Below are 286,394 nucleotides of genomic sequence, written 5' to 3'. Positions count from 1 at the left end.
AGTGGGGGACGCCTGTCTCAAGGTCATAGAACCACCTGTTTCAGCTGAGTCTGTCAGTGTTAATCATCTTAGACACGGTGTAAGCTAGAACAGTGGTTTTCTGCCTCCCTCCCTCCCGCCTTCCTCGTCTAATTTGGGCAGGGTTAGGAATAATGAATGTGATCTATTATTTCCTTGAGGGTAAAACCCTGTCTTAGTCATAACTGATGCTCAGTAAATGTGTTGAGTGTGGGGAAATTCAGGTACTGCTTCAGCTCAGTTTGTCTCTGCTCTGAGGATGCTAACCCTGTCTCTTCCTCTGGCTAGATCACTGTAAACACTGATGATATTGATCTGGCTGGGGATATCATCCAGTCAATGGCGTCGTTTTTTGCTATTGAAGACCTTCAGGTAGAAGCGGATTTCCCTGTCTACTTTGAGGAATTACGAAAGGTGCTATTTAAGGTGAGGGCGCCCAGTGGTTGTGTTTGTAAGAACATGGTGGTTTAATAATGTCTGAAGTGTTTCTCCTAGGACAGCGGTCAGCAAACTCATTTGTCAACAGAGCCAAATAGCAACCGTACAACCATTGAAATTTCTTTTGAGAGCCAAAATTTTAAACTTAAACTATACAGGTAGGCACATTGTTGTTGATTTCATTAGGGTACTCCTAAGCTGGCCTTTGCTAAAATCACTCAAGGGGCCCCAGAGCTGCGGCTTGCCGCCACTTTCCTAGGAGAGGGATGTACTACAGCTGTACGTAGTTCTGTGGCAGTCATGGTTTAAAGAATTTTGCAAGTTTTTAAAATCAAAATTGAACCGGTATCGGAGAGTTCAGTAGTTAAAAGGATTTCTTCTATAACAGGGAGTAGTTAGCTCTTGACCACCCTGCTTTCTTTGTTTGATTTAGGGGAATACTTTTTAAAATACACATCAGCAGTTTCCTTTGCTAACTCTTCATCTTACCTATTGTATCTAGTTTGCTCTTTGGTTTAGTGCTTTCCAACAAATTCAAAAGAAAAAGGGAAAATAACGATTGTGATTGGCCCTGAATTGTAACCACATTTCCACCCCAAATCTCTGAAATGTGTATGTTGCTAGGGCTTCCCTGCGACAACATGGAAAGGACCCCCAGGGAATGTCATCTCGAGTGCTGGAGGCAGCACAGACTAGTCACTGGCGGGAAGAGGACACAGTGAGGGTCACGGCGGTCCAAGTTGGCAGGGGAAAGGCGAGGGCCTTGCTGTAGATATGGTCGACAGCGTCTCCTCAGTCGGTCTGGTTTCTAGGAAGCCTGGGAGGTCTTTCTCATTCCTGCGTGTTCACGGTCTGCAGGTGGATGAGTATCACTCGGTTCACCAGAAGCTCAGTGCTGACATGGCTGACAATTCTAACCTGATCCGAAGTGTGCTGGTCCGAGCTGAGGATGCTCGTCTGATGAGGGACATGTGAGTCTTCACCGTGACCGGGATGGGCGCAGGTGGGACGTGCCAGTAACAGGGAATAGCAGCTCTCAGACGCTACTAGTAGGAGCGTGGTTGGTACAAGGACTCTGGAACATAACTTGGCATTATCAGTAGAGTTGAAAATGGGCATACCCTCTGATCCAGTAGTGCTCCTGCTTTGTAACCTAGAGAAACTGGTGTGCATGTAAACCAGGTACTTGTATTTGTACAGGAATGTTCATAAAGGCATTTCTTGTAAGACTCCCAAAGTGGGAACAGTCCAAACTAGCATCAACAGTATGATGGATAAATTATGATTTATCTATATAATGAGAATGTATGCATCTCAAAGACATGTACCAACATGGACAGATCTTACAAGCATAATGGAGATCAAAAGAAGTAAGACTCAAAAGAAGATGTGCAAAGTGCATTTCTATATAGCTTGAAAACAGACAAAGCTAAACTGTATTACCTGACCAGGTGGTGGCGCAGTGGATAGAGCGTCGGACTGGGATGCAGAGGACCCAGGTTCGAGACCCCAAGGTCGCCAGCTTGAGCACAGGTTCATCTGGTTTGAGCAAGGCTCACCAGCTTGAGTCCAAGGTTGCTGGCTTGAGCAAGGGGTCACTCGCTCTGCTGTAGCCTTTCTGGTCAAGGCACATATGAGAAAGCAATCAATGACCAACTAAGGTGCTGCAACGAAGAATTGATGCTTATCATCCCTCTCCCTTCCTGTCTGTCTGTCCCTCTCTCTGTCTCTGTCACCAAAAAACACCCCCCCAAAATTACACTGTGTCATTTGGGAAGCACACATAGATGGTGAAAATATAAAGAAAGGCAGGGGAGAGATGATGGTGTAAGATAGTATCATCTCCTAGCGGAGGAGGGCTGGTGTTCAGGAAGGACACGCAAGGGAACTTCCGGGATGCTGGTGCTGTCCTTGGTCCTGGCCTGGCTAACAAACATTGGTTCCAGGAACTCTTGAATATGTTCTACATTTTACAATAAAAAGGTGAAAACAGATATGGGTGGGTCTAGGACATTTATGTTCATCTGAAACCGGAAGGTAGGCTATCAGCTCATGTGTCCGCACCCCCAGCACTGGGGGCACTTGATAATTCTTGGCTCCTACATCAAACGAACCATGGACCAATAACAAAGGCAGACCACTTGTCTTCCATTTATTTGGAAGATCTAGATTATTTTGCTAGGGACTTAGCGATGTTTTCAAAGAAAACTTTAGTAGTTACCCTGTTTTAATGACAGTACAGGTAAGAATTTGGTGTCTTTATGTGTCTAAGAAGTTTGCAAGTTTTTTCATTTAAGCCTGCCATATTGAGATACAAAGATGTTCAATTTCTACTGATTTACACAGGAAAACAATGAAGAGTCGCTACATGGAGCTCTATGATCTTAACAAAGATTTGCTAAATGAATATAAAATTCGCTGTAACAATCACACAGAGCTACTGGAAAACCTCAAAGCAGTCAATCAAGCAATTCAAAGAGCAGGTCGTCTGCGTGGTGAGTCTCTTTTTGTAGCTTCGTTATTATAATGTGATTTTTGGGGCGAGACCATTGAAGATGGTGGTAGCTTCAAGAATTCATACTGGGGCCCATAGCTTTAGAGATACTTTTTTTTTTTTTTTTTTTTTTACAGAGACAGAGTCAGAGAGAGGGATAGACAGGGACAGACAGACAGGAACGGAGAGAAATGAGAAGCATCAATCATTAGTTTTTCTTTGGGACACCTTAGTGTTCATTGATTGCTTTCTCATATGTGCCTTGACTGTGGGCCTTCAGCAGACCGAGTAACCCCTTGTTTGAGCCAGCGACCTTGGATCCAAGCTGGTGAGCTTTGCTCAAACCAGATGAGCCCACGCTTAAGCTGGCGACCTCGGGGTCTCAAACCTGGGTCCTCCACATCCCAGTCCAACACTCTATCCCCTGCGCCACTGCCTAGTCAAGCTAAAGATACTTTTAACAGGCAAGTTGGCACCAGTCCCTGAGTTTAAGTCAGCCTGTTGTTTGGTGTCCAGATTTTAGAGGGAAAGAAACCTTTCAGCTCCTTTTCTTAGATCTTGCTGCATCCTCCAAAGAAAAACCTAGTGGCATGTACCCAAGAGGAAGGTCTTAAATACCCTTATTTAAAAAAACAGGTGGGGGAGACTGAAAACTAATGAGGTATGTGTCCAACTTAAAACTGAGGAAAAGAACAGTAAAGTGATCCAAAGGAAGGAGAAATATAGTTGGAGATTTATACTTAAAATCTGCTGTTTTGATCTCCTTTTGGACATAATCTTTGGTAGGGGAATATGAGCTTTGATCCTTTTCTATAAAACTAACTTCTGACTTCTAGGTCTGACATGGTCTCTAGGTTTGGTTTGTGATAAATTTCCTCACAAAGGTAGCTCTTAGGGACAGTCAGGTAAGTCAGTTGAATTTGCATGACCTGTAACTCTCCTACCCTAATTTTATGCTGTTTTAAAGCTGGTCTCTGATTTATAATCACTTTTCATAAGCATTCAGAGTGTACTGATTTGATGTTTCTTCTTGCATAGTTGGAAAACCAAAGAACCAGGTGATCACTGCTTGTCGGGACGCCATTCGGAACAACAACATCAACACGCTGTTCAGAATCATGCGGGTGGGGACCGCGTCTTCATAGCAGAGGGGAGACTGGGTAACGGAGTTTCTAGGCAGTGTCTTTCCCTGAAAATCCAGGCTGGTGGGCTTTGGGTCACATCCCGGTGAACCCAGGGTGCTGAGAACGAACACAGCCCGGGTGAGATGTACAAATGGAAGACGAAGCATTGCATTCGAAAAGTGTCTTCACTTTCTATTTTCTATTTCTATTAAATTTGTAATTTTAAAATAGGTTATGTATTCTTTACATTAAAATGTAAAAGTGTTGCACTTTGTGTTGACTGATTTTAAAATCACCACTGTATCAGAATTGCATTTTTAGGGACCCTAACAGAATCATCTCATCAGGGGTCATTCAGCCAAGACTTCCTAATTAGACCTAAAAATTCATGGGCAAGGCTTAGAGGGGTCAGCCTGCAGCAAGGTACTTTAAATACTCTTGACTTAAAGGCTGTCCGTTTATTTTCACATTAATTTGATCCTGTTGGTATTGGCATCTCTGGGCTCAGAGACAGAGTATGTTCTACCACGGCCCACAGCTTGGCTGTAAGTCGTGTGGAGGTTTGAAACCAGGCAGTCGTGGCCCTTTCTGCTATTCTGAACTGTTCCCAAGCAAGCAAGGCTGGATGAGATGAAAGTGATCATAAGACACTCAGTTACCTTCTTAGAAGTCATCATGTCAGCTTAGGAATGAGAAAACTGGTTATGTTACTTCCCTATTTTCCTATCCTGATAGAATCTGAGTGCCTTCTAGAAGCTACACTGTAAGCTCTATTTTGTTGCTGAATTTGGTTGAAGCTTTTGTGTGTGTGTGTATTTTTTCTGAAGTGAGAAGCAGGGAGGCAGAGAGACAGACACCCGCATGTGCCCGACTGGGATTCACCCGGCATGCCCAGCAGGGGGCGATGCTCTGCCCATCTGGGTCGTTGCTCCGTTGCAACCGGAACCATTCTAGCGCCTGAGGTGGAGGCCATGGAGCCATCCTCAGTACCCGGGCCAACATTGCTCCAGTGGAGCCTTGGCTGCGGGAGAGGAAGAGAGAGAGAGAGAGAAAGGAGAGGAAGAAGGGTGAAGAAGCAGATGGGTGCTTCTTCCTGTGTGCCTTGGCTGGGAATCGAACCCAGGACTTCCATACACCGGGCCGATGCTCTACTGCTGAGCCAACTGGCCAGGGCTGGTTGAAACTTTAAGTGAACCCTCGGCCTTCATGTCAAAGCTGATCTTGAGGATTCTGATATCTGGGAAGAAGCTTCTGAATCAGTTTTTGAGCATCCCCTTTAAAATGTCATCACTGCCTGACCGAGCGGTGGCGCAGTGGATAGAGCGTCGGACTGGGATACAGAGGACCCAGGTTCGAGACCCCAAGGTTGCCAGCTTGAGCGTGGGCTCATCTGGTTTGAGCAAAGCTCACCAGCTTGGACCCAAGGTTGCTGGCTCGAGCAAGGGGTTACTTGGTCTGCTGAAGGCCCGCGGTCAAGGCACATATGAGAAAGCAATCATTGAACAACTACGGTGTTGCAATGAAAAACTGATGATTGATGCTTCTCATCTCTCTCCGTTCCTGTCTGTCCCTCTCTGTCTCTGTAAAAAAAAAAAAAAAAGTCACCACTACCAGGAATGCAATATTTTATGGAGAACAGTTATTATTATTTCCCTCCATGCCTGCCTATCCACACACATCAAGGCTCTGCTGAAATGTCCCCTTCTCAGACCTTTCCCGTACCTATCCCTTAGCCCTTAGCCCTCGTTACACCCTGTGTTTATATAAACCTTCATCCCCCAGTCCGTGAGAGCAGGGCCCGCATCCTGGTCAGCCTTCCCTCCCCACGGTGCTGAGCGAGGGCCTTCTGCACAGACGGCACCTGCTGCTCTCTGGGGGCTGGCTGTCCTCAGCCGGCCTGTCAGCAGCTTTAGAAATCAAAGAACTAGCAACTTCACAACTATTACGTAACCTTGAAAGTATTTTACAAGAATGATTCTCAATATTAAAGTTTCAAATTTTATAATTAGCAGTTGCAAATCTACCAAAGCAGAGTCCTGTGATCATAGAACTAAATTATCTCCAACTTCACTTTGAAAGTAAAGTACACGATGACAGCCATGCAGCCTGGCGTTCCGCGTTAGCCCAGTTCCCATCTGGCCCCTGCCCACACGGTGCTCCGGCTGCTGCGTTCTCGTGCTGTCATATGGCCCAGAAATCTGCTCTTCCCAATATGAGAACACATGGGCGGCTCCAAAGTAGTTTTCAAAACTGTCCACATGGACGGACTCTGTGTCGATCAGAGAAAGAAGCCTGTTTCTGTAGGGCCCAAGGGTCGCTGGCTTGAGCCCAAGGTCGCTGGCTTGAGCCCAAGGTCGCTGGCCTGAGCCCAAGGTCGCTGGCTTGAGCAAGGGGTCACTCGCTCTGCTGTAGCCCCCCCCCCAGTCAAGGCACATATGAGAAAGCAATCAAGGAACAACTAAGGTGCCCCAACGAAGAATTGATGCTTCTCGTCTCTCTCCTTTCCTGTCTCTCTGTCCCTATCTGTCCCTCTCTCTGTCTCTGTAAAAAAAAAAAAAAAAAGGGAGGTTCACTATGAAGAGTTGAGAGAGAAGATGCCATGCTATGCAGGTGAACGCCATAGCTTTTATCTGAAAGTATAGAAAGGATGCCTGTGTTTAATTCCTCTTTTGCCACCTAGCTGTCAACCCCGGCTCAGGCCCTAAGAATTGAGATGAAGAGTGAAGCACTGAGGAGAGGCAGCTTCATAATCACAGGGTACCTTTAGCGCAGAGTGGCCTTTAGGCTACAGCGTCCTTCTGTCTACGCGGCGCTGCTGTGGACGACGTAACTCACAGCAAGGGCGGCGTCTGGCTCTCGGGACTCCCTCCCCTCGGACAATGACACCCTTTTTTGTGGCACGTAGAGACTCTGCTGTGTCGACAGACCACAGACACATTGAGATGAAAGAGAGACTCCTAAGCACATTTTACCACTTGTGCAGTGTGCTAAGATTTAGACCCAGCACTCCAGGACTGGAATGCGTGGGTGGCCTCTTGGATATTACTTGGAGCCACGAGTCTCAAACTCCTTCCCAAGCTTGGCGCACATGACGGTTTCACCTGCCCGGAACTTTCCCCTGGGCCGTCCTGGAGTTGTGCCACTGACATGTGGTAACTTGAGCCTCAACCCCCTCTCTCTCCCACTCAGGAAAACACATCAGAAGTAAGTGAATGGAAGCAATACACTTTGGGATGACTTTCAGTCCGCGGGGACTTACAGGACAAGCTTTGAAATGTAAACCTTCAGTAACAGGAGTTGCCATCCCACCCGAGCGTCATGAATCCAGGGTTAAAAAATTGTGGTCTACGAATTGCACACGTGTGAAATCTTCCATCGGTGTGTGGGTGTGGGAAGATAATAGAACTAGTTACAGGTATTTCTTTTTATCTTGTCCTTTAAAAAAATCACTGATTGTTTTATAACAATACTAAATATTAGTACATGTGTAAAATTTATAGATAAATATCCATATAATGGGCACAGGCGCTAACACGTTTTCTGCTGACTGGGGTGCGAAATGAAAAAATCTCTGAAACCATCAACCTGAAAGAAAGTGACACCCATTTCCTTCATTTAAATGCAGACAACAGAAAAGAGCGAGTCCACGAGTCCACTGTGCGGGAGCCGCAGGGGAACGAAGCCCGAGGGGGAGTGGGATGGGCCGGCAAGAACAGGATGTAAATTAAGGTTCTGTAACTTTCTAAACCCGTGTGACCAGGACGGAAAGAATCTGCAATCATCTGAGCATAAAGAAAAAAATCACTGGACACATGGATGAATCTTGAAGGTTTTACGTGAGTGAAATAAACCGGTCACAAAAGGACAAATACTGTACGATTCCACTTACATGAGGAAGATGAGTGGTCAGGTTCAGACAGAAAGCAGAATGGTGGCGCTGGGGGAGGGGATGGAGAGTTATATTTGATGGGGACGGGGTTTCAGTCTGGGAGGAAGAAAAGTTCTGGAGATGATGGTGGTGATGGTTGCCCAGCAATGTGAACGTGCATAATGCCAGTGAACGGTACACTAAAAATGGTTAAAACGGTAAATCTTGTCACATGTGTTTACCACGAAAAAATTCCACATTTTTAAATCACTGAAGAAGTCAATACGAATAACAAAGAACTACATGTTAAAGAAAAAGACAGAAACTATTTTCTATCAGAGATAAAAACATGTCTATCGCCAAGCTCAAGGTCTAGGCCGAGGACGATCACTGTGAGTCCCATTAAGGGACAACCACGCGGCTGGAAGCACGGTGTCACACAGTCACCTGTGGTTCTCCTCTGCCCGAGGCCTCGCTCGCCCGGACTCTGCAGCGCTGCCGGGGGGTCTCTCCCAGCTGTGCCAGCCCTGTCACTCATAGTAGACAAATGAGAAGTCCCAGAAACCTGTTCTGTTGGGGAAGGTTTTCTTTTGTTCTAGGCTTCGGTGGTTAATATGCTTGACAAATTTAAGAGTCTCTCTGTCTCTGTAGACCAACGCCAAAGAATTGTTTTCTGGATTCACTGTTAGCAGCTGAAACAGGCAAATACAAAGATATATCAGAACACAGAGCTTCTTCTCAACAACCATTCATCACTGAACAGATGGCTTCCGTATCAAATATTTAAGACCTGGGGGGGAGGGGAGAGGGAGGAGCCTTTCCTAGGAAGCCCTAGTCCTGCTCTGGCTGTCAAGACATTTGCCACCAGACCCTGTTTAAACTCAAACCCAGAGAGGTTTTATCAAATGCATTTATTACACAGAAAGGTGAAGGGAAATGTACCACGTGGCTCTGAATTTATCTGGAATTTCTCAGGGTAGACTAAATAAATGCTTAGTGATTATCCTTTAGCATCTCGACTCCAGGCTGAGTACTTTGTTCTAGAAGTTAGCCCACGGCTAGACAGACCAACATGGATTTATTGGTTAAAGACATTGGTGGTAGAAAGTCATCAAAATTGGGGTTTTGGCCTGACCAGGTGATGGCGCAGTAGATAGAGCATCGGACTGGGGCGCGGAGGACCCAGGTTCGAGACCCTGAGGTCACCAGCTTGAGCGTGGGCTCATCTGGTTTGAGCAGAAAGCTCACCGGCTTGGACCCAAGGTCGCTGGCTCAAGCAAGGGGTCACTCAGTCTGCTGAAGGCCCGCGGTCAAGGCACATATGAGAAAGCAATCAATGAACAACTAAGGTGTTGCAACAAAAAACTGATGATTGAAGCTTCTTATCTCTCTCTGTTCCTGTCTGTCTGTCCCTATCTTTCTCTCTGACTGTCTCTGTTAAAAAAAAAAAATTGGGGTTTTGAAGAATGAAAGGGTCCTCGAGAACTAAAAAGGTAGTCAGTAGCTCACCTCCTCATCTTCACCTTTGGCGATGTAGGAAGTGAAGCCACCGAACTCCGGCTCCCAGCCTTGAGGGGGAAACACACAGCCTTCAGAGAGGCCTCACTGCGAGACCACGGGTCCCGTGCTGGGGAAACCGGGATCTGGAAGTGCAGCTGTAACCCTGTGACTACGCTATGACCGAGGGGCCTGGATCCACCACTCGGTCAACATGAAAGAGGAACGCAAAGCTAAGGATTAAATGTAAAATTTAAGGACAGTTACATAAGCTGTAGATCGGGGAGGGGGAGTTCTTGGAGGGAAATGATGGTTTGGTCTATCTCCCTTCCCTAGTCACAAATATAAATCCTGCTTTAATTTGGGACCTGGAGATTCACTACCCCTGTGATCCCTTCCAACACCGAGCTCCTGGGCCCTGAGAGCCTGGACAAGGCCAGTACAGTACTTGTGAACTGGTTCGGCGGGAGGAGGGCCCGCAGGGGAGACGCCCCTTCAGGAAACAAGTCCCCGCTGCCCACCCTCCCTCCTACCTTCGCAGCCACAGTAAAGAAGTAAGTCCAGGGCAAACTCAGTCTTGCTGTTGTCATGGATTAAAGTGTAGTGGCCAGTCTTCCACCGCCTCAGTTCCCCCTGGCACGTGGGAACACTTGATTCTAAGAAAAAAACAACAGAAGGCCAGAAAAATATTAAAATAATCTTGATACCACTGTTAGATTGCAAGGGAATGATAATTATGTTTTCCAAACATTCTGAAATTGACATGATTTTTTTTTTTTTTTTTTTTTTACAGAACTTAAAATTGTCAGGTCTGGAGATCTTACTGAATGTGCCTAGTTATATATGTTGGCTTTTTTTTTAAAGCTTTATAGCTTTTCTTTAAGATGGTAAACTTTGTGAATTGTGACTTTTCTCATTTACCTCTGCATGCCCCACCTGCTCAGGCCAGGGCCTTGCGCATAGTAGGTGCTCAAGAACAAAATAAATTAGCATCTTTTGGTTGCTCATATAAATTTTCTTCCAACTTGCAGATTCCCATAAAAATGAAACCAAACAGGAATAGAAGTGGAGAAATGTTTTGGTTTTCTTTTTTTTTTTTTTTTTTTACAGAGGCAGAGATAGACAGGGACAGACAGACAGGAACAGAGAGAGATGAGAAGCATCAATCATCAGTTTCTCGTTGTGACTTCTTAGTTGTTCATTGATTGCTTTCTCACATGTGCCTTGACCGCGCTTCAGCAGACCGAGAAACCCCCTGCTGGAGCCAGCGACCTTGGGTCCAAGCTGGTGAGCTCTTTGCTCAAGCCAGATGAGCCCACGCTCAAGCTGGCGACCTCGGGGTCTCGAACCTGGGTCCTTCCGCATCCCAGTCCGACGCTCTATCCACTGCACCACCACCTGGTCAGGCTGGTTTTCTAAATGTCTGTGGTGACCCAAGTGATAGGTCAGTCAGTATGGCAGACGACAGAATCCGGGTTATACTGCTTGTGGCTAGCATCCGACCCTGCTGGTCTTATTTCCACGGCATCCACCTCCCTTATCTTTGTTCTTCTAACTGCACGGGGTCCTTCTCAAGAAATCAGAGTGGAAGCCGGGACAGTGAAACGGACAAGAGAAACTGGGAACAGACTTCCTAATCTCAGTTTGTACCTACTCCATTAAGGGGCCAACATCCCCACAGAATTATTAAAAGTAGAGGAAAGAAAAATAAATTTGTATTTTTCTTTCCTCTACTTTTAATAATTCCCTTCTCCCTATCTGTCCCAATTCCAGCAAGTTTTTCCTAGTTTGTTCACCTTCCTCTCCTTAGTGTTCCTGTGTTTTAGTGTAATTTGAGGCAAAGCCACTCATGTTCCTCTCCACCATTTGTCCAGATACAATGTGCTAGCTGTTCCTCCTGCCTGAATGCTCTCCCGCAGACCCTGCTGACACTCAAGATCTGAGCCAGTCTGACAGCTCCTCCAACAGGCTTTCCCATACGGCCTTACATAATCTATGAGGCCACTCAGCCATCCCTCCGCACGTAACCCTACTAAAACGACCTGCAGAACACGTGTTGTTATTTGAGGTTTTCTAGTTGTCGGTGTATAACAGGTGTCCCCAAACTTTTTACACAGGAGGCCAGTTCACTGTCCCTCAGACTGTTGGAGGTCCGGACTATAAGAAAAACTATGAACAAATCCCTATGCACACTGCACATACCTTATTTTAAAGTAAAAAACCAAAATGGGAACAAATACAATATTTAAAATAAAGAACAAGTAAATTTAAATCAACAAACTGACCAGTATTTCAATGGGAACTATGGGCCTGCTTTTGGCTAATGAGATGGTTAATGTCTGGTTCCATATTTGTCACTGCTAGCCGTAACAAGTGATATGATGCGCTTCCGGAGCCTTGACGCATGCGTCCCGCGTCACCGGAAGTAGTACTGTACGTGAGTGACGCAGCGCTTTGCAGTCTCACTGACCACCAATGAAAGAGGTGCCCCTTCCGGAAGTGCGGCGGGGGCCGGATAAATGGCCTCAGGGGGCTGCATGCGGCCCATGGGCCGTAGTTTGGGGACCCCTGGTGTATACATTTAATCTCCATCCTCTCCTTTCAGAAAGTCAGCTCCAGGACAGCAGGGACCTCGTCTGCTCTGTTTTCCAACTCCTGAAACAGGACCAGCATACTGTAGATGCTCAAGAAATATTTGTCGAATAAATGATCGAATGGTGAATGCTTAACGGAAAACCGGACCGGTCATAGCAACGGCGTACCTTTCTTGGCTTCGTTTCCCTCTGGCTCTGGCTCTGTCTGTCCGTTGCTCTGTTGGCTGCTGCTTCCCATGGCCGCCTGGCTCTTCCCTGGCTCCGAGGAGCTAGAGCTTGTCCCTTCCTCAGTGCTATCGGGAGCAGAGGCTGCTTCTCCCTCTTTAGTGTCCTCCACCTCATCTTCTGAAGGGGCCAAGAAGTGAAGTTTCAGGCCCGTGAAGTTGGACAGCAGCAAGAACATGGCCTCGGAGCGAAACAATGCCATGCAGTCCTTCAGGATGCCGGGAAGCGTGCTCTCCTCAGCTTTCTCATAAAACCTGAAAAGCAGGAGAGTCGGTTTTCGCCAAAGCCACCGGTGGAAAATTACTCCCGGAACGAAAGCCGATTGTTCGCTTTGTCCCTCTCTCCCTGATTCCTGGCATCGTTCACTGAAGCACAAGCTGTTACATGCGGGACTCTGTTTGGGCCTGCTGTTGGATGTTCCTGGGAACCCAACGTCATTAGGGCAAATGTCCTATTTTTGGTGGTGAGTCTTGCAGACAGAAAGGCAGGTGCCAAATGCAGAAGCGAGGGGTCCTACCTTTTGTTAGGGGGGCCTCGGCCGCTCCATTTCACGCCTCCATTCTCCAAAGCCTCACAGACCTCCACAAACTTCTCAGGCTGGAAAGGGAGCATAGAGAGAAGCAGCTGGCTAAGTTTCCCTGTGACTTCACCCTGATCCTGCAGGTGGGGTCACAGCTCCGTGGAACCATCTGGCTGATTCTGAAAGGGGTCAGCGGACTCTCACCCCTTTCATTCAATGTTCCCCGGTCCTGGTACGGAGCGAAGATGGGATAACCCATCAGCGTGCTTCAGCAAGAGACCCAAGTGTCAATTTCGGCCGTTTCCTTAAGTAGTTGTTTATTTTATATCAAATTGATCAACCTTTCATATTTCTTCATTTATAAAATGAGGCCCATAATACAGACTCCTTAATTCATAAGATGTGAGGGGGAAAAATTAAACTGCTGGATAGTCAATGTCATTACAGTGAGAATCTGTAAAACACCATGATTTCTCTAGGCCTCACCTCATTCCCTTCATGGGATCAATATTCTAAATTTAAAACATCAGGTTCAGTACAAGCTGATTAACCTCCTGAAATATTCTCCACAGGAAGCTTTCTATGTACTTGTTTAATGCAGTTTCCCATGGAGTGTTCTGAAGACAGTAGGCCTATCAGCTGTAAGTAGGAAAAGGATCCCAAAGTGTGGTTTAGCTAAGCTGAACTGAATAGAGTTGAACAAGCTTATTTTTTACGAAGTTCTCAAATTCCTCAATATGCTAATGTCAGCTATAAAATTCCGAGAGAGAAAGAGACAGTGTGTACTGTCTCCAACCTTTCTGCTACGGAGGAACAGCTCTCGGGACTGGTCCGCGGGTGTGATCTCGGCGGGGACGCAGCACACCGGTGTGTATGGTCTTCTCGCCCTCACAGCTCTTTAAGATGGACAAGGCTGGCTCAGAGCTCAGAGCTCGTTAGTGATTTGGTCAGGCTAGTGAATCAGAGCCAGGGCATGAATACAATGTCTCTGACTTCTGATCCAGTTCTCTGCCCTCTATAAAATGCTGCTTCATCACTGTCAAAAGTCCATTAATAGGTGCTGATAGATTAGTAATCAATCTACCGCTAAAAGTAAGAGTATCCACTATAGCAGGGGTCCCCAAACTTTTTACACAGGGGGCCAGTTCACTGTCCCTCAGACCGTTGGAGGGCCAGACTATAAAAAAAAATATGAACAAATCCCTATGCACTCTGCACATATCTTATTTTAAAGTAAAAAAACAAAACGGGAACAAATACAATATTTAAAATAAAGAACAAGTAAATTTAAATCAACAAACTGACCAGTATTTCAATGGGAACTAGGCTCCTCTCACTGACCACCAATGAAAGAGGTGCCTCTTCTGGAAGTGCGGTGGGGGCCGCATGCGGCCCGCGGGCCGTAGTTTGGGGACCCCTGCACTATAGCCATCAAATAGGAAGGGAACTACACACAACTCCCTCTCAGTGTCAAAGCTTCCTTCTCTTTCTCTGGGTGTGTGCGTGTGTACCATTAACATTCTAGAGAACCGGGGAATACCCAACGACTCCTAACCCCCAAAGCATTTCTGTATTTTATTTGAAGGAGAGGATGATATAAATATTCTAACCAGGAACAAAACAAAAAAAACAACACAAACTCTCTTGGTGATGCCTGTTCACCCACCCAAGATGCACGACTACACGCCAAACAAGAGACCCAGGGCAGGCGCGGACCTACCTTAAGGAACTCCTTTAGGAGAATTTCAGACTGTTCTTCAAACTCATCTTGAATTTGAATTTGGTAATCCATGTCCAGATAAGTGGGGTTGATCCATTCATACAGAATTTCATGCTTACAGAGAAGCAGCAGAGGCAAAGGGTGAGTTAATAATTCCTACTGCTTTTGTTCTTACATCATTTCAGTCGTAAAATACCAAATGCAAATCTTCAACTTACAATGGCCTCCTCCTTACACATAAAGTGCTAGAAAGCTGCCTGAGGACATGATCACAGCGTATCTGAGAGAAGCTGAAGGCCCAGTTCAAAGTCTAGTTTCCTTATCAGGAACAGCCACTTACAAAACCACAGAAACCAAGGACATGCTACAGCTGCTAAGATAAGAATCCCGGCCGCAGGAATCTGTCCTTACGTCCTGTGGGATATGAGGACTCCGAGGTACGACAGGTTCGAAGTAATTGGGAGGCCTGGTCAGTGAAGGACCGTGAAACCAGCCACTTATAGACAAGCGCGACTTTTCTTCGGACAGGACTTCAGACACCTGAAAGGACAAGACCCAGAGGACGAGGAGGGGGGTTACCAGCCCAGGCATGCTAACTTCCGGAGTCTCCACATCAGGTGTGAAAACAACCTGGCCAGGTAAGTCCAACAGGAAGCTGTCACATTTAGATAATCGGTGACTAAAAGGCATGATCCTTAGTGCTCTACATAGTTGTGGATAACAATCTTTACCTGGTGAAAGGACACAGGAGACACTTCAAAGAAAACCAGTGTGTTCCATGACGGCGTCAGAGACTTGACAATCTGCTGCGGCTGAAAGTGCTCTGCACCAGGAGAGAAGGCCCGTAAATAGGATTCCATTCCCACTCGCTTCCAGGCCACCCGTTTCACCCTGACAATCCCCTGGTTTCTAAGGGTGTCAGATGTACCAGCTGTTTCGCTCACACTGGCTAGTTCTGCAGCTGACTGAACCTGTTCTTCCTTACACCATCCATCTATTTGAGGGCCGAGTCTCCTGGAGTCCTCTGGCTGGCGTCACTCATGACAACACCCCGACTTCCTGTCAGTGAACTGGTCCTGGCAGAGTCACCGCCACGGGCAGCTTTCTGTGCTCTCTACTACCCTTGCACGGTCTGTAAGGAGAAGCCAGGTCCGACTGCTCCTCACCTAACCCATCTCCGGAGGAAGGACTGTCCCAGGACAACTCAGAGAGGTGGCTGTCAGGACCGTGGGAAGTCCACCTGCCGCAGTCACTGCGACCACGGCTTCCGTCTCCTCTGAGGAGCACAGGCACTGCGCACGAGGACTGGAGGGCTGGGCGTCTTACCGTCCACGTCGTACAGGTCCAGGGTGCCGCCCCAGCGCCTGTCCCAGGGCGGGACCAGGTAGAGGATGAAGGCCACGCGGCGGCCCTCCAGCTCGTCGTCGTGGCAGAGCAGCGCGTCTGCAAGGTGAACGCAGAGCGTCAGGTCCCTGCGCCGCCGAGGTGCCGTCGAGGCGCAGCCGGGACCTGGCCCTGCCTTCGCGTCTGTCCCGCTGACAGTCGTCTGTCGTGTCAGCTTCAAAACGACACTTCTTTCTCCTCTTTCATAGTTATAGAAATAAAACTGCCAACTCTAAAAACACTGAAGAGCACATGTGTGGTCAGACCCAGAGATAATCACTAACAATATATATTTTTTAATTTTTTTAAAAATTTTATTTATTCATTTTTAGAGAGGAGAGAGAGCGAGGGAGAGAGAGAGAGACAGAGAGAGAGAGAAGGGGGGAGGAGCTGGAAGCATCAACTCCCATATGTGCCTTGACCAGGCAAGCCCAGGGTTTCGAACCGGTGAGTGACCTCAGCATTTCCAGGTCGACGCTTTATCCACTGCGCCACCACAGGTCAGGCTATCACTAACAATATTTTTACATATTTCTTCCAATATTTTTTCTACATGCGTGTATTTGCTTTAAAAAAAAAAGGTATCCTCCAATGGTTGTTTTATGGCCTGCTTTTTTTTTATTTTTCCATGGCAAGTGTCTTTCCATAGCAACATCCATACTTGTCATCTCTGTTAATGGCTGCATCATGCTTCTACTGTATGGATTATGAATCACCTCCGTTCCCCCTGAATCAGCCTTCTATTATATGTTAATTAAGTTGTTTCCATGTCTGCTCCATGAAGAAAGAATATTTTAATGGATATTATTGCACAAAGATCTTTTTGTACTTGTTCTCCTTAATTTCTGGAGTGAAACTTCTAAAACCCATGAGGTGGGGCTGAGTGAGGTCGGACAGTGCGGGGTGGGAAGGGAGGGGCGCTACAGTGAACTGGGAGCACTCACACACGCAGGGATTGTTTCCATAAATAAATATATTGAAGATAATGGAACCGGGCTTCTCACTGTTGAAGAAGGGAATCACAAATACGGGAAGGGAGAACCCGAGAGTGAACCTATGGTGTTGAGCTGGAACTGGAGGAATCAACGTGAACTCAGTTTCATACACACACATATCTACATAGATATTCATATAGACATCTAGGTGTACATTACAGATATAAAAATACACACAGATGTAAATGCACATGTATGCATGCATATGTGCACATACTTGCATACAGATATTCGCTACCTCCTTCCACTGAAAGGGTCTTGGAGCAGTGACACCCTAATGGCAGAAACACCTACAGTCCAGACCTTGATTCTGAAGTCTCATTCTTCACTAAAAGGAACCAGGGTTCTTTGGAAGAAGAGCCGACTCCAAGTGTAGAGCATGGGAAATGTAAGATTAACCTGGAACTCTTGTTAGGCCAGAAAGTAAGATACATATGAATTATAGGGACATACCTAAAGGACACAGAAGTCAGTTTAAAGGGCTGCTCTTGATTAAATCAGGGACAACATGAGCATCCGTATGATAGTAACTGATAATAGCCCATTATATAAACAGCAATCCATAAATCCACACTGACATAAATAAATGAAAAATTAATAAATGGGGAGAGGGCCTGACCAGGCAGTGGCGCAGTGGATAGAGCATGGGACTGGGATGCGGAGGACCCAGGTTCAAGACCCCAAGGTCGCTAGCTTGAGCGCGGGCTTATCTGGTTTGAGCAAGAAGCCCACCAGCTTGAACCCAAGGTCGCTGGCTTGAGGAAGGGGTTACTCGGTCTGCTGTAGCCCCCCAGTCAAGGCACATATGAGAAAGCAATCAATGAACAACTAAAGTGTCATAACAACAACAAAAAAACCCTGATGATTGATGCTTCTCATCTCTCTCCGTTCCTGTCTGTCTGTCCCTATCTATCCCTCTTTCTCTGACTCTCTCTGTCTCGGTAAAAAATAAATAAATAAATAAAATAAATGGGGAGAGGAAAAGGTTGTTATTACAGAAGAATGACAACTAATAAATGTAAAAATTATTTTATTGCAAAAATCACCATTTGGCAACCTGAATAGCAAGACTTTAACAAGAAACATCAGTGGATGCTAAAACAACTGAATCAAAATTTGATGAAAAAAATGGGAAACTTATATAACCTTAAAGCATCTCCCTCAAAGGAGTTAACTTACAGGTAGAAAAAGGACAAAGTTTACAGTAGAAAAACTTGACATCAGCCTTAATGAAGGAATCAAAGTCATTAACATACAGAAAGTGTGCACGCCTTGATAGGAGACAGTGAAAAAAGCACAAATATTCTGTGATATTCCTGCCAAAGAGGAATGACTTGAATCTAATCATGAGGATACACCTGACAAACCCAAACTGAGGGAAGTGTTACAAAATAACTCCTCTGTAACCCGGCAGCAGTCAAGATCACAAAGGCCCAGGAGAGACTGGGGGACTGCCCCAGAGCAGGGAGACTACAGAGACCTCACAGGTGCATGTCCCGCTGGGGAACTGCCCCAGAGCGAGGGAGACTACAGAGACCTCACAAGTGCATGCCCCGCTGGGGAACTGCCCAGAGAGAGGGAGACTACAGAGACATCACAAGTGCATGTCCCACTGGGGAACTGCCCCAGAGCGAGGGAGACTACAGAGACCACACAGATGCATGTCCCGCTGGGGAACTGCCCCGGAGCGAGGGAGACTACAGAGACCTCACAAGTGCATGCCCTGCTGGGGAACTGCCCCGGAGCGGAGCGAGGGAGACTACAGAGACCTCACAAGTGCATGCCCTGCTGAGGAACTGCCCCGGAGCAGGAAGACTACAGAGACATCACAAGTACATGCCCCGCTGGGGAACTGCCCCGGAGCAGGGAGACTACAGAGACCTCACAGTGCATGCCCTGCTGGGGAACTGCCCCGGAGCAGGGAGACTACAGAGACCTCACAGTGCATGTCCCACTGGGGAACTGCCCCAGAGCGAGGGAGACTACAGAGACCTCACAGGTGCATGCCCTGCTGGGGAACTGCCCCAGAGCGAGGGAGACTACAGAGACCTCACAAGTGCATGCCCCGCTGGGGAACTGCCCCGGAGCAGGGAGACTACAGAGACCTCACAAGTGCATGTCCTGCTGGGGAACTGCCCCAGAGCGAGGGAGACTACAGAGACATCACAAGTGCATGTCCCACTGGGGAACTGCCCCGGAGCAGGGAGACTACAGAGACATCACAAGTGCATGCCCCGCTGGGGAACTGCCCCGGAGCGAGGGAGACTACAGAGACATCACAAGTGCATGCCCCGCTGGGGAACTGCCCAGAGAGAGGGAGACTACAGAGACCTCACAAGTGCATGCCCCGCTGAGGAACTGCCCCGGAGCAGGGAGACTACAGAGACCTCACAAGTGCATGTCCTGCTGGGGAACTGCCCCAGAGGGAGACCACAGAGACATCACAAGTGCATGCCCCGCTGGGGAACTGCCCAAAAGACAGGGAGACTACAGAGACATCACAAGTGCATGCCCCGCTGGGGAACTGCCCCAGAGCAGGGAGACTACAGAGACCTCACAAGTGCATGCCCCGCTGGGGAACTGCCCCGGAGCAGGGAGACTACAGAGACATCACAAGTGCATGCCCCGCTGGGGAACTGCCCCAGAGCAGGGAGACCACAGAGACATCACAAGTGCATGCCCCGCTGGGGAACTGCCCCAGAGTGAGGGAGACTGCAGAGACACCACAAGTGCATGCCCCGCTGGGGAACTGCCCCAGAGCGAGGGAGACTACAGAGACACCACAAGTGCATGCCCCACGGGGGAACTGCCCCGGAGCAGGGAGACTGCAGAGACCTCACAAGTGCATGCCCCGCTGGGGAACTGCCCCGGAGCAGGGAGACTACAGAGACATCACAGGTGCATGCCCCGTGCAACCCGGGTGGATCCTTTTCCTACAAAGGATCAAATAACGGAAGTGAATGGAGCCTGAGGATTAGACAGGTAAAATGTAGCAGTCTTCATTTTCTGACTTTGATGGTTTATTACTATCATGTAGGAGGATATCCTTGTTGTAAGAATTGCTGATGTTATTCAAGCGTCATAACCTTAACCTACTTTCAATAAAATAGGAAGAGTGATTTGTCTCATAAGGGGCCACTTTTTTCTAAGTTTGAAATGACTTTGAATTAAAGAGAAAAAATAAAGTTAAAAGGGGCATATAACATGACTCTTCATGTGTGTCACTGGAGTTATCCTCAAGAAGTTGCTACCAGGTTAAACTTCCAGGGCAGGTGTTAAACTCAAATCAAAAACATAATACTTTTCCTTCCAGGCGAATTACCAGACGTGTGTTCCAGAGGACCTGGATGTGCTCAGGAAGGGAGCCAGGAGGATGCACCCCACACTGGCGATGATGGGCACCCCTGAAGGGAAGGGGGGCACAGAGCAGGGGGAGAGGACTGTCAAGGTTTACACTGTTTATTTCTATATTTTTGAATTGCTTTTCCTTAAGAGTACATTTACTTATTACCTTCAAAATTAAAAAAAAAAAAAAATGACATTAAGGAGACATTTGTTCCCTATAAAGTCTAACTGGACAGGTGATAATGTCACCATGCATTTCCCAACATTGTGTGGAAAGTTGCTATGTATGTGCATTATCAGCATTTTTCTGAAAATACGGCCCACAGCTTTCATCATATTCCCAAAGAGAACCACTGCATTATGCCTTCCAGTGCGGTGGGCATTTCTGTACATGAGCTGGGCGAGAACTTCCTTATTAATATCTTAATGCTATATAGGGACACAGTCTAGGATTTTGATACACTATTTTTCTTTCTCTTTTTAAAGATTTTATTTTGGCCCTGGCCGGTTGGCTCAGTGGTAGAGCGTTGACCTGGCGTGCAGGAGTCCCAGGTTCGATTCCCGGCCAGGGCACACAGGAGAAGCGCCCATCTGCTTCTCTACCCCTCTCCCTCTCCTTCCTTTCTGCCCCCCCCCCGCCCCTGCAGCCAAGGCTCCATTGGAGCAAAGTTGGCCCGGGCGCTGAGGATGGCTCTATGGCCTCTGCCTCAGGTGCTAGAATGGCTCTGGTTGCAACAGAGCAATGCCCCAGATGGGCAGAGCATCGCCCCCTGGTGGGCATGCCGGGTGGATCCCGGTCGGGCACGCATGTGGGAGTCTGTCTGACTGCCTCCCCATTTCCAACTTCAGAAAAATTAAAAAGAAAAAAAAAAAAGATCTTATTTATTCATTTCGGGTGTGGCAGAAAGAGAGAGAAAGAGAGAGAGAGAAGGGGGGGGAGAAGCAGGAAGCATCAACTCCCATAAGTCCCTTGACCAGGCAAGCCCGGGGGTTTTGAACTTGCGAACTCAACATTCCAGGTTGACATTTTCTCCACTGTGCCACCATAGGTCAGGCGACACTACCTTTCTACCATTGTTTAGTTAAAGCCTTTAAATCCTACAGACATCAGGGCTTTGTCTTTCTTACCTGAGAATTCATATTTAGCACAGGACATGTCAATGGTTGACTCCAGGTCAATCTTGGAAATGTCAGAAAGCCAAGCCCGGAAATCTTCAAAGAGAATTTTCCTAGAAATGTAAAGAAGATAATGTGTCATGCCATAGCACGGGCTGCATTTGCGTATATGCCACAGCTGCTTTTCCCGGGAGGTGGCGGTTCATTAGAGAGATCCACACCCAAGAGTGTTCCTCACTTTAAACTTGCATAGTTTAGGACTAATACTCTCAGAGCACATTCTTAATTATTTTCTCAGGGTAAATTTTTATAAGTGGAATTATACTACAGAAAGATAAGCCTACTTTTAAGGGTATTGACACATCTTTCAAAATCATCTTCTAAGAAGGATTGCAGCGGTGTATAAAGGTATCTATATTTCTGTCAACACTAGAGATTTTGTTTTCAGTATTTGCCAATCTACTATGTAAAGTATGGTATGTTCAGGGTTAATTTGTTTCGTGGATTACTAACAAAGTTGAACATTTTATCACTGAGAATTTGGGCTCTGGAATCAGACAGACTTGGGTTGTATCTTAGCTCCCTTGATTTGAACCGAGGTGACCTTGAAGAGGTTACTTAATTTCTCAGAGTCTGTTTCCTCCTCTACAAGATGGGGCAATAATGTCAACAGAGATCGTATGACATAACATTTAAATCACTTACCAGTCAGCCTGGCACATATTAGGGACCAACAAATATGATTTCTTGTTTACCTTAAAGCACAGATGTGAGGCTCTTTTCTCTTCTTCAGATCATCAGACTTGATCATGCAAAGAGAAAACAAAAGGATTTCCCTCACACATCAGACACACAGAGGAGAGCAGTTTAGCGAGCACTCTGGCCGTCTAGCATGGTGGCTAAGAGCCTAGACTCAGAAGCCAAAGCGCTTAGGTGTGATGCACGGCCCCTCTGTCCGGCCGCTCTGTGACTCGGGCAAGTTACTCAGCTTCTCTGTGCCTTCCTCAGTCAACATATACTTAGATAGTTATTACAGTGGAGCTTACATTCTTGCTGGGGGAGACAGACAATAAACATAAAAAGTCTATTATTAGTGTAAAAGAAGACGGCAGATGCACAGGAAATGCCCAGCAGGCTACGAGGGGCCAGAAGTCCTGAGAGTGAGGAAGGGTTGACAATGGGAAATAAGGCAGCCAGGTTAGACTTCTCTGAGGGGAAGCAAAGACGTGAAGGAGACTGTGAAGTGTGAGGAAGGCGTATCTAGGCACAGAGGATTCAAGATTCTGAGCGTAGGCAGGCCAGGCTGATGCCAGAAACCGCAGGGAGACCGTGTGGCTGGAGCAGTGAGTAGGGGGAGAGCAGTAGGCGACAAGGCCCAAGAGGCAATGGGGGCCATAGAGCCATTCTTAGAGAGGTGGGTTTTACTTAATGAAACCAGAACCGTGGGAGTTTTTGAGCAAAGGAATAACATGATCTTATTTACATATTTTCAAACTGAGATAAAATTTACATAACAAAAATAATTTTAACACACTGCAATGGAGAGCACACTGCAAAACATAAACAAAGACATGAACTAAAAAATTTACATGGTTATTATCTTTCAATGGACAACCCTCTTCAGCATACCACTCCCCAGAACGTACTTAACCTCTTTGTTTACAATGTATTTATTTACTGGCTTACTATATTGCTTGACTGTCACCATCACTATCGCCTCTATTATTGTAGTCTTGAGTCTTACAGGGCAGGACCCGGCAGACTGCCATGTAATAATTACAGCACTTAACACAGAGTTAACACTCAGTAAGCTTATGTTAAGTGAACGAGTGCTTTTAACCAGTGGTCCCCAACCCCTGGGCCGCGGAATGGTACCGGTCCGCAGAGAAAGAATAAATAACTTACATTATTTCCGTTTTATTTATATTTAAGTCTGAACGATGTTTTATTTTTTAAAAATGATCAGATTCCCTCTGTTACATCCGTCTAAGACTCACTCTTGAGGCTTGTCTTGGTCATGTGATACATTTATCCGTTCCACCCTAAAGGCCAGTCCGTGGCCCAAAAAAGATTGGGGACCACTGCTTTTAACCACATCAATGCAAGAACTCTCTGAGGTAAACCCAATCTAAAACCTCAAGTCTAAAGGTATTGCATGATTTTACAGATAATAAACTTTTGAAGCAGAACTAATGGAAAGGGGCATAAATACCTGCTGGAATTTATATAAATCATTATACTTTTCATGGAAGTCCAAATTCAAAAGCTCCTTCTGAAGGCCTTCCAGGAAGTTTTGGCTTGGGATGAAGTTTGGGATTACGCAGTGAAGAAAGGGCTCCATGTCCATGACAATGGCTTCTGTTGGAAAGAAAACATTATGTCCTTTATGTTTCCTTTTGTATTTTTGACCCCTGAGTAGCACAGTACAGAGAATACAAAAGGGGATGGTCATGAATTTTCAGGAACCTTGCACCCAGAGTCTAACATTTGGGATAAGAATTACAAGCTTTCCCTTTTTTCTTTACCCACTCCTTACTACTTTTTAAAGATACTGTGCTTAAAATATTAGGCCTTAAAATGAATACAGGTGATATCACTGAGGTAAGGTTCCTGCTCTTTGAGAGGGGGGTGAGGGATTAGTTTAATGTGTACTTTTTGAATCCAATGTTTTTTAGAGTCATATTTTCCCCCCCAAGCTTAAAATGAGAGTAACAAGCCTGACCAGGTGGTGGCGCAGTGGATAGAGCGTCGGACTGGGATGCAGAGGACTCAGGTTCGAAACCCCGAGGTCACCAGCTTGAGTAAGGGCTCATCTGGTTTGAGCAAGGCTCAATCCAAGGTCACTGGCTTGAGCAAGGGGTCACTCAGTCTGCTGTAGCCCTCAGGTCAAGGCACATATGAGAAAGCAATCAAAGAGCAACTAAGGTGCTGCAACAAAGAATTGATGTTTCTCATCTCTCTCCCTTCCTGTCTGTCTGTCCCTATCTGTCCCTCTCTCTGTTATAAAAAAAAAAAAAAAAAAAAAAGAGAGAGAGAGGAACAAATTCAAACTAAGAATAGCAATACTGGCTGGCAACAGTGATCATAGCATACATACTTTATTATTATATATTAGTTCAGGCATAATCCCTTCTAACTCCTTGACTTCTACTCTAACATTTTACCCACTGCCTCTGGTGGGTTAGATTAGGCAACCCCTCTAATAATCACCACCACCACCACCACGGCCACCTACCAAGTGGTGTTACCTGCGTTACCGCATTTAGTCTTCTCCACAACTCTAAAGTAGACATTATCACTCTCTCCATCCTACCGGTGAGGGAACTGAGAAGTCCTCGAGCGAGCATAAGGAGCCTGCACTTGAAACACTGAGCTATCCCTCTTTCTCTTTTTAATTTTCAGCGATGTCATTATCCGGGTATCGTTAACAGGAGTTGGCCTTGACCCAGGCCCAGCACGCCAACCAGCTACGGCTGCCGTTCTCCCATCAGTGTAACACGTGCCTAGGCACAGGGCAACCTAGGCAGCTGCCTACCACTGGGGGCTACCACTTTCTCCGTGCATTCAGAGCCCCGGCCGCTCGCCTCTTCAGAGCACTGCTCTGAAACAAAACTCACAGCAAACTTTAGAGGGGACAGCGCGACGCGCTACTGATATGTGAAGGCTGGAATTGCTTGTGTAGCTTCCTTTCTGGGGCAACACGTTTCCTTTCCTAGGTCATGTCCGTAGTTGAACCACAGGCACGTAAAAAAAAAAAAAAAAACACACGCTCAGGTGCCAGCTGCCTAAGAGCTCACAACAAATGCTCTGGCTATATACTATCGTGGGCCACCGAGCATTACCGTCAGAGGAAACAAGCACTTTAAGCCATTCAAATATGTGTCCAAATGTTTATCGGTCCTTACGCAGGGAAACCTTTATGGATGCATACATGCATTAGCTTAATGATCTCACTCGACATCTTTCCGAGGTAAATCCTATCAGCTCTCCCACTTTACGTAGGAAGGAACTTTAACTTTTACAAAGTTAAACCCATTGACAAGGATGTGTAACCACTGGGGAAGATTCCAAATCAGTCACCGTTTCTTCCAGAATTCAACCATGAACTTTCACGCCCTCTATGTTCCGGAACTCTCGGGCCTACATTTCTTCCTCTTCTCGGGTTTCTAAACCCGGACTGGACTTGGAATGAGAGCGGGCAGCAGGCCAGGCAGAAGGGTCGGAGGTGGGCGAAGTCACGCTCTCTCCAAGGGCGTCTACACCCGAGTGCCAGGACTTTCGGAGGCCCCCACACCCCGTGCGGTGGCAGCGCCTTCACAGCACCCGGTTACCGTGATTGAACGGCGTCCTGCTGCTCCAGGCCTCAGCCACCTGCTTTTTCAAGATTTCCTCCGTGACAGCCTCCGAAAACTCCACCATCACCTCCTTCTTTTTCTTTTTCCCGGTCTGGCTCGGGTTGGGCTCAGCGGGCCGTTTCCCATTCATCTCTTCTTAAGATACAGACCCATGCGACGCTGAACAGGAGGCTCTTTTCCTACCGAGACTACAATTCCCAGAAGGTACTCTTTCCCAGCGCCATCCAATAGAAAGTACCAAAGTAAGGGGAGGCGGGACCCGTAGCTAATTTACCAATGGAAACTCCAGATATTGAGGCCATCCCAGCCACCGGCCCAATGGTACACGGCCTCGCTGACCACCGCCTCTTTACTTCCTGCCGCCCGAGGCTCCAGAGGCACTTCCGGCGTGCGAACACCTCTTGCGATCTCCTATTAATGGCGGGCGGCGGCTGTTGAGTGGGACGCAGACAACTGCTGCCCGCATCGGGAAAGTCTCCCTGCCTCTCCCCCTTTTCGTTCGCCGCCAGTGCTCGCCAGCATGTCGGTGGTGCCGCCCAATCGCTCGCAAACTGGCTGGCCCCGGGGGGTCAACCAGTTCGGCAACAAGTACATACAGCAGACCAAGCCCCTCACCTTGGAGCGCACCATCAACCTGTAAGTGTGGCTTGGCCTTCCCGCGCTGCCTCCGCGGGCTGATCCTTTTAATGAGAGTTGGAAGAGCTTCCGATCTTCTCTTTCCGGCGCGCCCCGGCCCTGGCAGGCTCCACGCCTCCCCACCGCCCCCACTCCCCCTCGCTAGTGCGCGCCTTTCCAGCTCCCATGGGCCCCTTCTTGTCCTCCAGTGCCAAGGGGTTAGAGTCCTACTCGAGAGGGTTTTCCTTTTCCGGAAAGGAGGCTGGTTCCCATGCCCCTGTATTTAATCATAGAAGAGTTCTATATAGTTTACTTTGAGTTCATTCTTTCCTCCATCTCCCTAGAGATAACCACAAAACGTGGTGTTTATCTTTCTAACTGTAAGCTTTCGAGACCTAGCGATACCACGCATCCTTAGTTTCTTTCCTCTTAACTGCTCTGTGGCATTTCAGCTCAGGAATATACATTTTATTCGTGTGATTAAGGTTATCCGGCCTGCCCTGCATATTTTATTCACCAGTCCTGTTCCGCAGCGAGAGCATCCAGGCACCCAGTAGGGCCCCACTTGGGAGGGTAGATGCTGTTACGATTGGGCTTTCAGACCGTGGAGCGTCTGTAATGTAGCCCCTGGTAACCCACTGTGGCTGCGTTTTGCTATCAACACCTTTCTGTTCAAGCACTTAACGCCATTGCAGTTCGAAGTCACTCTGGCAAGTCATTCCTCTGTAATTGGCAGGAAATTGGCATTTGGGCTGTGTCTAGCCCAAGATTAACTGTCATTGTGATCTTTCATCGTTCCTGAGAGTTTGTGTGGCAGAGATGCTGGCCCGAATGGAAGAACGTGGCCACTTGTGGTCAGTGTTGAAAAGATGCAATGGACCCGGGGTGTTTTTCTCTGTTTTGTATTCAAATGAATGAATTTTCTCCCCTCAAAAGCGATTTGAAATTGAAAAGGTGGTTATTGTTTTATTTGGCAAAACAGCTGCTGGCTTGGAAATTTAGATAATAGAATGTTGGGTTTGTGAAATCTGAAGTCAGTAGACAGGTGTATATCACAAGTGAATAGCTATTTCATTAAGAACATTTTAACTTCATATCACTTAAAAAAAATCCTCGTAAGATTTCCATGAAGAGGGAAAGAAAGGCAAATGTTTCCCTTTTAAGAAAATGTGAAGGCACAGCTTCTGGATCACTTTTAGTGGTGATTAGAACTAGGACTCAGTTTTCCCTTGATTGCCTTGATTATTGTATCAATTTGCACTAAGTCATTATGTAGCATTGGTGAATGTTACATCCTGGCGAGATAGGCCGCAGCAGACACAAAGTGAATTTGAATCAGTTTTATTGCAGACCTGCACAGGGACTGCAGGCAACCCATGCAAGGGAGCACTGCAGCCCCCCAAACCTGCGCAGGGACTGCAGCTAACCCAAACCTGCACAGGGACTGCAGGCAACCCACGCCTCCGAAGAGACTGGAGCACTGCAGCCCCCCAAACCTGCGCAGCCAACAAACTGCGCAGGGACTGCAGCCCCCCAAACCTGCATAAGGACTGCAGCTAACCCACGCCTCCGAAGAGACTGGAGCACTGCAGCCAACCAAACCTGCGCAGCCAACAAACTGCGCAGGGACTGCAGCCCCCCAAACCTGCACAGGGACTGCAGCCCCGAGCTTCTAAAATAGCTCCTTTTTATAGGGTGGCTATCTAGGATGAGCAAGCATCATACAGAAGCTGATGTGGCTATTAGTCATTGGCTAGGGAGGTCGTGCGCAGTTACAGGGGGGGTATTACTCAGTGGAGAATTTCAAACATAAACTTCTGATAAGGGTCTCTGCCTCAATACAGGATGTTGCTGAACTCTTTGTTCTCAGTGTCACAGGGACCTTGTACACTCTTGGCAGCCCCAGCATGTCAGTACTCCCTGAATCTAACAGTGAACATGTTTTAATCTTTGCTTCTTTAAAGTTATGGGTTTACAGTACTTTTTCTCCTATATAAATACAGCATTAACAAATAATTATTGTAGTGTATACTCATTTCACATATGTAATGATCTAAATTGAAAATAAATCCTTGCCCACTATAATTTCTTTTAGGAAATACTGCATAAATGCCTACTTTGTACCAGGCACTGGGCATAATGCTGAGTATACAGCAATGGGGAATAGATGTCCCTGTGTTGTAAAGCTCACAGTGTGTTGGAGAAAATATGTGTGTATCTGGGCTGGCACTTTTTCACAGCTGAAAATGACATTTCATCTTGATTGCATCTCTTTATTTATTTTTTACAGGGACAGAGAGAGTCAGAGAGAGGGATAGATAGGGACAGACAGGCAGGAACGGAGAGAGATGAGAAGCATCAATCATCAGTTTTTCGTTGCGACACCTTAGTTGTTCATTGATTGCTTTCTCATATGTGCCTTGACTGTGGGCCTTCAGCAGACCGAGTAACCCCTTGCTCGAGCCATCGACCTTGGCTCCAAGCTGGTGAGCTTTTTGCTCAAATCAGATGAGCTCGCGCTGGCGACCTCGGGGTCTTGAACCTGGGTCCTCTGCATCTCAGTCGGATGCTCTGTGCACTGCGCCACCGCCTGGCCAGGCTGCATCTCCTTCTTGATGTGGGAGCCAGCTCTTGCAGTAGAGATGTGTTCTACAGTAGTTATACTTAATTCTTTATAACCCAGTTTATGAGAACTAAATGTTTATGTATATCAAGCATTTAAAAAAATTGCTTGGCACATAGTGCTGCGGGAGACACTGCCGCTAATGATGATCATGTTAGATTCAGCCTTGGGACTACTGGGGATGTTCTTTTAAAAAATCTTTAAAACACCCTGGAAATGGTCTATTTTAGAGCTGCTTAATTTATGCTTAGAATTTGGCTTTCTGGAATTAGCTTTTTAAGTTTTGGCAACCTTGATTTGTTCCCCTTTCAAGAATAGCAAAGTAGATTAGTTATGTGGTTACTGACATACTGTCAAGGCATTTTTATAGGATAGTAGATACGTTGGGGATAGGCAATATGGACAAAGCATTCTTCTTACTCAAAGGCTTTTATAATCAAAGGCTTCTTATTGTAAGTCTTATGATTGAAGAGTTACAAGGTGATATGTGTGATAAAAATATAAATATGGTATTTTTAACTATTCTTAAGGGAATATATGATTTTTTCCTAGACAAGATGAAAACTGTCTTCAACAATATGAGCCTTATTTTGAATTCCTGATAAAGGAAGAGAGACTGTTCAGATTGGGTATGGTGGGCAGAGGTTTGAATGAGAGGGAAGAACAAGGATAATGAATGAAAAAATTCAGAAGACTAAAAAGGTTTTAGAGGGGAAAGGAACATTCGTCTGAAAAGGAAAGATAGTTGACTAGGAGAAATAGAAAAAACAGGACAGATGATGGACGTGGTGGCTCAACTTGTAAAAAGAGAGATTAGCCATTAATATCCATAATTAATCAAGTTTCAGATTAGCAGTCAGAGGAGCCCAAAGGGACATTAGCCAGCTTGCCAGTATTATTATACAGCCATGATCTAAAACCAGAGTATTATCAGATGTCCACACAACCACCTTTCTAACCATTTAAGGGCCTTAAGGATAGTGTTACGTCTATGCTTGAAAGTCAGCGTGCAGTAACAGGCTGGATCCAGTGGAGGCGCTGGCCTTGGAGTCCCAGGACCTGGATTCTAGTCTCTGGTGTCTTGTTAACTAGTTGTGTAACTCTGGACAGATCCTCTGTTTCTTGGTACAGTATCTACACTTTTTACCATTTTTCTTTTATTTTGTATAGGTGGTTGGTATCTCTGATGGTGAATTACGGTCAGTTCTCAAGTATAACGTTTGTCTTTGGATCACAGGTACCCTCTTACCAATTATACTTTTGGTACAAAAGAGCCCCTTTATGAGAAGGACAGCTCGGTTGCAGCCAGATTTCAGCGGATGAGGGAGGAGTTTGATAAAATCGGAATGCGGAGGACTGTAGAAGGGGTCCTGATCGTCCACGAGCACCGGCTGCCGCACGTGTTACTGCTACAGCTGGGGACCACTTTCTTCAAACTGTAAGTGTCGCCGGAAGTTAACAGCAAGACAGCTTTGAAGAGGATTGCTGTTTTTTATACAGCTTTGGAGTATAGTTTTCACTCTTAGACCTTTATCTTGACAAATGTGGCTGTTCATGGAGTCTTTAAAAAGAGTAAATCACAACTTTTCTTCAGGGCAGTGCTCATTTACTCACTAACTAGAAATTTGCATGTTTCTGTATATTGTTAATGCTAATGACTGAGCTTGATAAGGAGCCCTGTTAAACAAATTGGTCCAAGTTCAATGACTGGATATCATTGTAGCATTACTAAGAACAATTGGTACTATGTTTTAGTATGAATGGTGTTTATTCTTAAAATGGCTAACATTTTTATAGATTATTTTTTAGTTGTACCATTTAAGCTCATAAAATTTTTTTTTGTTTTATAAAAATTTTGTTTATTGATTTTGAGAGAGAGGAGAGGGGTGGGCGGAGAAGCAGGAAGCATCAACTTATAGTAGTTGCTGCCTGTATGTGCCTCAACCAGGCATGCGCAGGCTCTTGAACCAGCGACCTCAGCGTTAAGAGTTCGAGTTTATGCAATGCACCACCACAGGTCAGGCTCGTAAATTCCTTGATACACATTTAGTTTACAACTGTTTGACCAGATTGTACCAAAAGAGAGATTTCAAATATTTAGGTTGGCGTTCTGGAAAAATGCCCCATTCTTCAGACTTAAATGTGGTTCATTACTGTGGACATTTCTAGACTTCACTGTTGTTAGATAGCTGTACGAGAAGAGAGCTGGGGTTGGGCTGGTGGTCAGCAATTGTGTAATGTGTATACCATGGTACATGTTTGGTTTAAAATTTGGGTTGGTGTAATGTTAGTCTGGCGAATTAACATGAATTCAGCTATTTGTAGCACTTTCTTTCCCCTCCCTTTGATTATGTGTTATTCAGTTACTTGATAGAAATAACTCTTGTCTTCTTCCTGTTATCCTAAAATTATAATGAGTTGAAAGCTGAAATTCTTAACCTTTATGCAGACCTGGTGGTGAACTTAACCCAGGAGAAGATGAAGTTGAAGGACTAAAACGCTTAATGACAGAGGTATTTTTCTATTTAGCCACTTTGATGGTTTTATATTGCCTTTGTTAGTAACCACCCACTTACTGGTTAATAAGGCTCTTTATGTCTGTGAAACGGATAAGCTTATTTTGAATATGTACTTTTCAGTAAGTAAAACTTAAACCCCAGAGTGTTAGCATGTACAATATTTATTTTCCCCAAGTTGACATTACTTTATCTTTTTTTCCTTGAAATGCTTATGTAATAACAATAGCTAATAAAAGCTGGCATTTATTGGGCACATACTGTGCTAGGCAGTAAGTGTTTTACGTGCAGTAACTTTTTTCGTTACCACCACAGGCCTAGGAAGTCGGGATTATTATCAGTTCCATTTTACTGATCAGAAACCTGGGGCACAGAGAGTTCAAATAACTTACTTTTATTTTTTTGTTGTATTTATTCTGGTGACATTGATTAATATTATACAGGTTTCAGGTGTACAGTTCTGTAATTCATCACTTGTATATTGTACTGTGTGTTCACCACCCCAAGTCAGCCAAGAGTACCGTTTGTAAAAGTCATTATCAAAAAAAAAAAAAAAAAAGTCATTATCATGTCTGCCTCTGAACTTTTGAGGCCAAATGCATAGATGCTGGAGATTTGGGGATTATAGGCTGTTTGTTATTAATTTTTTTTTTTTTTTTAGCATGCAGCATGGCCCCTCTTCCCCCCTTTAGTTACAAAACTGACAAATATTCTGTGCAAAAGCCTTGGCAAATACATAAATGTGGAAAGAGAAACAAACTAAAATAACCTGTAATTCTACCGTTTTACCAGTTTGACCAATTGGCCTTTCTAGTAATTTTTCTTTTGTGACAGAGAGAGGGACAGATAGGGACAGACAGGAAGGGAGAGAGATGAGAAGCACCAATTCTTCGTTGTGGCACCTTAGTTGTTCATTGATTGCTTTCTCATATGTGCCTTGACCGTGGGCCTTCAGCAGACTGAGTAACCCCTTGCTCAAGCCAGTGACCTTGGGCTTAAGCTGGTGAGCTTTTGCTCAAACCAGATGAGCCCGCACTCAAGCCGGCAACCTCAGGGTTTCGAACCTGGGTCCTTCACATTCCAGTCTGACACTCTATCCACTTGCGCCACTGCCTGGTCAGGCTAAAATAAACTATTTAAAAACAGAAGAATGCTTTTAAAAATAGAGGCAAATATCAGGGAAAAACTGCCAAGAGTTTGAAGTTACTGCCAGTGGCAGTGGTAGAAGTGGGACAGAGAACCGCTCTTTCTCATTGTGAACCTTGTAGAGCCTTATCTGACTAAAATGTAAAGTACAGCTTTGATGGAAGTAACAAGTTGAATATTATGCAGCATCATAAAAAGTATAATTGTGAATTTTGTACACATTTCTATAACTTGGTCAGGTGGATGACTTATAGAAGTTATAACTGATTCTTTTTTTTTTTTTTACAGAGACAGAAAAAGAGAGAGAGGGATAGACAGGGACAGAGAGACAGGAACGGAGAGATGAGAAGTACCAATCATTAGTTTTCCGTTGCACATTGTGACACCTTAGTTGTTCATTGATTGCCTTTACATATGTGCTTTGACCGCGGGCCTTCAGCAGACCGAGTAACCCCTTGCTCGAGCCAGCGACCTTGGGTCCAAGCTGGCGAGCTTTTGCTCAAACCATATGAGCCTGTGCTCAAGCTGGCGACCGACCTCGGGGTCTGGAACCTGGGTCCTTCGCATCCCAGTCCAACGCTCTATTCGTTGCGCCACTGCCTGGTCAGGCATATAATTGATTCTGTAAGAACTATAGTATATCTTTGGATGCTGTAAGTCAGTGATTTTCAACCTTTTTTGAGCCACGGCACATTTTTTACATTTACAAAATCCTGGGGCACACCACCTAACAAAATGACACAAAATGACACTCTAACACAGTACATATTATACATATAGTTAATAATATAGTTTCTAAATGTATTTATACTCACTTAGTGTGAAACCTGGGCCTGTTTCGATGAACACAAAAGGGATATCCTGGCAGGAATGGTAGAAAGACACACACGAAGCTCTTCCTCAACAGTTCTCAGTCTCTCTCTGTTTTTAGTTTTTATCGCAGTCAAGCTTGAGAAGCTCAGCTCACATAGATATGTAGTTGAAAACAGGAGCAATGTCAAAATAGCTTTGTTGGCCAGAATGGGGAACTCCTTGGCAACAGATAACCAAAAACTGTCCAAAGGAAGATCAGCAAACTTTAGCTTTAAAGTTAGATAACATTGTGATGCATTGTATATCACCCTCTGCGGGGGCCTCTTTTAAAAAGAAAAAGGTCAAATATCTATATACACCATCAGGATAGACATAACCGGTTGAGGCTGAGGCTTCATCTAGTGGTGGCAACATTTACCTCCAGTCCTGACCAGGATTAGAAATCGGGACCATGGGGAGGAGTAGCAGCTTCAACTACTCGCCACGGCCACACAATGACAAGTGCGCGGCAGCCCAAGCGGGGACCTTCCTGGGTGTGGATGAGAGGCGGCCTACTATTGGTTCATCGCTAGTGGTCGGGATGAATCCTAGAAGGTGATTGGTCAGTGAGCGTTCCCTGTGCCTTCACTCTTCCTGTCGCTGATAGCTGGAGGGATTGTGAGGGGAATGTTTATGTTCGGATGGAGGCGGCTGGCGGTGGGCCGGATAAATAGCCTCCGTGGGCCGTATCCGGCACGCTGGCCGTAGTTTGGGGACCCATGTTTAATTTTCCCACGGCACACCTGACCATGTCTCACGGCACACTGGTTGAAAAACACGGCTGTAGGTAATTGATTGTCTTTGGTTATTATGTATGGGTAGGGTATAACATTCGTAGGTCCTTTCTGGCTATGTTGACACTAGGTTGCCAGTTTTGGATTAATAGGGTATGTCTTGGGCAGAGTGACACATAATAATAAATTACAGGAAGTCCCTATGGAAAACATGTCTGTATTATTAGTGCTGTCAAAAAACATATCTTCATGAAGAAGGGTGTTATAGTGTCTATATTTCATTGTTTGCTGGCTGTATCATTTCTTTTTGACAGATACTAGGCCGTCAAGATGGAGTCCTACAAGACTGGGTCATTGATGACTGCATTGGCAACTGGTGGAGACCAAATTTTGAACCTCCTCAGGTCAGTGTTCAGTTATATTTGCTGGGCATTTGGGGAAGTAGGAAACTGATTTAACTGCAGCCATTTAAAAAGGCCACAGGAGAATTTGACTTGACATTTCCTTTTTACCCTCCTTAATGTAGATAAAAAAATGAAAAAGCCAAGCATTTTTTTTTTTTTTTTTTTTTGTATTTTTCTGAAGCTGGAAACGGGGAGAGACAGTCAGAGAGACTCCCACATGCGCCTGACCGGGATCCACCCGGCACGCCCACCAGGGGGCGATGCTCTGCCCCTCCAGGGCGTCGCTCTGTTGCAACCAGAGCCACTCTAGCGCCTGGGGCAGAGGCCAAGGAGCCATCCCCAGCGCCCGGGCCTTCTTTGCTCCAATGGAGCCTCGCTGCAGGAGGGGAAGAGAGAGACAGAGAGGAAGGAGAGGGGGACGGGTGGAGAAGCAGATGGGCGCTTCTCCTGTGTGCCCTGGCTGGGAATCGAGCATTTTTTCTTTTAAAGGAAAATTTCAAATATATACAAAAGTAGAGAAAACAGTAAAAGTAATTATATCCTATTACCTGTCCTCCACCTTCAGCGGTTAGCAGCTTGTGGTCAGACGTTGTCACCCTCGTTCCCCCACTGCCACATTCCCCCTGCACTCACCTTCAGTTATTTTGGAGTGAATCCTTGATACGATTTTAATCATAAATATTCCAGTGTGCATCTCCAAAATGTAAGGATCTTAAAAAAAATCCAAAAAGCCACAGCACTACCATTATCATAATTAAAATAATTTCATAGTGTCATAAACCTGTAGTCACTGTTCACATATCCCTTATAGTTTAAAATTTTATTGTTATTTTTTTTGTTTGTTTGTTTTGTTTGTTTTTTTCTGAAGTTGGAAACGGAGGCAGTCAGACAGACTCCTGCATGCGCCTGTCCGGGATCCACCCGGCACGCCTACCAGGGGGCGATGCTCTGCCCATCTTGGGCTTCGCTCTGCTGCAACCAGAGCCATTCTAGCTCCTGAGGCAGAGGCCACAGAGCCATCCTCAGCGCCTCGGGCCAACTTTTCTCCATTGGAGCCTTGGCTGCGGGAGGGGAAGAGAGAGACAGAGAGGAAGGAGAGGGGGAGGGGTGGAGAAGCAGATGGGCGCTTCTCCTGTGTGCCCTGGCCGGGAATCGAACCCGGAACTCCTGTATGCCAGGCCTACACTCTACCACTGAGCCAACCGGCCAGGGCCGTTATTTTGTTTTATAATTTATTTCAAATAGGATAGTCTCTCCTATTGGCTAGAGACTGGCTCAGTGGCCGATTGGCTCAGTGGATAGAGTGTCGGCCCGGTATGTGGATGTCCCAGATTCAATCCCCAATCAGGGCACACAGGAGAAGTTGATTCGAGCATCGGCCTCAGACCTAGGTTGCCGGATAGGATAGAGCCCAGTTGGGATGCATGCAGGGGTCTGTCTCTCTCTCTCTCCTCCTTTCACTTAAACAAAACAAAACAGAAAAATTTATGAATTAATATCAGACTTCATTCATTGTGTTATAAATTTCTCAAGCTGTAAATCCTGTGTCTACCTATTTGTCTTGAATGGTTGAATAGTTTGCTGTTTGTTGTTTTGTTATTTTTTAAAGCTTTCTTAATTAGTACATCTGTTAGGTACCAGATTCTGGTAAAGAAGAGACTAGAAAAGATTCTACTTCCGTCAGCAGTTTGCACCGTGTTGGGGAAAAAATATGTAAAGAAATAAATGAAGCTATAGGATGCATGTTAAAATAAAATTATGTTGGGGTTATGAGGAATTTGGTCTCAGAGGATTGATATTTGGGCTTAATGTCTGGAACGGGAAGCTGATAAATAGAGGCACGAGGGACAGAGGGTGTCTTGGCAACAACACATTATTCTCTTGCTGTTTCAGTATCCATATATTCCAGCACATATTACAAAGCCGAAGGAACATAAGAAGTTGTTTCTGGTTCAACTTCAAGAGAAAGGTAAGTTATTTTGTTTTCGAATGCAGCCATCTAAAAACTTCGGTAGAATAGTTTCTAGAATAACTTTATTTGTCTTTTCTCCAAGTTCCTTGAATTTTTGGATTTATTGTAATATTAAAAACATATACTATGTTTATATAGAATTACCTAGTTTTTCTCATAACTGTGCCAGTCATACTAGTGTGGGGGAAGTAAGTTTAGAGCCTAAAATGCCAGATTCTTTTTAATTACTGTTTAGCTGCTGGTATTAATTTTACATTGGGGTACACTGAAAATTGTAGGGGACAGCTGAATTAAATTTTTTTATAGCATCTTTAGGCCATATTCCATTTCTTATAATATTCTTCAAGTAGAATCCAAAATAATGACAAATTACTTCTTTCCTTCCCCACGGGCCGGACCTTAGAAGGTGCTCTGGGTTGTTAACAGCACAGATCTCTTCAGAGAGTCAGTTTCAAACTTTCACTAGGAACTTGACTTGAAAGACAGAACCGAAATATATTAATGAGAATTCTCTTTTTTCACAAACATTTCTGTAAAATTGGTGATTACCTTGCAAATGAAGTAGAAGCAGTGATTATATAAGAAATTAGAGAAAATGAATACTGCATTGTTTTTTTCTTTGTAGCCTTGTTTGCAGTCCCTAAAAATTACAAGCTGGTAGCTGCGCCGTTGTTTGAATTGTATGACAACGCCCCTGGATACGGACCCATCATTTCTAGTCTCCCTCAGCTCTTGAGCAGGTATGGAATGTCCAACACTTTGTGGGTGGCTCACCGAAACGGCCACATTGAAAATCCTCTGAGCCACTTGGGTGGACAGTTCACGGAGTTTGGTCTTTAAGGAAGTTAAGACAGTGGATGGAGTGAAGTCATGGATTAAACACAGCTCACTAAAAGTGTCCCCGACTTGCGGCCCGACCATCTGATACTTGTGTAGCTACTCTTCCGCAGATTTGATACTCTCTACAGTTCTGTTGGAAGTCTTAATTCAAAGAAGAGATGGTAAACTAGTCATCAGCAGTGTACAATAAACAGGAAGGGAATTATCTACATTAAAATGTGGAGATTGAATCTTTTGGTGTAATATGTTCTCTTTCCTTTCTGGAACCTACTGTATTCATAGGGCCAAATTGGGGCATGTGGTGAATAAGACTGGAATTTTTACATGGAGTTTGATAGATCCTTTTAAAGCAGATGATGAGAAATACATTGTTTTAAGTTGACTCACATTGGGTCATCTACTTAGAGACAGCCTAGCTAGGAACCGCAGACTAGCACGGTGGTTAGGAAGACAGGTGCTGCAGTCAATGTCTGGATTGGATCCCCGTCTTCAGAACTGCCTGCAGTTACACCTGTGCCTCTTTCTTCGTCTGTAAGTGGGGGTGGTAGTCCCCACTTCAGGGAATTGTGAGAAACAAGTGAAATACCCATGCAAAGTGCTTAGAACAGTGCCAGGCACCTGGTAAATACTTAATAAATGTTAGTTCAAAAACAATTTCAGTAGTGATTTTGCCTTCTGTGAAAGCTTGTTGAGTAAAATCTGCTTTCACTTTTGTTATGCTAATCAAGCTCATCTCTTACTCTGCCTTGGTCTTCTGATGGTTACAAATTAAAGAATGGGTATGAAAACAGTTATCTTATTCATTTACACACCCCTGTCAGGTCAGGATAGATTTTGTTTTATTGTGTTTAACAGCACTGTTATTTAATATGTTAGATGTGACAGGTGAGAGAAAAGTGTGTCTCATTGTAGAAAATGCCAGAAATGTCAAGGGAGGGTGAGAATGTCTAAACCAATCTCTTTATCATCTAAGGGAGAAACTATGTGAATAATACTATTTTTAAAAGCTGTTTTGTTTTGTTTTTTTAATCAGGTTCAATTTTATATACAACTGAATTCCTGCACCGTGGAGAAGTATAAGAAGCCGTCTCTGAGCACAGCTCCGCACAGTGTGGAGTAAACATGGTAGACAGGTTTTTTGTTTTATCTTTTTCCCAACCCTGAAATCACCACCTGCTTCCTATTGTTTGAATAGTAAAGTCGATATGAAGAACTAGGTAATGGTGTAAACAAATGTGATGTTTCATTTGCTTTTGTTTTTACTCATGTTTTTGTACATTAAAGAAAGTGGACTTCTTTCTATTTGTATTATTATTTTTTAATTTCACATTAAACTTGCAAAGTTCTTACAGGTGAGGATGGTTTTTTCCCCACCTCGGCTGGTGAAAGTTCAGAGGCCATGGCAGGTTTAGGTCAGTCAAGTTTATGGGACCCTCACTCGGGTACCATTTTTGGGGTACACACCAAGGTGCAACTTCTAAACCAAATTTTACACTCTGATGAGTGGTGTTACAGCAGAACTCCCGGTGTGTTACTGACTGGTGCATTCTATCCCGGTTCAGCCAGACCCCAGTCTTACAAGCCGTGGACCTCAGACATACGGGACACCATTCAAATGGGCTAGGTCCAGGAAAGTCATGGGGAATGGTATGAAAAGAGACAGATATAGAGTTCATTTAGAGTTTTCTGTTCACATAACAGGGGCAGTAATTATTGGCGCTGTTCTACATTGTTGCTTGGTTGTTCTTAGGGCCATGGTAAAATGACAGTCTGTGAAGGAAGTTCCTAAAAGTGGGTCAGTTAGGTTTCAAACTGTTGGATTGCAAAATTAGTTATTTCAATTAACTTGAAGTTATATCCAAAGAGGTGAAAATTTGATTTTAGCATGTGACACAAAACCTTTTCAAAAATATGTTGGAATAATCTGAAATCTCAGGATGGGATAGCAGATAGTTTTTTGTCAGCCTAAGAGAAAAATAAATTTAAAAAAACTTTAAAAAATACCGCTAAATTAGTGTCAAATTTAAAGAAATAAAAAACGAACCTTAGGGCAAAGGAGCTTGCTGGCTGTGTCACTGCTTAATAGACGTATTATGTGTGCCGTATTAGAACCTTGTTGGCTGCTGGCTTAATGTGAAGGAAATCCTGTAAGATACAGCTACTTAAAGAAAAGAGATTGACCTAGTTTTAATAGAAATGAACTTTTGATTAGTTCTTAAAGCTTTATGGTTCTGATCACAGGGCTCTTTGTGTTATTCCCTAGACTTGAGACAGTCAGACCAGGAGTGCCTGCACAACTTGGTTTATAAACACGCGTTTAGTTGAGGTCCTGTCTGCCGTCCCCGTGGTTGTGTATCAAGTAGTGACTGACTTCCTGTCCTAAGTAGTAGGTGAGCACCAGACTCCAGGACCAAAAGTGACCAGTGTTCCCTTTGAAAAAGCCACTAGTTCTGTGGACAGTCCTGCCCTCTGGTTTAGCATATTTCTAATTTATTACAATGTTATTGGTGAGCTCACTGATTAGCTGAGCCCTAAAAGATTGGGGAAGGCAGAGCCAGAGCCAGCTGGAGCCAGCCCACTGTCCCTGATTGCTCCTGGAATCCAAGCGAAAAGTTCCAGTGACCACATTTCAGACCACGTTAGCTCAGGCCATTTGGGGTGGGCGGGAAGAGTTGGATTTTTTATGGCATGATTTATAAAGTGCTGTCAATAAAGGAGTGAGTTGAGTCATCTGATTTGAGGCTACTCATGTCCTTTGTAACTTAAGCCTTGACCTAGAAATTCTGTTTTGGTAACTACTTTAAAACCTTTGATTTAAGCAGGCTGGGTAACTGACCTTGGAATACAAGAGAGCTGGTTTTGAATGTGAAATTTATGACACACAAATGCAAATTTTTACAACTGTTTCGAACTGGTCAGTTGTAGTTGTATCCCGACACTTGTTCTGGTTTCTGGAAGGAAGTGGGGCAGTTCCAATCTGACGTATTCCTGCGTCAGATATTCCTGCGTCCTCCCCTCCTCCAGGGGAGCCACGGCACTGGGACACTAAGGTCTTTGATAAGTGGGCTCTTACACACTTCTTCAAGGACTGACACTCTTCAATTATGCATTCCAGTTCTCTGCGTATTAAATATGGAAGTTTTTAAATGAGCTCTTGATTACCTGACATATTTTTGATGGCCTTTTGTGTTTCAGGTTTGTTCACAAATGAGAGTGCTCTTTTGTATTACGTAACGACAATATTTGCCATTTCATTTTTCCTGAGTAATCCAAGGAGTGCATATTCTATATAAAACGGAACGGTACTGGAAAATATTTAGTAGGTTGAGGGGAAAAACCAAAATGTTTTACTCAAGTGTTTTAAACATATTTAGTTAGCATTGACATCCCTTTGAAGAAAAGTGAAAATTTTTTTCTAAATGATAAAGACATGATTTTTTTAAAAAGTAGGTAATACTTAAAATGGCAATATGCTAATTCTGTGAATTTGTACTTTTAACAGCAGACCTGGATTTCTGTCACTGTCGTACCTTGTGACTAGCATTGTGTGGTTCAGTGATTACTTGGGATATTTTAGAGTTGCACTAAGTTAGCATTTTATGTGGATAAAATAACCAAATTAGTCTATATGTTTCTCCCATGACTAATTAAAGTGAGGGTAGAGGTCCAGAGTCAGCAGGCTAGCAAGCAGTCAGTTTCAAATTCCGTTTCTTATACTGTGACTTATGCTTTCGGGTTGTTAATGACTTAATTTTTTAAGTACAGCGTACCTGCTCAGTACTTGGGATGAAATGCCGGGAGTAGCTTTTCCACATTGGAGTTCCTCAGACTTAATGTTTCTCCTAGTTCATCGTGTCGGGAACAGTATGTACCCACTGCTAAGACTTGCAGAGAGCGGGCAGTCCTGTATGTCACATGCCCAGAGGCGGCTCAGTGGTTTTGGACTGTAACACAAGTGGGCTTCTGGAGCATAAGGTTCCTTTCATTTCCTGTAATCATTCCTCTTGTTTTTTTAATCACTTATTTGGGTTAGACTGGACGCACTTTAGTTTTCCTTTGTTGTTTAAATATGTGATGAGAAACATGATACTGTAATTTTCACTTGAGCCATAAAAGACATTAATATTAAGTCATATTATATTTATTAAGCTTGCTTTGGTAAAAAAACAACACACTAAAACCCGTAAATCTAGATTAAGCCAGTGTAGGTGTAATCTGTATGTTAGTGATAGGTTGTGTTGTAAGACTAGAGATCAATTGGGACAATGTAGCATGCTGTTCTGTTGAGGGAAAGAGCACTACATTTATCAACTAACACTGGTCACTGTGTTCATAGAGTACCGGCATCATTCTAGTTGGGCTTAGAGAATTTCTCTCCTATTAAGTTTTCTCCTGTGAGTTTACAGAAAATGTGTAAAAGAAACTGAAGTTTTGGTTTTATGTTTATATTTGTAAAGTAAAAGTTTCAGTAAGATGGTCACTGTTCTTTTTAAATTTTATTGTCATTTCAATTAAAAAATTTTAAAACAATGTGCTTGTGCATGTGGCTGCTGACCTTAGTATGCCGTCAGAAACCCCGCAGCGTTTTCTCGGCGTCAGCGTCCAGGAGCCGAGCGGTGAGGGGCAGCTCAGCGGACAGCAAGGCCCGGGGGCCTGCCGTCAGAGCTCCCGTGCTCTTCCTCCCTGTGTGTCCGTCAGAAGGGTCCCTAGGCAGAGTCGGTGTCCTGCAATGTGAAAGTCACACTGGATGTGGAACCCGGAAATGCATTTAGAAGTTGCCACAAAATTGTGTTGACCGTATGTTGTTATATCACTGGGGACTTAGTTTCTTCATCTGTAAAGAGAGTTTTGACTCCTGCAATTTTTTTCTCAAACTTGCCTGGAAGTCATGATGTTCTATGACACTGTGCTTGCTGCTTATGTAATACGGTGGAAATTTTAGCATTTTAAGTAGAAACAATTCACCCAAAATATGAGAATATGTGTTATAAAATGATAGCCTTTGACGCATTATATCAAAACAAAAGTTGAAAGAAATGTGATAGGCTGACCAGGCGGTGGCGCAGTGGATGGAGCGTCAGACTGGGATGCGAAGGACCCAGGTTCGAGACCCTGAGCTCGCCAGCTTGGACCCTAGGTCGCTGGCTCGAGGAAGGGGTTACTCGGTCTGCTGAAGGTCCACGGTCAAGGCACATATGAGAAAGCAATGAACTAAGGTGTCTCAATGAAAAACTGATGATTGATGTTTCTCATCTCTCTCTGTTCCTGTCTGTCTGTCCCTATCTATCCCTCTCTCTGACTCTCTGTTAAAAAAAAAAAAAGTGATAAAGTTATTGCAAAGTTCTGAAATTTTAACTACTTGTGCATTTTATAGCAGACACCAAAAGAGCTTTGAAAAATTACGAAAAAAGCTAAAAATGGAAATATACCCATTAACTTAATTTTGTCCATACAAACTTGAGGATTTGACTATTTTCCCTATCTGCTGGCTATTCTGGAACACACGGGTCCCACTAGTGAAACACCAGAATTCCACAGGGTGCATTTAAGACTCCGGGATTAGACAGTGAACTTCACTTCCTAGAGTGTTGAGAATCTTGACAACAGAACTAGGTGGCCTTTCTCATAGGAGGGTGAAAATCAAATGAGATCATGAATATGAAAGGATTTCAAATATTTTTAAAAATGAAAATAGCAGTAATGTATCTAGTTGTGAATTTTACTCCTCATAAACTCTGGTTTGTCTGAAATGACACATTATTTCCTTTAAATCAAACCAAATCAGCCACTATCTCACAAAGGTGGCAGGAAATTCAGTCTCCTTCATTATTGGGAATGGGGAGTCTGCCCAGTCCTGGAATCAATCCAGTAGGCATAAATGGGACTCTGAAGTGAAGGTGAGGGTGGGGAGAGCCCTAGCCATCGTGGACACCACGGATCCTTTCTTGTCCAAGCGGACCAGTCCATTCAAGTCTGGTGCTGTCCTCCCCGCCACACTTGGGCCTTGGGACCCAACTGGCACAGGTAGTTCCTATGCTTATGATCCAGCCTTCCTCCACACACTGTGTCTTGCCTCCTTCCCTGGTCCTCTCGTGGAGGATCCAGTACAAAGAACCAGAAGTACTGCTTGACTTTAGAAGGTGGGTAATGTCCGTGCCAAAAAATAACCTTCAGAGAAGGATGTGCAAAAGCCCGGCTACCTTCTTGGAGTGGGAGAGGAAAAAATGGTAGAACTAATATCCCAGTAAAATCTCCAGACACACACACACACACACACATCCAGACACAAACCTTTAAAAACCTTTTAAAACACAAAAGGGGCAGGCCTGACCTGTGGTGACGCTGCGGGTAAAAGCGTCGACCTGGAATGCTGAGGTCACCAGTTCAAATCCCTGGGCTTGCCTGATCAAGGCACATCTGGGAGTTGATGCTTTCTGCTCCTCTCCCCTTCTCTGTCTCCTCTCTCTAAAAAAATGAATAAATAAAATCTAAAAAAAAAAAAACCTCTTATAAAAAAAAAGAAAACACAAAAGGGGCCCTGGACAGATAGCTTGGTTGGTTGGAGCATCAGCCCTAGACAGAGGTGTGGGTTCAGCTCCTGGTTGGGGCACATGCAGAAATGGATCAGGGTTCCTATCTGTCTCTCCTTCACTCTCTGAAACCAGACAAAAAAACTATATAGTGGGTTAATTTCACCTATTCTCATACTGATTCTTCAGAAAGTTCAAGCTTCTAAGAGCTTACAGTTAATTTATAGTTCTTACATAGACAGAACCAAGAGGAAAGAGTTGCTATTAAATATTTGAGTTATACCAGAAAACAGGTTATCTAAAGTTTTTTTAAACTTAGGAAGTAGTAATTATCTCATTCCAAAGGAGTAGCTTTGAAATTTAAGATGGTGGAATATTGTAATATAAGAAGGGCATGTCTCTTAACAGCAGTCACTTATGATGACAAGTTTGGTATGGTATTTTGTAACTGTATTGTCACTCAGATTGAATATAAATCATTTGATAGTATGGGTTAGCAATTATGGGGGCTCAGGTAAAGCAGGACACTTCTGTGGACAACTATATATTATATCAAAATAAAGTTTTATGCCTGACCTGTGGTGGCGCAGTGGATAAAGCGTTGACCTGGAACGCTGAGGTCGCTGGTTCAAAACCCTGGGCTTGCCTGGTTAAGGCACATATGGGAGTTGATGCTTCCTGCTCCTCCCCCACTTCTCTCTCTATCTCTCTCTCTGTCTCTCTTCTCTAAAATGAATAAATAAATAAAAATAATTAAAATAAAAATCTGGAATGTGGGAGCCATGGAAGAGTTTAAAAAAAAATAAAGTTTTATTTTTACCAACAAAGTTGAAAGTATAGCATTTTAATCAAATGGCTGTGGAGAGAGAACCAAAGAGAACTGAAGTCTAATATTCATATTGGCCTCATATAAAAAAGTGTGTGTTGCCTGACCAGGCCGTGGCGCAGTGGATAGAGTGTCAGACTGGAACGCAGAGGACCCAGGTTTGAAACCCCAAGGTCGCCAGCTTGAGTGTGGGTTCATCTGCTTTGAGCAAGGCTCACCAGCTCCAGTCCAAGGTCGCTGGCTTGAGCAAAGGCTCACTCGCTTTGCTGTAGCCCCCAGGCCAAGGAACATGAGAAAACCATCAATTAGAAACTAAGGTGCCACAAAGAAGAATTAATGCTTCTCATCTCTCTGTTCCTGCCTGTCCCTATCTGTCCCTCTATCTCACACAAAAAAAATGTGTGTTGTGTTCGCTTTGGCAGCACATATACTAAAATTGGAACGATACAGAGAAGATTAGCATGGCCCCTGCGCAAGGATGACACGCAAATTCGTGAAGTGTTCCATATTTTGTGCATTTGCCCAAAAGGGAAACTGAGGCGAAACACCGTGTGTTGCACTCAACTGCAAAATTGTAACTCTTCACTATAAAAATACTCTTGTAAGGCAGTCTGTGAAATGAAAAAAACTCAAAAAACCAAAAAACAAAAAAAGTGTGTGTTGTAACTGCTTGCCACGCCCCCTGTTGTTTTCCATCACAGGCCTTTTTTTTTTTTTTCTGCATTTTTCTGAAGCTAGAAATGGGGAGAGACAGTCAGACAGACTCCCGCATGCGCCCGACCGGGATCTACCCGGCACGCCCACCAGGGGGTGATGCTCTGCCCACCAGGGGGCAATGCTCTGCCCCTCCGGGGGGTCGCTCTGCTGCGACCAGAGCCATTCTAGTGCCTGGGGCAGAGGCCAAGGAGCCATCCCCAGCGCCCGGGCCATCTTTGCTCCAATGGAGCCTCGGCTGCGGGAGGGGGAGAGAGAGACAGAGAGGAAGGAGAGGGGGAGGGGTGGAGAAGCAGATGGGCGCCTCTCCTGTGTGTCCTGGCCGGGAATCGAACCTGAGACTTCTGCACGCCAGGCCGACGCTCTACCACTGAGCCAACTGGCCAGGGCTCACAGGCCTTTTAATAATAGCATGCTTCTAAAAATTCTAAAGTGGGTGGCTTGAGAGATATTTTTTGGTGTTATCTAAATAGATTTTTAGAATTAGAATTTTAGGCATAAAAGAGGCCTTGAAGATCATTTAGTCTTTTGAGTTTCTAAGATTCAACAAATACTGAATGAACACCTACTGTGGGCCAGGCACTGTTATAGACCTTAGGGATACAGTGAGGAAGAAAACCCTCAGGGTAATGCTTGCTTGGTAGCGCCTTTTTTTTTTTTTTTTTTTGTAATGGCTGTATTGAGCTGTAATTCACATACTGAGAGATACCTCACCATTTAAACTGCAGTTAAGGGATTTTTAGTATATTCAGAGTTGTGCAATCATCACCACAATTTTAGAAGATTTTCATCACTTCAAAAAGATCCATATTTTGCTTTAACACCTTGCCCCGCCCCCCAGTTCCCTCATACCCCCATACCTAAGCAACCATTAATTTACTTTCTGCATCTATAAATGTATTTGCCTATTCTGGACATTTCGTATAAGTGGAATCACAATATATGGCCTTCTGGTCTGGGCTGCTTCACTTAATGTATTTTCAGAGTTAGTCCGGGTTGTAGCATGTGTCAGTACTTAACTCATTTTTATGGCTGAATAAAATTCCGTGTTCCTTATTTTATGGACTCTTCCCCTGATGGACATTAAGGTCGCTTCCACTCTTGGGCTATTGCAATAATGCTGCTATCAATACTTGCCTACAAGTTTTTGTTGTTTTTTGAGGGAGGAGGAGAGAGAAAGAAGCATCAACTGGTTCCATTTACTGCTCACAAAAATTAGGGCATATTTTATAGCTTCCTTTTCATTTTGAAATATCCCCTAATTTTTGTGAGCATTATAGTTTTGCACCAACTGACTGCTTCGCTTAAGTACCCTGACTGGCACCCTCGGCACCCAGCCTGCGACCCCGGGATGGAGCGACCTCCAAGCCCCCGGACGCACTGCGCCACCGGCCAGGGCTGTATCCCAGCCTTTTGTGGACGTTTGTTTTTACATCTTTGGATACACACCTAGCAGTGGAATTACTAGGTCGGCTGGACACTCTTAGGTTGAACTTTTTTTAAGGAACTGAAACTACTTTAAAGTAGCAGCACCCTTTTACATTCCTATTTGGTGTATAAGGAAACGTTTTTATTTCCTGCTGCAAATCAGGTTCGTTTTAAGCTCTGCTCAAGGCTATTAATAAACAGCAGCCACTTGACAATTATTTTTTTTACCGGCGACAAATATAAGACTCGATTTACAATAGTCTTTGTTTTGGGGTCAGGTCCTCTATTATTACCATCTCTCTTCGGCCAGCAGGGACTCAGCGAGGAGTTGCTCGGGGTGACCTAGGTCCCCGCGCCCCGCAGGCGGGCCACGCGGTCTGGACTCGACCGCCGGCCAGCGCCCTCGGAGCTGAGTGGCGCGCGTCGGCGGGGCCCCGGGCGGGTGTCCGTTGGGTCCGCGGCCCGGCCGAGCTGGGCGGAGGGCGGAGGGCGGAGGCCAATGCTGGGCGCTGGCGGCCGGAGCCCGCGGCCTTCCCAGGCCAGGCGGCGGCGCGACCGCGGGGGGCGGGGGACCGAGGCCGCGCCCCCGCGCCCGTCCCGCCCGCACCCTGCTGGCGGCGGCGACCCGCCCCGAGCCCGCCGAGGCTCTTCCGCGCCGGCAGGGGCAGCAGCGGGAGCGGCGCGAGCGGCCAGGAGCGGCCCGGCTCGGCCCGGCGCGGCGGCGGCGGCGACGCCAGAGCCCGTGGGCGCCGTGGGCGAGGCCGCGGCGGGGGCCCGGCCGCAGCGCGGGGAGGCCTGGGGGCTGGAGGCCGCCGCTGCCGCCATGCCGCTGCTCTTCCTCGAGCGCTTCCCGTGGCCCAGCCTCCGCACCTACACGGGCCTCAGCGGCCTGGCGCTGCTCGGCACCATCGTCAGCGCCTACCGCGCTCTCAGCCAGCCCGAGGCCGAGGCCGAGGCCGGGGTCGGCGAGCCGGAGCCGATAACGGCGCCCGTGCCGCCGGACCCGGCCGCGCTCGCCCGGCCGATGGCCGGCGGCCCCGGGGCCCGCGACGTGGCCCAGTACCTGCTGTCGGACAGCCTGTTCGTGTGGGTGAGCGAGGCTGCCCGGGCGGGCGGGGGCCGGGGGCCGCCGGGGCGCCCATTATCTGCGGGGGGCGTGGCTGGGCCGGGGGTCCCCTCCCCCCGGGCCCCGAGCGGGGGTGGGGGCGGGGGGCGGGGTCGGGAGCGCGCGGCCGCGGGAGACCGGGAGGCGTCGGGGGCGGGGGTCTGGGGAGGAGATCGGGGTGGGGGTCGTGGGAAGGGGCGCCCTGAAGGCCGGGCTGGAGGCCGGGGTCGGGGCGTGGGGGACACGGGGCACGGGAGCCGATGGGGGGTTAGGTTTAGGGGCGAGTAAAAGGTGGGGTCCCCGAGGAGGAGACCGGAAGGCCCCGGAGTGCAGCGGTCCCCACGGGGGAGTGGGCTGGGCGAGCCGGTCACCAACCAGCTCTTTCATTACATCGTGGAGGGAAGTCGGGAGGCTTTTCCGAGCGGCTCAGCCCCGGGCTGTGGCCTAGCGGGTTTCAGAGGAGGGGCCTGGGCCAGACCGGCTTGAGGCGTGGAGTGTGGGGACCTGGGGACATCGGGGTGTGTTTGGACATCCCTGTTAGGAGAGAGGCCGTCTCCCACAACTTTTGTTGTTGTTGCTACCACTTAGTCTGTGTGATTGGGCTCTGTGGGTCACACAAACCAACAGACCGTGCTTCCGTTCCTGTTGCTTTTACCTGGTGATTCACGACCTTTTCCTTTGATGTCAGAAGACAGCAAAAACATGGCGAGTCAAGAGGGCTCGTCATTTTAACTCAGAATTTCTCCTTTTGGTGATGCGCTTTAAAGCGCGGTTTCCATTGTGTCTGCCGGTGCGAGATTAAGCACCATTTAGAAGGCATCAGTACTGCTTTCGCTTAGTGGAACAGATCATTTCAGGCTGGGCGGATCAACAGTTATTTTGTGAAGAGCTTTGCTTCCACCTTGGCCTTGAATACCTTTTTATATAAATCCCACAGTGATCAGAAAACCTGCTCCAGGATTATAAATCTGTCACTTGGGTTTACCGTGGCGCCTTGGGTCTTGTCTCCGTTGGCAAGTTCCCATATGGGGTTGAGGGTAGGCTGTAAGTGACTTGAGATGAATATTCCAAGTCTATAGATGATTTGCAACTCATTGGTTATAATTAGTCCCACTGCACTTCATCAGGAAGCAGAGGGATTTGTGAACTCCGTGAGCTCTGAATTAAGTCTCCTGGTTCTTCTGTGAAGAGATTAGCAGAAGGGGAGGGGGGTGAAGTTCCATTCTTCCCCTTCTTTGTAAAGCTGGACCATATAGCACTTTCAAATCAAGAGAGAACTCCGCTCACATCTCTTAATTTCAAACCTATTTTTGCATTTGAGTTAGCAGATAAGCAACTTAAACTGATGTGAAGAGTGCTTTTGCCAAATGGTAAGATTGTAGTTTTCGATAATTTTTTAAGTATAGGATATAACTAATCCTTTGAGAAGGAACCACTATAGTATTTATATTACAACTACTATTGTTTAATGGTTTTTTTCCCTAGGAGGTTTTTTTTAATTTTACACAAAACCCATGTTTAAATTTCAAGGTTAATACACTTCTTCATAAAGAAAAGAAACAAAAAAACACAGAACCTGTTGATTTTTTTTGTACTCCCCATAGAAAGTATTACTTTTAAGAAAAATTTTCTTTCCTTCCTACGTTTTCAATAGCGGTATTGCCTAATGCAATTTGATTATTTCTTTCTATCTGTTGGTCTTACTATTTTTTTCCCCATTGTTTCTCTGTGGTTTTCATACTTCCATCTTGGCCTGCCCTGGTGTCTCAGACCCTCCGTGTGTGTGCACTGTTACAGTTTCTCTTGAGTAGGGGTCACAATCTCCAACACTCCCTCTGTGGAAGGACAGACAGCACTATCCTATGACTAGATGGTGGGGCCTTTGTCAGAGTGGATCCTTTCTGCGCCCTGCCCAAAAGACATTGGGATTCCATTTTTAAAAACCAAGTAAGACAAAACAAACGGATCTTTCTGCCCATTTGCAAATCTTGCTAGCTATTGTTTGATAATTGGAGTCTCTAAAATGTGTTTTTATAGATTCATGTAGGTCTGATGGCCATCTCAGGAGGATTTTGACTAATAAACTGAATTTAAAACCCTTCGAAGATGCTATTTGGGGCACTCTATCATAGGTGTGAACATTTGCACCCTACCCTCAAAAGCAATCTATATACATACAAATAAGGCAAATGGATAAGTGATAATAGACATATAAAGAACATATGGTGGAGTTTAGAGGAAAAAGAAACTGATGTCTAGGGAAGGCTGCCGGGAAGGTGGGATTTGAGCCCAGCTGGGAAGATGGGTGGGATCTCAGCACGCAGCATAGGGCGTTCCGGGAGAGAAAACAGCCTCAGCTGGTGTGTGGACAGTGCCTATGCAGAGCAGTGCATCAGCTGGGCTGTTCAATTCAAACTCTGTTGGATACTCCATTTCAGAGTGAGGCTGGGAAGGTGGAGAAGAGACTCGGGAGGTGGGGGAGGTGACCCTGCTGTGGGAGAGAAGGGAAGAGGTAGCCACCCCTCTGAAGGTGTATTTCTCAAAGTGTAGACCTCTGGCGACTTGGTTCATTTTCACTTGGGGTACTTGTAAAATGTAGCTCTACCTCAGGGGTCAGTTTCAGGGAGAAGGATGGAGCCTTGGGGTCTCAGGCACACTAATGGTGGAGAAGTTGACTAGGGGGAGGACGGGGTATGGGGCTAATGTCAGTTTATATAGACCTAACGTGCTGTGCTAAGGAGAAAGGGCATTATTTTGTGGGCCATAGGGTTCAGGTGGGAGTGGAGGGAAGGAGGGATTGTCATGATGAGATGAGTTTTTCAGGGGACTATGGCAGCAATGGAGAAGGTGGATTTATGTAGAGGGGGAAGAGGCCAGGTGATGTGGTGACCTAAGACCTCCTCCCTCCAAGGAGGTCACTCCAGGTGGCCCTCTGGCATGAGCACTGAGAATAGGCTGGACAGGAGACACCAGGGTTCTTACACGAACAAATACTCAGGTTTGACATGATCCCTTGTTTCCTCATGTCTTCCTAGAACTTTTATTTGAAAGTTTCATTGCTGGCTGACCTGTGGTGGCTCAGTGGATAAAGACGTTGATCTGGAATACTGACGTCGCCGGTTCAAAACCTTAGGCTTGCCTGGTCAAGGCACATATGGGAGTTAATGCTTCCTGCTCCTCCCCCCCTTGATCTCTCTCTCTCTCTCTCTCTCTCTCAAACGAATAAATAAAGTCTGAAAATAAAATAAAAAAGTTTCGTTGATGATTAGGTTTTACTTGTCATTCATTTTTAAGCTTCTTTGACGTTTTTCACATATCCCTTCCATTAAAACACCTCTTGAGTCATTCCATCATTGTTCTGAATTAATCAGGTGGTTGATTTTTTCCATCGCTTTACTCTTGCTCATCACTGCTTTCTCCTTTCTGTTGTCTTCCTTTTGTTTGGACTTGCCTCTGTTGTGAAAGGTCAGGGGAAAATGGAGAAACAGAAATCTGAAACGAGGGTTAAGGTTCTGAATTATGTGCAAATCAAATAATTTAAATAGAAGTTTCAAGGTGAAATAATCACAAGAAACAAAAACGGATAAAAGTGAACTGACCATTTAGAGCAGAGGTTGGCAACCGGGGATGGCCTGTTAGGCCCAGCCTGTTTTTGTACAGTCTAATACCTAGTAAGGGTTTCGCCATTTTTTTTTTTTTTTTTTTGTATTTTTCTGAAGTTGGAAATGGGGAGGCAGTCAGATAGACTCCCACATGCGCCCGACCGGGATCCACCTGGCACGCCCACCAGGGGTTGATGCTCTGCCCATCTGGGGCGTCGCTGTGTTGCAACCAGAGCCATTCTAGCACCTGAGGCAGAGGCCACAGAGCCATCCTCAGTGCCCAGGCCAACTTTGCTCCAATGGGGCCTTGGCTGCGGAAGGGGAAGAGAGAGATAGAGAGAAAGGAGAGAGGGAGGGGTGGAGAAGCAGATGGGCGCTTCTCCTGTGTGCCCTGGTTGGGAATCTAACCCGGGACTCCTGCACACCAGGCTGATGCTCTACCACTGAGCCAACCGGCCAGGGCCGGATTTCTCCATTTTTAAAGGAAGATATGTGACAGAGAGTGTGTGGCCCCAAATACTTTCTAACTGATAACCTATTAGAGGAAAAGTTGCTGACTGATGTCAAGAGCCCATCTTCACCTCTGAAAGTGATTTACTAGGTTTGAGTCTTTATGAGTTGACTGTTCCAAAGAAAATTTGAGAAAAATGTTAGCTCCATAAATATTGGGGAAGCTCAAAAAAAAGACTAAATTCATAAATAATAGGATATACATCTTACTAAACAACAAAAATGTAGAAAGAATCTTCAGGGTGAGGGGGAAAGAGACTGTCTGCTCACTTGCTAGCTTTGTGGCCATAATCTCATTCCTTTCCCTAGTGCTGTGAAAAGAGGAATCGAATGTTAAAAAGGGAGAGTATGCCTCTTTGCGTTTTATCCTTGTCACTGGGGGCCTGCAGATAGGTGATAGATTCCAGTTGTCCTGAAAGGGAGGAGACAGACCAGTGTGGAAGTTAGCGCTGGTGTCAGAGGAGAGCCCGAGAAATACCCATGCTCATCATGTCCTTGAGGCCGTTCCTTGTAGTTGGACCGGGTTTCCCCACAAGCTCATAAATAATGCCCCTTGGGGGCCAGCATTCTACAAGATGAAGAGTACCTCCAGGGTTGCCCAGTGAGCAGGGAGGCCTAGGCACTGCTATCACCCTTTTCTCTTCTCCTCGCAGGCCAAACTAGCTTGTAATTTAGTTTCTGTTTTCTTAGAACAGTAGAACCGTTTTGGGAGGGAAATTTTCTTAAGGGGCCTTGGAGGAAAGGCCAGTCTGGCCAACTGAGTGGGGTTCCATGGGTGTGATCTGACCTGTTATGTTACAGGCTGTGCAGAGTCCTATTTTTACCTGTGTGACGCAGTCTTAGGGCGATTTTCTTAATTACCATGACTGAGGTTTGCATTGAGTGGTTGAGAAGCACAGTGGAAGTGAGCCTTGCTTTATGGCCTTAACAGTTAGGGTTCTAAGCCACCAGTTGGAACGTTGTGAATGGGGCTGTTCCACGGGGAGTCCTAAGTTAGGGATATAGGATGTTTTGAATAATTAATTTGGGATTTTTTTCCTGGTTATTTGAGGAATTTAATTACCAGAACAATTTCATTTTTCAGCAGAACTATTTTTGTTTCAGTTCTTTAAAAATATGTCACACCCTTCCTTGCCCTGTCAGGTGGGCAGAATAGAACTAAACATAATTTAATATTTTTCTAATGAATCAGGGCCGTTCTAAAGGGTGGATGGACAGGAGGCACCAGGGTTCTTACACTAACAAATACTCAGGTTTGACATGATCCCTTGTTTCCTCATGTCTTCCTAGGACTTTTATTTGAAAGTTTCATTGCCGCCTGACCTGTGGTGGCTCAGTGGGTAAAGACGTTGATCTGGAACGCTGACGTCGCCGGTTCGAAACCTGAGGCTTGCCTGGTCAAGGCACATATGGGAAATACTAGGGAACCCAAAGAGATCTTGGGGAGCTTGCTTCCTTATATCACTATCTCCTGGCTCCTCTTTCTTCTCCTCCCCCTTTTAAAGAAACAAACAAAAGACATTATGAGCTCATTTTAAAGGGAGAGGGGAGTGACCTGGGAACAGGAATGTGGCCACCTCATGTGAACTTAGTGAACCGGAGATCAGAGCGGCCTGTAGATAGAGTGGCTGTCCATTTTCATTGGCTCTGATCAGCCATCTGTACTGTTGCTGTGAAGGCCCTTTTGGCCTTTTTGGGTCATGCAATATTTTAAAAACCATTTGGGCATCAGTAATGTGTTGGGCGCACTACCCTCGTGGGCGGGCAGCCCACTCTTTCGCTGTGGAAGCACTGGATTTTGTAGGTGTAAGGAGAGCCCTCTCTTGATTTTTTTTTTTTTTTTTTTTTTTTGAGAGACGGAGGGAGGAAAGGAGAGAGAGAATCATCAACTCGTTTCACTTATTTGTTCCGTTGAGTTGTGCACTCATTGATTGCTTCTCGTATATGCCCTGACCTGGGATCGAACCAGCGACCTCTGGTGCACGGGTCGGTGCTTTATCCACTGATGCACCCGGCCAGGGCCCCATGTCTTGATTGTATTATTGAGGAAGGCCTTAGTTTTGCCTTGCCTCCTGGTTGCCTTCTGGTCCTCAGCCCCTCCGGCCAGTTTTCTTCTTCGTTCCTCTGGTTTCTCCCCTCTGCTGCCCCAGAACCTTTACTTGAAGGCCAAGACCAAGCATGGAGTACGTTTTGGTGGGCAGGTTGTCCCATTACAGTGCATTTTAAAATATTCATGTCTGTTTTGGTTCTTAGTTCTTCATGTTCTTGGACTCTTTGGCGACAGTCCACCCTTTTCTCCTCACCTCCTGTTTGTTTGACGGGGCAGAGCAGGGTATTTGGGTGCTGGGTCTGACTGTGCATAATGACTTTCTTTTCTACAAAACTTCTCTTTGAGGCTCTCAGAATCTTTTTTTTTTCTTTTTCTTTTTTTAGCAAAAAACAGGGCCAGCGAGAGAGAGAGGGACAGACAGGGACAGACAGACAGGAAAGGTGAAAGATGAAAAGCATCAACTGGTAGTTGCAGCACCTCAGTTGTTCATTGATTGCTTCTCATATGTGCCTTGACGGGGATAGGGGGTGGTGGCTCCAGCTTAGTCAGTGACCTCTTGCTCAAGCCAGCGACCTTGGGTTCAAGCCAGAGGCCTTGAGATTCAAGCCAGTGATGATGGGTTCATGTCTATGATCCCGCACTTAAGCCAGCAACCTTGGGCTTTTGAACCTGGGTCCTCAGCATCCCAGGTCAACACTCTGTCCACTGCACCACTGCCTAGTCAGGCTATCAGAGTCGTGTGTGTGTGTGTGTGTGTGTGTGTGTGTGTGTGTGTGGCACAGACAGAGTCAGAGGGAGGGACAGATAGACAGGAAGGGAGAGATGAAAAATATCAATTCTTTGTTGTGACACCTTAGTTGTTCATTGATTGCTTTCTCATATGTGCCTTGACCAGGGGGCTACAGCAGAGTGAGTGAGCCCTTGCTTGAGTCAGCGACCTTGGGTCCAAGCTGGTGAGCCTTGCTCAAACCAGATGAGCCTGCGCTCAAGCTGGTGACCTTGGGTCTCGAAGCTGGTTCCTCCGTGTCCCACACCAGCGCTCTATCCACTGCGCCGCTGCCTGGTCAGGCTATCAGAATCTTAATGTAGGAAATAATGTACCTAGGACATATCTACAGTTTATAAGGTCCAAACAGTTGTGCACGTACAGTACAAAGTTTTCACACAGTTTGGTTAAGAGGAAAGGGGAGCGTGGCCTGCCGGCTGGTGCGTACTGAGACAGGCCTGTGAATTTACTGAAGCAGGGGACAGGCCCTTCTCCCTGCTCCTTGTCCCTGCCCACCCCGCCGTATAAAAGCGTCCTCCTGCAAATATCACTGACCTCGTACTGGGAGAGGACGGGGAGGCTCCGTTAGTGGAAATGATGGCCAAGTTCCTAATGTCACATTTTAGAGCTGCATTTGTTTCCAGCAGGAGGAAACCACCTTTTCTCTCTGGTGTGTGTACAGGTTCTGGTCAATACTGCTTGCTGTGTTCTGATGCTGACGGCTAAGCTGATCCAGTGTATGGTGTTCGGCCCCCTTCGAGTGAGCGAGAGACAGGTGAGTCCAGGCAGTAGGACGGATTCTGGCCACCACAGTGTTATCTTTTCACTTTATAGTTGATACAATTTCAAATTTCTGGAAAAGTTGCATGAATACTGTGAATAATCATTAACATTTTGTCTCATTTGCTTTAACATTTGCCTGTTATTGATATGTACTTATTTTTTCTGATCTTAAAGGAAGTTGTGGACATCATAGTCCTTTACCTCTAAATACTTGATATGTATTTCCTAAGATCAAGGACTTTTTCTTGCATAACTGTAGCACAGTGGTCAAAACGAGGAGATTCAGCATTGATAAAATATTTTGCGTAATCCACAGTCCATATTCAGTGTAGCCAAGTTGTCCCAATATTATTCTTTATAACTATTTCTCCCATGACTTTTATGAATGTAATTTTAAGAAGCATAGATTTTAGTTTTAATAATAATAAATATCAGTCTTTAAAATAGGGATGCTACTGAGAGATTTTAATTTTCCCCTTTGGAAAAGTAAATTAGGATTGTTCTAACAAGCAGAAAATTAAGTGATTTATTATTATTTTTTGGGTGAGATAGTCTGACTGAACATTATTCTTAGAACGCATATGTGAGCAGGACAAGCTCTCAACAAAGAATTAGGCCACAAGATACTGCACAGATGGGCAGTTCCCCGAGATTTTAGTGGCTAGAGTATAGAATGGTGTGTTTTAAAATAAGAATTTAGAACTGGCCTTTAAAATAACATGTACAACAAAACCCTATTTTACTTGCTCTGATCTCAGTGCTAAGTCACAGGAACGTCCTCTTTTGAGAGTATAACAGGTTTCACACTCAGTTACCCTTTACAGCCCGGACCCCCTGTGGTCAGAGCCGCCAGTCCTCCCGGACGGCTGAGATGAAGTGACTGGGTGGTTGAGCACTTCCAGGCTTGCTTTCCCAGAGGCTCTTCATTAGTATCATCACTTTCTCCAAAGTATCAGCTCCAGAAGTCTCCCCATGGGATCAGTAGAAGGTAGACCTTTTTCATAGGATACAGAAGCTTCTTTTGATGTTTCTTTCTTCTTCAAGAAAAACTTCTGACTCGAGGGCCAGAAATCGGTCAGGCCAGGCAAGCCATCTGATTGCTGATGGATTGAGCCTGCTCCAGCGGGCCCTAGATGCTGCTTTCTGTGTCTAATATGTTAAGTATCAGTTTGAAATTTACAGAAGTCAGCCTTGGAGTATTCCAGAGATTTTTTACAAGACCCAGAGGGAATCACAATGGGCACATTTATTACTCAGCATCACGTTCAGGTGTTTCAGTGTAGAGAATATTTTCCTTGCTGTTCTGTTTTTATTTCTAATTAAAGGTCTTATTTATTGATTTTATGGGGGGGGGGGGGGTTGAGAAGTATCTACTCATAGTTGCTTCACTTTAGTTGTTCAATGATAGCTTGCCGATTTGCCTTGACCAGGCAAGCCCAGGGTTTCGAACCGGCAACCGCAGCATTCCAGGTCGACACTTTATCCAGTGCACCACCACAGGTCAGGGCTTCCTGCTGTTCTGTGATGACTTTTTAACTACTGTCATCCAGTAGCATTCTTGTGTTGGAAGTGTAAGTGTGTGTATAATTTAATTCATAAGATACTAGACTAGTATTACTCCCCTTTTGATGGCTAAAATTTTGTAAGTGATTTAGGATTATAATCCAAAGTCCGCAAATTACTTTCTGGGTGTTTCACCTCTATTCTTCAGAGGGCTTATTTTTTTGCTTTGCCTTGTATTTTCTTGTGGACAAACGCTACAGCTGAGCAGAGAATATTTTCTCTATAGAAGTCAGCTTATGTTATGCTAATCTCTCCTAAATAGGTTAAGTGTGATGATGATCCTAACTTTTGTAAACATTTTTCTTTTTAGCACCTCAAAGACAAGTTTTGGAATTTTATTTTCTACAAGTTCATTTTCATATTCGGTGTGCTGAATGTCCAGACAGTGGGAGAGGTGGTCATGTGGTGTCTCTGGTTTGCTGGGCTTGTATTTCTGCACCTGATGGTTCAGCTCTGCAAGGACCGATTTGAATATGTGAGTCTTTAGCTCAAAGTTCTTGGCTTACTTTGTCACACGTCTGCCAGGTGTGTATTCTGTAATGTGAATGAGCTTGTCGCAGTAGCTCTGAGGAAGCCTCCGGGATCAGGGGCCCACTGCCTGTTTCTGGAGGGGTTCTTTGCAACAACCAAGGAATGCAGAATCCATGTCCCCCGGGGGTGGGGGTTTCCTCCCCTACCCAGTGACATTACAGCCCACGTGGGGGGTCAGTGCACCTACACAAACTGTTTTGATCACAGCACAAGGAAACCTTAATATATAAACAATAAAGGCTTTACTTTTTCTTCTAGTCTCCTTCCATTGTTTTCCCCTCTTATTCTGGTTCTTGGAGCTCTTCTTTCTGATTAGTTTACACTGTTTCCACCCCTGGGCAAGGACTGAATGAGCTCTCCGGTTTCCGTGGTCCCAGGAGAAGTGAATTGTTTTCCGTCTGGGCACAAGATGTGCCTCTTGGCGTCAGGTCAGAGCTGTGCAGGTGAATGCTCGCTCCTGAGTGCTCCCGAGGTCCTGGAACCCGGTTAAGCCTCCAGTCGTGCCCTTCGGTTAAACCCACTCCCGGGCCTTGTTTGCCCCTTCTTTCCCTGGTCATGATGGACCAGTGGCTCTGCACCTCTCTCTGAGCTCACTGGAGTCTCACGGTCTTTATAGCTCTTTGACAGCCCAACCCCCATTCAAGGTGAGGAACAGGAGCTTCTAACCTCCCTAACTGGTTTGCTATCTACACCTTCCTGCTCAGGAGCTACCGCTCCAGGCCTTCTTTTCCAAGCTGTTCACTCCCCTTGCATGCTGTTAAACAGAGCATTATAATGTATACTGCTCACAAAAATTAGGGGATATTTCAAAATGAATATGAAGCAATAAAAATGAAGTATTTGATTTTTTTTAAATTAAACAAGAACGTCAGAAAAGCAAACAAGTCAAAGAAAGTTGTTTGACTATGCAAATGAGATGCAAAACCAACTTGTATTTCATTGGTGAAAATGCACTAGACAAAAGGCTGAAAGTACTGGGGTATCTGCACGTTCCCTGATCCCCTAATTTTTGTGAGCAGTGTAGTAGCACACCTGCACCTGGGTTACACTTCAGTTGTCTGAGCCCTCACAGCCTAGGAGTGTCTTCCCAGTGGATTTTGGGGAGGAGGGCTAGAGCAAGATCAAGGAAGACTAGTATGCGGTGCTGTCCTGGGTCCTGTTGTGTGTTAGAGGAGACTTCATACCTCTTGAAAATTGCTTCTAGAGGCTTATAGTCCCACTGGTAGGAGGACCCTTGAGAATTGAGATGAAAATGTAATGTACATTGTTATATGCTGTGGATGGAATGATCAAGACCTCTGTATATTAGCTCATACTCATGTAGGCCACACAGCAAGCACACATCCCCAAGCACAGCCACCCAGATTAACTCTGAGTTTCTCAGTGAAGAAGAATGAGCTTCCTCTCCTGTTTTGTGTGTTTCAGCTCTCCTTTTCTCCCACCACGCCGATGAGCAGCCACGGCCGGGTGCTGTCCCTGCTGATGGCTATGCTGCTGTCCTGCTGCGGCCTGGCCGTCGTCTGCTGCGTCACGGGCTACATCCACGGCATGCACACGCTGGCTTTCATGGCTGTGGAGGTACATGCAGACGGAGGCTTTTGCTCTGATCACATTTCTGGAGATTTTTAAGGAAGCTAGAGTATTGACTTGACTTAATATCCTGTGAAGTGGTTATCATAATACATTTTCGTTAGCATTCATCATCTCATATTGATGCCAAAAAAACGTTTTTACCTTGTGGTGAGAACTTTTAAGATCTCTTCTCTTTGTAACTTTCAAACATAGCATGCAGCAGTGCCAGTCACCATGTTGTATATTACACCCCAGGCCTTATGTATCTCATAACTGGCAGTGGGTACCTTTTGACCACCTTCATCCAATCCCCCCACCTGACCCCCCTTGAACAACCTGCTTTTAAATTGAATTGAGAAATGTTTGACTTGTACCATTTTGTAAAAGTAAGTTTGGCCTGAGGGATCCTGAGTTTTACTAAAAAGAAAAAATAAATCTTTTTTTTTTTTTTTACAGTCTCTTCTTGTTACAGTCAGAACTGCTCATGTGATTTTACGGTGAGTTGAAATTTGGGAGGAAGGTGATTGAGGTCTGTTCATACAGTTGATTTTAAGTTATAACATGTATAAAATATATAAAAATGTGACTATTCTATATCATATTTAAACCAAATTCAGTTGTAACAAAAGCCATTCAGACGATTTTTCTGTATTCATTGCAGATACATAATCCACCTTTGGGACCTTAGTCACGAAGGGACTTGGGAAGGAAAGGGAACGTATGTCTATTACACAGATTTTGTCATGGAGCTCACTCTCTTGTCCCTGGACCTAATGCATCACATTCACATGTTGGTAAGTGTCCTCAGCAGAGCCGAGCTGCTCAGCATCAGGCCCCTGGGACCCTCACAAATGAAATGTTGGTGAATGGACCACTGTGAGACCATAAAATCGAGCGCAGCTGTGCCCCCCTCCTTTCGGCACTGGGTAAAAGCAGTGTCGGAGCCTCTTAGGCGGGCGCCCCGCTCGGGAGGAGCCGCTGGATCTCTGGGAGGCTCAGTTCGCTCTGCTCACCAGGTCAGTAGGTCACGCTCAGCAGAAAGCTAAGGGGGTTTCTCTCCCCACAGGTTTTGTGGCTTCTAGTATCTGGCAGCTGTTTTTAGGTGGTGATGGGAATTCTTGCAGAATGTGCTGCTTCATGGATTCATAAATTTTCCATCTTTGTAATTAAAAACAACATCTTTATACCTGATTCCTCCCATTTCATTATTTACCTTTTCTTTGGTGTGCAGGAAATCACAGTGTTGAACACCACCTTTGTTGGCCAGCCCTTCAGTGAGCTAGTGATGGTGGCAATCAACATGTGGGGGCATTCTATTTAAATTATAAGCCTGTCAAAGTAGTGTTTAAAAATTACTGGGTTAGACACAGCACATTTATAAATAACGTTGAAAGTAACTTTGAAAACATACTTAAAAAACCAGGTATAGTTTTTGTTTAAAAAAAAAAAAAAGAGCCCTCCATCCCCAACAAATGCCCAGAGATCACTGTGAACATTTTGTTGTATTCACTGCTTCTTTCTATATTCCATATATACATTCAAAAATTAAGATGTTTTGGACATATAGTATAGGCTTTTTATCTAATGTATTATGAATATTTTCCTATGCTAGTAAGAGTTCTAAAACATTTTAATACAATCAAGATACAAATTCCATCATATAGATATATGTTGATTTAATTAACCAAACCCAATACGGTAATGGGGTATTTAGATTATATTTAGTTTTTTACATACTTTTTTAAAATCACATGTTGGTTTTTGTTAAGGTAGTTTTAGCCCGCTCTTTTCACTTAAATATTTTTTTCCTATATAATTTTTCTTTAAAAATATAAAATATAATATTAATATGTAATGTTTTAAGTATAATTAATAACTATTATATTACATATATGGGTTTACAGCCTAATTATTCCCCTATTGACCATTTTGTTTATTTCCCATTTTTTTTTATAATTCTGTGGATTTACATATATCTGCACGAAGCTGTTACATCTCTGGTTGGTTCCCCAGGACTGACGGCCGGTGATGGAAGGACTAGGCCGAGATGTGCGTTCAGGGCGGGAGGCGCGCGTGCGCATTGGCGTTCTGGGGGATGGCTCCCATCACCTTCACCTTCACCTTCACCTACGTTAAGCTTCTGTTGCACTCCTCGCTGTCATCCCTAGCAAGTTCACCTTCATTTTCATCGTGTATTTTATTCTCTTTCCCTCTTGTTCAGTTATTTGGCAACATCTGGCTCTCCATGGCCAGCCTGGTCATCTTCATGCAGCTGCGTTACCTGTTTCATGAGGTGCAGCGCCGGATCCGCCGGCACAAGAACTATCTGCATGTGGTTGGGAACATGGAAGCCAGGTGAGGAAGCCCGAGCTGACTCACTTTAGATCTTTAGTGAAACAGGCCCCAGCTGGTGCGAGACGTTGCTTTTGTAGACGGGAGACAGTGGTGAAGAGTGGAGGCTCTGGGGCCGGCCGCCTGGCTGTGACTGTGGGCAGTTCCCTTACTCCCCGGCTGCCTCATCTCCAGGGCTGAGAGCGGAACCTTCCCGGGACTGGTGGGGGGCCCAGTGGGCAGTGCACGTAATAAATGGAGAGTGTCCCAGTATGCAGTATGTGCTCAGTAAATATTAGGTCCTTATTACCATGTCATTTTTATCATCATCATTGTTATATGGAAACCTCCGTGCGCATCTGCCCTCTTTAAGAAAATGGGTCTCATTCTTTACACATGCATGTTTGTACATACACATTCTCACACACTCACACACAACCTCATTGAAGGAGGCACTCACTTGCCAACCTGAGGCTAAACCAAGCCTTAAAATATGAGATAGAATGGGTAAGCCTTTTGTCCCCAAGGGGCAGTTTGGCTCTCTGGGGGTCTTAACTCCTCTGATTTGCCCAGAAATGTTCCCTCAAGTCGACACTAACAAGAGCCATTGTTAAGACAAAGTTTGTTTCTCTATAAATTTCTTACTTGCTCTTTGATAGGCCATGACGAGAAAGCAGGTATAATGTTTTTGATGTTGGCAGTTTTGTACCGAATTGCTCTGTGCCTGCGCGGTTAGAAAGGTGACGTCGATGCTTGTGGAATTGAGCCGTGCTGGGTGCCTTGTGTTGTTCGCAGGTTCGCAGTTGCCACTCCGGAGGAGCTGGCTGTCAATAACGATGACTGCGCCATCTGCTGGGACTCCATGCAGGCTGCGAGGAAGCTGCCCTGTGGGCATCTTTTCCACAAGTAGGAGCTCCGGGACGGGCCGCATGGGGCTGGGTTTCTGTCCAGGGCAGGCGGGGGCTTTTTGCATCTGGGCTCAAGACGAATCCTAGCAGAGCAGCAGGGACATTACTTCAGATTGGCTGTGGTGCTCCTCAGGAGTTTGAAGAGAAAGCCAGGGTTATAACAGTGTTAACGGGCAGCGGAAATAGTGTGGGAGAACAGATCATTGGAGGAGAGGAGCATTCAGCCACGTGGCATTTCAGGTGGTCAAGTAGAGCGGGGAAGGAAGGTGGTGAGCCACGTGATGGAGTCGTATTGAAGGAGGGTCATGACCAGGAGCTTGGTAGATGACCACATATGTTAACGGCTTATTGTTCACAGCTGAACATACCACAAGTATATTAGAGTGAAGTGGGGCAAAGAGCTAATGTCAACAGATGTTTCTCAACATTTAAATGTGACCTAGTGGCAAATAGAAAGTAAAATTACAACACATTGGATACATTCGGAGTACTTCTGGTGAATTCTCACAAAATATGCTAAGGGTATTTTATTTTGCACTTTTTGGTAGCTCCTGTCTTCGTTCCTGGTTAGAACAAGACACCTCCTGCCCGACGTGCAGAATGTCTCTGAACATCGCCGACAATAATCGAGTCCGGGCGGACCACCAAGGAGAGAACCTGGATGAGAATCTGGTTCCTGTTGCAGCCGCTGAAGGCAGGCCTCGCTTGAACCAGCACAATCACTTCTTCCACTTCGATGGTTAGTTGGTTCAAGCCTCTGGAAACCATACGCAAGGGTTGATGCCGTCTTAATTTATAACCTGCCCTGAACAGGCCAGTCAGTTTCTATGGAAAATGTTCAGAAGGTATTGAGAGCACCGAGGGGTTATTGTGTACCAGCGTTCTGCCAGATTCTGCATGACCGTGGGCGGCGTGGGGCAGGGAGGAGGAGGAGGTAGGAAAGCAAATCCGCCCTGCCTGCAGGGGCACACTTGGTCAGCTTCATGGTTCACTGTTGCTAATAATTTATTGCACTGGTGTTGTCCTTAAGCACACAGTGCTGGTCACTGAGTAGCCTTTCCAGTGAGTGTCAGAGCAGAACCAGAGCTGAGACCCTGTTTCTTTGTCCATAAAATGTGAACATCCTGCCTCCCAGTGGTGGTGAAAGGAATTGGAATAAAAACCACACTTGAAATTCTAAGGCCATCGGTGCCTCACAGGGGTGGTTGATCACCCTTCTGTAGTTCATACCATCAGCCATTAAATTGATCAACTTCAATACCAGTAGCTTTGATGAGTTTCTGTTTCTTATTGTGAAACTCTCTGGCATTCTGTTAGGAAGAGTGCTATTCAGCTGTCTGATTTGAGTTTGCAAAGGTAGAGCATGGTGGGAGTGAGATCCCTGACAGAGGGAATGGTGGGGCAGTAGGGCCAGGTGTCAGGAGGAGGAGAGGAGGGCTGCTCAGCTGGCCGGGCTGGGGTGCTGAGGGGCTTAGACGGGGCTGCTCTGGTGGCTACCAATGAAGAAGGCCTCTACCAGGTAAGACTTCTGAACTATACTAGCTGATCTTGGACATGGGTCCTGGTTATATAAGCTGTTATTATATGAATTATTACTAAAAACTTGGTCAAAATAGAAAAGCTCAATTTTATTTTTCCTTAGTAGGTACATGAGGTAAGTATCCAGTGTTTTAATGGGCACATTTGTTTGGCCGAGACCTGTGAGATGGCTGTTGGGCTTGTTTTTGTATTTCATGCTTCAGTGCTTCTTATGAAGGAAAGAAAAGTTACCTTAAATGTGTGGTTTGATATTGAGTAGTTTTACAGGCAGTAACTGCTGGCATTATATCCCAGGGTCCCTTTTTCTTAGGGAAATAGCAGAAGCAACAGACTTCTGGGTGCCATTGGTCCACAGGCTCGGTCATAGAACTCTTGGAAACGAATTTTGAATCGGACTACCAGGTCTTTAAATCAAATTACCAAGGAGAAAATACTGATGAAAATAACTGTGGAAATAATATCTCTAAATGAGTAGTGTTTGTGTACAGTGTGAAGGAGGAGCAAACACTCACCCCTGTTGCAGCTTTAGAGCTGTGAACGCCTCCTAATATTCTAGGCCACCTGCCCAGAGCCCTGGAAAGCAGGGAAGCCTAGTGGTGAAGTATTCTAGAAGTGTCTGCCTTCAAATCCTGGCCACTGTAAACAAATTGTGTGATCTCGGGCAAGTTACCTAGCTTCCGAGTGACTTGTGGACCAAAACCCTAGGGAGCTAGCCTCAAATCTCTAAGAAGAGTAAAATGGAGATAATACTACATAGTTGGTACCATGTAGGGTTTTAGGGAGGATTAAACGAGTCATCCATGTGAAACGGCTCACAGAAAAGGCCTGGCATAAAGTGCGCCCTTGGTGAGCACCGGCTGTCCCCGTGGGTGGCCAGCGCTAGGCTAGCTGACACGAGAGAGTGGTCTCAGACTTGCGCTGGTCTCTCTGTTTCAGGGTCCCGGATTGCAAGTTGGCTGCCGAGTTTTTCAGTCGAAGTGATGCACACCACCAACATTCTAGGCATCACGCAGGCCAGCAACTCCCAGCTGAACGCCATGGTAAGGGCCGCCCGCTGCTGTGAGATGGTGAATGGCGGGAGGGGACGGAGCTGGGACACGTGTGCAGTGGGAGTGACCGTGTTGGGCTGCACTTTGCTCTGACAGAACGGCAGGAACTTCAGGGGCATCTTAGTTCTTCACTGGGATCACTCAGATTTCTGTGTTTTGAATTTTAAGACTGGTTTGGAAACCAGCTTGCTTTCTTTTTCTGTGGCAGATAATCTAAGCTTTTCTGGGCACCAAGTTCACTGTTGTGATCTAGGCCAGCGATTTTCAACTGTGGTGCTACCAGAAAATTTGAAATATGCAGTAGCTGACTGTTTAGTCAGGGCGCTGACCTCTTCTCCCTTAGATTAAAAAAAAAAACAACAGCCGTCCGGTGTGAGGGCATCTTATTGATCACATTGCATAATAAGGTTGCTCTGATTACTTAATTCTTGGTACCAGAAATCCTATATACAAGCATAGGCACCTGATTTTTTTTAAAAATAACTGGAACAAAAAGGGTAGGTAATTACTATTATTTTTATTATTCTTTTTTATAAATCAATCACAATTACACCTTTTTTTTGTAAGATTGGCAAAAAGTATATTTTTTGAGCCACAGAGTTAACATTAGTTAATGTGTGCCATGAAATGAACAAGGTTGAAAATCACTGATCTAGGCCAGTGTTGGACTCTTGATTTTATTCAGAAATAGTGGGGGAATTAGTTGACTGGAATGAATGACCTTTTATTAAAAATTGCACTAGGCCTACTGGTTTTGATCCCCTTCTTTTCCTTTCTCAAAACAGATCAATATGTACTACACATACACACCTGTGTGTCTGTGTATCTTGATATACTGAGGCACGCTGTTGGCATAAGAATGGTGTTCATATACTTCAAGATTCTTCATATTTTTCTAAGCTTTGTCATGTGGTGTATATTTTTATTTCACAGTGTTGGAGAAACATGTTTGACCATCGTTGTCATTTAGTGTTCGGGCCCTGGCTGGTTGACTCAGTGGTAGAGAGTTGGCCCAGCATGTGGACGTCCTGGGTTCGATTCCTGGTCAGGGCACACAGCAGAAGCGACCATCTGCTTCTCCACCCCTTCCTCTCCGCTTCTCTCTCTCTCTTTCTCTCTCACTCTCTCTCTTCCCCTCCCACAGCCATGGCTCAATTGGAACAAGTTGGCCCTGGGCACTGAGGATGGCTTCATGTCCTCGCCTCAGGCACTAAAATAGCTCTGTTGCCAAAAGGAGCTACAGTCCCAGATGGGCAGAGCATTGCCCAGTAGGGGGCTTGCTGGGTGGATCCCGGTTGGGGCGCATGCAGGAGTCTGTCTCTCTGCCTCCCCACTATTCACTTAAGGAGAAAAAAAGAAATTTAGTGTTCATTGTAATAATGAATACAGGATTGTTAGCCTGCCAGCTACCTTAGTCCTGCTTGGGCAGGGGCTCTGGCTGCCATGGGTAAGCCCGGCCAGTACTTCAGAAAGTCATTGGTCATTTGCCCATTTATCCCTTAACGTTAATGTGTTTATTCAACATGTGTACGACAGCCCGCCCCTGCGACAGGCAGTACACTGTGTAGCCGGTGCTCGGCGCCTGCCACGTGGACCAGGCTGTGTGGCCCTCCGAGGGCAGTGAGCAGTGACCTGGCGTGGGGGTGGGGGAGGTGCTCAGAGGAGGCATTCTGGGACTTCTCTCTGAGGAGGTCTTTATTTTGAAATTGATATTGTCTCAAGTTACCTGTTTGTCATCCTGGGAAAGTATAAAGGGAGTGTAGCTGGAGGGGGATCTGCACAACCGAAGTGGCTGCTTGCCTTTGTTCTCCCGGCAGGGTGCCGAGGTCCGTGCCCAGAGCCCCCGCCCACCGTGGCCTCACTGAGGACTGCGGACAGTGACCTTCCATGGTCTCTGTGTTTGTATTCCTACAGGCGCATCAGATTCAAGAGATGTTTCCCCAGGTCCCGTACCCCCTCGTGCTGCAGGACCTCCAGCTGACGCGCTCAGTAGAAATAACCACAGACAACATTCTAGAAGGCCGGATTCAGGTACCTTTCCCCACGCAGGTGAGCTGGGCTTTCAAGCATGACAAGTGGGTTCTGTCATCGCAAAGATTTAATACTCTAGACTTTGTTAGTTACTTTGACAACTAGATCTTATAATATATCAGTGGTCCCCAACCCCCGGGCCGCAGACCGGTGCCGGTCTGTGGGCCATTTAGTACCGGTCTGCAGAGAAAGAATAAATAACTTACATTATTTTTGTTTTATTTATATTTAAGACTGAATGATATTTTATTTTTTAAAAATAACCAGATTCCCTCTGTTACATCCGTCTAAGACTCACTCTTGACGCTTGTCTCGGACACATGATACATTTATTTGTCCCACCCTAAAGGCCGGTCCGTGAAAATATTTTCTGACATTAACCAGGTCCATTGCCCAAAAAAGGTTGGGGACCACTGTTATATATGACTTGTTTCTGTAATTTCCCCAGCTTTCCAAATTATGGCTGAGAACGGACGCACCAAAGAGGCTCGGGTTGAGACAAGAACAGATTTGAGAGGGGTCATTTTTTTTTTTTTTTTTTACAGAGACAGAGAGAGTGGGATAGACAGGAACAGACAGACAGGAACAGAGAGAGATGAGAAGCATCAATCATCAGTTTTTTTGTTGTGACAGCTTAGTTCATTGATTGCTTTCTCATATGTGCCTTGACCACGGGCCTTCAGCAGACCAAGTAACCCCTTGCTTGAGCCAGCGACCTTGGGTCCAAGCTGGTGAGCTTTTGCTCAAACCAGATGAGCCCGCGCTCAAGCTGGCAACCTCGGGGTCTCGAACCTGGGCCTTCCGCATCCCAGTCCGACGCTTTATCCACTGCACCATCGCCTGGTCAGGTGGGAGGAGGGGGGTCATTTTTGTGTGTGTGTGCAGATATACACGGCAAACCATCCTGCTCTCACCAGTCTGGGAGGTTTTCGCTCAGTTCCTTGTGGACAGGACTGGCAGCCGTGTTCTGTAAAGGGCAGGAAGAAATATTTTAGGCTTTGTGAGCCTTGCAGCCTCTTGGTAACTACTCACCACTGCCGTCGGCGAAACCCGAGCTGTAGAAGTAGGCAGCGGGGCGAACCTGGTCCATGGGCTGTAGTGTGCCGATCTGTTTCCAGAAGACAGGGCCATGTGTCCCTGGCCAGCTTTGCGCGTTGGCGTGGTTTCCCATTAGGTACAACAGCCATGTGAGGCTTGTGTTCTTGACTTGTCTAAAAGGGTCAGGTTTCCTGGCCCATCCTGTATAACCCCTTTGATGCATACAGGAAGTGTTAACGTTTTAAAGGCAAGCTTTCAAGGAGAACCAGGGAATCATCTACCAAGAAATTATTCAACTTCAGTGTATGAAAACATGGACATCTATTAATCAAGTCCTAACTGAGAATCTCTGAAAAGGGAGTGAGCCCGTTCTTTGGTGTCCGCGGCTGGGATATTAGCTGAGGCGCACCTGTCCTTACCTGTCTGACCTGCCGTTGGCTCTGGAGGTCCCAGCAGCAGGCCCTGAGACAGGTGTCCACACGCCAGTAGTTCATTTGAGAAGCGTTCCAGGAAACACAGGCAGCTGATGGCCGTGAGACGAAGGGCAGGCAGCCACTAAAGGGTTTGCCGTCGAGCGGGTTCTGGTCAGAGCTAACGAGAGCTGACCCCACTGGGGGCTCTGGGACCCAGTTTTGAACGCATTGTGCCTCCCGAGAGCTGAGGAGCTGGGTGTTGATACACCAGCTCCCGTAACTCACTGGCTGGGGGCTGCTTCTAGGGGCAGAGGTTCTGGTGCAGACAGAGCAAGTCCTGGGGGGGGGAACAGACCAGCAGTGCTGCGTGCAGGGCTGTGGGAGGGCCTCACGGCTGCAGCGCTGGCCAGGGTCTCACATTGGCTGAGATGAGGACAGTAGCACCTGGTTCACAAGACATGAGGAAGAGGAAGGAGATGACCAGGTCGGGGCTTTCCCACAGAGTGTGCCGTCGGTGTCACCTGCTGTCACTTGTTATTGTGCAGTTATGTTATGGGAAGGGAAACGGAATGTGGAGCTAGTGGTAACTCTCGGGCCCCTTTGTCTGTAATCCTAGCAGCATTTGTATTTCTTTGGTGCTGGGGTCTCGCTGAGGCTCAGACTGGCAGGACCGTCACTCCCTCCGCACCCAGGTATCCCTGTGCCTGCTCCTTAGCGCGGAGCAGCTCTGTACTGACTGTAGCACTGTCTCCTCCAGCGGTCAGACGGCATTAGACCTGCACTGAACAGTCCTGTGGAAAGGCCGAGCGGTGACCCGGAGGAGGGAGAAGCTTCCGCTCAGGTAAGACCCGCAGCCAGAGTGCTCCTCGTCCCTCCTCCCCGCTCTCTCCTCTGGCTGTGAAATCAGCCTTAGACTTTACCCTTTTTCTCTGCTTCACTATTTTCAGAGTCAGGTGAGGGTATAAAATTTGTGTGAGGAGCATGATGAGACTTGTTTAAATTTTAGAAGAGTGTAGTCTTGAGATGCTTGTGTAGTCGCTCACCTGTCCCACTGACACCGGACGTCCAGTGTGAGCCAGGCCCTGCCCTGCTGGGGAGCAAGCCCCGTGGGGCCCCGCCCTCCACGAGCCACCTGTGCCGTCAGCACCCGCACCTCCCTTTGGGTCCAGAGGGACATTCTCTGGGGCACTCTGGCCAGGCGGAGGTCTGCTGGGAGGGCGGCCTTGCTCACACGGCCCCTTGCTTCCTCGGGCGCAGACTGAGCGCGTGCCGCTGGACCTGAGCCCTCAGCTGGAGGAGGCGCTGGACTTGAGCGAGGTGGAGGTGGAGCCCAGTGAGGGGGAAGACTTCGAGGCGCGCGGGAGCCGCTTCTCCAAGTCCGCGGACGAGAGACAGCGCATGCTCGTCCAGCGCAAGGACGACCTCCTGCAGCAGGCTCGCAAGTGAGTGGCTCTCCAGCCCTGGCTGGGCCGCCACAGGTCAGAAGCCAGTGGCCTGAAGTCCCTTGTCATGTCAGGCCCACAATCATGTCTTTTTAAACAGATGCCAACATTGAAAAACCATCCCATGTCACCTAAAAGTTCACATTTTCAACCTCTTGGAAAACAAGAGGATCTGGTAATCCTGGTCTCAACTGGTAACTTCCGCAGCTGCCGCTGTCTTCTGTGGACATAAACCATCAGCCACACGTACAGGGACAGCCCTCCGGCCAGCGGTTCTGAGCGCTCTATTTGAATTCTTCTGGCTCTGCCAGTTGTGAGGGGGCTCTGTAACTAGATCCACTCGGCAGACTTAAAGCGGAAGTGCCGAGACAGAGCCGGCCGCCGGCCTTGGGTGCGGACTGTGCTCGGAGCCGCCTGTCACCACGTGGGTCAGTGCAGCTGGGCCTGGCGTGCCATGGGCATGCTGGGGCTTCTATTTAAACTCCTGGGACAGGGTCAGCACTGTGTTCGTGTGGGCAGGTTTGGTGCCCAGCATAGACCTTCTGAGCATGGGCACTCGTGCTGTGTGTGTATGTGGGGAGGAGACAGGCAGAGGACAGGGACAGCTGACCTGCCTCTTGACGAGCTCCCTCCCTGGGGCAGATGTGTCTTTTCATGGGACGGCCCGAGTGACAGCTTCTTGCAGTACCGGGAGAACGAGGGGGGCAGGCGTCTCCTTGTGGAGTCCAGAGCTTCCCTCGTCTCACGTGCAGACCCTCTGTTTTTGTTCAAGGCGTTTCTTGAACCGGAGTTCTGAAGATGACTCAGCCTCAGAGAGCAGCCTGGCCTCAGAAGGCACGACCTCTGACCCCATGACCCTGCGCCGAAGGATGCTGGCTGCGGCCGCAGAAAGGAGACTTCAGAAGCAGCAGACTTCCTAGCGCCCCCTGGCTTCCCTGCCACGTCCTGCGAGCGGCGCGCCCTCCTGCCGGGAGCTGCCCTCATCCCGCCCGCAGTTGCTGAGCTGAGCGGGCCGACTGCATCGCCACTGTATAAAGCATGTGGTCTTAATAGTGTTTGGACAGCTGACAAATTTAATCCTTTTTTGTAATACTTTCTATGTGACCTTTCTTTTCCCTTTAGGAGCACTGCACATTTTAACTCTAGGCATGATCTCTTCTGGCATTGACTGGACTTCCGAGGGCTGGGGGCGATCAGGAGGGAGTGGGCGGCCAGAGACCCTGTGGCCAGCAGCTCTGATGACCGCTTTATGCCTAAGTCGCAGCAGATGCTGGCATCTTGGCTCCAGAGGCGGCGCAAAGTGTGGGGTGGTGGCAGGATTCGCGGGGAGCTGAGACGCACCGCAGGAGCCTGACTCCCAAGTTCTGGACAGGGTCTCGGTCAGGTTCTGCTCTCAGTCAGAAACATCAGAATGTTCCAAGCTGGACCTTTGGGCTCCTGGGTCCCTGGGCTGGCTGGGCATCCTGGAAAAACAACCCTTGGTTTGATAGCTGGAGGAGCCCAGGGCTGTGGAGTGTGAGCAGATGGTTCGTTCTGTCCCAGGACATCCTGACTTCCTGTCTGAGCCCCAATCAAAGCTGGCTTTGTTTCTGTTTATGCTGGTGCTCCTGTGTCTCTCAAGCTGCCCCTGGTGGCTGTCCTCTCCTCTCAGCATTTCACGGCCCCTGGACATAGGGGAGGTCAGCACTGAAGGGGTTGACAGTGGGCTTTGTGTGTGGTTTGAGTTCCTTGGTCAGGTGAATTAGGCAATGCCAGAGGCCGCGGATTTGGTCCTTGGAGAAAAATGTAGGCCTTACAAGGGGGGAGGACATCCCAGAGGGCTTCCCGGAAGAAGGAAGCGGCAGCCTGTGTGTCTTCTCTGCAGCCCTTCATTTTCCTGACTTTGTTCCTGTTGGCGTAATTAAACGTGGAGCGGTAAAACGTCGGACCCACCTGCCTGGGAGCAGACCCAGGCCCTGCCCCTTTTCAAATTCTTCACGCATTTAACTTTAAGGATTTGAAACTCGCAATGATAGGTTACCTAGTTCAGTTTTATGTCCTATTGGATTCAGATTTTTTTTTAATGTTTGAAAGCATAGTTTTATGGTAGTCCTTTGGGAGAGAATCCAGTATTATCTAAAATTATTGGCAAAGTGAAATGTATTTTAGACTGAAAGTTTTTAGGATGTTGAAAAGTAATTGCAAAAAGAGTGATGAGTCAATGTTTAGGCCAAGATAATTTATTTCGATAAATCTTTCAAAAGCCTTACCTTTGAAATGCTGTTAGTAAATTTCTGTGATTTTTTAAAAATGTGTTTTGTTTTGCTGAGAGCATAGCTATTTGTTTTTATTGTAAAATAATAATAATAATAAAAAGCAAACTCTTATTTTTAGTGTGTGTGTGGCTGAAGCTAAGCAGTTTTTCTGAGAGGGGCCAACTTTCAATCCCGTTTTGGCTGGAGGGATTTTTCCATCGGATACTTTGCAGGTTGTACACATTAAAGGTGACGCTGAATGTTTCAGATGTGTGAAAAGATTGTTTGAAGTCAATTTGAGGTCTGGAAACATTGGCCTGTGGCAATGGAACAGTGATCTAGGTGGAGACGTGCATTGTATACCCTCAAATGACTGAGAAGAGAAGTCTTAAATTCATGTTTATTTTGCACCTGGATAGTTAAGGAGTCTGGGCACTATTGACTGGGCTTTTGTCACTTCTTGGGGGCGTCTAGGAGAGCTGCTAAGGGCAGTGGCAGGAGGCTAGACCAGTGTCCCACTGGGGCTCGATCTCGTGAGCTCTCACTCTCCTGGCTGTTGCGGGGTGGTGGTGGTGGTGGTGGTGGTGGTGGTGGTGGTGGTGGTGGTGATGGTGGTGGTGGTGGTGGTGGTGATGGTGATGGTGGTGGTGGTGGTGGTGGTGGTGGTGGTGGTGGAGATGGTGGTGATGGTGGTGGTGGTGGTGGTGATGGTGGTGGTGGTGATGGTGGTGGTAGTGGTGATGGTGGTGGTAGTGGTGATGGTGGAGATGGTGATGATGGTGGTGATGGTGGTGGTGGTGGTGGTGGTGGTGGTGGTGGTGTGTGTGTGTGTGTGTGTGTCAGGGAGCCTGTTCTTGTGCTCAGCCCCGTAGTCCGGATCAGAACAAGAGGTGGCTGGGCGCTCCGATGCTTGGGTGTGGAGCTCTCCTCGCTTCTGGGCTTTTTAGAAGTCATCTGTGTTATTCCTTATGGGCCTTATTTTGTTGAGATCTTAGGTTCTTAGTTTGGTCTCCCCCTGCCCATTTTGCGGCTGTTGTATGTGGACATTTTGCATTGATATAAATCCTCAGTCCCAGGTGGCCACTTCGACCTGATTGCGCACATCAGGTGTACACAGCTGAGCCGTGCTGTTTTATCCTTAGCCGGCAGACGTGGTCCTCTCAGTGTGACTCCATTACCAGGAGGGAAGCTGAGAGCCCTGTTGAAACGGGGCCCAGTGGACTGAAGGAGCCACGGCCTTGCCGACGAGCTTGTCAGGGAATAACCTTGGCCTGCCTGCCCTGAGGCCCCGTCTGGAAGCCTCATCTTACGGCCCAGATAAGGTCCCAAATCTGACTGCATGTGAGTCGGGTGGGGCTTTCAGAAACCGTGATGTTTGGGCTCTGTCCCTGTGCTTCTGGTTCTGACTGAATTGGTCCCCCGGAATCCTTTCCCAAAGCAGTGTTCCCTGACTTTTCATTTTAAGGAAGAAAAGGCAAAGAAAGTGCTGTTGGTTTTATCTATAAAACTCATTTGAAAGTTGGGGAAGAACCCTGGCAGGGCTCATTTTTAGCGCACGTCAGCTGTGCCGTACGCGGACGGTCACGGTGCCCTCCTGCCTTGCACCTGCGCGCTGGTTGCCTTCCAGACCAGGGCTCTGAAGTCACGCTGTGGCTGGGAGGGCAGAGGAGGGAGCGGGCCTCCCTGTGCAGGTAAGCTGGGGTGCAGGCGGCTGGTGGCTGGGCTGAGGAGGTCCAAGGGGTGCCTGGATCAGGTGGGTCTTGACAACAGGAGGGAACTAGCTTCCTGCTACTCCACGTCTGCAGCAGTATCAACCCGTACCCCACCTACACTAGATCCAAAACACCACCGGAATTGCCAAGGGCTGGTGAGTCCCACGTGTTGGGGTGTGCAGAGGATTCCCAGGGACTGACCTCCAAGGCCCCCCATCTCCCTGAATGGCACTGTGTAGCGCTCGCCTGCTTGGCTACTGAGCGATCCATGCACAGGACATAAGGACTTTAGTGGGCTGTGTTCCCATCAGGTCCCCATCTCAACCAATTTGCTAGTGACTAAGCCAAAACCTGGCGACCAGGAGAGAGGCGGTGAGACCGGCAGCCTGGAGGAGACCGGAATGGGTCTGTGTACCCAGGCTGTGCTGACCTCAGTCGCCCCTTGTGTGTTCCACCTGCAGGGGCTTCCTGGCATCCAGGTGCAGTAGTGGCGACCATTAAAGACGTCCAAGTGAAGGGACGTGACCCTTCGGTGCAGCGGGCCCAGGCAGTGTGGCCTCATTCCTGGGACCACCCGTTCTCCCCCTGTGGCGGAACCACTGGGAATGGAAGAAACGGGATCCTCTATCCGCAGATTTGGGATTACCCCTCTTCCCCCCATTTCTCCCCCTTTCCGATCCTCAATTCCACTTGACCCGCAGAAACTAACAAAAACAGCCGAGCGCGGGGTGAGCTGGGAGCCGGGAGGACGCGGACATCTATCTGCCTCTGCTCTCCTAGCGCTCAGCTGGCTCCCCTGACGGCGGCACTGCCACCGAGGGGGGACACGGAGAAGGTCCGGGGGGTCTCCTCATCTGCCACCTGCAGCCTATGCCGCCCCCCACCCAGGGTCTGTGCTGGGTCCGAGCCCTCCTTCCCTGCCTGTCAGAACAAAGCCTGAGGTTGAGAGACTTGAGTACAGACAAACATTTCTTTATTGAGCGACACATGAATTTTCCATTAGAGAAGTAGACTGGCAGTGTGTAAGATATCACAGAAACCTCACCGATTGGGAATAGAAAGGCTTAGAAAGACCGTGGGCTTTTTTTTTCTTTTTTCCCCAAGTTTTTTTTTTTTCCTGTATTTTTAATTTTTTGTGTTTTGTCTTTTTTTTTTTACCTCCTCTTTATCGGAAATGGCTGTGACTGGTCTTCAGCAAATGTTAAGTCTGGAAAGTGAAACCGTGACGAGGTTGGGGGTTTGAACACGAGTCAGAGTAGAAAGGACACAGGACTGATCCTGAAAACAGGCTTTCACAGAACATTCCATCTTTTTTTTTTTTTAAATGTTTGTGTGTGTGGTTTTTTTTTACTTTTCTATCTTAATGGCATTTAAAAAAATGGTGTTTTTTGTTTTGTTTTCTTTTCATCTGCACAAATATCCCCACATGAGAGAGAGCGAACACGGGTCACTGAGACGGAAGACAAGGGGCGGGGCTCACACACGGGGGTGGGGGGGCATCCATCTGAGAGACCGAGAAGAGAAAACGTCCAAGGAAAGAAACCGCAAGCCCGATTCCCAAGAAAGCTAGTCTGGTATGTGGTACACGGGCTCATCGGAGAAAAAGAAAACCTAAAAAAAATGATAAAGGGAGCGTGTAGGAAGGGGGTTGGCGGGAAAACCATTTTCTGTAGGGCTCTATTTATACAGATGATCTGTTTTCTTTTTTGGCAGCTATGGGCCAGTGAGAGCTGTGCTTTTTCTGTACAAACCCGGAGTGAGCATGTGCGTGGGGGGCCGGGGGTGGGTGGAGTGGGGGTGGCGTGGGCGCGGAGCCGGCCTGAGCACATTGCGGACAGCGGCGCAGGCAGACTGGCCGCACCACTGGGCCCGCACCTGCCACGAGGTGAGATGGGGAGGGGGTGCGGGTGTATGGTTCTCTATTCCGCCCCCCCCCCCCCACACACACACACAAAGAAAGAAATATGAATGTCATGGTGAGTTTTCCATTTTCCTTTTAAAGCTACAAAGCACATGAGAAATGTTCTTTTTTGTTTGTTTCCTTTCAAATTCTAAATGTAAAGACTCAACTAAAACCGGATTCTACAGCATTCTACGGACATACACAGCCGTCAGTCACTCTGGGGTCGTGGGTTAGACAGGGGTTTGATACAGAAAGGCTGTGTGTCTTACAAAGGCCAAAAGGTCATGCTACCAGGAGATCAACGTCAACAGCAGAGAGTCCGTGAAGCAGTCTGTAGAGAGAGAGATAAGGGGGTCCAGTCTGACCAGTTTCTTTGATTTTAAAAACCAACCAACCAACCAACCAAGAAACAAACCCTGGCGTATTTTTCATTATGTTGGGGGAGGGCACGAGCGGGCAGCATCGCGGGGAAAATGAGAAGCCCCAGGGCGTCCCAGCCACGCCCCTCTCCCCGTGGCCCCTCCTGTGCCCTGTCCCCATCTCTCCCATCTCTCCCCTCTTCCCTACGCGCATGCCCCCTTCCCTTGGCTGCTGCCAGAAAGCAGACCTAGTCTCCCTCTTCTGCCTCTTGCCTTGTGAACATGAATAAAGAAAACTCAGGAGACAGTGGATTGGTCGGAGCAACGATTCTTCTGAGTTCTTGAAATTAACAACCAGCACCGCCCCGAAGAGAGGCGCCCTTAGTTTTTCTGTTGTCCTTGGGGGTGTAGGGCAGGGAGATGTTGAGGGTGTGGGCCGTTTGTTGTGAAGGGTTTTGGAATGCGCACAAGAGCAGGACAGAACTGAGAACGGAGCCTCCATGGTGGGAGCGGAGAGGTGGGCCCCTCTGCCGCCCCCTGCTGGCGGAAATGGGTCACCAGAGTGAAACCACGGGGCTGTTCCTAAAAGGACGGCCTCCCCTGTTCGGGCTCCCATCACGATTTTTGTGTGTGTGTGCGCGCGCATGCTCATGTGCTGACCCAGGGAGACCTTGACCTGTGGGAGGGTGGTCAGTTCTGTCTGAAGCTTTTTCTAGTACAAACTAAAAAGAATTTTTAAATATATATTTGTATATATATATATATAAGGTTGTGTTACACCTTCTTTTAAAGTTTATTTACCGACTTGCATCTGTTAGTGGTGTGTGTGTGTTTGTATGTGTGTGCAAGCTTTTCTGTGAGTGCTGGAATCATTACCAAATAGGTTGCTATACAGGACAAGAGGTCAGTACAAGCCGCAGCCCCGGAGGTTGTTGGCAATGATGATGTCGGTGACGGCGTCGAATACCACCTGGATATTATTCGTGTCTGTGGCACAAGTCATGTGACAATAAATTTCTTTGTTTGGTGAGCGGTTTTTGCTTTCAAATTGTGCTTGGATGTAGGCGGCGGCATCTTCATAGGTGTTGGGGCCTGGAACAAGAGAGAAGAACGGAGAGAGGCCTTGTAAGAACGGGGCAGGGGACAGGCTAGGGACCCTACGGCGAGATATGGGCTCTGGCCTTTTCCAGGAAGCCGATGAGACAGGCCAGACGCCGAGGCTACAGCCAGGTGCTCCTTCTCTAAGGTGTGGTCGCCTTTTACACCAAAAACCACCTGCGGCTTCTGACTTTCCAAGGTTTTCACTCTGCTGTCACATTGGATTGATCTGGGAGCCCTGGGAGGACAAGAGCCACAGAAGATCCCCTTTATTTATTTATTGAATTTTTAAATAATTTATTTGAGCCAAACAGAGGATACTCCTGGAAGCAAGATCTCAATACACAGAAAGATGCTTCCAGAGATTCCTCTTGCTCTCAGGGTGAGCACACCAAGGCTTTTTAGGACTCTCAGCCCCGGTCTACACCAGCCCTGGCAGGGTGGGGGCTCCGGACTCTGGGACCCAGGACGTGCTGGGCTTCAGGGTGCACCTGCACTTCCTCCTGGGTGGCTTCCTCTCACGAGAAGCCATGTGGCAGGGCTGGGAGCATTCCCATGCAGTCCCAGTTCTTAGGTGAGTGGCTAGGCACTGGGGCACTGGTATCCCCAAGGTGGCAAGTTTAAGGTGCTAGCAGCGTGTATAATACCAACTGGGTCCCACAGCCGCCCATCATTTCTTGGCTGTGCCCTTGATCTTGGAGGGGCTATCTGCGAGTGATGCAAGGACAGTTGTTAGATCAGCTGCACCCCTAAACCCTTGCGACTTTGCCCTGTAGACAATGTTCAATGACCATAAAATATGGACCAACACAGAATTGCCTCAAAGCACATTATAGGAAGATGCCCACTTTTCCTCAGGGCCACTGGGATCTGGCCCGCTTGGAAACAATGCAATCTGGATTTGAGGGTGTGGGACGATACCTCCCCCACCCTGTGCTCCCCCGGTTGGGAGTGCACCACGTGGGGAAGCTGGGGGGACCGTTGAGGGCTCTGCAGCCAGATAAGCAAAGGTCCTGAGGTGATTGGGGAAGGGATGGGGCCGGGACCAAGACCAACTCTGGACAGCCCACGGGCAGAACCTGCTTCTCAACCCCATGGTTGTCTGGGCACCACGGGCAGAGGTGCACTGAGCGGCAGGTCTGTAGTGAAGCCACCGAGTTAGCACAGCTCGCAGACTGGACACCGTGCCAGAGTGACTCCATCAACGATCTTCCTGTCCAGGCAGTGCCAGGACAGGGCACCGAGTGAGGTGAAAGTGCTTGGGGCGACTCCAGGACGCCCAGCTCGTGTCCTCTCGGCGTCTCCTGAGTCTGCGCCCTTCACAGTGGGGCACAGAGCTCGCCTTGGACATCAGCTACCACCTGTCCCCCGCCCCTTAGCCTGTTTCATGTCCCCCCCAGGCCTTGGCACCCTAAGGGGCTACTTCCTTGGTGACGACTTTTCATCCATCGTGGTGATGTTGGGACTCAACAGTGACGTGGTGTTGGCCACCTCTGGATGCTCTGGAGAGCTCGAGTGCTCCCCAGACTTGGGACCGAATACCTGGGAGCTGCCAGTGCCGCACACTGCACAGCAGGGAGCCCGGCTCGAGTGCTCCCCAGACTGGGACCGACTCTCTGGGAGCCGCCAGTGCCGCACGCTGCACAGCAGGGAGCCCGGCTGCCGTGGGGCCGTGTCTTTCGGGACAAGGAAGAGCCTCAGGTGGTGCCAGCCTGAGAAGACCTGCTGAGACCCAGCGGTGCCCAGAACTGTCTAAAGACCTGAGCCGGTGCGCAGCGCCCTTGCTCGGGGAGTGAGGTCAGCAGTGGCTGCCGCGGACAGGGCTTTCCCTGGCCGGGGACCTCGGGGGGCTGGCCTTTGCCGCCGGCAGTGCTCCCGTCCTTGGTTTCCATCCTCTGACTGACATCGGGGGCGGTGATGGCCAGTGGAATGCAGCCCTGGCACCGGACTGTTCTCTCCCTTCACCTCTGTGGCTGCCCTGTGCGTAGGGATTGTTTCTACTCTGGTGCCCAGATGATAAACGAGGCAGAGGGCATTAGTGCCCAAAGTGGCAGGGGGTCCGGCTCCAGAGGCTGCTGTGGTCCCCTGCCTGCTGGAGATCGTGTTCCTGACCACTGTCAGGCCTGAGCCCGCCCCCACCCGAGGAGTGAGGGTTCTGTGCGCCCCGGGGTGGGCAGGAGCCTTGTAGAATGACAAGCAGTGGAACCAGTGAAGAGACAAGCTGTGCTCAGAGCAGGCCGATGGCCCCCTCTCCACACCAAGGCTGAGGGCTGACGCTCCCCAGCAGTGGAGGTGGGTAGAGGGGTCAGCATGCATCTCTGCTGGGTTCTGGTTGGGTGCAGGGCCCTGCGTGGTCTCGGGGGCTAAGCTCATGCCCTCCTCTTTCTGGTGCTGCCAGGGAGCAGGTTCCTCCTCTATTGCCGGGTGCAAAGGGGCCCCTAGAAGCCTTCCAGTCCCCCGCGGGACAGAGGCTGGGCCCCGGCACCCAGCAGCACTGTGCTAACCCTCAGCTGCAGCCCGGGCCAGCCGTCCTCACAGCAGTGGCCTCCTGGAGCTGTCAGACAGCCCAGGAGGTCTGGGGTACATTCCCCTGGGAGCCGGATGGGAGGGAAGACCCCCGAGACGGTGGAAGAGAGGCAGGAGGGAAGGAGCAGGCTTGCAGAGAGTTGGGGAAGTTTGATTTCGGGAAGAGACAGGGCGGAGGAAGGCGGGGAGAAAGCAGTGCCGGGGGTCAGGGGGCGGAAGGATCTGGTGGGGCGCGGGAGGATCTGGTGGGGCGCGGAAGGATCTGGTGGGGTGCGGGAGGATCTGGTGGGGCGCGGGAGGATCTGGTGGGGCGCGGGAGGATCTGGTGGGGCGCGGACGCGGCTCTGACTAGAGGAAGCAGGTGGGACCACTCACAGGCCACGTGTGCACCCTTGCTAATTCCGGCCAAGGTGCTGTGTGGCCAGCAGCCGCCGCCCAGGGCGGGGTAAGCGGAGGCCACGGGAGAGGTCGGAAGAGGCAGAAGACCTCTTGTAGAGGTCACGTGACCAGGGTGGAGGGGAAGCCTGTGGCCCCGCTCTGCCTCCTGATCCCTGCCTGGTCACTCCCGGGTCACCTGGTCACAGCACATATGGGTCAGAAAGTCCCTTTAGAGATCACGTGACCAGGGTGGAGGGGAAGCCTGTGGCCCCGCTCTGCCTCCTGATCCCTGCCTGGTCACTCCGGAGTCACCTGGTCACAGCACATATGGGTCAGAGGGTCCCTTTGCTGAGTCCTGGGAAGGGACACAAGTGTTTTTCTCCGCCCCCTGCCTGCCAGGCTCCTGCGGCGGCGCCCGCGTGCCAGCAGCCTGTTCCCCCAGCCGCCTCGGGCAGCGGTCCCGATTCGAGCCTCCGGAGGTGGAGGCGGCGCTGGCCCTGGCGGGGGTGGGCCTTCCTCCTGCACCGGCCGCCAAGACACCCACCTGTGTATTCAGGAAAGCAGATGGTCAAAGGTGACTTCTTGATCTTCTCACCAAAGAGATCTTTCTTGTTGAGGAAGAGAATGATGGAGGTATCGATGAAGAACTTGTTGTTACAGATGGAGTCGAAGAGCATGAGAGACTCGTGCATGCGGTTCTGCGGCCGCAGGCGGAGAGGGGAGAGCGGGGGACAGACAGCGAGAGGGAGACACAGAGACAGGGAGAGAGAAGACAGAGTTAGGTCTGAGAGAGGGCAGCTCAGGAGGGGCGCCGGAGCCCCGCGACTCCGCCGAAGGCTGACGGAACGGCGGTCTGTAACACAGCCCAGGGCGTCCGGCTTCCAGTGGCCACACCAAGTGACACCCCTTGTCTGAGACTGACCAGCCAGGGTGAGGCTGAGGACAGGGTGATCTGGTCTCTCCCCTTGCAAAGTGACCAGCCACGGGAGGAAAGGGTCTACCTGAACATGCGTGTGGACGTGTGAACACGTGTGTGTAAATGCGCACGTGTGTGTGTTGAGGGGTTGCTGGGTGGGAACCTGAGAGCTGGGCTTTAGCCCTTCCTGCCCAATCTGTGTGTGGGAGGTGTCCTATAGGAGGGGTGACGGACCCTAGGTCCCTCCTGGGACCTCAGAGAAGTCACGCCTCGGGGGCTGTCACGTGGGGGCGGAGCTTCTGCCCCGGCTGCCTGCGGACTCAGCCAGGTCTGACCCCACCGGGATTTTAAGCAGGCACAGCCTTGCACACAGAAGTTTGTTCAGCAAGTGAACGCAGGCGCTGGGCACTCGCGGGGAAGGAGAATCCGAGGGAGAGGGCCCTTTCTGCCCTGGGCGAGGCCTGACCTTCTCCTGTGAGACGCCAGAGCGGGGACTTGGGCAGTGTCTCCCGGCAGTGCAGGGGGCACGTCCCTTTGCAGACGAACTCCTTTCTGCACAGGAAGGTGACTTTGTGACAGGCGCCTCCCAGAAGCTGCTCATTTCCCCCAAGAGTTCTGCCCTTGCCCCGGAAACGTGTCCACCCCAAAGCAGGTGTACAGCTCAAGCCCAGAAGTAATTCCAGGCTACAGTCTGTCTCTGAAGTCAGAAGGCCGACCCAAGTCAGAGGCAAGAGCAGAGTACCAGTGTGGGCTTCCACCACTGGGCCTTTGTCACCGAGATGGACGTGTCCCCACCGGGCACGAGCGAGCACAGGCACTGAGTAAGCCACCTGTTCAGCTGCCGTGGCTAATTTCCTCTATCCGAGCAGGAGGAGGGCGAGAAGGTGGGGACGTGACCACCACGGTCACCGAGCCCCACTCTGCCAGCACCGTGCCCAGCACCTCCCCCGCCTCGTGTCACTGAGAGATGACATGGCAGAGATGTGCCTCTGCTCTGGGCCAGCTCGAGCGTGGGCAATGTGGCGAGTTTCTGTAGCCACTGTGTGTGGTCTGTGGCCATCAGAGGGTCAGGACGGGCTGTACACACCTGTAGCCACCTCTCTCATGTCCGCATTGTCACACCAGTGACCTGGATGCACATTAGTCCTGAACCCTGTTCTCGTGCCTGAGGCCAGTTGGGGGCAGTCTGAGTTCTCAGTGGCTCCTCAGGGGCCACTAGACAACTGTCATGGTCTTATTCCTCCCTCAGGGACCTGCAGTAAATACCGCTGTCCTTTTACTTTGCTAAACAGATTCGGCAAACTTGTGATCTTACTGCCCTCAGCAGCCTCAACAGTGAATTCCATTCTCAGTTTCCCCAAAACGCTGCCCGTCATCTGCACAATCCCGTACAGGGAAGAAGCAAGACTCATTTGCCCTGTGCCATCTTGATGGAGCCTGTTTGTAAAGGGGCAGGTGGTGGCCTCCCCAGAGCCAAGAGCAGGGCTTGGGGCTGTGAGCACCCCGGCTCACTGGGTGGCTGAGGAGGGCAGAGTGGAGACGCTCCGAGACCCAAGGGTTCCACGAGGAAAGGCCGCCCACCGCATGGTGCCACCTTGCCCCACAGCTCCTCAGCCGAGAGCTGGAAACCGGCAGCGAGAGGCCAGTTCCCAGCTCCCACGCACAGCTGTCCCCAGCATCGCTTTGATCTACAGACACTGGGGGACACGGTGGGGACATACGCCTGGGCACTCCCAGGGCCGAAGGGACCCACCAGGATGACCCAAGCTGAGAGTGTGGACTGCGTCCATTTGCCTGGGCTGAATGAAGGTCATTTCCTTAAGAGGCCACTGAGCTTAGGTCTCAGGAAAAGTCCAGGCCAGCTGCCCGGGCTCCACAGCCCTTCCCTGCTAAGGCTCAGCCTGCAAAGCCTTCCACCAACACCGACGGGGTGTGCGCGCCGGCCCTGTGCTGGGGCTCCCGGGCTGTGTGCGCAACGGCCAGCACAGCCGCCTGCTCTCCAAGAGCTCGCAGTCTAGCTGGGGAGACAGTGCGCACACAGGATGAAGGCCTGCCGTCCCCGGCGTGGCACAGAGCCCGGGAGGAGACGGGACGCACAGGACCCACCACACAGTCAGACCTGGATTCGTGGGGAGGGTCTTGGAGTAAGTGTGGAAAGAAGGGCTGATTCCAGAGGTGGGGGGCGGGGGCAGTGGGGACGGGTGCTGCTGTGGGGACAGGGCGCCGGCACTGAGACCCCCCAACACCACGCAGGCCTGACAGCCATCCTTCCGCACGTGGAACCCGTCGCCAAGCAGCCAGCCGCACAGCCTGTCCTTACAAGCTTCCTGAAGACAGAGGCCAGAATGTAGTCAAAATGAGAAACGCCAACGATTGAGACAAGAGAAAGGAGCCAGGGTCACAGCCAGCCAGCAACCACCCACGCCACTTGCCGCCCCCTGCCTGTCTCCCCCAAGCACCTAGGATGGGAGGTCGGCTCTGCACAAGGAGGACCAGCTTTGGCCCTCATGACAGTCCTGAGCGGTGGGCGGGTGGCCAGGCACTGGGACTCCTTCTGCGCCCTGGGGGAGGTGCCCCCTGCACCAGGCGGCCCACAGTCCTGCCCCACGTGCTGTGCGGGCACGCCTGGCGGGAGCTCGGGCACTGGCACAACATACGACGCTCACGCTAGAAATGCTGGCACTTTTTATTAACAGTGGGTGACTAATAAATACATGACGGCAGCCAATAAATTATTACAATAACTAGAGATTTATTAAACCCACAAGTCACTCTACTTACAAAATTACAGTTAATAGGAGTGGGCGGCAGCGGCGGGTTTGGGAGGTGGGACTACCGAAGCTAAGGTTGGAGGTTCGCTAAGGAGGGAGGGGTCGCCAAGCCCACCCCTGCCTGGGACGGGGGAGGGGAGCAGAGGCAGCAGCAAAGGGGAAGGGGATCTGGGGGGCAGAGGAGGGGGTAGCGACCAGAGGCAGGGCCTGGCAGTGCAGGAGGCAGCCGGAAACGGGGTGGGGGGGGTGGAGCGCGGTGTGCGGAGCTGCTGGCTCTGCTGAGGAAGGGGTGTCTTCACACTGGTGGTCTTGGTGCACTGGGCCTGGGGGTGAGAACTTCCTTCCAGACGGACCCCTCTGACCAAGAGGGGCCAGGGACTTAGTTGGGGACCTCCTGTCTGCTTCTGTATCGACCTGTCTCTCCCTTGACAGGGGCCCTCACCTGGCTGGGGAGGGACCGGTCTGAAGCCCTGGGAGCCCCCGAGGGAAGGCTCCCCTACATCGCACTGGGGGGTGGGAGACCTGACCACCACCACACGGCAGCAGCCCACACCTTGGCCCTGTTCCCTGGTCTGGCTGGTGTGTCCATCTCACTGCCCCGGCTGCTGGGACCCTTCACTCTGAAGGCTTGTGGCCGACCCGGGGGAACTCTCTGGGACTGCTTGTCCTCAGCATCCCAGACTGAATCTCTGGTAGGCACAGGCCTCCGTTCCTGGAAACTCCCAGGTTGCACCTGGATTGCTTCCGGAAGGCTCAGAGAAGAGCAGAGGCTTCTCAAACAGGGGGCTGGGCAGGCCACCGCCTGAGGCCCGGACTGTGGTGGACTGACTCACCAAGAGCGCTGAGGAGTGCACAGGTCAGACCAAGGGAGAGGGGCGGGGTCCGTCGGGCGGGGCTAGAGATGAGGAAGAACCTGCGGAACCGGCCACAGAGCATGAACTGCTCATGTGCTAGGACGGAGCAGTGGGGTAAGGAACTGCCCCCAAGACTTGTCCTGTCAGAGGGAGGCCCGCTGGTGAGATGACTCCAGGGCCTTCCCGCTGGGGCTTACAAACAGTCTGGTTATGCAGGCTCTGGGTGGGGCGGGCACTCGTGGCTGCTGCCTGCCTGGGGTGTGGGGACTCACTGAGCCCAGTGTAGTCATGCCCCGGTTCCCACCAGGGGGGCATGGAGCTGGGCTGGGAGGTAGAACTGCCTCCTGGCACCAGATATGATGGTGGGCTCCTGCTTGGGCTCTGCCCACTGCTTCCTGGTAGGAACACGTGCCACAGACCCTCAGGCTCTGCTGGGGACAGAACAGCCAGGGAGACCCACTGAAGGTGGCCATGGGACCCAGAATGTCAGTGTTGTTGGCCAGGGGCCCAGGGCTGTGCTCTCTACCCAGACCAGAATCCACATGCTCACGAGAGCCTCTTCCTGGGCCTTGGGCTCTGACTCCCCAGTCATCCAGAGAGCCTTGGGGACCTGCCTCAGTTCCCTGTGCGAAGGCAAAGACCTGGCTCACGTGGGGGCCTTTGGGGCAGGGCAGAGGCATTGAGGTGGCAGGCACAACGTTTATGGGGTTGGCAAAAGCGACTCTCTTAGAAATAAGGTTCCTGTTATAGCTGGCTAACCTAGGGCCCCCAAACACAGGGCCGTCCACGCCGGGTCACGCACCCCCTCTCCCCCTGCCCCCACGACGGAGCCAGACCCATCTGTCCCCTTCGGTTGTTACTCCCCATGGTGGAACCATTAGTCACGACGTGGGTGGGCGACGGGGGAGCAGTGTGGGGTGGCGCCCTGGATACCGACTCCTTGAGCGCCACACTCACCAGCCAGGACACCCTGGGCGGGCAGGGAGGGCGAGAGCATCGCAAGAAATGGAGCAGAGTGTCTGGGAGACAAATGGCGGCCTGGAGACGAGGGGCAGGAAGGCCCCAAGCAGCCCGCTCCTCGTGCCCCCAACGCTGCCACGGGGCGGCGGGGCCTGACGCTGCCAGGGCTCTGGCTGCTGTGGCGCGGAGGCTGCCGGGTGACCGAGCCCTGGGCCACGAGGGCTAGTGACTTCACCTCCAGGGCGGCGGCCATAGTGGTGGAGCCCTTCCAGCAGCCCCCTTCTTGTCGGCCACTCGTGAGCCGGGATCAGAGCTGACCGCACCCAAAGTGACAATGCTGGGCAAGAACTTGTGTCTTCAGCGTTTGGGCAGAATGGCGTAACTGGCCCCAGCTGCCTGTGACAGGACACGGAGACTGTTGGCTCCAGAGGTCCGTCCTCTGCCAGGACCCAGCAGCCGGCACAGGGACAACACACAGGTGGATGAAACCAAGGGGACTGGGGCCAGCAGGGCTGCTCTTGCCATGGCCGCTGCCCTCTGACCACCCAGAAGGCCGGGCAGCAGGGAGACAGCCAGACCAGGGCCGGGCGCACCCAGTGGCACCCACCCTGTGGCCATTTGGCACTGAGGACAGGGCTCTGGGTCTCCCGTGCACCGTGCAGAACTGAGGGGCTGTTGGCACCAGAAAGCCCAGAGCTCTCGGCTCTGGGGCCGTCAAGGGCAGTGCTGGGGCCCGGGGCCCTGCCTGGTCCCGGGATGGAGCAGAGCCCAGGCGGAGGCTGGAAGAGCAGAGGGCTTGAGGAGGGAACCGGAGACCTCTCGAGGGGCAGCCCCCTCTCTTCCCGTGGGCACACCTGGCTCCCTGGGCAGAGCCTATCACGCAGCACGCAGGGTCTGTCTGGGCTGTTGTGGGCGTCGGCCAACCGGAGGAGCCGGGAGTGGGAGAGAGGAGCACTGCCCGCCCGAGGCCAGCGCGCCTGGGTCACCAGGAGTCCCTCATCCATTTCCGCTTGGGAATCTCTTCCAAAGCCCCTCCAAGGGGCTCCAGGACACTTCTTTATGAAGGGGGACAGGGCGTGTGGCAGTGCACACATCAGGGTGGCGGTCCTGTCCTGGCCTCCTCTGCCCAGGGGCTGGCAGGACGCCACGGGCTGTGGACACACGCCCTGGTCTCCGCACTGAGACTGGAGGCCGCTGGGTGCTGGCCTCAGGAGCGCGTCCACAGCCCCGTCCCGGCTCCCCAGCTGCAGAACCTCCTCCCGGGCCCTGCGGTGTGAGTGGGAGTCACTGAAAGGTCGAGAAGGAAAGGCACGCTGCTAACAGCTGGAGCCCCCGCCGGAGGCCGGCAGACGGGTCACCCTCGGGCCGGCAAGGCCAGGCGTGAGGCCCCATCGCAGTGGACACGAGTCACCGCCCCTCAGCACCCCGCCCCACCTCGTACCTCTCCCACCAGCCCGCGCACCATCGACCACATGCCTTTGCAGTCAGTCAGTCTTAGAACCACTCCCTGACCTAGGAGGAAACACAAAGGAGGACTCTCCAGGAGGCCAGGGGGAGCCCGAGGAGCGCACGGAAGGACGGCCCAGAGAAGGGAGGGCTTGCACCCAAGGGCTGAGACCCAAGTAGAGGGAGGGAGGAGGCGCTCGCCTGAGACCGTGGGCCCGCGCATGCCCCAGGCCCACCCGGCTTCGGTGGCGGAGCCGCCCTGACCAGAGAGACCCCAGGAGAAGCTGAGCAGTGGTTCCCGCTGCCCCTCCCCTTCCAGACCCTGACCCAAGGCCATGCCTCCCACCTGCACAACCCCAGAGGACAGGAGGCGACCCTGGGACTTCGAGGATGAGCCACCAAGTATAAGGCCTAACGGCGGCCTTGCCCCACCCCCCCAGCCCTCTCCCTAGGATAAAACACTTAGAAATGGAGCGGGCGGGCAGTGAGCCACAGGCGGGCAGTGAGCGGCTTGTCCCGGGAGTGGTGTGGGTACTCAGCACCCTGCCCAGCCCACGTGGCCAAGTGCTCGGATGTTGGGGGCAGGGCGGCCGTGGAGGACCTTCCCTCCTCCCCCTGTGGTGCCAGCCGCTGTGCTTCCTTGTCACGTGCAGATTGTGGTCTGAGAGGGGCCGGAGCTCTGGTTCCAGGGATGGGGTCAGCAGGCCGGGTAGGGCAGTGGGTGGCTGGGAGGCCAGGCTGGGGCTCAGTAGAGGCCACAGCCACGCAGGTTTTTGGCAATGATGACGTCCGTCACGGCGTCAAACACAAACTGGATGTTGTTGGTGTCAGTAGCACAGGTGATGTGGGTATAGATCTCCTTGTGGGCTGACTTGTTCTTGCTCTCGTACTGGGCCTGGATGTAAGCCACGGCTTCCGTGAAGGCGCTGGGGCCTGTGGAGAAACCAAGGGGGAGGGGGCACAGGTGAGGCAGGCTGACCCAGGGCCTCTCGGCAGCCACCTGCAGGAGAAACCTGACGGAGTGAGGGAAACTTCACAGCTCAGCTAAATCACCAGCAGACCATGAAATCAGCCAGCACTGCACATTGTTTCAACATCATGTAAGAAGGCCCTGGCTCCTTTGCTCAGCGGTAGAACGTTGGCCCGGCGTGTGGAAGTCCCGGGTTTGATTCCTGGCCAGGGCACACAGGAGAGGCACCCATCTGCTTCTCCACCCTTCCCCTACCCCTTCCTCTCTGTCTCTCTCCTCCCCTCCCACAGCCAAGGCTCCATTGGAGCAAAGTTGGCCCGGGCGCTGGGGATGGCTCAGGTGCTAGAATGGCTCCGACGGCAGCTGAGCAATAGCCCAGAGGGGTGGAGCATCGCCACCGGGAGGGCATGCCGGTGGATCCCAGCTGGGGGCGTGCGGGAGTCTGTCTGCCTCCCTTATGCTTCTCACTTCAGAAAAATACAAAAAAAAAAATCATATAAGAAACAAAAATGTCACGCTTCACTGTGCCTCCCCTGTCTTCGGGGTGAGTAGTGTGTCATGACACTCCTGCTTCGCTTCTGTAAGTGCACCTGACTCCTGACTCCTGATGCAAACGTTCTTTCTTCCCCAGGGTCCTGCTCAAGCAGGTCTGAGCCAGCCCTGGCTGACCCTGCAGGGCCTGCGACCTCTCCTGCCTGCGACCTCTCCTGCCTGCGACCTCTCCTGCCTGCGACCTCTCCTGCCTGTGACCTCTCCTGCCTGTGACCTCTCCTGCCTGCGACCCTGCAGAGCAGGCCCACGTGGGCAGAACCCGGAGCCTGTGAGCCACTCTGGCCTCCTTCTGCTCACCCCGCCCCTCTTGGGCTCACCATCCGGGGACTAAGTTGTCTGGCTCCCTGATTGGCCACCTTCCTTGGGGTGGCATGTCGCTCTGCTCCTGGGAGAGCCCAGGAGAGGGTGAGCAGCTGTGTTTAGGAAAGGGCGGAACAGGACGCCTTGCATTGAACGCTCCACAGGCTCCAGAGCAGGGGCCCAGGCAGACGGGGGGCTGCCGCAGCCTCGGAGGGAAGCAGCAAGCGGTGCCGGGGTCAGGAGCCAGTGTTAAGCTGGTGGCTGCCCATGCGGACCGGAACCTGGGAGTGGCATGGCTGAAGGGGGTCCCAGCCCCTCAGGCACGTGCGTACAAGCTACCAGGCTCGGCCTTAGGGGTCTGCCAGACCACAGCTCTTTCTTAAATCTGGGCTGGAGGTGAGGATGGCACCTCCGGGCAGTCATGCCGGCCTCGTCAGCTCCAGACCAACCTTGGTGACGGACCTACCTTGCCGGCCTCTGCTGATGTCCAGGCCATACTCATGGTCAACCAGGCAGGACCCACAAACCCCAGCTTACAGCTAAGAGGAGGCTGCCTGGTGGGGCTGCTGAGCCCACCCACCCCCTGCCCCTGCTGGGGCCTAGCCTATGGGGCAGTCGGCCTGATCTTGAGGAACAGGGAGTCAGGTTTGGGGGCTGATCAGGCTGGGGATACCCCCTTGGTTCTCTGGCTGGGTCCTGGCCATCTAGAAGAGCGGACGGACCTGGGCTGCTCCGGCCGCCCTTGCTGCTCCGGCCGCCCTTGCTGCTCCATGGTTGTCCACCCCCCCCCCCCCCACGGTTTGGTAAGCCCACGGCGACATCCTTAGCGCCCTCCCCAGGGAGGCTGGGTCTCTGCTGCTCCCTCGCCTCCAACGGGCCACTGGAATCTTGTGACCACCGTACGGGAAGTGTTATGATATTTGTTAGTTATAATCACAACAGTAACAGCAAATGCAGAGTGAGCACTTACTATGCGCCAGCTGCCATGCTGAACGCTCCATGTTCACTAGCTCCCTCGGTCCTCCCAGCACTCTGTGACGGAGGGGTGGACAATCACCGTGATTGTCCTCATCCCACAGGTGTGAAGCCTGAGGTGTCAAGAGGGTCTCTAACCTGCTGCGAGTGGCAGAGCCAGGGTATGACGCTCGGCTGCGGGACGCGAAGCCCCTGGTGGCGAACCCCGCATCGCCTGGGTGTGGTTGCCTCACTGATTTACAGACGACCAGGCTGAGGCTCCAAGAGGCTGCCGAGGCCACACGGCCAGGATTCCCACCCTGCTTGCTCAACAAGGATGCCCCTGGCTGCCCAGCCCCCTCGGCACAGCGCGCTGGGTGGGCGTGCAGGGCGCCGCCTTCAGCTTTGTGTGAGATTCTCCGCAGAACCGTCTGGAGCACCCTCAGGGCACTGTACAGGGGATGGAGCCTTGGATGGGCCAGGCTGTCGTTCCTACCTGTGTATTCGGGGAAGCAGATGGTCAGCGGCGACTTCCTGATCTTCTCCTCGAACAGGTCCTTCTTGTTGAGGAACAGGATGATGGACGTGTCCGTGAACCACTTATTGTTGCAGATGCTGTCGAACAGCTTCAGGGACTCGTGCATGCGGTTCTGCAACAGAGCGGAGAGGCGGGTGAGGGCCTGTGTGCGGGGCCTGACCCGCCGCGCCACCACACAGAGGGGCAAGCCAAGGAGAGGTCCGCCAACGTGGCTGGACACACCACTGAGGGACAGAGATGGGGAGACCCACGAGGACAAACGGGACGTGGTCCCCGCTTCATTCCACACGCAGGCAGGGTGGGGCGGAGCAGGGCGGGCGGGGCAGGGGACGCTGCCCCGAGACCCCGCCCTCAGGAGGGCAGCGAGGTCACTGGAGGGACTCTGGCTCACGGAGAAGACATGCACCATGCACTCAGGGCGGGGCCGCACCACCATCCAGCAGGTCCACACGGAGCCAGGGGCCATGCAGATTTCTTTGCCGGGCTCGCATTCAGATTGGCCAGCGGGGTGGGAGGTGCACGCATTCAGTTGGGGGACATTAACCGAAGACTGAGAGGTCCTCGAATTAATCCAGAGTTGGAAGCAGACACCAGGGGGACAGCATCTAGGGGGTGATCTTGCTGTGGCCTTGGTGTGGTTGGGGATTGGTTGGTCGGCTGAGCCGTGGCTGGGCGAGATGTCAGCTCTGGGTGAGCGGCTTATTGGGGCTGGTTTCTCAGTAGAGGGGTTAGAAGAACCCCGAGATGAAACTCAGCAAAACAACTTAAAACAAAGAGGAAGATTAAAAAAAACAAAAACCCAGCAGAAAACATGAAAGAAAGAAAGAGAAAAGGCCTGAAAAATTGGTTTGCCCAGTCTGAGGGCTGGAGGTGAACGGCCGGTCCATCCTGGGACCCCTGTGCGGGCTAGCGGAGGCCGTGGCCGCCTGGGGACTGCGCCTGCGTGGCGGGAGGTGGGCGTGAGGGGGAGGGGCCCAGCCCGAGCTGAGCGGCTGTGGCGTGTGCTGTGCGAGGTGGGCGGGGCAGGCATCACAGCAAAGTCACCCGCGGCGCCCCGGGAACCTGCTGCTTTCAACTCTCAGCTGTGGTTTCTCTGGAGGGAGGCTTCATACCTGCCCGGCTTGGCGGCTCCCTCACAGTCTGCGCATGGTTTTGGCCTTGGTTTGGCAAGGTAAGGCCCTTTAGGCGGCGGCGGTGGTGGTGGTGAAGTTGTGGCAGGCCCAGGCCCCGGGCTCCTGGGTGCGGTGACAGGTGGCTGGCCGGTGCGCGGGCAGCCGTCAGCCCCGGGGCTCCTGGCCGAGCTCCAAGGGCCACCTCCAGGCCCCCGTCGTGGGCAGCCCCAACTCGCCCAGGCTAGGGAGGGAGACGCAGGGCTGGCCAGAGGGGAAGGCCGGGGACCAAGGGCGGTCAGTGCAGCTCTGGTTTTTAGGGCAGAGCGTCCGTAGTCTACAACGTGTCCTTTAGTCGTGTGCCTGGACAGAGGCGCGGCCACTGCCACTGACTGAGTGGGGTCCTGAGCACAGGCCCTTGGACGGCTCTCCACAGCTGCCACTGACTGAGTGGGGTCCCGAGCACAGGCCCTTGGACGGCTCTCCACAGCTGCTTGGAGGCTGAGCTCCTGCCAGCACCGTGTTAAGGGGCTGCAAGTGGGCAGCTGCCGCGTGAACCAGTGGCAGGGCCAGCGCTGGACCCGGGGTCAGGCCTGGCCGGCTCCCCAGCTGCTCAGTGCTGCGTGTGCCTCGGACCCAGTTGTAGGCTTAGTTCTACAGCAGCAGCGCTGCTCTGGCTGCTGCACACGTGAGCCGCCTTCGTGGGCTGCTGTCGGGGTGTACAGCCCGTTCCTGTCCCCTGGACGGTGGCTCCTCCCTGGGCTGTATGGCTGGTCCACTTGGGGGGAGGAGAGGGGCCCAGGAGGCGCCCATTCCTGATCTGAGCTCATGTGCCTTGGCTTTCCTAGGGTCCTCTGCTCCAGCTCTCGCGAGAAAGGGCAGGGCAGATGGGGAGGAGGGCGGTGAGGCCAGGGCAGGACAGACCCAGGAAATGCAGGGGCCGAAGGGGCACGGAGGGGAATGCCCAACGCCCACCCTGATCAGCAGGGAGGGCCGGTGAGGAGTTTGCGGCGGGCTGACCGGGCTGCACAGGGCAGGCGGACCGGGAAGGCTGCCTGAGCTCAGGGCCTGGCACCTGCCCAGCTCCATGTGTGATGGAGACCTGAGGGCCTGGAGCTTGGGCCGGTGACTGCCAGACCCCTCCAGACACCCTCTGCTGCCACCCCGACCACAGAGGGGAGGAGGGCCCCTGCTCTGGGACCAGCAGCCTGGGACTTGGGCTGCAGCTGTCTGCAGGCCTGGCAAGGCACGTCCTAGGGGAGAGGCCGGGTCAGGGAGGGGGGCCCTTCACTCTCCAGCCCTGCGCTTTCTTTGACACCCACATCTCGCTTCCCTCCCCCAGGCGCTGCAGGATGGAGCTCTGACCACTGGGTGGCCAGTCAGACCATGAACGGGGGCTCCAAAGGCGTAGTGGACCAACGGGGCAGTGACGGACGGACGTGCTGGGGCCGCCCTGGCTCTGGGTGGTCACTGAGGCGGATATCCTGGGGCCGCCCTGGCTCTGGGTGGTCACTGAGGCGGACGTGCTGGGGCCGCCCTGGGCTCTGGGTGGTCACTGAGGCGGACGTGCTGGGGCCGCCCTGGCTCTGGGTGGTCACTGAGGCGGACGTGCTGGGGCCGCCCTGGCTCTGGGTGGTCACTGAGGTGGACGTGCTGGGGCCGCCCTGGGCTCTGGGTGGTCACTGAGGCTCTGGGTGGTCACTGAGGCGGACGTGCTGGGGCCGCCCTGGGCTCTGGGTGGTCACTGAGGCGGACGTGCTGGGGCCGCCCTGGGCTCTGGGTGGTCACTGAGGCAGATGTGCTGGGGCCGCCCTGGGCTCTGGGTGGTCACTGAGGTGGACGTGCTGGGGCCGCCCTGGCTCTGGGTGGTCACTGAGGCGGGTGTGCTGGGGCCGCCCTGGGCTCTGGGTGGTCACTGAGGTGGACGTGCTGGGGCCGCCCTGGGCTCTGGGTGGTCACTGAGGCAGATGTGCTGGGGCCGCCCTGGGCTCTGGGTGGTCACTGAGGCGGACGTGCTGGGGCCGCCCTGGGCTCTGGGTGGTCACTGAGGTGGACGTGCTGGGGCCGCCCTGGGCTCTGGGTGGTCACTGAGGCAGATGTGCTGGGGCCGCCCTGGGCTCTGGGTGGTCACTGAGGCAGATGTGCTGGGGCCGCCCTGGGCTCTGGGTGGTCACTGAGGCAGATGTGCTGGGGCCGCCCTGGGCTCTGGGTGGTCACTGAGGCAGATGTGCTGGGGCCGCCCTGGCTCTGGGTGGTCACTGAGGCGGGTCCACGCACAGCCCGGTGCCCGTCTAGCCCCAGCCCACCCTCCGTGCTGGTGAGCTCGGGTCACACTTGGCTACAACCCCCGAAGTCACTGAGAATGATGACGGTGGTACCAGAGAGAGCTGCACAGCCGAGGCCCCAGAAGCCTCCCCCAGGACAAGGCAGGGCTTGGGGGCTTTGCTGCACCCCAAACTCAGGGAGCAGCGGGGTCTGAAGGAGGAAGGGCCAGGTGGACGAGGCACACCGTGGCACCAGTCCGGGTCAGCCACCCAGGCAGCGACTTCCGCCTCACCCTGCCGAAGCCCCGTCGCGTGCTGGTCCCTCAGGACGGCGGCTCCTTCCTGCACCCTGCAGCCCGCACCCCAGAGCCCACCACACTGTCCCAGGCAGGACGGACGAGGAAACACCCAGAGGGGACAGGCCTTGCTCAAAGCCACCGTGACGACAGACCCACCCCATCCCCACGGCCAACTCTGCGAGGCACAGGGCCGAAGGCCACGTGTGCTGCAGACAGAACGAGCCGACCATGGCCACGGGCGTGACCCCGTGGCTCAGGAGCCCCACTCCGGCGACCCTGCAGGCGCATCGCACCAACGCCCGGCTTCCTTGGCAGGCTGTGTGAACGGGCCCACCGTCCTGTGGGCTGGACCGGATGGGACCCTCAGTGGACCCCCCGCTCAGGACAGTCACCAGCGACAGTACAACTGCCAACCCAGCGTCGCTGTGTCAGAAACAGCACCAAGTACTCCATGCGGATTCTCACCCATCACCACCACCCCACAGCTAGGCCCCGCTGTCACCTGGCTTCGACAGGTAACAGTAACTGAGGCCTAGAGGGTGCCACCCGAGCTCGGCAGCAAACCAGCACTAGGACCAGAGAGATGCAGCACCCGTGCCGGTGAGCACCCTGCGAGGCCAGGCTGGCAATCCTCCGAGGTCCCAGACCGAACACGACGCACAGCAGAGGCAGGACCCTGGGCTGGCCTCCTCCAGAGGGGCCGCAGCCCACGGCCGGCCCATGGCCCGCAGCTCGCCCCACACGCCGCTCTTGGCGGCAGGCTGGCCGGCACTCGGGGATGGCGGCCGGGGCTCAGAACTGCTCTTTCTGCTTTATGCACATTCTTGCCTGATGCACCCCGATTTCTTTTAGGAGGCTGAGCATGGCCAGTCCTCCCCATGCCCACCCAGGCTGGGCAGGTGCAGGCCACTCACCGTGGTCTCGTCTTCATGGAGCACCTGGTCATAGCCGCTGAGCGCGACGCAGAAGATGATGGCCGTGACGTCCTCGAAGCAGTGGATCCATTTCTTGCGTTCAGATCGCTGGCCTCCGACGTCGAACAGCCTGTGGGGAGATGGGGAGGGGGGCTGGTAGGCTGTGGGGCCCAGGCAGGTGGAGGAGCGCCTGCCGGGTCACACTCCGGGACAGGGGGGGAGGGGCAGGCAGGAGCCCCGCCCCAGGTGCTGAAAGGCTGACCCTGCATCTGTGGGGCGGGGCAGCCATCACTCTGTCTTACACTGGGCTGTGCTCACACGCAGTGAGTCAAGTACCTGCCCTCACGGCCCCAGATGTGAGGGTGCACCCATGTGACCCCTAGGAAACGCCTCTGTGAGGTCCTCCTCTAAGGGCCACATGCATACCCTGTTCTGGGCTTTCTCAGCATGTCTGTTCATGTTTGTGCTCTTGGAACGGTCCCAACTAGCCTGGGAAGGAGGCCGGCAGGACTGTCACCCGCTACATAGGGGTGACCCCAGCCCTGAACTTGGTGGAACACAGACCTGTAGACAAGTCTCTTCTCTATCTGACGGCTTTTTGAACATGAGAGCTCCTGAGGCAGGTGGATGCCAGGGCTGAGGCCGAGTGGCCAGCATCACCATGTCTGTGCCCGGGCTCGGCGTGGACGTCCCCGGGTCTCACCTGAAGTGGAGGTTCTTGAATGTGAAGTGGGTTTCCACGATGCCGGTAGTTTTGACCCTGGTTCGGAGAATGTCCTGCTCAGTGGGCTGGTAGTCGGTGGCCCCGATCCGATCCAAGCTGTCCAGATAGCTGGGGACGAAAGCACACAGAGGGGACCATGGGCCTGGTTCCAGGCACTGCTGGGGCACCCGCCCTCACAGGCCACCGTGGGAACATGGCGCCACCGTGTCCAGCGCCAGGTGTGTGTGGGGGGAGGGGCCTCAGATAGCCTCTAATTCGGACACATCGGGCTCTGTGCGTAGTTTCAGGCACACCCAGGCAAGGTGAACTTTTCAAGGAGAATGACATGTTTATAATGCTGCTTTGTTGTTTCCTCACATGTGATCATGCTTCATCCTTAATTTCCCAGTTAAATGCACTCATCTATAGATTAGAGAACTGAGGGTCAATGAAGGTCAGCGCCTTGCCCAGCTGTGAGCCGGACTCGAACATCTGGCCCCGGAGTCCAGGCTCCAACCAGGCTCTATAGGGCTTTCCCAGAGGATAGCTTACGTTCTCCTCATTTTTAACTTTAAAGACAGAGAACAGGAAAGTCTCTTCTCTGAAGTAAAACAGAATGGCCTCACGTTAAGTTATTTTCTGCCTGTCTGGCCCCTGACTTGTGTTTCTGGGGTCGGGGTTCTCCAGAGCGAGCAGGTGGCTGGCCCCTTGCAGGGGCTCCGTCGTCTGGCTGCCCTCTCATGCCCCCACCTCCTTGGCCTCTTCCTCATCTTGGGAGCAGGCGGAGAAGCCCCTTCCTGTCACCTGTGGTGGAACGTGACCCGCATTTCTGACCTCAGCGCCCCCTCTCACGCCCGAGCCACTGCCCGGGACACTCACTATTTGGCGGAATCGTTGAGCTGATACTCCCGGGACCGGCTGAAGCACTCCTGGATGCCCGAGTCGCCCCAGAGTCGCATCATGGCGGACAGCAGCTCTGCAGAGAAGGGCTCGGTGTCCTCCATCCGGCTCACCACGTCACACACCATCTTGGCATCGGCCTGCGAAGAGACGGGGGTGGTGGCTTTGGGGCTTGCTGGAGCACCGGGGCACCAGGACAGCACTCGGCCTAAGCCCGGTCAGGAGAGGTGGGCCGCTGTCTGAACATCCCCCGTGCACTGGGATGCACTCGCAGTCTGATTTCTCAGGGCCCGGGGTGTGCAGTAAGACAGAGCCCCCGGCGGAGGCTGGGCGTGGGGTGTGCCAGGCCCACCGTCTCCCTAACCTCATGGGGCCCCCAGGATCGGGGTCTTAATGCGTGGGCACAACAGTTAGTACGAGATGATTGCTCTGCTCTCAAGCCTCTTCGACCCCGCCTTCAGACTGAGCCAGGGAGGAGCCCGAGTCCCCAGCCCTCAGCATGTGGCTCAGGGAGTGGGCGGGAGGTGCTGGAAATTTGCAGGTGGCCTTCGGGTGGGAGAGATGAAGAAAATGAGGTCAGCATCTGCAAGATGCGTGGATGACAGAAGAGTCTGCACAAAGGCGTGTGGAACCAAAACCTTCTGGGAGACTTTTCCAGAATCGAGCTGTCCGGCTAAGTGGTGGTTCACAGGCCAGAGCCTGTCCCCTGCAGAAAGTCGACGGGGGAGGGTTCTGGCAGCTGTGTCCCCTCCGTACACCTGCCCTGGGAAAGAAGCTGCTCTGTCCTGGAGGCCAGCAGGCCAAGCCCACAACGTCAGCCCAGACCCAGGCCCCCAGACCCCAGACCTGGGGTTCCTGGGTCACTCTCAGCTGACCACCAGAAGGGCCTGGCCTCCCAGGTTCCCAGGTCAGAGAGGAGCTTCTTCGGCATCTAGGCCTGCCCTGAGCACTGCCCTGGACAGCTGGCCCGGGGCCTGGGCCTTGGTGCCCTCGGCAAGCAGTGCCTCAGGGCGGCAGGGGTGGGAGCAGGGGTGGGACCTCCACCTGGGGCTGAGCACAGTGCCAGCACCTGACGGTGTCCCCGGTGGCCGGGGGGCCTCGGGCGCTCCCCGTCCTCTCCCGGGTCCCAGCGTCCTGGCCCGTCTGTGCAATGTGCCGGTGAACCCGGCCAGACCTCCCCAACTTCCTCTTTGGGGCTTTCCTTCAAGGTTTCTGCCAGATCCGGAGGAGAGAGTCAGGGCCTGAGGGGCGGGCAGGGCAGTGACCTCCTGCTGAGTGGGGGACACCCTCCAATCCGAACGCCCCAGAGCCTCGTGACACCTGACAGGGAGGCCACAGCACGGGCACAGTTTGCAAGCTTCCACAGAGCCACCTTGCGCTTGTCCCTCCCAGGGTGACCTGGAGCTTGGCAGTGCCCATCCCAGCAGGTGTGCCATGTAGCTCAGGGCACTCTGGGCCAGAGGACACCCGGGGTCTGGAGCTGCCCTCCCAGCTTCACGGTCACCAAGGTGAGGTGGCGGTGGTGAGAGGTCTTGTGCTGATGCCACCTCCCTCCCCGCCCCCCCTCAGCCCAGTGTAGGAGCCCCCGTCCGACTGCTCAAGCCCCATCGGGGACGCCCGGAGTGGCGCCTCCTTGGACTTGCCTCTCCCCTCAGCCCAGTGTAGGAGCCCCGGTCCGGCTGCTCAGGGGTCCGGCTGCGCAAGCCCCACCAGGGACGCCCGGAGCGGGGCCTCCTTGGCCTTGCCTCTCCCCTCCAGAGCCTGCTGTCCTGTTGGCTTTTCTTCCAAACCCACTATAGTCAGCCCACTTGTCCCCGTCTCCTCCGGCACGTCCCTGAGTCCCAGCCACCGCTCTCCCTCCTGGCTGCCCCTGGCCCCAGGGCTCCCTGCCTCCCTCCTGCTCTCCAGCCTGCTCCCCACACAGCAGCCAGCCTCCTCCGGGAGTACCCTCCAGTAGTACCCTTTCCAGGAAGGCTCCTCCTCCTCCTGCAGCCCATGTGGCTCCTGACTGCCCTCCTCCCAACTGGCCCCTGGAGGCGGCCTGGCGGGGCCTGTGGGCCGTCCCATCAGGAGTGCAATTGGGCAGTTCACTGACGCGGGCACCTGGCAGGGCCCTGCGCAGTCTAGTGGGGCCAGGACATTTCTCACTCGGTCACTGGTACATACCAGCACGCCTGGCCTCCGGCCATGAAACGCCTGTACAACCCAACTCCTGCCACTGAGAAAGACACCTCGCAAGTATGTAACATGTTCCGGGTGGCACAGTAGGAAGCGATGGGCCAGCCCCGGGTCAGGAGGGCAGGTCTCTGCCCCAGGGGTGAGGAGTGGGCCCTCTTCCCACCACTCCCCTGCTGGCCAGCGCAGAGGGGGAGAGGGCCCAGGGGGAGGGCCCCCTGCGTGTGACCGAGAACGTGACTGCCACGCCCTCAGATGTGCAGGCCTGCCACTTCCCGCTGGGGCTGGCCGGGGTTGAATGTCCAGCTCCACGCCATCCAGACCCTCTGAGGAGCCCCTCCGATGGCGCCCTTTGGTCACCCCCTCGGTGCTCCTGCCATCTTCTGGGGGCTCTGGCCACAGGCTCAGGGCCACCTCGGCCTGCTCTCAGCCTGAGCAGAGACAGCCTTCATCTTTCTGAGACTCAGTGTCACCTGAGAAACGAGGGTGACAGTAGTACCCTTTTCATGGACTGCCTTGTGAGCTCAGAGCGAGCACCAGCACAGGGGTGGCACCGAGTCGGGGCTGTGGCTCCCCTCACGTCCCACGCTGCCCGAGAGGCCACAGGAGATGAGGAGGTCAACCCGCCTGCCCACGTGATACCGGGGCGTGGGAAGGGTGGGATATTCGGAGCCCTGGTCGGACTGTGCATTTCTGAATGTGAACCGCAGCCAAGGTGCCAGTCTTACGGGGTTAGGGTCAGGAGCTCTGCACAGGCTATGACTTCCCCAGGACACCTGCAGGAGTCTGTGTGGCACACCAATGATTTAGAAACAGCTTAGACAGTTCTTTTCTTTGTAGCCAGTGTAACCTTTCTGGTTCAATGTTATCTTATAATGGCCCAAAGCGGCTCCAGGCAGAGGCGTGGTGCTTTTGGGAAGCCCCACGACTCTGGGGGACACCCTCCACCGTCTCTGTGAGCATCCGGAGAGAAGGGTAGGCAGGGGGTGGAGGGCGTGTGCAAATGGGGCATCTCTAGTGTTTGGTGCAGTGGGGAGCTCAGCACAGGGTGCCTCCAAAGAACGGTGCCACCCAGGAACGGTGCCTCTCAGCACAGGGTGCCTCCAAAGAACGGTGCCACCCAGAAACGGTGCCACCCAGGAATGGTGCCTCCCAGAAACGGTGCCTCCAAAGAATGGTGCCACCAGGAACGGTGCCTCCAAAGAACGGTGCCACCCAGGAACGGTGCCTCCCAAGAATGGTGCCACCCAGAAACGGTGCCACCTAGAAACGGTGCCACCCAGGAACGGTGCCTCCCAGAAATGGTGCCTCCAAAGAACGGTGCCACCCAGGAACGGTACCTCCCAAGAACGGTGCCACCCAGGAATGGTGCCTCCCAAGAATGGTGCCACCCAGAAATGGTGCTACCTAGAAACGGTGCCCCCCAGGAATGGTGCCACCCAGGAACGGTGCCTCCAAAAAACGGTGCCACTCAGAAATGGTGCCACCCAGGAATGGTGCCTCCCAGAAATGGTGCCTCCCAGGAATGGTGCCACCCAGGAACGGTGTCTCCCAAGAATGATGCCTCCCAGGAACGGTGCCTCCTAAGAACGGTGCCACCCAGGAACGGGTGCTCTGGGCCGTTGCTGGGGAGCAGGGTGCCCAGTGTGTGGTGGGGGTAGCTATGCCCCCGAGCTGACAGTACCCAGTGGCCCCTCTGTGGTGCACAGGCCAGGGGCCTCCTGCCATGAGAATGTGCATCTGGGGACTGAGCATGAGTGTGCCTGGGACGTAGCACACCTGAGATCCAGGTGGCAGCATGGGACTGTCCACTGGCATCTAGGGTGAGGGACTCGGCTTCCAGACAGTTCTCTCCAGCCAGCAGCTGGTCCTGGAGAGCCAGAACCATACTATGAGGGGGAGGGGCATGGCTCCCAGGGTGCAGAACTTGCCTACCTGCCCACCCTGGCTCCCACCTGCTGGGCACAGACAGCCCTGCCCAGTTCACCCTTCCCAGAGACGTGGCCGGGCGGTGCTGCACCAGGAGGTGGGAGGCGCCTAAGTGGTGACCCAGGGGAGCTGGCATCAGCCCAGCTGAGCCACTGCCAATGACGGCAACCCATTTTCCATGCCTCGCCAGGGAGGTGCCCAGGTAGCCTCATTATCTAGATGGGATGCCTAACGTCACTTATAGCACTCAAGTCTTCAAAAACGCTTCCCTTCTCTTCAGGGCAATGTGGACTCTTCAATAAGCATCAGTGACAAAGAGGCTTGGAGCTCAAGTGTAATGAGGAGTCTTTGCCCATCCAGGAGATGAGATGCAAAATGATGGTGGGAAAATAAATAGGAATTTTCAGTGAGGTGACCTGGGTTCAAATCCTGGCTTTGCAGCTTTTTTGCTGCGTGACCTTGGGCAGACCTCTTAGTCTCTCTGAGCCTCTGGTCTCATTCACTCCTGCATCCCCGGGTTGTTTGTGCAGTTGACACAGGCGAAGGATGCAACACAGCTTTGCAACATGAAAAGCCCTGAAAATGTTGGTTATTATGAGCAAAGATGGAGCCCTCAGACACAAAGAGCAAGCTAACATAAAAGAGGCCTGCTTTGTACAAGACTGCAGGCACGCACGATAATCTTGATAACAATAATCATAGTAATTACAGTAATAACCCCTTCTATTTGAGGAGCTGCTTTGAACCTTTCAGAGTTTTCCTCCATCTCTCATCTTTTAGGCCAAGTGAAGTGTGAGTGCGTGAGTGCGTACACACCACACACACACACACACACACACACACACACACACACACACACACACACACACACACACACACACACACCAGTCCTCTGACTGCAGGGAAAAGCCACCATCCGCCCCGCCCCACCCTGTGCACTGCAGTTGCCCTGGCTCCCACCAGGGGGCAGAAGCGCATAAGCCAAGAGGAGAGGGAACGTGAGCTGGTCAAGTCCAGCCCAAGAGACCAGGCAGGGCAGGGCCAGGCCCATGGGGCATAGCTGACTTCCTTGACTGCTGACCCTGTTCCTCGAGGGGCAGGGGCAGAAAGACCCCGACTGCTAGAGGCCCGGCCGGGGTCCTGCAGTTCTAGCGGGTGGGGAATGGCAGAAGCAGGAAACAGGCAGCACCCTGGGACCCAGGGCGCCCAGGCCTCTACGCTTTGGGAGTGCAGCGTCCGTTCCCCCTCACACCCCGGGAGGCGCACCTCCCTCCCTCTGCAGCTGGGCCTCAGAACAGTGGGGCGTGGTGGAAAGAGGACCCCCGCCACCCCCAGGCAGGGGCCTGCTTTCCTGGCCCTGGGCTGGCCCGGAGCTCCCTAACTATGACTCTCAGTGGAGCTGATGCCACCCGGAAGCATTTCAGACATCTGTGAGGTGTCCTTGGTAGTGACAATAATTGGGGCTCTACAGACATTTAGGGGTTGGGGACCAGACCTGCTTGGGGCTCTTTCTTCGCTTCACTTGGACTTAGGGGTCTTAGCGAGACCCGCGCAACAGCATGTCAGTCCTCAGGGTCTCTGAGGGGCGCTGGGACCTCCTAGGGGTACCTCTGGCCTCAGGGAAGGGAGCCTTCCTGGTCCCCTGGGAGTATCCGGCAGCAGAGCCCAGGACTCGGCGCTGTTTCCTGTCTTGCCTCCTTTCAAATCCACCCACCCTTTCCTCAGCCCTCTGTCCACCTGTCCCCGTAACCCAGCTAGGAGGCACACCTGTCAAACATGCATCCACCCACGTACCGTCCACCCGCGGTCACATCAGCCACCGTGTCCACCCAGCACTCACTCCACACCCACCCGTCCCTCCCTCTGTCCCTCCACAGCATCTGGCTCTCCCTTAATCGTTCACTTGTGGGCCTACTTCTTCCACCCCTCGTTGAGTTAGCTAGCCACCCACTTCCCCGTCCGCCCACTTACTCACTGTCCCCTTGGACGACCGCTACTGAGCATCCTGGCCTTGAGAACTTTCCTATTGGGCATAGAGAGAACATGTTGCCCGAGTCTCCCCAGCTCGTGAGCCAGCACCCTGGACACAGCAGGGGAGCTGCCCCTTGACTTTGCTCCCCTCTCTCCCAGGCCCCGTCTTTGTCAGGGACGGTGGTCTTCTGAGGAAGATCTCCAGCCGGGTCAGAAGGTGGTCCAAACTTCTGGATTCCTCAGGATGTGTCCTGAGCCCCTCTGACAGCCTTCTCTGTCTGGGCCCAGGCCTCCTGTGGAGTGGAGTGGGCTTGGGCTTTCTGAAGGACCTCACTTTCGGAAGCATCACACACCCTTGCAGCCTCAAAACCCTTGCATCTTCCAGAAGCAGCTTTTTCAAGAATTGGGGGCTGTGGAGTGACTGTGGCCTGAGTCCTCCGAGGCCCTGTTACCAATTCCCGCACTTGACGCCTACAAGCTTCCCCTTGGAAACGGCCTGGCAGTCCCGTCACTGGTGTGGTTTCCTGCCCGGCCCAGAGCAGCGGCGGGAACTGGATCCTGCCCGCGCAACCCTGCAGTCCAGCGCGGCCATCAGCCGCATCACGCACAAGCCGTGGGGACAGAACACTCCGCACGGCGCCACCCAGGACGGTCTTGGCCTCCGCACGGCGCCACCCAGGACGGTCTCGGCCTCCGGGGGACAGTGAGCTGTGGGGGGCGGGGGCGAGGGGGGTACGTCAGGCAGAAGGGCTGTGCCCAGAAGGTAGGGCTCGTCCGGACCCTGGTCCTCCCCAAGGACAGAGCTCAGGAGGAAGGGCAGAGAGCCCGAGCAAAGCCGAGGGCCGTGCCAAGAAGCCGCGGGTCCTGGGGTTAGATCAGAGGCCCCTCCAGCACCTGCAGGGCCTGAGGACAGTGGTGGGCCTTGGAGACCCATGCGGCCCTTCGACATTAAACTCAGAACAGCCACCTGCCTACACGGATGGGCCATGGGTGTGAGCTTGCACACCGCCGGGGGGAGGCTCCCACTGCAGGGCCGCTGTGAGGGGTGAGGACTCTGCCCTCACGGCACCTGCTGGGATGCTGTCTGCGCGTGGGGCCAGGGCCGTCCATGCTGCCTGTGCCCTCCAGGCCGTTGGCTCCTCGGGCACACGGCTGCCTCCTGGGCACTGGGCTTGCGGCCCCTCCCTGGCTTTGCCCTCCTCAGACGAAACCGCTCCACTGCCCGTGTCTCCTAACACGGCCCCAGAAGGGGGTCCTGCGCGGGCAGTGGGGAGATGGGCAGGGTAAAGGGAAGCGGCCAGGCCACCGCTTCCGAGCAGGAAAACGCCGAGGTCAGACTGTGTGCTTATGTCACCAAGGCCTCGGCTCACCCCGGACGCCCAAGAATGAAGTGGGGATGCCCACTTGTCCAAAGTCCCAACCCTCGGTCCCTTTGGGACGGCCTTGTGGGGTGCCAGGGTCTCGTGGTTCCTGTTCTCCCCTTGGCGGGCCCAGACCTGCCGGTCTCTGCCTCCTGGCACCTCTCCGACGGGGGCAGTGGACAGCAGACTGCCAGCCGGGCACTATTCAGTCAGAAGTAAACTTCGAGGTGAACGCGACAGAAATGTCCAAATCTGCGATGCCCTCGCCCTCTGCCTCTTTTCCTGAGCTCCCTGTTCTAATATAGGAGAAAAGAACCAAAATTGGATCGGCTAAACTTCTAAGAAACGAACAAGGGCAGAATGAAATTACCCACACGGAGCTCAGTCAAAGGGAGAGAGAAGTGACAATGGCCAACCTCGTCTCTTCAGAACACCAAGTGACGACGCTGAATAGTTTAATTAGAGCCGCTTTGGCTGCGAGACATGAGCGGCACAATTATGGAAGAGAAGAGATGGGTGTGGGAACACAACACACAAGGCAGGGGTGAGGGGAGACGGGCACGCCCTAAGGATAACAGGTCTGGCTGATGGGCACCTCTCCTCAGGGTCATTCATCGGCACCCCTTCCTGTCTCCTCGTCCCCTCGCTGGAGACGTCAGTTGCTACACCACCCATTAGAGTGATCAGGTACTTTTTTTTTTTTTCCTCTAAAAGGAGCACGTCACCCTACTTCCAGGGTCCCAGGGACACCGACTAGAGCAATGCGTTGGGTGTCAGAAGTGGGATTCAGCCTACATTCTGCCTCGGATCGGCTCTGGGACCCTGGGCGAGTCTCATCTCCTCTCGGGGTCTCAATGCTCCCAAGAGGACAAGGAAGAAGACGTTGGCTAAATCAGGGAGGTCTGTGGACCCTTGCGGGTCTCTGAGGCCCTTTTAGGGGTTCATAGGATCAAAACTGTTTTTTTAACAATACTAATACATTATTTGTCTTTCTAAGCACAAAAGCAATAGTAAATAAAACTGCTAGCTCCTTAGCAGGAAACAGGGGCCCCAGACTAAGTTGCCATTGTATAGAGTGTGGCAAAAGTAGGTTTATAGTCGTGAATATGCGACACAGAGCTTATGCTTGTATTATTATTTATTAATTATTGTGTTATTTCACATATGGACCTCTGAAAACCTACTTTTGCTCCACCTTGTAGTCTTTGCCATCATGCATAAGAATGCCCTTGATATAGTAAAAATTATGAATTAAATAACCCTCTCCCCCTGAGTACACATCTTTTGTGTGATGAAATGGGAAGTATGCATAAACCTCTTCTTCTGCAGACTGAAGGATGAGGATTATCTAGAGACAGGCACTTGGAAAACAGAGCTGCTGGCTGCGACTGTCCCTTTCTTCACGGGACACCACTGTTAGATGAAAGAATGCCTGACCAACAGTGGTAATTCAGACTTGGGTCTTTGGCAGACATTTGATAAAAATGAACCAAGTGAGCCTATCACTTCAAGAAAAACAACAAACATATTTCTTACTGAAATAAAAGAATTCCAGTTTTCAAGGGAAACATGAGAATTTTGGAGAGCTAGTATTTACCACTGACAGCTTAATAGCTTCCCAATACCTAAAGACTTGTTTTTTAAGTCTTTATTTATTAATTTTAGAGAGGAGAGAGAGAAAGAGTGAGAGAGAGAGAGAAGGAGGGAGGAACAGGAAGCATCAACTCCTATATGTGCCTTGACCAGACCAGGCAAGCCCATGGTTTTGAACCAGCAACCTCAGTGTTCCAGGTCGACGCTTTATCCACTGCGCCACCACAGGCCAGGCCCTAGAGACTTTTTATATGATAAATCAGCATTGCAGTTAACAGACGCAAGTTGTGGATACTGTATACTGAAATGTGTCAACATTTGGAAGCTCTGCGTAACTCAGCGAACCAATATTTTCCAAATGACTAAAATGACGTTAACAGTCGTGTAGATAAGAGATTCATTCAAAGGGCAGAGTGAACCAATAGGTTCTTTTAAAGACTTCATTCTATAGAGCAGGTTTAGGGTTACAACAAATTGAAAGAAAGGTACAGAGATTCCCCATATACCCCTACCAATGCATAGCCCCTCCATTATTAACACCACTCAGCAGATCCCCCATATACCCCTACCAATGCATAGCCCCCTCCATTATTAACACCACTCAGCAGATCCCCCATATACCCCTACCAATGCATAGCCCCCTCCATTATTAACACCACTCAGCAGATCCCCCATATACCCCTACCAATGCATAGCCCCCTCCATTATTAACACCACTCAGCAGATCCCCCATATACCCCTACCAATGCATAGCCCCCTCCATTATTAACACCACTCAGCAGATCCCCCATATACCCCTACCAATGCATAGCCTCCTCCATTATTAACACCACTCAGCAGATCCCCATATACCCCTACCAATGCATAGCCCCCTCCATTATTAACACCACTCAGCAGATCCCCCATATACCCCTACCAATGCATAGCCCCCTCCATTATTAACACCACTCAGCAGATCCCCCATATACCCCTATCAATGCATAGCCCCCTCCATTATTAACACCACTCAGCAGATCCCCCATATACCCCTACCAATGCATAGCCCCCTCCATTATTAACACCACTCAGCAGATTCCCCATATACCCCTACCAATGCATAGCCCCCTCCATTATTAACATCACTCAGCAGATTCCCCATATACCCCTACCAATGCATAGCCCCCTCCATTATTAACACCACTCAGCAGATCCCCCATATACCCCTACCAATGCATAGCCCCCTCCATTATTAACATCACTCAGCAGATCCCCCATATACCCCTACCAATGCATAGCCCCCTCCATTATTAACATCACTCAGCAGATCCCCCATATACCCCTACCAATGCATAGCCCCCTCCATTATTAACACCACTCAGCAGATCCCCCATATACCCCTACCAATGCATAGCCCCCTCCATTATTAACATCACTCAGCAGATCCCCCATATACCCCTACCAATGCATAGCCCCCTCCATTATTAACATCACTCAGCAGATCCCCCATATACCCCTACCAATGCATAGCCCCCTCCATTATTAACACCACTCAGCAGATCCCCCATATACCCCTACCAATGCATAGCCTCCTCCATTATTAACATCACTCAGCAGATCCCCCATATACCCCTACCAATGCATAGCCCCCTCCATTATTAACATCACTCAGCAGATTCCCCATATACCCCTACCAATGCATAGCCCCCTCCATTATTAACACCACTCAGCAGATCCCCCATATACCCCTACCAATGCATAGCCTCCTCCATTATTAACATCACTCAGCAGATCCCCCATATACCCCTACCAATGCATAGCCCCCTCCATTATTAACATCACTCAGCAGATCCCCCATATACCCCTACCAATGCATAGCCCCCTCCATTATTAACACCACTCAGCAGATCCCCCATATACCCCTACCAATGCATAGCCTCCTCCATTATTAACATCACTCAGCAGATCCCCCATATACCCCTACCAATGCATAGCCCCCTCCATTATTAACATCACTCAGCAGATTCCCCATATACCCCTACCAATGCATAGCCCCCTCCATTATTAACACCACTCAGCAGATCCCCCATATACCCCTACCAATGCATAGCCTCCTCCATTATTAACATCACTCAGCAGATCCCCCATATACCCCTACCAATGCATAGCCTCCTGCATTATTAACATCACTCAGCAGATCCCCCATATACCCCTACCAATGCATAGCCTCCTCCATTATTAACACCACTCAGCAGATCCCCCATATACCCCTACCAATGCATAGCCCCCTCCATTATTAACACCACTCAGCAGATCCCCCATATACCCCTACCAATGCATAGCCCCCTCCATTATTAACACCACTCAGCAGATCCCCCATATACCCCTACCAATGCATAGCCCCCTCCATTATTAACACCACTCAGCAGATCCCCCATATACCCCTACCAATGCATAGCCCCCTCCATTATTAACATCACTCAGCAGATTCCCCATATACCCCTACCAATGCATAGCCTCCTCCATTATTAACATCACTCAGCAGATCCCCCATATACCCCTACCAATGCATAGCCCCCTCCATTATTAACACCACTCAGCAGATCCCCCATATACCCCTACCAATGCATAGCCCCCTCCATTATTAACATCACTCAGCAGATCCCCCATATACCCCTACCAATGCATAGCCTCCTCCATTATTAACATCACTCAGCAGATCCCCATATACCCCTTCCAATGCATAGCCCCCTCCATTATTAACACCACTCAGCAGATCCCCCATATACCCCTACCAATGCATAGCCCCCTCCATTATTAACACCACTCAGCAGATCCCCATATACCCCTACCAATGCATAGCCCCCTCCATTATTAACACCACTCAGCAGATTCCCCATATACCCCTACCAATGCATAGCCCCCTCCATTATTAACACCACTCAGCAGATCCCCCATATACCCCTACCAATGCATAGCCCCCTCCATTATTAACATCACTCAGCAGATCCCCCATATACCCCTACCAATGCATAGCCTCCTGCATTATTAACACCACTCAGCAGATCCCCCATATACCCCTACCAATGCATAGCCCCCTCCATTATTAACACCACTCAGCAGATCCCCCATATACCCCTACCAATGCATAGCCCCCTCCATTATTAACATCACTCAGCAGATCCCCCATATACCCCTACCAATGCATAGCCTCCTGCATTATTAACACCACTCAGCAGATCCCCCATATACCCCTACCAATGCATAGCCTCCTCCATTATTAACATCACTCAGCAGATCCCCCATATACCCCTACCAATGCATAGCCCCCTCCATTATTAACACCACTCAGCAGATTCCCCATATACCCCTACCAATGCATAGCCCCTCCATTATTAACATCACTCAGCAGATCCCCATATACCCCTACCAATGCATAGCCCCCTCCATTATTAACACCACTCAGCAGATCCCCCATATACCCCTACCAATGCATAGCCCCCTCCATTATTAACATCACTCAGCAGATTCCCCATATACCCCTACCAATGCATAGCCCCCTCCATTATTAACATCACTCAGCAGATTCCCCATATACCCCTACCAATGCATAGCCCCCTCCATTATTAACACCACTCAGCAGATCCCCCATATACCCCTACCAATGCATAGCCTCCTCCATTATTAACACCACTCAGCAGATCCCCATATACCCCTACCAATGCATAGCCCCCTCCATTATTAACATCACTCAGCAGATCCCCCATATACCCCTACCAATGCATAGCCCCCTCCATTATTAACATCACTCAGCAGATCCCCCATATACCCCTACCAATGCATAGCCCCCTCCATTATTAACACCACTCAGCAGATCCCCCATATACCCCTACCAATGCATAGCCCCTCCATTATTAACACCACTCAGCAGATCCCCATATACCCCTACCAATGCATAGCCCCCTCCATTATTAACACCACTCAGCAGATCCCCCATATACCCCTACCAATGCATAGCCTCCTCCATTATTAACACCACTCAGCAGATCCCCATATACCCCTACCAATGCATAGCCCCCTCCATTATTAACACCACTCAGCAGATCCCCCATATACCCCTACCAATGCATAGCCCCCTCCATTATTAACATCACTCAGCAGATCCCCCATATACCCCTACCAATGCATAGCCCCCTCCATTATTAACACCACTCAGCAGATCCCCCATATACCCCTACCAATGCATAGCCCCTCCATTATTAACACCACTCAGCAGATCCCCATATACCCCTACCAATGCATAGCCCCCTCCATTATTAACATCACTCAGCAGATCCCCATATACCCCTACCAATGCATAGCCCCCTCCATTATTAACATCACTCAGCAGATCCCCCATATACCCCTACCAATGCATAGCCCCCTCCATTATTAACATCACTCAGCAGATCCCCCATATACCCCTACCAATGCATAGCCCCCTCCATTATTAACACCACTCAGCAGATCCCCCATATACCCCTACCAATGCATAGCCCCCTCCATTATTAACACCACTCAGCAGATCCCCCATATACCCCTACCAATGCATAGCCCCCTCCATTATTAACACCACTCAGCAGAATGATACACTTTTTTTTTTAACCAAGGAGGAACCTACATTGACACGTCATAACCGTCCAAAGTCTACAGTTAACAGTAGGGTTCACTGGGTTCTGTATATTCCATGGGTTTGGACTAATGTATGACTTGTATCTGTAATTATGGCATCGTACAGAGTATTTTCACTGTCCCCCAAATTCTCGGTGCTCTGTCTGTTCATCTCTCCCTTCTCCTCCTCTCCTTACAACTATTCACCATTTTACTGTGTCCACAGATTTGCCTTTTCCAGAATGTCATATAATTGGAACCATCCAGTGTGTAGCCTTTTCAGACTGGCTTCTTTCACTTAGCCATATGCATTTAAGCTACCTCCATGTCTTTTCATAGCTTGATAGCTTGTTTCTTTTTAGTGCTGAGAAATATTCCATTGTATACACCACAGTTCATTTATCCATTCGCTTCCTAAGGGACATTTTGATTGCCTACAAGTTCGGGCATTTATGAATAAAGCTGCATAAACACCCAGGTTTTTCTGTGGACATAAATTTTCCCAACTTTGGGGTAAATACAAAGGAGCACGATTACTGAATCATAGGGTAAGAGTGTGCACAGTTTTGTAAGAAACCACCAAACCGTCTCCCAGAGTGGCCGCACCCTTTGCGTTCCCACCAGCAGTGAATGAGCCTTCCCGTTGCTCCACATCCTCACCGGCATTTGGTGTTGTCAGTGCTCCTGATTTTGGCCATTCTGATAGGCGTGTAGTGAGTGGTTTCTCATTGTTTTAATTTGCATTTCCCTGATGACAGACAATGTGGAGCATCTTTTCATATGCTTATTTGCTATCTGTATATCTTGTTTGGTGAGTTTTCCGTTAAGGTTTTTGGCCTATTTTTTAATTGGGTTGTCTGTTTTCTTATTGTTGAGTTTTAAGAGTTCTTTGTATATTTTGGATAAAAGAGTTTCAATCGGCTGTCTTTCTCTTGCAAACGTTTTTTCTTAATCTGTGGCTTGTCCTCTCATTCTCCTGACATTGCCGTTGGCAGAGCAGAAGTTTTTTATTCAGTCGTGGATCGTGTCTTTGCTGTTGTATCTAAAAAGGCACTGTCATACTCAAAGCTATCTAGATTTCCTAACGTATCTTCCCGGAGTTTCATAGTTCTGTGTTTTACATTTAGGTCTCCAGTTCATTGTGAGTCAGTTTTGGCAAAGGGTGTAAGATGTGTCTTCAGATTTTCTCTGCACGTGGACGTCAAGTTGCTCCAGCACCACTGGTGGAAGAGACCAGCGAGTTTTAACAGGCAGAACAGGAAAGGGTCATTGGTAGAGTTTCAGATTGCAGCTACCCTTTAAGAAACTACCATTGGCCCCATTTGCGTGAGCTTCAAAGAAGAATTATCTGAAAAAGCTAGTGAAATACTTCTTCTTTATCAACTACATGTGTGTGTGGGGCCAAATTTTATTCATATTCTTCAGCCAAAACAACACATCTCAACAGATTGAACACAGAAGCACACGTGAGAACTGAGCTGACCCCTATTTGCAAAAATGTAAAACAATGATGTTCTTCTTACTAAAATATTTTTAGAAAATATAGTGATTTTTCATAAAAGTTTTATTTATATGAATGTGCAATGGACTGATTACAGTTATTTTTAAGTGAGTAAAGTTTAAATTTTTCTTGGTTTTAATTTCCCAACGCCATAAAGGTTGATAGCTATAATTTATGTAAAAAAATTGTTTACTGGGGCCCTCAATTTAAAAGACTGTTAAGGGGTTCCAAAACCAGGAAGTTTGAGAACTGCTGACCAGGTCATCTTTCCCAAACATTATCCCCAACACCTTGGGCCAATGTCCTGTTCCCCCTGATGACTATCACTTGTTACCTTTCTCAGACACATCTTTCTACTTTATAGACTTCGTGTCCCTTTGAAAACTCTGTGTGAAGTATTTTGGAGAAAAGTTATCCACGAGAATACCCACAATGAAGCAGGACGGAGGAGTAAACCCCAGCGGTGTCCTGTTTTCTGCGGGAAGCGCTCGGCCCGAGGCCCTTCCCTCTCCGTCAGCCGGGGGCCCAGGTGGGAGTGGGAAGGATGGACCAGCCCCAGCCTCAGACTTCCCACCTGGGCTCTCAGGCTGAGAGAGAGGAAGGAGTCGCTCTGACGGAGTGGACCCATGTCAGTAAATGCGGTGGCCCCAGTCCCCATCTCACCTCAGGCTGGTGGCCTCTGGGGACTGTGGTCAGGGGCCAGGGAAGGCCAAGCCAACCAGCCCAGTTTCTACTGTGAACCTTGGAGCTGGCAACACACCAACTCACACGCACGTGCACACTCGCACACACACCCGCTCAGAAAGCCGGTATTCAGGAAGAGCCCTAGGAGATGACAGTAGCTAGCATTTAGCAAGCACTTCCCTTGGCCTTATTTCATTTAATGTTCACAACTATTATCACCTTCTTCCTTTTGTCATCAGAGAAACCAAAGCTCAGCGAGGGCAGGAGACTGGTCCAAGGTCACTGTGTACGTAAGTGGCAGAGCTGGGATTTGAAGTCTGGTTGGCTGGCTCCAGGGCTCACATTCTATAATCACCACAGAGCACAGCTTCCCTCTGGTGTACCCGCCTCAGCTCCCAAGGGGAAACTGAGGCCTGGTGAAGCAAGTGGCGCCTTGTCCAAGGTCACCCAGCAAGCCTGGGGCAGCGCCAGGCCGGAGCCCTGGCCCGCTGACTCGGCCTTGAGGCGTCTTGGGAAGCGGGCACCTGGGACGCTCGGCCTTGAGGCGTCTTGGGAAGCGGGCACCTGGGACGCTCAGCCTTGAGGGGTCTTGGGAAGCGGGCACCTGGGACGCTCGGCCTTGAGGCGTCTTGGGAAGCGGGCACCTGGGACGCCCTCCTTCTGCCGTCACTTGTTGCCCTCAGCGCTGCTGCTCAGGGGACAGAGCTCTCAGGGGGCCTGGCAGGTGACCACCTGGGGACCCAGTGTTTGTGTGCTGACGCTAGCAGTGTTTACATGAGGCAGGTGGGACGGCGACACGTGTAAAAACAAAGGTGACAGATATTCCCATCAACTAAAACACAGGCAAGGCCAAGTGGCCCCCCTGGCTGTGTACCAGCTGAGCCTGGCAGAGAGGTCCTGGTGGGCGGCCCTGGGCAGGGCAGGAGGGGGAAGGCACAATGGGGCCACGCTGGAGGCCAGCTGCCCCGACCCCCGGTGCCTGGCCGTGGGAGAGGAGCAGGGGGCAGGGAGGCTCGGGCTGAGCCAAGCCCCTGGGGCCTGTCTCTCCCATCACATCAGCAGGGAGGGGGAGGGGGGGAGGGGGAGGGGGAGGGGGAGCCGTGCTGTGTCCTGCAAGGTCTGCGTCCAGCTGAGGGCCAGGTGGACAGGAGCTGTGCCAGCCCAGGTGGTACTCCCTGGGCAGCTTCCCCCAAGGCCTGGGATCAGGGTACCCTTCTGACTTTGCCCTGCCTACATTCTCATCTCCGCAGCATCGACACTGGGTGACCATGGGCATGGGGGCAGACAAGGCCCCAGCTGCACAGACCTGGGCATGGGAGGGTGGTCAGATGCCCAGTGGGCATTGTCTGCAGTCTCCACTTTGCCCGACTCTGGGGAAGAGCTGCATGGGATTCACTGAGTGAGAAGGTCAGCAATGGAACCCCCACGCAGCTGGGGAGGGGTGGAGCACTGGCTCAGGCTGACCCTCAGTCCCTGAAACTGCAGGGCCACAGAGCCCACTTGGTGCCACCTGGGCCCAGGTCCCCTCCCCACCAAGGCACTTCCTCTTCTTTGTCTCCCCCGCACGCCTCTCATGCCCTCTCTGTGCCCTCTACCCCTGACCCGGCCAGGGCACAAGCCAGCCCGTACAGCAGCTGGGTTGGGTTCGACTACATGGTCTGCCAAGGGGAAGACAGGCTGGGTTTCAGCTCTCGGGTGGCCCCTGGGTTAGGGACTACCCTGCAGGCCACCGCCTGCCACATAACTGAGCTGGAGGCAAGGGAGTGTGAGTGTGAAGCGCACTAGTTTTAAGCTGAGGCTCTTGAGATGTGAGTATGCCCCTTGGGTGCAAAGGATGACAAAGTTCTGGGGAGGGGGGTGAGTGTGTGCCAGGAGACAGAGGAGCTGGTCCATGAGTCACTGTGTGGAGGAGAGCCGTCCACCCACCCAGAGTACCTGCCCGAGGCTGTCAGATGAGCAAGAAATGGCCTTCTGATGCATTTGAACCATGAGACGTCGGAGGTGTGTTTGTCGCAGCAGCTAGTGCTGCTCTTACTGACACATCCTGCTCCTGTTCCTCCTCTTCTGACTTTTGTTCCCTATGTGATATCCGGCTTCTGTGTAGCCCTAGAGCAGGGTAGTCAACCTTTTTATACCTACCGCCCACTTTTGATTCTCTGTTAGTAGTAAAATTTTCTAACCGCCCACCGGTTCCACAGTAATGGTGATTTATAAAGTAGGGAAGTAACTTTACTTTATAAAATTTATAATGCAGAATTATAGCAAGTGAAAGCATATAATAATAATTACTTACCAAGTACTTTATGTCGGATTTTTGCTAAGTTTGGCAGAATAAATCTTTATAAAACAACTTACTATAGTTAAATCTATCTTTTTATTTATATCAATACTTTGGTTGCTCCGCTACCGCCCACCATGACAGCTGAACGCCCCCTAGTGGGTGGTAGGGACCAGGTTGACCACCACTGCCCTAGAATCTAGGGCCTAGATGATGGATTATCTGGTCCCGTTCCTCCTCCATGGCTTCAGCAGGCAATTGCTTGCCCTCTTAGTAAGACTGCAGCTGGCAGAGGGCAGGGGCCGGCTTTGCGGAGGATCAGAGAGCCTGTGCTCCCTCCGCCCTCCCCACCAGGAAAGCCGTGCCCAGCGGTGGCACTGCCCGGCCTCTCTCTCCCGCACTGACTGCGGGCACGGTTTCTGTCAGCCGTTGTGTCCACAGAACGCTGCGTGGCACCCGGTTGACACTCAAGAGCTGATGGTGAATTTTGGCTGTGTTTATATATCACCTGTACAATAATTTACTTAATATTTTCCTTTTGGCCTTTTAAAAAATCTATTTAAACTCCATTATAGGAGAGAGGAAATTTCGTATTACTAACAATAATACCTGCAAAAGGACATTGGATACGCCAGTTTTTGTCCTTTTCGAATGTGCATTAAAAGAAGTTAATAACTACTGAGATCACAGTCGGTGTGTTCATCCTTCCTGCAAGCTCAGATCTGTGCCCTTCACCCACGTGGGAAGCCCCGTCCACGTGGGAAGTCCGCAGCACGAGGCAGGCACGGAGTCTGTGCCTTCCTTCCTGGCCTTGGCTGTTGGGGTGGGGGGCCAGTGGGCCTGCCTCCCAGCTCCCCACACCCACCAGTCAACTTGAGGCCTCCCCTGTGGAGCAATGATGGCCCCACACTGCCAGACAGATGCAGGGGCACTGGGGGCTCTGTCTGCTAAAGAGCTTTGTTGTCATGGTGACCTTTGGTTTCCTAGCTGCCAACTTCCTCGTAGAAGGGAGCTGGAAGGTAGGCTCAGCAGGGAGGGAGGGGAGAGGGAAGGAGGACGGAGGGACCCCCCACCTGTCCACCGTCCCCAGCAGCCCAGGGGCTGAGCTGACACTTGCCCCTCCAGGAGGTGGGCTGTCCGTCATGCAGGGCCTGTATGGCACCAGGACAGCTTATTCTTGGGCGCCACCTATCAAATCCAGGACTGCCCCCCAAGCCTCTATGGCCCACCCGGACACCAAATGAAGTTGGGCAAAACCCCCAAAAGGAAAATCCCTCTGCCCCACACCCCACGTTAGACTTGACCGGCTAAGAAGGCGGGTATGGGGTCTGGCCCTGTCTCTCCGCCTGCACCCCGCCTCCTGCACCTCACTCCTCTGAGGCCTTCTCGTGTCCCCTCCCTACACTCACGCTCCAGCACCACATCCTAAAACTTGCATCTGACTCTGTGACCCCAAGCCACTGTCCTTGTCTCTCTGGGTGCTGGGACACTGCCCCCAGGTCACCCCAGTCCACGTAAGCCCTCTTGCTTCGTGCAGAGAGCAGGAGACAGGATCCTGTACCTTGGGCGTCATCCTGGGCCAGCCGGGGGCCCATCCACACGCCTTCTAAGTTGAAGGGGACTGGGCTGCCTCTTCATTGATCCTGGGAGGAAGCCAGCCCGGTGAACCTTATGGCACCAGGGAGCAGCCCCCTCCCAAGAGGCCCTGTGTGTACAGCAGCAGGGAGACCGGGATGGGAGGACACCTGGGACCAGCCCAGGCCGGAGCTCCGCCCCGTGAGTGTCCCTAGGACGGCCCAGACTGGACAAAAGCTCACTGTCCCAGGCCAAGGCCACGGCCTCAATCAGCTGTCCCCCGGGAGCAGGAGCGGCTGCACTGATCCACTGAAGGCGCAGCAGGCTCCCGAGGGCTGGGGCCCCCTGCGGCCCCAAGCCTTTGCTCCAGTCCCGGCCACATTGTGCCCACAGGCCCCACGCAGCTCCTTTCACTCCCTGGGCCTGGCCAGCAGCAGGCGGCGCCTTTGAAGTCGGGTCTTCTGTTCCAATTGGAGACTTTGCTCAGAACCAAAATTAGAGAGGCTACACAATCAGCTTGCAATTTAAAATGCCACCCAGGTCTCCCCCAACCAACCCCCCCCTAAAATGTCATCTTAATTAGATGGAGCTTGGTTTCATGTTTCCTGGGTTTCAAGGTAATTTCTCTAGGACATTTCCCTCTTTGTTGTTATTTTTATCTCTGCATAAGGTGGAGGGAAGGCTGGAAGCTCATCTGCAGGTCTGCAGACACCTCAGGCCTCCACCGCCTTCGTTAGGGGCCTCCTGACCGGCTCCGGCCCCAGGGGCAGGAGCGCACTGGGTGAGCACACTGGGTGAGCACACTGGGAAAGGCAGGTGGGGAGGTCAGCTGGGGGCTCTCTCTTCCATTTCCTTCAGCACAACTCTTCCTGGACGTCTCTCCCCTTGGGGAGCCTGGATGCGTCTGGCCAGCCCCCCCACGCCCCACCCTGCCCCCCTCACTCAGCTGTCACTCTTCCACGCCTAGTCGGCTGGCTGCCCTGCCCTGATGGCTGACGGACAGTGTCTTCCCAGGGAGACTGAGTCCGCTTTGCCGACGAGGATAACTCACGTACAAAGTGCTGCTTGTGGAATGAATGGAGCAATAGTGAATCCAGGCCACACGCTGAGGTAAGCACGGAGGGCTGTCTCCTTGGTGTGGGCAGGCCCGGCGACCCCAGGGTGAGCCGTCAGGAAGCAGAGAAGAGACTGCCTACAGCTTGTTCTCAGGTCTCTGTTCGACTTGACAGGAACCCCGGACGGCTGGGTCACAGGGCAGGATCGGTCATGAGAGGAGCTGAGACGCCACAGGTGTGGACAGAAATAGGACGCTGTCCTGGGTGCCACAGAGCACCTGGAGGAGAGGGTGACCAGCATCCTCCCTTGGTGCCTACCTACGCCAGCTGCATACTGGGACCACACGTGTGGAGCACACGTGCAGGGACAGCCAGCTCCCCCGTCCGGGATGGGTGGTCAGGGAAATCCTGAGGCCAAGTCACATCCGTGTAGGGTTGTTTGCAGGGGTGAAGGGATTGTTTTATGATCTAATTTCAAAACCTCTAAGGTTCGTTCCTTTTAGGAATTTCCCCGGTTTGGAGGGTCATAAATGAAAGTGGAAGAAGGAATATGAACTACAGAAAAGTGGAGAATGTCTGCCTTCACCGAAAAAAATAAAAGAATCTTAGAAACTGACTTGAGCCTAACTCTGTAATTGCGTCCACCTGGGCTCGTCCACCCCTCAGAAGGAGAGATGGACCAGCCTTCTTCTCTCGTTACAAATGATGGACATAAAAGCCAGCTACCAAAAAGTTAAACATGACGTTAAGTTCAGTGCATCTAATACAGCCTTATTTTGAAAAATAAAGGAAAAAATATCTCATTAATAGAAAAATCAATGTCTCCCTGGGCCCACTGAACGATGGATGAACAGCACCGCCAGTGGGCCGGCTTGAAGAGGGACCAGTGACCCGCCTGCCGGGGATGGCCACAGGTCTCAGCAGCCCTGGGGACAGACAGGAATTTGGGGCAGGGAGTGAAGAGAACACAGTGCCCAGCACCTGAGAATCTGGTGAGGGGAACCGGGCTCACTGAAGCCCAGGCTGCAGGACTCTGCGTCCCTGATGGGAGGCGCGCCCAGTGGCTCTGCCCTGGGCCCCGAGCGCCTACATCAGGCCGCCTCCTGTATCCAGGATCCAGCACCGGACTGACACAGCAGGTGCCCAGTCAGCATTTGCTGGGTGGGTGAACTTTGAAGGGAAAGAGCCCCAAAGCATTGCACCACAGGATTAGAAGATGTATAGGTGTTCTCTCCTCTGTGGCCCTCCAGGTCACCTCCCCGCTGGGCTCTGTGACACAAGGGCGCTGTACTGGGGAGACCAGAGATGCAAGCTGGCTTCAACCCGCGGGCCGGCTCTCAGCAGCTGCAGTGGCTGTCTGGGGTGCTGGCCGTACAAACGGACCTCCGAGGCCCGGCCCAGTGCTGTGACCGAGCAGCGGCAATGTCTGGGGCAGGAGCTGCTGATGGTGGTCAGGAGCAGCACACAAGCCAGAGCCGTGCCACTCTTTGGATGTGATCATCTCTGATCACACTTGGTGACATTGAAACATTGCAACTAGTGTGCAAGTATGAGAACGCCCAACAGTCACTAGGGGCTCAGCTGCCCCAGAAGGTGACACCTCTACCCAAGGCGTCACCCCCTATGACGCCGGCTCAGGCTCTGCCTCCTCTAGGATGGTCTTCCCAGCCTTTCCCGTGTCAGGTCTGTGTAGAAAGCGATGACAGCTGTACAGCACCTTCAGGGAACACAGGAGGGCTCCTTGGGCACACCTGCCCCCGAACGGCGGCTCTGGGACGGCTCTGCACCAATCCCCACCTGCTCCCCTCTGAGGTCTGGTGCTGGGCTCCGAACTGCACCTGCTACCTGCTGAACGGGCTCCCGGGTGTCAGCGTTGACAACAAGCCTGCGATCGCTGTGTGGGGCGGGGCTGTTCTTCCCCGGTGCACCCCGCCCCCGCCACGGGACGGCAGGGAGCTGGCGCACCAAAGGGGGGGACGATATCACGTGGAACTGCCTGGAAATGGCAGAATTAGTGGTAAAAGGCTGCTTGCAGCCCCTGCGGCCCTTGTCCGCCGACCCCACGCTGACTGACCTCGGAGGTCCTGCTTCAGGCCGTGGGGGTTCTGGAGCTGGTGTCGGCATGCTGTGCTGCACGGGCTGAGGCTGGGGGCGAGACAGTGCGCTCGGGCGCGTGCTGGGTGCTCACTGCAGCCTTTTATCCTCCCAGAAAACTTTCAGGTGAAATTATTCATAGACAGAAAAAAAGGTGTATTCTATGATTCATTCAATTAAGTAAAAAGCAGCTGTTTTAAATAATTTGGGACATGTAAGGAAAGAGAAACATCAGGGCAGGTCATAATATAAAGTTGAGGACACAGGCTGGTGAGGACTCAACACACAGTGACGTATCAGTTACACGGGCTGAGGGCTCAACGGCAGGCCGGCTGGCGGGTCGGCTGTGCCTGAGGCACCTTCGGAGCAGCAGCCAGTGTGTGACGCGCCCGTCCCCGTCCCCGGAGCGCGAGGCTGGCCACTTCCAAGCGTGGTGGGGAGCCTCGGGAGGCTACAGCAGAGGGAGAAATGGGATTCCGGTTCTGAAAGCTCGCTGTGGCTGCTGTGTGCCACCAGGCTGGGTGTGGGACCCGGAGAGAGGGGGGCACTGAGGAGCCCCAGGAGGAGACCCCAGGGCACCGTCCTCAGAGGAGAGACAATGGGGTTTGGAACCTCGGAGCTGGTGCTGTGGCTGCTGTGTGCCACCAGGCTGGGTGTGGGACCCGGAGAGAGGGGGTCACCGAGGAGCCCCAGGAGGAGACCCCAGGGCACCGTCCTCAGAGGAGAGACAATGGGGTTTGGAACCTCGGAGCTGGCGCTGTGGCTGCTGTGTGCCACCAGGCTGGGTGTGGGACCCGGAGAGAGGGGGGCACTGAGGAGCCCCAGGAGGAGACCCCAGGGCACTGTCCTCAGAGGAGAGACAATGGGGTTTGGAACCTCGGAGCTGGCGCTGTGGCTGCTGTGTGCCACCAGGCTGGGTGTGGGACCCGGAGAGAGGGGGGCACTGAGGAGCCCCAGGAGGAGACCCCAGGGCACCGTCCTCAGAGGAGAGACAATGGGGGTTTGGAACCTCAGAGCTGGCGCTGTGGCTGCTGTGTGCCACCAGGCTGGGTGTGGGAGCCGGAGAGAGGGGGGCACCGAGGAGTCCCAGGAGGAGACCCCAGGGCACCGTCCTCAGAGGAGAGACAATGGGGGTTTGGAACCTCGGAGCTGGAGGGGCCCTTAGAAATAACGCCCTCTGTGCTCTCTCATCAAACAAGCTGCGTTAGCTCAAGGTGACGGGGTCCCCCGCGGCTCAGCTGGTGGCTCCCAGCAAGGAGACAGGAGCAAGCTCAGGTTAGCAGGCAAGTGAGGCCGTGGGTGGGGGGGAGCAGGTGGCTGTGGAAACCCTTCAGGGAGAGGCCGCTGTTTGAATGGCCAAGTAGCTGAGGCCCAGGGGACCTTGGTGTGCCCGGGCTGGCCCTGGGCTTCCTGAGAACTGAACATGGCGGGTGGGAAAGGGGCAAGCTCAGAAGGAGCAGGTCCTGAGCTGCAGATCGAGAAGACTGGTCACCTCAGTGAGAGACAGGACACAGGTGCCACTGTGCAGATGAGGCCAGCAGGACCCAGGGGAGGGCCCAGGAGGCCGGCCCACCTGGACTTCCAGATAGCACACTGCGGACAGCAACTGGGCTCTGGGAGCCCCCTGAGTCCTGGCACAGTGTGCTTTGCTTTCCTGGGCATCACTGATGTTGCCTTTTACAAACCGAAGGCAAAGACCCCCCACCAGCGAGAGAGACTGCGACTTGCTCTGCTGCGGCACTCGCTTCATGGGACTCTGCTTGCCGTGTTCTGACACCAGACCGCGGCGTCTCTGAGCGACGCCTGTCAGCACACCTGTGAAACGGGCACAATGACGGCACGCACCTCACAGGGTGCTGTGAGTTGTAAAGGAGTCATTGCAGTCATTGCCAGCGTGACACCTGGTAAGAATTCAAGACGGCCACTGTGGTTTATTAATCACATATATCTAGAGCAGCTACAACCAACCCTCTGTCCGTGGAGTGTTCCACCTTACCTATGTTCCGCTGGAAGAAACACAGTCAAACAAGTACAAGTCAGAGGTTTGGACAAAGTAACTCACCAAATCAAAACAAAAAATCACAACCAACCAACCAACCCACCCCAACTTCTCTTTACATGCAGGCACACACACAATAATAATAATACGTTATCTGCTTCTGTGATCAGTGCTCAGAGGGTCAACAGAAAAACAGCTCCCCTCCCCCGATAAATAACTGGGAATAAGGCAGATGAAAAGGAGCAGCAGGCCCGAGGTCCCAGAGTGGCACCCCAGAGTCGGGCTGTGTCCAGGCTCCCCTGACCCCCGAAGCCTCCACCACACCCCTTCTGTAAGGGCCTTGGTCTTCAAGAGCACAGCCAAGGCACCCCAATGTACTTAGTGAAGTGTTACGCAATCCATTTATATTCTAGGCTGTCTGAAATCAAAACCCCTCAATCAACTGTACTGTGAGAGTGGACCCAAGCCCCGCCATCTAGACCGTGGTAGCTACGGGACGTGCTGACCAGTGTGCCAGCACCCACTGCTTCCAACACCAGCCCAGGCGCCCAGGCCCCCATCAGCACTCTCGGGTGTCCGTGGAGCGTGGCCTCGCCCTGGGCTGACACGGATGAGCCTGTGGCCACTTGGCACTGAACGGGTGGGTGAGAACACCACCTCAGGGACCCATGGTGGCGACTGCCAGGCTTCTGTAACTAAAACTGTTGTTTGCTGGAACTTCAACAAGGTAGTGGGAGATGAGTCAAACTCTCTAATTCATAAAATGCGCTTTAAGTAAAATTCCTCAGGTTGGTAGCTCAACTGGTAGCCCTGAAGGAGTCCAAGAGAATGAAGAAAGCTCTGTGGTCCTGCCGCTGACGCCTTCAGCTCCACAGAGAGCTCCCGAGCCAAACACAGGGGCACACAGGCTGTGGCTGTCAGACCATTTTGTATAAAAGCTTATATATTTTTTTAAAAATACTTTTTTTTTCTTTTCAGGGGTAAGCCAAATATGGAATCATCCCATTTTACAGATGAGAAAAATAAAGGCTGGAGAGAAAAGTATTTTACCTAGTGAGGCATTTGGAGGTGGGCAGTCCTAGCCCCAGGTTTTGGTTCTGGCCTCTGACTGTATGGCCTGTCTGAGCCTTAGCACTCGAACCTGATAGAGTCCCAACTTCTCCAGTACTGTGCTGTGAGTATTCATGGAAACAACATGAGCACGTGGTGGGTGGTCAGAGGTCAGCTGTTTCTATGTCACATGGTTGGCCACCTGTTTTAATCATCAGCACTGAGTGACCACTATTTGGGTCTTCTTGTCTATTTGTTAGTTTTCTTCACTTAAATGGAAAATTATGTGAGGATTACTCTTGTCAGGGGCCTCAGCTAGCAGCTTCCATGTCTGGCACACAGTAGGAGGCCCCTTTGAGATGGAAAGGGAGCTAGAGACCCTTTCCTTAGAGAAGGCATGCAGCCAAAACCCCCCAAACCCACACACAGAACTACACAGCTGAATACACATGTGCACGCACACACAACACACGCGTGTGAACACACACACACACACACACACACACACCAATCTGCCTTTGATTTCTGGGGCTGCAGCCCTAGAACCCCTAGCTAGGCAGCTGGCCAGCTATAAAACACAGGGACCCGAACGCTTTCTAAGCAAGCCACAAGGTTTGCTCTGGTTGTTTGGGGTGATGCCGCCCCCCACGCCTGGGTCAACGGGGTGGGTGTCTCCCTGTAGAGTAATCAGCCTGGCCGAGTCGCCTGTGTGACTGTCCCCATCCTGCTGAAGAGGCTGCTCCCTCACCATCTGCGCTGTGTGAAGGGGCTCCCCATGCAGACTTACTAATACTCTGAGATGTTGGGCCCATGTAAATATAATATAAATGCGCTTCCAACTCTGAGGCTTGTTACCAGAGGGAGGCTTGCTGAAATCATGCAGGGAGTTATCTGATATACCGAGTCGACAGCTTATTTGAAAAAGTGGTTCAGAGACAAGAAAGAAAGGGAGAAAGGAGGGTCCGGGAGAGGCCGGGGAGGGTGCATGGTGGACCCTTGGCAATGGCAGCTCCTCAGTCACATGGGACATCACGCCAGGCCCTTTCTGAAAAGGCTTCTATTTGAGAGAATTCGAAGCTGCTGATTGGCAGAAGCAGGTCCAGGGCCCCACCTCCCCAGAGAGGATTTGCTTCCGTTAACCCTTCAGTAAAGAGCAAGGAAGGCCTCCTTTCTCCAGGGGGGAGTCCCAGGAAGGCTGGTGGACCCCACGCCTGCCCTGGGGGCTTCCCCTTGGGCATGAAGTATGAAAAGGTTCACCAGAGCTTTTGGCTCTGAGCCTTGCTTGGGCCACTGACCAGCCTTTGGCGTCAGGCAGGCCTGGGTCTGGGTCCTGGTTCTGCCACAGATCAGCTGTGTGATTCGTGGGCAAGTCACTGAACCTTCCTGGGCCTCAGTTTCCCTATCTGTAAGACGGGCATAATCATATTACTCCCCCGGCTCACATGGATCAGGCAAGCTTCTCCAAGCTTCAGGCCTCTGGTCCTGCTTCCATAATTCCTGTCCAGTCCTCAGGACCCCTGGCCTTGGCTGCATACATGTTTCTTTCACTTGACTCAGTTAAAAAGATTAGACCCATGGCCCTGGCCAGACAGCTCAGCTGGTTAGAGCATCATTGCAAAGTGCAGAGGTTGCCGGTTTGATCCCTGGTCATATACAGGGCACCTACAGGAACAGGTGTTCCTGTCTCTCTCCTGCTTTCTCTCTCCCTCTCTCTAAAAACAAAAACAAGAAAAAACAACCCCCTACACTTTGGTCTTGTTCTACTATTTGGGCAATCGTGAATTAGGTGGGCTACATACCTGTTTTCTGGATTCATATTAAAATAAACACATCCCTACTATTGATACAATGAAGACTGCCACGTAGGGTAACGGCAGAAGCAACAGCGTCTGGCATGGGGCCTGGCCTGCATGTGCTCCATACGTGGGGATCTGTCACTACCCTGCCATCGTCACTGTCACTCAGAACTGCAGGTGTGGGTGGAGCAGCAGTGAGGCTGGGCTAGGCACCTGCTTCAAGAACCCTCCCTCCATCTGGGCGCCAATCTCCTTCCTGCCAAAGCCTGGACCCCAGCCTGGTTCCTCCTTCACCTGTTGCCCTCTCCTCCCAAACTACCTCGTGTCTGCACATAGTAAAAGCTGTCCTACACAAAGATAACATTTGTTTCAATGGTCTAGTTCTGTGTGAAGGAGGGAGTCGCCCCCAGGCCCCGCCCAGCTGCACACACTCTTCCCGGCTTCACCACTCCGCTCCCCCAGGTGAGCAAAGCCTGACTTTCTAAGGGGGAAAAGCACTCCATCCAGCATTGCCTGCTTATTTGTCAGTTAGTTCTGCCTAGATGACTAACCCAGAATTTCCTAATTACAACTTCACCAGGAAGCTGTAACATTTTCACTGAAACAAACAAAAAAAAAGGGGAAAAAATCCAAATTCAAACTTCAGAAAAAACGCTCACCTTATAAAAACAAACACAAGCAAACAAGCCAGTCAAACAAAACGGGTGCTCAGTGTCTGTGGCCAGTGTGTGCGCAGAGGAAACGGGCTTGGGTTGGACGCAGAGGTCCCAGGTCCAAGTCCAGAATCTGCAGACACCAGCAGAGTGATGCTGAGCAAGGCACTTGACCTCTCTGAGCCTCGAGGGCCTCATCTGCAAGTGGGGGTCCAGGTGGACCCGCTTGCAGGCAGCTGTGTGGAGGAGGGGCCGGTGAGGTGTGGAGCACCACGTGGTCACTTCTGGGCCGGCCCCCGGCCAAGCTGGGAGGCAGGAGGAGTTGATCTGACCTGGTCCCGGGCACAGGGAACCCAGGTCCTTTCCCGAAGGGAAGGGCGCTGTCGCAGTTAGATGACGGCTGATTCCCACTGGGAAGTGCTTCTCCCTCCAGGGAGGGGCAGCAGAACCTTAACCAGAATTCCCAGAAACCTAAAGGCCTTTGAAACCCAATGGGCTCCATCTCCACTGGGGCATTCTAGGCACGGGCGACACGTGGGGGGGTCCTGCGCCACCTTGGATAATACGCCTCTTGTAGGAAGAGTTGTGGGGAAGTGACAGCTTCCAAAGAACTGGGGTCCCCTCAATTTATTCCTAGAGAAGAGACTTGGGTCCCAGAACCCAATCAGAGCCTGACCTGGAGCCCCACTCAAGGCCCCGCATAGGCTCTGCTTGGTTCCGCAGAAACACTTGCAAAAGCAAGGTTTGCTTTCTAGTCTCCACCGGCCCTGCTGGGGCCCCACAGGTTTAGGGAGAGGTGACTACTTGGGCAGAGGCGCCCGGGCGTTCCAGTCTTTTGACCCCTTGCTCCTCGGCCTTGCCAGCTGTACGTCTGCCCCCTGGGCAGGGCTGGAAGCAGGCGGAGCCCAGCCCCACTGCGGAAGCTGCACCAGGGCACCAGAGAGCCACTTCTGTGTCCCTGTTTGCGCCAGCGTCCTTGAAGGCAGCCTTGTCCAGGCCGCTCTCACTCTTCTCCGCATGGGAAACAAACGCTTCTGCCTTCCAAGCTGAAGGGCTTGTTTAGCTGAGCTCAATTCCAGAGACTCTCACCCTGGCAACGGGTCTTTGGGGATTTGCATCTCATGCATCACAACAGGGGAACAGCCATTCAGCAAGCTGGTGGGGGGGGACCCCACAACACAAAATCAATGTGCCCCTCCCCCCCCCAGAGCACAGCCACCAAACAAAACAGAGTCAACAACAAAAATTTCCCACAAGCCCATTTGGCCTTGGCTGGCAATCAGCCAACCTGGAATTCAAACTTAATCAAACTTTCATGTCTCCCTTTCAAAGCTCAGGAAATCAGTAATTGGTTTTATAATTGAATTTTCTGATCACGTATCAAAGGAATGAGTGTGCCAAAGGCCAAGGAATGGCCGGGCTCCAGCGGGGACGCCGAGGCGCTGGAGGTGGGAGGAGCGCTCGCTGCCGGTGGGCTAAGAATAGAGCCTGTTATTTATAACAGAGAAGCCAGTCACGTCAGAGCCTTGCCCTTACCGAGGGGTCTCCCCCGAACACCCAGGCCCAGGCCCTGCACTTCTGGCTCCTGCAGCAACGGTGGCAGGAAGGCAGGGAAGGCGGGGAGGGGAAGGCTGGCAGACCGTGTTGGCAGCACTGGGAAGTGAGGAGCCCCCGCGAAGGGACCTGGGCAGAGAGGGAAGGGGCCACGGTGGAACAGGAAGTGGGACGCAGGAGGGGCAGGCGGCGTCCGAGGTGTACGGCCTGAGTGACTTCGAGGAAGGCAGTGTTTCCACATGAGGAAGGCAGCAGGAGAGGCCAGCTGCGTGCGGCCGGTGGGCGCGGGTCAGGCTGCGTGCTGACGGGCCGTAGCCACCAGGGTGCTAACAGCTGCAGCTCAGCCCCTGTGTGCCCTCGCTCCGGGCCTAACAGGCTTCGCCTCATTCAGTCTGCACGGCAGCCCGAGGATGGGCTCCGGACTCCGTCTGGTCCCGGAGTCCACAAGCTCAGCCCCTAATGCCACGCCACCTCTCTCCCTGCAGAGGATGATATCACACAGCCAAACAGAAATAATTAGAAAGGGCTCCCAACACTCAGAGATGGAAGCTTGAGAGTCACCAAGTCAGCATTCATTAGTTAACCCACTTAAACAATGTTCCTGGCAAAGGCAAGGCGTAGACCGGAGAAAATATTCCCAGGACATATGTGGCAAAGAACTTGTATCCAGGATGTATCTCTAAAAAACTCTCACAACTCATTAATAAGGAGACCAACAACCCATTAACAGGAAAGAATAAAAGATGTGACCAGACACTTTACAAAGGAAGATACACAAATGGCCAAAAAGCACATCAAGAGTTGCTAAATACCATTAGTCATCAGTGAAATACAAACAAAAAGCGCAATGGAACACCACTCCATACAAACGGGAAAAGCTAACGTGCAAAGGACTGTTCCAGGGTGGATGACAGCGTGGGGCAGCGGGAACTCTCCTCCGTCCTAAATAGTACCACCACAGGGGACAGCAGTCTAGAAGGTTCTTATAGCACTAACACAGCCTTACCATATGACCTAGCAATTCACTCCTGGGTATCTACCAAGAGAATTTAAACGTGTGTCTGTACAAAACCTTGCACATCAATGTTCTAGCAGTATTATTCATATTGACCCTACAATAGAAATCACTCAAATGTCCACTGACAGACGAACAGGTAAACAAATGGTCCATATTTGGTCACAATGAAGTGTCCAGGTGTTTTGGAGAGAGATGGCGCCAAGAATCCATAGCCAGGCAGAGGGGCAAAGTTTGTAGGCATCTAAATCACTCCAGTCTGGGGTTTTTTTTTGTGTGTTTTTTTAACGCAAAGGCTTCCAGGGTGGTTGAAGGGAGGACGGCAGCCTCTCAGTTCTGCAGGCCCGGTCCTGCGCCCAGCACGGAGCTGGTCCCCCACCCCACGCACACAGGAAGCGAGGGGCTCAGGGTGTTCTGGGCCTGCCTGAAGTGGCCTCCTGCGTTAGAGCCAGAGCCAGACGCCCCTCGCAGAGCCCCGCCTGGGAGTCAAGCCCACTACAGGGCTGGCTCGCCACTAGTTGGTAAGTGACTCAGCCTTTCTTTGCTCATCTGTAAAATGGCAGTAATAACAGTTATCACAGGATTGTTGGCACAGCTAAATGAGACAATGCAGTGTTTCCTAGTAACAACACTGGTAATTAACACCTACACCTACTGAGCACACAATACACGCCAGGTACCTGTCGGTCGTTTGACACCCTGGCCTAACCACCCTAACCCTGTGCTCTGTCAACATTACGGCCCCGAGCTACGGAGGAGGAAGGCGGCGCGGAGGGTCAGGCAGTGCGCAAGCACGGAGCGAGGGCACTTGATAGCGTAAATAAGCTTTTTCTAATATACATTAAAATAGATGTATAACCACAAAAGTAAAAATGAAAGTCTTATATATACCACTTAAAATAATCTCATATCCACCACAGAGTATCGTACTAGAGAACATCTGCTATACATGCAGACGTGCCTGGAACACTGTCCGCCACGTGGCATGTGGAAGAAAGGCCCCGAGCTGTCATCTGGAGGCCGGTGTCAGGGGGCCGGCCGGTGTCAGAGGGCAGGCCGGTATCAGGGGGCCGGCCGGTGTCAGGGGGCGGGCCGGTGTCAGGGGGCCGGCCGGTGTCAGGGGGCGGGCCGGTGTCAGGGGGCGGGCCGGTGTCAGGGGGCAGGCCGGTATCAGGGGGCCGGCCGGTGTCAGGGGCCGGGCCGGTGTCAGGGGGCCGGCTGGTGTCAGGGGGTGTCAGGGGGCCGGCCGGTGTCAGGGGGCAGGCCGGTGTCAGGGGGCCGGCCGGTGTCAGGGGGCGGGCCGGTGTCAGGGGGTGGACCACTGGGACAGAGCGGGAGGAAGGAGAGCTGATAGGCGAGGAGGCTCCACCACAACTGTCACCAACAAGTGCATTTTCAGACTCGCTCCATAGTGCCGCAGAGAAGCAACGCTCCTTAGTGGCTCTGGCCTCCCAGCGCAGCCGGGTCCCAGTGAGGAGCAGGAAACAGCGCCCATGGGGCCGTCAGGATGGACCTCTCACTACACTAGGGAGGGGTTTCGAGGACCCTGGAGGGAGTCGGCTGAACTCTACCTCTGAGCCCTGTGCAGGGGACTGGCTCCCTGGGACAAGAACATTTGGACTTTTCTTCTTGAGGTCACAGCTAGATGTTTCCCAGAGCCCTTTGCAGCTGGGTGTGACTAAGTGACCAGGGTGCCCCAGCCCCCAAACCCCCTGACAACCTGCCACGTGCTCTCCTTTCCGTCTGCTGGCTTGTCGTCAGTTCAGCAGAAGACCCTGAGGCGGACGGGCCGGCAAGGCCACAGGCCAGCAAGAAGGAGCCGCCCGCTGACTGCGTGGACCACAGCCCCCCAGCCCCTTCCTGGACCGTGATGTGACCAAGACACATTCCTTTATGGGTAGAGTCCCTGAGACCGGGGGTGTTCGTTACAGCGGGTGAGGCCAGGTGGATCCTGGAGTGTCAAGGAGCTTCTGTTGCTACTAAGTCCCAGGGAGGTACCAACACTTTCTTAGTCTTTTCTAACAGCATGGGGCCCTCCCAGAGAAAGCATTTACCAAATAGGACAGCAGAGGCAGCTTGTTGCCTACGAGCCATGCACAGTCAGACTCACCAGCGGCAAGTCCCGGCTTCACTTTATCCACAGGGTAGACAGACTCCTAGTGTTTCTTGAGACGGTTCTGAGGGTGCGGAGGGGTCATCATGCAAAGCATCGCGTGCACGGCGCACACACAGCATCTGCTGGCCCCGCCCCCTCTGCCACACTCAGCCCGTGCCGCTGTGGGCACAGCTCAGCGCAGCCTCAAAACCCCCCAAACCTAGAGACGCTGCAGTCTGGGTGCAGTTCAGGCTGTCAGCTGGGCAAGAACCTGCCGGGAACGTGGTCCAGGTCCTGCAGCCCCAGGAGCGTGGAAGTCCCCAGAGGAGAGCAGGCGAGACAGGTGAGCAGGCCCCGCAAAGAGGGAGGCCCAAGTGAGGGGCAGGGCGGAAGGGAGGGAGGCTTCGAAGGACACCACCAAGGAAGGGAAAAGACAGCCCGCAAAATGGGAGAAATATTTGCGAATCACATACCTGATACAGGACTCGTGTCCTGGCAACTCAACAGGGAGACAAACAGCCCAATTAAAGACGGGGCAAAGGGTTGAATAGACATTTCTCCAAAGGTAGACAAATGGCTAAAAGCACACGAAGAGATGCTCAACGCCCTCAGTCACTAGGGAAACGCAAATGAAAGCCACAGAGCTCCCACTTCACACCCACTAGGACGGCTGCAATGGAAACAAGGGGGATGATGGACAGGAGCGACTGAGAGAATGTGGACAAGCTGGAGCCCTGTGTGCTGCTGGGAGAAGGTCAAACGGTGCAGCCACTTCGGAGAACAGGCTGACGCTTCCTGAGAAAGTTGAAACAGATTTCGCTCAGGACCACCAGCTCCACCCTAGGTGTACACCCAGGAGAAATGAACACGTGTGTCCATGCGAAGACCCACCGACACACGAGCATTCATTTTATGCATTGTTACAGTAGCCCCAATTATCATGAAAACAACCTAAATGTCCACTGGCTGATGAATGCATGAACAAAGTCGGGTACATCCAGACAATGGAATATTATTTGTCATCACATGGATGAACCTTGGAAACATTACGTCAGGTGAAAAAAGTCAGACACTAAAAAGTACCTACTGTGAGATTTCACTCATATGAAGTGTCCAGGAAGGCAAATCCACAGACGGGCAGTAGGTCAGGGTTGCCAAAGGGGAATGAGGGGCACTGCTACTGGGTATGGCGTTTCTTTTGGGGTGCCCGCCCGCTGTGCCCAGCAGAAGAGGGGCCAGGGGAAGCTGCACAGAGCGGCATTCAAGGGGCATCCCTCTCAGCGTGTCACTGTGACTCCCGCGTCCCTTCCTGCACAGCCCCAGGTCAGAGGTCGCTGTTTGCACCCTGTAGTGGACGCAGCTACGGCCCGGGAGGCAGCCTGGGAACAAACTGGCTCCAGCAGGCAGCGTCCAAGCTCATTCTGGGTCTCCACAATCCGATCTGGACAACTTCCTGCTCTGACTTCACGGGGCCATGCTGGTAGGAAGGGGCACGGAGCTGGGTTTCCAAATACCCGGGTCTAAGAACGGCCCTGCCACTGACCAGCTGCTCGGCTGTGGGCAAGGCATTTGAATTCTCTGAGCCACAGTTTCCTTATCTGTAAAGACTGGTTACACCCTCCCCACAGATGGGAGGTCCAGAGCTCAAAAAACACGGGGTGAAAGGGGTTTACTGTGTGCCAAACCAGGGCTGGGTGCGGGGAAACAGAGGTCCCCGCCCTCATCGGGGCTCGTCACGAGCTATGTAATCACTAAGGAAGGGCCTGTATACATACTAGGTAAGGTCATTACCAAGAGCCACATCAGGACCATGAAGGGTAGATATTCTTAACAAGAGCATAACAGACTGAATGTGTGTGCCCACCCAGAAGTCTTGCGTGGAAGCCGTAACCCCAGTGTGGCTGCATTTGGAGTAAGGAAGCACTCAAGGCTGAGTGACATCAGAGGGTAGGATCCCATCTGACAGGGTCAGTGTCCTTATAGAGACGTCGGAGAGAACACTTAGGAAGTGCCACGTGAGGACACCGAGAAGGTGGCCATCTGCAAGCCAGCGAGAGAGCTCTCACCAGAAACCAGTGGGACCAGGACCCTGATTTTGGACTTCTTGCCTCCAGAACTGTAGGGAAATAAATTTCTATTGTTTTTCCTACATAGCCTAGTCGATGTTTAGTTATGGCAGCCCAAGTAGATTAATGCAAAGAGCTTATTACACATACGAGTGTGCTGGGGACTGTTCAAGCCCTTTACATAGTCCCAAGTGTGAGGCAGTTACCGTTGTTACCCCCACTTTAAAAGAAGCAAAGAGTAGATGGGAAACTTCCTCCAGGTCACACGGCGGGCGAGCAGCAGCATCGGGCTCCGCGAGGGGGGAGGTGGCCACAGAGCGTCAGCCGGAGCAGTCTGCTCGGTGCTGGACGCAGGAGTCCAGCCTGTGAGCTCCCCACATGCACGGACTGGGAGAGTCTCATCCGCTGCCAGCCTGGCACTTGCTGGGTGTTCCATAAATGTGGAAGGAAAGAGTGTCAGGCCCAGGACGTGATGACCAGGGAGTCCCGGGGCACCAGGGGCGCCCACTCCCCCCACAGAGAGCAGTCTGCATCCTCTCACCTTATACCGGGGTGTAAGGAGTCTTTAGACACCAACCCCGGGGAGTCCAGGCCAGTGGGCTGCACTTCTCAGTTACTCTGGCTGGTTCCTTCTATGACTCGACTACACCCATGGGAAGCCATGTCCCACATCTGAGGATGTTGTGGCCCCTGGGACCTCAGGATCCATATAGTCAGCTGGCCAGGAGACCCAGTGAGAGCGCGTATTCTGGGTTTTCAAAGAACGGCCCATCCAGCTACGAACAAAGCTGGGCCTGAACCCAGAACGCACACTGTCCCCGACTCTTCTTAGGTCAAGGCTTGGGGAGGAGGAGAGGGCCTGGCTGGACCTCTGACCCCCTGACTGCCAGGCCTGTAGGACGCATGGTGTGGGGCTGTCTGCAGGGAGGCTGTACTCTCTGGCTGCTCCTTGAGGTTGGAGCTCCTGAGCTGGAGCCAGACCTGGAGGCTGAGGGTGGGGCTGAACAGTGACCGCAGCAGGAGGGGCCTCTCAGGTCTGGAAGGCTGGACCACAGGCAGGCTCTCAGCAGAGACAACTGGCAGACAGTCCAGCACACCGTGGGCAGTGCCTGTCCCTGAGGCAGAGGGCAACGGAGCACCCCCGTCGTGGGCCAGGCACTGTGCTGGGTGCTAAGCGCTGATTCAGACGCGAGCTCACGTGGGCCCAGCCCTGTCCCCTTATGGTCCAGCAGGGATGCAGACCTTGATCAAATGCTCACACACACATGTTTTCGAACGTGACAAGACCCTACAATAAGCACCCAGGGCTCTGAGAGTGTCAGGTTTGGGGGTGGGCAGGAAAGGCTTGTCAGAGCAGGTGACAGCAGAGCCCAGTTCTGAGGGGGACGGGTGGCGGAGGGTCTGCAGAGGCCACGCTCCCACGGAAGCCCTGGGGCAGCGAGGGGGCAGCACTTAACGCCCCAGGAGCAGAGCTGGCGGCAGGAGCAGGGACTCCAAGCACAGGGCTCTGTCCTGAGGGCCCAGGGTGACACTGGGGGCTTTCAGGCAGGGGATTAGCTATGCATTTGTAAAAGCTCACGCTGGCTCTGGCATGGGGCACAGATTATGGGGAAGGAGAGAGGAGGTGGCTGCAGCTGTCCGGGGCCCGGCCAGGGAGGGAGAACACGCAGTGTGTCTGTGGGATATTCACTAGCAGCATCTCCCACTGCTCCGAGCTCTGAGTGCCCTGACGGTGCCACGGGACATCTGCCTATGTGCTCTGCGCGTGGGGCGTGGATCAACGAAATGTGTGCAGAATGCTTGTGACAGTGCCCAGAGGCACCCCTGCCGCTGCACCCCCACCCTCAGCCCGCGCCGTCTGCTCCGGCAGCTCCTGAAATCCACCTTCCCTCTCTGCACCGCCCAGGGAGCCTTCCAGATTGATCCGACCGAAACTGACAGCTTCCCATGGCCAGCCGTCCCCCCGCCGCCCGGTGACACGGTTACCCTTGACACAGATGCCCCAGCAGTGGTGCTTGACAGCGTTTTTCTGCCTGATTTAGTGGCTTCTTCCCTGTGGCTCGGTACTCTGTGTGTGCCCGTCCACGCCGGCGTGCCCATCGGGCCGGGACGGAGCCCACGCTTACGTGGGGGTGGAGGGCTCCCTCCAGTGTGGGCAGGCCCTGTCTCTGAAATTCGGGTTTCTCTTTCTTTTGGATACAAAGGGAGAGCCTTGTGCTGCAATCATCTAAACTTAGCAATTAAGTGCTGCCAAAAGAATTGATAGAACTTTTTAGAATTTATAGAACTGAAATGGCGAGGGGTGAGTGGAAGGGAGACCTCAGAAGCCGCCGGGTCCCTCAGAAGGACCCTGTAGGTCCCACAGCCGGAGGGAGCTGGGCTGAGCCTGGAGCCCACCTGTTCGTGAAGGGCACGTGCTCTGCCACCGAGCTGAGGCCTGGTACAACTCCAGTCCAAGATGGACCCTCACCTGACAAAGGCCCCAGTCCCTCAATGCTGAGTGCCGGGGACCCCAGGAAGAGTGGGCTCCTTCCCCTCCAATGCCAGAGTCACCGAGGGAAGACTGGCCCCCATACTGGCCTTTCTCCCCACTGGGCTCTGTTGCTGGTGAGAGTAAGATGGGCAGGCTCCCCCCCCACCCCCACCCCATTTACCCCGAGAGCAAACAACCTCCTTCCAGACGGCGGGCCGGACTCTCCTCTTCCCACCTAGCGTGGAAACTACGAGAACTTGGTGGCCAGGGTGTGCTCTGGGCGTGCTTCCTGGCACACTGCAGAGGGGGACAGAGGAGCAGGCTTCCTGCGCGCTCGCCCCTGGGCTGGCAAGGGGCAGACTCAGCCTCGCCCAGGGCAGACGAGGCCCCCACGGCTGAGAGCAGCGTGGCCTCACGGGCCAGCCGGCTGGGTGAGCGTGCTGCAGATCAGAGTCCACGGCTGTTTCCCTGGACTCATCAGTATGTACTATGCACACAGCTCAGTGCCTGGTCCCAGCTGTGGCTCCCAGTGACTTTCCCGGTGGGAAAGCCGAGATGGAGCACATGTTCCTGCATCCTCATTAGACTGGCTAAAAGCACACACTCTGGGCCCGACTGCTGGGGCTACGCCCGGTCCACAGCCATGTGACCTTGGGCTGGCAACCTCCCCCTGAGCTTCAGTGTTCTCATCGGTAATGCGTGGAAAGAGCTCCTAGCAGCGCAGGGCACGGCGAGTGTGCGAGCGCGCACACAGGCGCCAGGCTGCCTTGCCCTGCGCTCCCGGAGGCAACGGGTGCAGGCGAGGGGGGCACCCTGCACTCCCGGAGGCAACGGGTGCAGGCGAGGGGGCACGCTGCACTCCCGGAGGCAACGGGTGCAGGCGAGGGGGCACCCTGCACTCCCGGAGGCAACGGGTGCAGGCGAGGGGGCACGCTGCACTCCCGGAGGCAATGGGTGCAGGCGAGGGGGCACGCTGCACTCCCGGAGGCAACGGGTGCAGGCGAGGGGGCACCCTGCACTCCCGGAGGCAATGGGTGCAGGCGAGGGGGCACCCTGCACTCCTGGAGGCAACGGGTGCAGGCGAGGGGGCACCCTGCACTCCCGGAGGCAATGGGTGCAGGCGAGGGGGCACGCTGCACTCCCGGAGGCAACGGGTGCAGGCGAGGGGGCACCCTGCACTCCCGGAGGCAACGGGTGCAGGCGAGGGGGCACCCTGCACTCCCGGAGGCAACGGGTGCAGGCGAGGGGGCACCCTGCACTCCCGGAGGCAATGGGTGCAGGCGAGGGGGCACCCTGCACTCCCGGAGGCAATGGGTGCAGGCGAGGGGGCACCCTGCACTCCCGGAGGCAATGGGTGCAGGCGAGGGGGCACCCTGCACTCCTGGAGGCAACGGGTGCAGGCGAGGGGGCACCCTGCACTCCCGGAGGCAATGGGTGCAGGCGAGGGGGCACGCTGCACTCCCGGAGGCAACGGGTGCAGGCGAGGGGGCACCCTGCACTCCCGGAGGCAATGGGTGCAGGCGAGGGGGCACCCTGCACTCCCGGAGGCAATGGGTGCAGGCGAGGGGGCACGCTGCACTCCCGGAGGCAATGGGTGCAGGCGAGGGGGCACCCTGCACTCCTGGAGGCAACGGCGTGCAGGCGAGGGGCGCAGTCCTCGAGGGACAGCCCTGCAGCCGCTCCCGCTCCTGGTGGCAGAAGGGAGGTCACTGGCCCAATCTCTGGTGCCTCACTCTCCCACAGGCTGCTCTGCTCCACCAGTGGCAACAAGAGGAGCAGAAGGCGTGGCCTGCCCTCCGACTGCTCGGGGACACCCGATGTTGGGAGGCAGGGGGAACGGAACGGGACCCTGGAGCAGGGAGAGCAGAGCTGGCACTGTTACTGGACAGTGGGCATGGTCCTTGCTTCCTCTGGGGACAGGAGAGAGGCGTGTCAGGGGAAGAGAACTCCTCAGCCCAGAAGACAGGGGGCCTCGCTCCTGTCCCCGCTCCGTGTGACCCGTGGTGTGATCCTGTGCGTCTCTCCTCACACTGTGCCTCAGTATCCCCTTCTGCAGAAGGAGGGACCTGAGTGAGAGCAGCAGGTCCTGGGGAAGGGTTCTATAACTTAACAGGACGACTCTAAAAAAAGTTGGGGAAAGTATGGCTGAGACACACCCACAGGCTTTCTTACGGCCGGGCCCTGAGTGCCCGCGACCCTGTGACGCGACCCTGTGACGTGCACTGTACACGACAGAGGGGACACCGCCCACCTTCCTAGACGCACTTGACCAGAGGAGCGAGTCTCGCCGATTGCCCATGGGGCTCATGTCTGAGGAACCCTGGGTAGGAGAGGGTCTGGGATGCTTCCAGCACAGACTGTGGGGGGTTCAACTCCAGCAGGGCTGCCACAGACCACGAGGGAGGAGGGACGGGGACACAGCGGAGGGGAGCGTGGGGAGGAGCTAGCTGCTGGGGTGCCGGGCCTCCAGGACGCCGGGCCAGACGGAAGGCTCTGCGATGCAGCTGCCGGGGGCTGCGGCCGGCGCTGGGGCAGGCCCCCCACGGAGCCCCGGGCAAGGGCTGCCGTCTGCACAGGGAGGCCGCCTTCCTTGCCGGCACAGAGGAGCTGAGGCTCTGATGCTCTGGGTCAGGGGAGAGCCACGGGGCCTTGGCTACAGAGGCGACCTGAGGCGACCTGCATCACACAGCAAGACCCGGGGAGGGTGCTCACGACGACCCTGCCCGTCACGCAGCCTTCTGGAACATGGCTTGTCAGGGGCTCTTCCCCGACTCAGACACGTCCTGCCCCGTCACGGAGACTCTGTCCTCCCTGACTGACACCCTCGGCCTTCTACAGTGCGACCCCCTCCCTTCCTCCCTGTGCTGCCGGCTAGAAGGGACGGCAGAGCAGCCCCGGGCCTGAAACGGAGGCGGTGCCCCTGAGTGTGACGGAGCAGTGCGACCCGAGGGCCTGACCTGGGTCGTGTCCGGGCTGCTCAGGCAGAGGAACAGGGCGTTTTGCTCTCATTTATGTCACTGTGATTTGGGGCTTTGTTACAGCAGGTAAGGCTGTTTCCTGAGTGATATACAAATGACGTTATTTCCATTTTGCACACAAGGAAGGAAAGAGAGGCTGGGGGTACTTGGGGAACCTGCCTGAGGTCACAGAGCTGGAAAAGGAGCCCCAGCTTTGACCTTGTGCCCGTCTGACTCCGAAGCCTGTGCCCCCTGCCGGCCACACAGCACTGCACTTTGAGGACGTGACTAGTCCTCCACAGGGCGCTGTAAGTGTTCGAGACCTCGCCTCGCCATCAGCTTCAGGCGCAGAGCTGACTCCTAGGCATGGTCCTGGGTGGACCCTACTTGGGGGTTGGGGCACTTCCCCATTTGGGTGACAACCGCAGCCCCTGAAAACAGTGGTGGAGCCCCCAGCCCGGGCCTGGGTCCCTGCGGCCACCCTGGGCCGGGAGAACTGCCTCCTTCTCCTTGGTCAGTTGTCATCAGGGGACCAGCTGGCCTCCACATCAGGCAGGGAAGGGCAACAGGAAGGAGAGAGGAAGGAAGACAGAGGGGTGCTCCAGGGAGGGGGTGCCCACAGAGCTGGGAGAGCTGGGCCTCGTTCGGCAGTGAGCTATTTATTCCATGGCTGGGCCCTGGGGACCGCAGACCAGAGAAATTAGGGGAGGGGATTCTGGTGGTGAAATGCCCCAAATCCTCAACTCCTCATACTCCTCACGAAGCCATCATCTGCTCCTGGGCTGACGGGAGGGGAGGAGGGAGAGAAAGCCAGATGCTAGCGCTGGCTGATACGTGCTCGCTGTCCCAGCCAGAGAGGGGCTGTGCGTGTCAGTGGTATTAGTATGTTCACGCAGTGCTTGGAGGAGTACGTTGCATTGCAAGCACGTGCGTGCCATGTGGTTGCCAGAAGTACAGAATCATCCCTATTTTACAGATGAGGAAACTGAGGCCAGGGCTAAGGGTTGAGGGAGTAGGGGTCAGAATGCCCAGAAAGGGCTGAAGTCAGGGTTGGGGCTGGGGGTTCGGCAGCAGCTCTCTGGATGTGAGAGTCTGGAATCAGAAACCAAACCCAACAGGCAGTTTCCCCTGGGCCATTCCTTCTCATACCAGGAAGCCCTCTGGCATCCGAGTATTGCACCCCCCCTTACGGTGACTGGTTCAGGGATGGGCAGGTGATGCATTTAGGGCCGAGGAGATGGGAGCTCCCCCGAGCCCCGGGTGGCTGCTCAGGGAAGAGAACACAGGCACCCCTTGAGTCTCAGGTGCTCACAGGTCCTCTGTGGGGACCAGGCGGAATATCCTCTGCTTTAACCACTGCCTGAGAGGTGAGGGGGCGGGGGGGGGGGGAGGGGGGGGGAGACCGCACAGCTGCAGGGCAGGGCTGGGGGCGTGTCTGAGCTGCCCAATGGGGCCTCACCTGCAGCTGCGCCTCGCCTCGGGACCGCCCAATCCACCCGCCAGCTGACATGCGTTTTCCTAAACCGCTCTATTACTTGTGACCCAAAGTGTCCTGGCTCACCCAGAGAGGGGTCTTTGGCTGGCAGATGGAGAAGGGGAGAAAGCTGAGTAAGCAGAGGGTGAATGTGTGTGTGCACGCGCGCGCGTGCAGGATCCCTCCTGGAGAGGGACCCAGATGCCACCTTAGCCGTCCACCCACAGTGAGCCTCTGATTCATACACAGCCCCCACCCCTAGCTGTCAGAGGCCTTGGAAATGAAGAAGGCCACCTTCTCAAACCAGGATGTGATCTCTGCCCGAGCTTGAGAGCCCTGCCGTTTTCCATCTTTGTCGCCAGCCTTGCCACCCCGAGCACGGTCTGCCCTGGGGGTGAGTGCTCGGTGAGTACTTGTGAAACGACTAACTGACCAGCCGGAGAAGAGACAGTGAGGGCCCGTGCTGGCCGGCCGGGTGATTCGAGGCAGCCGGGTGAGATGCGGAGGCAGCTGAAGTGTGACTCGGAAGCCCAGGGCTCCAGTCCCGGGTCTGCCACGTCACTCACTGAGCAAGCCCCTTCCCTGTTCGGGCCAGACAGGCCTACGTGACCCCATCTACAAAATGGAGCAGCAGACTTGGCTCGTCTTCAGTGGAGTGTCAAGCTGTGTTAAGCTGGGCAGGCGAAGGGACAGGGCAGGGCTGGCCCTGGGCTGTGTGGCTGGAGCAGCCCGTGGCCCAGCCTGTGGCAGGTGTGTGCACTACCGCCCAGCAGAAGGCCCTGCCTGGCCCCGGGTTCGGGCGTGGGAGCATGAGGCCTTCGTCCGTCCTCTCCCCCAGCCCCTCATCAGACCTGACAGCCACACTGAGCTTCCTCCAGGCCCCAGCCAGGGAGCAGCCTTGCTTTTGTCTCAGAATCAGCGCAGACCACAGGTGAACGGCAGTGCGCCGTGGAGATGGAGCACAATATTTTCATGATCAAAAAAGAGATAAGTGTTCTGAGCTCCACTGTGTGACTTAAATGTCAAGATTTCTTCTACCAGAGGAGATCCAATGACATTCTGGAAACTAAGGGTGAAATATGATTCTGCTTCCCCAAAGAGCTGCCATTACCTTTGGGGGGGGGCGGCAAGGGGCGACAGTTCTAATGAAGAGCGCTGGGCAGCAACCGCGCCTAGTGGGACCTTCAGCCCGTGCAGGTCAGTGACCCTGGGCAGCTAATGAAGTGCCTTGTGCCTCTGCTTCTAACTTGAAAAATGCACATGACACCTGACCCGTTCCTCACAGTAGATTGCTGAGAGGATAATTCACCAATGATGTACAACCAATAAAGAAAAGAATATATGCTGACAACTTCCTGTGTCAAGCACCGTCCTAAGCATTTCACAAGCATTGTCTCATTTAATCTTAGAGCCCGTGAACAAGGAGGGTATTAACATTATGCCCATTTTACAGACAACAACACTGAGGGTGGAGGAAGGTAAATAATTCACCCAGGGCCACAGAGCTTGTGGTAGAAGTGGGAACTGAATGCAGCCCCCTACTTCTTGTGTCAGATATCGTACTAGACGAATAAGGTCTATATTTTGTTCTTTGAGGACTTGATAATTTCGTGAGAGAAATAGGCATATGCACAAATGGTGAAAAAAATGAAAACAAGAGTATTTTCAACTAACCAAACCCTCACACACGTTCAAAGCTATTTTCCCCTTAGCTTACAATATATATATACAGCTCTGTGTGTGTGTAGATTTATTGACACAGGATGACACTGTCCATAGTCTTTCTAAGTGAAGCTTCTAGTCCTATAACTGTCCAGGCTCCCCTGTCCTCTCATCTGTGGCCAAGTTTAGGACAGTCCAGCCAGACAAGTTTCTCTGCTTTTGTGATGCAGATGTGGCCGGGCTAGGGCAGGGAAAGGAGGAGGGGGAGAAGACTCAACTTTAAAAGGTTAACACAATTTACATAATAATGCCCAGGACTGTTAGAAGGGAGGGGGGGAGAATTGAAGGGAGGAGGGAGGGAGGAAAGGACTTAGAGAAGGAGGGAGGGGAAGAGGGGAACTAGGGAGAGATGGAGGGAGAGGAAAAAAGAGGAAAAGGGAAGAAGAAACGAGGAATCAGACAGAGGGAGAGGAAGAGAGGGACCCCTTATAAGCAGAGAGACGGGGGCAGACGGAAAAGGGAAGGGAAAGTGGGGGAGAGAAGGGGGGACAAGGCGCGCTGGGGTAGAGGGGGTCTCTGGGGAAGTTGGGGAGCCCCGCAGCTCAAGAGAGTGGGGTGCGGCAGACTCGTGGCAGACAGAAAGGCTGTATGAGGAGAGCGGAGGGGGTTGTCCTTTGGGTCCCTTTTCATATTTTTAGAGAAACTTGGGAAAAAATCTGGGACTCTTTTAATGATTTAATATTTTGCCTGATCGTAGAGTGCCTGTTGAACTGGGACTCTGCTCTGGACCTGAACCACGTTATCATTTCACTAAGGTCATGTATCCAAACTATTTATGAATAGATGTGGTACCGCATGACCTTGGGCAAGTCACTCAGCATGGCTGCACCTCGTTTTCTTTTCACTTGTATAATCGTGACAACAATAGCACCCACTGCACAGGGAGTTGTTGCTGATAGCAATTTAACTCATGCTTAAAACAGGCCCTGGGAAATAAAAAACTGAACACTTCAGTTCCGCGTCCGTCTACGTGGGGGTCGCTCCCACCTGCACACCCAGGCTGTTCAAACCACACGCACCACGTTCAGCCCGGCCCCATCTCCTCCCTTTCTGCTGGAGGTTCACCTTGCCGTCCGCGTCCAGGCTGGTCACACTGGAGTCCCAGTTTCCTGATCCTTATCCTTTTGCCCCATTAGCCAGTCACCAGTCCCCTTTCTTTCGTTGCCACACCACTGGGCTGCTCTCATCTCCACATCGCCCCGTGGGCTCTCTCAACTCTACTGTGTCCAGTGGACTCCCCGCGGGGTCCCCACTCGGCTCCTGCTCTCGCCCTGCTGTCCGTCCCCACCGTCCTACCTAAGGGCCGCCTTGGCCAGGGACCCTCACAGAGGGCGCAGGGGCCGGCTCTGTAGTCCTTAGTGTATCATTTCCTAGCAACTCCCAAGCAGTCATCTCTCTAGTCAGGATCATAAAGTGGAAAACAAACAAACAAACAGGAACAGTTAGTGTCCAAAGCTGAAGAAGGCAAGCACTCCAAAGTCCCTGACTTTTCTGGGTCACAGTCAGGGCAGGAGATTGGGAGGAAGAAGTGTTGGGCAGGCTAGTGAGCACGCAGCCTCTAGGAAGATCTTGAAGGCTGTGTGTGCGCGTGCGTGTGTGAGTGCACACTTGCGCACACACAGTGCACCCATGAGCCCTTTGCACTCTGTCTGCCCGCTGGTTAGCCGAGATCCAGGTGCCATGCTCTCTCCTCGGCTGGAAGGGAGACAGAGAGCACCGGCCTGTGTCCCGTCTGGGTCTGAAGGTCAGACCCGGCACTCCTGCTCTGGGCTTGAGTGCCTGAGTTAATTACAATGAGTCAATACGTTACAGTATTAGGTGGCAGCTAGTAGCTGCTCAACAAAATGCCAGCTGTTTGTTAGCACTGTGGCCAGTATTGTGAAAAGGAACGAAGCCCTGTAACCACCCTGGCAGCTCTGATGGTCTGAGCGGGCATTTGCTAACTGTCCGTTTTCTCCGGGCACCACCCCACTGTGTTCCCAGCATGGTGCCCGCACGGTGCCCGCACGGAGAACTATGAGGCTGCGGTGAATGCTTAATGGAGACTAAGTTGGAGAACAAGCAGTGGCCCTCCTTCCACAGGCCCTGGCTCTCTACCCAAACCAAAGCCTGGTGTAGGGGGAGCGGCTGGGGGGGGCAGAGCCAGCTTCCGGACTCAGCCTCCCACTCAGCCTCCCGGAGGAGCAGGGGGCAGGCCCTCCTGCTGCGCCCAGCTTCCCACCCCTAGGCTGGCCTGGACACACTCCGTCACCCAATTCCCCTGCACCTGGAGGAGCCAGTGCCTACGTCGGAACAACTCCGTACCATGGAATTGGAATTTTGTGCATAAACTATTGCATTTTACATTTAAAGCTATCTGTCACAGAAGGGGAGGATTGTTTTCCTCTGTGACGGAGGTGATTTTTAGCAAAGACAGGATATGCGTGCAATGTACAAGCAAATCACACAGTAGTCAGAGACCAAGGCTCTCCACCCAGAGGCTCCACATGGACCCACGGCTCGGAGGCCTCCACTGCGGCCCTTCCACGCTCCGGGTCACAGGGAGAGGAATGCTGGGGTTCACAGTCCCACCAGGGGACAAAGAGCCGCTTCTGGATAGAATTCTCTGAGGCTGTCTTCACTTCCTCCCTGGCTGTATCAAGTTCAGTCTTACAGTTAATGCAGATGTTTGCAAATAAGTGGCTTTTATATACTTATTGCATCCAGTTATCAGATGCCTGGAAACTCAAGTGAGAAACAGTTCCGGTCCTAAGACATCTCAGACTCCCCCCCGGGAAGCAGAAAACACATCCCCCGGGTGCAGATGCGAATGAAGAGTCAATTCACGTGGCCGCCACCCCACCCCGCCCCAGACAAGGCACAGAAAGCTCTCTCAGGAGGGCATGGTGGCCAGGTCAGGCTGGTAGATTTAAGAAACATTTTTTTCTGTTCAAGTTAACGGCCCAAGGGCAAGTACTGGGCAATGTTGTGTGGGAGTCCCAATTTAGAACAGTCACCATCCCTTTCTCATCTGTACGCTAAGCCCCGGAATTCGCGGCTGCTGTCTTTGCCGGCCCTTTGCTGGGAAGTCTGCCCACCAGCAAAGGCCCTGTTTGCCTTTGCCAGGTACGGGCTGGTGGACCAGCTCAGGTGGGGGAGTAGCCTTCTCTCTCGTACACAGCACGCCTCTTCTCATCCCCGTAAGGCAGCCTGGCGTTACCATAAGGACGCAGCAGGGTCCTGAGACAGGCCCTCTGCTCGCTGTGCCCTGGGCTCAGCGGCCTACCTTTCGCTCCTTGTCGCCATATTCGATGCCCAGAGTGTCCATGGCCCGGACGATGGCTGCCAGGGACTGGATGGTGTTGCTGTAGACGACAGGCTTGTACTGTTTCACGTCTTCTCCGGAGAAGCCATCTTCGTGGATAATCCTAGAGAGAAACCACACACAGCACATCTGATGAGTGCACTGTCCCTGCTGGGCCCAGAGTGCCCGGCGTGGGGAGCCCCCAAAGCCAACCTCCCGGCTGAGCCGGCTGAGGACTGGGGGGCCCGGTTTGTGCTGAATCACTGAGTTGCTGCCTTTGTGCTGTAAGATCTGAAGACAAAATCTACCCGAATTACTGAAAATTAACCTGAAAAGCAGAAGAGTGGAAAAAGAAATTCAGTCTTTTTATATTCTATATATATATATTAAAGAAACATCAGTTAACAAGGTATTGATAGTACTTGGAGGCACTCAGGACGGGACGGACACACACCACATTCAATACATGGTAGTGGCTAAGCCATGGGCAGGGTCTCAACTTAAATATCCACTGAGGGGTGTACAGTTAAAGACCCCCCCGCAAGAAGCCTGCAAAAGAGTAATGCATTGCTTTCCCAGAAGTTAAGAGGTCTCACTCAAAACGAACCACCTTCATCTTTGACAACAGAAAGGTCAATGCAAGGGTGCCGCCTACTTTCTCATCCCTGGCTGGGGTCTGACCATCACGTCACCCTTATTCTGGTGGCTCTGCAGTGACACATAGGCCATGGAAGTGACATCACAGTTCTCAGAGGCCGCGTGCTTCCTGCCCTCCTGTTCGTGGGTTCCTCTGAGATCAGGGTTAAGGCTGAGCATGTCCTAATGTCCCTTCTCCCTGCAGATGGTGGCCGCCCAGGAAATGCTCACTGCTGACAAGGTTCCGGACAGAAGAGGACGTTAAAAGAGGGGATAAAGCCAAAACTTTGAAAGAATCCTCATAGAATTAAAGTAATTAAGAAAGAGCGAATGCATTTGAAAACGTCCAACATCGGTCATGCCCTAATACACAGTGTGGACTCTTCTGTGGTCCCGGTTTCCAGCCCGAGGCTGAGCGCCGTGTAGAACGTGCGCGTCCCCGCGAAGCAGCCGGGCTGCCGAGGCTGAGCGCCGTGTAGAACGTGCGCGTCCCCGCGTAGCAGCCGGGCTGCCGAGGCTGAGCGCCGGGTAGAACGTGCGCGTCCCCGCGTAGCAGCCGGGCTGCCGAGGCTGAGCGCCGGGTAGAACGTGCGCGTCCCCGCGTAGCAGCCGGGCTGCAGGGGCTGAGCGCCGGGTAGAATGTGCGCGTCCCTGCGTAGCAGCCGGGCTGCAGTCCCAGCTCCCCCAGCCCCTTCCCACGCCTTCACTACAGAAAATTGCTACCGATTCTTTTTGGTTTTCTTTTTAACAGCTTTATTGAGCTATGTCACATCCAATCCACCTATTTCGAGTGTGTAATTCAATATCTTTTAGTGTATTCAAAAGGTTGGCCGATGATCACCACAATCTAATTTTAGAACATTTTTGTCCCCTCCAAAGAAACCATGTACCTGTTAGCAGTCACTCCTCAGCCTCCACCCCGGCGGGACGAGACTGCTAATCTGTCTTGTTTTTATATACTGCTCACAAAAATTAGAGGATATTTCAAAATGAATATGAAGTTATAAAATATTCCTTAATTTTTGTGAGCAGTATAAATTTGCTTATTCTGAGCATTTCATATAAATAGAATCATATAAGATGTGGTCTTCTGTGACTAATTTCTTTCATTTCAAGATTCACCCGTATTATATTATGTATCAATACTTGGTTATTTTTGTTGGATATACCACATTTTATGTATCCATTTATCAGGAGACGGGTCTAATGCTTCCTGTTGACTTGGCGTTGGGTTGTGGGTCTTACTCTGAGTTTCTCTAAGAAACAGATCAGAATGACCCCTTGACTTTTTGTTGACGCTTGTTGACGCTCGTTAGCCACAAACCACTTTCCCTTCTCTTGAGGGAGTATACACACCCAGTCTGGGTCATGGGGCACAGCCCCAGGGAGATCTCAAAGGGACTTGTGAGCCCCCCCCCCCCTTGCAAACAAGTAGAAAACTGGACAAATCACAGGGAACCAGCGCTGTCAGACGCTGGAGAGTGGGCAGCACGGGACTGCGACCCCGAAGAGAAGGGGAACAAACGTGGAGTCCTGTGAGTGCCCTCGCTGTCTGCCTGGAGGCACTCCTCAGACCACGGTGCAGACAGGCACGGCCCAAGCTGAGCACAGTGGTCTTAACTGAGCCGATGAGATCAAGACTTGAGATCAGGGTGGCTGAGGGGCAGAGTACCAGGGACAGAAAACTACAGTGAGGGGGTCTGGACAGGCATCTCGCTGAGTCTTTGTCTGGACAAGGTGAGACTTCACAAGCGAGGCAAGGAACAAGAAGCAGGGAATTTATAGTTGAACACTTTCCGAAGCTTACTCAAGGTGGAAGAGGTGCAGGCTCTGACCTTCCAGACTGGGTCTGCTCTCTGTGCTAAGTGCTTCACACATTCTATCTCATTTCATATGCAAAACAATTATAGGAGACAAAAATATTACTTCCTTTTTACAGATGAGGAAACCGAGGCTCAGAGAGGTTAAGCCACCCACCCGAGGTCACACAGTTGGCTGAGCGCCATAGTGGCGTTTGAGGCCCTGCTTGTGACCACCAGGCAGACGCTGAGAGGCAGGCCTGCTGCTTCTGCCCTGAGTCTCTATAGCCAGGTTCTCTGAGAGTCCAGAAGTTCCAAACACAAAGTGAGCATCGGAACACTTGCTACAATGTCAGCCCAAGGAGTGCGAGGCATGGAAAGGAGGCGTCTGGTCTGAGGTTGGAGAAACAGCCCGGGGCAGTCCGGTCTGAGTCGTGAAGGAGACAGGGCCAGGGCTGGGAGAGCAGGAGTGAGGCCGCAGGGGATACCTTAGCTACAGTAGGTGGCATCTCACACTGCGGTGCCCCAGATAAACTAATCTTCATCGACACGGTTGAGTGACAGAGTGCAAAATCAAGTCCCAGAGACATCATTGGAGCCACTGGATGCAGCCATGCCTGAAGCTAACCCTGTCCCTACACTTCTGAGTGATGTCAGCCAAATAATTCCTTCTTGTCTTTGTATTAAGCTAGTTTGACTGGGGTTTCTGTCACTTACAACCAAGAGTCATGACTGAAACGTGTTTCGTAACTTGATGACAATGGCCACAGGTCATCTCCGAGTGGACTTGTTTATTAATTTTCTGTCTTTACCACCAGCCTGTCAGCCCTTGGAGGTCAGCTTATCACACCTCACGTCCCTCCTCCGTGCAGCCTGGCACTGCACTCAGAGAAAGTGGGACATGCACATGAGCCAGGAGCACACAGACGCACAAGACCACCCCTCTCTGAGGAGCTCAGTAAAGGAGGCCGGCGTGCGCGCGTGTGCGCCAGGCTGGGAATTGCCCACAGCGTCGTGCCTGCAGAGCCAGGGTAGCAAAGGGAGGCCAAGCTCGATGCCCACCCGAACTTGGGGGCTCTGAGAGGTGTTCCAAGCCATCAAAACGGAAGACACATGGGGAGCAAGCAAAGGCTGACTCTGCAGGCCCAAGCGTCCGGACTTTGGATGGGGGCCACCAGCTGGACTCTGAAAACTTGGCAGTGCAGTGAGGGGCTCTCAAATACAAATGGGAGGGAGCGGGGAGTGGCACCGAGCCCACCCAAGAGGGCCTGTGCTTTCTGGGAAGAGGTAACCACGGAGGGACCCCTGGCCTCCCTGACCTCGGTTTCTCTTTGCAGCCTGGGGGGCCCTGCAGGAGGCCCAGGCCCGGGCTCGCGCTCTCTCTCTGCTTCCCCCTCTCAGTGCAGGACTGCGCTCAGCTGCGGCGAGACTCCCCAGGCCCAGGCCCGGGCTCCCTGGCTCTCTGCTTCCCCCTCTCAGTGCAGGACTGCGCTCAGCTGCGGCGAGACTCCCCAGGCCCAGGCCCGGGCTCCCTCGCTCTCTGCTCTCTGCTTCCCCCTCTCAGTGCAGGACTGCGCTCAGCTGCAGGGAGACTCCCCAGGCCCAGGCCCGGGCTCCCTGCTCTCTGCTTCCCCCTCTCAGTGCAGGACTGTGCTCAGCTGCGGCGAGACTCCCCAGGCCCAGGCTCAGGCTCCCTGGCTCTCTGCTTCCCTCTCTCAGTGCAGGACTGCGCTCTGCTTCCCCCTCTCAGCAGGACTGCGCTCAGCTGCAGCGAGACTCCCCAGGCCCAGGCCCAGGCCCGGGCTCCCTCGCTCTCTGCTCTCTGCTTCCCCCTCTCAGTGCAGGACTGTGCTCAGCTGCAGGGAGACTCCCCAGGCCCAGGCCCGGGCTCCCTCGCTCTCTGCTTCCCTCTCTCAGTGCAGGACTGCGCTCTGCTTCCCCCTCTCAGTGCAGGACTGTGCTCAGCTGCAGCGAGACTCCCCAGGCCCAGGCTCAGGCTCCCCGGCTCTCTGCTTCCCCCCCTCAGTGCAGGACTGCGCTCTGCTTCCCCCTCTCAGTGCAGGACTGTGCTCAGCTGTGGCGAGACTCCCCAGGCCCAGGCCCGGGCTCCCTGCGCTCTGCTTCCCCCCCTCAGTGCAGGACTGCTCTCTGCTTCCCTCTCTCAGTGCAGGACTGCGCTCAGCTGCAGCGAGACTCCCCAGGCCCAGGCCCAGGCCCGGGCTCCCTCGCTCTCTGCTCTCTGCTTCCCCCTCTCAGTGCAGGACTGTGCTCAGCTGCAGGGAGACTCCCCAGGCCCAGGCCCGGGCTCCCTCGCTCTGCTTCCCTCTCTCAGTGCAGGACTGCGCTCTGCTTCCCCCTCTCAGTGCAGGACTGTGCTCAGCTGCAGCGAGACTCCCCAGGCCCAGGCTCAGGCTCCCCGGCTCTCTGCTTCCCCCTCTCAGTGCAGGACTGCGCTCTGCTTCCCCCTCTCAGTGCAGGACTGTGCTCAGCTGTGGCGAGACTCCCCAGGCACAGTGGCCTTATATGGTCACAGAACCACAGGCTTGGGAGCTGGAAGGGACCTTGGAGGATCAGCTGGCCAAGCAGCCATTCTCCTCTGGATCACAGAGGCCTCTGAGCTTGTAACAAACGTACCCACACACAGTTTTGTCCCCAGTTTCTGTAGGTTCACAAACTCACAGACCCTCAGCTGCAGCAACATGCCACCTTCCACTCGTCTCCGGGCTGGGCGAACGCCCTTCTCCTGCTGCCTTTATCAGCTCCCTCTCCCCTGCACCTGCACGGGCCTCCCCCATAGTCCCTAAGAGGACCCGGAGGAAGGGGGAGCATCTGGAGCTGGCCTCGAGCTGGGGGACCAGGCAATGCCCTCGACTGCGTGGCGCTTCCCCTTCCTCACCTGTCCCGTGGAGGTGGGCCTGGCAAAGCGAACTATCCCCACGCGGTCACGGCTGGAATTGAGAAGAACTAACTCACAGGAGGAAGAGTGCCTGGCACAGTGAGTAAGCACTCGGTCAGCTCAGCTGTAGTTGCTGTATTTGGTGAGTGGGGCAGGGGGACACAGTGCAGTTGATCAGGTGTCCTGTGTCTGTCCTCTGGGGGACAGGAGGTGACCCCAGGTCCACAGGGCGGGAAGGCCGGGGAGCCATGGGCGGGCACTGCCTGTGGAGGAGGCAGCATGGCTCACAGCTAATACACACTAAACTTAATACTCATTAAAACAAATAGTCACCTATTAAAATAATTTAAAAAAATCCATCTGTGTACCTTTCCAAACCACCTTGACTTCCACCAATGGTTCTGCTGTAAGTGCGGAACTTGTTTAAATGGCAGCTTCCCCTCCTTTCCCCCTGACTTTTCCAGCCCCGACAGAGGCCTGTTCTTGGAACACTTAAGAATTCCAACCCACACAGCTAAGCAAAAAAAAAAAAAAAAAAAAAAGGCACAGAAAATCGGCCATCACCCCACCGCCGGGAGGGAAGCACCGTCCAGCACGTGGGTGTATGTTCCAGTCCCCCCACCTGGGAGCCCACGCACGCACTCTTTTCCCTGAAATGGAATCACACTGTGTGGTCCCGTGTCACCCAGCAGTTGTCCCTGGCTGCTTGCTTGCTGTCCCATCGTCCGAATGGGCCCTGAGTCATTGAACCAAACCACTACCCACGGAAATCAGGGCTGCTTGTGATGGGAGCTCTTCCCGGCTTCAAACTCAGCTGCTGGGGTGGGCGGGAGGGGTTTCCTGACCACGAGGCTCTCTCTCCTGATGCAGACAGAAAGTATAGAACCCGGACAGAAGAGCCAGAGGCAGGGCGACCGCGGGCCTTACAGGCTGACCTTAGTGACGTGTGTGGGCAGAAGGGGGATCTCTTGGCGATTTGAAAAGAGGAGCGGAAAGACCCAGTTTAAAACCTGGCTCCTTGGCTGTGGCGGGAAGTTGTTTGGTAGGAGAAAAATTACCTAAAAAAAAATGCGATCTCTTAGTAATTAATACTGTATTTAAAATTTGATATTCTAATATTAGAATAATTTAGAATACGAGGGTATCTTAAAATAAGAGTATCAGGCGAGTCAGTCCCCAGGGGAATGACTGGTACAAAACAAGGGATGTGTCCTGTTGACAGTGACTTGCAGAAATCTGTTATAAAGATGCCATTTTTAATAAGGGGTAACTCAGGCCAGAAGCAAATATGTCAGCTGCCAATTGTCACCAGACAGAGCCAGGGGCAAGGCCGGGCCTTGCAATCCCAGTACAGAGCCTCTGCTCCGTTCTCTGGGAAACAGTGTGCCCCGTCCTTTCCCAAGACTCTCAGCGCTGTGGGTGGGGGGCACTGCCAGCTCCCATTCTGTGGGGGCACGCGGCCCCGAGCGCTGCCTTCTAGGGCTCGGTGTCTTCTTCTCTTTGTGGTGGTGAGGCTGGTCTGACTCCCGCGACCCCAGCTTTGGCTGACGGCCGTTCTGACTTGGACTTGGAGGCAGAAGACCCAGGTTCTTCTGCACTTTGGCCAGTAGCAAGCATGGCCGCCCTAGGTGAAGTGGGCAGAAGGCCCCAGAGGGCGGGCCTCTGGCAGACTGCCTTAGGTCAACATCATGGGCCTTGGCCTGGGCTCCACCTCGCTGTTAACAGAAATCTTCGAGGCAGCTCTGCCTCCTGAGAGGAGACCCTGGGTCTCCTACTCCATCCTCAGAATCCAGGTGCGGGCCCTTCCCATGCCAGTGTCTTTAGGAAATACCCCTTAGTGTGGCAACTCACATCTCGGTTATATCACTCAGGAGACCTGGGGCCTGGTCTCAGCTCTTCCACTGACCAGCCGGCATGAGCTTGGGCAAGTCACCAGGACTTTGCCGTCATTCCCTGTGTGTGCTGCTGAGCCTCTCAGACAAGTCAGGTGCTGGCTTTGGTTGGGTGGGCCAATGCCCTGTGGTCACCCTTTTTTGCTCAGGTTAAGCAAGCTCCATGGCCATAGCTATCTTTGCCAAATGTAGTATTTTTGGGATAGAACAGTGCACAAAACATGAGTCAAATAATCAAAGGGACTCTCAGTGGAGAAAGGATTAGATGCTCTGTCAGAAAGACCTCAAATCTCACTGAATTCAAGTTCTGCGGACAAGTTACCTCTTCAGACCACCGCGGCTAAAAGAAGCCCCTTGCCTCCCTCACTTCCTTCTTTGCCTTTATATGATAACTCGCACCACCACCTAATATATGTGTTTGCTGCGTAGTGCCTGCTCCCCAGGGACCAATGAGCTCCACGAGGCAAGGGACCTCGTCTGTCTCGCTCACTGACCACAGGGCTCTGAGCAGGGCCAGGCACACAGTGAACAATCAGTGAATGTTGGTTGAATAGCCCAGTCAAACAGGTGGCCCCTCAGCTCTAAAAAGCTGGTTTCCGTGGAGGGGGGCAGCCTTTAAACTGCAGGCCAGGATGAACACACACCTCTCCCCGACCCACCGCCGCCCCCTCACCCCCGGCTGCCCGTCCTGGCTCCACCGGGGGCGCTCAGCAGGCTTCCCTTCGGGCCGGAGCCCGCGCCCTCTTCCACCGGGGGGCGCTCAGCAGGCTTCCCTTCGGGCCCGGAGCCCGTGCCCTCTTCCACCGGGGGGCGCTCAGCAGGCTTCCCTTCGGGCCGGAGCCCGCGCCCTCTTCCACCGGGGGGCGCTCAGCAGGCTTCCCTTCGGGCCCGGAGCCCGCGCCCTCTTCCACCGGGGGGCGCTCAGCAGGCTTCCCTTCGGCCGGAGCCCGCGCCCTCTTCCACCGGGGGCGCTCAGCAGGCTTCCCTTCGCGCCCTCTTCCACCGTGGGCGCTCAGCAGGCTTCCCTTCGGCCGGAGCCCGCGCCCTCTTCCACCGGGGCCGCTCAGCAGGCTTCCCTTCGGCCCGGAGCCCGCGCCCTCTTCCACCGGGGGCGCTCAGCAGGCTTCCCTTCGGGCCGGAGCCCGCGCCCTCTTCCACCGGGGGGCGCTCAGCAGGCTTCCCTTCGGGCCGGAGCCCGCGCCCTCTTCCTCCGGGGGGCGCTCAGCAGGCTTCCCTTCGGGCCGGAGCCCGCGCCCTCTTCCACCGTGGGCGCTCAGCAGGCTTCCCTTCGGCCGGAGCCCGCGCCCTCTTCCACCGGGGGCGCTCAGCAGGCTTCCCTTCGGGCCGGAGCCCGCGCCCTCTTCCTCCGGGGGGCGCTCAGCAGGCTTCCCTTCGGCCCGGAGCCCGCGCCCTCTTCCACCGTGGGCGCTCAGCAGGCTTCCCTTCGGCCGGAGCCCGCGCCCTCTTCCACCGTGGGCGCTCAGCAGGCTTCCCTTCGGGCCCGGAGCCCGCGCCCTCTTCCACCGGGGGGCGCTCAGCAGGCTTCCCTTCGGGCCCGGAGCCCGCGCCCTCTTCCACCGGGGGGCGCTCAGCAGGCTTCCCTTCGGCCGGAGCCCGCGCCCTCTTCCACCGGGGGCGCTCAGCAGGCTTCCCTTCGCGCCCTCTTCCACCGGGGGGCGCTCAGCAGGCTTCCCTTCGGCCGGAGCCCGCGCCCTCTTCCACCGGGGGGCGCTCAGCAGGCTTCCCTTCGGGCCCGGAGCCCGCGCCCTCTTCCACCGGGGGGCGCTCAGCAGGCTTCCCTTCGGGCCCGGAGCCCGCGCCCTCTTCCACCGGGGGCGCTCAGCAGGCTTCCCTTCGGCCGGAGCCCGCGCCCTCTTCCACCGGGGGGCGCTCAGCAGGCTTCCCTTCGGGTCTGGAGCCCGCGCCCTCTTCCACCGGGGGGCGCTCAGCAGGCTTCCCTTCGGGCCGGAGCCCGCGCCCTCTTCCACCGGGGGCGCTCAGCAGGCTTCCCTTCGGCCGGAGCCCGCGCCCTCTTCCACCGGGGGGCGCTCAGCAGGCTTCCCTTCGGGCCCGGAGCCCGCGCCCTCTTCCACCGGGGGCGCTCAGCAGGCTTCCCTTCGCGCCCTCTTCCACCGGGGGGGCGCTCAGCAGGCTTCCCTTCGCGCCCTCTTCCACCGGGGGGCGCTCAGCAGGCTTCCCTTCGGGCCCGGAGCCCGCGCCCTCTTCCACCCGGGGCGCTCAGCAGGCTTCCCTTCGGGCCCGGAGCCTGCGCCCTCTCTCCAGGGATATTAGCTAGGCTCGCCCCCTCACTCACCCACATGGGTTCACCCCTGGAACCCTCACATGTTGGTTTTCACGGGTTTCCTCAGGGGCAGGACAGGCAGCCTGCTTATGTTGCCCATTCCACACTCCCGGGAAAATCCAAAGGCCATTCTTTCAAACCCTACTGTTAGATTCGTTGGTTATGTTGTAAAGACGCGACAGAGTGTTAGGGTTTCCCAGCCCCTTTTACAATGCCTTATGTAAAGACACGAGCTTTCATTAAACACAGTAAAAGCCTGCAAGTGAAGCAAATTGGTTCAGTGTCGATTTAACTGCCTAAATCTCAGCAACATTTCTGCTTTCCCATCTGCCTGATTAGGGCAGCTGCTAGATCTCCGTTTCTTCTTCTGCTGACATATTAAAATGAAGTATTCCTATTAGAACATTATGTTTAATACATGAACAGCATTATACATCGGGGGCAGTTTGCACAGCTTTTCATTATATTTTGCGGAGAACGCACAAGTGAGGCTGCAGAGCTTTGCTCATCTTGTTCGATCCTTGGGAAAAGAAAAGCTTCCTGCCTACAGTGTGTTTGTGCATTATGTATGGGCCTGCTCATTAGCCCCTGCATGCCTTCTCAGAGCCCGGGAAAGAGAAAGAACCACGACAGCACCTGTCCCTGGCAGACGGCTCACAGGAGGGACAAGCACCAACCTGAGCTGTCGGAAACGTCTCCCTTTCTGAGACTAGGCGGACAAGCGCCAAAGGCTCTGCCGTCTCCACAGACCAGGTGGGGACTCTGACCGTCCGTGGAGGGCTCCCCACCGCTCCGTGTGGGGCGCAGTGACTCACGGCACCGTACAGCTAGGAGTGAGGATGAGCTTCGAGACGGCACACGAGGGCTGGAGTGGACACCTGCTGTGTTTGCTTTCCCCAGTTTCTGTCCTCCTGCTTTGGAGAACCATCCTTCCTCCCACTTTGGGGACTCTTCTCTATCCATAGCCTTTTAAATTCCAGGGGCAGCCCCTGGCCCCCACGCCTGGCCAGCCGGTGGAGCACAGCCCTGGGCCCAGCTGTGCCTGAAGCTGCCACATCTCTAGGCTCCTCGGCGGCGTGAGCCAGTGTGTGCTGTGCTCAGCGCGCCGAGGCAGGCTCTCTTCTCAGCCACCCAGAGTTCCGATGACGCGGAGGCAGCGCGGCCCTCGGGAGTTTGTCTGGAAGGACGGGGCAGGGCACTGGACTAGCCGTGTGGCATTGCTGATCGGAAGGGGGTCTCTGGTTCCCACATAACTTCTGGGGGCCCTGAGGGTACAACCCCACAGGAAAGCATCTGCTCCAACCCCTCTTCACAGTGGCCCAGTCAGGCTGGGGGGCATTTTCCCTTACAGGAATTTCAGGGACTGGCAGCTCCCAAAAGCATTGTCTGCTGCCCCTGAACCTCGAAAAATAAATAAGCAAGCAAACAAAAAAACCACCTCAAAATGTAACTCCCTGTGTCTCTTCTAGATTACAGACACAGCCATCCTGGAAAAACTTTACACAGGCTCCTGGTTTTCCCCTTTCTGTTCTTTTTAAATGGGACTTGTTTTTCTTCTCCTTACCACGTGACTGGGCAGGGAAGGCCACCAAAACGCCACCACCAACTTCCAGAGACAAAGGGGCATGAAAAGAATCCGTTCTCTGGGTCAGACCACTGGGCGTGGCATGTGCGCCCCCAGGGGGCAACGTGGAGACTGCCCCACACGGTGGAACATTCTAGGTGAGTGTTTGTTCTGAAACAAAGGGCCAAACAGTAAGCACCCTTCTCCGCTCCCTGCTGAGAAGTGTTCAAGGCAAAAGGTACGGCTCAGGGACACAGGGCCTCTTGGGGAAATCACATTTCTCACACCCTCTGGGTGGGGGAATGCTTGGGGAAAAGTCGGCCACAAGCAAGTCTGAATCCACATTCCTTTCCAGGGCAACTCACGTCTCCCCCAAACCAAAGGGCAGTGGCCAGTTGCCACGCCACGTTCGCTGGACAAAGCGCGTTAGGGTTAGATGGCCATGTCCGTGGGGGCCAGGCCCCTGCGCCTCGGGGACTGCACCACGTGAGCTGCATTCTTCCGCTTCCCTCTGCGTCATCCCTTTGTTAGGTCTTTGAAAGACAGTGAGGGCGAATTCCAGGTGGGGGCATGTCTTTCCAGACCAAGAGAAGTACAGTCACAGAGACACAGAGCGAGAGCGGCCCAGCCCGCCTCCTTTCCCGACCTGGCCCGGGAGGAAGCCAGCTCTGCGTGGTGGATTAAGTAGCCCCCACGGCCTCCTGGTTCCCTACCCCAGCCTTTCTCAGCACATGGAAGCTCCTCATTACTAACCGCGAGGCTACGGTCAAGGCCCAGAAGGGAGTCCGGAAAATCACTTTGTGGGCTTCCACATCGATTGCTCTCTCTAGGGATGTTGGGGTGGGCAGTGTGTTCTGCTCAGGGCCGAAGGCATCCACTTGGGCTCTAGAGTGGGCAGATCCAGCTCTGTCCTTTTGGAGTATTTTTGCCACCATTAGGGTCAGCATGCAGGGACCAGGGTTCAGACGATGGCTCTGCTGCTCATCGGTGGGGCCAATAGGAGCGTACACAGTGCCTGAGCCCTCACTCCGAGCCTCTGAGGAGGAGAATGCCCGCCTGTGGCCAGGCAGCTGACTGCGGAGAGCACCTGAACGCGTTGAGCCTGAAACTGGCTCACGCTGGAGACAAGTGGTCCAAGGAGGACAGGCCTCCCAAGCTCCGTCCTGAGAATCCGCCACTCAGTCAGGCCCTCCTTATTAGGGTTTCGGGGTGCAGGCCAGAGGGAAATGACACTGCCCTCCTGTCCCAGCCTCTCTGACCCACACCGTTCAGCCTACCCTGCAACGCGGCCGGGGCTGGGCCAGGGGAGAACGACGAGCCCAGTGTCTGCTGAGCCCCAGAGGTGCCAGCTCTGTGCTGGGCCCCCTGGGCACTCACACAGCGAACCCTCCGCCAGCCCTGGAACTCACCTCCCAGCGTCTGCCCTCAGCAAAAGCTATGGACGTGCTTGTGCTGGTTTCATGTTAAAGACGAGAAACTGGCCAACAGAGAAGGTAATGTTAATGAGCCTTCCCAAGGCCATGCAGCAAGAAACAGGTGCTCCCACGAGCCCGAGCTACCGACCACTCTATAGACAGCCCTCGCATCACAATGTCCAAGGAGTCCTGGTGACCTCAGGTGTGCACAGAGGAAGGAGACCAGGCTGGTGAGGGACAAAAACCTCCGAGCATCTGGACAGAAAGAGAGGCATTTACACAATAAGAAGCAGGTCCCAACAATCCGGAGGTTTCGATTGCCAGTGGCCCTTACAGGGAGATTCTTATTTCTCTCTCACGGCCGCCAGGCCCTCTGCTGACCGTCGGCAGCACTGTCCTGTTCCCCTCCCCACCCCCTGCATCTGAGCTCTCTCACGGGACTGGAAACCCCCGGAAGGCAGAGTCCAGTTCAGATTCTTGTGTAGGAAGCCAGACGCGTGGTGGCTGAAGAACAAGGAACGAATGGAAGTCTGTCCTGGGAGATCCTGGCGCCGCCGTGTGTCCCCAGGACTGCATGTGCTTGCTTAACGTCACCACAGCTAACTGCTGGACGACGGTCCTGAGTCACTCTGCACCGCTGTGTTTACTGCTCCAACATGCGTGCTGGTCGGGTGGCCTAGATGTGGGGCTGCCAGGGACCAGGAAAGAGGGCGGGAGGGGTAGAGAATACACACGACTTTCAGCCCCCAGTGTGGACACAGAGGGGCTCCCGAGAATGGCGTTCAGCTCAGTGACAGCCCCCGACGCCTGCGAGTGCAGGGCACACGGCCTCGCCTCTCCACCGGAGCTCGCGCTCCCCTGCAAGGCGGCAGCACCCACGGCTCGAGGCTGATATCAGGGTGAGTCCAGCGACTGAGGGGCCTTCCGGGAGGTGCTGCCCATGCCCTCGGAAACCAGGCGGTCCGTCCGCCTGCTCCAGCCCCAGCCGGGACTTGCTGACTCACACTGATCACAAACACCCCTGGGGCTCTTCAGCGAGTCGTGCAAGAATGCGTAAGCAAATATTCTGTTTGTACGGTTCCGTTGTTCCCAGCCCATTACCATACTCTGAGGCTCTGATACTGGGCTCTCTGAAGCCAGGCGTGTGCCTAGCTGCACTTTCCACCAACAACAAACCCCTGCGTACGGGAGTGACCTTGACCGCGACGTCCACGTCAAAATGAGAAGCAACACCAGGGCTCTGGAGGCCAGAGATGCCAGGGGCGACCCTGTCGAATTGCAGACTGCAACCTCTCACAGCAGGTCCCAGCCCCTGACTTCTCTGGGAGGGGATTGCAGCCCCTCCCGTCTCCCCCGCACTCCGCAGCCCTGCCGTGGGGAGGGCGGCCCAGGGGCTGTGAGCGTGTTGGGGCCAATGCACAGGAGCCCTGACACCAGCCCACAGGGAAGCTGCGGGGACCTGGCGTTCGGTCTTCCTGGCTGGCAAGTCCCAGGACTGTGGGGATGTCAACACCACCCCACGTTCATGAACAATCAGGTGAGAGAGCCCAGCGAGGGGGCTGCAGCCCTGCCCTCCGCCTGCCTCGGCTGTCCACGCGCGGCCAGGGGCTCTCTCATCTGGCTGCTGCGTGACTCCCCACAATGGTGATGAACACTCAACACCCCCTTTTAGCTTTTCCAAGCATTTTCACAGATGTTATTTGAACGATAATAACAGCTCCCGGTGATTAAACATTAACCTTGTGCTAGGCATTTATGCACATTATCCCATTTAATCCTCACAACAAATTTCAGGGATAAGTAACACAGTTGTCCCCATTTTACAGATAAGGGCATTAAGGCTTAGGGAGGTCGACTAACTGCTTGGTCAGTGTCTCAGAGCTGGTGAGCAGAAAACTGGGGTTTAAAGCAGGCCCCCTCCATAGCCTCCATCCCCACAGCCCTGGTGGCGGCCCCGTTTTAGAGGAATGGGGGTGCATGAGAAGCAGGGTGACGGGCCGGCCCACTGGCCCAGAGCAGAGGCCTCCCCCTGGCATCTGCAGCCTGGATTTGGGCCAGAGAAAGCTGTGTTTTGCTTGGCCAGCTGTGGTTTTGAGGTTTTTGTTCAGTTTTGTTTTTTTATGGGAGCAAATGTTTATAGATCAGGAGAATTCTCACAGAAAGACACTGATCTCCTGAAACAGTCGGACATGCTGATCTGTCCTCCTGGGTGGAAGCTGAGTTTGGCGGTGTGCTGTGTGGACAGGGCCAGTGCTCCCTGGTGACCCTTACGCCCCACCAGTCCCTGTCCTCAATCTACTGTCTGCCGGCCCCATTGGCACTGTGACCCCTTCGGAGAGCTGGTTAGTGTCAGTGGTCACATGTTCCTGGTAGAATGAGCACTTCCAGTGTGCTGGTAGGAAAGACGGGCGCTGATGGCAGATTGTCGTTGTTGTTGTTGTCCCAATAAATATGGGCAGTAGCCAGGAATCCAACAGGCCCAGTGACTCTGGAACATGAGTGTGAACCATGTTCAAACGTGTGTAACAGGGCCAGCTTGGTCCCACCTTCTGTGCAGCCTCAGGGGAGGGTACCACACGCCCCGAGGACCCGACAGGTTGTCCGGCTAACCAGAAGGCTCTGCACAGCTGGAAGCTTGGCCACAGTCCATGTTTGCACTTAAGTGCTGCTCGGTCAGACTCATGGAACACTAATGACAATCACGTGGCTTCGGCTGCCGAGAAGTGGCCCAGAAGTGATGGGAAGCAAACCTCTTGAGCGTGCCAACTCCACGGCACCTAGCCAACAAGTGGGAACGGGACCTGTGCACCGGTTGGCAATGGAGGAGAAATCCAACCTCTGAACCATGGAGAGACCCTGGGCTCAGACCTACACTGCGTGCTCAACATCTTCTTAGACCCTACTAGGCACTGCAGGCTAAATGGGCCCCTCCCTGCCCTACCGATTTCCCTCCACTCCGCCTCTTGTCAGTGTCCCCAGCCAGCTAAAGGCAGAGACTGTCGCCTACCAAAGACTCTGAGCACGACCTTGCGCTCTCTCTCCCTCTATTTTGTTAAAAGGGAGATTAATAAGTGTTAAAGAGGTGTCCGCGACATAGCAGCACCACACTCAAGACCTGCTATTTGTCATGATCAGGAGCACTGACAGGAAACTGAAGAAAGAACTTCTGCCCATGGTAGTGGATGTTACTGGTCGCTGTGTCCTCAGTACTCTCACAGATCACCTTGGGGACATTGGCAGTGACCAGCCTGTACTGCGAGGGACCCTGGAGCACATAATTCTGGAATCTAATCCAGTGTTTAATCTGATTCAAGCAGACAAAAGAGTAAGGGAGACTCTGGGGGGGTGGCTGGGGTGTTAGGATCTCTAGGTGCCAGTCACAGAGACAGCCCGCTCAAAGGAAGGGGAGTGTGGGGGTTACCAGTCTCAGCTGACCTATTGGCAACTGAGAACGGGAATGACAGAGACTGGCAATCGGAGAGAGATGTCCTGTCTTCTATCTGCCCATTCTGAATCAGAATTGCCGAGGCCTTTGGGCAAATGGGGGTACATGTGGGAGATTCGACTAAAAACTGGTGTGGGGATCTTTCCCTTTTACTTAGAGACCGGCTTCCGAGAGCCGGCTGCCGCTCGGCACTCCACACGGGGACCCACGCAGAACACTCACAACATGCTGCAGAGCGTGCACCCAGTAGATCAGTCAGAACAAACCCTGCACCCGCCGGGCGAAGTCGAGCTGCTCCAGGAGACAGATGACAAGTCAAACAGAAAACCACACTCCCTGTCAGGAGAGAGATGAAAGGCTTTCTGCACATTAAGGCCAAGTCTTCCCAATTACAGTAGGCGAGTCTCTGTTGAGGTGTGAATTAGGGGCCTGGAAAACCAAACGAAAAGCCCATGTCCAAGTATAGACCAAAAATATAAAGAGAACTCATGAGGGAAAGGGACAAAGACCTAGAGGACAGATCCAGGAGGAGAATTCTGGGTGATTTAGAAGATGAAAAAGAAACTGATGGAGGGAAGCCAGTAATTAGATAACAAACAGAGGACCCGAGTCTACAGATCGAAAGGACTCAGAGGGTTCCAAGAAGGATGACAAAAACAGACATACACATCGGTTATCCTGGTAAAATTCCTCACCTTTGAGGATGAAGACAAAACTTAAAACCTTCCAGACATAAAGAAATATTACCTTAAGGGAAAAAAAGTATCAGATGGACACAGGATTTTTCATCTGAAACACTACAAGCTGAAAAAGTGTAGAATGCCATCGGCAGACTACTCGGCAGAGAGAAGCAAAGGCCCCCAAATGCTCTGCCCATTTGTAATTTCTCAGGGCAAAGGACGTCTGCAGACACGCAGGAAAGACGTCACAGAGTTTAGCACCCACACAGCCTATCTATGGAAGATGCTCAGAGCACAAACAATGAGTGCTCCGGAGCAGGGGCCTCAGCACGGGGGAGAATGCACGGTCGGAGACAGCGGCCAGCCTACCTGCTCGCCCCCTTTTCTCCTAAACCTCAGTGGACACAGGTGGACTCTGGGAATGGAACTGCTAAATAAGGACTCTAAACATAGAAGAAACATACTACAGGAGAAACTGCAACCGCACCTCAAAGCTAAAATAATAGAATTATTCTAACCCAGCGGTTCTCAACCGTGGGTCGCGGTGGGTATTTCCAATGGCTTTAGGCGACCTCTGTGTTTTGATCGTTTGACCCCCGCCGGGGTCACGACCCACCGGTTGAGAACCGCTGTTCTAACCAAATCAAGGATTATAATTCTAAGAGTCTCATCGACTGAAGTATAGGAAGAAAGCAGGGAGGAAGGGGAGCAGATTGGAGGAAGAAATAGTTATTTTGTGTTATCTTGTTTTTAAGTAATAGTAGAGCAATATGTATTTGATTATGAATGAAGGGAAAAAGAATGTAACCTTTAGTAAGATGGAAAAGTAGAGAGCTTCCAAATTGGCATGGGAAAAAAATGAAACGCAAAGCAACTGCATCAAACTAGCGCAAGTGAGAGGAAAGAAAAATACGAAAATAGCAATGGAAGGAAATTAAAAACATACCATCAGATGGAAGAAATAAAATCAAGTACATCTGTTGATAGATTAAATTGCTCACTGAAAAACAGGAGATGTCAGATTGGGTTAAAAAATTAAAACAAAAACTTCAAACCCAGGTCCACGATATTTATAAAAAAACTAATTAAAATAAAGGATGTAAAATTGGAAAAGGAATGCATAGGCAGATGGATACAGAAGAAAAGCAGGAGTGTCCAAATTAATTAGATAAGGGAAATTTTACATAAAAAATAGTGCAGAGGATGAAAATAAAAAGCTATTTGTAATGATAAAAGGGACACTTTATGAAGAAGGACAACCATCAGAAACCTGGATGCATTAAACAACAGGATGCATGTTTGGAGTGGATAAAATTTTAGTGTAGAATTTCAAAGACGTCTATTTCAGAAATGGACAACTATTGTAGGCAAAAATTAATTAAGATAACAGAGAAAATGAATACTACAATTTGAATTACAAGAAGTATACAGGACTTTACATTCCTTGAATACAGAATGGACTATTTTAGGATCATTTACAAAAATCGATCATCTATTGGATCACAGAGATAAAAACCTTAACAAATTTTACAAAGGAAAGCTGTTATAGACTACAATCTCTGATCACAATTAATAAAATTAGAAATTTAAAAAGGTGAGAAGAAAAATGTTGACTTAGAAATTAAGAAACCCACCCTAGACAAATGTAGGTTAAAGAGGAAATTAAAGGCAAAGACAAACTATCTGGATGCAGTTAAAGAGAGCATGTCACACCAACTCCCACGGGACAGAGCAAAAGTCATGCTTAGGGGAAATCTAAAGCCTCTATGATTAAGGAAGAAAGACAAAAAATAAAGGAACTTAGCCCTCTTCTTAAGAAATTACAAAAATGAAACAAAATAATAAAAACTACAATTGTAAATTAACAAAATTAAAAGCTGAAATAAATAAGATTAAAAATACTAGAATGGTGGAGAGTATAAATACACCCATTGAAAATAAGTAAAATAAAACGTTAAAAAGATTAAGAGAAAAAGTAAGTGTACAAAGATCAGAAACGAGAAAGGAGCCAGAAACACAGCTTCAGAAGAGTAAAACAAAATCATAAAGAACACCACCTGCAGTCTTATGACCACAAACCTAAAGTCTGATGCTTACATCGCCAAATACAAATTACTAACACTGAGCCAAGAAGAAGACTGTTTGAATAGACAAATTACCATAGAAAAAATTGGAATGGTGATCACACTAGGTGTGTGGTGTCACATAGATCCAGTGAATTTCACCTAACCTTTAAGTGACAGGCAGTTCCAAGATTATTTCAAAGATTCTAGCTTATTCTAAAAGATGGAGAGTTCCCCAACTAATGATGCGAAGCCACCGCAACTTTAATTACTAAAACACGAAGAATGAACAGGAAAGACAAATACAGTCTATTCTCATTTATTAAAATTCATGCAAACTTATTTTTAAAATATTGTCAAATTGAATGTAGCCAAGTATCAAAAGAAAAACATGTTACAACTAAACCTGTTCATTTTAGGGATGTAAACTAGTTCAGCAGCATTCGATGCCATATGATCGATCACATCGATAGAAGCTGGAAAGGTACTTGGTAAAATTTAGATCATTCCTAATTTAAAACCAGGAATAGAAGCTAATTATGTATACAAGATAAAAAGTATTTACCAAAACCCAACAGTAAATAACATTATAAATAGATAGTGACATTCTAAAATCATTTCACTTAAAATCTAGAACTTGAAAAGGATGAGTTATCACCATTATTATTTATCATGACCTATTACTACTAAATAATGAAATATATAAAGCACAAAACGGTATCAAGGTTGTAAAACAAGAGCTAAAATAATCATTTTGATTATATTTGGGTATCCAGAAAACCTAAGAAGCTATTATATATAAAAAAAAGTCTACTATATACTTAGTAAGAGATTTGGTAAGGTGGCTGGATCCAAGATAAATATTCAAAAATTAACAGTTTTTTCTTAGTAACAATTACCTAAAAAATAAAAATAAAAATAAATAGCCTATTCACAATAGTGGGAAAATGATAAATATCTAGAGATAAATTATACAAGAAACTTATAGAACCTACACAAAGAAAACTACAAAAATCTTACTGCCATTAGTTCCATTGCTAGGTATACACCCAAGAGAAATGTGAACATAATACCCCCAAAGGCCTATTCAAGAATGTTCCCAGCAGCGCTGTTGGTAATATCTCAAGACCAGAAATCACCCCCTTCACTTGGAGAAGGAATAAATAGAATTGTGGTTATTCACACTATGAAATAATGTATAGCAATGAGAAGAAACAGCTACAACCATATACGCAACAATATGGATAAACCTGAACTTGATGTGAAAGGCAAAACTAAAAGAGTATGATTCTATTTACATAAAATATAACAGTAGGCAAAGCTGATCTGTGCTGTTGGAAGTCTGGATAGTGGTCTCCCAGGTGAGGGTAATCATAAAGAAGGTAGTGGTCAGTCAGGTTCCACATCTTGGCTTGGGCGTGAAATACCTGGGTGTGCTCACTTTGTGGAAATTTACCAGGCTGTATGTTAGAATATATGTATTTTTAATAGGTATGTCTTATTTAAAAGAAAAGATATTTTAATGAAAATTACAAAAAGCCGATTTGAAGAAAAGACCTATGTTCTTGAATGAGGGTATTTACCATTATATAGAATTTATCCCCCTCCCCTGGATATTGGATTTTGATACAAATTTTAATTAGATTTTCAGTAAGGTTTTAGGTTTGCATTTTTTTTTAAATTTTGTTTTATTTTTTAATTGGAAGCTCAATCCTGGGAAGACTTGACGTCTCCCTCCCACTCCCAACCTGGAAAGGAGGCAGCGGCTCAATGCTGGTTCCTCTGTCCCACTCGGCCACCCACACACTCCCAGCTCTGCTTCCGAACACGGCAGGAACATGCGGCCATTAGGTCAGAGCCTGGCTTCGGGACCTTCCAGGACAGGGCACACCTCTCAGTGGGGGCTGGGCCTGAGAGGAAGCCGTGGGGCACCAGACGGCTCAGTGGGGAAGCTGGCAGGGGGTCCAGTAAGAGTGGCTGCCTGTTTCACCAGCCAACACCACATGCCTGAAAAGAGTGGTCTCTATCTGCATTATGGTGGTCTGATTCGACATCACACAGACCCTTTGAGGAGAAAGGATAGCTATTCTCTTCTCCCCACCTTCCAGGGGAGAAACAGAAGTCTGGAAAGGTGACATGACTTGCTCAAGGTCACAGGGTGAAAGCCCTGGTCCTGGGGCTCCAGCAGCTGTCCTCTGACTCCGCCCCCAGCCCTCCTCCCTGCTAATCTCCGTGATAAGGTGAGTCACACGCTGCTGCCCATGAGATGAGGAATGGTAGGGGTGACCGGTCCTGGCACCAGACCCAGGGTCCTTGTGGGAGCCTTTTTGGGAGAGCTGGCCAGAACACGGGCCAGGCTAGAGGGCCTGGGGGGTGTGTGTGACACTGTTCCCTGTTCAGACACTTGGTTCCAGAGATGGCTGCTGCTGGTGCTATCTAGTTGGACACTCAAAGGTCAGGGGAGAGCAACTCCCCAGCTAAACTCCTGGCAGGAGGAGAGAATGTCGGCCCATCACCCCAGTGTCACTGAGCCTCAGGATCCAGCTGCAACATGCCACCCCCTCAGGGTGACTTAGGCCCCACCCAGCAGAAGGGCCCTGTAAGCTGTGGGTGGGCGGGGCAGGCCAGCGCGCCCCACGGCTGCAGGGTGGCTCTCCCCTGTGGCAACAGGCCCACCCAATGCCCACGAGAAGGTACAGCAGGCCCACCCAATGCCCACGAGACGGTACAGCAGGCCCACCCAATGCCCACGAGAAGGTACAACAGGCCCACCCAGTGCCCACCAGAAGGTACAACAGGCCCACCCAATGCCCACGAGAAGGTACAGCAGGCCCACCCAATGCCCACGAGAAGGTACAGCAGGCCCACCCAATGCCCACGAGAAGGTACAGCAGGCCCACCCAATGCCCACAAGAAGGTACAGCAGGCCCACCCAATGCCCACGAGAAGGTACAGCAGGCCTGGGCTGGGCCAGGAGGAAAGGAGTGGTGGGCAGCTGAGAGTCCACTTGAGTATTCCTGATGATGGTGTGTAAATGCTCCTTGTTTGACAACTCAGGGAGGACATGGGCCCTCAGAGGGATGGTAGCCAAGAAGCTCCACTCCCGGGACCCTGGAGGACCCTGGCCTCCAGTGCCGGAGGGAGGAGTGCACGGCCTCACCACGTGACTGCACCCAGGAAGGCCTGTGCTGCCCCCGTGCTCACCGTCTCCTTTGTCCTCACAGCTCGGAGGAAGGTGCAAGTACTCCGGTGCCACAGAGGAGGAAGGAGAGGCTAAGAGAGGAACTCGTCCGTTCAAGGTCACACAGGGAGTGGGCGGCAGAGCAGGTCTCTGTTCCAAGCCCGAAGCCTGTGCTGTTGTTACCAAGGCGCTGGAGTCCCCCGGCTCATGCCGACTCCCTCGGGGCTGGGCCCTGCCCTCCTGCAGCCTAGTGCCCAGCCAGGCTGGCCCATCCAGCCCAGGACTTTGCTTCCCCAGCTCTCATCTCAGAGGGTCCTGCCAGCAGCCTGGCATCAGGGGAGCCAGTGGGGGGACTTGGTGTCAGAGAACCTGGCTCACAGAGGCTGTCCCACCCAGCCCTGCTACCGCTCTGCCATCCAGAGATTGATGGGGACAGAGTATAATAGCTGCAACTTACCTTGTACCTTTATATTATATGCTCTCAGTAATCCATAAACTCAAGTTCCTGAATTGATCAGCTCGCTTGACATGGAATTCTCTCTATCCTTCTTGGAGGTGGAGGAACATTTTTATTCTCGCTATAATTTCTGCCCATTGCTTCTTCTGCAGGGGGGAACAAGTCTAATGTTTGCCCCCATAATGGGGCCTCTGAGAATTGAAGACAGTAGCTGGTCCCTTCTGGCTTAAAGCCTTCTGATTCTGTTTAGACCCCAGAAAAAGTACTTATAAACACCCAGGAAGCTAACGGGCTGCTTCAGCGTCAGAGAAAATGGCAGGTGGCTGATGGCCTGGAGTTGGAATTCAAGATGAGATCCCAGTAGGTACTAAAGTGACTCCTGCGGGGAGCAGCTCAGGTAGGGAGCTCGGGAGCAGACTGAATTCTCCCCCGGGACCTGCAGGACCATGGGTTGACAATGGCTTGTGTGTTGGCAAGGGCAGGGCAGGGCAGGGAGCATGAAGAGTCCACAGGCGAGCTCTCCCCCCTAAAGGAGGCTGTCGGGAAAACCCAGCTCGCACTTGACCTCCTGGGGTTCCGCATTATCGTCCTTCTTCCCAGGATCCAGCTCAGCAGAAGGGGAAAATGTTTGCTGACTATTTTGCAAAAGTTAATTAACTGTTATTAAAACATGCCCTTGAGCTTAATGATGTTCTTTATTTTACCATTTACATATCACAAGCCTTCAAGTGATGGTAACTCCTAGAGCTGACTCTTCAAATTGATTTCAGTTGTGTGGTTTTATGAATTTCTCTCTTCAAATATCCATGCAGATTCACAGCGAGTCATAAATGTCACGGGCAATTTTACTGGCGGAGACGGCTACAACCCCAGAGGTGGATCGGACGACTTGGTTCAAAGGCCAGCCTGCTATTTCCTATCTGGATGACCTTGAATAAATCATTTGATGTCTCTGACCTTCATCTGTAAAATGGGATAATGCCCACCCAGCCACCTTTATACGGATATTTTGAGGATTAAGTGAGCTGTCTGTGACAGCCTGTAAAACACATCAAGGGAGGTTGAAACATATCATATCAGCTATTTCTTGGACTTAGAAGTAGAATCTTGGGTTGGATATTTGTGGCTTGAGATTACCTCGTGTCCTCTTACCGTTTTTGCCAGCGTCAGGAGTTTGGGGTGCTCACCCCAATGCTTGGTCAATGTCACCCGATGGGGTCTAAGCATATGCCATTCTCCAAAACCACACGATTGGTCCAGGGGTGGGAATGCAAGCCAGAGTCGGCGAGAACACTAAGCCTTTTCCCGGGATATCCAGAAGGGGACTCCCACTTCCCGTGGGATTTGGAGCTGAGACTGTGGCCGGACTGAGGCCGAGGCAGCTTCCTGTGGGCGCACGGGTAACACGGGAGAGCAAGAGGAGATGCACCACCACGTGCTGATAGCTTTGAAGCCCTGGGAGCCAGCCTTTCCAGAGACGGGTGTTAATAATTTTCTGTTTTGTTTACACCGGTGTGGGCATAATTCCTATGATTTGCAACCCAAAGGGTCGGATACACAATCTGAATGGAAGCAGGGATGACCAAGAACTAGTGTCCATTTCAGGCTGTGTTCCAAAGGAAAACACTCTATCCTGCGTGCTCTGCTTTCTACCAAAGAGCCATCACCCACGTCAGCACCCCGGACACCCTCCCTGCCCACTTCTCAGTACCAATTCCTCCCGGCCGTTCTCGGCTGGGGCAGACACTGCTGGTGGCCGCGCCGTCCACCATGTTCCTTCTCTCCCTTGCTGGCCAAGTACCAGCTGTGTCCTGGTGTCCATAGCTCTTCCTGACCCGTCTAAGATGCCCACGTACCTCCCCACATCCCTCTCCCCAGTGACTGGCTTAAGAAGAGATATGTGACTCGAATCTGTCCAACGAACATAAAGGTTTCTGGAACAAGGAAGGGTTAGGCCCTTTGATGGCCCTGATGTAGGTGTCCGAAGCCGTGATGTCTATAGCTGCTGCCATGGGGAGCCGGCTAATGTGCTGAGACCAGCAGAAAGAAAAGACAGGAAGGCTGGGGTCCCTGATGGCTCTTCTTGGGCGATCTTGGCACTGTGTCGTTTCCAGACTTCTTGATAGGTGAGCTAGTAATTTCTTATATGGGGTAGGCCATTTTGAGTTAGGTTTTCTATTACTTGCAGCAAATAGCCCCCTAACTGATAGGAAAGCTCAGTTCAAGCCCCTCTTCTCGGGCCACTTTCGCAGACAAAGCCCATCCCCAGGGATGTCCTCCTCCTCCACGCTGCCTGCCGCAAAGCACGCTCCCTGGGTTCTCCAACACTGGGGGGGGGGGGTGAGAGTTTCATTCTCAAAGTGGGTTTCCGTAGCACAGTGTTGAGGAGATGTGGAGGCTACATTTGGGTCGAGCAGGGGGGAGTCTGGTGGCAGCACTGCCGGGAACTTAGGAGAAGGCACACATAGCTCCTCGTGCAAACAGAGCTCCTGACCTGCTGCCCACGCCTGTACTCTCTGGTCACAGTGAGCCACAGCTCCATCAGTTCTCAGGCCGTGGGTTCACCCTGACTTCCCTCTTCCCTCACACCCCATTCACACGAAAGGATATCCTGTCGTCTTTCCTTCAACATAGACCCAGAACCTGAGCACCCTGCCACCTCCTTGCATCTCTATCGCCTTGGGCCAGGCCACCAAAGTCTCGCTCTTGAATAACTTCAACATCCCCTAACCACCTCCCTGCCTCTAATCCGTGTCCTGGGCTGCTCGTTATGGAGAAAGCAATACTTCCTAAGGGCTCCCACTGCACTCAAAATAAAAGCCCGGCCAGGGCAGACCCTACTCTTGTATTATTTAATAGTTACTGTGTTACCTTCCCTATGAACAGCTGTAAACGTGCTTTGGCCCATGCCTGTATGCTTGGTGTGTGCGCCCCCATTCCGGAGAGAGGGGCTCTCCGTACTCCTCGCTGCCCTCCGCAGCTCTGGGCACAGAGCGGGCGCTGTGCCCCTCCCGCTGCTCTCCGCACGGGGCTCTGCACGCTGTGGGCGCTCATAAAACTTGTCTATTAGCTTTCAGGTTTGCAGTAGGAGTCCATCAACACTTTGATTTCATTTCTGGCAGAAGCACAGGAAAAGAGAAGTAACCGTTAAGGATGGTGACAGTTTTTGTACATCCACAGTCCTGACCTTTGCTATGACAGTTAGTACAATTAAAAGGCATACATGTTATACTATTAAAAACTGTTTCAAAGCATTGTTCATGTGTTTCTTACTGTGATCGTTTAAAGCAAAGCTGTCTTGTGTTTTGTTAAAGGCGTCAACAAGGAAGAGCACACAGACAAACTCTCCCTCAGACTCGCTTGTCCCCAAGGCACCGGCAGAGTTCAAACCTTCAAGAATGACATTCTGGGAGCTGCGACCCCAACCAGTCTGTGAGGAAATGGACATTCACTATCATAACTACCTTGTCTTTACATATTTAATTTTCAACTCCAAATATCAGTACATGAGGATTATTTATCAAGAAGTAAGGCAGTCTAAAAAACTTTCTTTTTGCCTTAAAAAGTATTAAGTCCAATCCTCTCTAAGTCCTGGGCAAACTGCTTGCAAACAGTCATTCATCCAGCCAGTATTTCTCAAGAATCAACCACATTACTGCCCCCAGAGCCCCTGTCTCCTGAGAAAGACAAACGGGTGCCTATTTTGACAAGATTTCAAGGAAGAAGATGTGATCTGGGTTTTGGAGGCCTGTTCCATCGTTGTAATCCAGTTCTTGATTGAGCAGCTATTATGTACGGGGTGTTCTACAGGCCCTGCGAGTTCAAGGACATGGGCCGTCCACAAGGAGCTTATAATCCAGTATGTGAGCTAGATCCGAAAAAAAACACACAAAAAACTAGCCTTAATCAAAAGCAGCAACATGTCAGATACGCTGCAAGAGGAAAGAGGAACTCTGAGTTCTAACGGGGCCCAGAGGAGGGGGAGCTCAGCTGACAGGGAACAGCGCAGCTCCTGGGAAACCTACAGCGAGGCCTAGGAGAGGTGGGCGTGACAGGCAGGGAGTGGGGCGTGGGCGCGGGTTACTCCAGGTGAAGGGAGCCGTGGGAGATGGCGAGGACCCGGCGACGCGGCTCTGCTCTGCTCAGCGGGTCAGCCCCAGGCCACGGGCTCTGGGCAGTGCGTGTGCGTGTGTGCGTGTGTGCACGCTGCGCGTGTGGCAGTGACTCAGGAGAGCCGAGCCGGGCAGACTGCTCCAGCAGGCACGTGGAGAATGGATTAGACCGGGCAGGAAAGAGGAAAAACGGCCAGTTAAGGAATCTGTTACTCCAGGGGCAGGCTGGAAGGGAAATTTCACTTGGCAAAGTGGGCATTTTACTACTAATGCCTTATACTGATGTCACGTATTCTTTTATATGTACAAAATATTACACAATGATTAATTAGGTAACAAACATAAAGTAAACTTTTGTTCCTTCAAGTCTTTTTTTTTTTTTCTGAAACTGGAAATGGGGAGAGACAGTCAGACAGACTCCCGCATGCGCCCGACCGGGATCCACCCGGCACGCCCACCAGGGGGCGACGCTCTGCCCCTCCGGGGCGTCGCGCTGTTGCGACCAGAGCCACTCTAGCGCCTGGGGCAGAGGACAAGGAGCCATCCCCAGCGCCCGGGCCATCTTTGCTCCAATGGAGCCTCGGCTGTGGGAGGGGAAGAGAGAGACAGAGAGGAGGGAGAGGGGGAGGGGCGGAGAAGCAGATGGGTGCTTCTCCTGTGTGCCCTGGCCGGGAATCGAACCCGGGACTTCTGCACGCCAGGCCGACGCTCTACCACTGAGCCAACCGGCCAGGGCCCCTTCAAGTCCTTTTGAGGAGGCTGATGACCAGGGGAGACAGGACAGGGCTGTCCCAGGAAAGGGCTGTAGGCGAGAAAAGGGGAGAAGGGGCCGCTACGGTGGGGAGCGCAAGAGGGACAATCTGCAGGCACAGGGGACAAGGTGCGCAGCAGCTGCTGCAGCGATGGTGGTGCTGTGAGCTCTTCCCTCAGGAAGACCCTGGGCAGAGGAAAAGAACTTTGGTCCATGAACACACTGGCTCCCCATCTTGCTTGGGGCCCCAGCCAGGAAGTTTCTTAAAGCTGCATTTAGCTGGGAGGCACTGAACTTGATCACCCAGTGTCCAGAGCACCTCCAGCCACGGGCAGTGGCGGGACCCAGGGAGGCCTGTTACAGGACCCCGCTTCCGTGTACAGGGCTCCTGCCCCGACTGTGCCCGGGGCGCGCTCCCATGAACACAGACAGACTATACAGAAGACGCTCCTCACTGGTGCCCTTGGTGATTGCAGCTGGCGGGCTTCGGCAGGGGTTTCCCATGACACGACCTTTGAAGAAAGCTTAACAACTGTAGCCGGGGGACCTGAGGCTGGGAAGGCGTGAGAAGTGGCGAGGAAAGGAGAGCTTGGGCGATGGGGCCGTACGCGGAGTCAGCCCCGTTTCCCCATCAGGCCAGTCACACAGGCAGGGGTGTGCCCTGAAGGAGTAGCACGAATGGGTGGTAAGCCGAGAGGAAAGAAGGCTGACTTTGCCCCGATTCACCCAGGGACCCTGCCGGGCTCTCAGCGGGCAGGACGCAGGGCACGGTCGTTCAGGCCTGCGCTCTGGGCTGGGTAAGATGGGGTCTGAACCCTGCTGCCTCTTACTGCCACCATGCCCAACTCTAAATCACACACCTCTCGTTAGTCTCCCTCCTAAAATGCCTGCATTGTTCACAATTTATAATAAGATCCATTTGTGTGTTTATTTTTTTACTGTCCCCTTCCCTCCAGAAGACTTTCAGGCTCCATAAGGGCATGGGCCGCGCTGGCAATGCTCATCATTTTGTGCCCAGGGCCCAGCCCAGCACACAGAAGTGCCCATTATTTGCTAAGTGAATGGATGAACCTGGGGAGCAAGTGCCCCGACCCCTAAGCCTCACTGGCTGTTCTCCGTGCACAGGATGCACTCAGCACGGCGTGTGCCCAGCACAAGCCCCCCGTGGGCGGGAGCTGCGCCTTAGCGCTCGCTCCTGAAAACCAAGCAGCTTGGACTGGCTTTGCAGAGGTCAGGGCAGAGAGCAGCTGCCCATGCGGCTTCCAGCCCCACCATTCTGCAAACAGGAGACCCAGCACAGAGAGGGGAAGTGATGCACCCTGGTCATCTTCAAAGAACACCCTCCCCCACCCCCATATCACCCCCAGCTCCAGCCTCCAAACTTGGTACTGGTGCTGTCTCAACTGTACTATTTTTTGTTCCCAGGGGGCCACGTTCTGACAGAGACAGTACACCGTATCAGTTCTCAAATCTACTGACTCCTAGGGGCCAGCTCCAATGCTATCTTCTGCAGCAAACTTGCTTTGGGCCTCCAGCACCCAATAGTCGCTCCTCTATTCAAGCGCCCCAGCCCTCCACGGCCCAGGTCCATCTTACCTTTGCATCGGGGTGACTGGTGCACACATCCACAAAACATTCACCTTCTTACCTACACCTATTGGCTTCCTCTGGGTCAGGGACACATCCACATCAACTTCTTTCATATCAAACACCTAGGGCATTGCCTGCTCCGTTCAGAGTTCCTGAATGAGGCAGTGAACAAGATTTTTCGGGCTGCCCCAGGGCATGCCACCCTTTATCTGGCCCGGGTCACGAACTCTTCTACAATAGACCTGAGCATCACCAAGCTGAATCAAAGGAAACATCAAGGCTGTGATTCTAAGACAAATCCATACAAACCGAATTTAGCAGAGGAGAAGGAGCACTCGCCCATGTCTACAAACGGATTAATGATCCTGATTATCACATCAGCGGCAAGAGCCTACCGGAGGCCACATTTCCCTGGACCAACCGTGGGAGGCGAGGCATCTTTTAAAAGGCTTTCCTCATCTATGAAATAAATAAACGCTGTTTGAGGGCTTCTTCTTGGCTCAGCTGTCCTAGGACTAGTGTGGATGAATCTTAAAGGCACTATTTTACTCAATGGAAAGCATTTTAGTGGAATGTGTTTTGAAGTCAGTGCATAAGAACACCAGGGCTAGGGTGGACCCGAGGGGACACGGGCGCGGCCTCGACCTGGGTCATCGGCAGTGCTTGCCTGGTGCCACTGGGGACGGTGCTGTAGCAGTGGGACGAGGTGGTGGTCGTCTAGCCTGGCTCTGGTGGCCAACCCCCGTACCCATGGCCCTCCTCGGCTCTCGCCTTCCACAGGGAAATCCTGGGTGGTGATGGAAGGCCATCCAGCTGGGACCAGAGTGACCAGAGGAAGCCAGGAGTCCGGGAAGGGCAAGTCTCATGGGGGTCCAAAGACCTTGAGAATCACAGTCTGACAAAGAGGTGGATTCCCCCAGACCTGCAGCTGTCCTTCCCACCAAGTGGCCACAGGACACAGGCGATGGAGGCTTGTTCCACACACAGCCCTTCTCAAGCAATGAAGAATTCAATTTTTTAGTCTCGCGAAGCAGAGTCAGATATGTAACTGCTAATCAGAGCTGCTCAGCAGCCCAAGGTAACCAGGGTTACTGCTGGTTGGATGTAATTTCAGCCAAGAGTAAAGACGTTTCGTGGTCCCATAGTCTCGTTGGCCTGCGGGGCCTGGTCACAGATAGACTCTACCAGATTGTGTCTTTTACAAAGGCTTAAGGTTGTCTAGCGACCTGCGTTACTACTTTTAAGAGCCCCAGGAGGGGCCCTGTTGCATCTAGTCTAGGACACACTTTTAGAGAGGGGGAAACTCAGGCCCAGTAACTCTGTGCCTTCACGAAGGTCTCAGAGTTAAGTCACAGAGAGGGTCATCCAGACAGTGTTTCTCGGGCTTCTTTCTCTTTTACATGCTTGTGTCCAAGGAGCTGGGTAAGTCCCCAAGGACAGCAAGTGCGTGGTCAAGAGTGAGGTCTGGTTGCTACTGGCCTGCAATCCCGACTCACCGTGTGTTCAACACGCGATCGCAGACAGAGCACCTCAACTCCGTGCCTCACCTTCCTTATGTGCAGAAGGTAATATGAACAGGACCTTGGGCAAGCCTGCCTCAGTTTCCGGCGCTTCCAAATGGAGACTGTTTATATAACAGGGCCTACTTCACTGGGTGGTTGTGAAGATAAAATGTTTTTTTTTTTTTTTTTTACGTTTTTCTGAAGCTGGAAACAGGGAGAGACAGTCAGACAGACTCCCGCATGCGCCCGACCGGGATCCACCCGGCACGCCCACCATGGGGCGACGCTCTGCCCACCAGGGGGCGATGCTCTGCCCATCCTGGGCGTCGCCATGTTGCGACCAGAGCCACTCTAGCGCCTGAGGCAGAGGCCACAGAGCCATCCCCAGCGCCCGGGCCATCTTTGCTCCAATGGAGCCTTGGCTGCGGGAGGGGAAGAGAGAGACAGAGAGGAAAGCGCGGCGGAGGGGTGGAGAAGCAAATGGGCGCTTCTCCTGTGTGCCCTGGCCGGGAATCGAACCCGGGTCCTCCGCGCGCTAGGCCGACGCTCTACCGCTGAGCCAACTGGCCAGGGCTAAGATAAAATGTTAATATGGGTAATGTGCTTAGAACTGAGCCTGGTACCCAGTAAGCAGTCAATAATTATTTTATACAGCTTTATTAAAATATAATTCACAGATCATACAATTCACATATTTAAAGTGCACAATTCAAGTATTGTAATAACTATGTACGGTGCCAGGTGGGTACCCGACTTATTGGGGGGGTCACTTCGTAAACTGTATAAATATCTAACCACTATGCTGTACACCTGAGGCTAACAAAATAATATTGATAAATTCTTAAAAATTAAAAGAAAAAAGTACACAATTCAATGATTTTGGGGGGGACAGTCATAGATATGTGCAACCATCTCCAGTGTCATTTTTGGAACATTTTTATTACCTGAAAAAGAAACCCTGTAGCCTTCAGCTCTCACCCCTGCCCCTTCCGTTACCTCAGCAACCAGTAATAGACTTTCTGTCTCTGAAGAGTGCTCTGCTCTGGGCTTTCATATGAATGGAATCCTATAGTATGTGATCTCTTCTTTCTTTTTTTAGTCCACTTAGCATAATGCTTCCAAGTTTTATCCATGTCATGTCATAGCATGTTCCAGTACTTTTTTCCTTTCTGTGGTTGAACAGGATTCCATTGTATGAAAATACTCCATTTTTGTTGTCCATTTGTCTACTTGAATTGTTTTCCAACCATGAAGTCATAAAGTCGGACCACAGAATCACAAGGTAACTCTACGTTGTTTGAGAAGCTGCTGGGTTGTTTTTCTGGGCATTTCACATCCCCACCATTAGTGTCTCAGGGCTTTGATTTCTCTGCATCCCTGACTTTGGTTTTAGCCTCGCTAGCAACTGTTAAGCCATATCTTATGGTTCTGATCAGCATTTCTCTGGTGGCTAATGATGTTAAATAACTTTTCATGTGCTTATTGGCCATTTGTATATCATCTTTGGAGAGGTCTTTTTAGATCCTTTGCCCATTTTTTAATTAGAATATTTATCTTTTTATTATTGAGTTATAAAAGTTCTTTATATGCTCTGGATAAACGTCCTTTACTGAATATACAAGTTGCAAATATGTTCTCCCTTTCTTTGGGTTGTCTTTGCATTTTCGTGATGTCCTTTGAAACATAAAAGTTTTAAATTTTTATGAGGACCAATTTATCTACTTTTTCTTTTGTTGCTTGTGCTTTTGATGTCATATCTAAAAACCTTTTACTAAACCCATAAGATTTATCCCTGCTTTATGGGTTTTGTTCTTACATTTAGGTCTCTGATCCATTTCAAGGTAATTTCTGTATATGGTATGAGGTAAGGGTCCAACTTCATTCTTCAGCATGTGGCTATCCAGTTGCCCCAGTGCCATTTGTTGAAAAGACAATTCCTTCCTCATTGAATGGTTTTGGCACCCTTGTAAAAAATCAGTTGACCATATATGTATGAGTTTATTTCTGGACTCTCAATTTTATTCCGTTGATCTGTACAACTACCAAGACCACAGTCTTGATTACTGTTGACTTGTGGTAAGTTTTGAAATCGGGAGGTGTCTTACTCAATTATTCTATTTTCAGAATTGTTGTAGCTATTCTGGGACTCCTGAAATTCCATATGGATCTTAGAATCAGCTTGTCAACTTCTACAAAGAAGGCATCTGGGATTCTGATAGGCATTAGGCTGAATCTGTAGATCATTTTGAAGAGAGTACTCTATAAATATTAACTTTTTTCCCCATCTTTTTCTTCTTCCTTCTTTTCTTATTACTATCACGATTCCTTTTAGCATTGTGGGAAGGAACCCTTGTGAAGTGCCAACATGTGTAAGAGTTCAATATATGTTTGCTGTTTGAGTTCTTGCTGTTACTGCTGTGCCCCAGAACTACTGGGAGAGTGGCTGAGTGACCTCCACAGCACCCCCTAACTCTGGGGGTGACCACCCAGGAGTGCGGGCTATCCCCAGGTATGGTACAAGTTATTCCCCTGTCCAAGGCTTTCATTTCCCCCAGCGCAGCTTCCTGTGGAGGCTCAGGCTGGGGTTTCTGCCAGTGGAGCGTGTGACCTCCGGTCACGTTCAGCAACCACAGGCCAGCAATCAGGAGCTCCTGTGAGTGATATAATCCACATGCACTCAACCAAAATGCCTTCTCAGTTGCCCCGGCAAGAAGAGACATCGGATTGCATGGTAAGGAAAAAAAGCCGGTCTCATTGAGCATTTCTCAAACTTAGTCACCCAAGGACCACCTGGGCCATTGCCACCACGTACCACCATGGTTGTTTGGCTGAGTAGTTTAATGTAATTCCACATACAGAAACAAACATTATCTTATTACTTAAAAAAGAAATTTCATAACACTGCCTTAAATGGAAAACCAGGATCAGATGCTTTAAAGCAGGGGTCCCCAAACTTTTTACACAGGGGCCAGTTCACTGTCCCTCAGACTGTTGGAGGGCCGGACTATAAAAAAAAAAACTATGAACAAATCCCTATGCACACTGCACATATTTTAAAGTAAAAAAACAAAAAGGGAACAAATACAATATTTAAAATAAAGAACAAGTAAATTTAAATCAACAAACTGACCAGTATTTCAATGGGAACTATGGGCCTGCTTTTAGCTAATGAGATGGTCAATGTCCGATTCCATATTTGTCACTGCTAGCCGTAACAAGTGATATGACGCGCTTCCGGAGCCCTGACATGTGCATCCCGCGTCACTGGAAGTAGTACTGTACGTGAGCGACACCGCACTTTGCACCTCTCACTGACCACCAATGAAAGAGGTGCCCCTTCCGGAAGTGCGGCAGGGCGGATAAATGGCCTCAGGGGGCCTCATGCGGCCCCCGGGCCGTAGTTTGGGGATCCCTGCTTTAAAGAGTAGGTAAACATGAAAGCAAATACAGAGGAAACAAAACCATATAGTAAAACCATATAACAAAATGCTCATTGTTGAAAAGGAAGATGAACAAGCCATAGAAGGATATTAAAGACATCCTAGAGCCCAGCTGAAATGCTCCCTGCGGCTTGGTCAGGACTGGAAGAGAACACAGGGCTCGTTTCCTCCCACTTACTGGCTGGGTGGTGGGCTCCACACGCTCTCCCTTGCACCATCCGTGCAGCACACTAGATTGAGGAAGAGCCTTGAGAAGTGAAGCTTCACCCACCAGCTTTGCTGCACAATTATACTGGCATCGCTAATGGTGGAACTCAACACAGACTCCGGGCTCCGTCCCCTCTCCAGTGCCCTGAATTCCCTGGAGAAAGTGCCAGAGGAGCAGTCAGAGCACTGAGGGTCTGTAGGAGAGTCCTGCATGGCCCACCTTGGGACGCGGCAGCAGGACCACTTGTCCCCAGGCCTTCCCCTCCCCCACAAGGCAGTGAGCAAGCCTGGCCACTACATACACGGGATATGAAGAATACAAAGTCCTAGAGAGAGCTGTGTGGTGCCAGTGCCACCCCCCGGAAGGAACACTTTTCCCCTGGAAGTTCCTGGCCTTGGCGATCATGCGCTTGGCTGTTGCCTGCCTTCTCCCTCTGCATGGGGGTGGCTTTCCTGAACTGAGGCAAGTTGAACCAGAGCCCATAGAGCACCCGCCCTATTGCAGTTTTCCTAGCTCTGCTCCCACACCTGGGCTCTGCGGGATGAGCCCACTCCGGAGGAACACCTTGGCCTGCTTCACTGCACACTACCTCATTACTTCTAGCACCTGGCCAAGAACAGCCCTGAGCTTGGACAGGGAGGGGAATCACAATCTAAGACCAACCAATTAACCCATGGCGCTCCACTTAGGATCCTGTATAGGCATTTCATGGAGGAATCGGCAAAGGTCTACAGAAATGGCAAAAATTAGATTCTGATATGAGGTTCAGATAAAAGTTCAAGACAACAGAAGAACTGTCATCAAACGAATGTGATCAAATATACACACATATGAGACCCACCACTCAGTAAACCATTAAACAGGGCCACGGTGGATCGATGGGACAAAAACCAAGTCATCTTAGGAAGTTGTTGAAAATTAATACCACTCCGGGGAGTTACTGGTGTTCCATCTGCCTCCCCACAGACGGCAGAGGGGCTGCCAATGAGGGTTGCTAACCTCAATTTGGATAGCGGACAGCAAAATCAGACAGACAAGCAGAGTCCAGGGAATGGTGTCCACAAGAGAAAGCATATTCGAGCCTGACTCTTACACTCCTGAGCCCTGCACAGACTGAGCTGAAACCAAGGAGAAGAGTTTCCCTGGGGGCTGCTCGGGTGGCTTTCAGATGCACTAGAGGAGTCCCCATCTCCTTTGCAAAATGACATCGGGCTGGGAGGACCCCTGCCCGAATCCAGGGTGTGTTTTGAAGCCTTCTGCTCTTCACTCCCCAGACCACTCCTCATCTGTAGCCCCAGGGGATGATGGCCAGTTGTTCTCCTGACTCAAAAGCTTGACCTATGGGCACCTTTGTGGAGATAGGACTGCTTTTTTGAGTAGCTCAAGGACAGTTGCTGGAATCCCGCCCCCAAAGTCACTGACACCTGCTCTAAGAGGCTGCATACTATCATCTGCTGTCTTTTAATGAATAAATGACAATACTATTCCTCTGCCTTGGAGGAGAGACCCATGGCTGGAGGCTGCAGTGATAATTAACGACATTTGCAAGAAAGAGTCCAGCCTCTGGGTTATATGTAGTAGTTCCCACATTAGCCAATCTGCTCTAAATATGGAAATTCTTAACTTTCCCCCCAGAATAACAAACATTCAGTAATTATCTCTAGGACTCATCACTGAAACAATTCTTCATTAAAACCCGGAGAATGTGGTGTATCAGCATCTTTGGATGTAAAGTCCAATAGGAAACAGGTTATTTTATCTGGCTGTGCCTCAGCAGTCCCTGTGGGCTCAGCACCTGGGGACAGGGCCGTCCAGGATCTCCCTAGAACCCGCTCTGTCCCTGGAGGGATTTTCCCAGCTGCAGGGAGCCTAGGCTGGGGCAGGGGTAGGGGTTGGGGGGATGCTGACCCATCTGCTTTTATTAAAGCATCTAATAACCAAAGCAATTTCTATTAAAATACTGTCCCTTTTTCTTTGTTGAGACTAAACCTACTCAGTGCTTCTGAGTGGCACCAAGGCAATGGTTTCCCATAGTTTCCATGGTGCCAAAGCTGGTCTTCACCTTGGCGATGGCAGATGAACTGAGCATGCTCAAATCCCCAGCTGAATGTGGGAGGGTCTCAGGTGGAGGGCTTGGAGTGGGCCAGCGTGAAGCTTTCAAAGGTGCCCACGGTGTGAGTCTGTGACGCAGTAGTAAAGGGTGATTTCTATTGTCTCCATCCCTAATTGCAAGGACAGAGAAATAAGAGGAGAGATCTTCCAAGAGACCCACAGAGCAAACTAAATGATCTGTAACTGTATTTATTGATAGGAAAATGTCCACAGTGTATACTAAGGGTAAGGAGGGGTAACAAAATTATGTGCTCAGTTTGATGCTAATTTTTTGTTCAAAAACATGTACACATGTATTGAAAAAGTCTGAAGATATATATGCACTGTGATTTCCCCTGAGTAGTGGGAATACAGGTCATATTTAGTTTCTTCCATTTTAAAGTCTATGTATTCTAATTTATCTGTAACAAACAGGTATTAATTGTGTAAACAAACTGCTATTAAGAATAAACGTGTGTGGAAGAACACACTATGCCAAAGGTTCTGAGTCTATCGCTGTCGGTCTTGTACCCCCGCAAAATAAAAACGAACCAGGAGCAGAGTTGGGGGGGAAACAATGGCTCCCCTGAGCCTGTTATACAGAAGAAGGACCTTTCAGCAAATTCTTATAGCTACGTCGACATTACCAACATCAACAAAGAAGGTCAGCAGGATGGGAAAGTAACTAGACTGTGGCATGGCCTTCATGGGTTCGCCCCCGACTCCCAGTCTGGTCTCAGCACTGAGAAGTTAGAACCCCGCCGCACTTCTGCATGCATCCGGGTGCCTACGAGCAGGACGCACCTTTCCAGATGGACAGGGAGGAGAGGGAGCTGCCAACCTGTACCTCAGCCTAGTCAAATCCCACGCCCAGCTGGTGCTTCCTAGGCTGTCACAGATTGGGGACACCTGACCCTCTTGGGTACCACTTTTTGAAAACATCATCCTGTGGCTAAGTATCCAGAGGCCCCAAAGGGTCTGCTAAAATAAGTAGACCCACTAAGGATGTACGCACACGTGGGCATCTGATGTGGACCCAGGACGGAGACCCTCTCTGTCTGGATGTCACGTGCACCCCCTTTCACCCTCACCTCCTTTGGACATGGTCACATGTGTGAAAGCTTCTGGTTCAAAGCTTTGAGAGCGACGGGGAAAGAAAGCTACATCGTGGCTGGTTATGAATCACACAGATACAACTGTACACGCGGCATCCCAGGTACCTAGACACGGAACTTGGTTTGCAAAGTGCAGCTGCTAAATAAACAAACCAAAAAGGATTCACGTTTTAATTTAGACAACTTTGTGCTCCATAATGTGTCTATTTTTTTTCTGGAGCCAGAGTGTTTGTTATTTCTTTGCAATTTCAGAAGTTATGAAATGATTCATGGTTTTGTTGGAGCTGAAGTCGACCAAAACCATTCATAATTGTGAACAATCTCTGTGATTGTTAGAGGGAAAACGCCAGGGCGTCTGTTTCCCAAAACCACACGGGGGAAAATTCTAGTTTGGAAATGGAATGGCTAGTGACCCGTCCCCCACCCCAGGTTTAATTTACACAGACTGGTTTCCAGGGAGATGGATGCGTGCTTCTGGTTGGAACAGCGGGGTGGCCACTTCTCCTCTCGCCAACACAGGGCATCGTAACCCCCGCACACTGGGCATCACCCGTTAAATGCCTGTCTTTCCTGCAGGCAAGTAGGATTCTTGCAGCTAGGACCACATCTGTCTTATTGACCCCAGTTTGCAGCTCTATATGTGGCGCACAGTAAGTGCTTAATAAACATCTGCTGAATGACTACACAAACCCCGCTGAGCTAACGCCATTATTCTTTAATTCTCTGATTCTTCATAGTCTTTGCGCCATATTTATTTGCATTGCTTCATAACATCTACAATCATAAGAGAGACCAATCTAAAAACAAGAGAAAGAAGAAGATAATAATAGCAAATATTCTTTGAGTGCTTATTCAGTACCAGGCAACGTGCTGAGCACATTATGTATAGCATTCCACCAATCCTCACGAGGCTTTATGAGATTGGCTCTATTGTAACTCCCATTTTACAGATGAGGTAACTAATAAAGTTATCCAAGGTCCCCCAGCCATGAGTGGTGGAACTAGACATAGACATCCAGATGCACAAACCCACACCCTCCAGCAACCTGCCACTGGCTAAAGCGCTCTGACTGCCTTTCGCAGAACATATCCAGAATCTGAAAATACTTAATAACCGGAAACTTCCTCTGTTGGTGCGCCTGACTTTGGGAAGCGAACAAAAGACATTCAAAGCCACAAGGTATGTGATGACGACAGAGGACCGCTGAGCTTGGGAACAAAGCTGCCGGGGGGATGATCATGCTGTTTGAACAGTGTGCTCTGTGAGTCACGGGCCACTTGGAAAGGTCACTCCAGGAGAGGAGTGACATGGTCTCAGGAGCCAGAGCACTACACTGGGAGTCAGGAGGTTTGTTTACAGAACGGCCAAAGCCGGGCACTTCCTCTCTCTGCCCTTGACCAATGGAGCGGATGGGGCTGGCCTAGACCATGCAGCCCAGGCCCACTGGGAAGTCATATTTGGGAACTTCTAAGGTCTCTAAGAAGGGCACCAGCACTTCCCCTTCCTCTCTTCCAGCCTGCCACTGCCAGTTAATTTCCTGGATTCAAACTGAATGACGTGTGTGTGTGTGTGTGTGTGTGTGTGTGTGTGTGTGTGTGTGTGTGTACGCGCGCACGTGCCTATATCTCTGTGTGGGTTTGGTGGTGTGGTGGGGGGAATAGAAAATATATGATTTAATCCGGGCTCTTTTCTCTAACACATTATATTTTGCAAATTGTGCCTAAGGGTCAATTCTTCAACTTAAACGACAGCCAGAATTGCCCATACGACTCATCTCTTCTCCCCCAAAGTAGATCCTGTGGATCTGCCAGCAGAAGTGGACCAGTTCAGCAGCTTCAGGGAAGACCTGGGAAGCAGGGATGGGAGAACAGTTTTCTCTTCACCTAAAGGCGGGGTCGAGAGTGACTGCCTGGACTCGGCGGGAGGGAGGGGCGGCCTGGGCTGACGAAGCCTGTATCTTCAGACCCACGCATAGTGTCCCCCGGTCAAAATAGGCTACGACCTAGTCACCATCCCAGGTGAAAACAGGGTAGTCTTGTGATAATTTTATGATAATTTCAAATGACAGAGACTCACCTGAGTCATGTCCATAACTGCCACTTCGTCCCCGCCCCTTTTCCACACAGCCACGAGATTTACACAGGGCTAATGATGGAGACAAGCATCTCCTGCTGGAAGCCCGCACATCCGCCTTAGTCCACCAGGCAGGTGGCTAGTTACAGGTGGGTTACTTGTTGTTAGCCCCATGATAGAGCCAGGTGGCGAGGGCAGAGGGTGAAGGATGCAGAGGCTGCACCCCACAGCAAAACAGCCAGGGAGGCGAGAGGAAGGCACGGCACACTCCATGTCTCCATCAAAGTCCTATGGACAATGGGAGTTTCCATCTTAGCAAGCATTCCACCAGGAGCACTGCCTTTAAGGACAAGTTTTAGATTGAGGTGCGCTCTACGGGGATGCCCAGGCATATGAGTAGCGTGGGGACCAGTGGTGGCCATCCACCTGGGCTGCGCTCCAGATGCTCCGGCCGCCCTCTGTCCCTTGTGGTCTCTGTGGGCACCAGTCTCTTCATCTATAAGCAGGCTGGGCTACATGCTCTAAGAGTCTAAATCTATATCAAGTTTCTGGATGATCTACATAAACTGAGACTTTTATTAACACCCTGAAGCCACCTGCAATCAAACGAAAGTCCTAGAAAGTCTCTGAAGGAGCCAAATGTGAAAGAAATACCTTGTCCCCAACATCAGTCCTCAAGAGGCATGCAAACTTGATGTCCCTTCCTCTCCTCCTCCTCCAGCTGCGCCCGCAGAGCTGCGAGCTGTGGCCGAGCATCCCTGCCGGGCCAGAGAATGGGATCGCTGTGGCACTGAAGCACCTGGCACCATATTTAAGCTCCCCGAGGAGCTGGGGGAAGAGAGACACGGATAACGTTTTCAGGGGAAGCTGGTGGCTGGATCGGAAGCAGCCAGGTGCAGGGCAGCTGCAGACGGCCACGTGCTTACCGCCCTGGGAAAGCGAGCCTCTGGCCCGGACGGAGGGCTGGAGGGAGGGATGCAGGCTGCCTTCCTCGATCTAGGGCCAGAATGAGCTCTCTTGGAGAAGAGTTGGAAAAGGCCCTCTGCACACCCAGTGTGGTCACTAGAAGGGCGGAGAGGAGGGCTGGTTCTATTCTAAACGATCTGCCCTCAAGGACTCCTGTACCTCAAAGATGACTCTGGAAAGCAGCAAAGGACTCAGGCACTGGGGAGGATGGCAGCTGCATTAGGGGGGTGCTGAGTCAGCTCTGCCAGGGCTCACAGGCTCATCGGGCACTGCCTGTGGGAGAGCTCCCCGACTGGCGATCAGCACCCCGCAGAGAGCCTGGGGGGCTGCCGGCCTGGCAGAGTCCCAGCTAACCCCTCTTCCAGCTGCACTTCCTAAAAGAAGGCATTCAGCGGCAGTCTGGGGAGTGTGTCAGCCTCCCCAGAGATCATTTTGACACGGACAACCCTCCCCAACCACAAGTGTCCCCAGCTCAAGGACATTCTGGCCCAGAGGGCCAAGGCCATGATCCTGGCTGGTAACACAAGTTTGCTCAGACCTGTGCCACTCTCCAAACTGGTTGTTCGTGGGCTCTTCAGCCAGAGGGTGACAGGTAGACTCCCCTTCGGGTGTCACCTTTCACCTCCAGACAGACTGAGAGGGTTGTGCCACTCAAAGTCCTTAGGAATATCTAACTTTGGGCAGAGCCTGGCTCTTTAGGAATGAAACAGTGCAGGTGTGGCTGCCCGGAGGAGCACATGGCCACGGAACAGAGTGGAATGGACCCCCGGCGTAGGCGCCCAGGCAGAGCTGAGGTTACTGAAGGCAGAGAGGCCAGGGCAGATCCACCTCACACCTCCCAACAGCGCGGGGTCAGCACAGAGTCTGGGCTGCTTGATTTGGTGCTGTGCCTCGGTATGTTTCCTCAGCGGGGATCAGAGCAGCAGCAGCAGGCCAAGGGTGCCATGCCATGTGTGGTGCCAGCCCACAGGAGAGGAATGCGAGCTTTGGGTGGCCAGAGCTCAAGCTGGCCAAGGGGCTCTCGGTCCCCACGTGACGGCTCGGGGCAGTGCCCCTTCCAGGAGCGGCTCCGCGGGCAGCAGCTTCCCTGGGAAACTCCAAAGACAGACAGCTCTCCTGCTGGCAGTTCTCTGGCTGGGGCGAGTGCACACCTGTGTGCAGCAACCAGGAATAGAAGTCCACAGGGCTGGGAGTCTCACGCCCAAGCCACTCAGATGACACTGTCACCTTCCAGGAAAGTGCCTCATGCTCTGCTTCTGAGTTCTACCCCGTGACCTGCATCCTCTTGGGTGCAAGTCCTCATTCATACACAGAGAAGACAGGGCAGAGGAATAAAAAGCTTGCCCCGCAGAAAGCAGCTCACGTGTACCTGGTGCCTGCTCTGCCTGAAACCTCCTCTCAGAAAACCGCTTTGCTCTCCATACAGGGGAGACGGTCCACTCACGTTCTCACTCACACTTCCCTTTATGCGACCGATCTTTGCTAAGTATCTATTATGTGCCATCCCCTCTTCTGGACTCTGGGGGCACAGGAGCAAACAAAACAAAGTCCCTGCCTACACAGAGCTCTCATTCAATGATAATGATATGATATGAATAGGTTAGTGCCCAGTAGGCACTGGCTTTGCACTGGCCACCATTCTAAATGCTAGTCTCATGTTATCCTCAAAATGACCTTAGGGAGGTACTATGTACACCCCGTTTTACAGGTGAGGAAACGGAGACGCCACTAGACACTGTGTAAGGTTCCTTGGTGATGGCAGGATTCAAGCCCACTTATGCAGACGGCGCTCTGCCTCCCAAGCTCTGCGCCCATCGCCAACCGGTTTCCTAACGGCGAGTACCTTGGGGCCTGTCTAAGAAAGCCATTTGTGTAGAGGACATGTTTTGCTCTCCTCACAGAATGGAAAGAGCCTGTAGGCTTTCTTAGGACAATAAAAACAGAATCAGAGGATACAAAGATGAAGAGTTATCTTTGTGGAGCTGTCTTTCTAGTTAAAGGAGCAAAAAGCTGGTTGGAGGGCACTCCGCCCCCAATCCTTTTGAGGAGGTCACATGTCACGTTTTTCCCAATACATTTTAGTATTAAAGTCAAGAAAAACCCAGAACTGTATAAAGGCAAGAAAGAAAGGTTCGGCACTGCCTTGAGTGAGTGATCTAGTTGGGCCGCGGTCGGAGAAGACCAGCTCTGTGAGAGGCCAATAGCTCTTCACACAAAAGAGTTTTGAGGTCAGACAAGTGTGGGAAACTCAGAGCCACCTGCTAGGGTTTTTCTTAACTATAGAATCCCCGAGTCTTTTATATGCACCAGTCTGTTGTGTCTTTCCACAAGGGTATACTAGGCAGCATTTTCTCTATTTATTTGACCTCACAAAAAAATTTTTGGAGGTGGGGGGGAGGGAGATTTAGAACACATGTTAGGAGCTCAGGGAACCAGAATTCTGAGCAATATAAGCCTGAGTAGTGTCTGGCTCATTGGAACCATTTTCTCTACCTGGAAACATTTGTCTCACTGGGCACATTTCTGAAGACGTAAGAACATCTCCAGCAACTACCTGAGCTATAAGGTTTAAGAGGGTCAGACATGTTAGAACAGACATCAGGAGGCCCTTGCTGAGGTTTTAGAGACTTTTTTTTTTTTTTTTTTTGTAGAGGTGGCTGTAGCAGGGAGGAACAGTAAAAGATCAGCAATAATGAAATGTAAAGAAAAAGCAGGTCCCAGCCTGGGCTCTGCCATCACCTTGCTGTGTGCCCTTAGGTGAGTCCTTTCCCCTCTCGGGGCCTCGGTCCCGAACGACACTGCAACTGTGCGAATCTATCTGCTGGGAGCAGGCTCCAGCTTGCCAATGGCCCTGCCCTTCGGGTAGGAAGGGTACTGAGTCTTGGAGGAACAGAGGCCCCTTGGGAAGTACAAGTTGGGTTACCAGAGAATCAAAAATCCTTGACTTCAGATGCCAGTGCCTGGTATGAAGCCTGGTGATTTTGAGAGAGTCCCAGATGAGCCCCTTACGGCAGCTCCGAACACAGTCTGCAGTCAGACTTATTCAGGTGCCTCAAGGGCCAGGGGGGTGTTCACGCTCTTCCTTGACCCAGTTCCTCCCAGCTGTTGCCCACCCAATCCTATGATTTCTCCAATCCCCACTCCTTCCTCCTCCCCGGCTCCCACCGGGACCTGCCGGCCCTAAGCACCACACCAGGCGCCCCACGTCTTACAAGGGCCCCTCTCCACACACCTGTCCACTCCCAATCTCTTGATCTTTCCCAGACCGCCCAATTCTTCCCAACACCCTGACAGTGTGCCCAGTGCTTCCTGTTCCACCCTGACAGTGTGCCCAGTGCTTCCTGTTCCACCCTGACAGTGTGCCCAGTGCTTCCTGTTCCACCCTGACAGTGTGCCCAGTGCTTCCCGTTCCTCATGAGCCCCCATTCCTCCTTCCAGTCATTCAACAAGCACTGACTAAGCGCACGGAACAGGCCAGGCACTCTTCCAGGTTCTGGCGACACAGCAGTGGACAAAGCAGATGTGGGTCTGGCTGTCAGGGAACACATTTTCTAGAAAGGGAAAATAGAAATGAATAAATAAACACACGAGAGGTGGCGAAACAGGCAGAAGAATTAAGCAGAGTAAGGGAACAGTGAGAGATGAGGAATGCTATTTTAAGACAGGGTGGCACAGAAGGCCTTTTGGAAGAGGTGACATTTGGGCAGAGACCTAAACGGAGGGAGTCCCATCTTTGGGTAAGAGTCCGTTCTGAGCCACCGCCCAACGGTTCTCAAAGCCAGCCCTCCCCAACCCCTTGGGCTTCTGAAGGTTGAGACCCGGCCATGGAGAGGGCTGGGCTGGGTCTGAACAGGGACCAATCCAGTCCTTCACAGAGCCCACCCGCCCAAGTCCTGGCGGCAGCCTCCTTACAGACTGTGCATGCTCAGTCTCCCCGCCTCTTGCTGTGTCTCTGGGTCCTGGCTTTAGGATATACTCATGAGGCAGGCGGGGGTTACCCAGACAGGAAAGGCTGGGTACAGCTCAGCTGTCCCCAGACAGAGCAGACAGCCGGGGCATCAGCTGCACAGAGCAATGGGTGGGGCCCCCCTTCCGTCTCTGCACCTCAGTTTCCCAGCTGTGCAATTTGAGGATTGGGTGGTCTCTAAGGAGCCCACCTGTTCTAAACCACTGCACGACTCCGGACATGAGCGGGCTGGGTTTCCGAGAAGAGGCAAACAAAGACACAAAGAATGAGGAAACCTTATCTAAGAGTCAATGGAGCACCTTTACTCCCGCATTGGGGAGGATGATTGGAAACTCATTCCCCGAAAAGAGGTCCTTCTCCAAGGCCCTTAGCTCACCGACATCCAAGTCTTGTGGACTGACTCTCAGTGGTCCATTTTGCAAATTGCACTTGACCTCTGGTTTACAGAAAACAAGTCATAAAGGTTATTCCAACAGCTTCTGAGGTGTTTTATTCTCTTTCCACCCACTCTCTGACTGGGGATGACGGGCAGAGCTATAAAATCCGCTTGGCAGGCAAGCCCTTATCAGGCCCGGGCCAGGCACTGTTTGCTGAAGGCCCCGCCTGCCCAGCTGCAGCCCCTCCAGGTCTGAAACGACAGATGGCTTGGGCTTGGAAGTGAACATCCCGTTTCCTCTGGACAAGCGTGTTTGCACAGGGACAAGGGCACGAGATCCCGCAGAGGGGCAGGGGAGAGCCCAGGCCCCACACTGGGCTCCACTGTGGCCTTTGCACTCGGGACGGGGGACTCCTGACTGTACAAAGCTCACACCAGGAGCATCCCACCCATAAGGTAAATGCAGAACGGCAGTTTTAATTAAAATAAAAAACAATATGTAAATGCCTAAATGATCAAAAGCAGCATTTTTATAGTAAAACAAGCAAGAGGATTTTGTTTCAGTTTGGGAAGGAAATGCAAAAATTTACATGAATTTTAAAAATAAAAAGCCAGACCTCAAAGAAACTCTGTGCTTGAGTGGGCTGATAGGGCAATGCCCTAGGTTCACCAGAGCACACTCCCCGGAGCACACTCACCCGAGCACACTCACCAGAGCACACTCCCCGGAGCACACTCACCCGAGCACACTCACCCGAGCACACTCCCCGGAGCACACTCACCCGAGCACACTCCCCGGAGCACACTCACCCGAGCACACTCCCCGGAGCACACTCACCCGAGCACACTCACCCGAGCACACTCACCGGAGCACACTCACCTGAGCACACTCACCAGAGCACACTCACCTGAGCACACTCACCGGAGCACACTCACCCGAGCACACTCCCCGGAGCACACTCCCCAGAGCACACTCCCCGGAGCACACTCACCGTCCCTCCTGTGAGTGAGGGCCCCTGGAGGACAGCTGAGACGCCCCGGGAGTGGGAGAGTCAAGCTCCCCTCACTCCACAGACACAGTGTGCCTGCTGTGGGCCCGACGCAGGTTTAGGCACTTTGGATTGGAAGCACTTGAGTTTCTGGGACGTAAGTTTTTGTTTGTTTACTTATTTATTTATTTATTTTAAATCTGTATAACAGAGATAATGAAACTTACCTCATTGGGTTTTGTGAAGATTAAATTAATTCTATCTATCTATCTATCTATCTATCTATCTATCTATCATCTCCAAGAACAGTGCTTGGTAGTCAGCAGAGATCCAATTGCTCGCAGCTTCAAACCCCCCACCCACGTGTAAAACCGCAATGGTATCTTCCATGAAAGCAGACAGTCCTTAAAACGATGCAACCGCCCTGGCCGGTTGGCTCAGCGGTAGAGCGTCGGCCTAGCGTGCGGAGGACCGGGGTTCGATTCCCGGCCAGGGCACACAGGAGAAGCGCCCATTTGCTTCTCCACCCCTCCGCCGCGCTTTCCTCTCTGTCTCTCTCTTCCCCTCCCGCAGCCGAGGCTCCATTGAAGCAAAGATGGCCCGGGCGCTGGGGATGGCTCTGTGGCCTCTGCCCCAGGCGCTAGAGTGGCTCTGGTCGCAACATGGCGACGCCCAGGATGGGCAGAGCATCGCCCCCTGGTGGGCAGAGCGTCGCCCCCTGGTGGGCGTGCCGGGTGGATCCCGGTCGGGCGCATGCGGGAGTCTGTCTGACTGTCTCTCCCTGTTTCCAGCTTCAGAAAAATGAAAAAAAAAAAAAAAAGAAAAAAAAAAACACAAAAAAACGATGCAACCTCCATCAGATCCTCCTTGCAAGCACTGAAGTCATTTTTCATTCCTCTTCCGTCACAAAATTTACTAAGCAGTATCAGGTTGTGAAGCAAAAAGGTGAACTCATTCCATCGGCAGGTGGACTGAGTGCCTGCCACGTGCCCGCACGGAGCAGAGACAGCCTGCTCCTTGCTCTCACGGCGCATGTGTGGGGGAGGATGGGGAACCAACAGAAGGACATGACCATGTCAGGTGGCGGTCCTTTCCTGTAGAGCAGCCTAAGTGAAGAGGTGGTAGTAGTGGGGTGGGCTGCTCGCGTATACGGGGCGGGGGGGGCGGTTTGAGAAGACCTACAAAGGTGACATTTACACAGACTGGGAGGAGGGAGGCGGGAGGCAGGGAGACGCACTCACAGCATGCCGCACATTAATTAGCCGGCCTGAAACTTGGAACCAAGTTTTCCGACCACCTAGTGTGCTCCCCACTGCACTAGCTCCGGGCCAGCAGGCTCAACGGGGCGGGGGTGGAATGGGACAGAGAAGGACACCAGCCGGATCCACAGGGCACAGAAGAAAACATTACAATTTCCAGTTAACATATATGTTTCTATTTGTCCTCATGTGTGTCAATATATATATTAATATATATACTTATAACATGATAAAATGTGTAACATAATTGTTACATAATAATTTATATGTTATATAAGTACATATTAAAATATATAAATATGCATACATACAAGACAGACTCAAACATTCTTTACTAAAGAGGTGCGTGATAGCAAATGGCTGGAAGCCTTGCTGTTCCCAGGGCCCCTGGCTGGGAACACATGCTTCTCTGGCTGCACTTGGAACACACAGACCTGTCCAGATGGAGGCAGGCCGGCCTCCTCCCTGGCTCCAGAGTGCCATCAGCCCTGGAGCAGTGCTCAGGGCCACCTGGGCCGGCCAGCTCTGGGCGAGTCCTTCCTGTCCACCCTGCCATGGCCCTCGGGCAGCCAAGGCCAGCGCGGCGCTCTCGGTCCAGGGAGCCAGGCAGATGGACAGCAGCTACCCCGTGGGCAGGGTGCTCGTCGCGGCCTCCCCGGCGGCAGGCTGCCTCAGCATCAGCTGCATCTGGGACGCTGAAGTTTGCCATTACATGGATTGTCTCACCAGAAAGAAAGGTTAAAGGGCTGCAGATGGAGATAAACAACACCCCAAGCCTCGCTGTGTTAGCAAACTGGTAACAGTAATGTAGCCAGGGAAAGAGGTGGGGAGCTTCAGTATTTGCTGAGTCAGAGAAATCACAATTCTTACCGCTGAAGTACAGTGATGCTTTTGGTCGCTGGTGCTCATTGGGAAGGGAGCAATTGAGTGCAAATCGCAGTATCACAGGCGCCAGTGGGAGGGGGACCTGGCGGTGGGGGGGCGGAACCATGTGGCTCACTCCCTGATGTGTGAGGACCAAGCACAGAGCCAGCCTGCAGAGGCCGCTATCCTGGGCTCCTATAGAGCCATGCCTCCTGGGCCAAGCAAGTCACACAAGTCACATGTGTGTAAAGCAGACAGGTGGTAAGACAGGAGGGAATGGAGTGGCCACAGGTGGTGGCCAGAGAAAACACACTCATCTAAAGCAATTACGTGTATTTCTTTCTTCCTTTTTTAAAAACACTGTACAGGCCAATAAAATAAACAAGAAAAGTAAAAAGTTCCCCATCGTCAAAAAAACCCAAACCAAACCAAACCAAACAAACCAAACTAAACCAAAACAAACCAAAAAACCCACAAAAAAGCCACACCTCATGCAACATATCTGAGTGTGGAATGTGCTTGCTGGGCAACTGTTCAGCAACCTCTGCTTGGGTCTGAAGGCTTTCCAAAGCTTCCCAAAGACCCACTTCTCAAGTCCCAGGGGGCAGTGTGGAGTGACAATGAGATGCTTTCTGGGGCGGCAGTGCAGTGGGTAGAGTCCGGGGTGGCGTCGAACCCAGCTAAGTTCAGATTCCACTCTGCCATTTCCAGGCTGTGCAACCTTGCGTGAGTTTCTTAACCCCTTCTATCCTCAGTTTATTTTCTGTATATAGAGAGGAAACGACCAAACTGATAGCTATCGGAAGGATTAACATGCGAACAAGAAAAAGTGTACCAGTGCCCAGAACTGATGTCCAACGTGCATTAAAAACGAACATGGCCACAAGAGACCAAACTTCTCCCACCACTGCCCCACCTCCTCTCCACCTCTGGTCTTTTCTGCCTCAGTGGGTGTCACTGCTAACCACCCAGGTGCTTGGACCAAAGACGGGGAAATGCTCCCCTCGCCCCTCACCCTCCGCAGCCCAGCAGGAGCGCGCTGGAGCCGGCTCCGACTGGCTCACAAGAATGAGCCGTGCACCGTCCACTGTCCGGTCAGTAGCTTCAAGTCAGCCATGGTGGGACTGTCACACCACCCCAAACGGCCCTCTCTGCAGGGCAGTGTTTCCCTCCCGCCCCGCGGGCAACCAGCACACACTGCCCTAGTCATCAGGAGGCCTTGCTGACTCGAGCCCAGGTCCCAGTGCCCACCACCTCTCACCCACCTGAAAGACCAGGACGGCCTTCTCCCCTCTCCCTGCTTCTTCTCTTTCCCTCCTGTGCCCGTCCTTCACACAGCAGCCAGCAGCCAGAGCGAGCTTCCAAACTGCAAATCAGATCGTGGCTCTCTTCTAACTGACGCCTTCCAGTGGCTTCTCAACAGACCCAGAAACAACCCTTGAGGGCCTCTGCCTGCACCGTCACCCCTTCCTGGCTCCGGCCGCCCCGGTAGGCTTCTGGTGTCCAGGTAGTCCCACGCTCACCACCCTCTCTGTCTTCATACTCCTGTTCCCTCCGTTTGGGAAGTTCTTTCCCCAGACTCGCGCATGGCTGCCCCCTTCTCATCCTCAGAGTCTAAGCTCAGATGTCATTCCTTAGAGAGCCCTCCTGCCCCCTTAGCAGAGCAGCGCCCAGCTGTCTCCCACCGCGCGTCCCTCTTGGGTTCTCTGTGTGGCATCTGGACCTGCAGTTCACTCTGTGCGTGTCTGTCTCCCTGAAACTGGAACGGGAACCCCCTGAGGGCAAGGCCTCGGACTCTTTCATCTGTAGCTGTGCCCCAGTGCCTAGGACAGTGCACAGCGCAGACACTCGGTACTCACTGTCACAAATATGCCACTGCTCTGCCCTCTCATTCTCTGCTGGAATGGACGCCACCACCCCGTCAGAAGGCAGGGAGGGAGCTCCAGCCCCTCAGACCTGGGTACGGTGCACACACCCAGATGCTGACCTGACAACCAGACGAAGCTCAGATTCCACTAGCTACAGCCCAAACAGTTCCTGCCAGTACCCTCTAGGTGACCAGGGACAGTCACCACTTCCCAACCTTCACTTCCTCACCTATAGAACTTCATTTCTTCAATCTTCATTTCCTCATTTATAAAACTGGGGGAAGCGGACCTGCCTCCGGGGGGAGTGTCAATTAAAGTAAGCAATGTCCCAAAGTGCCAACCCCTGGACAGGCATACAGTAGGAACACACATTAGTTTCTCTTTCAAGGTGTTACCCACCACAGCTTCCATTCCTCCAATGAGTTACCTGGTACCCCTGACATTGGGACACTTGACATTTCTTACCTAGGAAAGAATAATTCAGATTTTGCTCACCTCTCCTCAAACACCCAGACACAAGGACAAAACCCTAATCCCACTGAGACAGCATAAATGCCACATTCTGCTCTATGGAGATATAATGGCTTTGCCTGTGGCTGCCCCGTGTCAGGAGCAGCCTGGCACAGCCTCAGGGCCCAGAGACACTGGGCACCACCCATCCCGCCTTTGCTGGCTCTCTTGGAGAGAGAGGACACTACCAGCTGCCCAGCAAGAGCTCACCGGCTGACAAGCTGCACTCAGCCTAGGCAGAGTCCGTGTGTCTCTGTCCTCGAGGCTGATGTCGGGGTGCTCGGGCCATCCTCTGAAAGGGGTCTGAAACCCAGGGTCCCTCGGGATCCTGGAGGTGTCCAGATGGGCTCAGATGGGCCAGGTGAGTTCCAAGGAGCCAAATGGTCCCAGTCCCATAATGCTGTAAGTGTAAGTGGGCAGACTAGACCCACGCCCCTGACCACGCCACACCGCCTTACGTCAGAGCAGAGGGGCATTCATGCAGGCCGAGGGGCCTCAGGACAGGTTGCTGTCCTGCAGGGCGCTGACTGTGAGCATCTACAGAAGCCCGAGGAGGAGCTGCAAACAGGCCTTGCCAAATGCCCCCTCTGGAAAGGAAGGGCAGGGCTCTCTTCTATGGTGGTTCCTTTCTCCAAGGCTGTGCCAGGGGCCACAGTCAGCACCCCTATCCCACTGGCCTGGCCTCTGGCCTGGCTGAGACCACAGGGTCGAGAAACCCCTACAGAAGTGAATACAGCCTGGTGTAGAGGTGGATGTCCTGACCAGGAGGCACAGGCTACGTCCTGGGGCTCTGCCATTGCCTGTCACCCGAGGCTGGTTCTTCCCCACGGAGACTCAGACTCCCAGCTGTGAAACGGGGAGCTTGCACTGACAATTTCTAAGAGTCTCTCCCTTTCTGACATTCTTCAGACTAATGCTGCTTATACACGTCATTCATTCTTTAGGGTTCTGGTCATTCATTCAGCATACATTTACAAGCATCCTTTCTGGGCCAGACATAGCACTGTGTTAGGTACTATGGGGGAATAAAAGAAATGATTAAAATGCTGTCTCTTCTCTCAATGAGTTTTGAATCTTATTCCTTGGGCAAGTTACTTAACATTTCTCAGTTTCCTTAATTGTAAGACGGGTTTGATAGCAATTCCCACGGCTAACAATAAGTTAGTGTTACCAATGAGACGGGACCTGTGCAAGGGGCCTCTAGGGTCAATCCTCACAACCCAAAGCTGGGTTCTTCCCCAGTCACTGTGATGAGCAGAATGATGGCCTCCCAATGATGCCCATACCTTAATCCCTGGGGCCTGGCACGGCAGAGGGGGCTTTGCCGATGTCATTAAGGTTATGGCTATCGAGATGAGGAGATTATCCTGGATAATTAGATTAGGTAGGCCCAATCTAATCACAAGTCTTTAAGCAGAAAACCTTTCCCAATGGGGTCAGAGAGAGGTGCAGTGACAGAGACACGCAGCGGAGAAGGATCCGACTCACGCTGCTGGCTCTGAAGATGGAGGAAGGGGCCCATGCCGAGGCATGTGGTCACCTCCAGAAGCTGGGACAGCCCTCGGGTGCTCCACCAGGAAGGAGAGGGGACTCCTGTAGCCACAAACAACTGAATTCTGCCAACAGTCCAAAAAAAGTGAAAAACAGATTCGCCCCTAGAGACTCCAGAAAGGACGGCCACTTGCAGACACCTCCATTTTAGTCTGGGGAGACCATACCAGACTCCTGACCTACGAACTCTATGATAACAAATTTGTATTGTAAGCCTCGAAATTTGTGGTAATGTGGACTACCAGCAGCAGCAAGCTAACAGAGTTGCCCCACACCCAGAAGGTGTCAGCACTGGGCGCCGGGGTTCAGGTGCCCGTGCGCACGGAGGGCCTCTATGTGGAACATGGATGCTCAACCACGCCGATGCTCACCTCATGGCCAGTGCATGAGGTGACACCGTCCACTGCGCCTGGCACTGCCTGGCACAGTGCAAGTGCTCAGAATGCATTAGCTTTTGTTGTCCGTTCCCACAGCCTGGTGACAAAGCTATGCCACACTGCTTCTCACGTGGCAATGCAGGGACTGAACTACATGCTCTCTTGGGCTCCGTGTCTCCTAGGTTGATCCTTGGCTCTCTCCACTTCTGCATTTCCACTTGAGATGAGGACTCAGGCTCCCAGGCTCCAGGGTGAGCCCCAAGCCTTCGGGGCGGGGCGCGGCACGGGTGGGGGGCTGACGGAATTCCCTGTACCTGGTGAGCACAGGGGAGGGGGATAGGATCTCACAGGGGAAATGGCTTCATGCTCTCTCTTTGGAGGCCACCACTGCAGGGCATTGCAGGGCACTGCAGGGTTATAGGGGGCACTCTGACCCAGATGATCCCATCACCTAGGTTGCAGAGGGGCAAAGCCAGGACCACCCACAGGTTTATTTTCAGGAGACTTTAAGATGGGCAGCCCGCGACCTCCTGCTGCAACGATCCTAGTGTTCTACAACTTCTGAGGAGTGGGGTGGGGCACAGTTTCTTACCAACCTCGGGGGGCTGCTGCGGAAACAGTGAACGGGATGGCAGAGCACGTGGCAAGCCCAGGAGGCGGCCTCACCTGCCCTCCAGAACTGTGTGCACGTGGCTGCTCCTCCCTCCCACTCACAGGCTCTGTTCTTATTCAGGCTCCCTAAAGATCTCTCCTTCGAGATAATCACAGACTCTCAGGGGCATGCCACTCTCAGCTGTCAGCATCGCCGAGGAAGACCTTATAAAGCTTTCAGCCTCCTGTTCATCTCAAAGTGGAGCTTTCCTTAAAAACTCTGATGAATCCCACTGCAACTTCTGTGCTTGACGCCAGCTGTTCCTAGTTCCCCCACGGCCCACCCAGTGCCTGCCGTCCCCACACGGAGGCAGAGTGCCATCGCTGGTGCAGGTCACCCTTCTGCCTTGGTTTCCCCCTCAACCCCCGGATGGAAAATTAAAGACCACGACGCAGAGGCAAGTGCACAACTTTGCCGGAATGGTAACAATGACCGCGTCACACCCGTTTTCCCATCCCCTGATCACTGTGACAAGCTGCCTTTGGAGCATTAACACCTGTTCTCAAGGAACAACACTACCGTCTCATTATCTTGTCCAGAGTTTCTTAGTCTGCCATCCACGAACACCAGAGGCAGGGTCTAGCAGGTCTGCGGACTGCCTTTGGGAGACCGCTAACCCCCCGTGTATAAACCTTGCTTTTTGAAATTCAAAGATGCGAGATCATTTTTCCGAGGAGACTCTTCATAGCTTCCATCGGTTTCTCAAAGGGTCTGTGACCCAAAAGATGTTAAGAATCCCAGTTTTAGAGCCCAATACTCCCCCAGGAGGCTCTAAATACAAGTATCGGTCTATTCCGGAAGCCTGGAATTATCATGGAACTTGGCCAGAGTAGGCTCGTAGTAATGACTTTTAAAGAAGTAATTTTTGAAAGCACCCTCCACGGCGACCTCCTCCTGTGGGGAGGAAAGAGCGCACGGAGGAGGTGGGGGAGGAGGTGGGGCGAGGCTTTGCAGGCAGGTGGGTGTGACAGCAGTCCCTCCGGCTGGGCGGCTGCGTCCAGTCCCGTCCCGGGAGGAGGTGGGGCGAGGCTTTGCAGGCAGGTGGGTGTGACAGCAGTCCCTCCGGCTGGGCGGCTGCGTCCAGTCCTGTCCCGGGCTCCCGGGTCTGCCTCCAACCTCAGCTTCTTTCCCAGTGAAGAGGGGCCAGAGGCAGGTGTCCTGCATGGCTGTCCGCAGAGCACGGGAGGTCTCACAGGAAGGTGTCTGTGCAGGGGCCCCAAGGACACGCACTGTCAGTGAGCAGGCCTCTCGACCCTCCCGTTGTGTTCCGGGGGCGACCACTGCAGTCCTGCTGTCCCTCAGCGTCCGGCTGAGAGCCAATTTCCTCCTTGCTGGAGTTCTGGACTGGTGAACGCCTCTTCTAGTTGTGGACATTGCATTGCACTGGGCCTGACCCTGCTGACGGAAGGACGTGGCTGGTGTCCCCACGGCCCTGGGGCCCTGAGGACACGCACTTCAGAGCTCCTCTTGTAGGGGCTGTTTGTAGGTTGTGGGTTTCAGGAGTCTTCCAGGGAACAGAGGAAGCCAGAACCATGACAGCTACACAAAGAGCAGAACATGGCAATGGACAAGGGCCTATGTCAAGCATCAAGAGATGTGGGTTCAAGTCTTGCCTTCTGGTTTGCTGTGTGACCTAAGGAAAAGTCAGTTTTCTTCTGTGGGTTTTTATCTGGGAGATAGGGCTTAGGGCGAGAGAAGAACAGACCTCTTATTATGTGATACAAAAGAAAAATCCTTGAAGACCTCTGGCTTTCTGAAAGGCAACTGCGGCAATGATGATCTGACCCCCCGAGGACCACTCACGAAGCCCATGCTGTGAGCAAGCATCAGCAAGAGCTCAGGTGTGACAGGCACCTGGCTCCCCAGACCTGGCGGGCTCCTCAGTCACACGAGAGCCTCCTCCCGAGGCTGGGGACGTGCCCGAGGGCGCAGCGGTAGGTGAGAGCTCCCTGCTAGATGCTCTCTGCAGCTGCAGCTCCAGGAAGTCAGGGGACTAGCGGGTCTTCACCCAGCGTGGTGGCTTCCACCCGAGAGCCCGCGCGGTGGAACAAGCACAGCTGTCGGGGAAGTACATGCTCTTTGCGCACCGACATCTGCACCAGCAACAGAGTCCCTGGTATTAGCTGGCGTGCCCCATGATGTCCCCAAGGTGCTGTTGCATCTCTGTGGAATGGGTCACCTCAGACATGTAGCTGGGGCAGAGGGTGGAGACAAGGAACAGCTCCACGGAGCACATTCCCTCAAAGAGGCGTCTCTCACGTTTGAAGGAAGGTGTGGGCATATGCCCACGATGGAAAGATAGTGGAAGGAGCCAGGGGCCAGTCTGTTCCCTGTGTGATGGAAACACCAGTGGCTGTGGGCTCAGAGGAAGCTCCTGTGAAGAACTCCTGCACTGAGGCCTGGATGGTGCACGGGATGTGGCCAGACAAAGGGCGGGATCAAAGGTTCCAGGCACGGGCAGAGCACGGACAAGGGCCCGGGGAGGAACGAGGGCACGCGGAGTGGGTTTCAGAGACTGCGGGAAGGCAGCTGGTTCAAGCTCAGAAAGCGAGCGGAGACGCTGCAGAGGCAGCCAGGCCAGGTCCTGCCGGGCTGGGGGCCGTCCAGGGACTCACGCAGCACGTTGCCCTTGAGCTCCGATGGGCACAGGGCTGATGCCCTTCCCACGCTGGCCCGTGGGGCCCGTTCTCACGGTGGGTGGTGTGGTTGGGCTCCCAGTTCACCACCGGGCCTCACCATCGCTCACTTTATGGGAGAATTCTCTCTCTTGCCCAACATACTGCAGCAGAACATTCACGCTTCTCCTCTTCTCCCCTTCCATCTTCTCCTCTGCCTTTTTCCTACTCTTCCCTACAGGAACCTACTCGCACCCGCAGGAACCGGAAGGCGGTGATGGTCCATCCTCACTGACCAGGAGAGATGTCGGAGGAAGGCGTGAGCCAGGGGCACCCAGCTTCGGGAGAGAGCAGCTCCCCTGAGCACAATGGGGCATTTTCCACCTCCAGCAAAGGGCAGGGAGGAAACGGAGAAGGAAGCTATGGGGAGACATTTCAGAGCATTTCTTAGCCCACCTGTGGCCAGGCATGGCTTCTTAATTGTTTTTGGCAATTTCTAGGACATCAGAAATACTTGGACATTTGGATTGAAGTGAAAAGGCCAACAGTGCTCATTTGGGGTTTTGAGTTGTTGGCATCTCCTGACCTCCATCTGCGTAAGCGCCTCTCTTCCCGGAAACATGTACAGCACCTTCTCTGTCCCTTCTCGGTCTTTACCATGTGCTAGTATTCATTTACTTACAGGTTTTATCTGCTATACTTGATTTTCAGCTACTCGAGAATAAGACCAAGGGGTGGCCTTCACACAGAGTGCGAACGGTAGCCCCGGAATACAGACAACTGAGACCCTGCAGAAGCTCTTGCGATCACACCCTGCCTGTAACCCGAGTGAAGGGGGACCACTGACTTAACCTTGCTTCAGTCTCCCCATCTGTACGAGGGGAGTCAACCGCTTCACTCACGGTGTGACGTCTGATGACTAGATAAGCTGGATGTATGCAAACAGCTGGCCCTTGGCGGACCTTTGGCAGCACGGCTGCTACCCTTCTCTGAATTCCCCACAGTGCCCAGCCCAGGGCTCCACAAATATTCCCTGGAAACCCTGAATGAAGATGGAGCCAGCGCCTGACTTGCCGCCTTAGGCAGCACAGAAGCCGCTATGTCAGCCCATGTGATGTTTTAGAATCCGGGCTCACCCTGGGAAGAGGCCGGAGCTCAGCCTGCGTGGCCAGCATCCTGAATTTAATATGCACACCACCTCGCTGCTGGCGTTCAGCGAGATCTGCTGTCCTGCTAAAATCGATTCTGCAGCAATCACCTTGAATTGAGCAAGATACCCAGTCTGTCACTTTTTTGCTGAATTGTAAATCAGAGAGCTCGCCATTGATGCTGCAGTAAGACTCTGAAGGCAAGGACATGTCACAGGGAACCTTAATTTACTAGTTAAACTCAAAAGATGAAAGGTTTTAGGGTAAAAAAAAAAAAAACACACAAAAAAACCTCACCAAATACAGCAAATAGTCAATCTCAAGCCCCGAGTCTTGAAAAATACAGCTAGCACGTGAAGCAGTTGTATTCGATGAGGCCTGTCCTGTTTTTTCCTTTTTATTCTTAGTTTCTGCCTAATAAAGACGTCCTCTCAACACTGAGCAGGAAGCCCTGCCCATGGTGATTTTAGCTGCATACCTGAGCCCTGGAAGAAGTGCTTTACCTGGATTGACACAGCTATCCTTAGTACAGCCTGTGGGGTAAGTGCCATCATTATTCTGTCTTATAACTGAGGAAACCGAGGCACCGGGAGGGCGAGCAGCTTGCCAAGGCCGTACAGCTAGCACGTGGCAGGGCCGGGAGCGACGAGCCCAGGCCGTCTGCCTCTAAACCCTGCGCACGGAGCCGCTGGCTCCACAGCTCCCAACGACGGGGGGTCTCGACCAGCAGAATTAAACAGGACCTGGGGCTGCACTTTGTTGGTAGTTTCTATAAGACGTTCCATCCATGATCTCATTTGTGACTCCTAGCAGGTACATAGGAGACTGATATCACAGGTCTTCTCACTATTTTACAGGGGCTATGACCCCGGAGGCTCAGTGAAGGTAAGGACTTGCTGATTCCTAGCCAAGCAAGTGGCAGAGACAGCACTTGGATCCTGTGCTTCGCAGAGGCAAACAGGTTTGTGCCAAAGAATGAGCTGTGGCCATAGATGCATGTGCTGGGCAGGGCAGCTCGGGGCTCTGCGGTGGCGCTGGGCACCCCGGCCCGGTCTCCACTCCCTGCTCCTGCGGGGATGAAGGAGGTTCAGGGACGGCTGGTGCTGGCAGCTGAGTAGGGAGAACCAGGCTGTCCGGGCAGGCCTTGCTCTTCGGAGGGGTCAAATACCTCCCCCCATAGAGCACTCCGTGCTTCCCGCAGAATTGGACTCTGGGAGACTCGGAGGGCCATTGCTTAAATTCCCGTGTCTTCTTTTGCCTAACAAAACACACTATTACCTTTTTAAAAATTGACATATAATTTACATATAGTGAGCAATACAAGTCTTAAGTGTACAGTTTAATAGAGGTCTAACAGACGAATAACTTGTGTAACCACTGCCTGGATTAAGATGTTATCTCCTTTAGAACTTTTGCCCCTAGCAGCAGAAGCACAGGAAGGGAGGCCTTGCCTTGTAGCCTGCACGAACTCCTCTCCTGCTTTGCTCTGGCCCCAGCACCTGCTAGAATGAGTTGAAAATTCCAAGATCTGTAGGGAAAAGGGGCAGAGGCCCAGGTCTCGGTTGTGGGGTAAAGAGAGGAGGCGATCAGAGAATCAGAGAAGGACTCCTCCACAGGAGGACACAGAGCCTTGTCTTCCTCTCCCTGCATACGGTCAGTGCTCAGTAAAGGGCTGGGGTTTGCCAGGCTCAGAGATTCTCAATCTACTGCAGACCTAAATACACAAATAATATATACATATCATGCATGGTTACTGAAGTTTCATTGTGAAAACATCTAAGGCTAACAGTCAATTTACAAGAAAACCCACAACCGTAGAAATGGGCTGCTCTACTTCTTATGTAAATTTACCCTGAATAGTCACTGTGCAACATGGACCTATTTGGCTTATGGGGTACAAAAGAGTATGAATTAAAATTCCCTCCACAGGAGGCTTACAGCCCAGATGAAGGAACAAGTCCTACACGTCCAAATGTTGGCCGAATGGTAAACATTAACAACCATAATTATTCATTACTGTGTTCCTAGGACTGGGCTAAATAGTTCCTACTCTGCTTCATATAATGCTCAAACCTCTTTGCCCGAGGTCACAAAGCTAGAAGGTAGCGTGGCCAGGATTCAAACCAGGCCGGGCTGCCACCAACTCTGGAACCCATTACGCTCAGACTACTTCTTGCCGAACAGCTCGTGCACAGAGCCCTCTGCTAGGCTCGTTGTGAGCAAGACTATACTGGTAATAGTGCCCGTGTGTGCACGCGTGTGTCTACGATGCTCAGATAAATGAAGAGATAATCTCTATGGGACCACAACAACGTATTTAAAGACTCTAACAGCGTGGTGCGGACAACATATACAACATATACAAAATAACTCAAAGAATGGAAATATTGCTGTAGGTTCGCGTCCCCTGGAGCGGATGAGGCTTGCATGGCCCTGGGGCTGGATGTGCATGTGGAGGGGAGAGAAGCCACCAGCCTCAGGCGGGCACAGCACGGAGGAGGAGATGGAGGCAGGCATGTAGGCAGCCCCCGGAGAGGCACTCCTCGCAATGGTGGCAGCTCCCGATCAGTGTGGTGGGCTGGGCTGGGGCACATTCTCAAAACCAAGGAGAGGTTCCGACCCAGTGCGGAGGGAGGAAAGAAAGCACCCGAGGTGGCTGTGCAGGGCAGAGAGGGGCCAAGCAGCAGCTCCGGAAGACGGCCGAGGACACGGTAGGCTGCGGCCCCAGAGAAAGGAGGAGCAGGAGCCGGCAGCAAGGGGCGGGGCCAGGGCCAGGCGCAGGCGGTGGGACGGGCACGCCCCGCAGGCAAGGGCGGGGGGAAGAAGACTGGGCAGGAATCACAGGGCAGCTCCTGGACCTGGGCTGGGACAGAGACCCTCCCCAGGATGGCAGAGGAGGGGTTCTTCCATGCGCCCTTGTCCCTAATCTCACTCCTCGGTCAGGGGCCCGGGCAGGACCAGCACCCCACGCTGAGGGCAGGTTTAAGGCCAGAGCAGACGTCATTTTTTCCCATGGTTTTTACTGCCTTTTAAAAAAATGTTCTGCTTACTTTGATTTCATCTCAAATAGAATTATCTGTAAAACCATGGTTTTGATGTGTTAGGGACCTTTTGTCCTAAAACACATTAAATAAAGATACCAACATGCGTGTTCCCTTGTATGCTACTAAACTTCTGGGCTATCCTTAGGGAAACTTGCCCTGCGGCTCTGGTTCCCAGGAATCTGCATCTCGACCCCATGTTTGCTTGCCGAGAATGTCCAGGGTTAAGGCCACCCCTGGGTCTGCAGGTCGGCTTCCTTGTCCTTGTTCAAGCCTCAGTGCTCATGGTCCGGAGATGGGGAATGAGAGAGCGGGCGGCAGAGCCAAGGCCGATGATGAGGAGCTCCTCCACTAGGAGACCAGCCGGGCAGGGCGGCCCACACGCTGGGTGCTTGTCTCCGTGGGACCAGCCGGGCAGGGCGGCCCACACGCTGGGTGCTTGTCTCCGTGAGACCAGCCAGGCAGGGCGGCCCACATGCTGGGTGCTTGTCTCCGTAAGACCAGCCGGAAGAGACGGTCCTTCCTAGGCCATAGAGACACCCTACATCCTACTTTCCCTCCCATGTTCCTCCTCTGCCAGGACACACATATGTGTACACACACACACACACACACAGGAATCCTTGCTCTCCCTCTCCAGCAGCTGGCCTTGCAGGAGAATAACACAGTCCACATGCCCACAACACAAAGGGCTAGGCAGGTTTGTGATGGAGCTTCCTTTCTGACCCCACCTTTAAATAAGACCACAGTCCAAATAGCTGTGGCCCCCATAGGGCACTCATTTTCCCAGTCCATGCACCCAAACCTCTCTGTGCTTCTTCATACATACCAGCCACACTCTTGACTCAGAGCCACTACCCTCTCTATTCCCTCTGCCCCGCACACTGTTCCCGTCGGACACGGCTAGCTCCCTCGCCTCCACCAAGTCTTTGCCTCGATTTCATCTTCTCACTGTGGCCTTCCCTGACCACAGGGACACCCCTCCCCGTTCCTGACCTCCTCTCCTGCTTGGTTCTCTCCCCATAGCTTTTATCAGCAGGTGACCTACTATGTATTGTACTTATTTGTTTATTGTTTGTCTTCCCCCACTGGAATGTAAAAATGCACCATGAGGGAAGGGATGTGCTCAGTTCCAACACTGAAAACAGTGCAAGGTATACAGGATGAGCTTAATAAATATCTGAACAGTGAAAAAAAACCTCCAAAAATAAAATGAATGAACAATAATGGTGGATAGCATTTTAACCAAATGGCTTCAAACACTTTAGTGCAAGGGTTATAAACATCTGAAAACAGCCAAGTTCACATTCCTTCATCCCTGAAAGAATTAGTGTGCGCCTTAACCAAAAAGTAGCAGCTAGGGGTAGCCTGGCTTAAACGAGTGGCCTTATGTTCTCATGCAGGTGATCTCAGACCGAGGGTATCCATCACTGCCCATCACGCACGCTGACCCTGTGGGTATCCATGTGTGCTCATGTCCTTTTACAGAAAGGACCCAGCAGAGCCTTTTTGCTGTATGGATTCTTCATACCAGCCTCCTCACTGCAAAAGCCAGCCCAGCGTCACCTGAAGAAATGCCAGTACATCACTCTTGTCTTGGAGCTCTTCGTCCAGCAATTTCTGTGGATAGAAACCCTGCCAGGACCCATGAAGCACAGTGAAGAACTCTGAGCACCAAACTGCACAAGAGCACTTTGTCACCATCCCTGACACATGGAGAGCGTTTCACAGGTGTCAGTCCATTTTACACAGGTAATCCCGTATCATCCACGGGCAGAAATGCAGCCACGTCGGCACTGAAGCACAAACACTCGGTTTAGAAAAGCTCCTTGGCCTCACTTACACCCTAGTTACTCACACCCTCCACACTACTGTGATAAACCTGGTCGTTTAGTTTTCAGGCCATTGCAGATTTGGACTAGAAGGGGACTATGCTTGAGGTAAGAACTCTGCAAACAGCAGGATGTGACAGGTGACAGCAAGAGAAGAGATGGATATTATGTAAAGCGTATCAAAGCTGAGTTAACTGCTTTCGAGACCATGGTGGGGAGGGTGGGGGGAAGGAGTCTGCACCTCAGCTGCCCTTGGTGGTGGACTTTTAGCAGAAATAACCAAAACCCCCCAAAACTGAGGACTTGGGGCCATCAGGGCAAAGGTTAAATACTGTGTAGCACATTCAGTTACTTCTGTTAACACCATATGCTACTTTCTTTTGTCAATGTCTCTCCCAGTTTCTAAAACTCTCTCAGAACTGGTAAACAGGGTTTGAAAAGAACATTTACAATAAAAAAAGAAAAGTAAAACCCACTCACACAAGTAGCCCCGTGAAGAGACTTCCTGGCTTTTCTCAGTTGCTACAGGCCTTCCTCCCATCAGCCGCCCAAGTCCGCACACTCACGTTTCAGACCCAGGCTGCGGTCCAGCTTGTCCCTTCCTTTCTGCCGTGAATCCTCATTGTTTAACTCCGGAGTTGCATAATTTACAGTCACCCTGTGAAGGGCCGGGTGTTCCAGAGTAGGAAGCTGTCACACTGAATAGAGCACTGCTGGGCTGTGTGCACAAACAGACCGCTTGGCGATTCCCCTGCACAGCCAGCCATGGCCGACTTCCTCCTGGCCTGCAGGCAGCTCCTGACAGTCAGCAAGCCTGGGGCCAGGGGCTGGGACAGGTGCTGGCAAGGGAGGGCTGCCACTATAAATTCTCCCCAGGCCGCTGTATAACAAAGCAGGCTCATAAAACCCCAACCACACTTTCAGCTCAGGACTGAAATGAGATGCACAGGGCAACTCCTAATTTGGTTCCTAGAACCCAACAAGTTGTGAACAAATTTTCCCAGTTAGGAGGGAGCTGGGTAGGGGGGCAGGGGCGGAAACTGATCTTGGGACTTGCGTAGGAACTGAACCCAAGAGCTGAAAATAAGCAGACCCACAGGAGTCTGAAGGTGCTAGCTAGCACAGCTTGTTTGCAACAGCCTCAGACGTGCAGAGGGCTGGGGCCCTAGGAGACAGCATGGTTGAGAGACGGAGGCCCTGAGAGTTCTGTGGGCGTCCACACTGAATGCAAAGGGCGTGTGGACCGGTACATGCGTGACAGAGTGACACGGCTCCTCCAAATCTGGGATGTTCTCTTGGTGACGAGCCAAGAGATGGCCCTAAACAAGTGTTTTGAAAAACCTCTGAGTCTCAGTTTCTTCATCTATAAAATGGGATAGCCAGTAACCTGATCATGAGTTAAGCTGACCATGCATATTTAGCATTTTAAGTAATAGGTGTTCAATAAATATGATTGCCTTCTCCCCACAATGGCTTCCCCCAACCCTTCCTGAATATTCTCCCTTGGGAAGTCAAGGAGGAATGGGACCACATTCATTCTCGCTCTGTTACTAGATGGCCATGGGAACCTAGCCAGGTCATTCCCTTCATTCGGCCCCGCAATCTGTAGATTAACCATGTGACTTTATACAAAAATTAAGTAAGGTTGACGAATATAAAGTTCATATACAAAAAAATTCAATTGTATTTCACACCAGGAACAGATATAAAATATAATTCCAAAAATGGAAGCAACTACAAGACCATTGTAAATTTCAAGTATCTAGCTACAAATCTAACAAAAAGTATATAAAACATCTGTGGGGAAAATTACAAATATTGTGGAGAGAAATTATAATAATCTGAATAAATGGTGAAACATACATTCTCATGGATCAAAAAGATGCAAGATTTAAAGATATCAATTCTATGCACACAGATTGGTGGATTCAAAAAAAATATTAATCAAAATCTCAATAGGTGTATGTGTGTAACATATACTGATTCTAACATTTACATGGGAACACAAAGGGCTAAGGACAGCCAAACACTCCCGAAGACTCCAAACATGTCCTAAAGCTACAGGAAACAAGACAGCGTGGCACTGGAACAGAGTCCAGTGGATGGAGTGGAGGTCCCTGCACATATAAACACTAGGACACAGGTGGCTCTGTGGAACAGTGATACAAAAACAGCCTTTTCAACAAGTAGAACTGGAACAAATGGTTAACCATTTGGGGAACAAATGAAACTGGAACTACTATCTTCAGAAAACTACAAATCAGAAAACTACATATCAGAATCAATTACAGGTGAATTGAACACCAAAATACAAAATGAAGAAAGCTTCCAAGCTTTGTGAAGAGGGAAAAAAGAGGATAGCTTTTGCCATCTCAAGATGAAGAAAGATTTCTTAAATAGGACACAAACAGCACTAACCAAGAAGGAGAGGCTGAAAAATCTGACTACAGTAAAAATAAGGACATCTTTTATCACAGTTCAGCATTAACAAAGTGGAAAGCTGGAGAAGGAGAGATGATATTTGTAACAAATACGTCTAGGAAAAGACTGGTATCCAGAACACATAAAGAACTCCTACAAATCAATGGGAAAATTACGACTTAAAAAAAATAAGGTGACAAAAGAACAGGTGCTTCATGAAACTGGAAGTTCAATGTCAAATAAATATATAAAACACTGTTCACCTCACTAGTAATCTAGAATAGGCAAAGGGAAACCACAACAAGATACCACTAGTTCCCTATCAGTTTGGCAAAAATAAAATGGTTGACAATATCAAATATTGGCAAGGATTTGGAACAATAGGACTGCTCTCTGCTAGTGTGAGTATAAAATGGATATAACCACTTTGGACAATAGTGGCATTATCTAATACAGTTGAAGATTCTCAGCAATACCACTTCAAAGAACACTTTACAAAGGCATGTGCCTCAGGATATGTATCTGAAAGAGGATTCAGAGCAGCATCCTGCATAATAACCCACTGCACGTGAACAGTACAATAGATAAATAATTGAAGTACAGTCATAGCTGGTGCATAGCATAGCAAAGAAGTGAATAACACAGGGTGGGACAAAGTAGCCTTACCGTTGTCCGCATGGAAAATAGCACAATAATTAATAAACAATAGTACCAGTACAACTCCGGTTCACATACTTGTAACTGTACATCTACTTTTGCTCCACGCCCCTGTATAAGAGGATACATACTAGATCAGTAGTCCCCAACTCCTGGGCCGCAGAACGGTACCGGTCCGCAGAGAAAGAATAAATAACTTACATTATTTCCTTTTTATCTATATGTAAGTCTGAACGATGTTTTATTTTTTAAAAATGACCAGATTCCCTCTGTTACATCCGTCTAAGACTCACTCTTGACGCTTGTCTCGGTCACGTGATACATTTATCTGTCCCACCCTAAAGGCCGGTCCGTGAAAACATTTTCTGACATTAAACCGGTCCGTGGCCCAAAAAAGGTTGGGGACCACTGTATTAGCTGATAAAGTCTACGAAAAAGCAAGGAAACCCCATGAAAGTCAAGGTCGTGCAGAGTGGGGGGAAGCTGTGATCAAGAAGGGCTATTTAGGGACCTTCTTGGATCCTAGCCATGTCCTTGATTTTTATCTAGGGATGGCTCCTAAAACACTTGTCAAACATGTACGATTAATGCACATTTTGCATGCATATTGATCTATATCACAACAAAAACGCTTAAAAAAAAAGACAGTTTCCATGTTACCTCCTCCAGAAGTCTTCCCAGATCTCTCTCAGCACCCTCCCCGCCAGGCTGGCCGTGAGGTTCATTAACGTGGGGCCCCTCCACCCTTGAGGGCAGAGAGGGCACCTGCCTGGCTCGCCACTGCAGCCTATGTTGAGCACATGGTGAGAGCTCAATAAATACTTGCTGAATTAATCAATGGCTGCATTGAACGGTGTGAGTTGTTAAAGGATTCGGCCCTCACCCGACCCATTGACAGCTGGTAAGAATGTGCTGAGCAGCAGGCTGGCAGGAGAGACTGACCCGGACTCAGAAAGGCTGGGACCGAGTTCCTGGGCTGGCCACGTCACCTGAAATGAGTCACTTTATTTTTTTCTCAGATAGTAAAAATGATATAAATAGGTGCTGTTTAGTGAATTTCAACTCTGTGCTCTTAGCTGTGTTACCTCATTTAATCCCCCCAGGGTACTGGCCATGTATTTATCTTTTTTTTTAATCTCTTTTTATTGATTAGGAAACAGGTTCAGAGAGATTAAATCATTTCTCCCAAATCACAGGGACAGCCAAAAAAATGCCAATGTTAAGATCTCTAAAATTCATGCTTCTGTGATAGGGCGACGCTGACTGCTTTCCACCTCAGTTTCTTTGCCTGTAAAATGGGGATGTGGGAGGGCCTGTGCAGCCAGGCGGGGCTGCTGTGAGCCCGAAGGGGACACTGAATGTAGGGGCAGTTTGGAAACCACAAAGCGCCACTCCTGTGTATGGAAGAAATTGTACCAAGCATATACCAGGGCCCACACAAAAGAAGCAGATGGTTTCTATCAACATTGAGCTTTCACACCAGTTGTAAAGGAAAGCTATGTAAACAGGAAAACTAGGAACTCACATCCATAAACTGATTTTAGGAAGCCACCAGGAACAGCACACAATGTGGCCTAAACTGTAAGACCAGTAGTGAATGGACACACTGCTTGGACTCCCCGTTGTCCCCTCCCACACGGCAGTACACAGTGTGATGAGTTTTATTAAACATATACAGTTGTATAACCACCACTACAATTAGGATAGAATATTTCTTGTGCCCTCTATAGTCAATCTCTCTCTCTCTTTTTACAGAGACAGAGAGAGAATCAGAGAGAGGGATAGATAGGGACAGACAGACAGGAACGAAGAGAGATGAGAAGCATCAATCATCAGTTTTTCATTGCGACACCTTAGTTGTTCATTGATTGCTTTCTCATATGTGCCTTGACCGTGGGCCTTCAGCAGACCGAGTGACCCCTTGCTCGAGCCAGTGACCTTGGGTCCAAGCTGGTGAGCTTTGCTCAAACCAGATAAGCCCGCGCTCAAGCTGGTGACCTTGGGGTCTTGAACCTGGGTCCGTGCATCCCAGTCCGACGCTCTATCCACTGCGCCAACGCCTGGTCAGGCAATCTCTTTCTCTCTCTCTTACCATCCTTAGAAGTCACTGATGTGATTTCTGTCCCTACAGTTTTACTTCTTCCAAAATGCAGAGGGATCTTTAAAATATATGTCAGGGCAAGTTGTCCTGTCTTTCAAACCCCCACCCCATAGCATTCAGAAAGAAACCCAAATGCTTCTCCATGACCCCAGACCCAGTTCAGTGTCCCCTCTCTGCCGCTTTGATCCCATTGTGTGTCCCTTTCCCTTCCCTATGGTCTGGCCTCCACGGCCATCTCTTTGCTCCTTTCAGCCTCAGGGCCTTTGCATCTGTGACTCCTATTTCCTCAGATCTTTCCTGACCAGCTTTCTTACCCCTCATCTCCTCCAACCACTCTCCACTACGTAACCCCGATATCCTCTGTGAGAACACATCGTGATCTGCAATGACCTTGCTTACTCCTTTATTTGTTCACTGTCTACCTCCCTTCTCTAAAACTGTCAAGACCTTTAGGACAGGGGGCTTGTAGGCCTTAATAAGAGCTCTAGTCCTAAAAACTTAGAAAGTGCCAACTCATGATTAGTCAGGGTATTCACAGAATGGACAAAAAGGGGAAAGGAGTTAGGGAACACTGAGGTCCATGTGGCTGGAACTCTAAGGAAAGAATTCAGACAAGAAACAGGCCTCCTGCTGGACACAGGGGCAGGGGGAAGGGTGGGAGGAATGGTCACAACTCAGAACCAGGGTCTCCCCACTGCCGTTGTATCAGCCCTTCCAAAGGCGCCCACCGACGGGGCCGCAGAGGGCCCTGGGGCAGAGCTGGTGCCTCTCCCGCCCTTGCCCTCTGTGCCCTGGGGCCTGTTGCTCTCCGAGGCAGGGCCCTCCAGCCCTCCTGGCTGGAGCTCCTCCGTGGAGCCAGTTTGTTTTGTCTCTGTGCTCTGGGATCGTCTTCAGCATCCTCCCGCGGAAGAGCAGCACCGCGTCCTGTTCTTGTAAACCCTGACAGCATTACGAGACAAATTCCTGCCTCGCAGGGCTCCACACTCTCAGCGGAGCGCACACGTGGACACGGCACGTGGATATAACACGCACTGGTGTCCACAATTCCCTGAGCTGATGTCCCAGTTTCCTTTCTCAATTAGCACTAGGTTTCTGAAAGCTTAATTTTGTTATAATTTATTATCCCAGTTGGGGGTGGCCAAGGGAGAAGGCGGGGAATTCCTTTGCCACAAGAACATCTGTTTTGCTGGACAGCAAGGTTTAAATTATGACCTCGCGACTCTCCTGTTCCCCTTTCTCCAGCCCCTCTCCCCAGCTGGAACTACCCATAAGTCCACCGGAGGCAGGTTTCCCTGCTCACCTCCACAGTGGGGGCCCCTTGCCTGGGCCCCCTTCACCTTGCACCTGTGTACTCACTCCAGGGCTGTTGCACCCCCTCTCCTGACCCAACCACACAAGGCAGCTGAGCTCAACCCTCCTTCCAGTCTTGAGCCCTCTCTTCTAAACACCAGAATGACTTTCTGAGAAAACTGCTGAATGCTGTGCGCATAACACAGAAGGTGATCCTGCAAGGACCTGAAATTCGTGCTTGTGGTGGTTTGACTTGCTGTCTTCCTTCTGCTACCTCTTTCCCTGCTCCTGTGCTTCCTAACTTGACATAACTCCATCACCCAGGTTCAAAGCTGGGAGGACTTCTGTGATCTACTCTCTTCTCCGTATGTTCAACTGGACCCCGGGTCTTATCTCTTCTGCCTCCAGCATCTCTCCTCCATCCAACTCCTTACTAACTTTTAACCAATTTCCTAGTCAAACAAACAAACAAAATCTCTCTGCTCCTAAGCCTCCTCTCTAGTGTCCTTTCTCCAAGTTCCTGCAACTTGGCACCCTACCACCCTTCTGTGGAGTGATGTATTCAAAGTATACACCCCTTAGCAAAATGGCCAGGGAACCTGCCATCTAGCTCTCCTCTTCCCTTCCAATCACTTCTCCTCATATCCCACCTTCCCCCAAATCCTGAGAGACAGAAGGCTGCCCGCTGCCCGATGGTGCCCGGCCTGTTGTGTCCTACTTTTGTGCTTTAGCTTGTACTGTTTCTTTTTTCTGGAAGATGATTCATCTGGATGATTCTGGTTGTAAAGGAGAGAATTCCAGCTGAAATAAGTTTATGTAAAAGAAGAGATTTATTGATTCCCATAAGTGTCCAGTCCATAGAGCCAGCACCGGTGATTACAATGTCACCAGATGTCCTTCTGGCTTCTTCTCTCCCTCTTTCCCTCTCCCCCACATTCCCTCACCATCTTCCAATCTCTCAAAGCCTCGGTCTCTCCCATGATAAGCAAGCTTCCTTCTTGCAGAGAGCAATGGAGATGTGGAAACATGGCCACAGACAGCTCCACGCTTACATCATTCCAACCCAGTGAGGCGGCTGCTGGGAGCCCAGACTAGAGTTTCTTCTCATGGTAACTATAAAATCCCAGAGAAGGACTCTGATTGGCCTGGCTTGAGTCCCATCCCATCCCTGAGCCAATCACTGTGGCCAGGAGAGCAGGATATTGTGAATGGCAAGGCCTGAGTCACTCCCACTTCCATCTTCAAGGGGCAGAAGGCAGTGATGGACAGCCGCAGCAGAACAGCCAGAATGGGCGAGGCTGGGCAGACTAAAACAACGGGCGTCCGCTGAGCCTCCATCCTCCACCTCACTGCCCTGCGGTGTAGTCCTGAGCCCTCGTGCAATGAAATTCTGTCAGTGCCTCTGCTCCTGAGGGGAGGAGTTGGGTCCCTCTGTGATCAACATAAGGCCTCGCCCAAAGGTGGGACTCCAAAAAATTTTCACAGTCTGAAATTACTATGTCCAATTACTTGTTAACAAAGTTATTGTCTGATTCCCCTGGGTCATGACTTGCTCACCACTGAATCTCTAATTGCCTAGAACAGTGCCTACCACATAATAGGTACTAGATAAACATTGGCTAAATGAATAAATGAGTAGTTCAAATAGAATAAAATTTACCAGTCTCTGGTGTGCCGATAAATAAGAGCAGCTGCTTTTTAATTTTTCCCAATTCACAGAGAAAAAGAATTGATAGGCAGGAACTCCTCCGACTTCTTGTCCCCACCATCCCGCCCCAGGTCTCCCCACACACTCTCCACGCTTGCTGCCCTCCTGGCGTTGCCATGGAAGGAGGTGCACGTTCAGGTCCAGCTCAAGCCACCATTCTCATCTGCACCCCCTCTGCCCAGCCTGGGGGTTCCACCCCTTCCACCTTCTACCTTCAATACCTCCCTTCATCCAGGCTTTTCTTCACAGCTTCTCAGTGGATCTAAGTCCCTCCATGATAGCCAAATTAGCAATAAAAGTAAACCCTCCGTTAACCTAATACCCCCTCTCCCTCCCTCCGTGGCTTCCCTTCTTTCTGCATCCCACATTTCTTTTCCAGGATCTCCACCCAGGGCCTCGACATCCTCAGTCCCACCCTTGCTTAACTCCCCCTGCAGTTTGGTTTTTCTCTCACTGACCCACTGGAACTGCTCTTGCTGAAGTCACCAACAACCTCCGAGACCCAATGGACACCTGCCAATCTTCCTCTTATTTGATGACTGCAGTATCTGACTCAACGGACTGCTTCCTCGCCTTCTGGAAATTCTTTCCTTCCTTGGCTTTTCTTTCCATCTCTCAGCTTGCTCCCTCTCAGTCTTCTTCATAGGCTCTGCTTCCTAAGAGAGTCTCATGTCCCAGAGCTGGGGGTGTGCAGGTGTTGGGGGGACGCATTCTCTGCCTTCTCTCCCCTTCTCACTGAGCCTTGTGAGATTACCAGTGTCCGTGGCTCTCACTGCCCACAAGCGCCACAGAATTCCAACTTGGCCCTTCCCCCAAGGTGTGTCCTATCTCCTAATCTACATATCCAATTGCCTGTCAGGGGCCTGTGCATGGATGGTCTGCAGGAATCATCACATGACCATACACATCATTGTTTTTCGTCCCAAGTTTTCCTTTTTCTTCCTTCATTTTTTCCATCTCAGGGAAAGGCACTACCATCTCATCAGTGACCCAAACCCAGAATCCAGGACTCATTCTTGCCTACATCCCTCCCAATTTGGTTCCTCCTCAATGCCCTCCCAATTTATCTTCAAATAAGTTCAATTATTCCACTGTCCAAATATCTCTTAAATCTGTCTCTTTTTTCCATCCCCCTATCACTGCTTTAATTCAGTTCCTAATCTTTTCCCTCCTGCATCACTTAAAATAACTTCCATCTGGTCTAACCTCTAGACCGGACTCCCCGGTCCAGTCTACGTCAGAGATCTTTCCAAAGGACAAACTGATCCTTCCACTCATTTACTTAAAACCCTCCAATGGCATCTCATCATATTAACAATAAAATCTAAAGTCCTTAGCACAATAATTTAAGTCCCCTCATGATCTGATCTCTCTCTCATCTTTCACCCTTCACCTCTTGACACTCCTTTTACAGACCAAATCATTCTCCCTTCCTGACCTCTTCCACAGGGTGACGTACTGTGGTGCCTTGGCCCATGCTGCTTCCTTTGCCTGCGATTCCCTCTTTCCATCTGGCTAACCACCACTCATTTTTAAGACTCAGCTCACATGTCATTTTCTCTTGGCCAACCTCTAAACTCCTTCCTAGAAAAGGTGCCCTCTGTACTCCCACAGCTTTGTGGCACTTCTTGTCCTAAAGTGTAAGCGTCTTTTACATGTAGCTTCCTTTAGGTTGAATTCCCCAAGGCCAGGGGCTGAGACCTCCCTCCCTATCTCCATGACATCATGTACACACCCAGCACACAGTAGGCACTTAGTAAGTGCTTATGGATGGACAGATGGGTTGATGGATCGACAGATGAATGAACAGTTGAATGAATGGATATCTTATTATCTTGTCTTTCCCAAGTCTTCTGCAAGACACCTGCTTACATCTAAGCTAGAGCCTTCCGGGGCAGCTCCCCTCTGTTGCCACCTACAAATGGCCCATAGCTCTGGGCAGCAGTGGAAAATGATTCCAGGAGCTGTCCAGATGGTGGTGTCAGAATCAATGTAATACCTGGTGATAACCACTACCTCCACTTCCAGAAGGAATCCAACACCAACCAAACACTTGTTATTCTCAGCTACCAACCTCAACCAAGGCCAATGCCATCCCACTTGCGGGTGGGTAGTAGGTCCCTGCCCGCTCACTCTCCATTGCCAACACTGGTGGTGGTCTAGTAAGGACTATGTGGGGTTAGAATGGAAGGGGCATCACTTTTGGACATAGACAAATCATGATCTGAATGCATTGCTGTCACCTACTATGCTGTGTGCCCCTGAGAAAGCCACTTAACATTTCTGAGCCCCACTTCCTCATTCGTAAGATGGAGCTGATAACTATGTTTCCGCAGAGGTTGGTGTAAAACACTACTGAGGATAATGGATTGGACTGAAAAGGATGGCCGTAGCCTCTGATCATCAAAGGCTTTCGGTATCATTATTCTGGCTCATGCAGAAATAAGTTTGCATTCCCGGTGTATTTCTTTCTCTCTTTCCTTCAACTAACACTCACGAAGAACCTTATTTGTGCCAGACATTGGGTTCAGTGCTGTACTATGAGCCAAAATAAGTCACCATTCCTGCTTTGGAGAATACTGGTAGGGAGGGGGCACTCAGACCAGCAAGTTAATTTACAACATGTAATAAGCATTCGTGCTCTGAGACCCTGGAGGCAGGTGACCCAGGGTTGGTGTGACTGACTGCATGGGGATTTTACCGTCTGTTGGTTAAGACACAGAAGGAGAATCCAAGCTAACTCCGTGACCATGGAGTCCTATCCTTATATTTCCTTATATACCCTATCCTTATATATCCCCTTTTTCTCTTTCCTCTATTGTTGGTTGAGAAATCAAGTGAGTAGGGAGACAAATTCAGGGCACTATTAGCCTAGCAGGATTTTACTTTACTTAATTTTTGATGCTATGAAAAGCACAATGTTTTTCTTCTTCTCTGTAAAGAAAATTAGAACTAAAGATGGCTCAGCAGATAAAAGCTGTGGGCGGTAAATATTCCCACAATCCCCCATTTTTCAGGCTTCCAAGTTTCTCTTCTCATCTACTGTGTCTTAGAGCTAGAAGCCTGAACAAAGCCTGGGACACTCGAAAGCGACAGCCCGTCTCCTAGTGAGGAGGTGAATTAGGGGCTAAAAGACCTGCCCACCGTCAGTTAGAGAATGAGCCACAATGAAAACACAGTTCTCCTGATCTCCCCTTTTACTGGTTGGTCTGCAATCTCTCAAGTCCCTGGGTCTCGGGTACCTGAACCCAGGCACATTCCTTCCTCTGCACTCTGATGGAAGCCAGGACTGTCTCCATGTCTGAGCGTTCTGGAAGCCACAGACAAACTTCTCCTTCTAACATGTCATTGGGCTTCTCCTCCCAGAAACATCCTGTTTCTTACCAACAGGATACTTTCAGATCCTCCTCTTTGGTTTGAGAATGTCTGCATGGTAAGTTTGAGTTGATTTTCTCAAAAGGCCCCTCACGACTACGAGTTACTTTCCTGGCTGACAAAGCTTTGTGGCTGAAGATGCTATTCTGCAATTACTTTGGCCTTAAAAGGGCTTTCATGGACATCCCTACCCCCACAGGATGGAACCATAATTGATGCTTTTGTTCTTAGAACCTTGTGTCAAGAAACCCCAAGGGCCTGAAAGGAAGGCGATTCCCAATTTTGTAGACTCCTTAGAATAGGAAAGGAGCTTGGTCCTGGGTCCAACTTCTTGGGAAACGGGGCCCTCGGGGAGGCGGGGCAGAGCCACTTCTCTTGACTCGAGGTCCAGTGCTCTTTCCCCCTCTTTGTACAATCACCCCAGCCTCTTGGGCTAAAGCAGCTGCGCCATCAAAAATGTCACATCAGTTATGACAACACAGTTTGTTATATAACTGGTGCAGCAGAGCAGGCAAGGGGAAGAAGCCATGAGCGTGATCCATAGCGCCCCCCTCTGGGCTGTCAGGGCAGTTCAGTCCCACATACTTGAGAAGAGAACACCATATGGGCAGGGAACACCCATTCATCAATCTCAGGAATAAAAATTAGAGCTGACATTTGTATGATTTCTGGAAAACTTTTATAAGGGCATTTCATATATTACATCCTATAATGCTTGCAACAACTCTATTAGGTAGTTATTTTATTATCAGCCCCATCTTATAGGCAAAGAAACTGAGGCGCAGAAAGGTAAGCATCATATTAAGGTCACACATCTAGTTAGTGGAAGAGCCAATATTTGAAGCCAGGTAGCTTGGTTACAGAGTCTATGCTCTATTCCCCTCTCTGATTTAGAGAAACAGGCCAAACTGTTTCTCTAAATAAGAAGCTACCTATTGGTTTGAACCAGTAACAGGCCACTAGTCTTTCTTCTTTTCCTCTGTGCTGTGACTGTTGAATGCCTTCTTTTCTAAGCACTGTTGTGCATAAATGAGAGGCAGAGAAGAACAGAAGAATGTGATACAAATTCTAACAAATCCTTAGAGTGAAGTTCATGCAAACATCTTCATGCTTTTTATGAGGATGCCATCAATAAGAAAGTGAGGCAAAGTGCCCTTCTCATAGCATCTGCTGTTTGAAAATCCAAGTAGTACATGTACACACACACACACACACACACACACACACACACACACAATTAATTTTCTCTTTCAAAACCAAAAGTTGTTCATTGCTAGGGTCAAATTTGGGGTAACCCTTTCCAATGTGTGTGTGGTGTTTTTCAGTTTGAAATCATCCCTTCACCAGCTTGTCTATTGTCTTTCAGCTCAAGATGTGCTCTTGTGATAATGGCTCGTCTAGCTTCATAAGAAATGAGACCAAAAACACCCTGGGAGACAGGCAGCCAAGTCCCTGCATCCAGACGGACTAAGCACACGTCAGAAAAATAGGATCTTGTTCTACTGATATTAAATCTTCAGTGTTAACAGAGATAGGGTGCTGTGAGCAGCTGAAAACCACAAGTGGTCCTGCCCTTTCTTTAGCAGATGTACAAGCTAAGAAGCACAGCACAATCTGGGGAGATCTTGTGCTAAAGCAACGAGAGTCCTCGGATTCTGGGCACGGTAAATCTAATCTACCCCTACACAGAGAAAACAGAAATTCTGACTCCTTTCGAGTCGTGTCAATTCCCCCTAAAACCTCATCCATTTAATCTAATCAGCAACAATGCTTTCAACAAGCAGACAGGTTCTATCTCCAAATCCAACAGGTGACCAAGGCTCGAGCCCCATAGCCGATTCCTTAGGAGATCAGGTGGACTGTGTGTTACTCTTCTGGCAGGAAGGTCTGCTGGTATTTACAGCTCAGTGAACAGTAAGGAGGGAGAGAGCACCATCCATTAGCAAAGGAGAACTCATCTGCCACTTGATCTGACATTCTGTTCGCGCTCACGCTGTCTCTAGAGAGCAAGGTGCATCCATTTGAATAAACATGGAGAAAGGAGGAAGGGAAGGGAGCAAAGCAGCCAAGAGGATGATTGCAGAAATAACAAGCTCACAGATCTAGAAGAGTGGCTCTCAGTGGAGACCCATTGGGGATGTGCAGGAAATGGCTTTTAGACAGCTACACTTTTACGGAGTAGCGGCTGCAAGTTGCCATCTACTTCCACCCATGCGGCCATGCCTACCACTTAGTAGGTGCTGACCAGCAGTATGTTAAATAAACATGGGCTTGCCTGGTACCCAAGCCAAACAGTAGACACCTTAATTACAATACCAGGGTGAGCTGGCATGACAAAACCACCAGCTCCTGGCACCAGGTGACATCTTTAAGACTGCCTTCCCTGACAGGGTGGGGTCTGGCCTCAGAATCATATCCCACTATCAGAGCTAGGATGTTTGTACGAGCAGAGCATAACATCTTTGCCGGGCAAATTCTTAATTGTTTCACAACAGTACCGAGCAGGCACCTTGGGAATGAACACATATCCAAAGGGCTCCGATTACTGTGTCCATTTATTAAAGCATAGCACCTACGAGGCCATGCCCCACTGCCACTTTCAAACTCTTATCTTCCTAAAAATCCACTTCTTGCTCCAGAGACAGATAGCCTGGACGCAACACCACAGAACACCCAACACCTCAAATGAGGGCACACTGTGGTGGCCATGGCAACTCCACAGTTCACTTTACATTTTCATCAGGTAGATAGCCAAGCAGTTGTTACTATTTGTTCCAAATGGGAAATCACTTAAAGTGATATTCCGTTGATTCCATACTTCATAAAATATAATTCAAGAGATTTCTTTGCAAAGGTTTTGGGAATTAAATAAAATGAATTCTTTTAAAATGTGGTTAATCTGAATAACTAGGGCTACTAACCCCCACTAATTACAAAAATGGTGAAGTTGTATCACAGATATGGCCACAACCTCCAAATTAGCAAAATTATTTCAAATGCCACACATAAAAAAGGGCACTGATTACTCACAGTGTGTGTGAAATAATGTTTGTGCTGTTTAATGATCATTGTTTATTTCTCAGTACTAAAATGTTTTGGACCATCTGACACAGAGCTCCCAAACATTGGTTCACAGTCATATACACAAATTCAAAAAATAAAAATAAAAAAGAAAACAAAACTCAGAAAAGTATGTTCAAATAAAATTCTCAATAAAGTATTAAGAATCAGGCTTTTAAACCAACCGTCAAATCTGTGATATCTACTAAGTGAATGCAAGTTTCCTATTACAACGCATAGCAAGCAAAATAATTTCAAAGGTCAGTGTCCCTGCAATGTTCCTAGGCTGATGGAGGTGTTGACACTTTGTTCTAAGCTGCATATGACAGTCAGTCCTTTATCATACAACCTCAGTTATTACAGGCATATAAGGAAGCCTATTCCTTCTTCTAATTAGCATGATACATGGATGACAGTATAGGCCAAATGGAATGGCTCTTTGCTTTTCTGGAAATGCTGATTAAAAAAGACCTGGAGATGTCTAAATATCCACATTCTTCCTCTCAATTCAACGAGCTGAGCTACTAAGCCACAGAGCCCAGCAGGAAATCCTCAAGTTCTCACAGGGAAAAACCCATGGAGGACGCTCTAATTTCCTCTGCCTAGGTAAAATAAAACAGCAACCGAATCAACTCATATGTACGGCCTGGTAGGTCGGTCACCAATCGTATTGCAAAGGCAAGTTGGAAACTGCTTTCTGTAAATGCCTCTGAGATTTTTCAGGCCCAGCTCCACCCACAGTACAATTCTCCTGACTCAAGTGACTCCCAGCCAAGTGGTGATCAGGAAAATCATCTATGCAAGGGAGGACTCAAAAGAATTTGTCACTAGGATACAGTGACACCAACCCCACATTTTGTGGTTAATAAAACAAGTCCTGCATCCAGCTTGGCACAGGGCCCTGATCTGATTTATTTCAAGCCAAGCTGGAGGACCTACAGAAAAAGCTGCCATTCATGAATGCTTCAGGAGAACGGGCTACCAGGATCCCTTGTAACAACATCTACACGGGCCAGAAACCCCTCTGACTGACCCTTTGAGCAAACCTAGCCAATTTCCTAAAGAGAATTGATGTATTAAAAAATAAAAGTTTTTACCTACAAAATCTCAGTTTTCTCTGCACCTTTTCTCCAAAAAGGTGTCTGGTGCAGCTGACAAAAGGAGGGAGAGAGCAGGGAACAGAGAAGAAATGCTCGGATATCTGATTTAAGCATCTCAAACATCAAAAGCTTGGAGGTTGTTTTTTTTCCCCTTCTCCTTCCTTAGTGTAACCAAATATGAGGCACAGAAGACTTTCCCGGGAAAGTCTACATTTAAGTCTACATACAGCCTTCATTTAAGGTTTCCTGCCCTAGTACATAATTAGTCATTTTCATTCTAAAATGGCACACCTATCTCCTCAGAGAGCTCAGCCTTCTTTGAATAAAAAAGGCTAGGTGCCCTTTGGGGGACTCAGTATATATTTTTAAACTTCTTATTAAACCAACCTAATTTATGGGCCATGTTTAAGAAAAGCAGGTAAGGAGTTGATTTGGCAGATGCAAAGTTAATTTGCAGTCTCTAGCATACCACCCCCATCCTTCTCCCTTCTCCTCCCCCCAGCACTTCCGAATGCCTTCGGCCTCCTACGAAGAAGCTCGGCTCTCTCCGCCCGGACACCGACTCGGTTCCGAACACTGCCGAGTGTCTCCGAACCCCGCGCCCAGTTCGCGCCGAGTATTGCCGAGCGCCGCCGAGCTGAGCCCCATCGACTTTTCTGGCCTCGGCTGGGCGCTGTCCACCACTCGCAACGCCTGAAACCTCACCCAGTTTCAGTCAGTGGCTGGGGCTTCTACCGGGCTCTGAGCCCGCCACTGCAGATTACAGACTTCTGAAGTTTTAAAACGTCCCCCTTGGGAGAGGACAGGGTGGCTTCGCTTGCATTTACCGACCTGCAAGGGCTCCCGGCAGATGCAACATGCACCTTGTTGCAAAGAGCAATTCCCCAAGCCCCGCCTCCCCATCCATTTGGGTTACACAAGCTCCAGAGAAGCCCCAGGCCAAATTACCCGTGGCTCAGAGGGGTGCGGCGAGCCGAGGGGGACCTTTTCAAAGAAAGCCCCAGGGCCCTCTCGAACAAAAATAAGAACATGTCAAGCAAACGGGGAAAATTGCCTCCAAGTCGCTACTCCCTACCATCATGGCGCCGCCTAGAACCCGCTTGTCATGCCTGTTACACATGCAAGAATTTTTGCATCTTGTTTCTGAAACCGCAAGCACGCTTTCCACCCACCCACCTTTCCACGAAAGGGGTTTTTATTTTCCATTGTTTTCCTACAAGATGCAATTACTTTGGCTATTCTGTCAAATTGAAAAATAATCTTTTTTTTTTTTGTTTACTGCACAGCAGCCCTTAATTAGGAGCTGTGTGTGCATGAAGCTGTCACAGCAAAGCGACGTCGAATCCTCGCTAAATGAATGGTCTTAACGAATTCCTTCATCCCTAACTGACAGGTCAACGGAAGTAGCCGGGCCAGAAGGATTGGAGGGCGCGCCCCTTCCCCAAGCAAGCTGCCTGGGGGTTCACCAGGAACTGCCAAGTGGATGGGGCAAGAGGCGAGCCTGAGAGTGGGAAGGAGGGGCGAGGCTCCTTATTGAGAAAGTGCGGAAGGGAAGGAACAACCCATTTTGTTTTAATTTTCCACCATCACTCAAATCCACCCCCAGTTAATTAGGAGGGGAAACTGATATCTAAGGCAGAAGGGGACGGCGGCAAGTGGGGCCTGAAATCCGCATTTTGGGTAGATTACACGGAACATGGCCTATGCTGAGTGTAAATAAATACATTGCTAAAAGGCCATAGAGTGAACGAAAACTGCCAGTGTCAGGACAGCAAACGCTGGGAGACTGGGGGAGGAAGGGGGGCAGCAAGGGGCGGGCATTCAGCCTCCACCTCTGCCTTGGGTACACAGCTGTGCCAGTCACATCCACTTAGAAACCCACCCCCTCTCCTATCACACGCCCCTTTCCTAACCCTCAGTCCCTTTCCGGGGGTGGGGGCAGAAACCACAACCTCCAATTCAGCACCAAACACATGAACAGCAGACACTTGATCCTCCACCCCAGTAATCTAGGGCTGGGTCCCCTCCATGTTTTAGCCAAGTTCAAAATCATTGCCCCAGTAGAAAAGCAGAGGGAATGGGATTATGGATGTAGAGTGGGGGTGGGGGGGTGGAGGGAGGAGGGGTGAGAGACAGAATGAAACAGAGACACAGAGACAGAAATGGAGGCACCGATACAAACGAAACACTCCATAAGCAAGAGTAATGATCATAATCATGCCAATAGTGTGATGTTCTGATCAATATGGCGGACACTGTCATTCATACAACTACAGGAGCTCCCCGTCCCTGCCTCCACCAAACACGCATCCCGGGAGTTGGGGTGAGGGACCCAGAACCAACGTAGAGAGTGGGGGAGGGGAGTCAAATTCAGGCGTGTGTGTGTGTGCTTGTGTGTGTGTGCTTGTGTGTGTGTGCGCGCACGAATTTAACACCGGGCCTGGAGACCAATGTGGAGTGAGCAAGGTAATTCAAACGATTAAAAAAATATTCTTAATAAAAGTACAAATCCCAATGCCACAGGGACTTACTTCATCTGCTTCACAATGGTGCTTTTTCCAGATTCTCCAGCCCCTGTTGGAACAGACAAGGGGGAAACACTGGTGAGTGTCAGTTTAGGGGAATGAGGTTGGGGTTAGGGGGGTCAGGTATGAGAGAGGGTGGGCGATCCTGGCATATGGTGATGCCAACTCGGGGACTACATCTCCCCTGGCGCGAGTGGGGTGGGAGAGCTGGCGAAGGGGGGTGCGGAATGGCCGGGGTCGGGGGATGGAGGGTGGCAGCCCGGTCCTTACCCAGCAGGAGTAATTTCACGTCTTTGGCGGCGCTGATGCCATCCTCTTTGAGGTTTTTCTCAATCGCCTTGCTCCGCTCGAGGGCGGCTCTCTCTTCTGCGCTCAGAGTACATCCCATGGTGGCCCCTTCCCTGCCACAGCCCGCACGACTCGGCTGGCACGGCTCCCCGGCTCGGCGCGCCCCCCACCCCCCCAGAGAGCAGAGCCTGGGCTCAAAGGGGGAAAAAAATCACGATATCCTCCCCTTGGCTGAAAACAAAAATGTCAGGAAACCAGAACCCCCCGAAAAGGCAGCTGCTAACAAGATTCTAGCAGCGGAGAGTCGCGGCAGTTGGCGAGGCTCTGAGGGTGTCGAGACGAGGGTGGCCGGGGTCTGAGGCTCGGGAGCCGAGGCAGAAGGCGCCCCCGGTCCGAGCAGGCGCGGGCTGCAGGCACTGAGGCTTGTGCACAACCCAAAATAAATAAAATAATAATCGAGGCAGGAGCCGCAGTCGGAGCCGGCGGAGGGTGGGGTGGGGGGCAGGGTGGGTCCTTCTGCCGCTGCTGCCGGAGGAGGAGGCGGCGGCGGCGGCGCGGGGTGTGGAGGGAGCGAGTTAGGGGGTGCCGCTAGTGCAAGTGCATCGCCGGTCCTCAGCCGTCGGTGCGTCCGCGGCGCCTTCGCCGACCCCCGCACGCTGGGCAGGGCTGGGCAGGGGGCCCGCCGGGGGGCAGGTCTCTAGCGGGAGGCGGCGTCGCTGTCTCCCAGAGATCGCATCGCTCGGCGGAGCCGACTGAAGACAGGGAGAGCGCGAGGGAGCCGCGGGCAGCCAGGAGCTCGAAGGGGAGAGAGGGAGCGAGAGAGGCTGGGAGGGAGGGGAGGAAAAAATGAAGGGAGGGCGAGCGAGCGAGCGCGCGCACCACGGCCCGGGCGGGGGAAGGGGCGAGCGCGCGAGTGCGCCAGCGGCTCTGCGGACTGCCAACCGGCCGCTGACGTCAGCAGCGCCGAGCGCCGGGCCCCCGGGACCCGGAGGGGCGGGGGCGAGGAGGCGCGCGCGCCGGGGCCCGCGTCAGCCGGCGGCGGCGCGCGCTCGGCTCGGCCTTCCCACTCCCAGCGTCCCCCCTTCGGAGCCCGCGGCGCCCCGGGGTGGGCGCGTGCCGGCCCTGGCGGGGGCGGGGCCTGGGCTCGGGCGCGCGCCAGGGCCCCTCCCCGCCCGCGCTCCCGCTGTGCCGGCCTCCCAGTCAATGGGCGCGCGGTGCCGGGCGGCCCAGGCGGCCGTCAGGTGGGCCTCCCGGCTCGCGCCCCGCGCCACCTCTGTCCCTCCCGGCTTCCTCTCCATCTTGGCTCCAGCCGCTCCTCTTCTTGGTTGCTGCCTTGCCGCTGGGGCCGAAGCAGCCGAGGCCGAGTGACCTCAGCTAACGTCAGGAGACAGTGTGTCTGAGCAAAACTGCGCTCGAGATAATTCGCCTTAGAGGCTTGGGAGCAGATTCAGAATTTTCGCTTCCTGCGTTCCACCAACATTTACTGAGCACCTAGTATGGCAGTGAGAAGAGAGGGACACAGCAGGATGAGGCAAACCCAGGGCCTGGTCTCTAGGAGTCACTGGCTCCCTTGGCCACCGCGACACTACCCTGCGTGTACGCGCAAGGGACAGTTCCCACCCCGGGAGCGTTGGGAGGGACGCGCCAGGTTTTCCTGCGTGGGAGCAGGATCCTAGCAGGTGCTCACTCCCTCAACACACTCTGGTGTCCTTTGGGGCGGCTTAGCTTGGCTGAGGACCTTGCACTTATTTCTCTGGCCCTGCTCCTTCCTAAAGCACAAATTCATAAAATGAATTTTGAATAGAATTCTTAACTTTCCTCATTTTTGAAAAAAATCCCCCCCCCCCCTTTTTTTCAGCTAAAGACCCAGAAACGCAGGTCAGTTACTCAGCGTACTGAGGAAACACTGGCCATATTCTGGGTGGTCTGTGAGATCTTAAACTAGTTCTCACTGCACAAAAATCAGTTCCACTAGACGGCCCCAGGGGTCCTCCCAAAGAAAGGGCCAATAGGAGAGGTTGCCTGGGGACAGGCGAGGCAGGCGGCCAGTGGAAAACGATTTTTTTCTAACAGTTGGGCATTTCTGTGGCTCCGAAAGCAAACTTGTTTGTTTCATTTTAACAATAGGAAAAAAACAACAAAACAACTCCTGTTTTGGAGATGCATAAAAATACATTTGCAATGGGTGGAGGGGGAGGCAGTTCAGACCCACCCAGAATAAAACATTTTTTTACCCCTGAATTTTTAAATGTTATTTCCCAGTATGGGTTTGCCTCAGTCTACAAATAACTGTCAAAAGTAGTATGTAATTTAATTTGAATATTTAAATTTAAGCCATATTTTACTTTCCTAGGAAACTGATAAAGGACTTAAGAAGAATTCTTTTATAAAGTAAATAATTTCTCCCCCCCTCCTGCCCTGCACCTGCTCTTCAGTCTTCATTTGTGTTTATGTTTAGATGGGAGCTTAGGGGACAAATCTGGTTTGCTTAAAATTGGGGTGTCACTAAAAGTCAGCTTTCCAGATCCAAAACCGAGCTGAGGTACCCAAAATTCTACAGAATTTGTTATTTCTTCATAAGTTTGCTAGGATGATTATGCAGATCTATCAGATATAGGGAAAAAATTCAGCAACCTCACAGAGAGTCCTCTATTCCTACAAGACTACATCTGAAAGGCTGAAAAGGTAAGAATATAACCATTTCTTTGTTGATGGTGGGTTATATTTTATATTTTAATGCTCTTTTATATCAAATGATTTTTAATTTAAGATCTAAGATCTTGGGGACATTATGGCTTGTGTAGTTGAATCAAACTCCTTCATTTTAGATATATTTATTCCTTGTTGGTGTCATGCATAGTCTGGTAGAGACACAAGCTTACTTTTTTGTGTGTTTTTCTTTCTTCCCTCAGTACTTATTAAGCACCTGCCTATCATGCACAGAGTAATATTCTAGGTACTATAGATGTTGTATTTCAGGTTTGTCTACCCTGCTTTCTTTTTCTGGGTCACTTTGTATCTGTATAGCTGGGCTTCATAAAAAAAAACTAATAATAATCCGCTTCGTCTGTATAGTGCTTTACAGCTTACAGAGCACTTTTATAAAAATGATCTCATGTGATCCTCTCACATAAACCTCAGTAAGGCACTGTGGTGTGGGGAGCTTCATGGCTGAGTGGAAAGAGCCTGGACCGTGAGTCCAGACTGACCTGGGTACCCATTGTACAGCTGAGAACACGGTGTCTCTGGGAGTGCTGAGTAACTTATTCAAGGTCACATGGTCATTAAATAAGAAGCCAGGACTCCTTTTACAGGGTCGTAGACTATTTGAGAAATAACATATTATGTAAATATATAAGGCATGCTTTCTAGACTCACAGAAAGCTCCCAACCCTGGAACATGATTGCATCCTGGTCCCTAAAGGAAGTGAGGATAAGAACATGTCAGTTCTCTGTGAGTTATTTATTAGTAATTAGATAATACCATAATATCTGTTCACAATTAATTCCTGTGGGAATAGGGAAATTATAATCCCAACATCAGGAATGATCAAATTTATTTGCTTTTATTTTATATGCTCTTTAGCATTCTATTTCTCTGATTATTGCTGCTGGCCAGAGAATGATGCTCGTTCACTTCACCTGCAGTCAACTGTCTTCTTTGCCACACACGCACATTATTCTACATATTTTTAATTTAAAAAGATAATTAGAATATTTTATGTGCTCACTAAAAGAAACAGCGAAAGCCTTCATTTGGTTGCTTTTTTACTACATGTGACCTGCTAATTCAGAAGGAAGTAATTTATGATATAAGCAGGGTCCCCTAGCTCTGACTTACAGAATGTGTCCTGTCATTAGATGAACTGAATTTCTATATTTTTCCTTGTTTGTTATTACTTTAATTATATATATATGCATGTATTGACAATCTACCGTGTTTCATATACTGATTTAAACTCAAAGGGAGGTTTAAAAATGAGCTTGGGTTCTTGAAATCCCTAGAATGTTTGCTCGAAACCATCACATCAGAATCAGCCGAAGCGATGGTTTTCAGATGTCATTGTGCGTAAGAATCACCTGGGATACTTTATCACGCAGATTCCTGGACCCTGTTCCTGGAATTTCTGCATCGGTAAGTCTGAGGTGGAACCTGGTAATGTTCATTTTTACTACCAGACCTTCTCCCTCAAATGATACTGATGCCCTTTGAGAAACATGTCGCTGGTGTATAAACTCCTTAGAGGTGAAGGAGTTTTCTTATCACTTCATACATATCCCCAAAAGCTAAGCATGGCCCATGGTCCACAGGGCCGTGCTTTTAATTGAATACTTTTAATTTAAATTCACCTGTCCTTATGCAAGGATTCAACCGAAGTTCTTCCCAGCTCTGAGACTTTTTGATTTTTCTGATAGAAATTTTAGGACTTGATAATTCTAGAGAATGTTTAAGTCTGGGTGAGTTCAGAAAAGGTAATGGCTCATTTGGAAGTAAGGTTCTGAGGAATCAAACAGTACTGAATTGAAACACACAAACGCGAGATTTATCGGCATCTGGAAGCATGTGAGAAGAGTGTACACCCAACGTTTTTGAAGTCCCCATCAGAAAACGCTTTGCTAAAATTTGTGTCTAGTTTGTTATTTTATAGAGTTTATGAAAAAAAAAGTTTCTTTATTCATAATTGTTAGGAATAAAAGATGCCATGGGAAGAATAAAAAGTTTTGTGTCCTTTTAAATGAAGGGACTTGAATGAAGGAGCAGATTAAGGCTTGTAGGTAATTGAATTGAGCTCTTAAGTTATTGAAGTCCATTATGTGGTCACTCTTAAGAACATTAGTTGTTGTACTTTGATGGTTCAAGAACCCCAAAGAGGGTGTTCTTCATGATTTTTCTCAATTTAAGATAGCAAGAGAATTCCACAAGGGTGTATCTGGCCTGCACTGAGTGGAAAGCTGGGAGGGTCTAGGACTTGTGCTTTCAAATGGAGAAGACCGACCGAAAGCTGAAATTGAAGTTGCAAGCTTAGCTTAATAGAAAAGCATTATTTAACAGCTGTGGTCCTTGTTGTAATTTCCTTGGAAAAATCTTTCAATAGAAACCACAATTCTTATTTGTTATGATGGGAATAATAATACTTTCCAACCTACCTGGGCTGACATTGACAGATAAGATTAGCAGGTATGTGTTTGTAAAATATTTATTTAATACTTATTAAGTCCTCCAGAAGACAGATTTCCTGACACAAAGGTTTCCTGCATTATTTATCGTATTTTCTATCTCCATAGAGCCTTTCACACATGCAGCTCAAACACGTTTTAGACATTATCTCATTAGTCTTCTGTAAGCTGCAAGGTTCAAAGTCTTATTATTGCATTGCTCTTTATAGATAGAAATGTTTTTCTGTTCCTGTCATTTGTATTTGTGAAAGCATAAAAGTAGGTGAATTTTGTCTGAACCCAGTTAAATCCAGTTTGAATAGTCAATAAAATGTGGGACTGGTGGGAGGTTGAGGCTATTAATTAACTTATACTTATTAGAAGAAGGTTAAAGGTGTTCGGTCAGACTAACCTGGTTTAATTTTGTGGCCTGTTTGCATCCTCTAAAGTGCCTGTGGTTTGGGGTTGTTTCCAGAGTCTGCCAAGTACCAAGGACGTGGCGTTCCAGTGGAGTGACATGGTTCTTCAGTGGTGCTGACATTTGAGTGTGTTATCTGTTCTCCAAAGGCCTGCAAAACCCTGACCTCTGTGGCAGAGAACAACATTTTTATGAAATTCCTATGTGTGTGTGTGGTGGAGCACATCTATAAAATTGAAGAAGGGCAATTCAGAAAGAGATGCATTTTCAACCAGACACCTATCCCATGGGACTTTGAGCTAGAATCAATTCAGAGATTAAAGTAGCGAAAGAACAGAACTGATTTTCCTCTTGAGCTGTCCCCATAGCCCTACAGTCTGCTGTCCTTCCCCATGGCCACTGGAGCCTTTGGAGAAGACTAAAAGAAAAGACAATGGAGAGGGGAGGGCTTTGAACCATTTACATCTGTTATAAATTAAAAGCGGCACTGTTTCTAATGACTGAAGAGAGGACATATAGAGATCTCAGGGAAAACATTGAACGTAATGTCTGAACAGTGACTGAAATTAATGAGGTGAATGCCCAAAGGCAATCTTAAAAAAAGTCAATGGTGGGATTCTAGATTGAGAGGTGGGAAATGGGGGCAGAAAAAGGGTAGGTTTTGGGATAAGAATATATAATAGTGATAAGAATATTTCTTCTATCATTGCTGACATTTATGTAATGCACATGTATTGTGTGTTTATTGTGTGCCAGAATCTGTGTGTTAGGTGCTGGGAAGACACGGTTGAATATGACACACACGATGCCAGCCATCATGGTGCACAGAGCCTCTGATCTTTGAGTTATAGCAATCTCTCAACAGTATTTGCTAGCCCTTTGGAATAACCAAGATGTCTATTTGTATTTCATGTATAATGACATTAAGCTTAGAGAAGTTCAGATGATTTACCTAAAGTCTTCCAAATTCCTGTTCATTTTCTTGTTCAAATAAGACCTTTCATTTTAGTTTCCTTCTGTTAATTCTTATAGATTATGCTCATGAGGCCAGGCCCATGTCTGTTGGATTTATTAACATCTCTGTACCACCATGCCAGTGCTCAGCACAGAGTAGGGGCTCAATGACTATTTGTTGAATAAATGAATGAATGAATAAGCATATTTATACAAAGGTTTTTGAGGTGAGCAGGTCAGATGTCATTGATGACAGAACTAAGGCAAGGAGAAGCTCTGAGGTGTCTTTCATGTCATATAGTCAGTGACAGCGTTGGGACTTGTGTGTCCTTTACCCTTTTCTAATATATGTTCCTGAAATGTATTTGTTGACTCAACGAGTTAAGGAAAGAACAGATATATGGTTCTCTTAAATATACTCAGATACTTTATTAGTTACAAAAGGAGCATTTTAAGGATAAAGCACCTTTGTGGCTCAATGGTATTCGGAACTAAGTTGGGAGATGAATATGAAGGGATAGAATGGGCAGATTTAAAATGACCTAAATATCGTAGAAGTAACTGAACATATAGTCTAGTCATAAGTGTAATTTCATTATGAAATGACAGTGAATGCTTGAAACTAGCTCACAAACCAGTTTTTGTCTTTGTTATAAAAATGTGACTAATAAGCAACTTGTTTCATGCTGGAAAATGCTTCTTGTGAGTTCTATTATTTGAGTATACGATGCACTGAAACGTTTGTTTCTATTTACCTTGGAAAAAAATCCCCTTCAGAGATAGCATGTGGAGAGCGGCCATCTGTTCAGGATTACACCTCTGAGGTGCTGCCTCTCGGAACTCTCTCGATTCTGTGTATGTTCATTTGAAAAATAAGGACTGCTTTCCTCCTTTATCAAGTTCATTTAGCAACACTATTGCAAGGATGTACTTTATTCCGGTGTGCAATAGAAACTGTTAATTGGCTATTGAGTAACTGGCAATGCTGGGGCTCCAAATTCAGTTGCTGACTGTTTTGATTCTGCCATCAAACTTGAGAACAAGTCACTATATATGTCTTTTTCTTGTTCCAAAATAAATAGCTTTGAATGTTTGTGAAGTTAGGGGCAATCCAGATGCTGTTTAGCTGGTTAGGACTCTAGTAGTGTCAGACTGAGGTACTGAAGGAAGTAAAAGAGAAGTGTGTGTGGCAGTAATCTCAATTCTTATACCTACTATTTCCATTTGACCCCAGAACTCTGACACTACACAGCTGGAGAGAGACTTGGTTATCACCCGGTAAATATCTCTTCTGGCTAAAACTATATTGTCTTAACATGAATACAGAATTTTAAAAGGCTGTTTTCATGTTCAGAATCTCATATAAACCTCATTTTGACCACAGAGAACAATAAGAAAGGTTTTATTATTTCAGTTTTACTGGTGACAAAGTGGAGGGTCAGATTGGCTAGGTGATTTGATCAAAGTCACATAATTAGTGTCATTCAGCCAGCACCTGAACTCAGACTTTTTGATCCCTGATTGTGTAACGCTAATTCTTTAATTTATCTGGGAAAAGACATTATAAGGGGTTAAAGGAATATTTTACTTATTGGTGGTGGTGGGTTAACTTTTTTGGCTACCTCACAAAATTGTATTTGTCTTTAAGCAAGATGCTTTTATTTAAGCAAGAACTACACCAAATAAAACCATTCTTACCATATATAACATACATATTAAGAACTAACAGCAACAATCTCAGCTGAAAGAAAACATTTTATGTTTCATTACAGAACAATTTTACAAGGCAAATAAAAGTGATTATGAACCAGCTAAGAGCTTTTCCCTGTTACCTTATTTGATGAAGTTTCTTTACAGAACCATCAAGGTCACCCTCATATAAAGAAAGCAGAGTAACATCTGGATTTCAAAGAAAATTGATCACTTTTTTTTTTCAAACTGTCCAATTATTCTGTTAGAAGATATTATTATTAAGAAATTGAAATGAAAGTGCCAGTGTTCCCTTCCCAAGATTTGCTTGGAGACCATCTGAGTTTTAGTCTGTAGTTTGGCTTTTGGGACCTTGGACACACAGTTTTTTAACCCTTTCTTAACTTGTCTAAAACATGTCTCATAGAAGTTTGTTTTGGGTTTAGAAGTGCTTTGATATTTTTGGATTAAGTGGTGAAGTGAACAAAAATGCTATTCCTAAGAAAGCTTGAAGGCTAATGCAAATATTTTTTATTCTTCAGCTGTCTTCTTTGGAGGCTCAAGGAACATTTTATTTGATCATCTCCTTATTCTGCATTATTGAATACCATGTATCAGACTGTGACCTGGCCCCCTCTGCTGCTCGCCTGGTGCTGTGTCACAAAACGGTGCCCCTGAGCTCCCTGCAAAAGTCTTTATTTCCCTCATAGAAGGGGACTGTATGGTGGTCATTTGCAGGGACTTCCATCTAGCGATACAGGCGAGAGTGGAATGTCCTACTCCCCCTATATACTTAATACTTTACCACATACTGCCTTATTACAATGACATGTGTCACAAGAATTTGCTATTAGAAGGAGGAAACCATGACTTATTTTTCCTCAATTGCTCTCTCATACAAAACAGTATGAGTAGCAAAAATTTTGTTTTTTTTACCAGGGAGTCTATGAATAATGAGTTTTGCACGACTGTGTACATCTTGAAATTCCCAGAAAAATTACTTTTGCACGTGTAGTTTTTCATGAAAAAGGTCCATCATTTTCATTAGATTCTCAAAGATTGGCTCAGTGATTAACCTCTATAGGCTAACTATTCTAATGGGCTTTTGATGAATACTTCAATGGTAGAAACTATAGGGAAACAGATATGAGCTTGATGTATGAGGAAGAGCTGTCATGATGGGAAGCATGCTTGGAATGACTCTAGTCCCCAACACTGTGTATAGTAAATGAATAGCTGGATCACAAAACCCATCAGTGATAACATTTGTTGGAATGTTGGTCTATTTGCTATGACAGTATCAGTCTTCACTAGAGAATACTCCTAATTCTTCATGCACACTTCCCCCTCATATTCATTTTTGTGTGACTTATTCTGGACTATTTATGCACCTAAAGAATCCTTTTGACAGATAACCAGAGGCCTATGAGTCAGCTGAGGACTATGGCCCTAAGGATATGTGTGAAATACTGAGCAGCAGGCAGGGAACGTGGCATGAACTTTAGAAAATAAAGAAAAGGTGGAATGCTTTTTGAGTTGAAGATAGAAGAATCAGAAGATAGTAGTTGACAAGTGGGTTGACATAGTTGCTAATGGATTAAACAGAATAGGATTTAATTTAGTACTAAATTGGGCTAGTTACCTTTAAATGTAGGCTTCTGTGCAATTTTTAGTTTGTGCTGTAATTTTGCTACTTTTATACAAAGAAGTTAGGGCAGTGCAACTCCAGAGATGAGTTTCAGAAGTGTAAAGTGGTAAAAACACAGTCATTCTCGAGTATATACATATACAAGTTTGTACATAAATATGTAAATATATGCAACAACACATTCATGCCTTGATACCCATGGAGATGTGCATTTGTCCACACGAATGCATTCATTCACACATATACAAATACAAAGAGATAAAATGTTGTATCTAATAGAAAGTTTTTGCTTGCAGGGAAATACAGTCTTTCAAAGCAGTTGCATATCCAGTGTATGAGAGGAATAGTTTTAGTTAATAAACTGATAGCTTTTTCAGGGTTAATGTTACAAAACTTCACAGGATGTTTAAGGAACTGAGTATAGGCGGAACCTAAGCTGACAGTAACATAGTGAGACCCAGCCTGGATGACAGAAGTCCTAAAGATATCCATTATAATCTAAAAGAAATTGGCTCTCTTATATGCTCGAGTTTTCCTTTAGAAGTGTATTTATTAAGTCACAATCACCAACAACACCTCCGGTCTTAGTTTGTTGGGTTGGTTGTAGAGCGTTTTAATAAATGCTGCCTCAAAATGTTTTCTGGTGATCTTCTGAGCCGGCTGTTTTATTTACTCTTTGGCATTCAGCAAAGTCTCACTTAGCATCCTTTAGCTTGTGCATTTTTGATGAGTATGATATTCCTGTTTTTACATAAGTTCTGTAAACTCCTTTGGGGAATGCAGGGGTCCATGGGGAGGAGAAGGCGGTGAGCTTTTTTTATTTAATCCCCCCATCCCCCCATCAGAGAGACCTGTATAAAGCTGTACCTTATAAAAGCTAACTGATTTGCCAAGTGTTTTTGCTTCGAAGGGACATCACCTATTTTTAGCAACAAAGAAGTGTTAGGAAGGGGAGGAAGGCATACCTCAGAAGGACAGCTCTGAACTGAAGCCCAGAATACTGGAGAGTGGAGTGGAAAAGCAGAAGGGTGCCTAGCCGAAGGGTGCTGAAGCAGAGCGCAGAGCTAGTGTTCTGACGGTTGTAGGACGCCTCAATTTAGAGTTCTGTTAGTAGAGAATTTAAGAAATGTAATTACAAAGGTCTCTTAGCCAATCTAATAAGGGAAATTAGGACATGGCTGGTTGTTTAATTTGTTTATTAATTTGTATTTTTTGATCGAAGTACAAGCAACACATTCACTGAGAAACTAACTATATTCATACAAAGTATTGTGCTAGCAAATGTGTGCGAAGGGTGGAACAATGGTATTTAAAAAATGCAAGACGAATACATGTTCTCTAAAAGTATACAGGAAGCTCTGTGTAGGTACTGTGCTGGCTGCTTTCTGTATATTAATCCTATTTAATTTTTAAAACAACTACTGTGTTAGAAATTAAAATTATTCCTATTTTACAGATGAACAGCCAAGACTTAGAATAGTCTTTCCTTCTTTTCTTCCTACCTTTTTCTATCTCTCCCTTTCTTTTTAAAGTGAGAGGCAGGGAGGCAGAGAGACAGATTCCTGCATGTACCCTGACAGGGATCTACCCAGCAGTCCCATCTGGGGCTGATTCTCTGCCCATCTGGGGCTGCTGCTTCGTTGCTCGGCAACCGAGCTATTTGAGCCCCTGAGGCAAGGCCATGGAGCCATCTTCAGTGCCTGGGGCCAACTTGCTCAAACTATTCGAGCCCTAGCTGCGGGAGCAGGAGAGAGAGATAGAGGGGGGGGGGGGGGAGAAGCAGATGATCACTTCTCCTGTGTGCCCTGACTGGTAATTGAACCCAGGACTTTCACACGCCAAGCCGATGCTCTATCACTGAGCCAACTGGACAGGGCCTATCTGTCTTACTGTCAACAACGTTAAATTCAAAGGTTAATAGAACATGGTGCCTTTCTTCTAAGGTTTCACTTTTTCTAAAGGTAGCAGAATTACAGCTATGTAATAAGTGTTATAGTAGAGGTATGAACCCAGCAATAACAGAGCTCAGAGGATGAAACTGGTGATATTAGGGAAGGATTTCTGGAAGAGGTAATATTTTAGTTGAGTCTAAAGGATAAGAAGGAGTCTATCTAGTAGACAAGGAAATGGTAACAGTGTGGCAGATACGGCTGGCTGTTCACTTAACACCCATTACCTTCTCTCTCTCTACCAGAGTTGAGATTTTGCTCAGGTGTCCCATCTTTTACTTGGCTCAAGGGAAGGTGACCCTATCCTTGCCTTTCAAAGTAAGTGGTGATTGGTTTAAGGAAATTATGATAGGTCCATTTCTGATGTTTGATTAGCATATGAACCCATTTTAGCCAATAAGATATAAAAGGAAATCTGTGGGCTTTAAGAAATGTTTCTTGCCCTTAAGAGAGAAACAGTGTGCTTTTTGCTATGCTTGGGAGGGATGCTTAGAACGACTGCAGTCGTCTTGTGACTATGAGGGGAGCCAACCTGAGGGCAAACCAAATTTTCTGAGGATGGCAAAGTGAAGAGATAGAAAGGACTGTGTCTTTGATGACATTGTTGAGTTGCTGGACAACTCACACTATTTCCCAACTTCCTGTTAAATCATGTTATAATTGTTGTTCAATCAGCCAGTTAGAATTGGAGTCTTCTGCAGTGACATCCTCACTGATTACAGTGCAGATGCAAAGGCATAGAGCTCAGAAAGGTCATAGGGCACTTAGAAATTTCCAATCATTCATCATGACTGAGATGTAGGATATTATGGAGTGGAGTGTGAAGTGATGGCTAGAGATAAGGAAAAATTGTGGATGAGGGTCAGGTCATGACCCTTATATGTTAAGATCAGACATTTGGACCTTATTTTGTAAATAATGGGGAGTCATTGAAAAAATTTTTAAGCAAGGCAATGGTGTGATTACATTTGCAGTTTAGAAGGATTAAAGAGGATGAGATAGCAGTTGGTAAGATACCAGGGTCATTCATTCAGTTCAGGAGCAAATATGTTCCCCTGAAGCTTGGTCTTTCTCTCTCTCTCCTCTGTCATTCTACGCTAGCTTGGGAGGACATAGGTTAAGAAAATATACCCAAAGAGGTACAGATAGTAAGTGCTTTGGGATTTCATCAAAGAAGAGTATGTTTGGGGTCATGGAGAGTTTCAAGGAGCAGGTTTGATTTGAGCTGAACATTGAAGGGCTTTGAAGACTTCTCAGCTTGAGGTTGAGAGGGGCGTAACCCAGCGTAGAGGAATGGCAAGTGGAGAGGGGCGTAACCCAGCGTAGAGGAATGGCAAGTGGAGAGGGGCGTAACCCAGCGTAGAGGAATGGCAAGTGGAGAGGGGCGTAACCCAGCGTAGAGGAATGGCAAGTGGAGAGGGGCGTAACCCAGCGTAGAGGAATGGCAAGTCAAGCTGGAATGGAGAGTTTTCTGGGGGATGAGGGAGAAGAAGGCTCGAATGGTTATCTGCAACCAAAATGGCAGAGAAGGGAAATGAAACTTTACCTAAATTGTACTCTTAGCAATTGTGGAACACGGGGCTTATAACTTCTGTTTCTTAATTGGTTGAAGTGGGATAATAAATGTATTAACATCACAAAGTGATGTAATGTGGATATAATGCACCCCCTGATAGTAAGTGATGTAATGTGGATATCATGCACCCCCTGATAGTAAGTGATGTAACGTGGATATCATGCACCCCCTGATAGTAAGTGATGTAACGTGGATATCATGCACCCCCTGATAGTAAGTGATATAATGTGGATATCATGCACCCCCTGATAGTAAGTGATGTAACGTGGATATCATGCACCCCCTGATAGTAAGTGATATAATGTGGATATCATGCACCCCCTGATAGTAAGTGATGTAACGTGGATATAATGCACCCCCTGATAGTAAGTGATGTAACGTGGATATAATGCACCCCCTGATAGTAAGTGATGTAACGTGGATATCATGCACCCCCTGATAGTAAGTGATGTAACGTGGATATCATGCACCCCCTGATAGTAAGTGAGGTAATGTGGATATCATGCACCCCCTGATAATAAGTGATATAACGTGGATATCATGCACCCCCTGATAGTAAGTGATATTACGTGGATATCATGCACCCCCTGATAGTAAGTGATGTAACGTGGATATCATGCATCCCCTGATAGTAAGTGATATAACGTGGATATCATGCACCCCCTGATAGTAAGTGATGTAACGTGGATATCATGCACCCCCTGATAATAAGTGAGGTAATGTGGATATCATGCACCCCCTGATAATAAGTGATATAACGTGGATATCATGCACCCCCTGATAGTAAGTGATATAACGTGGATATCATGCACCCCCTGATAGTAAGTGATGTAACGTGGATATCATGCACCCCCTGATAGTAAGTGATATAACGTGGATATCATGCACCCCCTGATAATAAGTGATATAACGTGGATATCATGCACCCCCTGATAGTATGTGATATAATGTGGATATCATGCACCCCCTGATAGTAAGTGATGTAACGTGGATATCATGCACCCCCTGATAGTAAGTGAGGTAATGTGGATATCATGCACCCCCTGATAGTAAGTGATGTAACGTGGATATCATGCACCCCCTGATAGTAAGTGATATAACGTGGATATCATGCACCCCCTGATAGTAAGTGATATAACGTGGATATCATGCACCCCCTGATAGTAAGTGAGGTAATGTGGATATCATGCACCCCCTGATAGTAAGTGATGTAACGTGGATATCATGCACCCCCTGATAGTAAGTGATGTAATGTGGATATCATGCACCCCCTGATAGTAAGTGATGTAATGTGGATATCATGCACCCCCTGCTTATAAGTGATGTAACGTGGATATCATGCACCCCCTGATAATAAGTGATATAACGTGGATATCATGCACCCCCTGATAATAAGTGATATAACGTGGATATCATGCACCCCCTGATAATAAGTGATATAATGTGGATATCATGCACCCCCTGATAGTAAGTGATGTAATGTGGATATCATGCACCCCCTGATAGTAAGTGATGTAACGTGGATATCATGCACCCCCTGATAGTAAGTGATATAATGTGGATATCATGCACCCCCTGATAGTAAGTGATGTAACGTGGATATCATGCACCCCCTGATAGTATGTGATATAACGTGGATATCATGCACCCCCTGATAATAAGTGAGGTAATGTGGATATCATGCACCCCCTGATAGTAAGTGAAGTAACGTGGATATCATGCACCCCCTGATAGTAAGTGATGTAACGTGGATATCATGCACCCCCTGATAATAAGTGAGGTAATGTGGATATCATGCACACCCTGATAATAAGTGATATAATGTGGATATCATGCACCCCCTGATAGTAAGTGATGTAACGTGGATATCATGCACCCCCTGATAGTAAGTGATGTAACGTGGATATCATGCACCCCCTGATAATAAGTGATGTAACGTGGATATCATGCACCCCCTGATAGTAAGTGATGTAACGTGGATATCATGCACCTCCTGATAATAAGTGATATAATGTGGATATCATGCACCCCCTGATAGTAAGTGATGTAACGTGGATATCATGCACCTCCTGATAGTAAGTGATGTAATGTGGATATCATGCACCCCCTGATAATAAATGATATAACGTGGATATCATGCACCCCCTGATAGTAAGTGATGTAACGTGGATATCATGCACCCCCTGATAGTAAGTGAAGTAACGTGGATATCATGCACCCCCTGATAATAAGTGATATAACGTGGATATCATGCACCCCCTGATAGTAAGTGATATAATGTGGATATCATGCACCCCCTGATAGTAAGTGATGAGAAAGACACTTCCTCTCTGTGGTGCTCTTTCTACAAACCCATAACTCCAGTCTAATCACGAGAAAAGCCTCAGACAAACCCAATTTGAGGAACATTCTACAAAATACCTAACCAGCCCTACTCAAAACTGTCCAGGTCATGAAAACCAAAGAAAGACTAAGAAACTGGCATAAAGCAAGTCTCCTTATGAGACTTAAGGAGACATGACAACTGATTGCAATGTGGTATTCTAGACTAGATCCTAGAACAGGAAAAACAGACATTAATGAAAAATACTGGTAAAATCTGAATCAAATTTTGAGTTTGGTTAACACTGATTTACCAATGTTGGTTTCTTAATTTTGACAAATGAACCTCAGTAATAGAAAATAAGAGCAATAGGGGCATCTGAAACTGGTTGAGGGGTGGACTATCATTGCAACTTTCCTATAAACCTAAAATCATTCCAAAATAAGAAGTTTATTTCAAAACAGGGTCTTGTGAGGATTGCATATAAGAATGTATGTGAAGCAGCTGGTATAGTGCTTGACACATAATAATCGGGCCTTAAATGTTTCTCTGTAAGCTAGTGATTCTCAAATTTAGGGTGTCGAAAAATCACCTGCAAGTGGTTTGTCATAAATGCCAATAAGCCCCGGGGCCTCAATCTCAGAGATTCGGATTTAGTTGGTCTAGACTGGGCCCCAGGAATAAGCATCCCTAGCAGGTGTACTCTGGACATCTTGGTGCGGGTGGTCCACAGTCACGCTTTGAGACCTGCTGCTACGGATCCTACAGTGAGCGTCGTATGTTCCCCCAAGGAGGAAGCTAGCAGCGACGTAGTACCTGCTCCACTCACCTCAGATGGGCTGGAGGGAGCGAGTGGGGAAACTGGAGAAGCAAGCACTTTGAGACTGAAGGTTGCAATTTGAGTCATTCAGATTAATTTGGATGTAAGAGAGGTCTGATTAGGTAGCCATTTAATGATGGCAGCAGTTAGAATCTAATTTTTATTCATTTAAGCCACCTAAAAATGCTCAGCTGCTTTTCCTGCTGAAGCACTCAGATGACCCACAGGACAAAGGTCCAGTTCAACCCCTTCAATTACAGAGCAGCTGACTGAAGCTGAGAGAAGAGATGGGACTGGTTCAAGGTCACAGAGCTGCTTTTTTGAGCTTGGATTAGAATTCATTCTTTTTTTCAGCTTTATTGAGGTTTAATTGACAAATACAAATTATATACCATATATTTAAGGTAGACAGTGCAATACTGATCTACATATACATTGTGAAATTGACACCACAATCAAGCTAATTGGCATCTTTATCACCTCACATATTTCATGTGTGTGGTGCAAACACTCCAGATCTACCCTTTAACTTAGACCGAGTGCACAGGACAGTGTTGTGAGCTCTAGCCACCACGCTGCATATTAGATCTCCAACTTAGACCGAGTACACAGGACAGTGTTGTGAGCTCTAGCCACCACGCTGCATATTAGATCTCCAACTTAGACCGAGTACACAGGACAGTGTTGTGAGCTCTAGCCACCACGCTGCATATTAGATCTCCAACTTAGACCGAGTACACAGGACAGTGTTGTGAGCTCTAGCCACCACGCTGCATATTAGATCTCCAACTTAGACCGAGTACACAGGACAGTGTTGTGAGCTCTAGCCACCACGCTGCACATTAGATCTCCAGAGCTCAGGCCTCTTGCACAATGGAAACTGTGTGCCCTTTGACCAGCGTCTCAACATTTCCCCTTCCCTCAGCCTCTGACAACCGCCCGTGTTCTCTGCCTCTGTGGGTTTGGATCCCACACAGAATAGAAGTGAGGCCATGCAGGGTTTGCCTTTCTGTATCTGGTTTATTTCACTTGCTTAAAGTCCTCCCGGTTCATTTATGTTGTCACAAATGGCAGGATTTTCTTTTTTTTCAGGTTGAATAATATTCCATTGTTTCGAGGTCCTGGTTTCGTTTTCTTTGGCTGTATATCCAGAGTGGGATTGCTGGATCAGGTGATAGATCTATTTTTAGTTTAGGGATTTTTTTTTTTTGAGAAACTTCTGTGCTGTTTTCCATAATGAGGGTAGCAATTGACATTCCTCCCAAGGGTGTAAAGGGCAGGAGCCACTCCAACAAGCTCCAGTCCAGGCGCTCTTTCTTCCACCAGGTCATCATTGGATGCCACACTCAGAGTCGCAGACCTTTCATATGGGCTTCGGAAAGGATGTCTGGCTTATCGAGGGAGCCAGAACTTTGATTGTGTAAGCCCTGGCTGGCAGATGAGCTCTTGGCCAACTGGGTTCTAGAAGAACTGATTTCACTTCAGCTGGATAGAGCTAAAAGGTATTATCTGAATAAGAGAAGGGTCCTCGGTGGTCAGTCTTCAGTCAGGTCCAGCTTCTACATCCTTAGCCGTGTCAGCAATGTGCCACCAACCTGAAAAATCTCATTATGTCTTCAGAATGCTGATTGACAAATCAGGCACATGTCCCCACCCCAGCTTACCCTAACCACACTGCTCTAAAATACTTCCTTATAACAGTGCTATTCTGAGGTGGTGTGGAACCCAAGGCTACCTCTAGAGGAATGGAAACTAAGGCATATTACTGTGTTCCCCCACCTCCCTCACTGGAGAGAAGTGAGATTAGATTCCGTTCAGGTGGCCCTCTCAGTACGTTTGCCTCGGCCGCGCACCCACATGGCAGCTTCCTGGACTGTGAGCTAAGAAGTGACACACAAGCATGCCCCCCATGTTCCCCCAGGTGTGTCTCTGAGTCTCCATCATCTCCCAGGTTTCAGTTCCAAGATGGCGAGACAGAAAGTAGACTTCCACTGAGTCTCTGCTTCCCTGCTTCCCCTCCCCCTGAGAGGTCCTCCTCCAGCCCACAAAGGGCGTTCCTTCTATCCCGGGTCCTGGGAAATGCCCTGACATCATAAAGTAGATCCTGCCTGCTCTGCGATTTATGCATGGATTTTGAGGCTATGTTGTTAGGTTTATGTAAGTTCAGAAATATTATGTCTTCTACTGAATTCATTTTTTACCATTATATATCCCTGTGGTACTGTTCATAGGGGTCACAGGCAGGACGGGTTATTATGCTGCTGTGCTTACATGCCAATAGAGACAATGTATAATATTCTTTTTGCATGCTTTTAATAGTCATCATGCCGTTAAAAAAACACAAAAGAGAAATAATCATCTGCTTTAATGGAAGACTTCTGTCTTCTTTTGGTCATTTTTCTCCATTCTTTAAAACAAAAAAAAACAAAATAAAACCCAAATAACCAAAACAGTTAAAATAACCAATAATAAAAATATCCTATTTTTTACAAAAAATATCTTAAACACATAACGCATTACATAGCATCACAAAACGGTGAAGATTGCCATCCAGATGTAGAATAATCTCTGGGCCAGCTTTCATCCTGGCACCCACATGAAGCCTATCTCAAGGAGAATGGAAAAGGAAGCAGCATTTTAGTATTTGAAAGGCTGGGTGAAATTACATGAGCTCTGTCATATTTATGCATCTAAATCTCCTGGGAAATTAAGTAACCAAAGCTGTGCACTGTCATCACCAGGAGTTCATCATGTGAAAGAAGAAGATGTTCAAAGGAAAACCTTCAGGCTTCTGCCAGAAGATGTTCCCAGCTGCATAAGTGCGGAACTCAGCTACTAGTCCTTACAAATTAAGCAGCTCTCTGAAAATTCCAGCATTAGCCAGAAGCTACATCCGGGCTCAGATGTTGAAATCAGTTATCTCCTGCAGATCAAGCAGTGTGACACAGCTCAGGTAATAGGTCTGGCCTCGCACCGAATTCTCAGGGAGCTCTTCCTCTCCCTCTGCAGTGGCGTGGCTTTTAATATGTAAGTCCTTCTGTACGCTGTAAACCTTCCCTTCTCAGGGCAGATGAGAGTAAGAAATCTACCTATTTCTGTCTCTACCATCATATTTATAGCAGTAAGTAACGAGTGTCCTAGTCGAGTCAGCAGAGGACAGCCAGATTACTTGGAATAACAACTGACAGGTAAAGGGCAGGTATGGAATGACAGACAGGTAGTGGGTGATAAGAGCCCCGGAACAGTTTGGAGAAAAAGACTTTATTTTCTCCTGTCTCCAGTAACACTACTGATAATAAAGCAGTAAGGAGCTGATGTTAATAAATGAATAAAAATCACTTCAAATTAGCACATTTGTCCATTTGTCATTTAGAAACAATGTTTGTATACAATGGTTCAGTTCCAACCCTGGAGAAAACTAATGTTAACAGTTACTTGTGTATCTTTTCAGAAGCTTTTCATGAATATATAGGCACATATAAACATATCATGTATTTTTTACATAAAGAAGTCATGCTAGTTGCATCATAAACATCTTCCCAGATCAGGTCATATGGTTCTTTTCAATTCTTTCTAGCTATTGCAGAATATTGTGGAGTACTTGATTCAACTATTCTCCTAATGATGGATAGTTAGGTTGTTTATCATCTTTACTCTTTCATTAAGCTTGCTGCAACAAATAATATTATTCATATGGCATTTAAACAAGTGTGAATGTATATGTAGGATACATTTCTAGAAAGCATACTTGCTATATTAAATTTATGTAGATTTTAAACTTTGATAGTTAATGCAACTTCTCCAAAAAAATAAATTGTTGGAAATAGAATTGGTTGGGCAAGTGATATGGCGCTTTCACTTTGCAAGAATGTATCTATATTCCTGGGCAATATATCAAAGTATGTAATCTGAAAACCTTCTAAAATGGGCACAGAAAATACTAAATCATATATAACAACTATATCATCTGTAGAGCTAGGCTTGCAAAAACATAAGACAGATCTCCAGGAATCGAAAGTGAAGAAGCTGAAACCAAGGGAGGAAGTAGGCATTGAAGCCACAGATGTCCAGGGCCATAGTCTGGTCCAGGTAACCAAGATGCTCAGTATTTACCAGCCACACGAAGGCAAGACCTTGGGCCCAACAAAGTGGAGAACCAAGGTGAAACCAAGACCCACGTGAAACGGATTCTCAAGCACCGCATTGGCCATGAAAAGATGGACTAGAATAAAATAGCTAGCAAAAGGAGATAATAGAGCCAAACTTCTGCCTTGGCCTGGTAAGCAGTGGGTAAAAAGTGTCTCCTGAGAATTTCTAAGTATATAAAATACTCTTGGATTTGAAACAAGATTCAAGGGATTAATTTCATCTTTCTTCCATGACTCAGAGGGTACTTTATGGTTCTGCAATGCCATCTTTGTGAACAGCAAATAGATTATATTAGTATGTGCAGAAGTCTTAGGTTACACCAGATGTGTTTCGGTTAATAAGATGGTAGATAAACTACTTGTTACCGTAGTGTGATTGAATGATATATGTCAGAGAAGAATATGATTCTCTACTACATAGTTGCAAAACTGCCCAGAAGTAGAAGACAAAGTCCTCTACCAGAAGACCAACACATCAGTGCTTCAGAATCAATCATAAGGAAACTGACGCGAACACTGATGCAGAAACACTGACTCTGGGGACCAACGGAGGAGAATTACAGGATGTTTTCTAATTGCCCAGGAAAAGTCTCATTTTACGTAGCTTGAATTAAAATTTGCCATCAACTGTTCTTTAATCTGCAGCTGATGTTTCTCATTTCCAACTTTATATCATTAAAGAGATGGCCCCCATCCGAATCTGGTAAGGGATCAGGCTCTCTGGTGGTTTTGTCCACTTGAAACAAACATGAACCACGTTTCCTCTTTCATTTATTTCATTGTATAAAATCTAAGATGCAAGACATTGTTTCAACAGTGCCCAAGAGAAGGACAGTTAGAATAACCCGTTAGAACAGACATCTTCATGTCGATTTAAAAGACTAACATTCTCTCTAAATATTTAGGTGAATCCATAAGGCTTAATCCTGATTTATTTCTGCTGAAACAGATAGCAGGAGATTAGCTGGCCGATCTTTAGCGTGGGACACCCTTTGATTTACAAAATCATAGAAAGGATTAAAAACTGTTTATTCTCTACCTCATTACAAAAAGGAAATGAGATAAAAGAATGCTTTGTTCCAGGAGAATTTTATTATGCAAACATAAATTGAGTCCCTCCTGAGTAGTAAGTGCTCTTCTAGGCCCTGGGTTACAAAGATAAATCAGAAGCAATTCTTGCCTTCACAGTCCAGTAGTAGAGACAAACCTGTAAATAAAAATTGATTCAGAATGTAACAAGGTTTATAATAAAGATAGGTCTGAGGTATATATAGCACAAAGGGAATGGTACATTCTGCTTATGAGATTGGAAAAGGCTTTGAGTTGAAGTTTTCTAGACTGTAAAGGAGGCTAAGAGTATTCTAGGCAGAAAGAACTATGTGGGCAAAGGCCAGGCATGCCCAGTCAGGGCAAGTAATTGAACTTGGCGAGGCTGGAGTGACAGGTGAAGATGGAGAACAGTTGGAAGTGATGCTGGAAAGTGGGTAGAATCAACTTGTCAATGCGCTATAGACAAGCTAGGAAGCCTGAAATCAACCTCATACATCTCTGGCTTCCCAGATATGCACTAGGACTCCAGGAGACTCACAGAGGTGCCTGAGGTGTGGGTGGGCGTGTGATCAGGGCAAGCAGGCAGGGAGCTGCTAGTACTCCTCGCTCCAGTAGGACCCGCTCAGCTTTACACATGTGCATGTTTTTAGTTGGCCTCCATTTTACTCAACAGTTGTTAATCGGGCACATACCAGTTGCCAGGCAATTTGCTGCCATCCATAGTTCATAGCTTCCTAGCGTAGAAACGATTCCTTTTTTAAAAAGGTTGGGAATCCACAGTTATAACTGATGGGGAACCACTATAGGGAACCAATCAAGAGAGTGATTTGATCAGATCACTTCTTGGAAATCTCACTGTAGTTGCAGTCTGGACAATAGGCTAAAGAGCAGAGAGGCTAGGTAGAAAATTAAGGTACAAAATCAATAGGACTTGAGGTACACTGAATGTTGAGATAAAGACGATGATGTATCAGGATAAGTCCCAGGCTTCTGGCTTAGATGAAGGAAGAACCCCTGGGGCTTTTAACTTTTAGGGAAATGTTGGAAAAAGAAGAGCTAGTGAAAGAGGCTGAAGTAGGTGGAGGTAGGAAAGGAAGGGAGGGAGGCAGAATTACAAGGAGGGAGAAATCGGTAGTCCAGGTCTATCATAAGACAAACCAAGAAGTCTTCACTTGCTTTGGAAAATGGGGAGGCTTGGGTGACTTCATCAGGATCAGCTGCAGTGGAAGCCAGATTGCAGTGGGCTGAGCAGCGAGGAAGTGGAGACCAACTAGTTTATCTTGTTCATCGAGAATGAAAGTGAAGGCAGAGGGGAGGGAATATGATGGCTAGAGAAATTGCTGAGGTGGGAAGCATGAGTTTATCAGGATGTGTAGGAGAGGAAGTCAGTATGGAAACCTGAAGATAATGTGTGTGTGTGTGTGTGTGTGTGTGTGTGTGTGTGTGTGTGTGTGTGTGTGTGTAATTGCTGAAGGGAGGGCCTGAGCAGGTGGGAGGGACCTAGTTTCCAACATGGTCTTTATTGAGAAGCCCTAAATACACAAGAATTTAATAGAAATGGATTTAGTACATATATGTACACATGTCTGCATATCCACATATTTGGCATATTTTGAGGGGAAGTTTATTGAGGAAAGTTTGACATTTTTTATCAAAGTCCTAGAGGATTTGGGGTATGAAGTAACTGGAATCCAAATCATGTTGGTTTACTTACTAAATTTTTCTATTGAGAACATTCAGACTTCTGAAACACAGACCACCTTTGTTTAAGCCTGATGGATACCTTAATAATTCATTCGGGAGTGCTCAGGACATGCTCAGGAAGTATTTTCATCATTGACGACTCCTTGAGACACTCTTTCCTCTCTCACCTTTCCCATCTCTTTATTCTCGTTGGCCTTGAATTTCCGATGACTCACCCAAAGTCGTTTCCCCCTTCCTTTCAATGTACCTTACAGCATTCAGTAGTGGTTTTTCATTTGTCATCTGTGGATCGTCCACTGCTTAGATGGAATATTATTTTCTATTCCACAGCTGGATTTTATCAGAGATGCTGGTGACCTTCTGAGACAAACCAGATGTGTGAAGGTATTTCACATGTGTAATGCTTTTGGGAATGACTTTAAAATGAAAAATGGCATCGTAGTTTCTCAATAGTTGCTGTTATTTTTGTACTCTAAAAACACCATGGATATATAATAACCTGCCATATAATATGTTATATAACCTGACAGTAACATGTGATCCTGCTGGTAGGTCTGGTGGTGAGAGAAATGGATGGGAAGATCTTGTTGAAACGCAGCTCTGAATCGGGGGCTAGAAGTCTAGATTTGTTCTGGAATTTGCTAGTCGTTTCCAGTGTGGGGAGTGGGTGGGAGCAATATATTCAATCCCACCATGTGTCAGGTTCTCATTCTGCAGAAAGGAGAGTGATACAGCATCCACAGGTGGCTCATAGGGGAATGCAACACCTATTTAGCAATTAAGAGGAAGTTCAACCTAATATCATAAACTGTTCCTGACAGTCGGGCTTGTTAAAGTATGAAATGGCCCTTGGGGAGAGCTTGACTTGGCACAGGCTTCACCTGGCCACAGTATTTATTAGTGATTATGAGAGGCAGGCTAGGTCTCCCAGACAGGAAACAAGCCTGGTTCCTATGGTGTTTTATAGGCTTTGACATTGATTTTGCTCCAGACAAATAAATCTCTGACTCTTAACTTCTTCCCACCTTTTACAAAAAGAGTAACATGTTCCTGGTTTATTCAGCACACCTACTCTATCCACACCTCTGGAACTCCTCCTGAACCTGTGCTGTTACAACTTCCAGGCTGTATTCACGAGTTCTTATGGTGCCAGCATTTGCTGATTACCTTCCACTGCGAGACCACTGTCCTGTCACCTGCCTTGGCTGTTATTTCCCCCAAACATGTAGAATATAGTTTCCCTCAACAGTACCCAAATGCTAGATTGTCAAAAGTATGCTGTGCCACACACTGTGGAAGGAACTAATCAAAGCAGCCTTTTAATTGCTATAGTAATGATTTAGATGTGCAAAAAGTACTAAAGTTAAATTTGCATGACTAATTAATTAAGCAAAGCTCACAATTGACAAACATAATTAGCACATCCAAAATTGAAACCACATCCTGGTCCTCTTACTTGGAGCCAGAAAAAGATAATGTGAAGCACTCAAAGCCCCTTCTTTCCGCTATGTAGGTCTGCTGGCCGTTCTCATGTTTAGGTTTGTTATACATGGAGCATAGGTAATTGCAAAACATTCCTGAGGATCTCATTTATTTTTTTAACAGAATTTTCATGAGTTTTGATATATTTTGTTCAAAGTTTTAGTAGCTAAATTTTATCTAATAGAGTGGAAATCTTCTCCAATAGGGGACAAACTATCTCTGTTTTATTCATCTATCTACCTATTATCATCTATCTATCTATCTATCTATCTATCTATCTATCTATCTATCTAATCATCTATCTATCTATCTATCTAATCATCTATCTATCTAATCATCTATCTATCTCTCTATCACCTATCTTTCATTTATTTATTTATTTTTCTATAAACTGTTGTTGAATCAGCTTTTATGGTACATAAATATTTACGTGGGGAAGTGGTTTGAACTGGAGATACTGAAAATTATGCAATGCCATGTCAAGTTACCATAAAGCTCTATCAGTGGAAATACACACTGCTTTCTGTAGCAAATCCTTGTATTGCCAAGGTAAATCAATGTCTCCTTGCTGAGCCAAAGCCATGCTGGATCTAGAGAAGTAGGGACACTATGCTTTCTCCAGCTCCCTCATGCTCATTCAGTCTGTGACATGCCTCGTTGCTTGGCTACCAAAGTAGAATTGCTGTATTCAGAGTAACATGGGGAAAAGTCACTTCCTCTGTGGCCTAGACATCCTACCTCTTTCTGTAACGCAGTGACCTCAACTGTACTAAAGACCACTATATCTGGGTCAGGCATCATATTCTGTTCTCTATGATGAACCCTCAAATGCACCTATAAAACCAAGTCCTCATTCTTAAGCAATCATAGCAAAGCAATGGTGGCAAACCTCCCTTCATGTAAATCAACTCCAACGGACCCACCCACCAGTGCAACACACTTCACACATCATTGAACTGATCTGATCAAGAGCTGGCTATGTGCCAGATACTCCCCTACACGCAGGCCATGCATTCCTGACACCAGACTGGACTTCTGCCACTTGGACGTGTGTGTCCATGGATGGTGTATACGCAGGTCTTCATGTGCAGAATTTAATTTCTTTTAAGTTTTCTTTTAATGGAAGATATTCTGATTCTCCGTAAGAACTTCTCATCCTTGATAGATAGCAAGAAGCATTATAGGATTATGATTATGAGAACTCTGAAAAATACAGAGATGTGCCTAGGACAATACTGTGAAACACCGATGTAGCCTCCAAGCAGAATTTCCAAATGGCATTTATTATATTTACTTACTATATATCTTTTTAAATCAAAGAGCTAATGCTTTACTGACAAATCTTTGATCTCTACCTTTTTCATTCTCATTTCCTTCCCTGTGTTTCTTCCCAGAGCCACCACTGTTAATGATTCTGCTGTATGGCCACCCCCTATATTGTTTATATTTTTACCGGATGGATAATATTCCTAAAATATTATATATGTAGTATCATTTTCATGCATGTTGTAAACAGATGGTTGTCAGATGGGAAGGAGGTCTGGGTCTGGATGGAAAGGTTGAAGGAATTAAGAAGTACTAATTGGTGGTGACAGAACAGTCACAGGGATGTCCAGTACAGCACGGGGAATATAGTCAAGAATATTGTAATGAGTGTGCATGGGGACAGGTGGGGACCAGACCTGTCGGGGGGATCACTTTGTACGTTACATAAATGTCTAACCACTGTGCTGTACACCTAAAACTAATACAATATTGAATGTCAACTATAATTGAAAATAAATCAAGATAAACTATGACTCTGGAAAGAAAGAAAGACAAATCCTTAGATTCCCTTATTTTTATCCTTTGAGCTTCAATTTTAATAGATGCTTAATGGGGAGCAGGAGAGAAAGCTGAGGTTTCAAGCAAGGTAGGGAGTTGAATTAAAGGCCTCCAAGGTAAGTTCAGACCTGAAAGGTGAGCCATACAGTGGTTCGTGGGGAAACCGCACTCCTCCTGCATGCTCAAGGTGGGCAGGGAGGAAACGTGGCTGGCTCAGCCTTGGCTCCAGGGGACTGGGCTGGGGAGCAGAGGGCAGAGGCCCAGTCAGTACTGCTGAGTCCTACAAGTTTTCTTTCTTTTTTTTTTTTTTTTTTTTTTTTCATTTTTCTGAAGCTGGAAACAGGGAGAGACAGTCAGACTCCCGCATGCGCCCGACCGGGATCCACCCGGCACGCCCACCAGGGGCGACGCTCTGCCCACCAGGGGGCGATGCTCTGCCCATCCTGGGCGTCGCCATGTTGCAACCAGAGCCACTCTAGCGCCTGGGGCAGAGGCCACAGAGCCATCCCCAGTGCCCGGGCCATCTTTGCTCCAATGGAGCCTTGGCTGCGGGAGGGGACGAGAGAGACAGAGAGGAAAGTGCGGCGGAGGGGTGGAGAAGCAAATGGGCGCTTCTCCTGTGTGCCCTGGCCGGGAATCGAACCCGGGTCCTCCGCACGCTAGGCCGACGCTCTACCGCTGAGCCAACCAGCCAGGGCGAGTCCTACAAGTTTTCAAGGGCCACTTTCAGAGAACAAATGTTTTCATTGTCATTCAGTTCTAAATCTCTTTTAATCTCATTTTACTTTCCTCTTTAACCTTTGGTTGTTTATAAGTGCAAATTTATTTCAAAATATAAGGGTGTTTTTATTTTTACTTTTTTTCCTGTCCTAATTTAATTGCAGCATGGTCAGACTATGCTAACTGGGTATGCTATTAATTTTTTAAATTTTGTTGAAACATTTTTTTTTGTTCTTTAATGGCTAATTTTTTGTAAATAGGCTACATATACATGAAAACAATGCATATTCTCTATTTTCTTGGGGGGGGGGTTCTAGTGTTCTCTTAATGTATCTGTCCAATATGGCATGTTTGTGGATTGCATTGTCTGGTTCTTTGTCTGATTTATCCAGCAGTGTCTGAGATAGTCATGTGAAAATTTCCCACTATAAATGTGCATTTATCCAATTTTCTTTGTAATTCTACCAGTTTTTTCATTTCCATATGTCTCAGCTGTAAATTCATACAAGTTCATGATCTATTTATTGTCTTACAGACTTTTAATAAATCATTTCAAAGTGATGCTCTTTACCTCGGTTACTGCTTTCAGCCTTAAGTTCCATGTTATCTGCTATCAGTATTGCTCACTAGACTTCTTTGGGTTACGATTTACCTGGTCTATCTTGTTTTAATTTCTTTATTTTCAACCTTTCTGTATTTGTTTTAAGTATGTCTCTTGAAAGTAGCCAATTGCTGATATTTTATTTTTTATCCATAGTTATACTAAGTTTTTTAATTAGCTGAGTTTAATTTGTTTCCAGTTGGAACACTGAGGTCGCCAGTTCGAAACCCGGGGCTTGCCCGGTCAAGGCCCCTATGGGAGTTGATGCTTCCTGCTCATTATGCCCCTTCTCTTTCTCTCTTTCTCTCCCCCTCTAAAATGAATAGAAAAATAAAAAATAAAATTTTTTCCATTGATTGTGATTAATGACATAGTTGGACTTATTTCTATCCTTTTGTGTTATTTTATATTGACCAAGCTTTTTACATACTTGTGTTTTTATCCTTTCTTGCTCTATTCTGCATTTTACATTTTTATTATTCTTTTCTTCAGCTTTACCCCGGCAGTTTGAAAATTTTAGATTCTGCTTTTTAAATAATTTCTTTACATTTTAAACATACACATTAAATTTTCTACCTCCAGTCTACAATTCTTTAGTTTCTCTGTTTTCCTTCTGCACAACCATAGGAAATCAGCAAGCTTTTATGACCCACAGAATCTCTTCTTCAAGCTGTCATTTTATTGTCAGAATTTTCATTTTATCAGTGTTTAGAGACAAAATCAGTTGGTGTTATGACTATTATCATTAGGAAACATTACTTAACTAGACTTACCAATGCATTTTGTTCATTTCTTTGCTAACTATGCTCCTTCCTCCTACGTTCATTTTTCTTCTGGCTGAAATACATCCTTTCATGATTTATTGCAGTCAGAATAGCACTAGTATTGCTCCACATACAATTCTTACTCTTTTCCCCACTGTCTGTGGTATCAATTCACCGGTGAGAAGCCTGCTTTCAGTGTAATGACTGCTTTGTAGGTAATCTGTCTTCTCTCCGGGTAGTATTTAGGGTTTTTCTTGTTATCCCTGCTGTTCTGAATTTCCCCGTGGTATGCTTGGATGTGGATATATTTTTGTTTTTCTGTCTCAGCAATTGACGTAACCATTTACTCCGAGGACTCATGTCTTTCTTCGCTCAGCCTGGAAAGTTCTCAGCCATTCTTTGCTGTCATTTCTGCCAATGATGCCTGTCTGCCTCCTTCTCTGTTTTGTGCTTCTGGAATTACGGGAGATACACGTTGGAACTTCTCTCGCTCTTTTATGTTTTCTGGCCCTGCATCTTTTTTATAATAACTATTATCTTTTAATTTTAAAAAGTTCTCCAAGTTCTGTGTGCAAGTAACTGTCTTTCACCAATTTGATAATGCGTTGCTGACCTGATGCCCTGCGACTCTTGAGTTCTTTATGTTTTTTACACATATGCACAGTTTTCTATGTAAGTGCAATGCAACCATCAAAACCAGTGATTTAACACCGATACATTACTACCATCCAAGCCTCAGGCCCTATCCCACTGTCCCTGTCCCAACAGTGTTCTTACAGAAAGTGGTTTCAATTCAGAAACGTGTTACGCTCTGTCATGTCTCTTTTGTCCCCTTCAGTCTTGAACTGTTCCTCAGTCTTCCGTTGACTCTAAAGATCTTGATTCTTCAGTTATTTGTCGAATATCTCTTAGTTTTAGATTGTCTGGTTTTGCTTCATGATTGAGTATAAGTTATGCATTTTGGCAGGAATATCACAGAATTAATGCTGTGTCCCTCACATCAGTATGTCTTATTAGTGGTGGTGTTAACTTTGAATACATAGTTAAGATGATGTCTGCCAACTTCCTCTACTTTAAAGTTACTGTTTTTCCCTTTGAAATTAATAAATATTTTGCTCTGACTATGCAAATACTGTTTCTCATTATGTTTTTGCCCCATAGATTTAATGTTTGTTAGTAGTTCTTGCCAAAGCAATGAATACTCCAGTGTTTGCATACTGAAGATTTTATTTCCCCTTATTTCTTCTGCATTTATTAATTAGAATTCTACTGTAAGGAAGAGCTGGACCTTCTTTTTATTGATTTTTATTTTTTCTTTTAAAATACATTTTATAGAGATTAAGCAAAAAATACCATAATAGATAAAAGTATGGTGATTACCAGAAAGGCAGGGTGTGGTGGGGGGAGATTGGAGAGGGGAAAGGGGGATAGATGGTTATGGAGGGGGATGTGACTTGGGGTGGGGAACACACAATACAATGTACATATGATGTATTATAGAATTGACCCCTGAAACCTACATGATTTTGTCAACCAATGTCACCCGCAATAAATTCAATACAAAATAAATAAAACACATTTAAATTTTTTATTGTGGCAAATATATATATATATCATAAAATTTACCTTTTAATTATATTTAATTGTACTATTCTGTGGCATTGAGTACATTCACATAGTTGTGCAACCACCTCCACTGTTCACTTCCAGAAATTTTTTCATCTTGCCCATCTGAAACTCTGTACCCATTAAATGTTAACTCCCCACTTCTACCTCCGCCATTCTTGTTTCTGTCCCTATGAGTTTGACTGCTCTAGAAATGTCACCACATAAGAAGATTGCTACAATGCTTGTCTTTTTGTGATTGGTTTATCACGTTTATTTAGATTAATATGGACTCATGCAGATTTATTGTATACTCTATGGATTATAACTCATTACTATGATTCTTGATATCATCTTGTTATTGCTCAGAGTGTTCTAGCTTTGGCCATTGGGAGCTCCTTCGGGTTGTCTTCTGGGTCCCTTCGTCCATCACTGTTTTGAACACTTCTTTGCTTTCTCGCACCACAGAATAATCTGGGCTCATTGTACCTTTCCTGTCCCAGCTCTAGAATCAGCCACTTCTTCAACAATCCCCAACCCCTAACATTGGAGAATGTTACAATACTCCCCCCTTATCTGTGGTTTTGCTTTGCATGGCTTCAGTTACCTGTGGTCAACCACAGTCCAAAAATATTAAATGGAAAATTCCAGACATAAATAATTCCTGAGGATCTGGGCAGTAGGTGTTTTTATTGCTACCGGGTGTCATTTTTTGTCAGATTTCTCAAGTGGACAGAACTAGGAAGTATATGATGTATGTAGGCAAAGCATGTCCACACATATTTTTATTTCTCTATGTATCTCTCTGTATATATATTAAAACCCACAAGTTTATACTGACACCTCCAGTTCCAATTTACCACCACAAGATTTGCTCTCACCTTTCTGTTCCCCTGATTTATAACTTCTTATTCTGGCAATGGAAACCTGGCTCTCATCAACAACATGTGTATCAGCATAAAGCTTCACCTGGTCTGAGAGTCAGAGCCGTCCGGAAGCACATATATTCAGAGAAGTGTTGCTCCCCTTCCTTACTACCCTTTCCATGTCCCCATTTTCCCTTCCTCTCCCACCAACAACCAGAAAGGAAATATTACCAGTTTATTTTTCTTGCATTTCTTTGGCACAAATGAGCATACACACACACACACACACACACGCACACACACACACACACACACACACATCCTTATATTCCTTTCTTATATGAAAGGTTGCAAAATGTAGATACTTATTTGGTACTTTGCTTTTTAAAACTTTTTGCTTAACAATACATAGAGCCCGGCCATCACTCCATCTCTCTTCATCCAGCGCTTCCTTATTCTTTTTCTTTGCTGTAGTACTCCACTGTGTTGGATGTACCATTGTTTGTTTTATTTTATTTTTTTCCACTACATATGGACATTTAGATGGTCTCCAGTATTTGGGGATAGCAACATCTCATTGAGTAATCTTGTGAATCTGTATTTTTGTGTTGTTGATGTGTCCTCAGGCCGGATTCCTGGAATTGAAATGGCTGGGTCACAAGGTACATGCATATGTGGTTCTTGTTAGATACGGTCAAATTTCCCTCCCAGAAGGTCAGATCAGTTTGCCTACATTTCAGCAATAAGTAGAGTGCTGGCTTCCCTCAACCTGGCTAAGAGAATATGTTGTCATGCTTTAAAAATTTCACCAATCTAATCAATGAGAAATGGTATCTTCGTGTTTAATTTGCATTTTCTAATTATGAGTGAGCTTGACCACTTCTTATGTGTTTAAGGGCCACTTTAGATTGTGTGGGTATGTGTCTGTTCATGTCATTCTTCCATTTTTTTTATTCAGTTTCTGTTCTTCATCTCTTAACTTTTAAGAATTCTTTATATTAATATAATAGAAATATTAGCCCTTTGTGTGTGGTGTATGTTGCAAATATTTGCCCCTAGTTTGTTGGAATCTTTTGACTTTGCTTATGGTGTCTTTTTTCTTTTGCCATATAAAAATTGTTATTTTTATGCAGTCAAATTAGTTAATATTTTTATCACCTCTGGATTTTAAACCACGGTTAAACGCCTTTATCTAACCTGAAGATGATATGGGAACTTTCAGGCTTTCTGGTGTGTTTTAATGTCTGGTAGTTCTATTTTTTGTCTCCCTTCTGGTCCCTCAGAGCTTTTTTATTTTTTCTCAATATTTTTGGACTATTCTTGCATATTTTTTTTCCATATAAACTTTAGTTTGAACTTCCCCCACTCCATAGAAAAGCTTGTTGGTATTTTTATTGGGACTGAATTAAATTTATACATGAACATAGGAAGAGCCATTTATGATGTTGCAGCATCCTATCCAAGAAAAAAGGATTTCTTTTCCTGTGTTCAAGTCTACCTTGCTTTTTGGGAATGGAGATAATACTTTATTTTACTTAATTGCTGTATCAATTGTTGCTATATTTTATTACTCACTGGCATCTTGCTATTGGTGTCCACTTTCTGGATATTTAATCCTCTTTTCTGTTTCTTAGTCTGTGGTCCCGTAGACCATCTACATTTCTGTAATTAGTCCCATTTTATTTTCTTTCCCCTTGATCTTCATCGCAGACTTTGTAAAAAGGCGATCTGGAAAAGAATCTTATTAATGCGGACCCTGGCCTGGATTGGGGGAATCCTGCGAAGGAGCTATAACCTACCTGGTGGGGCCGGGGTGGAGTTAGAGTGGTCTTAAGTGGAAGGTCTTAAGTGGTCTTACCAGGTCATTTACAGGGATGAGGGATTCTTTGTGGACTGCTCATAATACCATTTGACTGGTGGAAAGTTGAGATATGGAGAAAGTGGGAGAATAAGGCTAGAGAAACAGGCAAGAAGCCCCGAGCAGGGCTGTTTAGTAATGTAGTAGAATGAGCATGGGTTTTGCAGTCAGACAATCTGGATTTCAAGCCAGCTCTGCTATGTCCCGGAAAGTTGAGCCCAGGTTTCTCAAATGTGATAGATACTGGTAATCCTCATTTCAGGGTTTCTTGTGATGATTCGAGACGGTGCACATAAACCACCCAGTGTCTGTTAGAGATAGATATCGATATACAGATATGTGAGTCCTCAGTCACATGGACTAGACTAGAATAGAGCGTGATCTATGCTACAACAGAATACATGCTTGTAACTTGTAACCAGATTTTTTCAGCTCTTCCTCATTATCCTGGAATTTTGATGCACTTTTAAGGCTTTGGGGGAATGGAGGAAAGCTGGTCATTATGTTTCAGGTTTGGGGCTGTGTCTAGGAGCCTGTGGTTTCTAATGTTGGACAGAAAATTACAGGCTTAACAGGGATTTGGTGCCCACACGGAGCTAAAGGAAGATGAGTCCTATGACTTGTAGGGACCTTATTCATAGACATCTTCTTCCCTGGAGAGCCATCCTCCCTGTGGTCGAAGCATTTGATTGAATCCTTGACAGATTGAGCTGCAGGAAATTACTGTGCTTTGGCTGATGAACAACCAATAGTGGGGAGGCAGGACTGAAAGAAGTAATTCTCTGATTTCTATTCTGTTGGCTAAGGATTTTGTCGTTTACAGAGGTACATAGTGGGAGTGGGCCGCGGGGGACAGCAGGAGAGTGGATTATCTTAAATATCTATGTCAATAGAGAACGTGACAAGACTTCAGACAGCGGGTTGAGGACATGATAAAACTTGCCGCTGAGGACGGGGTGACAGGGCTGTACCCCATCCTTGCTTGCATAGCATCTAAGCATATAGGGTTGAGTGTCTCGTCAGGAAAGCTAATGGAAGCAGAAGTGTGATGGGGAAGGCCTGGAAATCCTGGGGATTCCCCTTCAAAGTCAGCAATGAAAGGACTGTCATGTAGTAAGTAACTCCCGCTGACGGGAGAAAGGAAGAGGAGAGGGAAGGGCAAAGGGAGGGCAGAATTAATCAATGCAGTGGAACAATAGAAGGTCAGAGAGAAGAAACCAAGAGTTATTTTACTAAATCCAAGACATCTGGTCAGCTTATCACTGGAGGACGAGAACGCTAGGAATAAATTAAATACACAGAAAACCTCAGTCGTCAGGTGAACGATTCCTCCTCTATCCCATAGTTTTTAGGAGATCAGGTGGGAAGGTAAAATTTGCTGATTTGAATTTCATTTTTGATTATGTCCTCTGCCCTGCATATGAAGGGGCCAGTGGACCTTAAAATGACCAAATGGCAGATCACCAAGGGAGTAGGGACAAGTCTAAGTGCCTGGCCTAGATAATTAGTCTTTGAAAAATCCACAGTGGGGTGTATTATAATCCTAATACTGGCATAGTAATTAGACTTAGAAGCTTTGAACTATGATATTATAATTTGTATGTGTGATGTGAAGCTGGATAGTTTGGGGACACTTTCATTTTTAATTAGCAACAAAATACTTGATCCTGCATTTCTCAATGTATGAACATCTTGGTCCCTATTTCCGGGAACTCTAGAAAGATGAAACAAAAACTCAGAAATACCGATGCAGGGAGCATAGGTGCTCAGTTGTTTTGTTAAAGCAGTCCCCCTCCCATGACATTCCCAGAGCACCTTTCAGACTCACTGTTTGGAGATACAGCTGACTCCCAATTATAAAACTAAAAGCAATTATCTGGATTCTCACCATGCATTTAAGATGAGAGTTTTATGTTTATTTATATTAAAAAAATACAACATAAACCAGGCAAACAACTTACTTAAAATGCAGCATGTGCTCGGACTGATTTGAAGCACTAACAACAGTCATATCCCTTGTGATTCTTCAAGATGCCCCTTTTCTTTCTCTGCCATTCAAATCAAATGTTCTGCTTTGATTTTGATGTCTCTTCTAAGTGTGGCATTTTCTGGGATCTTTGCATACTAGAGATGAAGGGAGAGAAAGAACTAAGAATCTCAAACAATGACATTTTAAGACTCAAGTTTGTGAGGTTTTTTCTTCGCTTGATCCCTTCATCTTTTCCACCCAGCCCCCAATCTGCCTTCCGCTCAGACAGCTAGCTGTCAGACTGTAAAACAGTGTGATGATGACAAGAGAGAGAGGGGGTGGAGGAGGCAGACGAGAGGAAAGGGGGACAAGTAGTGATGGAAGGAGACTTGACTCGAGTTGGTGACCACACAGTGCCATATGCAGATGATGTGTTATAGAACTGTACACCTGAAGCCTATGTATTTTTATTATACAATGTCACCTCAATAAGTTCAATAAAAAAATACAAACCACAAAAGAATTAGAGGCAAAAAAGATATTTCCTGATACACAAAACTTGAAATAATTCAGTTTCAGGAGACCTAGAACCCAACATATGCGAATGGAAATTCTGAGGATGAAGGAAATTACACCAGATATAAACCTGAGTATGAGTAACAATAAAGAGCTTTGGTGAGGGTAAAAAAAAAACCCTCAAGTTTAAGAGTTAGTTTGGTTAACAATTAAGATTTCCACTTAGTTTGAACTGAAGCTAGAAATTCAGTTGTTAATCAAAGCACCCACAAAATGGAATCTTTACCTTCTCCTACACAGCATCCTTATCTAATTAAGCAAAAAATAGGTTTGTGATTCTGTAGCTCCTGCTGTTGTAGAGAACCCAGAGAGGCCCTGGCCAGTTGGCTCAGCAGTAGAGCGTTGGCCTGGTGTGTGGAAGTCCCAAGTTCGATTCCCAGTCAGGGCACATAGGAGAAGTGACCATCTGCTTCTCCCCCCTTCCTCCCTCTTCCTCTCCCACAGCCATGGCTCAAATGAGCAAGTTGGCTCCAGGCATTGAGGATGACGTCATGGCCTCCCCTTAGGCACTAAAAATAGCTCAGTTGCTGAGCAATGAAACAGTGGTCCCAGATGGGCAGAACATCAGCCCCAGATGGGTGCTTCTGGGTGGGTCCCAGTCGGTGCACATATGGGAGTCTGTCTCTGCTTCCCTGCATCTCACTTGATAAAAAAAAAGAGAGAGCTCAGAGAAGATAATACTCACCTCAAGTATCCTTAAAATAAGCCTGATGAAATAGGATTTGAACAATATAAATACTCCTTAATTAATTGAACCTCTCTTTTTTTCCCCCAACATTTTATTATAAAAAATTTCAAATATACAGAAAAGGTGAAAGTGAACCCCATTCAGCTACTACGTACACCCTACAATTGTTCAATTTTGCTCTAGCTGCCTCATCACAAGTCAATCCCTCTGTCCACCTATCAGTCCATTTGAGTTGGCATCCAACTCAAAGATAAACAACTTTCCTTCCCCTACACACATCAGCATGCACATCAGTAACCAGAGATCAATATGTTTACGGGGATTATTAGGCAAAACATACATAATTTCAGCTTTACTATAAAGTACATCATTCTATGAGTTTGAACAAACATGCACCTATAGCCAAACCTCTCTCAAGATACACAACATTTTATCACCTTAAAAATGCACCTCTCTTTAAAAATAATTATCTTTAGGGTTTGGATGGTGGAGAACATTTACAATATTAAAAAAATGTCATGCTATATTTAGCATAAATCATAAAATTAAAAAACCCAAAAAACAAAAACAACACAAAAAAATGGGACCCTTGCCAGTAGAACCATCAACTTGATGCCATCCCACAAAGTCCGTGTAGCTGAAAGGCAGAAATGCCTAAAGCCTGTTGGTTTACAGGAACTCCAGGCTCTTTGGAAATGAAGTTTAACATTTACACTCATTCTTTCTATCCTTTAAACTTTCTGGACTTAGCAGACATGTTGGTACTGTCCTAATATTAATTCTTATTTTAAATTGTGCATCTTTTAAAACTTGTTTTCCCAACTAGTTTGTAAACTTCTTGAACATAAAGGCCATATATTCAACTTGAAAAAAAATCTTACATAGCACCTGGTAACATACCTTGATACATTAGAAACACAACTGATACATACTTCTTTGCTGATTTCATTGTTGATATTTTTAATAATGTCTTATGCTTGAAAAATCTTCATTTTCTTTAAATATGTGATATTAAGAGGTTTACTTCCTTTTGAAATGTGATTTTATTACATTTAGGAACTTGAGTCCCAGTTAAATGCATTTTATTAACTGAGAGACACCTGTATAAATAGGCCCCTCCCTCTACTAACACACACACAGGCAAAAGTCAGTGTGATGATGGACATGATGGAGAATGGGCTAAATCTCCCTATTTGCACCAATTAAAGAAGTCTGTGAAGGAGATTGATAACTGCAATGGTAACTAACAACACAAGGTTGTGTCCTGCATTAGAGCTCACAGAGAGAGAGCAATAAGAAGGCTTTGTATTCCAGTGGCAAAATGAAAACTCTTTTTTCTATACCTGGTTTCCTTAGAGCATCTTACTTTGGGCATGTGGAAATGTCAGAGTCGCCCAGACACTTATCTCTCAAACCCTCTGCAGAACCGCTGATTTCCCCCCTTGAACTCTGATGATAAGGGTTGGAGAGAGCTGCCAGTTCTGCAAGCAGAATTAATCTCCTAAATCCAACGTGTACCCTTTGGCATGGCAGAGAGCAGGGGGGCACCGAGTTGTTGGTATTAATATAGTAAATGGCTTCTCTAAGCTGACTTGGTTGGAAACAGGATGTTCGCTACTTCATCCTCACAATAAGCCTGAATTTTATTCCCCATCCACTAAAGAGCATTCTAGGACATGATTCTAGCACCTCGCAGCAGTTGTAGGATAAACCCGAGGGCAAAGGCAGCAGAAATGATGGCAGATCTCACTCAGAAGCTGACCGAGCTCTCCCTTGTGCCCTCTGCCATCAGAAAAGAAAGTCTATCTTATTAATATTCATTATTAGTGGTAGCCCCAGAGACTTCCCATTCAGAAACTCCCCATCTTCCTGTTTGCCAGTATGACCTGCTGATCAATATCAGACACAGGCTCTGGGCACTAATGGAATTGTCAGTTAGTAAAATCACAATGACCATCACTATCCAAGGGTAAGCCTTAAAATGGATGAGGTTAATAAAAATAGAAATTATATATACATGATTTACTAACATAAGATCCTTGAAATATGTGTAGGATGCATCTATAAAACTTTCTCTGCTCCTTCATTAAGACTTTTATGACTTTGTGCCCTGTGTTAAAATAATGTCCATGTGTCACTTCATCTACGAGATAGCAAAACATTCGAGGTCAGTGCGTTATCTCACCCTTGCCGTAGCCTGCCTCTGCTAGCATGGTGCCTTGCATATAGCTGTATTTGCAGCAAATGCTCATTAACTGTATTTGCATAAACAAATGGGTATTTGTTGCTGATGGCCAATCAGGGGACAGGTGACGGTGCCAGCAGTTTCTGTTTTCTATCTCTCAGGGCGTAGCCATAAAGCCACACAGCAGTTCAGGAGCAGATGTGCCTCCATTTTGGTTGAGGGGGCTGAAGAATGGTGGTTTCCTTTCTCTTTTGCTTTCATTGCTCTTCCTGAGAACACCTGAACTTTTCTGGCTTTAATAGTCTAACAGGAGCCCCATCATAATTCCAGGTGTTTTGGTTGCTACTGGTCACTCATCCTTCTTTGAATATTCTCTTCCAAACACACTTGCATCTCATTGGCCCCTCTCGCGCTCATGCCCCTACAGATGGTCCACGGCACCTTGATGTTAAACTACCCAGAAGCACTTAAGGTTGTCTGCATCAGAGATGTATTGCTCAGGTCTTCTCTCAGATTATTCATGTGTTGTTGAATCATGTCAGTCCTTACTTCCATTCCTGTGGACCCTGATGCTTATTCATCCTGAGAAGCCTTGGTTTGTTCTTACGTTCTCCTCAGAGGTCAGGTTTTGAGAGATGGGGAAGGCAGGGGCAGTATGTACCATGAGTCCCATATGACACAGGGCTCTGCTGACGTGGCTTACGCTAGCTTTTCCTCTCCTAGGGAAGAAAGAGATCTGCATTCTACATACAAAACCCAGCCAGAACGGGGCGAGTTGTCTGGGATTTTCTGTAATCTAATAGAGCAAGTTGAATGACTCCAGAGAGGCCTGCTGGTATATTGCAGCTCCTGGCTCCTGGAAGATGTACTATGTTAATTTTCTGAACTGGCTCCTGAGGCTGAATCACATTATTTTGGTAATGCCTCTCCTGAATTAACTGTAGTTATTTGAGCGTCCAGTCTCTCCAGCTCACCAAGAAGAGGGAATCCTTGCATGTTAGCGAGCTATTAAACTCCAACTGGACTTCATCCTCTGTGCAGGAAAATGGCTAATGGATGTAGGCTCTTAAATGGTTTGGGGGTAAAAAAAAAATTTTTTTTTCTCTGGCCAGCACTTCTCCCCTGTTGATAGATGTGGATAATGAATGTCCTGAGCCCGTCCTTTTAGAACACTTCAGTGTACTTCATTCCTTCAGGATGAGGTCCAAACCCCTTAACACAGAGTACAGGGCGCTCTGCCCTCTGGTGTCTGCCTTCCTCCAGCCTCCTCCCATTGCCTCCTCTCTCGCTTCTCGAGCTGGATTGGTATTCTCAGGACGCCAAATGGCCATTGTCTTTGTCCCCTCTGGGCCAATCTACGCATAGGCATTCTGCCTGGAGTACTACCTGCCACCTCCCACGCCCGTCTCACTGGTAATAATAGCAGTACCAGTAGTTAGGCTCTGTGCTAAGTAGCCCGGCACGATTCTTTCACGTGATCCTGGAACCCATGAGTCCCACTGTGGTTCCTATTTCTCAGGTAAGGCAGCTGAGACTCAGTGCGTGTGAAAACCCTGCCGGGCCCACACAGCTTCTAAGTGGTCGCACAGGGAGCTGCAGCTAAGCGGTCTGACTCTGGAGCCCGCTCTGGGCTGGACTGCCTCCCAGCCTGTGAGCTAAACGTGGTTATGTGTCGCCTGCTCATTACCTGGACATCACTTGCTCCAGGGACCCTCCCTGAGATGGCCGTACCCCAGCTCCCCGGTGGGGCACTGCCCTTCCTTTGCTTGCCTCCATTTCCCCCCTATTGTATTTGTTATACAAATCCCCTATAATGGCTTGTTTACTTGACTCTGTCCCCACCAGCTGCTGAGACCCACTGGGCAGAATCCCTCTGCCTCTCTTGCCATTTTTTCCCCAACAGCTACCTGGAAGCTTGGTGTTCAGCAGGAGCTCAGTAAATGTTTGTGGCCCTTTGATTTCCCACTGAAATCCCTGAAGTTTCTTTGCCAGGAAAAGGTTAATCCTCAACGAACTGATTCTCAGGCCTTAAGTGCTCGGCGGCTTCTCCTTTCTTTGGGACTCCAGAATTATGTGACTAGACTGAGGTTTTCTTGTGGGTAACAGAGCCTAGTCCTTGTGGGTCAAGGCTAACCCTCAGTCAGGCCTTTGCTCACTGGAGCGGTCTCTCCCCACTACTTTCTCGTGTACAAAGGAGATAAACCAGGAAGTGGCTTGTTGCTGTACAGAAAGACTCGCCAAAGGAGTCTCACTTCTCATTTGGCCTGTGACCCAGTGTCACGTAACACGGAAGCAGTAGAAACACTGGACTGTAGTTCATTCAACCCTTTTCAGTTGGGAGGGAAAGTGAGGTGTAGAGAGCCTCCAATTAACCACTAGTTAGTGGTCAAGCCAGAGCTATAACCTACATCATTTACTTCAATAGTGGACTTATTTGGTGCACTTAAAATATGGTTCTAAAACTTCTTTTTGCCTTTACATTTATAGAAATAAATGTATTGGCTCTAACACAGTGGTAGTCAACCTGGTCCCTACCGCCCACTAGTGGGCGTTCTAGCTTTCATGGTGGGCAGTAGCGGAGCAACCAAAGTATAAATAAAAAGATAGATTTAACTATAGTAAGTTGTTTTATAAAGATTTATTCTTCCAAACTTAGCAAAAATCCAACATAAAGTACTTGGTAAGTAATTATTATATGCTTTAACTTGCTGTAACTCTGATTTAAAATTTTATAAAGTAAAGTTACTTCCCTACTTTATAAATCACCATTACTGTGGAACCGGTGGGCGGTTAGAAAATTTTACTACTAACAGAAATACAAAAGTGGGCGGTAGGTATAAAAAGGTTGAATACCCCTGCTCTAACGCAACATGTGTTTGTGTACGTCATCAGTGCAGACACAAGAAAAGGTTTTCAAAAAATTATGTCTAGCTTACACTTAGAAAATTGTCTGCAGCTTGATGGATTTTCATAAAGCGAATACAACCATGTAACAGCAACCAGATCAAGAGAGGATAGTAACAATGGAAGATTTTAACTATAAAGGATATATGATTACTTTTATATTACCACCTAAATGTGTTCTATAAAATATAGCACGGGCTTATAATAATAGGATGTCCTTATGGGGGTGAGTGGGGAGGGGAAGGGACTTTTAAATGACAATTTATCCTCATGTGTGTAACTCTTACCACTCTACAATATGTTATTTAAAGCATGATGTGATTTACTTATTTGCCTGTTTGTTTGCAAAGTTGATGTGTTCAGGTTGATATTATAAAGTCATAAAGAGCTATATTGTGTGACTCTAACTCACATTCTATAGTGCTCACATGCCCACTTAAAGAATTTTTTTTGATAATTATATGGGATTTGTAAGCATAGGAATGTATACTTCATTCTTTTTAAAACAAGGTGAAATTGCCTGACCGGGCAGTGGCGCAGTGGATAGAGCGTTGGACTGGGATGTGGAGGACCCAGGTTCGAGACTCCAAGGTCGCCAGCTTGAGCACAGGCTCATCTGGTTTGAGCAAAGCTCACTAGCTTGGACCCAAGGTTGCTGGCTTAAACAAGGGGTTACTCTGTCTACTGTAGCCCCACGGTCAAGGCACATATGAGAAAGCAATCAATGAACAACTAAGGTGTCACAATGAAAAACTAATTATTGATGCTTCTCATCTCTCTCCGTTCCTGTCTGTTTGTCCCTGTCTATTCCTCTTTCTTACTCTCTCTCTGTCTCTGTAAAAAAAAAAAAAAAATAAATAAATAAAATAAAGCAAGGTGAAATCATGAATTTATTATTGGTTATATGTATGCTCTAAGCCATGATGGGTTTGCATGGAGCTCAGTATATGTTTTGCTTGCTTTTTTTGGCAAGCTTGAACATAACTCTGAGTGGACTGACTGGCATTAGTGTGTCTGATTGTAGAGCCAACCCAACTCTGTCCTAAGCCAGCCAACCCATGCCTGGTCCCAGCTCCTTAGCACCAGGCTTTCAATGTCCAATTTACTACTACCTGATAGAGATCTGTATTGCCGATGTAGACATTGCCCAAAACTTTGGACAAGTTATTTAATCTGAATTTTTTTTCATTCCAACTACTGGATTATAATAAACATTTGGGGGATGAAACTTCTGCTTAAAATTGGATCAGAATATAACTTATCTGAAAGGCCATTATATTACATGAACATTTTTATTGTACAACAACAAATAGGACAGTGACTGAGCAATTTCTTGAAGAATCTCTCATGATCTAAAAGTTGCTTAGCCCAGTGGATTTTTAATAACACCCTAAGAAAGCTTTTTCCCCTCATTCCCTATCTCCACCCAAGGATAAAATCCATCCATTATTCAGAGCAGTGGCTTAACTAACCTTAGTCCAGAGAAAAAGGTTCTTACCTGGTTTAAACTTACTTCCTGCTGTCTAGAATAGTCCATTCAGCAAGCAACAAAATAATCTACTTAATTAACATGTATTGTGTCTTCCTCAGGCCAAGCAGGGTTCAAGAATTGGCGATGGCTAATTTTACCTTTTTCCTTTTGTCTATTTTGCTTCCCCTCTGCTCCCCCTTAGCCTTACCTGCTTACAACAAAAGCTCCGTAGGAGAGTAGCAACAGGGTGATAGAATTAAATAGAATGTCACAAAAAGACCTGGGAGTTTAAAAGGTGCCTCTTAACTTCAGCAGGGAGGCAGAATAACACAGTCCTTGCCCTTGGCTTGGAGAAATTTATGTGTCAAGCATATGATGGTTATTCTGTTTGTTTGCTATTATTGGACACTATTTTTCTTTACATGAGAACCATAATAAGTAGTATCACTTCTGAGTATATGCATTCCCCAGCAAAGGGAAGTGTTGTCGCCCCATTGACGCCACCGAAGCCTGTTAGGACTATTAATTTGGTTGTTCATTTAGCCATGCATGGTTGCCACAGCAACAGCAATCTCAGAGTTCCTTCAGGCCCTTTGTGCAGTGAGCATCTGTTCAGAGTCCTACGAAGGTGTCATAGTTTCTATGTTGCCTGTCATAGGTTGAACTTTTCACTTGCTCTCCTGTGAGCTACATATTTATCAAGCATCCTTAGAGAGAGAAGAGACTTTCTGCTGGAGCCAGGCAAAGGAGATACCTAAATGAAAACGAAGGCCTTTGTTTTCCACTGGTGACTGCAGAAGACCTCAGAGTAGGTGGCTTGGAAGTCAGATGATTATTAAAAATTTTGGTCAGCTGAAATGTGAATAAGGCCTTGGCAAACTTCACAGCCAACCTTTTATACAGGGTGGTCAGGACACTGAGTGTCCTGTTTAGAGCCAAATTGTAAATTCTAGCCCAAACTCCCAGTGGTATACCGTAATAAGGTACAATCTTTTGCCAACTGTTTTTCATAATCCAAGACTTTCTCCTTAAGAACCATATGGTTTTTAGAAAATATATGTCTTGAAGGGATACATTTCCTCTTTTTTTATTTCCTCTTAACCACAGACTAATAGTAAAGGCTTACACGTTTTCAGAAGCTTTTGTTGAAACTGATAGATAACCATCTCCCAAGACTCTATTCAACATGAGTCCTTGTCTTTGATCCTGTCCTAATTTATTTCATCTGCAATTTATACAGTCAGAGTTGGAGGCGAGTGACAATTTACAGATAAATTATGTGCTAGCCAAGAGAAAGGAGTCGGGACAGGGGCAGCCTGTCTCTTACAGCTGTTGAGATATGTTAAGTCCTTGAAGAATCCTTAGTTGAAACTGACAAGTAAATGTTAGGGCATCTGACTAAGTAAGTTTATCAAAACATCATTATGGGTTTCCGACTCCTGTCATTACTCCGATCAAGATGATCAAGAACAGATTTCTGTATTCATTTCTGCAGAGAAGCTTACTCATTTCTCTTCAAAATTCTCTTACCTAATGATACCTATTGTTCAATAATAGATAATATTTAACAGTAAAATCTTTTACTTGGGAGTAAATTATCTTTCGGAAGAATTCAACTTGGAATTCTCTACTGAGCAAGTAATTGTCATTTCCACCTTTCAGTTTAGAGGGGAACACTGTTCTCAGAGGCTGAATGCTCTGCTTTGGTGGGAAGGTTGAGTCCAGGCTCCTCTGGCTTCCCCGAGACAGTGCGTATGTTCCGAGGGCTTCTCTCTCGCAAGTGTTTGTGGGGACTCCTGGGACCAATTTTGTGGGACTGTCCTATTCCCACCACCCTTTCTGGACTCCTTTTACTTTTATCCCCCCCCCCTTTTTATCAGCAAAGAGCTCTTCTCTTCATTTTATTTAATTTTTTACTTTCCTAGTACCATAAGATTGGAGTGATTTTGAGCTGGAAAACACTTCGCATCTTCTCTTCAATACTTGCAATACCTAACTCTGCCCATGTCCACTTTTTAAAACTTGTATACATGAATTTGTTAACAGCTGAGGACAAACCAAACATTTGTTATGTACAATTTATTATACCTCTGTGGTTTTAAAGGACATAGTCCTAATTACAAATGAGATTTATTTTTTCTAGTTCTAGCTCTTGTATTAATTCAGGGGATGACCCTGGATGAATCTCTTAATTTCTCTAAGTCTCAGTTTCTTTATCTGTAAAGTGAGAACAGCATTGTTTATAACTTATTATAAAGATAAATGAGATAATGCATGTGCAGGCTCCTGGGAAAGTGTGGGCTGCCATATATACGAGTACGGGGCTTGTGGGTGCTCATTTCCGCGGCCTGTCTCACGGAGTTCATGAGAACCTGTTGGCCTTAACTGTGCCCTCGGACAGGGTGGTGAACATCTTATTATATATTTATTGCAAAGGTGTAGATTTACCTTGATCAAATAATTTCACTACTAGAAATCTATACTGCAGAAATAGTCATATGTATGCATGCAACCATAAGTGTTAACTGAAGCATTTTAATCGAAACACTGGAAGCAACTTTAATTTTCCATCAGTAGGAAGAGAGTTAAATAAATATCCATACCATGGAATACACTGCTTCTCTAAACAAATAAAATTGATGCATTCTGCAATTGCGTGAAAATGGCTTCAAGAAAAAGGTTGTGTGAAAAAGCAATTCACAAAATAGTTCATCGTGAATGACCTCATTTATGATAAAACACACACACAGAAATGAAATAAAAACCACGGCTACACATGCAATATATTTGTCTATAAATTTGCAGCTTCCCTATGCCGTCTTCTGTCCCCCGTGTCACGCAGACCTGCAGTCCAGGAGCACCCTGTCCTCCTGCTGAGCTCTGTGGCGAATGCTCCATTACAAGCAGGGCTGACGCTCGCACAGGAAGTCTGGGTTTAAAGGCCAGACCTCTGGAACCACACTGCCTGAGGTCAGAGCTCCGCCCACCACCGACCAGCCAGGTGCGGCAGTCTGGGGCTAAACATATACTCTCTCTGCCTCAGTTTCCTCACCTGTTGAATGAAAGTAACAATAGAACTTCCTTGGGTTGTTCTGCAATGGAAAAGAGATGATATATTTGAAGTACCTAGCATAGTGATTGTTATATTTAAGCATTCAACAAATGATGGCTGTTATTATTTTACAATAAATCTTATCAGGAAATCAAGCAGCCAGTCTACCAATGTGGAGGCCCCTGCTACCACGTAGATGTGGAGATGGGATAAGAGCAGGGGAGATTAGGAGCCAGTGAACAAGGAGAATCAGAGACGAGTGAGAGGACTGTTGCCACAGGCCAGAGAATCAGAGGATCCTGGGATTTTAGAGTCAGAATCCACTCATCCTCTCATCCATCCATTCATTCCACCTACTAAGCACCTACAAAGTCCTAGAAGCTGTTCTCGTTGCTGAGTCTGTGCAGTGACTATAGAATTGTGTCCTCATGAGCTTTGCATTTTAGTGGCAGAATCTGGGTCGTATGGTCCCTCTTATTACATGGAGGAACCCTGCTCCAATGCACCAGATGCTGATCTCCCGTACTCTGTTTCTGTATGCCTAGGGGATGCGCCTTAGTGAACAGGAGCAGCACCTTTCTCTCCTGGACAGCTGGAAATGTGACGTTCTTATTCAAGTATTTCAGTAGAACTCTGCGCATGGAAAATCATACTGAACTCTGGATGAAAAGAACGTGTTTCCATAGGACATCTTTAGAAAGATCCTAGAGGCTCAGAACAAAACAAACTTTGGCAAATACAATCCAGGATTGGAAGGGTAGGAAGAAACAGCCCAAGATCTTTCAGGCGTGTGGCTGTCAAGAGTGCAGCAGAGGGTATTTCGGGCAGAACTACGGGCAGACCCATAGTCCGAAGAGGCAGCGTCATGAAGTGTGATGAGGGGCCTCCTCTTCCCGCTGTACAGGGGTTCAGTGGTGTCATAGCTGACTCTCCCCTCAGCCATGTCCACCCAGCTCGTTGTGTCATGGACTTGGCTGTCTGCTCCGCTAAAGCTCCTCTTGAGAAGGAGGCAGACCTTCCCTCCAGGGAGGTCACCAGGGATGGCAAGCTTGGCTTCACACGCAAACACCCCTCCCTGGGGAAGGAGCCTTCGCTCTCCCTGGTGTGGACAGATCAAGAAGCCCCAAGGCTTGACGGCAGCTCAGTGCCAAGCCAAGCTTCCAGAACCAGACGGAGGCACAGTTTTTCTTTGTTTTTAAATCTGAACTGAATTCCTCTTTCAGAAGAGCATTCATTGCCTCTCGTTTCTTATTTGAATTTAATCCCCATGGATCATAATTTTGTTCTGTGGATTCATCTATCAAAACACACGACTCAAGGGCTCTGGGTCCTTGACTGGCTCACAGAACTGCAGAACTCTGAGGAGACCGGCCCTCTCTGAGGACGAGGAGCGGGGCTTGGGAAAGGCAAGCGAGCAGCTGAGGGCAAGCGGCTAGTTGGTGAGAAGAACTGGACTAGAGCTTAGGTGACCAGTTTTCATTCGGGGCTCTGGAAACCATACTAACATATTGTTTATTAGCAATAGGCAAATATGCTCAGAAAGAGCTCATAAACCTCCTAGAATGGAGATCTTAAGAGATCATAAGGAAAAGAGGATAGAGTTTTTAAGTACCCTTTCTTTTTATTTTATTTAAAATAATGCCTGGACCGTCACAGCCACGGATCTGAGATGTGTCCCCTGGAGAAGCCTTTGTGCCTAGGGGTGATGTCAGCATGGCTCCCTGAAAATGTCAAGGGGATGCCCTCTCTTGGGTATTCTCTGGTAGTAAAAGAAATCTGTGGTGGTTTCGGATTTCCTTGTCTTATGAGCTAGGGGAGTCAGCCAGGAGGCCACTGGCTCCTGACTTTCGATGTGGTCATTATCCGTACTCCATTCAGACCACAGTTAAGACCACTGGATCGTAAATGACCCCCCAGGGACAGTTCATGTGGTCATCAGTGGGGAGGGAGAGGGGAGGCAAGCAGGCAAGCAATACTGACCAAAATATTTCTTCTGCAAGCTCTCATACTTGCAATGTGAATTCACCATTGGAAGACTGCCATGTTTTCTATTTTAAGATTCCATGTCCCTTATGTGTCGCTCTGCTGCTTCTTATTATGCTGTGTGGTGTGGAGAGTCGAGATGAAGATAATGCGTCCCAGGACTGGACTGTCTGACTTCAAATTCTTTGCATTTACTAACTTTGTGATTATGGGTGAATGCCTTAATCTGTGTATGTTTGTTTCCTATCCTTAAAGGGCTCTGACAAATTTATGTAATGCCAATGATGGTTATGAAGACTAACTCTAGTACAGTCACGCTGGCTTGCAGTAGCCACCCCGTGAACGTCAGTTTTTACTGTTAATGTCTTCCGCATGTGTAGCCCAGCGGTGTGGAAAGAACACTGGGTCAAGGGGTCAGGAGACCCAGGGTCTGGTTCTGGCTCTCGCTTTTATATAGCTACATGAGCTTGAGACAGTCATTTGATCCCAGCTCACAGAATGCAAGACATGGAAGCAAGTATTTTGTTCCATCTCCTCTTTTTACGAAGGAGATTGGGCCTTGAGAGAGGGAGAGGCTCACCCAAAGTCCACAGGGAGTCAATGTCCGGGCCAGGGGCAGCTAGCACCCGTCTGTTGATTTCTAGCCAGAGCTCTTATATTTATTACTTAGGAGACAGAAGATCTTGCCAAGTGTCCCCAGCCTTGCTGAAGACCTGAAGACTTTGGCGTTGGCTGGCGGATGCTTCCTAACAAGCTGTCTTTGGGTTGTGGCCATTCCAGAAGCAGCAGCCAGTGCATTCTAATATGTCGCGGTTGGTATAAGTGTCAGAAGCAAAGAGATGCCTCTAAGAGGCTCCTGGGTGAGAGCTTCTGCACCTCTGGGGACCCCAGAAACTCCTTCTGGGCCCACAGGACCAAGCTGCACAGGTGCTTACAGCTCAGCAGCTTAATAGTTGACTATGTTTCTTTCCCCTTTCTGGCTCCTGCTAGAAAACTCATAGCGACTGTGTCACTATCTTCAACGATGGATGTCTCCTTTTGAACTTTCACTGTAGGTCCTTCCCACCCCTTTCCTTCTCTCTTCTGACTCCCACTCAGGACCTGGAAGGACTGGTTGGTCAAAACATCCAGGGTCGTGTGCACGGCTGTGACCTTCCAGACTCGCTTGCTGCTTCGCACCCTGGCCACAGCGGACACTCAGCCAGGCTGGTCTGCTCGTTATTCTAACTGTACCCCAAGTTTCTGGCTCGGGGACATTGCACATATTATCCCCTTCTATTGATTCTTGCTGAATCCTCTCGCATTAACTCTTCTATTTCTCTGAAGCCACAACAGTCGCCTTCCTCATAGGTGGTCTCCTCCTCCTTAGAACTTTCAAAGCATGTATTGATGGTACCTGATAGGTTCCACATATCTGCAGTGTTTTCTATCTCTCTTAACAAGCTCCTTCAGAACCATATGCTGACACCTTTTTCTCCCCCAAAGCATTTAGCATGATTTCTTGCCCATCGCAAGGACCTGTTTGGACCTGCCTGAACAACCATTGACTTGTCTGTGGAGTTGAGTAAGGTGCTCCAGCCTTCACCAAAAGGTGATTCAACCAGAAGTGCATTCTCCCTAGGTGTTGTTGAACCCACAGTAAATCAGTCACAGCCATCTGAAGGCTCCTTGAAGCTGTGACAATACCCGGGCATTTTTAGAATTCTACTTGTTAGAAATCTGGAGTGACACATTTTTGAAATTAAAGTCAATTAAAATTAATTTTATTCTTCTTTTTTGTTGTTGTTCTTGGCCCAAAATGACAACACAAGATAGACAAGCAAAAACAAATTAACATACTGTAAAAGTGCAAGTAAAAGTCTAAGGGTGTCAAAGGCGTGAGGAGTGACAGAGCCCGGAATCCGGCACACACGCCAGGTTCGTTCATTCAGCAGCACACATGTCCGGCGGTCTGACTGCCCACATTTCAGGGGGAAGCACAGTTGTGTTATTTTGTTTCTGCAACATTCTATATAACTCTTTATTGGAGCTCTCGGCTTCTGAAATTCTGTTTGCTAAAATAATAGTCAGAATTTGTTTTTGTTCACAGAAACACTTTGTGACAAATTTTATCCCCAGATTCGGGGGAAAAATGAGAAGAATGCAAAGATTAATTCTTGGAGTCCCATAAATAAGCTTTTCTTTCACCATTTTCTGTTTGCTTTTTAAATCTTGTATTTAGAGAATAATAGGTGAGTTTTTCTGTGGCTAATTAAGAACATGTAAATTGAAATTCTCAGGCCAGTAATTAAACTGAGGAGTTCACTGGGTAATGTTTACTTTTTCCCTCCCAGATTGTGAGTTAGTTTCCTCTTCAAGCGACACTTTTTTTTCTTCTTTTTTCCTTCAGTCATAGAGATGAAAGCAGTCTGAATTTTACAGTAACATCTTGTGAAAGAAGAGCTGGGGACAGTTGAGATGGTTTCAGTATAAACAGGCCTACCTCTGAGACATGGTAGGCGTGGTTCCAGATCACCACAGTGAAGTGAGTGCCTTTGTCCCTCCTCCCTTGCTGTATTGAAATGGTTGCAGTATTAAACAGGCCTACCTCTGAGACGCGGTAGGCGTGGTTCCAGATCACCACAGTGATGTCGTCCCTCGCTGTATTGAGATGGTTGCAGTATAAACAGGCATGCCTCTGAGACGCGGTGGGCGTGGTTCCAGATCACCACAGTGAAGTCGTCCCTCGCTGTATTGAGATGGTTTCAGTATAAACAGGCCTACCTCTGAGACGCGGTAGGCGTGGTTCCAGATCACCACAGTGAAGTGACTGCCATCGTCCCTCGCTGTACTGTGGTTCACTTTTCGCGGTCACACTGGATTGTGGGTTTTTAAATTGTATATATCTAATTTTGTATTGCGGATTTTTTGCTATAAAGTGGGGTTTTGCGGTATATAGGTATTTATATATATTTATTATTTTAATTATTTTTGTGGTAAAATAAGCAAAATAAATGTGGGAAAGGTTATAAGAGGTGAGAAGGGTTTATAAAGCTTTAAAATATATATAAATAATAAAATATATAAATATAAGGTGGCTACTTCGTGGATTTTTGCCTATCCTGGGGGATTCTGGAGCCTAACCCCCGCGATAGACGGGGGACCCCTGTATCTCAGTAAAATGAGTCACATGCTTTTTGGTTCATTTGTTTCCTGGTGCATATGAAAGTTATGTTTATACTATATTCCATTAAACATGTAATAGCTTTATGTCTAAAAAAAATGTACATCGTTTAATTTAAAGATACTTTATTGCTAAACAACCAATGCTAACCATCATCGGAGCCTCCGGCGAGTTGTAATCATTTTGTTAGTAGTGGAGGGCCCAGCCTCGATGCTGATGACTGATGACTGATGGGGGTGGTGGTTGCTGAAGCTTGAATGAATGGCTGTGGCAGTTTTTAAAACTAAGGCAACAATGAAGTTTGCCGCATCCACTTCCTTTCACACATGATTTGTTTGTAGCACTTGATGCTGTGTAATAGCGTTTTACTCACAGTAGAACTTCTTAAAAAATTAAAGTCAGTTCTCTCAAACCCTACCTCTCTGCTTTATCAACTAAATCGATGTAATAGTCTAAATCTTTTGTTGTCATTTCAACAATCTTCTCCACATCTTTACTAGGAGTTGATTCTGTCTTAAGAGATCACCTTCTTTGCTCACCCGTAAGAAGTCACTGCTCATCCATGAAAGGTTCATCACGAGACTGCAGCAGTTCGGTCGCATCTCCAGGCTCAGCAGCTGACTCCAGTTCTGCATTTTCCACCACGTCTGCAATTACTTCCTCCACTGAAGTCTTGAACTCCTTAAATTCATCTTTGAGTACTGGACCCAACTTCTTCCAAACTTCTGTTAATGTTGATATTTTGACCTCTTCCCATGAATCATGCATGTTCTTAATGTCATTTAGGATGGTAAATTCTTTCTAGAAGATTTTCAATTGCTTTGCTGAGATGTAACAGAGGAATCACTATCCGTGGCAACTCTAGCCTTATGCAATGTATTTCTTAAATGATAAGACTTGTAAATTGAAATTATGGGCTGCCGAATAGATATTGTGTTCATAGGCATGAAAATAACATTAACCTTGTTGTATATATCCAACAGAGCGCTTGGGTGACTGGGTACATTGTCAATGAGCAGAAATATTTGTAAAGAAATCTTCTGTTTTTAGCAGTAGGTGTCAATGGTGGGATTGAAATATTCAGTGAACCATGTTGTAAACATGTGTGCTGTCATCCACGCTTTGTTGTTTCATTTATAAAGCATAGGCTGAGTAGATTAGCATAATTCTTAAGTGCTCTAGGATTTTTGCAACAGTACACGGACATTGGTTTTAACTTAAAGTCACCAGTTACATTAGCCCCTAGTAAGAGAGTCAGCCTGTCTCTTGAAGCTTTGAATTGAGGCATTGACTTCTCTCTAACTATGAAAGTCCTAGATGGCATTTTATTTTGATGTAAGGCTGTTTATTCTACACTGAAAACGATTGTTTATTGTAGCCACCTTTCTTTAATTTTTTCACCTAGATCTTCTGGATAACTTGCTGCAGCTTCTAATAAGCATTTGCTGTGTCACTTTGCACTTTTATGTTATGAAGATGGCTTCTTTCTTTAAACCTCATGAACCATCTTCCGCTAGCTTCAGACTTTTCAGCTGCGGTTTACTCACCTCTCTCTGCCTTTATAGAATTGAAGAGGGCTAAGATCATTTTCTGGATTAGGCTTTGGCTCGAGGGAATATTGTGGCTGGTTTAATCTTTTATCCAGACCACTAAAACTTTCTCCATATCAGCAATAAGGCTGTTTTCCTTTCTTCTCATTTATGTGTTCACTGGAGTAGCACTTTTAATTTCCTTCAATAACTTTTTTTTTTTTTTTTGCATTGAAAAATTGGCGGCTAATTGTTCAGTGCAAGAAGCCTCGCTTTTGGTTTTTCTTGGCTCTCAACATGGCTTCTTCACTAAGCTTAATCATTTCTAGCTTTTAAATTAAAGTGAGAGACATGACCTTTCACTTGAGCACTGAGAGGCCAGTCTAGGGTAATTAGCTGGACTGATTTCAATACTGTTGTGTCTCAGGGAATAGGCCCAAAGAGGAGAAGAGAAACAAGAGAATGGCTGGTCAGTGGAGCAGTCAGAACACACACAGCATTGATCAATTAAGTTTGCTATCTAATGTGGGTGTGGTTCGTGGGTCCCCCAAACAATGACAAGAGTAACACCAAAGATCACTGATCCCAGATCACCATAACAAATATAATAATAATGAAAAAGTTTGAAATATTGCAAGAATGACTAAAATGTGACACAGAGACATGAAGTGAGCAGATGCTGCTGGAGAAATAGGGCCGACTGACCTGCTCAATGCAGGGTTGCCACACACCTTAAATTTGCATAAAATGCGCTGCCTGCCAAGTGCAATAAAGCAAAGCACAGTAAAACAAGGTATTTCTATAATGCACTTTGACGTCTCCAACTTGAAACCCATGTTTTGAGAGCCCCAATTTACATAATAGCATTTGGAATAAAATTTGAAGTCTCAAACTCGGGCCCTTTGCAGAGAAGAGCGCCTGTGAAAAGCGGATGTGAACATTCATCTCACATCTCACCGCTGTCTTACTACAAAGCACTTCCATTCTTCTCTGTGACGTGTGCGTGGTGTACATGTCACGTGCTCACGGTGTGCCCACTCTTCTTTTGGCTGCTGTCCTCAAAGTTATTAATAGCTGTTCACCTTGGCTCGAAGCATTGGGCATTTATTTTGGGCAAAAAAAGGTAGAAAAAAGGAAGACTTTCCAGGAACATATTGTTTTTTTATAAAACCATGGAGCCATTCCAAGAGCCCCTCTTTTGACAATCAGAAGTACCTGTGAGATCTAATTGTGGTTAAGAATTTCTATCTTTAGGCTAAAATCCACTGTTCTCTCTAATTTGCTTTCCAGTATAGGTTCTATGGTGCCATTTTAGAAATGTCGTGGCTCTTTGACTCTGTTCATAGGCTCCTGCGCTGCAAGAAGTTTTGAAATCCAATAAATATTGAAATATAAGAATAGATTTCAAAATGACTTTCCTGCTAACATCTCAAGACAAAATTCTCTTTGTTCCTGGGAGTCCTTTAGATTAGTGGTCCCCAACCCCCCTGGCTGTGGGCCGGTACCGGTCCGTGGGCCATTTGGTACCGGTCCACAGAGAAAGAATAAATAACTTACATTATTTCCATTTTATTTATATTTAAGTCTGAACGATGTTTTATTTTTTAAAAATGACCAGATTTCCTCTGTTTCATCCGTCTAAGACTCACTCCTGACACTTGTCTTGGTCACGTGATATGTTGCCGCTAAAATTAAACCCATAAACTAGCAAAATGAGTGAAAAACAAAATTCCATCGAAAGTTTTTTTTTGCGAAGTGGAAAGGGCCAGTGAGGAGACAGAAGAAGAACCTACGACCTCAAAGAAAAAGAAGGGTTCATTTAACAGACTATACCAGGAGTCCTACTTGAAGTATGGATTTATCGCAACTGGTGATTCTCGCACACCAAGGCCGCTCTGCATAATATGTGGTGACCGGCTAAGTAATGAGGCAATGAAGCCTTCAAAACTGTTTCATCACTTGGAGACCAAGCACCCTACTTTAAAAGACAAGCCTTCTGAGTATTTTGAAAGAAAAAAGCATGAACAAGAAGGACAGAAACAATTACTGGTGGCCACTACATCAATAAATGCGAGTGCACTGAGAGCATCATACTTGGTGGCTAATCGTATTGCTAAGGCTAAGAAGCCATTCACCATTGGTGAAGAACTGATCCTTCCAGCCACTAAAGACATTTGTCGTGAACTTCTAGGAGAGGCTGCGGTTAAAAAGATAGCACAGATGCCTCTTTCAGCTACCACCGTCACACGGCGCATTGAGTAAATAGCAGAGGACACTGAATCACAATTGTTGGAAAGGATTAATAAATCACCGTGGTACACTCTCCAGGTCGACGAATCTACAGATATTGACAACAAGGCAATGCTACTAGTTTATGTGCGTTATCTTTATCAAGAGGATGTGCATGAGGATATGTTATGTGCACTATCATTGCCAACCAAAACCACAGTCGCAGAACTATTTAAATTGCTGGATGACTATATATCAGGAAAACTGAAATGGTCTTTTTGTGTCGGCATATGCACAGATGGAGCTGCTGCCATGACCGGAAGGATGTCTGGTTTAACTACTCGGATTAAAGAGGTTGCACCTGAATGTGAGTCTACGCATTGTGTCATTCACAGGGAAATGCTGGCTAGCCGAAATATACCAGCGGAACTTAACAGCGTATTGAATGATGTCATTAAATTATTAACCACATCAAAGCACAAGCCCTTCACTCACGCCTGTTCGAGCAGCTTTGTGAGGAAATGAACGCGGGACACCTTCTCTTATACACAGAAATAAGATGGTTATCCTGAGGGAGGTCCCTGGCCAGAGTGTTTGAATTACGAGAGCCACTGCAGAGATTTCTCTCAGAAAAAAAGTCACTGCTAGCAGCACATTTCAGTGACGAGGAATGGGTCGCAAAACTCACTTACTTGTGCGACATATTTAACTTCCTCAATGAACTCAATCGGTCACTTCAGGGGAAATGACTACTGTCTTCAAGTTGGCAGATAAAGTAGCTGCATTTAAAGCCAAACTGGATTTGTGGGCATGATGCGTAAACAGGGGTATATTTGACATGTTTCAAACATTCATGGGAATTTTGGAAGAGACTGAGCCCAAGCCTTCATTGTCCCAGCTGGGGCACGATCGCCTGTATTTGCTTTTAAAAGAGTTTGAACGCTACTTCCCAACCACAAAAGACCCACAAATTTCCAAGGAATGGATCCGTGATCCATTTGTCAACAAACCAGGTGAATCCAGCGTGTCTATGCAAGAAGAGGATCAACTACTGGAGATTGCAAATGACGGCGGCCTTAAAAATATGTTCAAGACTACAACTCTGCCGGTGTTCTGGATTAAGTCATGGCAGAATACCCTGAGATTGCCACAAAAGCACTAAAAACCCTGTTGCCATTTCCGACATCTTATTTATGTGAAGTGGGATTTTTCTGCAGTGACAGCAACCAAAACAAAATTACGGAATAGACTGGACATAAGCAACACACTTCGGGTGTCATTGTCTCCCATTACCCCTAGATGGGACCATCTTGTTGCAGAGAAACAAGGTCAGGGCTCCCACTGATTTAGTGTTATGGTTGTAACCTCTCATTCTATATAAACATTATAATAAGTAACCCTTAACTTACAATGGTAAGTTGTATTTTTCATGCACTTTATATTTGTTTTTGTGTTGTATCTTATTTTTAAGGCATGTTTAAACATTACCATAGTGACTGGAAAGTGTTTGGAGGCAGAGAGGATGTTACTCATGTTATGTTGTTGGTGCGATGTTAAGAGGACACTTCTAATAAAGTTGCATACAAGTACACAGTGGATTCATGTTTATTTTTATTGTCGTGGGCTCATGATTGGTAGCGAGCCTGAACCTATCATATTACATATTGATGTCAGACATGAAACGTTGTCAGAATAACAAATTTATTTATTTATTTATTTATTTTTATAAATTTTTATTAATGTTAATGGGATGACATTAATAATTCAGGGTACATATATTCAAAGAAAACATGTCTAGGTTATCTTGTCATTAAATTATGTTGCATACCCCTCGCCCAGAGTCAGATTGTCCTCCGTCACCCTCTATCTAGTTTTCTCTGTGCCCCTCCCCCACCCCCTAACTCTCTCCCTCCCTCCCTCCTGCGTCCTCCCTCCCCCCACCTCTGGTAACCACCACACTTTTGTCCATGTCTCTTAGTCTCGTTTTTATGTTCCACCAATGTATGGAATCATGTAGTTCTTGTTTTTTTCTGATTTACTTATTTCACTCCGTATAATGTTATCAAGATCCCACCATTTTGCTGTAAATGATCTAATGTCATCATTTCTTATGGCTGAGTAGTATTCCATAGTGTATATGTGCCACATCTTCTTTATCCAATCTTCTATTGAAGGGCTTTTTGGTTGTTTCCATGTCTTGGCCACTGTGAACAGTGCTGCTATGAACATGGGGCTACATGTGTCTTTACGTATCAATGTTTCTGAGGTTTTGGGGTATATACCCAGTAGAGGGATTGCTGGGTCATAAGGTAGTTCTATTTGCAGTTTTTTGAGGAACCACCATACTTTCCTCCATAGTGGTTGTACTACTTTACATTCCCACCAACAGTGTATGAGGGTTCCTTTTTCTCCACAGCCTCTCCAACATTTGTTATTACCCGTCTTGTTGATAATAGCTAATCTAACAGGGGTGAGGTGGTATCTCATTGTAGTTTTGATTTGCATTTCTCTAATAACTAATGAAGCTGAGTATCTTTTCATATATCTGTTGACCATTTGTATTTCTTCCTGGGAGAAGTGTCTGTTCATGTCCTCTTCCCATTTTTTTATTGGATTGTTTGTTTGTTTGTTGTTGAGTTTTATGAGTTCTTTGTAAATTTTGGATATTAGGCCCTTATCTGAGCTGTTGTTTGAAAATATCAGTTCCCATTTAGTTGGCTGTCTGTTTATTTTGATATCAGTTTCTCTTGCTGAGCAAAACCTTTTTATTCTGATGTAGTCCCATTCATTTATCTTTGCCTTCACTTCTCTTGCCATTGGAGTCAAGTTCATAAAATGTTCTTTAAAAGAATAACAAATTTAAATACAGCCTGAATAATGAGGACATGCTCGTTCCTCCTTTAACTTAGCCCAATAAATATCGTAAATTTGACAATTGTATTTTTAAAAAGCACAGTTTTTACTCCGGTCGCATAATTTTATTTTGTGCATTTATCCGTCCCACCCTAAAGGCCGGTCCGTGAAAATATTTTCTGACATTAAACCGGTCCATGGCCCAAAACAGGTTGGGGACCATGCAGGATGCTTGCATCCAACAGGGTCTCAAATAGCTCTTGTTCCTTCTGCTGCCACATTGTGTTTATGATGTCATGAGTGGTTACCATGGAGGTAATTGTCGTGATGTGGGAGATGTGTGCATTCAGGTGTGGAGAAGCTCCGCAGCAGCAAGAGATGGGTCTTTGAGAAAAAGAGACAAACCTCCTTTCATCCCAACTTCCTTAGTAACAAAAGAGTGAAGCTGGAAACAGGAACGGGGGAGGAGAATGGACATGTGATGGCTGAAAATTAGCTTTTGAACAGCATGTTTTTGTGATTTGCATGACATATTGGAACATCTCCCATTTAGTTTTTCTTTTTAATTATGTTTGATCAAATATCTTGTAGTAGGTGATAAAAATAACTTTTTACATTCTTTCTTGGAGGAAAAATAATATGGCTTATGATAGCAGAAGAGAATACTCTATTATGAAGTCCAGGTTGAACAGGGAACTCTTTTGAATGATACACCAGGGAGCTCAAAGGTGATATGTTTTTGTCCAGTTGGGGCGAGGGGGGGGCACAGGCTGCTGCCATCTGCAAAACACTACGAAAGGAGACAGAGCCAAGCTCACAATGCAGCCAGACGGGCTTGCTGCTGGCGTTTGACAAACTGGGACGATGAAACTGCAAAAACCCACAGGGAGTGATTTCCCCTTCATGTTAATGAGGTACCTGCCATACATTTGTTTCTTGGGATGAGGGGTGGCAGGGGTGAGGGCCCGGGGGCCGCTGGGCAGGTGTTTTAAGGAAATGACCCAGCACCCCTGCCTCTGGCTTGGCGTAACCACGTCATGACTGCTGGTTTGGAAGCCCCGTCTGTTCTTGGGAAGGACCCGGGGCTGGCTGACTCAGGCCACTCGTGTGGTGGCTGGTGGAAGAGGGACCCTGCCGAGGCCAGTGTGGGAGGCCATGCACCCCAGTCTGTGACCTGAGTCCAGTCCCAGCTTTGCCGCTCTAGATTTACTCTCTGACCTTTGCCGAGGCCCTAACTGTCCTGTTCTCTCACCCTATTGGTCAAATGAGACTGTTGCAAAAATAAATGTATTGGGTATAAAATATACTTTTAGGTAGGCTACAAATGCAAATCTTAATATTTGGGGGTTCGTGACAGCACAAAAATATCTAGCTGTTTTCGTGTCCAATAGTGTATCCTTCATGGACTTTTAGGATGCAAGTGGGTGGGTAATTTGCTGAGCCCTAATGCTGATTGCTTTAGGAAAGGAGGGTGTGATAGTCAGCATTCTCCAGAGAAAGAGAATAGATGGGATCTGTCTGTCTGTCTATCTATCTATCTAACTACCTATCAATTTTCTCCATGATATGCTGTCTTTAGGCTGGAAGCCCAGGCAATCCAGTGGTGTAATTCAGCCCAAGTCAGAAGGCCTGAGGACCAGGGGAGGTGATGATGTAAATCCCAGGTGAAGGGCAGGAGACCAAATGAGTTTAAGTAGGAAGTCAGGGGAAACGGAGCCAATTCCTCCTTCCTTCACCTTTTGTTCTGTCCAGGTGCTCCGTGCGCTGGGCGGTGCCCGCCTGGACTGGGAAGGCAGCCTCCTTTACTGAGCTTCAGGTTCGAATGTAATCTCATCCGAAGACATCACAGACATACCCCCAACGTTTAATCTGGGTGCCTCGAGGCCCATTCAAGTTGACACGTAAAATGAACCATCACAGAGCGCATGTCCCTCGGCCATGCTTAGCTCCTACAGCAGGGGTCAGGAACCTATGGCTCGCGAGCCAGATGTGGCTCTTTTGATGGCTGCATCTGGCTTGCAGACAAATCTTTAATAAAAAAAATAATAACATTAAAAATATAAAACATTCTCATGTATTACAATCCATTCATTTCCTACTGCTCATGTTCATGGTTACGGGTGGCTGGAGCCAATCACAGCTGTCCTCCGGGACAACACCAAATTTTTACTAGATAATGCATAATATACACAGGTCGTTGTATGGCTCTCATGGAATTACATTTTAAAATATGTAGCATTCATGGCTCTCTCAGCCCAAAAGTTTCCTGACCCCTGTCCTCCAAGGTCTGGATAACTCCATAGCTTGGTGTTATGGCCCTCCATAGTCACTCTCCAACCAAATATTCCAATCTCATTTTCTCACCCCTCAGAGGTCAAACCTGATTGGGCGGCAGCATGCCTCTGGCCTTCCTTGCAGGTGTTTCTTCTCTCCTTACCCAGCCACTCTGCCTGTTCTCTGGCTTGCCCATTCTACACTGATCCCTCCCTATGAATAAAACCCATTGCTGGTGTCACACATGCATGTACAGGGTGTGTACGGCACAAGGACATCTGGCCAGGATGGGGGTACACGAGCTTAAATCCAGCCCAGTCATATGACCCACAGAGGGGTTGTGTCTGCTCAGGGGAAGGGTACTTTTTCCTAAGCGAAAGAAAAGGCACTGGGCGGGATAGGGTGGCTCTCTTTGTATCAATCAAGCTAACTTTTTATCTATGTTTGTCCTGTATTTTCTTGAGATTGTAATCTCCTTGAGGACTTAGGCTTTTACTTTATTTTAATAAATATCACTTGTGGAATAATGCACAACTTTGTTTTGAATTTTAATCAGGGCGCTAGGTTCTGAGTAAGAGATTGTGTTCAAAGCTCTTTGAAGACAGAGCTTACTCATTCGTTTCTTTGCCTGTCTGTGCCTTGCGCAGTCTTTGACAAAAGAGAAATCCATTCCCAACAAGTATCCGATTGCTTGCTCATCGGTAGTAAGTAGCAGTGGGGAAATAGCCACGCCATTCTCTTTCCCTACCTTGGTTTCTGGGAATCGTTTCCTCTGAGACAGGCTGTCTGGTGAGGCTGTCGGGGCTGGGCCTGCGTCCTCTCCTCCTTTCAGAACCACATGCACTGGCTTTGTGGTGAGCTGGAGCCGTGGCCTGGATCTTACTGCCCACTCGAGAGCCAAGCACCACTTGGTGTGTCGAAGACATCAGAAGAGCCACGTGCCTCTGCCCTCACAGTGTTCTTGGTTGTTAGTGGGAAGACTTGCCTGGGAGTGAGTGTAAAATGGAACAAGGGACCCTACAGCAGCAGCACAGGGACAGAGGCCTAAGGGGCTCCCTAAGGCAGGTGGAGTGACTGGAGAGAGAAGGTGACTGCAGGTGGTGACGTGCCACACCATCCATTAGTCTGTGTGCACAGATGGCTCTCTACATGTGTGTCTTCACCCCAGACCCACCTCCCACGATCTTTCCTCTTGGAGGTCTCAAACGCTCCCTCAACCCAGTGTGTCCCAAACGGGTCTCGGGATCTCTTCACCCAAATCTGCTCATCTTTCCAGAGGGCACCGTCCACCCATCGGGTCGCGAAACTCTGGTTTGGGACACTCATTTGCTAGGCTCGCTCTACCCTCCCAGCTCCTCAGTGCAAGTGAGATGTCTGTGATTTCCTCCTCCCTGGGCCTCTGTTTCCGCGTCAGCATCCGCTTGTGTCCTCAGCGCCCTCGCCTCACAGCAGGGTGAACAAGCATTTTAAAATGCACATCTGATAGTGTCCCATGCTCCCCAAACTACCCTCCTCCCTTGCTTAAAAGCTCTTAATACGTTTTCTTTTCTCTTAGGATAAAGAGCCATACCCTGAGTAGAGCCTCTAAGACCCCTCGTCAGCTCCATCGCAGCCCAGCGCCCCCACCTCTGTCCCCGGGGCTGCTCTCTGCTCCTCACCGGCCCCAGCCCCAGCCCCAGGCCCAGCCCCAGCCCCAACCCCAGCCCCAGCCCCAGCCCCAGGCAGCTCCCTCTGCCTGGGGTCCTCCTTCCCTGACTGTCGCCACACCCACCTCTTTGTGCTTCTCATTCTGCACAGATCAGCTCCACTAGCACCCCTTCAGGGAAGACTCCTCTGCTTCCCCAGACGGCTTCAGCCCTTCCTCCGTGGACATCTCAGGGCCCCTTTGCTTTTCAGATAGCACAGCTTGTAAGCATACATTTATTTCTGCGGTCCTTGGAGTAATGTCTTTTCCCCCAAGGTGGGAGGTGGGCTCCGGGAAGCTTGGCTGGGTTTGCTCTCCTCTACGTTTCTGGGACCCTGCACACTGCCCGACACACCTCGCAGCTTCGTCTCACCCTGCACTGGATGAAAGAAGGCATGACTCAGGAATGGAGAGCGCCATCCTGTGGGACAGCAATGTAGGCCCCTTGGGAGTGCTGTCAAATAAATTTGTAAATACGATGTATATGTTTGCTCGCTTGTTTGCACTGTGGGATGGGCGACACCAGATATAGTGCTCTGTGAGGTTGCAGGTCGCCTTCCTGATTGGGAGGGGCCGTTGTCTTGCTAATGTTTACTGGAGGGGAGATTCTGTCCCCACCAGCGAGAGGTGCAGGAGGATTTCTTTTTTTCTCCCCTCCCTGATCCCTGGCCCTCCATGGGAAAAGCAGGTTTTCTGCTTTCACCTTGGCTTTTCTTGTGGCTTGCCTGTCTTGGTGAGACACCAATAAACAGAATGGCCCTCCATCCTCCGACTCCGCCGTTTCTTTACCTCTTTACCGTCTGCCCGAATTCAATGAGAACCTGCATGTGAATGGCCACAATGGCGGCCGCGGGCCCTGGCCTTACAGGGAGGAAACAGCCAATGGTGCGGTTGGGAGCAAGCTTGTGGCCGAGAGACTGTCAACCGGGCATGGAGACGCCGTGCAGCTGGTGACGTAAGTCTGCGACGGGTCAGGAGCTGTGGTTTAGCACAGTAGCTCTGAGAGGTGAATAGTGTGGGGCAAAGGGTCCTGGGGCCAGGGAGTCACAGAGGGGCCTCGGATGAGGATGACCTGAACTGCAGCAGTGAAAGGAGAAAGAGGGAGGTGAGGGGGGAAGCTTTTAGGATTTCCCATCCTCCTCCCCTCTGTCGGAAAGGCAG

At 49.6% G+C, this 286,394-nt stretch overlaps 5 protein-coding genes and 1 non-coding gene across 7 annotated transcripts in view; 4 read left to right on the top strand and 2 right to left on the bottom strand.

Moving 5' to 3' along the window:
• BBS2 (Bardet-Biedl syndrome 2) overlaps positions 1-4,340 on the top strand; it is an 18,413-nt gene extending 14,073 nt beyond the window's left edge. Inside the window, exons 14-17 of the mRNA XM_066349237.1 lie at positions 307-444; positions 1,315-1,427; positions 2,803-2,951; positions 3,989-4,340. Coding sequence (XP_066205334.1) covers positions 307-444; positions 1,315-1,427; positions 2,803-2,951; positions 3,989-4,095 — 507 coding nt within the window. The 3' untranslated portion in view covers positions 4,096-4,340. The remainder of the gene's footprint in view (positions 1-306; positions 445-1,314; positions 1,428-2,802; positions 2,952-3,988) is intronic.
• A 3,551-nt stretch (positions 4,341-7,891) lies between these two features.
• Positions 7,892-25,866, bottom strand: OGFOD1 (2-oxoglutarate and iron dependent oxygenase domain containing 1). The gene is made up of 13 exons (XM_066349335.1): positions 25,669-25,866; positions 23,550-23,695; positions 22,093-22,139; positions 21,350-21,450; positions 15,825-15,941; positions 15,230-15,321; positions 14,910-15,038; positions 14,499-14,612; positions 12,776-12,855; positions 12,202-12,512; positions 9,973-10,095; positions 9,452-9,510; positions 7,892-8,634 (listed from the first exon to the last, which is right to left on the bottom strand). The coding sequence occupies exons 1-13, from the start codon at positions 25,820-25,822 to the stop codon at positions 8,473-8,475; spliced, it is 1,635 nt and encodes a 544-aa protein (XP_066205432.1). The 5' UTR covers positions 25,823-25,866; the 3' UTR covers positions 7,892-8,472.
• A 203-nt stretch (positions 25,867-26,069) lies between these two features.
• On the top strand, positions 26,070-38,696 carry NUDT21 (nudix hydrolase 21). The gene is made up of 7 exons (XM_066348630.1): positions 26,070-26,328; positions 30,168-30,368; positions 31,380-31,443; positions 34,493-34,582; positions 36,476-36,551; positions 37,180-37,294; positions 38,428-38,696. The coding sequence occupies exons 1-7, from the start codon at positions 26,213-26,215 to the stop codon at positions 38,447-38,449; spliced, it is 684 nt and encodes a 227-aa protein (XP_066204727.1). The 5' UTR covers positions 26,070-26,212; the 3' UTR covers positions 38,450-38,696.
• A 6,460-nt stretch (positions 38,697-45,156) lies between these two features.
• On the top strand, positions 45,157-45,263 carry LOC136381593 (U6 spliceosomal RNA). Its single transcript, XR_010747086.1, has one exon. It is a non-coding gene; the product is annotated as a U6 spliceosomal RNA (small nuclear RNA).
• A 2,133-nt stretch (positions 45,264-47,396) lies between these two features.
• On the top strand, positions 47,397-72,491 carry AMFR (autocrine motility factor receptor). Its single transcript, XM_066348382.1, has 14 exons — positions 47,397-47,982; positions 55,608-55,700; positions 57,582-57,746; positions 59,228-59,380; positions 59,831-59,871; positions 60,036-60,168; positions 61,596-61,729; positions 62,501-62,611; positions 63,162-63,352; positions 65,089-65,192; positions 67,116-67,250; positions 69,441-69,524; positions 69,941-70,125; positions 70,898-72,491. The coding sequence occupies exons 1-14, from the start codon at positions 47,716-47,718 to the stop codon at positions 71,043-71,045; spliced, it is 1,944 nt and encodes a 647-aa protein (XP_066204479.1). The 5' UTR covers positions 47,397-47,715; the 3' UTR covers positions 71,046-72,491.
• Positions 72,492-75,027: 2,536 nt separating this feature from the next.
• On the bottom strand, positions 75,028-224,458 carry GNAO1 (G protein subunit alpha o1). 2 transcript variants are annotated; one of them, XM_066349944.1, is made up of 9 exons: positions 223,500-224,444; positions 223,236-223,278; positions 143,747-143,888; positions 96,765-96,925; positions 95,886-96,014; positions 95,183-95,312; positions 80,880-81,033; positions 77,210-77,425; positions 75,028-76,305 (listed from the first exon to the last, which is right to left on the bottom strand). In XM_066349944.1, the coding sequence occupies exons 1-8, from the start codon at positions 223,615-223,617 to the stop codon at positions 77,238-77,240; spliced, it is 1,065 nt and encodes a 354-aa protein (XP_066206041.1). In that variant the 5' UTR covers positions 223,618-224,444; the 3' UTR covers positions 75,028-76,305; positions 77,210-77,237. The 2 variants fall into 2 exon arrangements, with proteins under 2 accessions (XP_066206041.1, XP_066206042.1); XM_066349945.1 differs by lacking the exons at positions 75,028-76,305; positions 77,210-77,425; positions 80,880-81,033 and adding exons at positions 85,914-88,215; positions 90,555-90,708 and having other exon boundaries at positions 223,500-224,458.
• Between the last annotated feature and the right edge of the window lie 61,936 nt (positions 224,459-286,394).

The sequence above is a fragment of the Saccopteryx leptura genome, chromosome 9, assembly GCF_036850995.1.
Source record: "Saccopteryx leptura isolate mSacLep1 chromosome 9, mSacLep1_pri_phased_curated, whole genome shotgun sequence".
Taxonomy (NCBI): Eukaryota; Metazoa; Chordata; class Mammalia; order Chiroptera; family Emballonuridae; genus Saccopteryx; species Saccopteryx leptura.
The sequence above is the reverse complement of the archived record's forward strand: the minus strand, read 5'-3'. Positions and strand labels throughout refer to the sequence as shown.

Coding starts and splice junctions, on each gene's coding strand:
- NUDT21 (XM_066348630.1), top strand. CDS start 26,213: ATGTCGGTGGTGCCGCCCAATCGCTCGCAAACTGGCTGGCCCCGGGGG. Junction 31,444..34,492: donor TAAAACGCTTAATGACAGAG/GTATTTTTCTAT, acceptor TCTTTTTGACAG/ATACTAGGCCGTCAAGATGG. Junction 34,583..36,475: donor CAAATTTTGAACCTCCTCAG/GTCAGTGTTCAG, acceptor TTGCTGTTTCAG/TATCCATATATTCCAGCACA.
- OGFOD1 (XM_066349335.1), bottom strand. CDS start 25,822: ATGAATGGGAAACGGCCCGCTGAGCCCAACCCGAGCCAGACCGGGAAA. Junction 22,140..23,549: donor ATTTATATAAATTCCAGCAG/GTATTTATGCCC, acceptor TGCATGATCAAG/TCTGATGATCTGAAGAAGAG. Junction 15,039..15,229: donor CTCCTGTGTCCTTTCACCAG/GTAAAGATTGTT, acceptor TTGTCCTTTCAG/GTGTCTGAAGTCCTGTCCGA.
- AMFR (XM_066348382.1), top strand. CDS start 47,716: ATGCCGCTGCTCTTCCTCGAGCGCTTCCCGTGGCCCAGCCTCCGCACC. Junction 47,983..55,607: donor CGGACAGCCTGTTCGTGTGG/GTGAGCGAGGCT, acceptor GTGTGTGTACAG/GTTCTGGTCAATACTGCTTG. Junction 69,525..69,940: donor AGGGAGAAGCTTCCGCTCAG/GTAAGACCCGCA, acceptor CCTCGGGCGCAG/ACTGAGCGCGTGCCGCTGGA.
- GNAO1 (XM_066349945.1), bottom strand. CDS start 223,617: ATGGGATGTACTCTGAGCGCAGAAGAGAGAGCCGCCCTCGAGCGGAGC. Junction 96,926..143,746: donor ATGGCGACAAGGAGCGAAAG/GTAGGCCGCTGA, acceptor GTCTCTTCGCAG/GCCGATGCCAAGATGGTGTG. Junction 88,216..90,554: donor CTGCTTCCCCGAATACACAG/GTAGGAACGACA, acceptor GTTTCTCCACAG/GCCCCAGCGCCTTCACGGAA.